This window comes from Lycorma delicatula, chromosome 2 (assembly GCF_047948215.1).
Source record: "Lycorma delicatula isolate Av1 chromosome 2, ASM4794821v1, whole genome shotgun sequence".
In the NCBI taxonomy this organism is placed as follows: domain Eukaryota; kingdom Metazoa; phylum Arthropoda; class Insecta; order Hemiptera; family Fulgoridae; genus Lycorma; species Lycorma delicatula.
In genome coordinates, this window is record NC_134456.1 from 198,659,256 (window position 1) to 198,883,569 (window position 224,314).

The 224,314-nt window shown below is 28.7% G+C and overlaps 2 protein-coding genes across 22 annotated transcripts in view; one reads left to right on the plus strand and one right to left on the minus strand.

Moving 5' to 3' along the window:
* Positions 1-34,848, plus strand: part of LOC142319563 (uncharacterized) — a 251,526-nt gene extending 216,678 nt beyond the window's left edge. For all 6 annotated transcript variants that reach the window (XM_075356973.1, XM_075356972.1, XM_075356976.1 and 3 more), the window contains 7 exons: positions 1-120; positions 2,102-2,282; positions 7,296-7,482; positions 12,228-12,653; positions 17,859-18,007; positions 26,835-26,921; positions 31,607-34,848. The exon at positions 1-120 is cut by the window's left edge and continues 288 nt beyond it. In XM_075356973.1, the coding sequence (XP_075213088.1) occupies positions 1-120; positions 2,102-2,282; positions 7,296-7,482; positions 12,228-12,653; positions 17,859-18,007; positions 26,835-26,921; positions 31,607-32,583 (2,127 nt within the window). In that variant the 3' untranslated portion in view covers positions 32,584-34,848. The remainder of the gene's footprint in view (positions 121-2,101; positions 2,283-7,295; positions 7,483-12,227; positions 12,654-17,858; positions 18,008-26,834; positions 26,922-31,606) is intronic.
* Positions 34,849-36,783: 1,935 nt separating this feature from the next.
* Positions 36,784-215,613, minus strand: LOC142319565 (uncharacterized). 16 transcript variants are annotated; one of them, XR_012755215.1, is made up of 18 exons: positions 214,884-215,612; positions 193,330-193,425; positions 120,561-120,740; positions 111,656-111,859; positions 107,189-107,288; positions 106,244-106,352; positions 103,344-103,542; positions 97,561-97,696; positions 92,715-92,836; positions 83,234-83,257; positions 78,239-78,286; positions 73,912-73,993; positions 72,299-72,484; positions 66,030-66,183; positions 62,732-62,839; positions 60,850-61,002; positions 45,598-45,718; positions 36,784-37,376 (listed from the first exon to the last, which is right to left on the minus strand). XR_012755215.1 is itself a non-coding variant. In XM_075356994.1 (18 exons), the coding sequence occupies exons 1-17, from the start codon at positions 215,484-215,486 to the stop codon at positions 57,883-57,885; spliced, it is 2,532 nt and encodes an 843-aa protein (XP_075213109.1). In that variant the 5' UTR covers positions 215,487-215,612; the 3' UTR covers positions 36,784-45,718. The 16 variants fall into 16 exon arrangements, 11 of the variants coding, with proteins under 11 accessions (XP_075213109.1, XP_075213105.1, XP_075213104.1 ...); XR_012755214.1 differs by having other exon boundaries at positions 36,784-40,054; XR_012755213.1 differs by having other exon boundaries at positions 36,784-40,104.
* Positions 215,614-224,314: the final 8,701 nt, after the last annotated feature.

The window sequence follows — 224,314 nt, forward strand, 5'->3', positions numbered from 1 at the left end:
GCCCAGCAAACCAATCCTTTAGTTGTTCCAACTAATGTAAATTCCATAGCAGCAGGCAGCATTAATAATGCACCAGAAGAATCAACTAATTTGAAAACTGAGCCTGTAGATTATTATGAAGTAAGCATTTTCTGTTGATGATGAATTTAGAATAAGTCATTTTAGGTTATAGTAGGTCTCTTGAGTTAAATGAACTACATCTGTATTAATAATGGGGGAAACACACTGTTTTTTCTCTGGAAAAAAATTTGGATTCCTCATATGTAAAAATGCTTGTGGGTATATATGTATAGATTTACTTTACAGTTATGTAAAAATCAGTAATATTTGATTCTTTTTTGGCTAAATATATTTTTCCAGTAAAACCTTTTTATCATCCATAAGGTTTACAGGTATGTCCATAAATTATGGATTACGTGACATTGTTTTTCTGTTTATGTAATGATAATTTTATAAATACATATTAAAAATTTATTTTATTTCAGTTTCTGATTAACCCTAAAAGTGATAATGCACTATTATTACTTATCTATTACACTATTTAATACACTATTATAATACAATATTAACTTTTTTGATGTGATATTTATCTTTACTATAATAAATGCACTTATTTAAATGTTCAAAGCTTAAATTTTCTCTTGAGATTTCATATTTCCAATGAACCAAGATTTTTGTTTAACCTTTTTTAATTACAAATGTATCAATCAATTTGTGAATAATTAAAAGATATAAAAACAATTTTTCAGGAGGTAAAATTAATTATGTACATATGCAATTAAAATAATAAATACATAATAAATTATGACATTTTGCTTAGTAACTAAGTGCCTAGTAATTACTAAAATTTTAAACACTAAATCTGTTATGAATAGTTTCTGGTGATATAAAAACACAAAATAGCAGTAATACAGAGCTCATCTTCAAACCACTTTAAAGTGTAACAAATATGTTCTCTTGGTATTGAACTTGAATCAACTTCATTATTACACAATACATCACCTTTTCAGTGATGTTTTTTTATCATTTATCTGCTATTGTTCAACCATTTTATAGTTCATTTTTGTGGATGGTTTGTTGATAAGTGCACATTATGATGTGGCGATATTAGAACTTTTATGTTAGAGTTCATTTCTCCCATTATAAACACTTATTAAATCTCATCCAAATTGTGATCAATGCTTATTGCACGTTCTGTACTGTCTGTTTCATATCACGTTCTGTACTGTCTGTTTCATATAAATCCTTTTCCTACATCACTGTCAATGATTTTCATCCCTTTGAACATGCTATGACTTGTCTGTTTTCATAATCATCAGGCTACATGTTTTTTATTCTGTTTTCTATGCAGAAATTAAACATAAATTTGTATCGATTATAACTAATATGAAACATAGATTTAATTGTTCAAATTCATGATTTTTCAATCGATGAATGGATTCATTATTATTTGTATATCCTTCTCAATGATAAGTTTTAGATTTTAATTGAACATTAGCCATATGATAATGTAGAATGCTTGGTATCAGAATGCTTATTCTATCTTTAATTTTTCTTCCTGGTATTTCTAGTATCAGTCAATGATGGCACTCTGGTGAGATAGGTCTTATGTTGGATTCATGTTATTGTGTCGGATCCAGTGTATGTCCTGATGTTTTGCTGAATATTTGGATATGATTTCTAGCTTGGTGCTGTATTTTTTTTCCGATAGATAATTATTACAAGTTTGTGATGGGAATGAAACAATATATTTTATTTATTAATACGGTATGAATGGGCTACTAAGCCGACTCATTTCTATTAATGAATATCCAGTTTGATAGTTTTTAAATAATGTAAATGGTAAATTAATAATTTGAATTTGAACTCCTACTATGAAATTAGTTACTTTAAAGAAAGTATAGATTAATTGCATCGAATTATTTTTCTGCACTTTTTAGAATTGCTTTTCTTCAAGAATTTGACAAATTAAGAACTTACATTTAATGAGTCTTCATGTTATGCATTTCTTATATTAAAATGTTTTTCATTCAAAGAAAATCAAGCATAATGTTTAATATGCTTATAGCTTCTTTATTAGTAAATTTCATTATTTTTACAGAATATTGATAAAGGCAGTTGTCGTGGTTTAATGGGTCGTCCAAGAAGACTACTCAGTGATTACGAATCAAGGGAGATGGTCTGTCCTTCATGCTGTAAACATTTTCTTGGTCTTTCTGCTCTTCAAACGCATTTAGCTTGGTCACAGTGTTCAACACATTCCGCCTCTAATAACCATACACGTAAGTATTATTTAAGATAGTAATTTTTCTTATTAGTTTGGTAGGAATTGATTGTTAATGTTTGAGAATTAACAGTTTATTTTGTATAGAGTTATAATTATAATTTATGAAACCGCTTACCAACAATTATCAGTAGTAATATACATTCTGTAGTGCTTTCAGAAAATTATTTCCATCTTCAGAAATGTACGGTAGTTAGTTATGTATGTATGTAATAATATTTACCTCGCATATTAAGTACATAAATAAAATAAACAATAGATTGTCAAAATTATTAAAATTGTCATATATAATTCGTCTTGTTATTGTGGTGGTCTGAGTTTTTTTGTTTATTGGGAGGGAATTAGTTTGGCCAACATAGGACTTGAAAATTATTATTTAAAATTTATTTGAATAAAATGTCATTATCAAATTTTATTTGCTCATTGATCAGGTCATGCCAATGACCTATATGAGAATATACACCCTGTTTATTTAGATTAAATTTATTATTGTTTTTGAAAGATCTCGATTGTTTATATATTTTATTATTTTGTTGTTAGTGACATAAGCAGTTTTTAATCCGAATGATTTATAATTTTTCTAAAATTTATATTATATTCGATTCTAAGATAGTCATTTTCGTTATTATTATTAACTCATTGTTTAAGTTTATATTATATTTTAAATATTTTATTGCTCTACAAATTAATATATTAAATGTAGCTATTTTATGATTCCAAGGATGAAATGAGTTATGATGAATGATTGTATTTTGTTTAGTGAGTTTCCTATATATGTCGATATCAAATTTTTTATTATAATTTTTAGGCCAAAAAAATTTATACTATTGTTGTTTTCTAGAGTTAATGTAAATTTAATTTTGTTATCTAAGAATTCATTTCTTCAATTATTTTGTTTTTTAAAAATGTTACATTAATTATTGTTTTGTAATTCCCTCATGAAAATGTTAACTAAGATCTAAGATGGCTGAGAGTGGTGAACCCATTGCGACCTTTCTCTTGTTGATAATATTTATTAATTTGAAATAATTATATTTAATGCATATTTTATTATTTTGTGTATTATGTTGTATATTTTTAATTTGGTTAAGTTATTATTAATTATAACAATGGTTTTGTTGGTATCGATATTAAAAAATATACTTGTCTTTACATGAATATTTACATGTCAACATGTTTATGTGTTGTATACTTGTCTCTATATCTAAGGCTATGAGTTTAGTTGTGTTGTTTATATTTACATTACCAATTCATATCCATTTTTAACTTATATTGTTGATTTTGATGCATTCTTTTAAAGTGTTTGATAAGAATTTACTTTGTAGATGTGTGTGTAGCTGAATTAATACAATTTATTAGAAGTCTCATGGGCATATCACTTTTCTGAATTTTGGGTAGTGCTTTTAAAATAGGGGCTTCTATCTATATTAATTAAAGTTTTGTTTAATATATTCATCTTTGAAAATGTATGTACATTTTTTGATGTTGGAAACTATATCTTTTTTTAATTTTGTTTGTAGGATCCTTAATTTCTTTGAATTTATTATCTTTTATAAATTTGGTAGTTTTTTCATTATATATGTTATTATTAATTATAACAGGAGTGTGTTAGTTTTGTCAGATTTGACTATAAATGAATTTTTTTTTTTTTTAGTTTGTTTTTTATATTTTTATATATATGATAATTTATATCTGATTGTTTGTAATGATAATTTAACTTATTATTTTTAATATTATCAGTAATATTCACAAACTGATCTCTTAATTATTTTGATTATTTAGGTTATCAATTTTTAATATCTTGTTTTCCACATCTATAATGGTATTTTTGATAATTTTATTTTTATTTGAAATAGGTCGAGAATACATTTGTATGCATGTTTAATTATGTTGACTTCCCATGTCCATTCCAAACTTATGTTCTTGATAAGTTGTGTTATTGCAAATTATATTATTATTATGTTTTATATTTCCATTTTATTAGACTATTAAATTTCCTATTAATATCAATGTACTGGGTATTCATTATTTTATTATAATAATAAGGGGGTAAGTTATACCCCCTCTATGAAACAAGCACATATTTATAAGATAATTTTTTTTTTATTGAACAAACACCTACATATTTTTATCTATTTTTCGACATAATCACCAAGTTTTCCAATTCCACTTTCATAAAAATTTCATCCAATTTCCTTCAACCATTTAAGGATCACTTTCTCTAATTCATCATCATTAGTGAAACGCTCCCTTCCCAGGTCTCACTTGAGAGGACCAAACAGGTGGTAGTCGCAGGGTGCTAGGTCAGAGCAGTAAGGCGGATGAGACCACACTTCCCACTTGAATTTTTGCAGTAACTCCTTTGTTACATAAATAAGCTGATTGAGGAGTAGTGTTGTCGTGAAGAAAAACGACCCCCATCTCTCAATCTTCCGCATCTTTGATGTTTAATGGCAAGATTTTTAATGTCTCACAGTAAGATTCGGCATTGATTGTTGTTCCTCGAGGCATAAATTTACAGTAAACAACTCCCTTGGAGTCAAAAAAGACTCTGCATAACCTTTTAAACATTTGGGGATGTTTTCACTTTTTTTGGCTGCGGCGAATTTTTATGTCTTCATTCATGTGATGTCCATTTAGTTTCAGGAGTGTAATGAAGCACCCAGCTCTCATCCCCTGTGATGATTTGTTTCAAAACCTGTGGACCAGTCCTAAAATAATGTTGAAAAAAGTGCAGATGCAAAACGTTGGTATTTGTGGTTGTTGGTCAACAGATGTGGCACCCATCATGCACACATCTGACGGTAACCAAGCTGATCCAGAATAATTGCAAACACACTACCATAACTGTTGTTAAATTCACTTGCAATTTCGCTTAATTTTAATGCGCTGGTTACTCAAGATCATTCCATTCACGCGTTCTGCATTACCCTTCATATTTGCAGTTGTAGGACGCCCAGCACGCAGATCGTTACTCACATTTGTTCTGTTTCTGAACATTTGACACCATTTTATGATCATGCGACACACCATTGCATTCTAACCATATACCTTAACAATTTGGCGAAGAATTTCAAAAAAATTGTAACTTTTTGCCCTCATTAATTGAACTACTGAATGTACTTCTACGCTGGACGAAACCTCTAGAGGACACGCCATATTGACGACACTACACATGTACTGAATGTTGTACAGAATGCTGCTGGGGGTGCGTGAAGACAACCCAACCATTGCTGACACCACAAGACATTAATATATCCCTTTCAGTTCAAGAACACGGCAAGGATGTAACTTATTTTTTGATCCACTTCTCGTATATAATTTTGTGTCTATATTTTGTAATTTTAATGTTTTAATTTTGCTTTTTAACCATAATTCACATTTCCTTTTAGTAATGATAATGGATTTAGTGTTGTTTTTAAATTTGATATTAATGTATTTTATTATTTTTTAATGTAAACATTTTTTGTTAAATTTTATGTTTGCAATTGTTTTGTGAGGTTTTAACTGTAGGTTAAAGAATTTTATAGCCGTAATTTTTTGGTTATACTTTAGATTAATTTTGTTTAACATGGCCCATTGGCCATGTTAAACATTGGCATGGCATGTATAATATGTAGAATTATAATTATAATTTATAAAACCGCTTACCAACAATTATCAGTAGTAATACACATTCTAGCGATTTCAGAAAATTATTTCCATCTTCAGGAACATACGGTAGTTACGTTTATAATAATATTTACTTCACGTATTAAGTTAAATTTGTGTAAATATAATAATTGAGATCACCATAATGACAAGGCAAATCACGTATGACTTAATTTTAATAATTTTGACGATCAATTGTTAAATTTATACAAGTAATATTTTCTTTATATAACTTAATAAGTGAAGTAAATATTATTACATATATAACTACTATACATTCCTGATGATGGAAATATTTTTCTGAAAGCGCTATAACATGTATTACTACTGATAATTGTTTGTAAGCGGTTTTATAAGTTTTAATTATGATTATAAGTCTATATATTAAAGATACCAACGGACCTTGTTAAACAAAATTAATTTATTTTCTGTTGATATTCTGTCTGGTTATTAAGTAATAGTTAAAATTCCAGAATACTCAAACAGTCTTTGATATCTTAAAAGGTTAGTGATAGGATTGATTTGTAGTATATTTTCTTGCTTTGATCATAACTTGTAAATTAATCATGGATTATATGTGAATAATTTATGGTATACGATTTTTGGGTAAAGTAAATGTTTTTTCAATTTTATCTTTTTCTTTACTTATTAATTTAAAAATATAAACTATAGTCAAAATTAAATTTGTTGTTATGACCAAAAAATGTTATTTTAAAAAGTATGAAAGAGTACAAATAATTGGGCAAATTTGAGAAAATGTACTTTTTTTAATAAACAAGTCTGTGCAAGGTAGAGGAAATATAATAATGGTTATGTGATTGAGAGTAACTAGTTTAGTCACCATTATTGTATATTAATACACTTCAAATAAAGAGTTCTATAAACTTGTAATAAAAATTATGAGTTTTAAATTGCATAAAATAAAGATTAGAATAAACAAATATGCATTTTCACTTTTTATTGACTGTCTGTTGGGGTATAAGGGTAAGGGCCCTTCAGAAATGAACTCCACTTGCTTATATTCTTCATAACTCTTACTGAAATACTTTTTGATTATTCTCTTCATAAAATGAAAATATGTACTCATTGTTAAAAATTTGGTGAGATAGCTGAAAAATGATTTTTAAAAACTAAGTATTTTAATCTAGATGCGTATTTCATGGTTAGGAAGCAGTTTATGCACTTGTTACCGAATATGGTTGGACCACCTGTGTATATATTTAAGTAACTATAGTCTGACATACAGGTATATTTTTTTTTTTATGATGAAAGTGATAAATGTTTTTACAGTGTATGTTATTAGTTTTTAAAGGAATTGTATAATTTTTATGTTTTATAAAAATATCTCTATATTTGATAGGTTCAAACATGTGGTTAAAGAGACGGGCTTTGCTAAATCGATCTGAAGATGTTGATCGTCGTTTAGTTTGCTTCCGTTGTAAGGAAATATTCAATTGCCCATCTGCTCTTGATAATCATGTTAGTACATATCATTTAAAGAAGGAGACGTCTTCACAGTTATCTCCTAATCATAATTCAGACTGCAGGTAAGCTTTTTCCAGGATATTTGTTAATAAAGTTGTATTTTGATATTTGCACAGAACTGGGAAAGACCCAAACTTTTAGTCATGAAAGTATGTTTTATAAAATTTTATAAATGAAACAAAAATTTGTTTTTATTGGATTAAATTTGAAATAATTTATTTACTTTTACAGTTGATTCATTGAGCTTAAAAAATGTTTATGAAAATAAAACAAACCTGATGTATTTCTTAAAAATGTATCGTATTCTAATGCAAATCAAATGTTTTTGCTGACATGGATTAATGGGTCTGTAGAATGAATAAAGTGTAATATATTTATAACCAATATTTTTAGAAACCTTCATACAGGTGTTTGAACATTTATTTGAAGGTTTTGGAACCTTCAGGCTTCAAGGTCTTTAGAATTAAGAAGTAATATTAAAAAGGTGTAATGTTATTGGTAATTAGAAAATCAGTAAAAAATAAGCCCAGCGTTTGCACATTATAAATTATATTTATTCATTGCATCACAGGAGAAAATTACAGGAGGTTGTAGTAGAGAGAACAGAAGAGACTATAGGGAATGAGATGAGGTAGAATGTGAGTTAGACTAATGATAACTTGTAAGAAAGTAAGGGCCATGAAATTTTAAATAAGAGAACAGAGAAATGAAATCATTAATATTTGGATGAAACTGATGTGGAGGTTTAGAAAAACAGAGTCCAAGATATCCTATGCATTTTATGCTACAGAAATGTAGTCAGGAAGCAACAGCAAATGTGCAAAACTCAATACGAGATATTCATTAATATTTTTTAGCTTTGGCCAGAAAACAGCCATCATAGCCATAAATCTGAATGTGAGTGTTTCAGAAATAGAATGAATTACTTTCACAAACTTCAGAGAAGATTGAGTAAAGTGTGAAAAGGTTATAGAAGGATCAGAGGTATTTTAGGCAAGTGCAAATTTATCTAAGATGGTGGTTTTTTTCAAAGGAAGTAAAAGGAAACTTAAAACAGCTGATGAATTAACTGGTTTACAGAAAGAGAATTTGATTATAATTTGAACTTTTTTTTATCCAAAATGGTATCTTGAATAATTAAGATTAGTATAATGTGTGGGAAGAGGGGTATACTAAATGTTCAGTTAAGATTCAGAAGCAAAAAGAGCACAGATACCCAAGCTCTTAATCGTTAGGTAAATTTGCATTTTGTTTCACTAGCTGGACTAAATAATAACAGGTGTATCAAAAAGGATGCAACCCTAAGATTAAGAAGGTAAATATTTTGCATAGGTAAATTTTACTTTTCCTACATAGCAGTTGGCAACCACTGTACTCAAGGTTAGCGGCTTATAATAGTTGAAATGTCTTTCTTATGTACTAGTGCGATAATGATTTAAATTCGTCTCTATTGTGTTTATTGTCATTTTCCAAGGATGCATGTGTGTTTATTATTGAGACTTATTGTGCATTTGCACTTTATGAACGAGTGAAAGATGAGTTTTGGATAAAATTTCCCAATTGAAATAGGCTTTCACTATTGACAACTTTCAGGGTTACTAAAAAATTACAATTACATGCTTATGGAATCAGTGTCGTTGAAAAACTGAAAGAAGTAGACCATGGAAAATGTTAACAGTATTGTTGTTGGTTTCATTCTCTTGTGTATAACGGTATTGAAATTTTGAATTGTGTTTATTACAGCAACAAGGCTTGGTTTCTGTAGGATGGCTACATTAATAGCCAAACCTGCTGAATTTGGAGCACTGAAAATCCTCATGTGTTTCATGAATGACCTTTACACACATATAAAATTGGTGTGCAACCTCCCAGTATCATGTAAAATAGGGCCTTCATTTTTTGACAAATCTGTAAACAATGTGGTTTATCGCAATTTAATCAAACAGTTTATTGTCACATTAGATTTACACGAACGAGAGTATCTGTTCCAGCAGGATAACGCAACTTGTGCTGCTAATGAAATGCTGGACATCCCCCTCATCTTACACCAGCAGACTTTTCCTTTGGAGATATTTAAAAAGTGTAGTTTTTAGAAACAATCCTCATACACTTGACAAATTGAAGGCTAACTTTGAAAGTTAGATTTCAAACATTAATGAGCAAACATTACGAAAAAAGTATGCAAATGCTATGAAACATGTATGAACCTGCATTACAGATCACAGGAAATCATTTTGAACATCTATTGTTAAGTTATTAAAGGTAATTTGAATATTGTTTGAAAATTCACATCGTTAAACGGTTGCATCCTTTTTGAAATACTCGTTATATTATAAGTAAGTAAACTATTTATGAGTATTGTAATAAATACAATAAAACATGACAAAAAGAATGGTAAAGTTAATGTTATAAGTGAAATAGCCTGATCAGCCAAGAGAATTTTCTTTTTTATGTTACAAAAAATGAATAGTTGAAGGACCCATCAAAAACTGGTTTGCCCCAGAAGAGCTTTTGCAGTGAAAATGCTGTATATATATATATATATATATATATATATATATATATATATATATATATATATATATATATATATATATATATATAATATTATAAAATGTATATTTATTTAAGCACGTGTAATTATGATTAAAACATGGGGCAATGATGAAAGGCAGTGGGAAACCAGAAAATAAAGAAACCGTGACTATCAACAGAAAGTTATTGATAGAAAACTAGGTAGACATGTGATGAAAAAGGAGTAGAATGAATCAGAGAAAGAGAAACTTTTAATACCTTTTCATCAGAATAAAAGAAAGAACAATGAAGATGGATCATAATGCATTGCCAAAGTAATACTGTTATTAATATTAGATAAAAAATATTAATGTTATCAGCTATAATTTTTTTTTATCTTAAATTGGCCAGCTGACTCAGCAGGCAAAAAAAATTCAGTATAAATTGTAATGATGATATATTTTATTATCTTTTCAGATCCAAGTATATATGAAAGCTTGTCTCTTCTATTTTGAACTACCTTCCTTTACTTATTTTATTTCTATCTTCCTATCTCAGTTGCTGTATCCTTTTTTCCTCCGCTTTAACGATATGGTAACAACTTTTTATAGTTAAATATTAATATTTGCTCTCTTTTAAAATATCTTTTTTGTGATGTAGTAACTAGTGTACATATTTCTGATGTTTTAGTACCTAATTTTTTATTGAAAAATAAAATATTTTAGTTATTATTAACGAGACATATTTTTGCAAATAAAATTGGCCTCAGAATATCATTTGAAAAGACAGAAATTACTCCCCAAAACCAACACAATTAAAAGAAGTAAACATAACCAGTAATAAAGTCAAAATAGTAACCCAATTTAAATATTTCTGAGAAATAATAACAAACTAGCTAAAGCACAAAAATTAACATAGGTGTAATTAACCTACACCTACACTTAACAGTAACCTGGTAGCCTACTGTAAGTTATTTTTGCACTTAAGTACAAAAATAAGACACTACAACACAGTTATAAAATCAGAAGCCACATATGCAGCAGAAACACTCTTCCACCTGAACAAATAATCAAAGACAAACAGATTGCAGAATGTCGAAAGAAGAATTGAAAGAATCTGCATCAACAAAAAGTACCAGAAAGGCATTGGTGGACCAGTAGTAGATTTTGCCCAACAAAGTCGTGTAAAGAACCTATCACTGATACCATGTGTAAGAGGAGACTGTAGGATTCTTTGGACACATCATGAGGATGCAAGATTCAAGATTTCTGAAATGGCTGGTACAGAACAATTTTGACTCGAAAAACACCAAGACAGGGGATGCAGATGGATCACAGAAATAAGAGAAGATCTTAAGGAAATCGGCTTAAGACCAGAAGACACTATAGACAAGATGAAATTAAACAAAAAAATGAACAAACACACTCACAACACTCGCTTTTCATTTCAAAGGAAATGAAAATTGTCACAAATTCAGTTTTGAATTCAAAACTCACTTAAGTGAGATGAAGTATTTTGTTTAAACAAAAAAGTACTCATACTTCAAATTTACCTGATAAAACATGATAAACAGTAATTTGTAGTTTTTTCTTTGGTTGATTGATTCACCGTCCAAGATTCAAAGCTTGTGCATGGGAATATGAAATGGAAATTTTGTAACGTATGAAAAATACATGCCTGACCAGGATTCCAACCTGGGATCTCCAGATGAAAGATCAAGACGGTACCACTCCACCACATAGGTAGCAAATTAATTTTTGGTAAAAAATAGAAGTGTTTTGCTTAGGAATTTTCATAATAAAACATGTGGTTTTATTTATGTAGTAGACACTCATTTAACACCACTCTAAAGAATTTATGATTACGGAATATAAAAAGGCAGACAGATAGACATTGTAAGTTCGTTGAACAATGTTTATTTGTAACTTTTTATTTTTTTGCCTCAAAGCAATTTCTAAAGGTATTCCAGTTTTATATTCAGTATTTAAGACATAGCTTAACAACTACTATCATCAAGATTATTATTTTATGTAATGGATGTGTTCCACAGTTTCATCAAATATATGTTTATAAAAAACCAGTGAAAACTTTATAAAAATAATCTGAGTCTTCTGTTGTAAATTGATAATCATTTCTGTATAACTTTATTCCAGATAAGTTGTATACTGTTGATGGTTGAAATTATACTATATCCTTTAAATATACTATCTATAATCTATGTATGTATATATATATATATATTGTTTGTGTGTGTGTGTGTGTGTGTTTGCATTTTTATTTTTATTTGTTGCAGTGATGGTGCTGAAAAATTGAAAAGCAAGATGTCTAGTGCACTTGGTGGGTTGCTTGATCGTGCTCTAAATAATTTATTGTGTTCAAAAGGACAAGGTCAGGGACAGAGTGGACAAGAAAATGGGCCTGAGTTAAGCAGTGGTACCATACAGTTGTTGGGTAAATTGTGTGCAGTCCGGCGTAAAACAGAAGGTAGTGGGGGTATTCTGCAGGGCATGCAGTGTCGACAAGATGGTAAAGAAAAAAATTACAGTTCTGCACTAGCCACAGAATTACGACAGATAATATCTCGTGGAAAATGTAAAACTGAAAATTCTAGCCCCTGTAATAATACAGTATCACCTTCTACTACACTGGATCACTTAGCTCTGGTGCTTGCTAATGGACAAGAACAGCGACCATATGCATGTCCAATATGTGATGACAGGTACTGTATCACAGAAAAAAAAATAACTACAGAATTTCCATTTTCTGCACGTGAACAAACTTCTTTATGTGGGGGTCTTTGCTTATTCTTGGGTGCACTTTTTCCTATTGTGTAATGCATGGTTCTAATAATAAAACAGTTCAGATATAAATATGTCTTTGTTTAGATGGTGTGATAATGTTAACGTTTTCTTTTTACAATATTAGTAATCATATTTAAAGTAATTAATCAAAGATGGAACTCTTAAGTGGTCAAATTACTGATATTTACAAGAAATTTATTATGTTAAAAGCAATAATTATCATAAGTTTTTAAAATCATATTTACATAAAAGAGTAACGAAAAATAATTTAACCATGTATTTTTGTGTTGTGTTAATAAACAGAAATTAAAGTAGTTTTTAATGATACTATTAATTCGTTCATAGATTAACATGAATTTTTATTATAAATTAAAGTAATTTGATACTTGCAATAAAAGCAGTAATACTTTATTTTTAACCCGTACAGTTAACAGAATTTTGTAGATTTTTCTTAGTATTCACATTTAATATGCTTACATTTTTTTTTTTGTTTATGTTAACCCTGACGTATTCATAAGAAGATAGTGGAACAGGTTTTCTCTAAGTAAAGCATTTTTACTATAGTATTGTGAACTTTTTTTTAGGCTTGTTAGGCATAAATCCTGTGACTGTTACGATAAGTTTTATAATAGAATATGCCTTAAAAAAAGTCATCCTTGCGTTTTATTATTCGTTTTTTGTAGCGTATGATCTAATTTTTCTTTGATTTGTATTAGAATTCACAAGTTTTGTCTAATCTACTAACATGTAGTAGTTATCCAAATAAAAACGATTTTAAATGTATTTTAGAATATATAAAATGAGTAATAACTATATTATTTAACAAGTGAATTGTTGGCTTAGTTATTTAAATGGTTTCTTACTGTATAATGTATACCTATGTGTTCACAGTACACATTTAAACATTTTATTCTGTGTATTTGTATATTAAATTCTTTGCATATTTACAACTTGATTAAAAATGTTATATAATTCTTAAAAATTCAATTTATATCTGAACTGCTATTTACTTCTTACACTGAACTGTATGAACAGATTTAATCATAACATTTGTTGTTTAATTAATCATTGTTATAGTGTAAATGTCAAGTAGTGTTTTATAACTGGTGTTTTGTATTTTTTCTATTAGTATTATTTTCTTCTTTTTACTTTTTTTAGTGTTGTATGATACTGTTGTCAGCCTTCATTTAACTATTGTAATAGATAATCATGACAACTTTATTATAAGTAACTCAAATAAAATAATTCACATTTCAACAACAATTTTAGTTTTATTTATCTTGTGTTTTTGGTTTATTTTTTATTAGCTTATATTTCTTGTAAATGTTGTTTGTTTATTTTATTAACTGTTTGTTATATTTACAATTAAATATTATCTATACTTTCTTATTCTGATCATAGCCAGTTTGTCACTAATTCCTTGATAGCTTTTGTCAGGTTTTCTTTTTGTAAAAAATTTGAGCAAGTTGTGAAAAGTAAAAACAAACCTGAACAATATATTGAAGTAACATGCATTACTGCAGTATATACTGACATATCTGTAGAATAAGTTAATCATTTTTGTTATGAAAGAAGAAGAAAATTGTATGATTTCTGATGGCAGGCTTGATCTCTACTCAGAAATAGCGTATAGGTATTAAATATTAATAATATTCATAAGAAATTACATCATGAAAATTCAAACTGGTGTTTTGAATTTATTCATCTTATTTTATACAGTTTTTTTCTGTATCAATTTCACTAAGAAATTTGAAGCTTTTTTTTGAAATTCTTATTAATTTTAAGATTTCATCAATTCATATTATACATTTTTTTACAGGTGTGCCATTGATTTTATTGGTCATTGACCAATGGTAATCTTTCCACATTATTGATAGATTTATAATCTTTACATTTGTTTTATTTATTTTTATTTTCAAAACTATTTTTTATTCATAATGCATATTGTACTCTTTTCAAAGTACTAAAGTGGACTTCTATAATATCCTGCAGTATATTCTATATAATTCAAATAAATAAATATGCAACTTAGAAACATAATATGTAAACAAAAGACACAACACTTAGAAATAGTATAGATAACATCCCATACCAGACTTTTTATAGTGGCATTTTCAAATTTGGGAGCTTTCATGACAAAAAGCTTTTTGAAAAACTTTTCTGATGACATGAAATAATCATTTGTATTTATGGTGTTAATATATGTTTTATTATGTTTGCTGCTAATTAAAATTTACTATCGTGCAACAATGCTGTAATACAATATAGGAATAGATGCAAAAAGTCATGGCTACTAAAAAAAAAAGTATTTAAAATGATGTGTACTACACATGTTATATAATATACTTAAACCTCTAACTGACATAAGAATAAACTCTCACAAAAGTTGAGCTCACACCAATAGCATTAAACTATATACTAATCAGTGATATGAATTGGAGTCCTTCATACAACAAGATTCTCCTACCATGACCCGTGAATGAGTCATCCACTCAAGGCAAGGGTAGTAAGGTAAGGGTTCTTCATGACCTGGATCTGGGTTATTAGCAGTGAATATGTTGATTGAAACTCTGGACACATTTATGTCTAAATTAAATGATGGTTGATTTAGAAAAAAATTGTTAGGTAAAATTTGTTTGATGTGAAATTTGCAACTTAGTCAAATTATCTTTCGAATTTTTTTCATAGATTATTTTCATTTTTCTATGTATCAGAAGTTAAGCTGTTCTTCAGCTCAGTATGCATACTTGCTTTTGGATTTATATATTAGTTTGCCGTAGGCTTTAAACCCACATGTGTTTTATGAATCCACATCCAATTTGTGCTTATATACTGTTAATTTACTAACTCCTTTGTGCTAAAAATATGGTATTTGCCCTTCCATAGAAGAGACTTACTGCGAAAAATACTTACTATGAAAATTTATATCTCAGTTTTTATATACGTCTATGACATTATCACGTATCTCCTCCTCCGCGATGGAAATGAAGTCATAAAAGTTTATTTTCATTTTAGTTGTATGATAGATTTTGTCTTAGTCAGTTTTATTAGAAGGATCATTTTTAGTAAGTAAAAGTATGTTGTTAATAAAAAGAACTTCGTAAATAACTAAACTAATGAATGATGCAGCATATTTAAATTATAAAAATGATAATTGTTGGACCCAGTGTTCGGGTAAAAAAGAGAATTTGGAACAATGATGAAAATATTTTAAGAATTAAAATTAGCTTGTCAAATTGCTGCTGTAGCAAATGATTATTATAACCAAATTTCTGTTTACCTCATTCAAAGCTTATAATGTTTGGACACAATTTATCTCTTTCAATGTGCTTTCAGAAGCTATAATGTAAACATACTGTTCTGTTCTTGCACCCTGAAGAATTAGTGAATGTATTTACTAGACACTATATTGTGTGAAAAAAAATTCATATGTTTTGTTTTGAACTATTGTATACCTCCTCAACTATCTTTTATCATAATTTGACTTCATCTTATGTTAATAGATAAGAGTGAAGGGGCTATGTGTAAGTGGGATGGTTAAATGAACTACCTCGTTGCACTATATTACACACTTTATTTAACAATAATGAATTTCTATAATTGACAGAAAACTTCATGGTTCAAGATAAGAAAAATATTGTAGAATTATTTCTGTTCTAGAATCCCTTCCACTCTAACAATCACAGTTTCCTCTCTTTATGTATTTTAATAATTATAATTTTGTGGAAATGTTTTGAGTGATTTTTGCTCTCTAAGCATTATTGCCTAGGTCTTAATGGTTATTGTTATGATCCTGTAAGCTGTACCAAATTATTTATTCTAGTGTAGATGTTAGTGTTTTAAGTTTAATTTTATAATTTTTTGCTGTAAATATTATCTGAGTGGTAGTTAATGTTATTTTTTCTCAATTTATTCAGTGAATAATTGCAGTATATGCTTTTAATTAATTAATTAATTATCCCAGTAGTATTATTTTTACATAAGTATCTATCAGAAAGGGTGCATTTCCTTTACCAAACCACAAGATACCAGTGCTTTACGGACAATTTGTAAATATAATAAAGGAAAAAGAGGACATTGGTTGTTGGCAAAATTAGTAAATTACCCTTACATTTTGAAAGTCCCATAACACCTGGAATGCCTTTGGGAGTAACATTCTGGAAATTGAAAAATATGAAGTAAAATAAAATGCCTGATAGTAAAGCCACATTCAATGAACCCGTTCCCACAGATGACCAAACTTAAGAATAATGGGTGCTATTAACTGTATGATGTCAACATTTTTCAGTTACTAATGATCATAGGGGTTTTACACTTAAAAATAAGGAAGAGAATGGTCATTGACAACAAATTAACAAAATTTTACAGTTTTGCCAAAGGCAGTGTTATGAATGTTATTAATGAATTTTGCAAGAGTAAAAAAAACTTGAAACAAAATTTTAATATTCTGTAACTTGAAGAAAAATCATTTGTGGAAGTATCAGCAACCTAAATAACAAAAAAAATGTCTCTGCTAGTTGGAAAACTAATTAAAATTACAAGTTTATATTAGAAAGAGCAAATGCTAATAGATTTAAAAGAAATGATAAATATCAAGAAAGTAATGAATGTGCCACATTGTTTGCATTTTTTAAACATATTTGTATAAAATTATCTTGATAACACAAAAATCACTAAATAATTCAATTTAACTGTAATTAAACACTGTATTTAAACTGTAAAAAATTAGCTGTGTTATATAAAAATGAATATTAAATTAGTTTGTGACTGATTTTTATTTATACCTCTGAACTACTTACAGAGGTATCTTTAGAGCAGCATCTACAAATTTATCCAAAAAGGACAACTGTATGCAAACTGTTGTAAATGCTCTTATACACCTGCAATGTCCTTTGCTATTTATGTAGTATTTTATTCACTCTTCTGTCAAGAATATCTTTCTTTCATTTAGTGCAGAATGAATTAGCCCAGTGCAAGTTTGATAAAAAAAAGTTTGTTTCCTTTTGTGTGAGTTTTTATTACATAACGTATTCTAATGATTATTTTCATTTTAAATTAACAGGTTAAAAAGAACCAATATAGCTAGATTACAATGTTAATTAATGTATTATTTGTTTTTTAAGGTTTTTAATTCCAAGCACAAGAAACAGACATATTGCCCGAGCTCATGGAATAATGAAATATGGTCGTAAATGTGATAACAAAAAGGAAAGCGAATCTGTTGAACAGGATAATCCAGCTGATACTAGTGCTGATAATGAATATGAACAAGGTAGGTTTAATTTGCGGGTTATTCTTTTTTTTATAATTATTTGTACTATTCTGGAATTAAGTGTTTAGTTATCATAACAGTCCATTGTATTTCAAATAAGTTATTACATTTTTCATCTATTCATGATTTATAAATGGCTAGATGGTTTCCAAATGCATTGCTTAATTGCTTAATGCTGGCACCTTAAACACATACTGTTTGAACACCTTCATACCCTAATTCTAAAATCATCTCTTAACAGATATTTTTAGAAAAGAAAAATGACATTTAATTATGTGAGTGGGTATATGATATATACTATATAAAATTGGGATAAAATTTGTAGTACTAATGATAAACTTTGCGCATTTGCACTAAATTTAACAATGAGTTTTACAATGAAATTAAATTATTGAAGTGAAATTTAAATTGTGAAAATATAAAGTACAAAATGGACTGTGGAAGGTATGGCCACCACAAAAAATAATTTTTATTAACAATACTTTTTGCTCTATTTTAACCCCTTAGACACGGGTTTTTCAATTCCCCAGTTTCTATGCTTCAAGTGGTATTTAAATTTACAGTCTGAACAATTTTCATACCATGTTACAAAAAGATTAATATCTCAAAAGTTATTCAAAATAAAGTGATGAAATTTTCCGAGTTACTCACCAATGATATTGAGATATCCCCAGTATGTAATTATCCATTTAATTAAGGTTATCCAGTTTTATACAGTACTCCTGAGATTACTATATTTGTTCAAAATATTCACTTCACTAATCCACTTTTTGAATTATTATAATAATAATATGAAAAAAATTAAATGTTGTAAATAAAGATGAACTACTTACAGAGGTATCTTCGGAGCAGCATCTACAAATTTATGTTGGTGTGGTATTATTTGAAGCAATATTCAAAGCACATCTTCTCTGTGGTTTTGCCTTTTTTCCTGTGGGGGAATCTTTTCTCAGAAAGTGCCTTTCTGTTAGTCTTGCAGGTGGTGTTTTCAAGGAAGGACAGCCTGGAGGTTTAGGGGATGGGAATACGTGGTCTGTGTGTTTAGGATCAAAACTTTGATTAGGCCCAGTCTGAAGTTCAGGTGCAGGATATCTTTGAATTCAATTATGTACATTTAGCATGTGTTTGAAAAATTTCACATACCATTTTTTTCCAAGTTTCCTTTCTAGCAGGTATGGTTGAATCACCTGGTTTTTCTTATCAATTCCCCTCATGGAAATGTTATAGTCCACTATACATTGTGGTTTTATTATTTCTTTGCCCCTCAGTTGCTATGATTGCATTGAATTTCCATGAAATGTTGAAATAAAACTCGCATCCCTCTTGTCATTCAATTTTAAAAATATCACCCCATTGGCTTCTGCTGCGATCAATTGACTCTTTTTGAGGTTTTTTTTTACTCAGGTGGAGACATTTTTGCTATTGAGTTGCAGAGTTCCAGCTACATTAGTACCATTTTCCTTCAAAATGGAATACAAGCAACTATGCATTCCTAATAAAGTAATATACAGATGTCAAAAAATGGCGTGAACGCTAAAGATTACTATTAGATATTTATAAACAATAATCTTTCAATCAGTGAAGGTTATGAGAATAACATAGATGGCAGTGTAGGTGTATGCATCTGTGAAGGAATATCTGAATATAAACCCACAAAGTGCATATGAGTGCAGTTATTACAACTCTCTGCACGGAACGTATAGGTGTATGTCGTGCTGCCATAAGGAAAGGAAAATGACTGACACACTCGCATACGTTCTGCCAGGCAGTGGGGTTAAGGAACACCGGACATCACATACTAATAACTTTTGAGAAGATACTTCTGCTATCATAACATATTTGTTCCACCTGACAGCAAAGAACCTTCGTAAAATTTTCATAAAACTGATGCAGTAATTGTCAGTTTCTTAAAATTTTTTTTTTATTAATTCCTTTGAAGCCATCTAAGCTTCCAAATCATCATATTGGGTGGATATATATTTATATTTGGCTTTATTTATATTTATATTTGTTGGCTTTATTTTGACATTTGCATAAAACAAGAAAAAAAATTATATATATAAGATATATATATCTTACATATATTATAAAAAAAACTTGATCCATCTTACAGAAATTATAAATTAAATAATATTGCACACCCTATTTTTTCATATCTTTAATAGCACTTTCTTGGCAACTCACATCTTCAGTTGTAATTTACTTTTTAAGTGTTTATTATCAAACTACATATTATACCCAAATACAGTTAAATATACCAGTTGTGTAAATTTGAACACAAATTTTTACTGGAATTTGCCCATAGATGGCCCTAGCTGTCAATGTAGTTATCGTCAAACCGCATTATTGGTTTAATTTTCTTTGACAGCTGACAAAGATTTTCAACTCACAACAATACAAGTTTCTTACAACAGCATAGTTTTAATTAGTGTTGAACATGTTGAGTTTTGTACCTGCAAATTACAATTTGCAGACAGCATTGATTTTCTGTTACCATTTACAGAAAACTGTTGCAGAATCGCATCAAATGCTTGTTGAAGCTTATGGTGAGCATGCTCTTGGTAAATCGGTGCTTTGAGTGCTTTAAAAAAAAATAAACTCAAGTGGTGATTTTGACATGAGAAATGAAGAACATGGAAGACCACCGAAAAAGTTTGAAGATGCGAATGGCAAGCATTGTTGGATGAGGATGATGCTCAACTTGCAGATCAGTTAAATGTAACACAAGAAGCCATCTTCATACATTTGAAAGCCATGGGAAAGATCCAGAAGATGGGAAAATGGGTTCCACATGAACTGAATGAAAGACGGCCAGAAAACCGAAAAACCACTTGTGAAATGCTGCTCACCAGGTACAAAAGAAAGTCATTTCTCCATTGAGTTGTGACAGGTGTTGAAAAGTGCATATATTTCGAGAATCCTAACCGTAAAAGATCGTGGGTAACTCCAGGCGAACCATCAATATCGATTTCAAGGCTATGGAAAGAAGACAGTGCTGTGTGTTTGGAGGGATCAGAAGGGTGTGATCTATTATGGACTGCCAAAACCTGGCAAAACTGTTAATACTGAATACTACCAACAACAAATGATCGATTTGAATCAAGCATTGCGTGAAAAACTACCAGAATATAAAAAAAGGCAACGCAAAGTGATTTTGCTTCATGATAATGCACCATCACACTCAGCAAAACCGGTCAAGGAAGAGGCATTCAGTTGGGGAATACTTTTGCAAGCGGTTTACTCAACAGACTTGGCATTTTGTCTGACTACTATATATTTGCATCAGTGGGACACAGACTTGCTGAGCAGCACTCGCTTATAAAAATGTATGAAAATGGCTCAATGACTGGTTTGCCTCAAAATGGCAACAATTTTTTTGGCATGGCATTCATAAATTCAGAGATATGGGAAAAATATGTAGCTAGTGATGGACAATATTTCTAGTAAAATATTTTTTTTTCATTTTCTTACGATAAACTTGTATTTTCTATATAAAAATTCCAGTTTCATATTTACATACCTGTTATATAAAAAACTTTTTTATAATATATGAAAAAATTTTTTTATAAATTAAAATTGAAATTCAAGAATAAAAATATAAAAATTCTTTTAAAAATCACAAATTAAAAGCTTTAAAAAAAATTAAACTACATATATAAAAATATGACATCAAACTTGATAAAAAATTAAAATAAATAAATAGGAAAAATGTACAAGTATCTTAGCTAGCCAATGTTATAGTACTGTGTGGATTTGAATTAATTGGATTTATGCATTACCATTATTTTTATCTGAAAAAGTGCTGCCATTTACTGCAGTCTTAATAACTGTCATCTTCATTTACTGTTTGCAAGTTGATCAAGTTGTATTTCCATTTATATTTTTATATATAAATAAATATAAAAGGAATATCTTTTTTGTTGTAAGATATGAAAAAATAAGCTGTCATCTTATTTAATTTATAATTTCTGTACTTAGGTGCATCAAGTTGTGGATTATATATACAATATGCATTAGTACAGAGGGATATGGTCTTGAAAAGATTGACTTTAGAAAAATTACCATGAATGCTAACAGGCAAAATTATCATTTAAATTTTAATAAAATTTTTCTTAAATTAAACGTAATTCCTAAATATGCTGGGATTAACATAAAGAACTCTCAATTTAATAAAAACAAAAGATTTTGCAGAAAGATATAGGGTGAAGTAGGAAATCAAATAAGCATATTGTAAAAGAAATTTGATAAATATTAAGTTATATAATACACACCTTCAATTGGTGCAAGTTTTAGTACATTTAATATTTGATTATGTATTTAATTTGATTAAAACTGATTTTGAAATTCATAAAAATAAACTTAATGAATCTGAACTTAAAATTAGTAATTTGATAAAAAAAAGAAATAATAGTAATAATAATTATAATTGCATTTATAATAAGAATTATAATAATAATAATAAAGATTTGGTTTATTATATATTTCAAGGAGATTTTGTAGCAAATGGTGGTTATGAAGTTTTACATTTCAAAAATGTACTGGTAGATTCGGATTTATTTACTGATACTAGTTTCGATCGTTAGCTATGATATTAGTGATACATATCCTAGCTTACCCATAGACAAAACAATTCACATAATAAAAAATAAATTAATATACAATCATGAAGACCCTTTATTTGTTGATAATATTATTACTGTAACTAGAAGTATATGCCAATAAAGCTACTTGAAATTTGTTGACAAATATTATACTCAGGAAAATACCTTACCAATGGGTTGTCCTTTCAGCCATCATGTCTGAGGTTTATTTACAGGATTTTGAAAATAAAATAATATCGATGACATTTTTGATATTTATAATCCCATTATATACAATCTAATAATTTTGAACTAAATTATAAACTAAATTCATATTATAATGGTTTGAAATTTACCTTTGAAATCGATATAAATAGAACAATAAATTACTTAGATTTTAGTATCGAAATTAATAATAAAAATGTATAATGTAAGTATATAAGAAACCCACAACCAATAAAACCACAACATATAGATATTCAAATCATCCTTGGTCACATAAAATTAATACATATACAAACATGATTATTAGAGCGATTAATTATACACTATAATACAAATAAATTAAAGAAAGAGATATTATAAAACAAATTGCTGTTCATAATGGTGGTTATATTCTTTATTTGATAATATATATACTGAAAACAAATCTCAATAATTAACAATACTACATTTCTAACACAAGTGATACAAAAAAAATTGACAACATATTATTTAAAATATTTATATACTGATAAAATTGTTGAAAGTATTATTATGATAAAAGTAAATTTAAACCTGCATATAAGACAAATAACCGTACAATAAACATTTAAAAAACAGTAACCTTACTAATTCATATAATTTATACAATTCGTGTGGAAATTATAAAATAACATTTAATGACTGTGACCACATTTATATAGGCAAAACTAATAGATCTTTTAAAACCAGATTTCTTGAAGATGTTGGACACTATAAAAATGGAAAATTGGGTTTATCTAATGTTGCTGACCACCTCATTAACAACAAAGATTCTATTTTTGATATTCAAAACAATTTGGAAAGATTGTAAATCAAGAAATAAAATATAAATAATAATAACAAAAAGTTTAGACATTTTAGAGAAATTTTATAACACTTACAAAGACTGCAGTAGTTGGCAGCACTTTTTCAGATAAAAATAATGATAATGCATAAATCCAATTTAATTCAAATCCACACAGTACTATAACAGTGGCTAGCCAAGATACTTGGTACATTTTTCCACATAATTGGTACATAGATACACAGTAGAACTGCAATAATCTGGCACTAGGTGATCTGACAGACCTGGTAGTCTGACACCCATCAGAAATTGGCTATTCCCCGTATTTTGAGGGATTTAGTACTTGAAATGTTTGCTAGTAGTCTGGTGCATTCGGGAGATATCAGAACTGTTTGACGTCTTGTTAGTCACTATTGTCTGCCTCATTGTGTGTGATTGCTTGCGCTGGGACAGCGAGTTGCCATCTTGGCTTCGTGCTGGTATCACTATGAATCTTTGTTCACGTAGACCTACAGTTAACAGTACTTACATTTGCATCAGTGCCGTGCAATTTTCTTTTACAGTTACAGTAATTAATAAAACATTGTACTGTATAAAGTCTAGCAGCTACATGTATGACTGGCAAATAGAACACAGCACAGTGAAAAGTTTGTATGTACAGTGAATATGTTTTCTAAACTGAATAAAAGTGCACCTAAAAGGGCAAAATGCAAATATTGGGACCTTGACAATCCACCAAAAACTGAACATCATAAGAAGACTGGAAAAACTGAAACAATATTATGAGAGAACTTAATATCACATCTTCAACTGCTATATATGATATTAAAAAATAAGAACAACAGTTAGAAAAATTTGTGTCACAATCTGCTTCTGTTAAAATTCTAGACATTAGATGGTTCAGTGCTGAGAGAGTAGAGGGAAAGCCAATAACAGGGCCTATGATAATTGAAAAGGCCAAATTTTTTCACAAGGAATTAGATTTACGTGCAGATGAGATTCTTTCATTCTCTAAAGGATGGCTTCATAATTTCAAGATTCATCATGGCATCCGTAAACTAGATGTTTCTGGTGAAATAAAATCAGCTGATGAGGCTGCTGCAAGTGAGAGTACAAAACAGCATTTCAAAAACTTATTGATGAACATAAATTGACCCGACCCGAAATTTACAATGCTGATGAGACCTGTTTGTTGTGGTGGTTTGCCAAATTTAGCCCTAGCAGGATATGAGGAGTCTAGCGCAAAGGGTTTTAAAAAGAATAAAAACAGAATAACTCTTAGCGTATGGAAACACTTCAGGTGATTATAAACTTACTCTGTTTGTGATTGGAAAGTATAAAAAGTCTAGGCCTCTCATAAATGTGACACATTTGCCTGACAAAAATGTGCCGGTCGAAGAAGAGCTGTCTGATGATGTGATGGTATTACTTAGTGTTTTCAGCCCACAGTAGGCATGAGAAACTGAGAGTGATGAAGAAACACCTGCAACTCGCATCTCTTGGGCTGAGGCTTCAGAAGCCTTAACATGTTTGTGAAATTCGCATAGAGGAGCCAGCAATATGATGTTGCTGAATTTATGAATCTCCACGTTATACAAAATAATTTTTGTCAAAAAAAAAACTCATTCCAAGTAACAAATTAACATCCCTACAATGTTTCAGAGGGCGCAGAAGAAAATTCAAGCCACCTCAACAGTGGTAGATACAAATCAGACATGTTCCACGCACTTGACGTCAGAACTTATGTTAGGCCTATAGACAGTGATTCAGTGTGAACTGTACCAAATTCTTGGTAAAAATTTTTATTTTACTTATTCTTGGTTTACTCAAAGCCATGGTGCTTTTTATTTCTTAATAAGCCTACAAAGAATGATTTATATTGAATTTTGCCTAAACTTTGAGCCTTAAATTGATTTAACTGTACAGTACAGTGTGTATTTAATTTTTACTACAATTTTTTTAAACTGTAGTTTATGTTCACTTATTTAAAGCAGGTTTTTAAAAATGACCACATTCACAGATCCCCGTGAATGCCTGATTATCACAGTCCTACTGTATATATATGATTCAACGTGATCCACCCAAATACAGAAAATATCACTTTATTTTTTTCATATGATTTTTACAAAAGTACTTTCACAGTAACCTATATCTTCAGTTGTAGATATTTTTTTACTTAACCAAAATTCTTAAACTTGTAAATATATACACCTTTTTCTTTTTTAAAATTCAAATAATTCACTAACATTAATCACTGTTGTTAGTAAAATTTATTATTATATGAAATATAAACTACCAAAACTCAGTAATCAGATATGTTAAACTTACAATATTAATTTCCAATAATTGATTTTTGTGATCCCACATCTTCAGTTGGTGTTAAATTTTATACCACATTAAAAAATATTCATTTTATAATCTGTCAGTTGTTTTCTACTTTAACAATTTTGAAATTTATTATGAACGTATATGCAAATTCTAACGAGTGACAAATTATAAAATGAATATGTTTTAATGTAGTTACAGAATTCAATACCGACTGAGATGCAGGATCCTGCAAAAATAATTACTGGAAATTAATATGGTAAGTCTAACTTATCTAATTACTATGTTTTGATTGTTTATATTTCATATATACACAGAGTTACAGTATTCTAGCCCAAATCACAGTGCATTCATACTTTCATTGGCATATTACATTTATTTCACAGTAGTAAGATATATTGAGGGTCTCTATTGTTCTTTACCACATGTGTGAATTACAGTCATATTGATAGGAAGGAATTCTACTTTGATGTTTATTAGGTGTATTGTGTTTTCACACTTTGAAAGCAAAGTTTGTCGTTGCTTGTCACGTGCAAGATTATAGAAGTTGACCAGTATCCTTATTATAATTAACTGCATTCACTATGTATTTTATATTTGGGTAATAATTAGTTTCTATTTGTTCATCTACAATAACCAGTTTTAGCTGAAGTTTTAACTACTATTTTACCTGAATAAAGCCATTAGATTCAATGAGTTTATGTAGCACTCTTTTTTCATGCTGTCTAATTTACGGTTAAAATAACCATTTTTAAAGATTTTTTCTAGTAAATATTTTAATTGGTACTATATGCTAATTAATTAGTTCTGTGCAGTTCCATTAAGTATATTATTTTAGTTTTAGTACTGTAGTTTGTTTGTGTTAGTTTTACCTTTATTTATTTTTTTTTTTTAGATTGGAGAGATATGTCAAGTCCTAATTATGACTCTGATGTTGAGGAAGGCACTGAACATGATGCAGAAGTGAAACCTCTGTGTTCTGGTGAGACACTAGTTTATGACTATTATGTGACATTGTCTTACAAATCATTACCACATACTTTGTGGTAATGATTTACTTTAAATTAGACTCAAAATTGCTTCTTTACAATTTAGCAATCATTATATTATAAAACCTGTAAAGAAATAGTAGCATAAAAATTTTTATTTATCTGCTTAAAAAGTAATCTGGTAAAGGTTAAAAGGTCTGCTACTAATCCTACCTACCTGCATTAAAGTAAAAATAGTTCAGTGTTTTACTTCAATATATGATGCAAAACATAATTTATATGTACACATAGTTTATATGGAAAAGTGTTTATAGTACACATAGTACACTAACTAGAGAATGTTCGTACTCATCCTCACTGCAATGCCAGAAAAAACATATTTTATTGCATGATAATATTACTGAGTATGTTTACTCTAAGCTTGATTATTTCTGAGCCCTTGTTCTCAGGTGACCTTTGAATTCACCTGCCTCTGTCACCGGGTAACTCAGAGACTTACCTGAGTAGATGTAAGGGATTTGAATAATTATGATAGAATGCATGCTTTCTACAAACCACATGTGTGAATTACATGTTTATTAGATGTATTTGGTTGGTTATTTTGCAGCAAAGGTACACATTTAAATTTCTACTTCATTACCTGATTAATGATTTAAATAATTATTTTTTGTGATTCTGTGGTTTAATTCAGCTTACAATTTAGTTTGTAAAAGTATGTCTATTTCTGTTTTCATTTAATTACTTTTGCTGTAAAATGATGTAAATTTATAAATAACAACTGCATCCATCACATATTATTGAGAAGAAAATTCTCAATTTAGTCAAATTAACCATTTCATCATCAGAATAAGTAGTAAATTAATTCAGTGGCACAGATTATAGATTTTCTCTAATTTTTATGATAATTTATTTAATTTTCACAGTTGCTTGATGTACAAACACATTTGCTTATTTTTCCTTTATATCTGTAATTAAAAATTCAGTGCAGATTTGATGCAAAATTTATGTTGTAAATAAAGTTTTCCCAGTCAGTGCTGAAGAAGATGTTCAAGGAACTTCTTAGATATTACTAGTACAACTTCCAGTTACATTGTTCCGCACCGTACATTAAAAATTCTGCATCTTCACTTTTTCATGAACTATTCCGTTTTCTCCATCTGTAGTCTCCCCCCACTGTGGAGCTGGGCATATAATTAAGTATAAACTCAGCTCCAAGGGGGTGCCTTCACCTCAAACTACCTTGGAAGGACACAAGGCCCCGCACAGGCAGCTCGGACTTGTGTCTTTTTGCATGCCATGCCATGCCTCAAATGAGGAGTTCCCAAAAGGGAACTCCCCACCGGGACTTAGGTCTTGAAACCTTGCATGTAGTGGGGAAACCCCAAGGGATTCCCCATCAGGACTATGGTCTTACATTTCCCCAGTGGCATCTCAAAGGAGTTCCCCCACTCGATTAATGAAGGTGGAAGACTGAAGCCTCTCACATCTCCCAGATAAAGTTGTCCCTCAATGACACCATGACATTACTGTGAAGCAGATGGACCCATCTTGCATCTTCGACTTCTGGGCGCATGACTGTACAACTTGCAGGATGTACATCAAGGCTCCTGCTGACAATCTTTATGTTTATGATTGGCCTTACCAGACATAAAACAATGGCCACTTCTATCTGCGCCATTACAGAACTTTGCCCTGTGGCCTGGACTCCAGCATCTAAAGCAGACTTTGTCGGAGGCACATTGTGTCACCCAACAAGCCACCCATCCAATGCGAACACGTCCACAAGGAGGGGTGGCACTGCTAATGTTACTATTTCCATCGAGCTGTAAGCCGGCCGCATTGATAACATGTATAGTGACCGACTTGCCAGTTAGTTTACAAATTTCTCTGAGAAACTTATCCTGCATCATGAGAGCATCCACATCCATAACAAGGACATGGACCCTCCTATCATCCCTTCTAGCCAGGGCTGTAGAAGCAGCACCCTTCACTTTTGGCGATATCTTTGCTCAACTGTTTGGCTGCACCACCATCGGCTTGCACCTGGAGATGGAAGATCTTCTCCCTGGCCCTTCTGTACGGAGAGGACTCTGGTTTCACCCAGTGGCAGTACACCCTACACAGAGTGGAAGAAATCAGTGTAGGACCTTCCCTCCACCCCTCCACCTTGACAACCACCACCGTGGTGGTCAGTGGCCCTGTCGATTGCTTCTTGCTTTGCGACATCAATGTTGAAGATGGAAGCAACAAATGAACAAAATGCCCCACTTCCCTCCCTACCTGCCTACATGTATACTCAACAGTGCGCCTTAAAATCTGTCTGATCAGCCCAGGGAGCCCATAGAAACAGACTGGTCGACTCTGTCCATCATTCAGCACTAGGGGAACTGATCTGCAGGTGACAGGGGCCATCCCACAATCCCCAACCATCGAATTGATTACTAAGACATAATCCGTCCTTTCAAGATCTATCTTACATGCATCATCTCCACCAAATAGATCATTGGCAGTCGATCGCTCAACAAGGACCTGACCCACCCTCAGTCTTTCGGCATGAGTCAGGTCCCAAATCCATGGAGCCCTCAGGAACACCATAGTGTTTTGAGGGTTGTCAATCTCAACTGCCATATCAACAATCTAAACAGATCCAATGCCTTCTTCCAATTCTGTAGCATCTTCAATCAGGGCTGAAGATTAGAAGACGTCTTCAGATAAACCTCTCAAATCCAGCTGTTTGCGTCGGTGGCCCCATTATCAATCGTCTGCCTTAGATCCAGTTTGTCCAAGCCATGTTTTGCCACAAGCCCCCCTGTCCGGTGACTGTGAGGCCACATCCGTGATGAAGTAAGTCTGTGTGGCGTCATCCACCATGTCCAGTCGTGCAGGTCGCCTTGGCTGAGGTCCCACAGTTGTAAAATCAAGTATGTCTTTAAACATTTCCACCATACGGGTACCTTTCATACTGTGGGAGCACTCCTTTATTTCCAGCTTAGTGGTCGTGTTTTGGTGGACAAGTATGCTTAGTTCTTTGACATAATGGATTAAAACCCCAGTGTTAAACGCCAAACACTTCTTCCATTTCTGAAGGTCCACACTTGCTTGCACCACCCCTCTGGTTTTACCTCCCCTGGCCCCCCTTTCCATGCAGAAGACAGAACCACGATCAAGTTTGGAGGCGTCCTCCCAGGAGGACAGGGAACTCCTACTGCTGGCCTTAGATTTTTTCTTCTCCTTTGTTGTTGGGGGGGGGGGGGGAAGCCTCAGCCTGCGTTTCCAATCTGTCATTGAAAGTCTTGTTCCATCGTCCTCAACGTCATCACCCAACTTCATTGGTAGTGATGAAAAATCTCTCTCAAGGGCCCCGCTACCTCAGGCACCTACAGAGGCCAGAACCAGTGAGTTGACAGTCCTTTGCTGTCACCGAGCCAACGCTTCTTCCCTCTTCTTCTCTTTTTGCCTGGTTCATTTTGCCAGCCGATCTACACATCAAAGCTCTTCTTATTACCATCTTTGCTAGGCTTTCACAGCCACTACTATTGGACAAAAACCACCAAAAACACTGCAGTCATCAATCTAGCCTCTTATTATCCCATGAACTGTTGCTTGCCCATTAACAACAGCATTATCATTTGCGTTTGTGGTTGACCTTTTTCCCTATTATCACTGCAATATGTAAAATTAACTGGAGTTACTGATGTATTAGCAGATATTTCACTGTTCAGTTATTTGTCAGGATATAAATAGATCTCTAAATAGTAACAAATACAAGCTATATAAATGGTAAGATTTTTTAATATCTTTTGGAAAATTACTATTATGAAAGTATTTCTGTTTGTTGAATGTTACTTAATAGTTATTTAGAAGAAAAATTACACTTTGGTTCATCTGTAAATTTCACCATTCTATGAAGATAACCACATAGATTCATTTGAATTTTTTAATATGCAGTCATATAATTATCCTATTTCCATATGTAACTCTGTAGTAGGTTGAAAAAAATTGTTTGAACAAAGCATGATCTTTTCATCATTCAATTAACTGTGGAAGTGGAACATAGTTGCGTACATTTTTGCTTTCTGTCATCTCTGTACATTCTGTGGCACGTACTGTGTATCAATGTTTTGTACTTTTCAACAAAAATTATTGTTCAGATTTAGTACTCAAAATGTATATAATAAAGTAATGTAAAAAAAATTCAGATGTTGGGATACCATATTTTATGAACAGTGCAGTGAAAATGTTAATTAAATATTTTTTTGTAAAATTAAATTATTACATATTAGCTGTTGCTGACCAACATTATTATTTAATCTGAAATTCAATATACATATTTCAACTTGAGGGGCACAAGATAATATGAACTTCTCTTTTTATTTTCAAAATAAATAATTTGAAAATATTTAAGTGTAACAACACTACATTTATAATTTATATATATATATATATGAACATAAATTTAGTACATACATAAATGGATTTTTTATGCATGACTGGAACATAAACATACAAAAAACTGAAGTTGGCTTTGTCATTTTTCAGCCTTTTTAGGCCTGCTATTTAACAGCTGTAAGCATTAATAATCTAATTTGTATGATTTTAAAAATGTTAGATATAAATTAAAACTGGTAAAATACAGTTACTTGTAAATACAGTTATTGTTTTTGTTGTTTTTTTTCAGATTGTGGTTTGAGTTTTCCTAGCATACAGGAGGTTGTTCGACATAGAAAAGAATTACATCCATCACAGTCATTAAAAGAACAAAGTGATCTACCAGTTAGTGAAAATATAGTCGATTCAACCAGCGGAGAAGGTAAAAGACGTGGCAGGAGACCAGCAAAATCTGGTGGAAAACAAAGCGCTGTAGGACATGTTGAAAGCACAAAGCAGACGGCTCGTAGTCGCAAAAGGCAAAGAAGTACTACATCTAAAAAATCAGAAAAAACAATTTCATCTGAAGAAAGCGAACAGAATAGTCAAGAATCTGATAAATCTTTGCCTGAGGAAACCAGAATAAAGTTAAAGGAAGAAATTAAAACTCAAGAAGAAGAGGAAGGGGAAGAAGAAATGGAATCTGATAAAAATCTAGTTAAGAATGAATCATCCAGTAAAGCAAAACAAAGTAAAAGCACAGAAAGTATAGATGATGGTCAAGTGTCGACAAGAAAACGCCGATGGTCACATGCCTACAAGAGAAAAGTTCGTTTAGCTCATTTAGCACAAGAAGATGTTAGAGTGAAAGCAGAAGCTGCTTTAAGAGAATTGAATTTGCCAAAAAGAAACAAAGCTGTATCAACAGCATCAAAATGGGGTGTAGAAACGTTAAAATTTACTAAGCAGAACCCCTCAGAAGTTTTAAGAAGTGCTACTGCCGCTTTGGCTAGAGCAAAATTTGCTTCATTAATGGCTGATAGTCAGTGGAAAATTCCTAACAGTAGCCCTCCTCTAGGTGAAAAAAATTCAATAAAAGTAGAAACATTGTGTCAGTCGACCAGTGAACCTTATAAAAGATCTGATGTTTATGAGTTTGATGATGAAGAACCGTGTTCAAATAAAGTGATGTTACCGTACGGTCGTGATGACAAAGATAGACGTCAGGATGATAATGAAAAGTACTCTTTTATCAAAGAAGGCTTGGAATTACCGTTAGACTCTTGAGACAAAATTTATTTTAGTTTTGACCAATCAATCTGGCTGTGAAGTGATTTAATAATATTTTGTAGTAATAACAATTTAATTATGTTAGCCTAGCATCCTCTCTATTGACAAAAATCAGTTAAGGTAAAATACATTATGGTATTGTTTTTATTGAGCAGTTGTTAAAAAATAAATGAAAACAGTAAATTTTCTCATCAGATAAGGAAGGTTGACCGTTTAATATTTAGTGTATATTAAGCATATTACTGTTCGGTCGATATTGTAAATTGTACGATTTTAGGCGGTGCCTTTGGTTTTGCACTTATAATCGACCACTTGAGTATACCAGTTACTTTAATTATTATTAAAAGAAATAGACAATTTGTTTATTTTCATCCCACTGTTAATATTTTTATTTGAAAAATCACTTTACCGTCAACTGTACAAATTATTAATTTGAAGTGCCTAATTTGAAATCTAGTTAGACAATTATATAAAAAATAAATATGTCGATTCAGTATGTTTGTAGGTGAATTTGATTTCATAATAATCAATTTTGTAATTACATCAAATGACCAAGCATAATTATTTTTCTTTTTGTATACCCTTTTAATTATTGTTAGTTTACTCCTTTTCTCTTACTAAGAATAGTATATTTGCTACAAGAACCCATAATTGAGTTAAGAATTAGGTGGTAAATTTTTCTGTTTCAAACATTAGGTTTTATATAATAAAAAAAAAAAATACAGTTATAAAGATCATTAAACAAGCTGGCTAACATAAATTGCAATAATATTCCATGTTTTTTAGATTAGTTGCTTTGTTATTATTACTTTAAAATGCCCTTTCTTTATACTTTAGTTTTTTTAACCACAACTGCCACAATGTGCCTTTTCCATCAGTTAGTTGTTTATACCTATAATGTTGCAAAATGGTATCTATAAATGAATACTATTTTTATTTTTAAATGGGACTGTAAATTGTGTTCATTTGAAAATGAGTGCTTGCAGAGTGTATGTGTGTTAATTATCTATACGTGTTTTAGTTCACGGTATTGCTAGTTTGTACAGAATGTGTGCCAATTATTCATTCATGATTACTTGTTTTATTTAAACACACAGTGTATATTGTGTTCTATTTTTATTGTGGGAAAATTATGTTTAACTTAATAATACTTACTGGGTTTTCATTTATCCAGAATATAGAATAACTGTTTGGAAAAATCAAAGTTTTAATTAATAATTTTGTTTACTTAGTATGTGTTTTATTTATCACTTATAAGTGATAATAACTAATAAGTCTTATTAGTGATATCACTAATAAGTGATAATAAGTAAGTTATAACTTCCATGATTGTGTGCACAATTATTCATATTCTATAAATAAACAGGTTAATTTGTTGTCACATATGTTACTTGTGGACGGAGATTCAGATCTTTCGGTAGAGATGAATTGTAGTAACGTAACTATTTTATTAGTTACGTAATATGTATTTTTTTTTTGTTTTTTGTTTTTTTTTTTATGATTTTAGATAAGTATTGTCTATGACATTAGTATTAGGCCAGTGCCTAATTATATTATTTTTGTTTGAAATGTTATTTGTCTAGGTTAAGTATTGCAACAGAATCTTCTCTGTAAAAGTTTCTTTTTGTTTCATTTTGAAAATGTTATCTAAAATTGTTTAGATACACTTTTCTGATAATATAGAAGTGTGTTCAATTTTTTTTTCATGAACGTTTTTATAATTTTTTAAGGGCACCTTTCTTTTATAATGAATATGTGGGCTAATCAGTTATTTATAAAAAATTATGTTGTTTAATTTTTAGATACTAATTAACTTAGTGTGTTATATAAATTATAATAATGATTTACTGTGTCAGCATAAATGGTGTATCAAAAGATTTTAAATTAGTTAATAATGCTGCTGATTCACTTAATATTGTGCAGAATCAAGTGTATATACATACAGGGTTATTGCCTAGTGTATTTTTGAATTAGTTCCTCTGTTAACTGAGATCAGTTAAGTCAAGTTAATTTGTATTGCAAAGTAACAGATGCTAAGATTTCTAGTTATAATAATTCTAATCTATCTATTTAGTATGATCTCCTTAATTGTTTATATGATAATATAAATTTGAAAATGTATATCATTATATGACACAAGTACTTTTGATTACCGAACTTAATATTGTATTTTATTTTGCATTAAAGTCAATTGAGTTATTTAGTTTTAAATAAAATAATTTATCTGCAATTATATATATATATATATATATATATATATATATATATATATATATATATATACATTGTACAATTTATACCTCAATCTGGTCATTCAAACAAGTTGTAAATTGTTAATTATATTGCAGCTGATCAGAAGTATCAGTTAATTTAAAAGTGTATATTAGTTTAAAATTACAGTGTATATATAATAAATAAGAACTATTTAACTACGCAATAATAATAGTACTCGTTTTATTTCCTGTACTTCCTTATCATATTATTTTTTTTAATTTCTGTTAAACTCGTGCAAAAGGGTATTGTGAGCTTATGAACACATCACTCTTTTCTATATTATGCTGTTTTGAGAGTGTAATCTTTCAAACTCATGCAAAAGGGTGTTGTGAGCTTTTGAAGACATCGTTCTTTTCTATATTGTGCTGTTTTGAGAGTGTAATCTTTTAGAAAAAAATAATTATTAGATAATCATTTTTAAGACTAAGACTGGAAGCCCTAGTGGCTTCCTTCAGAATAATCCCACTTCAGAAGAATCTGATTCCACTCACTAACCCAGTGGTCCATCCATTACTGGAAGTATATTTTATAGACCTCTTTTTGAATGGCTACCAGCTTCCAAATCTCTGGTCCCTTTCAGCTTGAGTAACAACCAGAAATTACAAGGAATGTGTATGAGCCTGGTAATTCTGAGAAATCCCATGCAAGTTGTTATACAACATGCAAGTTGCAAGTTGTTATACAAATGCCTCATGAGTGATTCTTACAGATTTGATCTCTTGCATTAGGGATCCCATGTATTGGAACTGATAAACTTTGAAGCATAAACTATCACCACTAAATGACTGGTAGAACTAAATAAAATGAAACTGGGCATGCACAGAGGTAAGTGTAAGAGTAGAGTGATAAAACTGTTTTTAACTGATGCAGTCAAAGTGTTCTGATTTTGTATTTTGAACATACTGATCTCTATGTAACTTTATATGTATGTAATCTCTATATAAATTTTCTACAACTGTCCATAAATTTCTGCTTGTGTTGCAAAAATGACCATTCCTTTGGTTTGTTATCTGACTTGAGTAAAATAAACATCCCTATCATCAAGATTATAGTCACGCAAGCGTATAATGGTTTTATTTAGTTGCCAGCTGCTCATTCTGCAGTGCTGGTGTATGCTTCAGTATTGAACACTTAATTGTATTTTACACCATAAGGATTACCTATCCAGTTATAGAGATCAGTGTCCACAGATCAGGTCCCAAGGTAGACCCCTGGACAATGTCATCAGTAACCTTAGTTTCTTTCATCCCCTCACAAGTGTCATACCTGAATCTCTGATCATGGCATGGAAGTACTCTGATTCCTGAACTGTTTCAAGTGCATACAAAATGTTGCACAATCTGGCAAAGTTGAAGCACTCCAGACAACTGTCACCAGCAGGACCAACTGCCTAGCTGCATGTACCTTGCCACAAGCTCTCATAAGAAATTTAAATTGAGGTTGTTTTCTGTTATTTTTAAACAGTTACTTTCCTTTTCTGTTTAGCTTCTGGAACCATTGTAATGTATTACAGAGGATGATATGTATGAATGTAAATGAAATCTGAGGATTGGTTTAATTGAAACCCAACACCAAAGAACACCCACGTGCACAATCTAGTATGATATGGTTTCTTGTACAGTTTTATGTAACTGCATCTTACTCATAAAATATTTCAATAGTGCAAAAAAGAATTATAAACATCAAGAATAAAAGGAAGTAGTTTCAGTCTGGGTATTTTAAGATCATATATTTATATTACAGTACAATTTTATATTGCCTTCAGAATAGAATTAAATTTGAAAGTGTTTTAAAATAGCCGGGATTTAAGTGTCCAGGTCAGGCAAAATAGAGACGGTACTAGAACTGTAGTATTAACTGAATCCTAACGACTATAATCAATAAATTAAAAGATATAGGATTTAAACAAACATTATGCACAAGTAAAGTTTTCAGTCTTTTATTTAAAATTTAAACTTTTTTTTTATTTTATACAATGAATATTAATGTTACAAATATTTTTCTTTCAGCAAATTCATAAAAATATGTTACAAAACTTATAACCAGCATATACGCATACATTTATTTATTACCCATGTTCTGTTACATGCAAGGACACAAATTCTGAATTATATAAAAATTTCACCAAGATTGTGCAGCAATAAGTTTTCACAATAAAAAAATTATATAGCCTATAGGAATATTGACAAATAGTTTAAATATAAAACATGCCAGTATTTACTTAATGCTCCATCGCCTTATTACTAATAAATAAAATAAATATTTTATTTAAAAAAAAAAAATATTGAATTTATATAGTGTCAAATATTCATAAAATTAGTAACATATCCATCCATTGAACTAAAAAAATCAATCACTTTTTAAAACTTGAACTTTACAAGAAAATCAGTTTAAAAGTTGTTCAAAAAGTTAAATACATGTAATTTTACTCACCTTATCACTATTCTTTTTCTTTGTCTCAAACTCTCATAGTGATCGCTGTCATTACAGTAGACAAAATGTAAAACATCAAAATCCTAGAAAGTTTTTAAAAAACAGAGAGAATGCAAGAAGTTATTTTCTGTTATATTTTGAAAAAATAAACTGAGATTATCTAAAAACATCCAAAAATTCTGCCTCTATATCATCCATTGTTACATTTAAAAATTGTTAATTTTTATTAAATGAATCTTATCTTGATATAAATAATTAAGTTAATCATATGATTTCTCTAATCAAATTCATTTTTAAAATTAAAACTGTTTATTAACTATAATACTATTAATAGTTTGTATTAAAAGCCATTTTTTAAATGTGAGTGATTGAAATATATTATCATTATTGATTTACAATATCGGTTGAATTTTCCTCTATTTTTAACACATTAACTCTTTAGTGTGGTTTATTTGTGAATCTTATTTAAAAGCATGTGTATGACACTGAAAGTATACTTTTAAGCTACTGCCCATTCATATAAAATCATAACATTTTATAATTCTTATTTCTAAATTTATTTGACATTATTATATATATATTATATATATATATATATACTTTATTATTTTCAGCAGTCACTCTACTTAATTTTACTTAACATTTTGTTTTATAAGCAACATAATAATCAGACAATTTTTTTGATTTTAACACCCAAAAACTTGGGTGTATTTTAATATGTTTGATTTTATTTTTTATTTATTTTTCTATTTGTACAACTTATCTCATTGCAATTACTATCTATCTGGTATATTGCTATATATTTCATTACAGTTCTATAATCTGAAATGATTTATTAATTGTAAATAATTGAGGTATCTGCATGTTTTATTTTATGTGCATTTAAGATATTGAAATCCATTGTTATAAAAAAGTGGTGAACAAAATTATAAAGGTATGACAACAATAAAAAAATAAAGAATGGTTTTGCGGAATGTACAAGTTTAGAAATATGATAAAAAATAAAATCTAAGTCAATCACAATTAATGATGCATCTCAAAAATAGAATACGTGTATCAGTACTGCAAATTAATGATAAATTTAAATCATATAATTTAATTATTTATATCTGTACTAATCAAAACAAATTTTATAAAAAAATAATAGTTTTTAAATCCAATAATATATTAATATATTCAACTATGACTTACTATTTTAATTAATTAAAAATGTGATAAATTTTATATAATGGAACTAGAGAAATAACTGTGAAAGCAGATCAAGAGAGGCAAAAGAAAAAGCATTTAGGAAATGAGTAAAAGTAGATATAACTTATTCAGCTTCAAGGGATATATTGTAATAAAAATATACAGACATAACTATTTATATAAATCACTAAGATATTCATGATATTTATTTTATGATAAGAATGTAAGTTAAGCAATCGATTTACTTTCCTAACATTCTAAATTAAAATAAACAATTAAAAACTGGTAACAGGAATATAAAAAAAAAATTAACTAAAATGTGTGTGCACCTTAGTAACATTATTTACAAATGCATGTACACAAACGAATGTAATTTCATGTTAATTTTTGCTTAATATTCTCTTTATTATTCACAAAGATTTTGAGTATATAATTACTTTTACATGATAGAACATCAATGACTAGAATTGAAGAAATAATAAAATAATATGGATCTGTTGTTACAAAATAGTACAAGAAAAAAACTATTCATAACAAAATGGTAAAAACAAGTATAAAAGATATATACATATAATTAATTTATTTAGATTAAATTTTTTATAGTCCATTTTTTTTCTTTTTCCTCTGTACTTTAAATAACTATATATAATAAGTAAAAAAAAAGTTAAGTACAATCATTTGATCATAAAAGTAGTGTTAAAAAATTGTACCATATTGATTATTGCTGGCACTATAAAAGCTATAATTCTCTTTCCCTTTTAAACTCTGGATCATTTAGAATGATATTCAGAAACTGTAAGACTAACATATTGTTTACATTAAAGGAAGTATTCAAACTAATTAAACTTTTAAGCCATTCAAAAATTTATTATTTCCAACAGGTAGCAATTTATGACACTAGAATCAATAAATATATATTCATATAATTTTTAAAAAAATAATAAAGACCGTACATGATATGAAAATTTTAGCACATAATATATATATTTTACAGCAAAGCAATATATTCCATCAAGATACTATGTAAAAATTTCAAACTATCAGTATTTCACCTAACTGTAAATCAAGTGTGATAACAAAATAAGTGTTTTTTTTTTGCCATCATACTTTATAAAATCAAAATTAATTATACATTTTACTTCATTTCATCATGGTAGTAACTTTTGAATGGATCATTAATGTGCATAAAACATTTATTAGTATATTTTTTAATGCCATAATCGCAATGGTTGTTGACTGACAATGTACAAATCACAAATGAAAATGGTATAACTATGCTTAATCAATCATCCAATGTTCTAACATTGTTAAAAACAGAAATTCAAAAACAAATTATATTTCTCTTATTTTATCAGATGATAATCAACCTCCAAAAGCTCTAGAAAAATATATAACTGTAATAATGCTATCTCCAATTTTTTCCAAGCCTTTATGTCAAGATTACTTACAGGAGGAATTTATTAAGAGTGGTGGTCAGCTTCCTTGCTTTCATCTTCATTAATACATTTTTCAAATCTCCCAGAAATTACAATCTCTTCCTCACTCTTGGTCATCTCATTCTAAGTTAATGTGTCTGATATTAAAAAAAAAACATGATTTACAACTCTCTACTGCTTGTTACTCCTAGAGAAAGTAATTTTAATTAGTATCAAAGGCTTTAAAATAATTAAAAGATTGAAAGAAATATTATATAACAAATTAATTTTGTTTAAAAGTAATTAGTTTAAAAACAAAGTAATTTTGTCATGAGGCAGTATCTTAGTACACTCCTAACCATTATGGGTGTAGTATGAATATATATTACTAACAGTTAAACTGATTAAATATAATGATTTTATAATAATATAAAAATGAAGTAAAGAATCTAAAATCCGTATAATAAAAAATAAACTACATAACATCACCATAGCATTAGAACTAATAAAAAAACACTTTTGAGCTGGAAAAACAACAATCATAAATATCACCTTAAGAATGTAATTATTTCTAAGTACTAAATATTAAAAAAAAAGCTTATACAAGAGAACCTGCACCAAAGTTAAAATATAAAAAATAGTCACATGTACAGTTTTGTGTAATAATAAAAAAATGTAGTAATGGACCAAAAAATACTTCAAAAAGATATTAAAAAAAAATATATATATATATATATAATTTTTTCCATTACCCTGAGTGACTTTCATTCAGCAGATTATTGGTAATAGATTGCATGGAAATGTTAACTTTATGAAAACAAAAACAATAATTCTTTATAATAAATGAGGGTTTAATTATACCAAATTTTGTTGACCATGCACAAGTAAACTTAAAACAAGGACCAGGATTGGTGTTGGAATGCAGTTTCAACAACTGTAAGCAATTTTTTAATTGCTAATTAATTAAAAATTAGCAATTCTAATCAGATTAGATTTTAATAGTAGCATTGGATTTTGAATCTAGGATCTATATCCTATTAATGAGATGATGGTTCATTGAAACTAAGATAGTTACTGTGAAAATAAATTTACAGCATGTAAATTTACATTTGGGTCAACTATATGTGTGTTTACAGTCTCATGTTTAATGTTTCATACATACAGACATAGCTTTTCCAACAATTTCTTTTCTTTTGAATGAAATAAAGCCAAAACTACAATAACTTAACTGATTATAAATTGTAGATACCAAAATATATATTACGCTAAGTGAGTATACCTGATTCAATCTACTTTTCTACCTAATTTTAAATATACATTATCTTTGTACAAAAAAACTATGCAACAATTTAAACTGGTAATATACAGCAGTAACAATGCATGAATTGCATTACAATGAATTTTAATGTATGAGATGCACATTTTAAGTACTGAAAACCTTGTTGTAAATTGATGTTTCTTCACTTCATCTAATTTTATAATTTTTGTTTTATTACAATTTTGCCACCAATTATCACAGGCAACTAACATGATAACAAATACACTAAGCTTGGGGAAAGGTAGCATGGTATTTTCTGCCTTTCATCCAGAAGGTTCCAGGTTTGAATCTCAGACAAACATTGCATTTTTCACATCTATAGAATTACCTATTTAAATAATGAACTTTATCTTATTTATAATTTTTTTAAATTTTTTATCTAATTTTTAAATTATTTGAAATTTTAAGTTGATTTTAAACTGCTCATAAATCTTACAACTGGATAAATTTCAAATAGGCAACGATATACTAAAGTATCCAGAATCATAACAATCTGGAATTATTGTTCTGTTTCATAATAAAGCAAGTTATTATAATGAAGCTACAGTTTAATAAATATAGCAAAATACAAATAATATTAGCAATATTTTATACAATAACAATTATGATCCAAGAGTTCTGATGAATCCAAATTACTATGAAATTAGTGATTTAAAGAAGTAATTGTAAGCCATCGAAAATGCTCCAGCTAAAATAAAGAAACTGTAATATCTCTACTAAAAACAACAACAAAAAAAAAACATAATATTTATCTTTCTGAAAGTTTATTTTATTTATTAATAAATTATTACAATAGATAAGTCTATAATAATTTAAAATTTTTATTGTTTTTCCATGTTTTAAGTGGTACTGACTGAAGTAGTCAGTCACAAATGATAAAATATCATAGTCTCAAGTAAGGTAGTAAACTGCATCCAATTGTACTGGTTTTGTAAAACCTGGAATGTTTCAAAAAGTAGTATCCTACAGATTAAACAGTATGAAATAAATAATGTGGATGGATGAAGCAACTTTAAAATTAAATTATTTCTATAGCTTTTATTTCATCCAAGTTAAACAATGTTAGGTTTCATTTCATCGTTTAGTAAGTTTTGTTCTTACATTTTTTTAATTCACTACTACATGACTTTTTGATTCTCAATAAAAATCAATTTTGACTTTCAGTTACAGGAGAATTTAAAACAAAATAGGGGATTATCTTCTAAAATATTGTTTAACAATGTTTGTTTTACTGCTTTAGTATTCCGTGCAGTTAAAAGAAATACATTATTTATTTATTTACTTATCTACGAGGTCACACAGGATGCTTTAATCGAAGTTTTATTGCATTACTTTATATAAATTACACTTACAGCTTAAGTTTTGAATTCAACAATGAAATTAAAAACGAGAAGAAAAAAAAATATATATATTTAATTTTAAAAACAATACTTTGTATGTAAATATTTGTTCACAGCCACTCTTTACTGATCATAATTAAGAAACAATTTTGAAATAAATGGTAATGTAATGTGAAGTATTTTATGTCTTTTCATATTGAAAAATTCTTATCAAAGGTATTGTGAGAAATTAAAAAGTAGGTCATGCATGTATTGGCAGATTACAAAATTATCTATTCAAATTTGAATGATAAATCGTAAATCAAATAGATTTTATTACTCTAATCACTAAGAAGAGCATATGGGAAGAAAAACATTGCTGGCTATTTGTAACAGTAGGAAAATACACAAAGTAAATGAATAAAACAGAATCTGTTTTAAAATAGTATTACACATATATGTTTTAACATAAATAAATTTAATCAAGTAAAACAATGACTTAAATAAAATTCTTTAAAAATAACATTATAAAATACCATTATTAACATTTAAAAAAGATTAAAAAACAAACAACTTTAATTCATTCTGAAGTATACTATTTACAAAATGTACATAATGTCTATGTTGATAATTTTTTTTTGTAAATATGTCAATAATCATTAAGATTTTGTGTAATGAAACATATAAATATTAACAAAATCTAATTTTATGCTAATCAATTAATATTTATAGAGAACATTTAAATGTTCTTTTAGTTGTAAGAAAAATTAGTATTATCTTGGATGATGATCCATGATATACAAGACAACAGATTTGAAAATTATTACATTTCTTGTGTGAGGAAGATCCTTCATAAAAGGAAAACACTTACTTATCATAGCAAAGATTCAGTCAGTTACTTCAACCAGCAGTAACGATGGTACAATTAATTCTCAATGATCTTCACACAAAAGAATAGAAATTTTAGTTTAGTAATAGTAAAATAAATTGAGTGTGATTATTATTTATAACAAACTTGTTACTATTATATTCCAATTAAGATGATTAAAAGGAATAAAAACAATTTCCTGATCAAGTATCTTGTATTTTAAAAGAAATAGCTCTAGAACTTATTTACGTTAGCTCTGTTAATATGTAATATCAGTATGCCGTAGCCAATATAAAATTAAATTATATTTAACTTATGTGTAAATGTAAAATTATTTCTGAGAATTTTATTGTGAGTAAAAAATTACATGGTTAAAAGCTCTGTTGTAATATAAGAAATATTAGTTGAGATTATAGAAATACTTCAAATACAAAAGTTAACTCTATTATCATCATACATTAAAATCTTTAAAAAAATATGACTATGCTATATTTTTTCACTGAATAAGAAAGCAAATTAATAATTTGAATTAATCCATCTTTTGCCAAAATATACATACATTTTCAATTGTAAACAAGTTTAATATAATTTAATGTTAAAAAGTATTTTTTTGTAGTTATAACGCTATTTAAAGATTTTTTTTTCAATTTTTTATTCAATTAGTATGATAAGGAGCTGCCAGAGGATAGGAATATATCAGTGCAGAAAGAATACACAGTGGTGCAAGAATTTTTTTTTATCAGCATATCTTTTATATTAAGTAAGGGAGAATATAGAAATCCTAATGAAGGTTTACTTCATGCCAATTCAAACAAGGGTCAAATTAAAATTAACCTTCTTTAAAAATATTATTTTTCTGGAATCACAAAAAAAATAAAATGAAGTGAATTATAAACTAGAAAATTAAATTTTCTTAGAAGCATAATATGTTTGTGAATAAAGTTAATACAGTTTGGGCAAGTGAAGAGACCAAGAATTAGATATAGAAATAAGTAACAGATAAAGTTAAGAAAGAATATTATGAGGAAATGAAAGCAGAATAGGTAATGGAGGAAAGGAAGAACTATATGGTGTATTTGATTCGCTCAACCCAGGATACTGGACAAGGAAAAGAAGAAAAATAAAAAGAATAACGAACTTGAACTAAAGTGTAAATTTTTGGTCCCACTGTGTGTTTACAGTTATTGAAATTTATTCCAAAATGTTATGCAATTTTTTAAAATTATTATTGGTTTAATTACAAACATGCTGTTTGTACAAATAATTGTACAATTATTTGCAATTCTGTATATAAGTAGCATAAACTGGCACTAAAAATTACAAATAAAATAATTTTTTCTAGGAATGAACATTTTTGGAATACATTTTGATTTGAGTTTTTGTCGTGTTTATGAACAAATTTTTAAATATATTGTTCAGTAACCATATTCTATTAAAGTATAAATAAAATATGTAATACCATGATAGCATCATTTAAACAGTATGAACTTTTTGAAAATATGAAAAGGCAAATCATATCAAAGAAAAAATGCATATACAGAGTTTAAACATAATGCAACCATTTTAAACATAAAAAGATAAATTAATAAACTGTATAGATTTTTGTAAATAAAATGTAATAGTAAGTGGAGCATATTGGGATAGTATAAGTAAAAAAAATTATTTTCTTTACTTCTTTGCATTAAGAACACACAAACAAGAATAATTTAATTTATAAATAAAAACTATCTTTACTTTTAAAAAATATATGTGCAATGTTAAAAAATAATAAGATAGAATTAATCAAAATTCAAAGTACATCTGTAAATAAATACAGTGAAACATTAGTAAAATAAAAATGTATAATTTTTATCACAGTTGGCTGTGCTCTAACTAATTAAAAGTATAGAAAAAAAATAAAAAACAATCCATTATTATATGGGCACAACATTTTTCATTTCCAAAAATAAATAAAACAGAATAAATGACAATCAAATTAAACACATGATTTAACATTCATTATATTATGATAAGTAACATGTAACTATTAAATCTTATCACAAGCTTACATTTTTAAATATAAATAAATATGTAACACAACATGAATTAAAATATCATTTTTTATTTTAATAAATTTGTGCATGTAGTAATTATAAATAGACAAATAAAGAGTCATTTTGATTAATATTATTATCATTATTGGCAATAAGATCTTACATTTTAAATTAAATTAACAAAAGATCTTCTATTTTAGTTGTCAAAGTAATTTTCGATGGAAAGTAATCACCTTTTCTTTATGTTTTTCCTCACTGAGAATGGACTTTGAAGATTGGAGACCCTTAACAAAATTAAAAAAAAATATTTTAATGACAGTGAACAAATTTTATACACATTATACATAATGCAGAATAATTAAGAATTAGATTTTATTTCAACCACTTGTTTGGCTTTTTGTACTACATCCTGTTAAGAAACAAAAGTCCTCAGACAGCCCAGCTGGCACAACTGCCGTTCCACTCTTATAAAGATATGTTTGGCTTGCTGGACCATGCAAGAATACTACCACAGATGGAGACTGGGTGACTTGTATAACTGAAGAATGGGAAGTATACAGGAAGATGGTGATGATCAATCCACAGAGTCTCCTCTGATGGATTAGATTACCATTTTGCCCAGGACCAACATTATGCAAATTCAATTTAATAATTGCTTAAATAATACAATTCTAAAATTTAAAAAAATGCTTAAAGAAATTTTTTAAAAACTACAAAATAATGAAATTTTGGCATCAAAGTATTAGTTTCTTAACTACAACTTTGAATAAACTTCATACAATAAAAAAGAAATAAAATAAAGAACTTAATGTTACCAATTTTTTTCACAAAATGTAAATACAAATTGTTATACACAACTATACTGTAAGACAATGAATGATATTGCATTTCCTTTTCCTAAATAACTTGCTTAAAACTCTCAAAAATCTCTTATTCATCACCTTTAAAAAATTTGTCAAGAATTTTTAATATAGAAGATTTAATTTAAAGTTCTCAAGTATAAGAAAGTAGAGTAAAAAAAAAAAATATATAACAGTAATCATCATAAACTATTAATTAATACTTTGTAGAACAGATCTTGACCAATATTACAGTAACATTTTACTAAAAAGTAACACTCAAAAACCTTTATATCAGAATTCATCACTTTTGAAAATATTTTGAAACATCTTAAAAATATATATACTATAATAATGCAAAATAAAGAAACAACCCAGACATTTTTATAATACATGCAAATATATATATACTTTCCTTACAACACACACACAGAGGGAGAGAGAGACACACAAATAACTAACCATATATCAAATTTTTTTATCTTTTATATTAGTGAATACAGAACGATTTTCTATTTAAGTTGAAAAATTAGGATTAGTAAAAAATTCTTTCTTAAGTAGCACAATTCTAAATTTCAATCTTAAAAATTTATGAAAATGTACTTCTTACTATTAGCATTCATAAAATATAAAGACAAATTGATACTAAAAACTCATAATACAAACTTAAAACAAAAAATAATTAAAATGTATAAAACAAAATACAAAAACATACAAATAATAACAGTAATAATAAGCTCATCAACAAAACATATTATTCAAGAGTATTCTATTTAATAATCAGATTAAAGAGTATTTCTCCAAGATTTAGATTTGACAATAAACTTGTCTACATTTAGTTTTTAATCATACTACTAAATATCTGAATTTTATACCTAAGCAATACTAAAATTAGGAAAAAACCACAAGAGAGCTGTCAAATAAATTGCTGGTAATTTTAGAACAACAATCAAAATAAACCACATCTAGAATCTAGATATTTAATATGTAATGTAATTTGCTGTTAAAGGAATTTTTTGTTAATACATAAATATACGAAATCCTCTTGGCATTTTGGCTCCAAGTAAAAATTTGGTAGAGAGTTTCATTAATTAGTAGCCTATATTTTTATCCTGTTACTGCAGCAATCATTTAATCAACAATCATTAAGTTACTTATGCTTGTGAGGGGTAAGGAAGAAAAGAGATTTGCCACACTATCCCATATCTTTTCAATTAGAACATTTATAATACTACTTAGGCTTATATAAAGACTAATATAAAAAAATAAAATAATAACCATATAAGGAAAACGTAGTTTCAAGCTTATGAATCTATAAACATAAATCATATAAATCTTATTTTGAACTAATAAAACCAGATCTTTGGAAAAAATTATAAATTGCACACAGTTCCTATCTGAAGATTCCACATCATCTAAATTGATTTTTGGATATTAAATTTGGAAATAAAAGTGAAGAAATATACTATCAGTGAAAATAATTTTTAACTGGTACCCATAGATCAACTAAGTTAGATAACAATGGATTCAGATTCCTTTTAGACCAGTAAATGTGTACTGTTAACATGTTTAAAATAAAGAAATATGTGAACTCCAAACAGTGGTGATATATTATATCTATCGCACTGCTCTGTACCGAAGAAAAATACATTAATTTCATTGAAGGAATAATAATAAAATTTCTAGCTTGTTTAATTAAGAAATTCATTCTACTGTCATGGCTGTGTAACTGTCATGTGTTGTACTGTCATGGCTGCTAGTCTCCACCTTATTCTTCTATCCTTTGCTAACCTCTTTGTTTCAGCATACTTTCCCTTTTCCATAATCCATCATTTGAAATCTCTTCCTTTCCTTTTATTCACCACCCATGCTATTTTTTTTTACCTGCTATTGCATCCACTCATAAACATCCTCTTCTTAATACAATGTCATAGCCAGTTCCTTTTCCTATATTCAATCACATTTAGCACTTTTCTGTTCTCTCTAATTCTCTCCTTAATAATTCATTTGTTACATGGTCTTGCCACCTCAGCTTTATCATTCTGTACCACACACACATCTCAAATGCCTCAATTCGTTTTATATCTGCCTTTCTCATTGTGCACATTTCAGCTTCATACAGCGTTACACTCCAAATAGATCACTAAGTTTAACTTTCCACACAGAGTCTTGCATTCTTACTAAATGCTTGGTTACTTCTTGATATTCTTGTTTTAACTTCTATTACACAAGTTAGGTCATCAGTTATAAAGCTCCCTAAGTACTGAAATTCCTTTACCTGTTCTAAAACTTCATTCCCTATCTTAGTTTCAATTTTCTCCTCTTTTCCATCTAATACTATACATTTTGTTGATCCTCATACCCTGTCTTTCACAATCTTCATTTAAATCACCAAGTATTTTGTTTAACTTACTTGGGCTCTCCGCCAGTACTGCCATGTCATTAGCAAAACATACACATTTGATTCTTCTTCCCATCTTCCTCTTTATTCCTCTTTTCCCATTCAGAGAGCATTTAATTATTTCTTCCATATATATAATAAATAGTATTTGTGACATGAACATCCTTGCCTCACTTCCCTTCCAATCCCTATTCTTCCTTTCATTTCATCTCCTACCCTCACTTTTATTCTCTGGTTATAGTACAGCTCTTTTATTAGGCATCTCTCTTTCCAGTCAACTCCCTTCTTTTTAAAAATTAACAGTAATTTATGCCATTTAATTCTGTTAAATGCCTTTTCTAGATCGTCAATGAAAGATACATTCTCTGCCTCCTTTCTGTGTATCTTTCACCTATTACTTTTAGCAGCCCTACAGTGTCTTGTTTCAACACCTCTTCTAAACTCATACCGTTCTTCCTCAATACTATCATTCAATTTATGGTAAATCCTCTTATTTAGAACTCTTAATAGTACCTTAACATCATTTGATATTAGGCTAATCATTTTATGTTCTTCACACTTCTTTATTTCTTTTCTTTTCTACTAGTACCATTATTGTATACCGTAAGTCATACAGCCACTTTCCTTCTTCAAGTATTGCATTGCGTAGATCTAGTAATAACTAAAAATTAAGAAATAAAGTATTTTATTACTGCAACATTTACCATCATTTTAAAATGCTGTAGTAAAACTAATGCTGTTTGATTCAAAGACCTAAATGCAACTTTACTAAAATGCAACTTTAATAAAAGTAGTCGAGGAAAAACATCTTCTCTCATTTACTTAAGTACAGCCTGTTTCAATCACAACATTATGGACTGTATAACAGAATAACAACAACATTTAACAGAATAAATATAAATTATGTAGACATAAATAATCTTAAATTTTCATTAAAAAAAACTTTTAAACCATATATTATATAAAAAAAGACTGCTTTAGATCATCTTTACAGAGAATTTATTAATATCATAGTTTAAAATTAACACTTGTTTTCATGAAATTATCAGGAAAGATGGATGCTGGTTTTAAATTTTAATGAGTTGTTGGACTGAAATTTTTGAATTTGGAGACCCAAACTTTTCTGATGAGTAGACAGTTAATTTTTTATTAATCAAACACTTCTAATTATAAAATTAAAAAAAATATTGGTAATATATAATGAAATTATTAAAAATGAAAAACTAGTTCTTAAGTCAAAATTCTTTTGAAAAAACTTATTTCTTATAAAGGTTCACAGAATCCTATAAAACATATTTTTAAATCTGCTACGCTACTTAAACATCATTTACAGACAAATCATCACATACACATTTTGTCCAATGAAAAATAAAGATGACCGATTCTTTATGTAACTAGTAGCACCATCTCTGAATGAATACGTTTGTTATATGATGACATAGTTGAGCTTTTTACCACAAAAAATGTCAAGGTGCTAGCATCTTTTGTTTAGTTGTAATGAAATAACACGTGACATTACGTTTCGAGTGTTGGTAAAAAAAACATCAATGGAACAACGCGCTAACATTAAATTTTGTTATAAGTTAGGTAAAAGTGCTACAGAAACTTTTGAAATGATTCAGACTATTTATGGTAGTCAGGCAATGAGCCGTAAAACATTTTCAAGTGGTTTTCAAGATTTCGTGATTGCAGAAAGAGTACTGAAGATGACCCATTGCCAGGTCCATCAGTAACAGTTCGGACTGAAGAGAATGTTCAAAAAATGGCTGAAATTCTTTGAAATGATTGTTGTGTGTCTGCAAGACTCATCCATCGAAAAGCTCACTGGTATTACAAAATACACTGTCCATCTTATTTTAAAAGAGAATTTAGGAAAACAAAAGATCTGTGCTTGCTCTGTACTGCACACACTGACTGTTAGCCAAAAAGATTACAGAGTGAAACACAAAGATATGAAAAGAATGACCGATATGGATCCAGACTTTATGTCAAGAATTGTAACTGGCGATGAAACATGGTGCTTTCAATATGAGCCATTCACAAAGCGTCATAGCTCGAAATGGAAGAGTGCAAAAAACCCAAATCAAAGAAAGTGTAAATTCAGAAGAGCCTAATTAAGACTTTGCTCACATGTTCTTTGATTCAAAAGGAAATATTCATCAAGAAGTTCAGCACCGCTTAAAGGTAATGTATATGCGTTTGCAGATTATACTGCCTTGTGTTATGTCCGCAACACCTGGATAGAAGTGGCTGAGGACATGCAATCAGATTTAGACGCACTGCGGTTATGCTTTTCAAATCATTATATGATCTTGAGCGTTGAAAAAACTTTGTATATCAACTTCTGCTTAAAGGGGAAAATAAAATTGCCACTTACAATAAAATATAAATGTAAAAAATGTGTGATAAATAAATCTGACTGTTTAGAATGTAGTGAGATCGAACAACATGATATTTGTAAATACTTGGGCATTGTGTTAGATAGTGGTCTAAACTGGAAGAATCATATTGCGCTATTAAAGCAAAAACTTTTAGCTATCTTAGGATATTTTATTTTTTAAACAAACTATCCCCAAAAATAACCATGAGAAAACTTTATTTTGCTATTGTGTATAGTCAACTAGACTACGGCATCAGCTGTTGGGGAGGAACTTATGTTACAAATTTAGATTCCATAATCAAAATCCAAAAAAGATTCGTTAGAATAAGTAAAAAAAGAACTACGGATCATTCTTTGCCAATATTTAGGAAATTGTCTATATTTCCGCTACGTTATTTATATGTTTATAAAGTAATGAAAATTTTCTTTATCAGAAGTGGTCATAGAGATACTATGATAACAGAGTACGAACTTAAAAGTAAAAGGAATGTATATGTCCCCAGAGCAAATAAAACGAGTTATATGAAGTTCTTTTCAAGTACTGCTCCTAGATTGTATAACATACTTCCTAATCATATAAAGACCAGTAGGAACCTAAACACTTTCTTAAAGCTACTAAGACGATGGCTAATTAATATTGATGACGCTGAAAGTATGTTCCATGTAATTACATGATTTATGATTACATATATAATTAATTATAATGCTTTATACTATTGGTCTTAACATAGTAATAAATTTTTTACATATATAACTTAACGGGTAGCACTGGATGAAAGGTTTATTAGTAAACATAAATATTTGGCGACGATTGATCTTCTCTATACTTAACTGCAGAAAAGATAAGTTTCCACCAGAGTAAATCATGAATTGAACCAAAACTAATCCTCCTATATAAGATAAAATTGTTTACTTTTCCCCTTACTCAAACTAAAAAGATTAATAGAAAAGGGATGGTGCCACAAAACGAGCAAGACCCTTGTGGACACCTAATCTTTTACAAATCATATAAATGAAGTATAATTAAGTTAAGTAACAAATATTAAATTGTATTATAAAACAATGTTAAGTATGATTAAGTTAAGTAATATTATAATTAGTATTAGGATTACTCCATTAATTATTAATTCTGTAAAAGTGAAAGAAATAAAAGAAATTTAAAATAAAATAAATCTCTAGAATTTGTACCAGGAGGTCAAACGGTGAACGGCGACTATCACTTCAGCATTATGAATCGTTTATGGGCTAGGATTCTTTGAGTTTAACCTGAATACCGAGAGGAAGGGAGATGGTCTCCGTTGCACAGCAATGGATCAGCGCACAAGTACAAGAATGTACAAGATTTTTTAGCTAAAAAAAAACATATTGTGATGCTTGATCATCCCTCACATTCACCTGATTTGGCTCCATGTGACTTCTGACTATTCCTGAAACTAAAATTGGCGATGAAAGGAAGGGGTTTCAACATTTCAGATATCCAGAACGCTTCCAACAATTTTATAATCATTTCCAGCGTTGTATTGAGTCACAAGGAGTCAATTTTGAATAAAAAATAATGAAAATTAAAAATAAATTGTGTCTTTTATTTTATTTTGCATCAATCACCTTTTCCACTGGACGGACTGTTTATATACAAATGTTTAGATAACCAACTTTTCAAGGAGATTGTGCATTTTTCAGTCAGTTTAAAAAAAAAATTAATTATAACAGTTTTAAGCTAGCTTCAAATACAAACACTATTTTAATAGATTTAATACATCTTAGATACAAAATATGGTAAAAAGCAGAAGACTTCATATATAATTAACACTTTGAGATATCACATTACTACATAATTATATATGATAGACTTTTACATCATTAGTATTAGCATATATTTTCCAGTAATAAACTAATAACAAACGTTTAATTATAAGATAAAATTAATTTTGTTTGTTTAAAGAGATTACAATTTCAATTCAAATACTACAGATATATAAAATACAAATACAATTTCTCTAGCTAGATAATACAAATGAAATACAATACTTGAATTATATATGAAAAAAAGGAAGAAAATAATAAATGTCCATCAATATAAGTTCAAAAGTTTTTATAAATATCCATTTTCCACTGATAAAAGAAATGTCTTTTAGTCTTTAGTAAAAATGGAAATAAAATAAATAAAAATAAAAGTCCTTCAACCCTTTAACAACATTTTTCTTAAAATGAATTTTCATCAAATCCTTGGTGTTATTCTTCCTTTTCTCCTTGAAGTATATAGGCTGTCATAATTTTAAAAGTTAAATCTGATTAAAAATTTCAATTAGATATCATCATATCATATATATGATGATTAACGTAAACTGTAAGTTTTATGGAATCAGCAAGATATCAGACACAAACAGGAATATATTAATTTTATCAGATCAATAGTTTTATCTGGTATATTAGTGTTTCAAAGAATCATATCTGATGAAAGTCAATTATAGCAATCTTTAATTATAGTTTTAGATGAACAATATTTTTCTAGTGCTTGTTATCTGATTGACATGAACGCCTAATCTTTTAAATGGGCCAAAAACTAGTATGCTTATGTAGTTTTCAGACAATATTTTGAATAAAAAAAAATTCAATCAGCAACATAATTATAGAAGCTATCTGCATTCAATTTTGGATTTCAAATGTTAATGGAACTACAATAGTATTAGTATTGCCAAAATATTCTCAACTTGGTTTACTTAGAAAAACAGCAAATTTTTATGAATTACTTATGGGTTTACTTTCTGAGAATGTTGCCCAATTCCTGATCCGATACACTATAATTGGCCTATAATAATAAAATTAGGCTTATCATTGGTCTAAAATAAGTAAATTAAATACTCCTCGAATATCTTAACGGATTTAGACAATCCTAGATAATAGCTTCACATTTCTAACTTTATTTAGTGATGCTAGGTAATCACCCAGGATGATGTTATCAACCTTTGTAAATTATGCACATATATCGCTGGCATACAATTGCATGCAAAAGTAATTATAATCGCAAAGATTTACACAATACACACCACAACACTAACACAGCATGCTTATGACATGTAAGCTATCTGTTTAAGTTCAATAAAAAAATACAAATAATCAAATTAAAAAACATAATAAATAATGGAATAAGTGCTTTAACATAAGTAATTATCAAATAATGTATATTGGAATCTACCAGCAGAAAAAATACAAATACTTCACACCAGTTCTACAGTTTTAAATTAGTAATAAATTTAAAATGGCACAGTGCATATTTAAAATAAGTGCACATATGTCAATAAATCAAATGTAAACACAGACTACCATTAACATCTAACAGTAAAATGCTGTAACTCTTATTTAGAATGCAAACGATGTGTAAATTAAGAAAAAAGTAATGAAATACTATGTCACTAATTTGTTCACTAACTGAACTGCTTCATTATTTTAATGAATTTTTTTTGAAGTAAAGAACAATTCCCAATTGTATTTTGTAAATACTTAGTTCTCTTAATTAATTTTTCTCTTTTGCTAGTTATTAAACAAGCCTAAGATAAAATTTCACAATCTTTACGTAATTGTAAATGTATATTTTGTAAATGAAGAAATGGAATTTCCCTTACATTGAGATTATGTAGTTGTTATTTAACTTTCTTTGAATTACAGTATTTTAAAAAATGAAAATACTTGTAATAACAAAGTTTATGATGCGTTGATACTTCGCTAAATGCAAGTTAATTTATTATTAATGAGATAGAAAACCAAACAATTTTGCTCGTTACAACCAAGATCTTGTTAAACGCGAGCTCATTATTCTTGGTTTCCACTATATAATATACTTAATATTAAACGAAATATAAATCACCAAAGCTTAGTACATGGATTTATATTAATTCCAAGAATTGATTTTCGTGAGATCCCGCATCTTCAGTCATTATTAAACTCTATTATATTAAAACATATTTATTTATAATTTGTTAAACTCGTTTGCTTTTTTGAAAATGTTGAAATTTATTATGGAACACTTAACCAAATTCTGCTGTCCAGTAATGGAATGGTGTAATATTTAAAAAATTGTATTTTCCTTTGTTCTATTGGCATTAATACCAATCGTTAGATTGTATTTTTATTATGTTTTTAATTAAATTATCATCTTTGAATGTGATTTGGAGGTTCATCATTTTATATTTTTGTTTATATCCATAAATGTAATATTTCTTGACAATATTCATTTTTTAACGTTATTACAAACTTCCAAATCACTAAATTATTTTTTCAATCAGTAATATTATGATTGCATTCTAACAAATGGTCAGCTACTTTAGATATATCTCTTTTTTATTTTTGTGAGCTGTGCAATGTTCTGCAAATTTTTTTTTTAAAACGATCTGTTGGTTTTACCAATATTAATACATTTGTTGCATTTAATTTCGTGTATTCTTATTAAATCCTCTCTATTATTTTTATTATTGTTAGTTTTTAAATCTCTTATATAAAAGAGAATGTACTGACTGATTCACTGACTCATAATCAACATACAACCAAAGCTTTAAGAAAAGGGATGGAAAGTTGGCATTCTAAAGGAAATTGCCAAATACTAGCAGACCATTTCCAGACACTATTCAACCATAACAAACTCAAGAAATGACTTAGATTCAAAACAAACAAGAACCCCAGTGGAGAATCAGAATCACCCACAGAAGAGGAAATTCAATTCATTATGATGAATTATGATTATGATTCATTCATAATCATAATTCATGATGATTATTTTGAGGAGCTGGTGCTTTGTTGTTTTTTAGTGTACGCACTAAAAAACAACAAAGCACCAGAAGACGGTATCATAACAGAAATGCCAAAATATGGAGAATGTGAAGAAAATGCACCAGATCTACAAGGAGATATAGAAGACGGAGAAGATACCAAATGACTGAAATGTGTGTTCATACATCAACTGCACAACAGAGGAAATCGAAAAAAACACCAAAAACTCTACAGAATATCATTTCTCCCTGTAACCTACAAAATCCTATTCAAAGCCCTAGTATATAGAATCAGCGAACAAGCAGATAATCTAACAGAATATCAAAGAAGATTCAGAAAGGGCAGTTCCTGCATGGAACAAATCTTCAGCCTCAAAACCATCACCGCCCCAACACCATGAATGTGAAAATCACATTAGCCTATCGCCCATTCTAGTCAACATAGTTCTGTAAAAAATAATAACATGGAAACAAGAACTACAAAAAGAAGACATTAAAGGTATACAATTAGGTAAAAGGAAAGACAATCTGGTAATAGAGTGTTTAGCATTTCCACATGATACATTATTTGAATCTTACTAGTGCAAGTAATGATTGAGAAACTGTAAGAAACCGTTAGAAAAACCAGCCTCCAAATCTCTTACAAAAAACAGAATACAAGGAAACTAAACATTAATAGGAAAAATGCATGAAGATGGAATATGGCAACATCAATAGAGTAGACAACTTAAGTATTTAGGAGAATGGATACAACCTAACAGACTGGATAAAACAGCAAACATAGAATAAATTAAAATATTGGAATGAGCATATGAAATACACAAAATAGATACAAAAAATGCAGCATATCCTACAAAGCCAAAATCAGACATTACAACACAGTTATCAAACCAGAAGGGTTTATGCAGTGGAATGCCTAACACTCAACAAGAAAGGAGAAATACAAGAAATTGAGAAAAGAGAAAGGTGAATACTCAGGAAAATATTAGGACCAAGGAAAACAGAAGATGGCAACTGGAAAATATGGACAAACGACAGCCTCTATAAACATACACAGACACCATGCAGAAGGGGTGCGCAAAATTCTATGGACACTTCAAAAGAATGGACAATAACAGACTGACCAAAAGGATCTTCAACCACCTTCCACAGATGAAAGTAACGACCAACTGGGTTAAAGAAACGCAAAAGGACCTGGAGGAAATGAAGATTACAGAAGTTATCATATAAGACAGAAATGAATTCAGGAAAATAATCAACAGATTTAAGAACTTCAAAAACAAAGATCGCAAACCAAGGACAGCCAAGAAGTGGATTGACAAAAAGAATAGCCATCATTATGAAAAGATGAAAAAGGTCTGGGAGCAAAGAAGAACAAGCTGAACATCAATGAGTTCCCCCACAGTCCAAAGAAAACCAAATGAATGAATGAATGTATACACGCATGCATGTGCACACGCACACACACACACAATAATCCAAATATATTTTTCAGTAAATAGATGTTTTCTCCAAAAGTGTAAGCAAAAAAAAAAGGTTAACATGATAAACTACACACATAAAAACACACTTTTAATACAATACACTTACAGAAGAAAACATTCACCATCAAATAAAAATATAAAAGAACACAAGATAAAAATAAATTATGTGCTACGTACATTCTAACTTAAATTCGTTTGAAATAATAGCTAGCAATTTGTGTTACAGATTATGAATTCATTTTTTCTCATTTGTAAAGCTAATTTAAAAAAAAACATCTATCCAGATTATTCAGACTAACTAAAATAATGTGTTTTAATCATATAGGTGATTTTATACAATAATTAGGCTGGAATTATACTAAATACGGAAAGAAAAAACCATGCAAACTGACTGAAGGTTCCCTATTCTGTAATACATTACTTATCATACTAATTAAAAACTGTAGAACTAGATATATAATCAGATGCAGTTAGCTTCTAACTAAAATGTTAACCATTTTATTTTTTACTGTTAGTTGCCAAATTTTTAAATATCACTGAAAAACAAAAAATTTTTAATCTTTCTTAAAAACATTTCTTACCTATTCACTCAGTACAGGCAGGAGGGACCAACATTATAAAAACAAAAAATATGTATTAATATTCTACAAACATAACCTTATTTTAATAATTAAAAAAAAAAATTATAAAAAAATAAATGTACATTACAGAAGTAATTTATACAATTAAAATATTAATTCTCTAAGAAATTAAATCTAACATTTCATTACCCCTAGATCTCTTGAAACTGACAAGTTTTATTATTAACTTATGATAAAAAAGAAATTTCAATGACTCCTCCTATAATTAGTATAAATGTATTTCATAATTTTACTAGTACTACACATAATTTTCAATTAACAATAAATAAAATTCTAGTAAATAAATGTTATATCTATATATACAAATAATGAATAATAAAGTTTAAAAAATTAATTTTATAAAAAGTATGGATAAAAAAAAATATTTATTACCAAAAAGCTCTAAAAAAAAACACTGCTCACCCAAAACAGAATATAAATGAAACAAAACTCTTAAAAGTTTTTCCAAACTGGAACTCAGTAGTGTAATCTTGTTCTGTTTAGACACTTTCTTATAATAGATGAAATTAAAAAATAATATTACAAGTCAAGTAATCATCCTAGTACTCCAATTTCAAAAACAATTTATTTTTTTCAGAGGTATAGATCTTCTGTTTATTAAGATATATAATTTTAAATAACAATCCAAAAATCTGTTAATCAATAAACAAATATATATTTATTGATTAAAATTGTACAATAATTATGAAAATAGCCTGGGTTCAGCGACTGCTTCAGTATGTTTAGTTGACTTCTTCAAACTTTACACAATACTTCAGCAAACATCATAACTAATTTACAGAGTAAGCTGGAGATCTTTGTTTTGGATGATTACTCAGAGAAATAGTATGCTACTTTTTAAACAAAATTCAAATCAGCCTCTTTATTGGGTTTCTCTCTTCACAATTTTGGGTTTAAAAAAAAAACTAATCAAACTTAATCAAACACTTCAGCATCATCAGATTTTTTCTTTTATGTTATCTTATGCAATGCATGATATTTATATATCTTATCAATGGATCATTCAAAACATTATTGGACTTAACTGTTGCTAAAGAAAGGTATAGACAGTACAACATAATATAGATAGTCAACATAATAAATGAAACTAGGATACAAACCATTCTTTCTTTGCGTGCAATATTGTATGCAATTTGAACTTATAATTTTTTTCTGTTAAGTCATAAATACAAAATTACTTAAAGGGATTATTTTGTAAATCTTCCTTATCTAATTGAAAATTTAATCTGTCTAATATATAAAATTATCACACATCTGATGATGGTTCACCCACACTACATTACAACTGAGATATAGAGAATTACTGAACTTACTAATCTGTATGTAAATACTTGGCTGTAATATAAATTGAATAAAGTAATTCAGTAAATATATTAAAATTAGTAGATCTTTTTAAACAGTTAAAGTTCAAAATTGAACTAATTTTTTTTTTTTTTATAAAAATCAATCCAAATTTTTATTTTGGCTGGACAAATTTATAAAAATTATCTAAAAAGGTGGTTCTCCATGCCATGTTTAGCAAACATATCTTGCTTTGCAGAATTTCCTACATTAAATTCTTTAACAGTCAGCTATTTTTGTTAAGGCAGATTTATATTTAATTCAGTGGTTTATAAGAATTTTACTGAATGTTTAAAAAATAAAAAAAATCCAAATTCTTATTTAAATTATAACATGTTACAAAAAAAGGAAACAGGTAACTAATTACTTAGTCTAGGAACCAAACTATAAATATGCAGTTAGATGTTCACAAACAGCATATCTATTTTTTCAGGAAACCTTGCTATAAATGTACTTTGTATTTAAGAAAATTTAAACAATTTAAGTTGATAATTCCTATTAATATTAATTAACCAATTGATAATTTCCCTATCTCAAACTAGATTATGTCTTTTTTTAAAGCTTCTTTCAAGTTTCCAGGATTTTTGTAACAAAAAGAAAAAGCAAAAATTATCCCTCAAGTAAGAAGATGGTTCATTTTCTATGTTAGAAAAGTACAAATAATTTTTAATGAATTCAAAAATTATATCTTAATCCTCTACATTATTATTATCTTTTATGACGACATAGGATCACTTAAGTCAGTCCATTGTCCAAGTCTCTTTGATGGACTGTTTGCCTTGAGGTCTTCCCAGTAATTTTTCATACATTCCGATCTTTATGCCCTTTCTAATGTTGAAAATGTTCATGTGAGTTTTTTCTTGTGAGTGCAAAGCGAGTGTTTTTGTTCTTGATTTTCTTGTCTAATTTTATCTTATATGTGGTGTCTTCTGGTGTAGGGCAAATTTCCTTCAGATCCACTCTTATTTCTCTGATCCATCTGCATCCTGTCTTGGTGTTTTTTGAGTCAAGATTGTACTAGCTGGTTCAGAAGTCTTGAATCTTGCATCCTCATGATATGTCCAAGAAATCCTTACGCATGGTATCAGTGATGGGCTCTAATTCATTGTACACAACTTTGTTGGGCAAAATCCACCACTGCCGTCTTTCTGGTACATTTATTGATGCAGGTTCTTCCAATTCTTCTTTTGATTTTCTGGAGTCTGTCTGTCTTTCTCGTTCACATGGAAGAGTGTTTCTGCTGAATAAGGGGCTTCTGGTTTTATAACTGTGTTGTGTCTTATTTTTGTGTTTATTGATAGGAATTTTTTATTGTGAGTGTACCAGGTTAAGTTTTGAACTTTAGCTATTTTGCTTCTTCTTATTTGGATTGAGGGTTTTTTCATTTAGGTTGTTTATTGTCATTTCTCTGAGGTATTTAAATTGGGTTACTATTTTGATTTTATTACTGCTTATATTTACTTCTTTTAAACTTGTTAATTTTTGGGGCATAATTTCTGTCTTTTATATGCATATTTCTTAAGCTAATTGCATTACATACAGTATAGCAAACAAATGTATACTTACAATTCAATGGCATGTATATTTGACGATGGGCAATTAGTGTCTGCACGTATGTGACAATGTTTATGGCACTTAAGTAGGCAATCACGACATTCATAACCCTGTTTACCAAGTCGACGAGCAAGCATCTTAGCACAGACATGACACTGAGTGCCTCTGTAATGGAAGGAAAACAAATAAAAATAATATTATCTAAAATTACCTAATAATAAAATTTAATAATTTTTACAACTGACCAACTTTATAAAACAAGAATTGAAGGAGATATAAATAATAATTTTATCTGCTCATAAATCTACCATTATGTTCCTTAACTATACTTAATTTGTCATATTTTCCATTACCATAAATTTCTTTCTCATAACTAAACATGTTTATAAAAAATTTATCTTCAATTTCTCTATTTAAACTTTTGTTTCTTTAAACTTAAACTTTACTGATCCAAACTGTTACTAGGTAGAAACACTTTAATCAAATAAATTTATTTACCTTATAAAATCCTTGTCTGAGTCACAAAAAAACCTCAAAATATGAATTATTCAACAAAAAAAAAAGAAGTTTTAATGGTTTTTTTTTATATAAGGGCCCATGTCCCCCACAAAAAAAAATTCAGAGTGCCTGACTGAGAAAGTACAGCTGTATTCAATAACTATTCAAGTCCCTCATGATCTGCATTATAATCTTCCATGTTTTTATCTTTATTTATTTATAAAAAAAGACACAAAGAAATTTTATTAATTTAATTTGGTTTAATATTGCTAAAAATAAATATCATAGATAAAAAAAGTCAATGTTTCAGTTTGGAGCCTCAAGATGAAACACACACGCTTCTAACTTGTCTCATTCAAATTTTTTCAACCATACATTGAGTGTAACTCAAGAACAACTCAACCAATCTTTATCAAATTGTCACACACAACTTCAGATAAACTAATAAAACACATATAAATTTCAATGAAATTGATCTAGTAGTTTTGGAGATCTTTGAGCAACAAAGGAAACTTTAATTTAACTGAATGTTATTTTCGTACTCCTTCTACCTTAAAACTTAAAGAAAATCCATTTTCATCCCCCCTCTCCAGTCATGCGACCAAAAGAAATACCTATTTATCTTCAAAAAGTCAGTAAAAATACAAGTTCTTTATTGATCGAGTTACTCCAATTAGAATGCTGGATTTAACAATTAAGGTAGGATATGAATATAAACAGCAGAAATAACACTTATTGAAATAATTTAATATTGATATTGACAGCACAAGTTTGAGTACAGTTTTTTGAAATGAAAAGAAAATTAAAAATTTGCCTTGATTGTTGAAATAATCACTATCATTGCAAAATTAGAATTCTCTGATCTCTGAACTGTTTGTCAAGCTACAATCAGGAATTTACTTGTTTATTTTTTTTTTTACTTGGAGGTGTATAAAAATGTTCACTTCATGGAAGAGTGGTAATATCTCTGTTTATCATTCAGAAGTTTCTGATTTGAATCCTGTTTATTAACTGTATTGTTTTACATGCCACAAGTTTCAGTATTTCACTAATTTTAATAGGTTGTCACCAAGATGTCATCTAGCTGTAAAAATCCTGCAAAATCTCTCCTATCTAATCCTTGAAAAAAAAATTGTAAAAAAAGGTTATAAAAATTCTAAGAAGCATGTAAAAGGTGTATATATTGCAATGCCTAGCAGTGGATTTTTCTTATGGCAAATAATACATTTTCATTGCTAAGATGAAAAAATTATGAATTTTTTTTTAGTATATATCATACTGCTCTTATTGATCTTATCATACTGATTGATATCTTTGTCTAAATATTGGTTTATAAATTTATATTTTATAACAATAAACATTCTTAACTAATTCGGTGTTTAGTAACAATACTTACCCAGGAAGATGCTTAGCAATGAATGTATGATCATTGAAAATGTGTAACTTTGTGCCTTTCTTTTTCCATTTACCTTTTTGTGCCAAAGAAAGAGGGACCAAATAGTATCTACAAAAAAAAGAAAGAAAAAGACTCATAAAGGATACCTGTGTATCAGATTAATTTAATAGCATAATATTGCTTAGTAAATCAAACAATAATAAAACATGTTAATGAAACTGAAATTTATTTGTTTTACCAATAATTTAGCATACTACAACCCAGCAGCACATCATCATATATGATATTAATTTATTGGCCTTCCTTCCTTTGGTTTTTTCTTCAATGCTAATAATTTCAGATAGATTTTTATTACAGAACATTTATAATTTGTTTTTCTTACAAACATCTTCAGTGCAACTCTACTTATTCATTTTTTTTCTAGTAGTTAAATTATTATACATTTACGATTTTTATAACTAACTATTTTTGGTTGGGTATTATTTATTACCTGTTGTTTGAAAGTCACATTATTAATGGTAAAAGAAAAAACTTTACTTGAAGATAATGAAAATGAACAGAAAACCCAGTAACACACTAGTATTGTCAAGAAAATAATACATACTGATTATTATTAACATGACAGGTATAAAATGATCAACAACACATTATTTACAAATTATAAGATTTATTTCAAAATAAATGCCAGTCATGGTGGAGAGGTAAACGTCTCAGCCTTTCAACTGCAGGACTCAAGTTCAAAATCCTGGTCAGGCATGACAATTTTCATATGCTGCAAAATTCCATTGATATAAATATAAATATCAATTCCATTGATATTTTATATTCCATTAATATAAAAATTCCATTTTTATATTAACTGGTTTATACTTGTATAATCCAATTAATATAAAAAATGTTCTTAATGTATGACCTGAAATATTTCTAAGTAATTTGTAGTAAACATAAAAATAGTATAAACCAAAAAATCACATTAATACCTAATTTTGTTTTAATAAATAACTACAAGAAAATAATTATTTTCAAACTGATGGTAATTTCCTTTTAGCAGCGTAACTGATTTTTTCACTGATATACTATGACTTTTTTTTAGATAATTAGAAGAATAATTATAAAAAAAGTAATACTTACACAAATACTTCTTTAAAGATTTGTAATTTTATCATTTGACTATTTTATATGCTGTTTTTCTTGCCATTATGTTTTACAATAAATAAATTTAAAAGTTTTTTTATTATAAAAAGAATGGATTTAATATTAAGATATACATACCAAATTTTTATTCAAAAGAACAAATGGAAAGATTTAAAAGATATCCTTACTATAAAGGCATCAGCTAATTTTTTAAAAGTCTGTCACAAGTTTACAAGCAAATGGATGCAATTAAACAATACAGAATTAAGAAATTAGGAATTGTGTATAACAAGTAGAAGCATTAGGTTTTGGACAGGAAAAGACGCACCATTTTGTCTAATTTATTTCAGTTTTAATGTTTTCTAAAATTAATATATTTTTTGAAATGTAAACACTTATGATATTTTTATTCTCAAAATACTATAAACAATAGATTAATGATACATTTGTTAATAACAGTTGACAGTGATACAAAAGTATTTAAGAAATGTTATTTTAATTTTAATTTTAGTATTTTGTTCAATCTGTTATTAAAGTAAACAAAATTCTAATAGTATTAAAAATTTACATTTTCTAGACAATACATTAAAATATTTTTTATTAGGGCAAAATGACCAAAGCCCGTCATCTCAAAATAAAATGAAAAAAATACTTTAATGATACATTGATTCAAATGCCAGAAGTAAAAAATATTTCTTAAATATAAATTTGATTTAGTTTATGAATAGAAAATTGAATAGTTTTGTATAAAAACAGATTTGTAGATACCAATCAGTCATTAATAGTTATAATACACTGACCATCACCTACCTAATGTTACAAGGTACCAAACACATTATTAACAAAAACATAAAATTTCTATAATTAGCTCTCCCTGAACACCAACATTTCATAACCCAAGCCTAAATGTTGTGCTATTTTTCCTTGATCTAGAACATAACATTTTAATTATTTAAAAAATAATTATATTAAATTACTCACATAATTAAACTTTTAACAGATTTTAAAAAATCTGATGTGGACACCACATGATTTCCTTGTACGCCTATTAAATTACATAATCATATTTTTTTAAAATGAAAAGTACAAAATATTTTATTTCATTAATAACTTCTGATATTTTTTTCATATTTTTTTTTGTTATTGGTATTATTGAATTATTATTTATCTTAATTTTTTTTTACAATCAGAGGTTAATAATTAATAAATCAATATATTTAAATTAAAAAAAAAAAGGAAATGAAGTCTGATTTGAACTGATGTGCCTTCCCCTTGTAAGATCCAAATATTTCATTAATTAGAATTTTATTTGGCTATAACTCTGGAATCCATGAAACTTATGATCACTGAAAACCTCTCAATGAGGACTTATTACTGCAGTTAAGAAAAAGTCCAAAATCCATTTTTTGGGGGGGCTTTTGGGTTTTTTGGACACTTGTGGTTCAGTCAATTGCAATCAAAAGGGGAGGTGTGCAACCACATGTTACAACAGTGCTAAATCCAAAATTTCAACATCCTACAACTCGTTTTTGAGTTATACGAGATACATATGTACGTACGTACAGATGTCATAAAAAACTAGTCAAAATAGATTCAGGGATGGTCAAAATGGATATTTCCGTTGTAATCTGAAAACTGAAATTTTTTCGCAATCACAATACTTCCTTTATTTCAAACAAGGAAGTAAAAAGAAGGAGGTTCTCAAATTTTTTATGTTAGTTACTCTCTTAACCAAATGGACTAATTTTGATGATTGATTTTATTTTATTATATTTTTAGACAAGTTGTTGTGTTTCTGTCGTAAGTTTTTTCAGAAAACTGAAGTGGAAGATTTTTAAAACAAAGAATTACATGAAAGATATATTTTTTTTTCATTATTAGAGTTTAGCATTAGATTGTTAAAACTAATGGTGTCATTCTGCTTTTCAAATTATTTTCCTGTGAAAGTTCAAAAATTAGTTGGAGAAATAATAATTTGTGGAGTATACCGGGATTATCTCTACATTAAAAGTACTCAAATAAAAGTTAATAAGCAATCACTAAACAGAAAATAACGTCACTGAAGTCTTTCCGTGATTATAAACCATTCAAAACTATAATCTTATAAAATAGATTTTTTTTTCAGTAATATATCAGTAAGTTACGATTAATTTTAAATACTTACTTTTTGATACCATTTTCAATTGCTTCTAATATAAGTGTAGATGCTTCATTGACATACGTTCTGGTTGAGGCACTACTCATTCCGCTGACACCAGATGCTTCACTTAAACTTGATCGTGCAGAACCTTCCCTCAATCCAGGCACTGATAAATGACCTTAAGGGTGAGAATTAAGAATACATCCATTAATTACATTCAATTTGAAAATAATGTAAACAGTTTTACATAAATACTTGGATGTAAGTTTGAAGTTAAAACAAAGTACTACAAACTATGTACTTCTGAGTTAAAATTCAGAATGATTAAGTTATTTTTAATAAATAACAACCACTTAAAAAGATTCAGAATAGAAATTAAAACTTCCTTAATTAATTTATAAAAATAAATAATCTGTACGACCATTGTAGGTTTGGTGTTACTTGTAAAACTGAAAGTAATAAATAAACATTTGATGACAGATTATAAAAACATATTTACTACATTATCAGCTTCAGTGTCGTTTTTTTTACTTCAACTCTTCTGTCAAGAAATAATGCTCTACAGACAGTGTATAAAATGATGTACATTGCCTCTACTTACTTTTCATAGGGAAAAATAAAATCATAACATAAAATAATAGATTATAACATTTTAATAATAGATGCAATTCTTTACGCTGCCAACTAGGTAATCATAACTGTGGCATTTAATCATTATTACAAGTGTTTTGTGATGCTGCAGAAATGTGCGGTTCAAATACTATGTTAAGCTTTAATTTCTGTATTACTGAGCTGTACAGTTGTTGGGGTTTAGTTAATAACTCCTCTTCAGAACTACCAGACTCTTCATGAGAGAACTAGTTACTAAAGAATAATTAAGACTAAAGTCCAATGTGTATTAGTAGTAATAAATACATTATTACCATGGTACACTATGATATAACGATAACAGACTGTGTACTATAATATGTAGTGGTTAGAAAAGTGTCATAGTGGTCAGTATGCAATTTTTTATAAGATTTGTTTTCAGTTGGATCTCCTGAAATGAAGAATGTCTTGGTCAATATTTTATTCTGAAAGTTTACCTAAGTTTAGACTAGGATTATAAAATCTTCAGGCAATTTAATTAAAATAAATGCTGTTCATACTTAAAGTGGATATGATGAAAAAGAGAGAGAGTGTGAGAACACTGAACTGATTGATCGCTGGATAGAGAAAAAATTTTATGCTTACAGGTATCTGCTTAAGGTGGAAAAACGGTCGTCATTGCCAGAAACTGTCCAGCTAGTAAGATGTAGTTTTACTACACAATTGAGATTGATTCATTTCAATTTCATGAATGATAATAAGCTTTTTAAATTAATAAAAATAAAATGTCTTTAAAGAATTTTTTTTAAATAATAAAAAAATTCATAAAAATTAATTTAAATTTATAATACAAAAAATTAATCAATAGAAATTCCAAAAAAAGTATACGAAATTGTTACTGAGCAAAAATCCATGTTAAAAACAAAAAATAAAGGTCTGGTTACACTATAGTCAAAACTCACCTTTATGTTGCTTGAAAGTATGCTTATTTTACAAAATTAAATATTTTTATTATCAATAAATGAACATTTTCAATCCAAGAATGATTCTGGATACATATGGATTAAAAAAATTGAAAACATTTTATATTTAATCTTTCCTAAGCCCCTTTCAACATTATTGATGTAGAGAATCCTGCTGACTGAAATTTACTCATCTAATCCATTTATAATAAATATTTTATTTACTCTTTCCTTGTATTTGTCAATGCAATTATGACAGAGCCAATGTCAAACCCACATTTACTTATGTGACAAACAGAATAATACTTGAAAAAATGTATCAAAAAAGGTTTTAGTAATGAGCACTTTAGGGAGCCATCAACCAACAACTTTTTTGGTATATAGAAACCAGTCTTAGGCTATTGAGATTTTACCTTATTTAATAACATTCAATTTCCAGGATGTTAATTTGTGAGACATTCCAGATAATCTGGCTGCATCAAGTTGTAAGGATTGCTGTTTACTATCTTACTCAGGCCTCTTTATGAGATTAAATTATGTTCTTATCAATCTTTTAATAAAAAAAAAACCAGGCAAGAAAATGGCAAAAAGCAGTTTCTGACCAAAAGGGACTGTACTGCCAGCAAACTTTTGAAAAGTTACTTTGTAATCTATATTTGAACAAAACCAAGACCTAACCAAACCTCTGTTTCATTTAAATTTGGTTATCTATTCAAGAGTGATTTCCAAACAGATTTTTCATTTTTTTTATACATGCAATTTTTAAGTCACCTTTAAACAATTATCAAACTAATTTAAAAAAACAAAGAAATTTACAAATGAACTATTAATTAAATACACACTTACCAAAATGGTTAAAGTAGGATTTGATAACAGAAGTAAGTAGATTAAATCAAACAGTACACACCAGAAGAACAATGAAATGCAAAACAAACAAAAATATTTTATGTATATAAATGCATTAATTATCGAATGAAAAAAAAACTTAAGTATTAGTAGATTTTATTAATAAAATTAGTGGATTGTATTTATAAAATGCATGTTATTAAAAAGAAAAACAAAAACTTTAAAATTTAGAAATACATGCGATAAAATTATGTATTATACAAGAATAATACAATCAATAATTGTAAATCTTAAATATAAATTCAAGGTGTTATATTGTTTTCATTTAAAATTTAGAAAAAATTCTCTAAAGGTTATCAAAAAAAAAAAAGAAAGAAAAACAGGTAAGCATAAAGATTAATTGATGTATATGAGAAATAAGGTCAATGAAAGTAAGGTTAGGCATATTCTCATGAAGTAATACTGGGTAACAACAAATTTATATCTTCAAGATGTTAAATAGTGCTAAAATTTTCTTGATCAACCCCAGATTACTAATTATTGTTCTTAAAAAAATAACTTTAAAGTAGTAAATAATTCAAAAAATGTTTATATATATATATATATATTTATATTTATATTTAACTTATTTTATTTTATAATAGTAATTTTAACAGCATCAATAATTTGACAAAAAATCTTTGTAATTGTTATTATTTAAATAATGACATAGAAAAGAGTTATTGTTATTATATTTAAAAATAAGATACCAGACAGATACAGTATACAGATACAGACATAACCAGGCTCATTTTTCAGAATAATTTTGTTTTGAAATAAAATATGGGTGATTGTTGTAAACATCTGACACATAGATAATAACCACTGTTATTTATTTTATTATGATAAATAAAGACCATGTAATAATAAGTAGTCATAAATAATGAAAAGTACTTATGTTAAGTAGCAGTAATTTAAATAATTATTTTATTTTTTAAGTACATATTTTAATTTTTAAAGTTATTACAACTCGTTAATGTGATTTATTGCAATTATTAAGTTCACAACTTTCATCAGTTTATATATTTTTAATATATTAACGTATTTAAACCAGGATTTAATGCAGATGTAAAAATATTGACTAGTAAGTTAAGATTTACCATATAACAATTACTTTGCTCTAAGTAAATCATAAATGGTGTTCAGGGGCATTCTTTTATTTTAAGTTCAGCTATCTAAACATCACAAACAGAATTGTTACAAATTCTCAAATCAGCAAATGTAAAAATCAACTATTTTTATCTATTTTAACCAAAAATCAGCTACAACATACAACCTATTCACGGTTAACGAATTGACATAAAAAGTTGTTTACAAAGAAGCAAACATATATAAAATATAAAAAACATGAAAAATTTGCTGTTACTTACTTTCCAAATAAAGTAAATAATATACTGGTGTCCCACAAGTCATTGCAATCAAAAAATATATTAGTTTTTTTTTTTTTTTTGGTTGGGAAAGCTAATATTGTGATAGTCAGATATTAACTGTTATGGGTAACAGGTTCATGAATTACTACTACACATGCAACTAACATGTCAACTTCAGAAAATTTTTTATCTTTTGTGATAAAATAATACATGTATGGTATAAGTATTATCATGAAACAATGATGAAATATTTTGAAAGTACCATCAAGAAGGAATATTTTTTTATTGAATAAAAAATGTAAACAACTGCTATGATACAGAGCTCATGTAAATTAACATTTGAACTCTTAGAAATGTGTTTTCTAGTCATCATATTATGTGATCATATGAATTTAAAGCTTAAATTATGTGCAAATTAATCTGAACACGGGTCAGCAGACACAAGCAACTTAGTCATTCTTTAAGTTGTCTGTTTAATGTGAGAATACTGTTCTTTGGTTAATTATCAATTTTCATGTTATAAATGGTGCTTTGTGAAAGTTTATTTCATTTTTTATTACAAAATCATATTTTCATAATTTCTGTTCCATATGTCTTGAATATATAATGATGGACATACTCCAAGAAAGCGTTTGAAAAAAGCATACCAATATGACATATTGACAAATAGCTTCTGAATGTGGTATAGGGCTAGAAACAGTGAATGCTATTTTAAAACAATTTAAAAAATCTGGTTCCTTTTCACCTTAAAGGAAAGGCAAATGTAGCAGTAAAAAGAAACTATTTCAACACAGGATCAGTTTATTAGTGAGAAAAAGTAAACTTGATAAAAAATTATCTGCTGTATACTTAAATCGAGAATTAGCAGCTAGCAGAACAGATTTACCTGTGACAAATGTTAGATACAATCTTCTCGCAGCTGGATGGAAAGCTCACCAACCAGCTAAAAAGCAGTTTTTAACACCAGCAGTATACAAAAAAAGGCTGTTGTGGGTCAAAGCCCATGTTAACTGGATCAAAGAAGACTTGAAAAATGTTATTTTCTGATGAGTCACAATTTTATGTTCAGGGACAAAGGTTCTAAACGGTACAAAAGCATTAGATGAAAATACATTACCGACTCATATCCAACAATCAGATGAACGTCCCCAGAAAAAAAGTTTTGGGGTTGTTTAATATCTGAAGGCCTTTGCTCATTACTTCCCATAGATGGTGTGTTGAAAAGTGATGGATGTATCAAGATTCTGAAGGAAAGGGTTGCAACACAACTTCAAAACAAATTTTCACAAGGTAACTGAACTGAGAGTTCCAACAAGATTTGGTGGCATGCTATACTACTGACAAAGGGGAAAAACTGACAAAGTGCTCCTGTGCCCAGACTTAAACCCATTTGAAAATCTTAGGCAATAGTCATAAAACAACTCAAAATGAATTGTACCATAAAAATTGACCTGATTAAAGCAATAATTTGGTATGGTATCATGATGAAGAAATAAAAAAATGTCTAGTACACTTGTTGAATAAATGCCAAATCATATACATGAAATGATTAAGAATAAAGGAAGACATATTAACTACTAAATAATCACAATTTGTACAAATATGATTTTTTTTTTCTAAATAAAGTTACTTTTTATTAAATAACATATGTGTTTGGATTAATTTGTATATTACTATACACCTTTTGTTTGAAGATAAATTTGGAAGCCACAAAGAAATGTGCGGGAAAAAGCTCTCCCAGTTTTCTGCGAATCCTGGTTTTTTCTCAAAATTTTATTTGTTGAAGCACGATTATTACTTTCTGAATATGTGAATAGACATAATTATATTTATTAGAATACCAGTAAAATCCAAAAGATAGGTCAAGAAATAGGGTAAAGATAGATAGAACAGCATTACTGTCCTAATCTAGCTATGGAAATCAACAACTAGTTTTCCAAAAAGACAGGAATTTGTCTTTATGGGAATTTATCTCATGTGCCATAGTTAGCCCAAACTTTTTTGATGGAACTTTATTGACAATAAACATTCAGAAAATTGCACATGGAACATGCTACACAGAAATAAAATGAAGGATTACTTCATTAACGTTTGATCACAGATCAAACAATTTTAATAGACACTGCTTAAAGAAATTATTTCTGTATGGTCAAATTATTTCACTTGTACTGAGTTTAAAAAGAAATAACAAGTGCAATAACTAATGGGACTCCAGTCCACAATACTGCTTTGCTGATACTCTGTATTAATCAGATCCTACTTACTGTTTTTGAAAATGATTATATGGGTTTAATAGTAACACTAATAAGTTTGGTGCTAAATCGCCCACAAACTACCTAATTCCTACATTTAATTATTAAAATTGCAAAGGCTGGCAATTGTAGATAATAATTTAACATTAAAAGATTAGCATAGAATAGAAAGAAATGCATCAAACCAATCAAATTAACTGAAATGAGCAAAATAAAAGTAATGGAATTAATACAACTACCTGTCGAATGTGCAGATGGATCTCTAGCTCTATCAGCAGAAATGGAACGACTCAATGATTCAGCACTCAGTGAATCTTCATACTCGCCAGGATCTACTGATTTGGATCGTGTTTTTGATCTATTAAGCCGTCTTTTAATTGTTCCAAAGAAATCTCGTTTTTTTCTTCTACTTCTTCCTCGATCTAGAAAAAGAGAAATATTATTAAAATATTTTATTAAGTAAATAATTATATTCATTTTAATGAGTGGCAGTAAGTCATTTGCATGTAGATCAGATGTTTCAATTTAAATGTGATTGCATACATCATACTACTAAAGTTACAAAAATAAACAAACGGTACAAATACTTTTCATCGTGTAAGGAGTGAAACACCAAATTAAAATAAAACAGTCATGTGTAACATTTCTTGTTACATTCTCTGTTGTTAAATCTTAATTTCCAAACTAGTGATAGATAGATAAATAGAAGGGAGAAAGAGAGAGAGAGAGAGAAAGAGGTAATAGGATCCTGGATAAGGATTCATCTATTACATGGTGTCTTGCGATACCTGGAATAAATGTCAGTGATGACCAGTCACAATTCTAATAACTTGTTTTTTCTAGTTTACTAAAGGAAAACAATACTAGTCACTAGATGCTCTTAGTATTTTTACTATCTTAAGACAATAGCAGTCGATTCAATTTAAAATGAAGTCAACATTTCAAATAAAATTCAATACAAAGATTTAAAATTATTAAAAACTGTAAATGATGCTCTATCAAATTAATATAAACTGTCCATTAGTATTTAATATCAATCATTACAATTTATTTTGTGTACTCCTGGGTTGTCAGTGTTTTTGTTAGTTTGCTGTTCAATGTTGTATATTTTGTTTCAGAATTTGAAAATTACATGATAACCTTTTTTCTGAAAATGTTGGCAATCTTTTTATGAAAGGTAGTTTGATGTATGTTATTATTGCGTATTTTTTGTCACTAGGTTTGTTTTTGTTTTTTCGTTTTTAGAGTTTGCTTTTGACATTGTCATGTCCATTAACTTACGCAAAAATTTTAAAAATTTTACAAGTCTTGTCCTCAAAACATTTTCTATAAGTTGTATCATGAGTAACAAACTTTAAAGGTTGTTATTCACCATGAGAGTAGCAGAGCTCTACAGAAAACACTAAGTTATGATATAGCTAAAATGTTAATTTAAATGAAGATATCTAATAAGTTTTATAAAACTGATTTTCTTCAAACATGAAAAATAAGCTTAAAATTTTTAATTAAATTGTTTTTGAACCAAGCTGGGGATTAATAGATGTATAGAAATTCTTAGTGGTTAAAGTCATACCTATGTTGGTAATTTTCAAAAACAAAAAATCATGAAAAATGTTTCAACTACATATATGAACATTTTTCACGTAATATAAATATTAAATTTGTAAAAATGTTACGTTTTTATAACAGTGTAGCAATTTAAAATTAGATTTAATGTTTTACATTAGTACAACTAATGTAATGTTTTATTTTTTGAAAAAGAATAATATCGAATTTCAGCATGTTAAAATAAAAATATAATACTAACACTCCTCTATGCAAAATGTATTAAATGTAATTAGATACTTACCGTCATTAACATTTAATGTAACTGAATGCTGCTGTGGTTGAGGTGAATCTTGACTTGATCCCATTGTTTCTTTAATACCAGCCTAAATAAAGAAAAACCAACTTCAAAATTTTACTTCAGATATAATTTTTATAATAAAATTAAGTAACATCTGGGTTTAAGGTAAAAACTTACACATCTTTTTGTGGTTTGATAGAATATAAACTGTATTTTACCTTGGATATATGGACAATTCCTCAATAATTACCTCATAAGGAAAACAACATTCAAACATCCCATGTTTCTAATTAGATGCTATAATTCGTGAGAAAATATTTTCTTCCATAATAATAATTCCTCCCATCAAAGATTATGACCTTATAAACAAAATTTCTAATATCTGCTCATCAGATATATATAAATATATTTTTTTTTCTTTTCTTTTTTTGATCTAGTGCAACTGGGCAAAGATTATGGCCTTATAAACAAAATTTCTAATATCTGCTCATCAGATATATATAAATATATATTTTTTTCTTTTCTTTTTTTGATCCAGTGCAACTGGGTAAAACGTCAATTGAGATAATTCAGTGTAACTGAATTATGCTTATATTTTGTGACTGTTACATTTTTCCTTTACTGAAATATTTTTATCTTCAATGTAGAGGAAAAGAACAGTTTTTTAGGTGTCTGGAAAGACACGGATTCAAAATTAAATTAAATTTTCCTAAATAACTGTAATAATTACTTATTAACCTAAGTAGGTTAATATCAACCCAATAACTTTCAGTAAGGTTTAGATTGTTTTTGCTACTAGAAACACCAAGGTACCACAACATTTTAGGTGACCTAACATGAGAAACAACACATTTTTAAAAATGGAGTAACAATTTTTAAGAACTGTAAGCATGATACTAGAGAAACAGATTACTAAAATGGTTATTGTTGCTTCTTCATTGAATCAAATATACAGTTGCACATCAGTATATCAAGCCCTTTGGTAATATTAAATCCCATAAGAAACATCTTCACTCTTTTCTGTACAAGGTCTTATAACATCATACTCTAAGCGAAAGCAAGTACGATTGATGATTCATGTCCAGTTTCATTATAAGCAGATGACTTTCCACCTTATAAATTTTATATGTAAAAAGGAAAATCAATGCATGCATCAATAAATACAGAAGTTTACATTTCACTTGCTTGTTTGAGGAGGTGCTATTGAGCAGTCAATTAACTGTTGGTATCAAGTATTTTATTAAAACAAATTCAGTTAGATCAGCTCAGAGAGAATATTTATAACAGTTTAATTTAGAAGGGCTATGAAGCACCTAATGAAAATGCTGTGGTGGATAAAAATTAGTAAGAGGTCTGTTTTCAACAGTATATCAAGCAGATAAAATCAATCAGTGCAAAGAACTCAAAATTTAAACATCTGCAAACATGCAGTACAAGACAGATATCAGACTTTTAAGTAAAATTTCAGGCATGCCAAAATTAACTAGCTATAACAATATTGTTCATTTAGAAATCAATGAAACATTAATTAAAATGTTAAATGAGAAAATAAATGTAATAATCATTATTTAAATTACTGATGAAACTCATAATTACTTAATTTTGTTTAAACATACACACACAAAACTATCTTTGTTGTGACCTAGAATATCTAGAACTTCTTTAACTTCCTCTCCATTTAATAATCACTGTAATCAGCTAATCCATGCCAATAATAATTGGCGTGGATTAGCTCTAATTTTTTTAAATATAGAAAGAGGAGCAGTGTTGATAATATCATAAAGATCTATAAACAGACTAAAGTTTTCTTTTTCAAGTTGAGCATCTCTGTAACCTGTACTTACAAAATAACGGTGTTGCAGAATATATTGTTAGGTTGAGTATGACTGTCCTGCACTGTTATGCCCAAACTGACATAGGCTCATTCTATTTTGGTGACATACTTGTTAATTCAATCTCTAACTCATAAGTTTTTCTTTGGGGATACTTAAAAAGACGGGGTTTGAAATGATTTTATGGATATTAATGAACTAAAGGCTTGATTAAAAAAAAAAAACATTGGCAAATGCTAATAGTAAGTATGCAATTCATAGGGTGATGGATAATGCAGTGTTTGCAGGAGGATAATGGTCCAAATTACACACTTGGAAGATTTTATTTCAAAAGTAATTTTAAAGAAAAAATTCAATGAAACTAATAAAATATTAAAGGTCTAAACAATAATTCCATAATATAAGTATCATATTTCCACAGAGATTTTTTCTGGAATGTAATCAATCATAAATTATAGGAGAAACACAGTATTACTGTTCACATAAAAGAAAACTCTCAATTTAATTTTAAATAAGTTGGTTGGAAAATCTTCTAAATTACTAGATAATTTATTCAAAATAAAAACTAAAGCATAATAGGGTCCTTTCTTGTTATTTTTACAGGAATAATGATAATTTTTTAGCATATTTATAAATATAAGTGCATTAAATGCCAGAATTATTAATTTAATAAAAATCTGTTTACATAAATTACACTTGGCACCAAACAAAGGTCTGACACCCCATTTTTATATCCTTCAAACTTCTCTGAATTTTTTCAATTGGCCCAAAATGTTACATCCAATTTTAGATCACAAAATATGCAGGCATAATAAGAATTTAACAATAATGCTAATCTTAATTCTGATAAAGATGCTTCCAACCAAAACAAAGTAGTTTGAACTTGTTGAAAATTATATCAATTTGATCATCCCCTGAAAATGTATTTACTATTTAAAAAGATGCCCAAAGGTTTAATACTGCAGGCAACAAAAATAATACATTTATTATTAATGAAAATACTAGCCATGTGATCAGCAATGAAAAATCAACCTGAGAAGCATGAATAATGGTTTTACTGATATTTAAAGTTTGATTATAACAATCTACCCATCCAATGAATAGATACCACTTCAAGAAGGATAGAACTGGTGTACATAACTCCATACCCCTATGAGGGCAACTATGACAAGCTTTTAATAACAGATTAAATTTTCAGCTCAGATGATTTCTTGCATCACCCAGTTTCATTCTCTGGGTTATTAATACTGCGTTCACCGAGTCATTATAGCAATCCTCATACTCTCCATGAACTTGCAGAATCTGTAAAGTGCTTACATCGAGCATTTTACTCATCTTTAAATATTGTTAAGTGGCAGTTAAAAACATAAATTCACATCTAAATAAAATATTTCCAAGATATATTGGAAATTTGATATTATAAAATTTTAATAAAAACCCAGCAGTTGTTTTAACATAAGTAGGAGAACAAAACATTTCACTCAGCCTGCAGTTTATTGATTTTATTTGAACAAGTTTTTTAAAAAAAGTAAATATTTTTACATTTTTGATCAACTACCATGCAGGTTTTGTAAAGGCAGTTATTTCCACAGGCAGACTTTGTTAAGAAATAAGTATTTTGTTTGATAAAATATAGGGGAATAAGAAACCTTATTATTAAATAAATTAAAATTCCTTTATTACCAGTAATAATAATTTTTTAAAAATATATCTTACCAGTAAATTAATAAAAAAATAACAACAATGTAAGTAAAGGTAAACCTTGAATCAATCTAACAAATAAAAATAAAAAGATAATATTAGTAATTTTATTTAGTAAGAATGTTATAATGAAGTTAGTAAATTAAAATATAAACAGAAAACATCTCTATTTCAAACTGTACAATTATAGAAATTTAATATTCAAAATAATAATACAAACCTGATAAAAAAATACATAACCTGAGACAAACAGAAGTCTGTTAAATGAAAAGAAAAGAAAAGGTAATTAAACATTATTAAAAAATATATCTTTAAAGAAATTACTTTTGCAAGCAAGTAATTATAAAATTATTATTGAAATAATACTCCAACATTTAGCAATTATATATATATTTTTTTAATTTATCTTGGTAAATAAACATTCATAAACTGTAAAACATTATGTAGTAAAGGGTTTTCCTGATAAACAACTTCCTACTGTACTATTACCAGTGGTAGTAAGACTAAACAGAATGAATTATTTAAATACGTTTGAGGCAAATAACTTAGAAAATAAGAAGCAATGCAACAAATATGTCACTGTAATTAACAAATATCTGTTTCAAATAAAATTTTTATAATCATTTTTCTTTTAAAACATAAATTATAAAATTAAATAAAATTTAATTGGTTATTCTTCATAATTCATTAAATTAAATAAAAGAAAATTGACTAGATAAAGAAAAATAAATAGATAGAAGCCACCTGACACAGAAAAATTAAGCTTTACATAATATTTTTTTTTTTAATTTTCTAACCTTTTTGTCAGATACTTCATGCCATTTTCCAGCTTCTGTTTGTTCTACCTGTTAAACATAATATAAAAACAACACACTTCATTCTACACTTCAAACAAAATCAGCAGGCAAATGTTTCATTAAAAACTAAACATCTAAACACAGTAGTATAAAAAAAATCCAAACAAAAAACATACCTATTAATTGTTAATTATCATTGTTATAATGCAAGTAAACAAAATATGATTGGGTTCAAATTGTTAATGAAATAAACTAAAGTCATGATTGTTAAAAAGAAATCGGTCAATTTCACAATATTTCAGAAATACCAAGATATGTAAAAAAAATTAAGACATTTTTTCTCAATTAGAAAGCTAGAAACACCTACATTTAGTTATCCATAATCTTACAGAATTTCCATATTCTCAAATCAACAGTTCATTGCTGCCTCTTTGTAACTTTCATGCCAAATTCATTATTATGAAAGCTCAACTGCCTGTCTCCATAAAGTAAAAAATATGGGCAGTGGTGCATTTTTCTTTTTATTCAGAATGCGTTCTGAATCTGTCATTTTAAATGGAACACACTGAGCCACAGATGTATTGGAAAATTTAACATCTAATAGATGATTGAAAATTAATTTTATATTCAATTTTATTCAGTTTTATCAACTCTGTCTTATTGATCAGCATAAATCAATCTGCCAACAGCTTTGAGTATTGGCAATGGTCTTTGAAGTAGACATTTAAGTAGACATTTGAAGTAGACATTTGTTTTTAAACATTTTTAAAAAATCTATTCACTTCTAGATCTAGTTTCAATTCAACTGCTATTACATTACTTCTCTTGTTCTGCAAGTTTCACCCATACTGAATAAAGAAAATTATACATCATTTTTCATAATTCTTCCTTGGTATAAACAAGTTGAATACTTATAAATTCAGTTTCCATCACATAAATAGAAAACTTTACTCTAATCACTTTTTTGAGCAAACACAAATTAGATAATAATAGGGAAGTCGTGTTGCCAGTCTCCTAATTGGAGGAAAACAGGTATATATTTATTGAATAAAATATCATAATTTCATTAAAGTGTACATAATAACATGCAAAAAACAGAAATAATAAAGGAAATTATAAAAAAAATGAAGGAAATCTGGAAAAAAGATAGCAATTGTTCATCAAGATGTTAATTTTTTCCTGATATATTATTACTTATTAATACTCGAGTTCAAATGAATTTAATGAGATGAAAATAAGTTGCTGTATCAAGTAATTTCCTCTAAAATTTACAAATTATGGAAATAATGTAAAATCTGTTTAATATGAAAATGGTTTATATAAATCACACCGCATTGTATTCAAATAAAAATATTAGTACCACATGTACCTACATGTGGACCAATACACAACATGTACCAATATTGTGTACCACATGTCACAATAATGTTTGCATAGTTTATAATCAAATTACAATTACTTCAAGAGCAGGTACTGCAAACAGTTCATTGAACTTCTGAAGTATATGATTCATCTGATGAGAAAACATTTGCAAAGGATTATCTTAAACTAATAAAATAATCATAAATGCCAATTATACAGTTAGAAATATGAAAATATATTCTACTATTTCATGTAATCATGGAGGATACTGATTTTAATTGACAAAAAATTGAAATGAGTAAAAACAGTTCCTTTAGACTGAATTTTCTGACGTTAAAAAAAGACACAAAGAATTAAACTTTTCAGGTATTTTAATCTCAATCAGTTAACACACTACCTAAATGTTAGGAAGTTTGATAAACAAAAGTAATAGGTATTGCTGACAAATAAGGCTGACTTATTTATCACTGATTTTTAAAAAAAGTTAGAAATGTTGATTAATATTTGGGGTTCTACCCAATATGTAACAATATACGAAATGCTAATCGTAGATAATAAATCCATCATGTGCATACCTCTCAGTTAGGTGAAATGTAACATTACTATTTAAAGAACTGACAGTAAATAAACCAAATAATAAATATACATACAAGTAGAAGGAAATAAAAGTTGATGTAAGTAAAAATTGATTGTTGATATGTAAAAATTTCAAAAACATGTATGAAAATGTTTTGTAAGTTACTATTTTCTGAAAGTAAAACACAAAGAATTTAACAAATTCTTTATTTCAACGAATTTGAATTTAACAAACAAAAAATTGAAATATACTTTAGTAAAATATACTGTACTTTAGTTAAATCAAGATTTTATTTAAAAAATTAAGTCATGTATTTTTTAATCTCATTTCCATTGATATTAGGATTACTTCAGTATGTACAGATAAGGCAGAAAAATAAAGAGAAGAACTGTTGGCCACTTTCTCATATGAGAGAAAAAGATGGAACAAACATTAATCAGACCTAAAATAATACAACATTTTAATTTTTGTTATATGAAAATTACTTAAGCGAATAGTTTTCAAGATTCATTTGTAAATGTAACCAGTCGACAAAGGATAAAACTGATTTTTTTAAATATTTCTGGTAAAATGTACAATAAATTGAACATTTTTTTAGAGAAAAGTTTCGTACATATATACTCGGATAATTCAAATACTTAACACAGTTATGACTGAATAACTAAAATAAAACCAAAAGCCAATTTTTATTTTGTGTACATTTATCTTAGCAGAAAAACAAAACTGAATAATTAATCTGAACAATACCAGATAATTTTGGTTTTTGGTTCAATAAAACTGACTATTGATTTTTGAAAAACAGTTGTGATCACATTTTGCAGCTTAACTGAAAAACAAATATTTTTTTTTGTTCTGATATATGATAAATATCTTCTGAAAGTAGTTGAGTAAGTGCTACTTAAGAACTGTTATATGTTTTACTCAGAAAGACAACTGACAACTAGTAAAATTGACAAACTATCTTCAATTTTAAAACTGTAAAAATAAAATGAAAACATTAAAATTTTATGATTTTAATATTATTGTTTATGAATATTACAATTATTCATATGCACAACAGTAGTTTGCATGAATTTTATATATCAACTGATGCACTTTATCCATGTAATTTTACTGACATCCTTATTGTTTAGTTACAAATATGAACATTTTCCAACCACTTTTCCCCCACACTGTATTTATAATAAATATTTTTCTTTCATTATTTCACTTAATTTTTAAGAAAATTGTTAATTGATGTTTAAATTAGCCATCCAAAATTCATGGTCTAACCCCTGTACAAATAAATTAACATGATGTAATTTGTGGTGAACTAACACCACATAAATTTAATTTATTATATATACTATTAAAAGTTAAAAAAATAAATGAAATAATAGTAATAATCCTATTTTATTTTAAACAATTGCAAACGTACAATTCTTTCATTGATAGCAATAAATTGGATTATAAGATGGTTATGATGAAAAGAACTAAGAGTTGGTTGCATATCCTACACAAAAAATTATCTAATTTGTAGATGATGTACAAAACAAACAACCTAAGCAGTCACTGAAGTACGTAGGCATCAACACCCTATCAGAGTTACTGCATTGCTAACGTATTCAGTTTTTTCCTTAAGAAAGTTTCAAAATTATGTATATAAACCATGACTATTTAACATTAAATTGTTAAGCGCAATTGTATTTAGAAAATTTTAACCAGGAATGTTATATTAATAATGAATGTTTGACAGTTGATTCCATTGTATGTTAGTAAGAAAAATATTTAAAAATATACACACTAACTTTTATACTAATCTTCAACAGAAATTTAATACAAGATGCTTTTATATATAATAATGAATAAATTTGTTTGATTTTTTGTTAGTAAAACAAACACTTGCATAACTAAAAGCATTTTTACAAGCAAAATCTGAAAAACCACACAAATAAAACAAAAATTATGAATATATAATTAAAAATGCATACTTATTCTCAGCGAACAAAGTACAATATATTAAATTAAAAGAAACACTTTATTTTAATATGAATATGATTGTAGAAAATTAATTAATTAATTTATTAATGCATAATGTGTAATGATGATGATATGCATAAGTAACGCAGAGTTAAAATAAATTGTATTATTTCATTTTATTTAAATGTTACAAGTAAATTATTGACATACCGGTTTTTTTTTGTTGTATGGATATTCATATAAATCCTATAATTCAAGTCAAATATGTATTATTTAAACACTACTACTTCACAAAAACTTAAAACTACTAAATAAATGTAATATTCAACCACATTAAATTATGTTCTATAAAACCTTCTGTTGAAAAATTAAAAAAAAACCAACAGAAATATTTTAAAAAATCTGAAATTATTTTAGCATTTATTACTTTCTATTAACTGTAATAACTTAAATCAATTGGTAAATTTTAAAGAAATCAAACTTGTTAAAATTTTCTGTATTTAAAAAATTGTATAAAAAGAAATCAATATTCATAATAATTAAAATAATAGTAATTCAAGAATAAACATAAATGAAAAGAATTGTTACTGAAGAAAATTTAATTTAGTTTAAATAAAAACAATTTTCATATGTTAGCATTTAGGTTAATTAGTAAATATATTGTGTACGTTCTCTCTATCTAAGCTATTATTAAAAAAATATACATAAAAATCCAATTGAGTGTGAATAATAGATATTTTGTATAAAAAAGATTCTCATACCAAATCTTTCCTATGTACTGTGATGTTTTAAATAAAATGTATAAATAAATGCATGTCCAAGTATAAAAAATTTTAATTTTAAGCCTCTACATAAATATAATTTTTAAATTTCTTAAAATTATATACAATATACAATGCAAATCATGGAACTGAATAAAAATGTGTACTTTGTTTTGCTATGAGAAATTTAATACATTAACTATTTCAATTATACATTTTTAATATGTCTGCTGTATATGCTAACATAAAATAAAATAGAAAAAGGAAAAGTAAAAAAAAAAATAAATAAATAAATAATAAGTATAAAAACAACAAATAGGAGTTCAGGATATTTACCTTCAGCAGTTGTCGTTGTGGCTGCTGTACAGAACAGAACAGGAAGCATCCAAAGAAAAAACACACAATTAATATTTCATTAAAAAAAATCAAGACAATAAAATACACAGTAATAATTAAATGAAAAAATCAAGTCACTAAGGTAAATAGGAACGAATAATATTCTACAAATGTTAAACTAATAATAACTTATTTTTTATAACACTGCAAGTTTAAGATGAATAAAAGGGATAAATTATAGTAAGGATAGTACAGTAGTATGTTAAAATTCTTTAATTCTAAAAAAAAACACGGAACATTCTTTAAACTACTTACCAAAAATATTTATTTTGATAAAATTTTTTTTGGGGAAAAATTGCTTTTAACTTTTTAAAAATGCTTTTAACTGTATCATTTTATTAAATTGGCTTTTAGCCTAAATAACCAGTTCCATTTCTTGTATCTCCTCATTGTATAGATTCAAATGTTATTATAAACTAGGTAAGGACTTCTGTCTATAAAGAGTAACATGTTAGCTATTTACCAAATTTATTAGCTGCAACAATTCACTTTCTTATGTATACTTTTATATGTGTTATTCATTACAATCCTACAGATACAATCATGGATACTTCAGAATGTTCTGTCTTTTTTATAATTAGTTATATAAAAGAGGTGGCTGAAATGTAATGCACACTTAAATGTAATAGAAGAACAAAATGTCACACAAAGTGATAAATACTGCCATCTTGTAGTTTCATTCCCCTACTATTACCACTAACATTCCAAAATTTTTTGACTCTCACCCTGTCATTTTCTTTAGTTGTCATTGTTATGGAGAGCACCTGGTATGCCAACATCTCTAAACCAATGTGCAGTGATGCAGTGACTGAATTTTTAACAGAAGAAAAAGGCTAGCGACATTCATCATCATCTAAAAGTTGTTTATGGTATGAAACTGTTGATCAAAGTACTATGAGTAGGTAAACAATAAAATTTTGTACACCAGAAGCTGGTAAAGTGAATATTGAGGATAAATCTCACAGTGGTCGACCAGTTTCTGTGACTAATGAGAAACACAAAAAGGTGGTGGATGAATTGGTTCAAAATGACTGTTGCATCATACAAAAACATATTGCCACTCAGATAGGCATATCAAAAGAACGAGTATGACACATTATTACAAACTAGAATTATCATAAAAATCTATGAAAGTCTCAGCCTTTCATTGGAGGTCCTGGGTTCAAATCCTGACTAAGGCATAGCAGTTTTCAAATGCTACAAATTTCCATTCTCATAGGACTAAATGACCAAAAGCAGTCAGTCAACGCCATCTCAAAAAAAAAAATCAATGAAAAAAATGTTGTAAACAGCTACTGATTTCAATACTCTGACAGAAGACGAAACTTGGATGCATCATTAAACCCAGAAAAAAACAAAATGGCATGGAATACTGGCACTACAGTTTATCATAATCAAAAAAATTCAAAACAAAACTCTCTGCAAAAAAAAAATCTGAATGATACAAAAAGACATTAAAATATCTTAGAAGATGTGATCATGTTTCAACAAACTTAAATATTTTCTAACTGTTTGGTTACTAATTAGTTCTCATTTTTTCTTATACGTACAATAATTTTTCAATATAACTATTTAATTACAAAAAAACTTATATCTAAAATTTTTCATAATAAAAAAGAACATTTGTAGCCTTCAATCAAATGAATTACAATTGTCAGGACAATATGCTAGGCTGGTTTCTTGGAGCTTTGAATACATATACTGTGTTGCCAACACTTTGTGTATTAATATATATTAAAAAACATGTGGTGTAATCAAGTATATAGTATGATATTTTTTATTAGATATAGCTTATAATAATATCCCTATCTGTCAGTTGAGCATACAAAGACAATATCACAAAAGGAAAAAGATGGTAGAATATTCTAATTAACAGTTTTACTCAAAAAAGTCACTTCTTTTACGAAAATAATACAATACTCTTAATTCCATAATTTTTAGAAGTAACATTTCATTCAATTTTAAATATGCTTACAAATTAAAAGTAAAGAAAAAACTATTATAAATTAACTTGATATATATCTAAATGTACATAGTTAAACATCAGGCTACCACCCATCTCTCTGTTTCAGGATTCTGAGAAAGCATTGAAACAAAAAATAATATAAATTTAATTTTTATACGAGGATTGATAAAAAAGTACATGGAATTTTACTTTTTCTCAAAACATCTTTATTTATTCATCAATATTGATTTTGTCACCTTTGGTGAAGCCAATGCCAATCACGAGTATATTGTTGGAAAAATTGGGAACTCACCCATGATAGCCATCCCTTAACATTTGTGTGACAAGGCTGGAATCAGTCTTGGGGTCCTGCCAAAAAATAATACTTAAAACTTGAATAATCATCACATTCTTGGCTCTCTCAATCCAAGTAGCACTGTTTAGATGTCTTCTGTGAGCTTCAAATATCGCTAACAATAATCCAAATTAATCTCTAGAATCATGACAGACAATCAATGTTGGGTTTCTCAGTGCAGTTTAAAATCAAAGCAGCAGTGTTTGTAGTGGAAGATCTAAAAAGATGCAGCAGGTCTAAACTGATCTGACCTGTGTAATGTTTTGAAAGAACATGTATGAGGTTTTATAAAAAAATACGTGGAATTTTACTTTTTCTCAAAAAATCTTTATTTATTCATCAGTATTGATTTTGACACCTCCAAAGTGCTTTCCTTTTTCCTATTTAGCCTCCTATTACTTCAGAGGATGAATGAGGATGATAAGTATGAGTGTAAATGAAGTGTAGTCTCAGGTTGACCATTTCTGAGATGTCTGGTTAATTGAAACCCAACCACCAAAGAACACCAGTATCCACAATCTAGTATTCAAATCCATATAAAAGTAACTGCCTTTACTTGTATTTGAACGCTGGAACTCTAACTTCAAAATCAGCTGATTTGCAAAGACAAATTCACCACTAGACCAACCCAGTGGGTCTCAAAGTCCCTTCAGATATAATACATTTGTGCCACCGCTTTTTTCAATCTTTGAAGCACCTTTAGAATGCAATTTTTAGTATGGCATTCACCTCCTTCAGCAATTCTGTCTTTACCTCTTCATTACTCGCAAAATGGCATCCTTTCATGGTTCTTTTCAGCTTGGGGAATAGGAAGAATCACAGGAGGCCATGTCTGGTGAATACAGATGTTGTTTTATCATAACAGTGTTGTTTTTGGCCAAAACTTCACAAACAAGCAGTGAAGTGTGAGCAGATGCGTGTTGTGGTGCATCTGCCATGAATTATTTCACCACAAATCCGGATGTTATCTTCAGATTGCTTCACGCAAACAGCATAGAACTTCCAGCTAGTAATTCTTATTGACTTCCTGATAATAATTCGGTGTCATTGGATGTTGATGTACTGGGACGTTCAAGGCACTTAATGACCTCATGCCTCTTAGAAATGTTTGTACCACTTGTAAACACTTGTTTTATTCATAGAAAAATCACCAAAAGCAACATTCAACATTTCCAATGCGGTGCTGTACTTTATTCCATTCTTAAAGCAAAATTTAGTGTAAATTCATTGTTTCATTCTTTCCACAAATTAAAAATCGCTGACCGTATTAAAATACATCAACAACGATAATGTTTTCAACAGCCAACAATAAAACGCATCCAATATGGCTACCAATATAAATATGTATTAAGGGAAAGTATACCAATACAATAAAAAAGAAGTTGCGATAATTGGACTTATACAGCCTGAGAAATTAAAAAATTCCACGTATTTTTTGATCAACCCTTGAATACTTTCTATTTATAGAGAGAAAATAATAATATATTTTTACTAAAAACTAAAATAGAAATCTTCTAATATGAGAGATGTTTCTGATAGAATTTTACACCATCCTGTATCACTCACTGTTCAAGCAATTATTTAATTACGATTAATGTCACGTTATTGCTAACATTTTTTTTTATCTTTTCAATGAAAAACATGAAAATTATGAATCTAAAGCACTATTAATGAGTAGTCATTGAAATAAAATGTTTACTGACAAAGGATTAAAAAATGAAAATACAGGAATACAACAAAATATTATACAATACTAAAGTTTTTTCAAAACAATAATTATAATCGATTAGATAATAACAAACAAAACAGTCCACTAATGCTATAAATTCATCAAAGCAAAATTTTGACAAAATAATTTATTTTTAGGCCTTGATAAAACCTAGGATGATTTGTAAAATGGACATAGCTAATCCTTATTTTACGTTTTTAGACTAAAATTTGTTTTCAAAGTCTAATAGAAAGTACATCTTTAATATCCATAGTATGAAGATTTACAGATAAATGAAATACGATTATAATAAATAGGTACATTGTAATAAACAGTTTCTTTATACTACTTACACAACAAACTTGTGTTGTTTTCTTTAACAACACAAGCAATCAATAGAAATACACTTAACATATAGAAAAATGTAAACAATATGCTAGTAGAAGAAAGCTGTGAAGTAGTTACAGAGAATACTAATCTCGGGTAATAAATGAAAATAGAAATACTGGAACTTATTATATTCACTATTATAGTAATTTGCTATTATCCAGGTGTCCATAAGTTTCCATACATATGAAAAATAAACATTTTTTTATGAAAAGGTACAAAACATAAATCATCTCAAGGAATGTATCACCAACACCATTATAAGGATATCTCCAGCTGTACTTAGACATGTCCTGCAGCAGTGAACAACACACATTGAAATGTGTTTTCAAAACTATGATAGTTATGTACAGCATATTATAAAAATAAAAATGGTTTTCATAAGAAAAAATGTTTATTTTTCTATGTGTGAAAACTTATGGGACAATCTGTAAATTGTTATTACTTACTGAAGACTAATATTTAATATAACTTTTTTTAAGAAAATATTCACTTATATTTTATAATGATGTTTTAGGAATTATTTTCAAAATTCAGTCAACCAAAACAGTTCATTTTTTTTTTTTAATTTTAAAACGCTAAAGAAAACTTGGATTAAATGAGTGATTTAAATTTTAATAATAGGTTATTACACTGTAGCCACGTTAATCAAGATAACATAGTACATAGAATTAATTGTATTTGTTTTCTTTGAAGACAAAGAAGAGATCTGCTGTTATAATTTATGAGGGCTCTTTTACTATTCTGAATGTATTTTTATTCAACTTAAAAATTTATAATATGAGCCAGTAATTAATATGTACTATTAAAATTGCAATACTTTTTATATTTTATTATTCATAGTGGACATCCTCTCATAAGTATTCTGAATAAGTAACAAATTATTCAAACTAGTATTAGTAGGTGTCCAAAAAAGATTAAAAGGAATCTTTGAATTCAAAAATATTATTTTTAATAATAAAGAATAAAAAACAAGAAAAAATTTAATTAACTAATCATTAGAAAAGTATGTTATTAGTGCACAATTAAAATTACAAAAAGCTATGATAAACCCATTCAAAGTAAAAAAATCTAGGATAAAAAAACAGGCAGGCAAACTGTGCATGTACTTAAAATACTGAAAAATATTGACAGCAGTACGCTTATTAGATAAAATCTACTTATAATGATTACATATAAAATATTATGCTAATAATGCATAAAAATATAATCCAGCTAAATTTTTTTAAGTGTCATGCAAAATTCAAATATAGTACAACAAATTACCATGTTAATAGTGATTATTTGTTGTAATATAGTTTCCTTAAAAATTTTTATAAAATATAAACCTTATTCAGAGAGGACTTTAATTAAGTGCTAGGTCACTATATACAGATAGATATCTGAACACTAGATCTACTCTTCATTTAGGTCACAATATAAAACAAAAATATACACAGTAACATGAAGACAAAATGGGAACCAGAGCTTTCATTCTATTATGAATTATGTAAATGATTGTTTTTAAACTTTGTGTGTGTTAAGTGACAGTCCTGTGTTTTTTCCTTACTAAAATCAATAAAATTAAAGAATGAAACAAAAAATAACTCATATTTCATTTCAGTTTATATTCAGTTTAATAAAATGAGAGTAATTACCCTCTTCTCTATTCAATCCAAATTTTTATTATTATCAATTTCATCATAAATATTACAATGCAGTTTCAAATGAGGTGATGTCTAACACCAGTAGGAAATTACTGTATATGAAATAGGAAAAAAATTAATATTTTTTAAATAATGGGCAGGCAGGAGTAGGTTTCATAATGAACAAGAAGATAGGGAAGAGAATGGAGTATTTCAAAACGCATAGCGATAGAATCATTGTAATAAGGATAAAATCAAAACCTAAACCGACAACGATTGTTAACGTCTATATACCTACAAGCACCCATGATGACGATGAGGTAGAGTGTGTATACGAAGAGATTGATGAAGCAATTAAACACGTAAAAGGAGATGAAAATTTAATAATAGTTGGAGATTGGAATGCAAGCATTGGAAAAGGCAAGGAAGGAAATATAGTGGGTGAATACGGGCTGGACAAACGGAATGCAAGAGGGGACCGACTTATAGAGTTTTGCACGAAGTATAATTTAGTAATTGCCAACACCCAATTTAAAAATCATAATAGAAGAATATACACTTGGAAAAAGCCAGGCAATACTGCAAGGTATCAGATAGATTATATCATGGTTAAGCAAAGATTTAGAAATCAACTCGTTGACTGCAAAACTTACCCTGGAGCAGAATTGATAGCGACCATAATTTGGTAATAATGAAATGTAGATTGAGGTTTAAAAACCTGAAGAAAAGGTGTCAGATGAATCAGTGGAATTTAGAGAAGCTTGAGGAAGAGGATGTAAAGAACATTTTTGAGGACATCGCAAGAGGTTTGAGTAAAAATGATAAGGTAGAAAATGTTGAAGAAGAATGGGAGAATGTTAAAAAGGAAATTCTTCTATCAGCAAAAGTGAACTTAGGTGGAACAAAGAGAACTAGTAGAAAACCTTGGATATCAGAGGATATATTGCAGCTGATGGATTAACGTAGAAAATATAAGAACTCTAATGATGAAATAAGTAAAAGGAACTATCAACAGTTAAGAAATACTATAAACAGGAAGTGCAAACTAGCGAAAGTAGAGTGGATTAAAGAAAAGTGTTCAGAAGTGGAAAGAGAAATGAACATTGGTAAAATAGACGGAGCATACAGGAAAGTTAAGGAAAATTTTGGGGTACATAAATTAAAATCTAATAATGTGTTAAACAAAGATGGTACACCAATATATAATACGAAAGGTAAAGTCGATAGATGGGTGGAATATATTGAAGAGTTATATGGAGGAAATGAATTAACTGAATACACTCTATTCATTTTAATGAATTAAAATGAATAGAGGAAGAAGAGGAAGTTGAGGAGGATGAAATGGGAGAAACAATACTGAGATCTGAATTTAAGAGAGCATTAAAAGATTTAAATGGCAGAAAGGCTCCTGGAATAGACGGAATACCTGTAGAATTACTGCGCAGTGCAGGTGAGGAAGCGATTGATAGATTATACAAACTGGTGTGTAATATTTATGAAAAAGGGGAATTTCCGTCAGACTTCAAAAAAAGTGTTATAATCATGATACCAAGAAAGCAGGGGCAGATAAATGTGAAGAATACAGAACAATTAGTTTAACTAGTCATGCATCAAAAATCTTAACTAAAATTCTATACAGAAGAATTGAGAGGAGAGTGGAAGAAGTGTTAGGAGAAGACCAATTTGGTTTCAGGAAAAGTATAGGGACAAGGGAAGCAATTTTAGGCCTCAGATTAATAGTAGAAGGAAGATTAAAGAAAAACAAACCAACATACTTGGCGTTTATAGACCTAGAAAAGACATTTGATAACGTAGACTGGAATAAAATGTTCAGCATTTAAAAAAAATTAGGGTTCAAATACAGTGATAGAAGAACAATTGCTAACATATACAGGAACCAAACAGCAACAGTAACAATTGAAGAACATAAGAAAGAAGCCGTAATAAGAAAGGGAGTCCGACAAGGATGTTCCCTATCTCCGTTACTTTTTAATCTTTACATGGATCTAGCAGTTAATGATGTTAAAGAACAATTTAGATTCAGAGTAACAGTACAAGGTGAAAAGATAAAGATGCTACGATTTGTTGATGATATAGTAATTCTAGCCAAGAGTAAAAAGGATTTAGAAGAAACAATGAACGGCATAGATGAAGTCCTACGCAAGAACTATCGCATGAAAATAAACAAGAACAAAACAAAAGTCATTAAATGTAGTAGAAATAACAAAGATGGACCACTGAATGTGAAAATAGGAGGAGAAAATATTATGGAGGTAGAAGAATTTTGTTATTTGGGAAGTAGAATTACTAAAGATGGACGAAGCAGGAGCGATATAAAATGCCGAATGGCAGAAGCTAAACGAGCCTTCAGTAAGAAATATAATTTGTTTACATCAAAAATTAATTTAAATGTCAGGAAAAGATTTTTGAAAGTATATGTTTGGAGTGTCGCTTTATATGGAAGTGAAACTTGGACAATCGGAGTATCTGAGAAGAAAAGATTAGAAACTTTTGAAATGTGGTGCTATAGGAAAATGTTAAAAATCAGATGGGTGGATAAAGTGACAAATGAAGAGGTATTGCGGCAAATAGATGAAGAAAGAAGCATTTGGAAAAATATAGTTAAAAGAAGAGACAGACTTATAGGCCACATACTAAGGCATCCTGGAATAGTCGTTTTAATATTAGAAGGACAGGTAGAAGGAAAAAATTGTGTAGGCAGGCCACATTTGGAATATGTAAAACAAATTGTTAGGGATGTAGGATGTAGAGGTTATACTGAAATGAAACGACTAGCATTGGATAGGGAATCTTGGAGAGCTGCATCAAACCAGTCAAATGACTGAAGACAAAAAAAAAATGCTATTCTCACATTCAGTTAACAGTTTTAAGTGATTTTATCCAAACTTAATAAATCTTGGTAGCTATAATTTTCTAGTACTATTAATGTAGATATAAAATAAGTAAAAACAAGTTTGAACCAGTTAAGAAATATTACTTCACAGAAAGCCAAAAAATTCATTAGATAAATCAGATATTTCCATATTGCCATTCAGTAAGAAGTTTGGTAATGTGTTTTTAATACAATTTAATAAATTAAAAGGTCAGAAGTAATTCAACAGTATTATTACAAATGCAGTAAACACTTTATATCAGTTACAAAATATAATTTTATCCAAGAAGGTCTAAAAATTTATATGATAAATAAATAAATAAATTATTAACAAATAAAAAATCATTGTAGTAAAAACATTAAATTTTTAAGTAATTGTGGAATTAGAAACTGCATTATAAAATAATTAAACATAATTAAATAGTAAGATAAAATAAATTTAATTGTGTCTAAATATATTGATAACTGTTTTAAACAAAGATTTTCAATAGCCTGAAAATGCACTTACCCGCTGAACACTATGAATAATGAGAGTACTTTTACTTGTCTGCGTAGGCCCACCAATCTGTTTATTACGTTCTATTTCACGTAAAGCTGAATCAGTTATATCACCACCATTAGTAAGTCTCTCTGTTCAAAAACAAATTGCCAACATTTCTAATTATATTCACATTTAAAGTATAATAATTTTAGTAGTATATTATAAAAGTACTAATGCTAACAGTAACCTTTTTAGTATTAATAAAAAATAAATAATGATTGTAAAGTAAAAAATATAAAAAAAGAAAATAACGAAACACAAATAAAATCATAAATCAAACATAATTGGATAACTGCATAAGAATTTTGTTTGCATTTTAAAGCTTAAATCAAAGAAAGGATTTTTCACAGTTGGATATTGGTGCACTCATTTATTTATTTTATATTAAGAATAACTAATCACTTTCTGCATGGATATTTGCATGACTTTTACTTTCTCATCAAATTCATGGTGTTTCAGACAAGTATAAAAGTAATCAATAAATTATTTTCAGCTTTTCTTTCTTTCTTTTTTAGTCAAAAGTTATTTGCCTGAACTGATTCTACTTGCTGTTCTTTGCAAATCTTATTACCTCAATAAAATAAATACATTTTACATCTTCGATACATTCAGAATATATCACAAAGTACTCCTGGACTCTCATAATCTATTCTACTCATGAAAAAAAAAAGGAAAAAATTCACATAAACATATATCCTAAAAGGCTTCGTTTGTAAGTTACAGCTAGTGAAAGATTTTGCTCAGATTTCAGCTACTCTGGTGAAATGAGGATATATTGAAATTTTCAGGGAATTAATTAAGAGAAAAATTACAATAAATTTCTTATGGTTTTTGACCTGAAAAATCGAATAAAATAGGTCCCAGAACTGAACTTGTAGTAGTTTTTGAGAAAAAATTGGGGTAAAATCCCAGTTTTTTATGTTTGACATTAACTTTGTTAAATGAGTAATAAACTGAACATTTTTAAACAAAACTTGTAAAGAATTTAATTCTGAACAAAATGGTGTATGATAAGTCAAATAAAATAAAGAAACGTTGGAAAAATTTGAATTTTACTTAGAACAGTGCACATTACACATTACATTTGTTAGAATTAGAAAAGTACTTATTTAGTGTAAACAAAAACTAGAATCACCAAAAAATAAAAAAATTTCTTTTTTGGTGATGTGAAAAATTTGTGCAAACAAAATTTACTGTTAAAAAATCTAAAAAAAACTGGAAATTAGATGATAACAATTGTAAAATAAAAGTAAATAAATAAAAGTTACTCTTATAATAATTATTTTGTTGATGATAGAAACACAATAAATTTTGAAAAATTATTCTTTCAAAGTTGGCAATAAAATAACAACAGCTGATCAAAATGGGCAATATTATATTAGCATTTATTTTAAATCATTCTGTAGTGTACATTAAGTATATCAGGTACTGTGAACTGTGCTGTTATTAGCAAAGGTTTTCTGTGAATTTTAGTTTGAATGTGATTGAATTTGCATTGAACTAATGCTGTACTTCTTTATAACAGAGGAATACAATGATATGGTATTAATTTTGGATGTGTGTAATGATAATGATACAGCTGCTGCAGTAAAATAAGAAATACAATTTCTGAATTGCAGGATTCCAAATCCCAAAACAAACAGTGCAATGATTTTTCACAATCTTCGGAATCAGTTTCACTACCTAATATTCATACCAACTATTGCTGTTATTGATGAAATTATTATCGATGCAGTTCAGTGCCGTGCAGGCATCAATATATGATGTCTTTCTAAGCATATCAAAGTTTTGCATTCGATTTGGAGGACACTTAAACAAAACAGGTTTTGTCGTTATCATAAACAGTTCAACATCTACAAGCAGGAGACTGTCTGCTTCGCTTGGTGTTCTGTAACTGGTGGAATACAAGTCGACAACTCTACATGTATTTTTGTTTACTGACAAGGCAAATTTCAGATAAGATGGCATCAACAATTTATGCAATGAGTATTCTTGGGAAGAAGTAAACCTTCATGAGGCAATGGAAGGCAATTTTCAACACTAATTTATCAATGTATGGTGCAAACTTCTTCAGAATCAGATGTTTAAACTGTTTATATTATCTGACTGCTTAAATTCTGAGGTCAACTTTTGCACTTACTTCAAAAAGAATTGTCACAACTACTTGAAGATGTTCTTCTAGCACAAGAGACACAAAGTATACTTGCAGCATGACAGCATGCCTACTCACTTCTTTTGTGCCATTTACACTCACTTAAATCATTTCCCTGAGAAATGGATTGGTTGTGGAGGTCCATATTCCTGACCATCAAGATCGCCTTATCCTAACATGTTTAGATTTTTGTGTTGGGATGGATGAAAAATATTATATACAAAACAAAAATACACTCTCATTAGAAATTAATTGTCTGCATTATGGGGCCGGCTGACAAATTTAAGAACAACCCTGAAGAACTAAACAGAGCAGCAAAAGCAGTACAGAAGCATGCCAAGAAATGTGTTGAAAATGGCAGCTCATTTTTGAACATTTATTACACACTAGTACGTACAATGCACTTTGGTCTAGTGTACTATTTCTAAATAAAATTAGAAATTTTTCTAACTTTTCTTTGTTTTATTCAACTTATCTTAGACCATTTTATTCAGAATTAAATTATTTACAAATTTTGTTTAACAGTTCTAATGTGTTTATTACCCATTTAACAAAGTTATTGTAGGTCAAACATAAAAAACAGTTTTAATCACTTTTTATCTGACTCAAAATCCTTCAATTACTAGGTTTTGGTTTTTAGGTTTAAAAATTCTGATTAGATTTGTTTGCCAAGGGGATCCCCAAACGAGAATGAGTATTTGATACAAAATAAAACACGGTAACAAATTAATGACAGTTTACATCAATAATTTGGAATTTTCCTAATAATAAAATCTTAAATAAAATAATAAAATGTTTAATAACATTCCTACAATTAATTATTCTTCAGATATATATTTTTGAAACTTTTTATTATTATATTTCTGGTAAGGATTCATAAGTAAAGTGCCTTATTGGTATTATTTGTCTTAACAATAAGCCTATTGTCTGATACTTTTTAAGTACTAGAAAGCATCTTTTGTCAGCATATAAGTATCTTAAGACTTATTTCTAAATAAATGAAATTGAATAATGTAGTGTCATCAAATGAAGTACATTCAGATTAGCTGACAAATAATCAATAATTGAACATTTTTAAGTTAGGATTGAGATGTTTAGAATCAGTTAGTTGTACAAGTTACAAAGACAAGAACTATTTGTATGAATTTAAGGTGTTTAACCATGTTTTAGTGCTAAAAAACACTTACCACTGCTACATGTGGACAATAAAAAAGTCAGAGAGACAAAGAAAAGAAATCTTTAAAATTAAATGCAGTATTGCTGTAGAATATATAAAAAAAAAAACTAGGTTGGTAGGCCATATTTTAACATATCAGGTTAACATATTAACAGATTAAGATATAAGGTTAAACAATTTAATGATAAATGGTGTAAAATAAAAATTACAAGGAAAGACAAAGATTAAAATACATAAGGTGATCATAAATTATGCAGAATGTAGCATGTACATTTAAATTTAAATACAAGAATAGGGATGAAAGTACTGGAGAAGAGGACAAAACCAGGCAAATGGAGCGAAGAAAATATTAATTTTTGCCATTATTCCCTCAATCAGTTAACAACTTATTTAGTTAATTACTTTCATTTATTAAGTTATTCACAAGTCAGTTATTAATTATTATTTTATTAATTACAGGGAAAAATTATATTGAGTAGAATATAAAAAAAAATGCTGTAAAAGTTTTAATTGTTGTAAGTCATTTCACAATCAGAAAATTATTCCATCAATAACAAAAAATTCATTCTACAGTTTTTATTTTAGGAGTTTTAAGTAGTGGTCATTTTTCACATACCACAAGCCATGCTTACTATCTACATAATTTTTTAGCCTTCTAAGACTGATTTACACATGGAAGCATCTGCCTCTTTCTGTATTTCAGTATACTTGATATACATTCAGGAGCTATCTTTTTTTGAAAATGCTCATTTTTTAATAATTGTGATTTATATATATTTAAATATACATATTGCTTTTGAAGATCAATTTTTTTTTTCCTACAAAAGCATTTATTTTATTTACTAATGGTATCTTTCATTATTATTATAAGTGAAAAAAAAAAATTTTCCCTTAAGAAATCCTTGTTGGAAAAAAAGGTAATGCAATTATGATAATTTGAAGGGACGCAGAAATCTCTATTTCATTAGAATGTTTTAACTAAAATTAAATTAAAAATACAGTTAAAATATTAAAAATTTAGAGGTGTGTTCATCATCTCAGAAACTGAAATAAAATGACCATTCTGCTACATTCTATGGGAGATAATTATATTTTTTCTGGTACTGTAATTTAAACAAATGTTTTAAATATAAGTTGAACAATTATTAACTAAATATTCTCTATTTCCTTAATTGAATCATAATGTACAAATTTTACTCGTTCATTAATTATATTTTCATCGCTCTGTTTTATTACTTGTTATTTTCTTCAGAATAAGAATTTTATAAATAATTAAATTATCGATACACTTCCTTCAAAATAAAGCAGTATATCAATAAATCATATTAAAGTAAAACAAATATGTAAGTTATCAATATATTATCTTGCATATTACTTACTTTTAAATAGCAAATTATAACATAATCTAATAAGATCATTTCAATAATTTCACATAACGTAACAGAAATAATATTTAATAAAATCCTGTTAGTCAAGATATTTACCTGAATCAGTTTTTGAAAAAACAGTCTTAGTAGTGGTAATTGTAGCTCCAGATGGTGAAATAGATCTTAATGTCTCTTTCAATTTGTAAGGTTTATCACCCATCACTGGAATTTCTGCACCCTCAATGAACAGGAACTAATGGACAAAGGCAACTGTGACAACATTACTACAGCTAGAGACAACCTTATAATTTTATGAGCAAGATACTGTACATATATATATGAAACCTAATCAGTAGAAAATAATACCAAAAATATTAGAATCTCATTTTTCTTTATCTTTGTTCCTCAGAATATCTTTAATTTTACATGATAATTTAAAAAACTAAATTAAATAGCCAGCTTCTACATTATAAATACATCAGTTACAACTATATCAAAGTACCCATATCAACTTCTTAAGCAAATGGCTTTTAATGACCAGCAATCCTTGACAAGAAATTCAGTTTTGCCATAAAAAAAAATCCAGATATATTCTACACTATAACTCTATAGACTTTTTTTTTGTTCTCTGAATGAACAATCAATCATTAATGATGAAAACATTATGACTACACAACTGTTCTAATCACTATTCCGGATAGTGCTAAGTGCTCTTTTCTGAAGAAAAATAATTTACAGTAAAACTATAGAATAAAAAGAAAGAAATTCATATATATATATATATATATATATATATATATATATATATATATATATATATATATATATATACAGAGTGTCCCATATAAAACGCAACCCATCAATCAATAATTTTGAAATTTCAAAAGTCAAGCTTACTCCCCTACTCGTTACTGAAATGGACTCGTCCAACATCTGAACATCGCGGCGACGCAGTAGAACACTACCAATAGTAACAACAATGCAATCATAACGTTCAGTGTATTGCTAGAGACAAGATGTGTTTTTGCTAGATGAACGTGTTTTCATTGATGAGTCGTACTTCAGTACGAAATCAGTGGTTGCAGTGCAAGATTTGTTTCGCCATAAGTACCCAGATAAACCAGCTCCTAACAAAACATCAGTCTTAAGGTTAGTTGCAAAATTTAGAGAGACCGGTTCTGTTAATAACAAGGAACACAAAAGATCTGCGTCAGTGTTGAATACAGATACAGTCATTGAAATCAAAGACCGATTACTCGCCTCGCCAAATAAATCAATCAGACGTTTGTCTGCTGAAATTAATTTGTCTTAATCAACTGTTCATCGGGCGACCAAACGATTACAATTACGACCTTATCGCATTCAAAGGTTCATCAACTTCTTGAGCTCGACAAACAAAACCGGCTACAATATAGTCAACGGTTCCGTCGATTTCTGCGTGAGGGAATTAATGTTATGGATTGGTTATTTTTCACAGATGAAGCATGGTTTCATTTGGATAGCTACGTAAACAGCCAAAACAGTAGAATTTGGAGTGCTGAAAATCCCCACGTTTATCACGAAAAACAATTATACCCGCAGAAGCTGGGCGTGTAGTGCGCGATATCGCGGAAGAAAATAATCGGTCCTATTTTTTTCGAGTACACCATTAATGCAGAACGATATCAGGATATTTTATTTCAGTTCATTGTACTCTTGGAAGAGGAAGACAGACACTGCTGGCTACAACATGACAGTGCGACATTCCACTACGCAGGTTCAACTTCTGATTTCGTTGAGGAATTCTTTGGTAATCATGTTATCGGTCGAGGCTTGTGGCCACCAAGATCTCCAGATTTGACTGCGGAGGATTTTTTTCTATGGGGTTACCTCAAAGAAAAAGCCTACAGCAACAAACCACGAACACTTGAACAATTGAAAGTCAGTATTGAACAAGCTGTATTAAATATCCAGCCACAAATTTTGAAAAAAGTTGCAAGAAACGCTGTAAAAAGAATTGAAGCTTGTATTCAAGAAGATGGCGGCCACTTCCAACATTTACTCTAAATGTAAGGTAATGGATGGTAATAATAAAAATTACATTTACATTTACACATGCCTTTTTATTATTTCAATACCTACCAATATAAGGTTGGGTTGCGTTTTATATGGGACACTCTGTATATTCATATATATATATATATAAATATATGAATATAAACAAGAATCAATTAAACAGATATTACTACAATACTGGACAGTACAAGTACATGTATATTTAGAATATCATTTAAAATTTGGCAATAGAAAATATTATAATTTCTGAAAAAATGACATATCATTAAAAAGAATAAGTTTTTTAATGTAACAAAAATATAATACCAACTGCAGATACAGGATTTCATGAAAAAAAATACCATTATTTGATTTCAATTATTTACTTAATTTGATATCTGTATGGAAATACAAGTAGAAAATACAATTAACAAAATGTTAATTATTTGTTATTATTATTTGATATTATAAAGGTATTCATATATCTTTATTATGTCAGAGATTAATAATGAATTATAATGTAAGAGTTGGTGCAATGACTCTGATATGCAAATATTTTCGTTCATTCACAAATTCAATGAAAATGGATAGAAGACTTAAGACAAAATATAATACATTTCCAATATTTCAGGTATCTTAGCTCGTGCTCAATAGTAACTTTTAATTAAATCTTCCTCTACATTCCTTTTCTTATTCTTACCAAGCTGCAGGTTTCTTGGATTTATGTTTGTACAGCATGTTTTGTAAGGTTACCCCATTTTAAAAAACTTCAAAAAAATTCTCTCAAAAAGATACAATAAAATTTATTAAGATACAATAAAATTTCAATTTTTTCTTAAATTTTTACTTTTTGAAGTTGGCACCAAATAACTAAGTTATTGGTAGTTGTATTTAATATTTAAACGTCATAAATTTAAAAACTAAACAAATATTTTCTTTTATTTTTTTGCAAGCTTTTTTATAACCAAAATAATTATCAGTTACTTTTTTCAAAACATATGAATTGCACTGATGTTCTTACTTGAGTTTAACTAATAAGAATTTTTTATTGTGCTCAGCTGTAATTTTGCAAAATAAATGTGCTTTATAAGATCATTTAAAAGTAGTAAGACATTGCTGTTTGTTTATTGCATCTTCAGTATGTTGTATTTAGTGCTGCATAAATTTTTAAATATTTCTTTTATTTAGATAATTAATCCACATCTTAGTCAATATAAAATAACTTAAACATCATTCATCAATACTGTTTATGCCTAAAAATATGCTATTCCCTTTAAATAAACAGATTTATTTTTTATGCTATACTCGTGCAGCATATATATTTATTAAATAAAAATATAAAGCAATTTTTTTTTACTTAAAGTTATTATTTTACATTTTTTCTTTAACCAAAGAAAGGTAGTAAAAACTTTAAAAGTAAAGTAAAGGTAGTTGCTTTTATTTGGATTTGGATACTAGTTCATGGATACCAGTGTTCTTTGGTCATTGGGTTTCAACTTACCACATGTCTCAGGAATGGTCAGCCTGAGTCTGTTCAAGATTACACATTTACACTTACAAATGTAATCTTGAAGAGTCGCTAATGATTTTAATTGTTAATATAACTATAAATAAAAATATTAAAAAAAGAAGATTAAACTACTTTAATTAATTTTCTTATGTCGGATTATATTATGTTATTAAGGATATGCTTAATGTTTCAAGTTTGTTTTGTGCATCATGATGTTTAAAAAAAAAACATTAACAGCAATAAATAAGGTATAACTTTACTCCAGCATTTTATAACCAAAATGATAAAAATACATTTTTCTTTCTAAGATCTGGCAAACCTCGATCAAAAGTTAGGAAAATATAATTCAGTTAACCGACAGAAAATCTTATGACTTCATTAAAAGAATTTTAAATCTATTCAAAGTGAGAAAATATCCTATCAAAAACAATAAAAAAATTTCTTAAGAAATATGGTAAAATGTCTGTTAGTCTGCAGATGTGGGGTCCACCAAGTATATTCATATGAAAAAAGTTAAATGTAGTAGTCTAAATACATAACAATGGATGTGAATATTTTACTTCCATTATTTAATGCAATCATTTTCTGTCTTCTAAGATCAACTTGAACTCATATAGTATTATTATAATTGTTAAAAAAGAGAAATTTTCAAGAAAAAATTAAACCCATAAAATTCTAAAAAATGTCTTAGCCAAAAGTTGTTGCAAATATTTTGGGTTTTAATTATTGTTTTTCTAGGCTATATCTTAAGGGGAAAAAATTGTTTTCAATGGGCAGAGCCCTCAGATAAAATCTTAACATAAAGTCTGAAGACTTTCAAGTTTCATTAAAATCAAGAGTAATTTTTTTTAAACAAGTAGCAACGAAAAACAAACAAATTCTAAAAGCAATTAAAATTACATTTATATAAAACAAAATCTGTAAAAATGGATATACATATACCTGGACCACAAACTTACATGTGAATTAGAGAATACTTTTTTAAGTTACAAAGTATAAAATTCTTCTTATATTTATTTGGATAAAAATTAGTTTTATGCAAGTAAAGACTGATAATTTTACTGTTACAGTTTTGATATAAGTTACTGAGAACATAAAAATACACTCATAACATTTAATAAAAAATATTTTTTTTACTTAAGACCTAGCAAATATTGACATTAACGTTGGTTGTTACCTTCATTCTTTGTTTTTGTAGGTAGAAGGGACTTGGGAAGATTTTAACAATCAGATCCAATTCATAATATACATGATCGGTCATTTATTCAATTATTAAACATCTCTGATATTACTGAACAATTAACCATAGTTCTCATGGAAGAACTATTATTATCATGAGATTGATATTATTACTGACATTAACTGTTGATACAAGTTTTGATTGTAAGTAAAGTAAAAAACAGTATAAAAATAATTACATGCATTAAATATACAAAAAAAAAGTCAATATGATGCCACTGGAAATAAAAAACCTGCACAGTTTTGGTAAAATACATCAAACAATGTAAAAAGTAATATTAAATACTGCGTAAACCAGAAAAAGTACTTTAGTATTTTGTAACAATACTATATTCTGTAATAAATCTATAAAACTGACAAGACTAGTGTACACAAATTACTGTCTTAATATAAGTATATGTAAAATAAATATTCCCTATTTTTTTTTTAGCTGTTTAAAAAGTCATATCTCTTCCACGTTGAAGCACTGACAAAAAATGGTAATATAACTCTGGAGTTCTTCACCCCAAAAAAATAAAGTAAAAACAAGTTTTGTGTGATGAAATCATCCAAATCCCACCATATCATTCTTGATGAAACAGAAATTGTGTTTTAGATAAATATATCAAGATAATTCATACAGCTATCTTTCTCTGGTTTACAATTTTGTATTCACATCATAATAGTGTGGGATTTTTTTTTCTGCTGAGTCCAGCTTATATAATGGTACAGAAGAGACCTAACAGACCTTGTACCCATTGAAGATCAATGTAAAATTTATGGAAACAACAATTAAAAGTTATAATAAGATTGCAGTGACTATGGGAATGAGTTGAGCAAACTTCAATAGTTTGATGAAATAAAAACAATTATGCACACTTATTTTACATTTCATATAATATCATTAGCTTAGTCATTGCAGACCTTGGCCTTAAATACCAAGAAAGCCTTAACTAAAAAAATTAATTATCATTAAATAAATTGTGTGGTCTCTGATTAATTCAAATAAATACTTGTGTAGCTACCTAGTATACTTGGTACTTGCCAAGACCTCTTTAAATTTAAAATAAATATTTCAGTAAGCAAGAGTACTAATAAATGTAAAATATGTTTATAGTTCAGTGGAGAGTTTACTTACCTCAACGGTTAAAGTTCCAGATACTGGATCCTCTTGATAGGGTCGGCTTTGCAGAGAGATTGTCTGTCTTTGACTAGGATTAACCAGCAATTCATCCATCCCTACAATACCCAGACCAAGAAATTTATGATCACCTTTTCCAACATGTTTTTTATCATAAACTTCAAATAATATTTCTGCAGTTGTGTCACTAACATCACTGCAAAAAAAAATTAAATAATAAAATTTACACACATACAGTTACATGTATCTGCATAGAAAATAATAGATGTAAAATGAAAAAAAAATCATAGAAATTAACTCTTAATTAAATCAAGTAAGACAATTTTATTACCAGTATTGATTTATGGTACAGTGGGATTAACTGATAGTAGAAAAATCATGTCATACATCCAAACCATTCCTTTGGATCACAAAAAAGATAACTCTTTATGTGGTCGATTGGTGATATCAAGCCTCTTAAAACAAAGGATCTGACCTGTGACATCAGGATTAACAAACTGAAAATCTGGTGATCTGAATTATATAAAAAAACTTTAAAGTAATTTTTTAAATCTAAATAAGAGCTTTTCCAAATTCAATGTGTTACTGGATCTGAAACTCTCAAACAACAATAATTAAGGAAACTATTTATCTTTCTACTAATGCTATTGCTTGCTGATTTTTCAGTTCCTTGATTAAATAATGATTGGTAAATTCACATATGGACTTCGAGTGTTACACACCCTATGAGCCCTGATTTCACTTTGTGAATACAAGTCTCCTGACTTCTGTGTACAGAAATAACTACCACACATTTATCAAAAACTTTTCATTATCAAAAAATGTTTATTAATAATACCAAATTATTCCTAATAGTTTTTCAAGACACTACAACTTCACTCTTACTTCTTATTGGGTAAACATTCTCTATAACTTACAATCTCAAAGATATAAAATTCTTTCAGTAACTTTTATTATTTTGTTTCATTAAATAACAATAAAGTTAACAGTACACCATTTGTGTTTTTTTTTCATAAATCTTCACATAAAATAAGTGTGGAATGTAACATGTTCTTTCTAGTTACCTATATTGTTGTCTCTGATAACCAATAGTTATTTACAGTACAAAGGAAAGTTATGAAAAGTTGCAAGCCATTATGCAGATTTCACCACATGAAATTGACAAAATTTGAATTGAGTTATTAGCGTGTTGGAATATTTTCTTTTGCTGCCTCCTAAATTTCTTTTAACTACAATATAAATTTACTTAATTTTACTACTGGAAGAAAATGCATATAAAACAGCAATATCTTCATAATAATATACATTTTATAGAGATGACACTAGTTTATTTTATTTTGGCTGCAATTTTACAATGATCTCTGATTATTTTAGAGATTAATGACTTTCCTATGTGGTATCCAATTTAAAAATATAATATTACAGTTATGATCACACCTGTTTATTCATAACAGGTGTAGAATGTAATTTTTGGTTGGAAACTTAGTGAAAGATTCATTAGCTACAATTGCTGGAATGAGCAAAGCCTATACAAGAAAACACTGTGATAGATACAGTTGAAATTTTTTAAATTTTACTTTAAAATATCAATATCATATTTTTATAGCATTATAGCTATATAGCAATTATTGAATGACGTTCATCCGACCATGCATGACGTCTGTAAAAATAGGCTGTGAAAAAGCACAACTATGATGTCAACAAAATGAATATTAAACTTTCTTCAACTTCAGAAAAATTTTGGTTTTTTTTTTATTAATATCTGTTTGGTAAAAATTTAAATTAATTTAAATTTATGTTTTACTCTTTCATTTTACTAAAAATAAAAAAAGTTACTAAAACTAATAAAAAATTACAATAGCTTGTACACAATCTATAACTAGTATGTTATTGTTAAATTTACTAACTTTTTTTTTTTAATAAAATGGCCTGCATATATACATGAATATAATAATTATTTTCTTTTCTTTATATTTTTAACCTGTAATACAGTTTTTAAAGTTGCAAATTGTTTTGTATAATTTTTAAATTATATATTCTAACAAAAAAGTAACTGTTAGAAATGATTAAGTTATAATTAATCTGGTTTGCTTTCTTTTTAAATATTTTCACTAAACATGTTTTCTATTCATATAGAACTATATTTAAAATAAATTGTTACATTTTACACAGTTTAACTTTTTATTTAGTAATCAGAAGTGAATTTGTATTCTCTATTATTAAAAATTCAGAATAATATATTTTAAAATATACAATACAGCCTCACTATAACACGGCTTGATATATGGACACAGATATAATGCGGATTATAAACCTGTCCCTCAACACATATCTGAATATCTCAAAAAATATTGTATCTTCCGCACTTAACTTGTTTCTATGCAAGTACACACATTATACTGTATTGGCATTTTCTATTAAACCATTATTGCTTGATTTTTTACCTATTTTTTTTTAATTGATTCCTTGTGATTTAAAATTTACTTCTCGAAATAACATGGTTAGCTATAATGTAAGTGGTACATAAGTCCCCCCCGTATTAGAGCGGGATTATACTGTATTTACCTAGGAAAAATAAATTATATTTTATACTTCTTTAACATAAAATTTCTAGAAGTAGTTGAGATATTTTATTCTTAACTGAATTGTGGTGTAATATAGGACTTCAGAATAACATAACTGAATTAAAACATTAGATATGTAGTACATAATTTGGAAGACTGTACAGCAACAAAATTAGTAGTTTGTGAACCTCTATCTACAAAAGATACTGTTATAACTTATTTATTGATAACTCAACTGAACTAAGGTCCAGCAGAGTTATAACAAAAAATAAGAAACATCTAATGAATAAGCTTTAGAAATAACTGGACTGAGAAAAGAATAATGGTACTCACAATAAGAAATGTTCCTCCCAAGTAGGATTACTAGTGTCTTTTTTAATTGACGTCTGATTCTTCTGTGGTGGATCATCTAATTCCACAACACAGAATGGTTCGGCACAAGCTAATAAAATAAATGAAGAAGAAAATTAATAAAAAAAAAAGCAATCATCAATATGAAATCCAATATAAGATAAATATAACTAATGCATATTAAAATAATATTTCATTAAAGAATTAATTTATGAAAGTAAAGATAACATAACTATTAGTAAATACTTCAAACATTACCATGTAACAGTCACTACTATTGTGCTGAAACTAACAATTTTTATCATGTCTTAGTTAACTCTTAGTAGCTAGCATATATTCTCATAAGTAGTACGTAGGCACATAAATAATAATAATTTTTTAATTATTTATTTATTTGCACAGTAAAAACAGTCTTATGCCCACTTACAGTTAATGAATTTGTACACTTACAGTTATAATGAATTTTGTAGCATATGAAACATGCCATGCCTGACCGGGTTTTGAACCTGGGACCTTTTGAGTGAGACGCTACCACTTCACCACGGAGATCAGCAGGTATAAATTTATAATAATAAATTTAAAATTAGTGTATGCATATATATATATCTATATTTGTATCTACAGAGGACTGTCTCCTATAGTATAACAGATATTACTGTACAAAACATAATCAGCTTTAAAAAGTATTCAGTGTAAAGTTATGTTTAGGTATTTTTTATAAACGATATTTAGTATTTTTGATTCAGAGACCTTACAGCAGTCACAAATACAAAAATCTGGTAGTTATCTTTTGATCAACAGGAATATTTTCCCACTTTTATATACTATAAAAAAACAGGAGTAAAAATTTAAATAAAATTTATAAAGCTAAAAACAAAAAACCTAAGAAAAATAAAGTTAAAAAGACAAAGATAATAAAAAACATACCAACATTAGAAGCAAGCCCGGTAGCTTTAATTATTTTAACTAGCAACCTCTTGCTGGCAGTCTTTGATGGAATGGATGCGTTCTTCGAGGATGGGGACAGCTAAAACAAAAAAAAATTTAGAAAACTAATGAAATAATACCAGACAACTAAAGGAAGTACTTCAAGATTATATTTGTATTGAAATGTTGACTGGCAATACAAATATACATACACATTTTCAACTTCTGCATTAATTTATTTTATTTTACATGTAGATATCACCATCACTTTAATTCTAAGCAGGCACTGCATACTATGTTCTGTAAGTTCCTTTAAAATATAATCTACCAGAAACACTGGAAATTATATTTCTTTCTCCTTTCCCTAAATTTTTTATAAAAAGTTGTAATAACTAATAGATCCAGTGTCGGAAAAAAAAATTCAAAATTTACACTATTTAATTTAAAGATTTTGCATGATTAATAAATTTTTAATAAAAAATAGATGTTTTAAACAGGTTTATACATTTGTAAAATTAAAATAATTGAAAATTTTTTAAAGAAAACATAGGCTTAAAAACCATAAAGCTAAACATTTGAATGTATGAGATATTTAAAAAAAAACACCATTATAGTTCTTTTAAGTAATCTGCATATATCTGGACCAAGATATTATGATTATGGGAGGACTTTGATATAGTACTGTTAGGATTAATTTAATGAACAATAAAACAGAAAAATATGTTTAATTTAATGGAGTGTGTATAAATTATTAACTAATTAATTAAAATATTTCATATTTAAAATATCATAATAAACTTTCTTTTTTTATAGTAACAATACATTTAAAAATTTCCTTAGAAATTACTGTACTACACATTTTTGGGTTAATACAATCCATTATTATTTAAGTAGAATTAACTGTTATAGCTTATCAATTTAATCTTACTTCACAACATTTCAACTTCCACAATGGTACTTTTGAGATGTCGCAGGTGTTACTGACCATCAGGTTTTAACAGGATGTATTTACTGTTTTACCCAAACTTCAACATAAAATATAAATAATATTTACTATGTAACCACATAGTACATATAGTGGCACTATACACTTACAACTACATAATTATTATTATAACCCAGTTCAGGCTCATAAACAACAAAAAAAAAAATACATAAACAGTAGGTATTTAATTTAATGTTGCCATCCCTTTCTTTAAAGCTGCAATTACTACTGGAACAATTATTATTGGATACTGGAACATCAAATGTTGTTCAGATCATTCAAGAGCATCCTTTCAATTATAGAACAGTTTTTCATTTTTTTATGAAAAAAAAGAAAAACTTTTCCCTGATCCTAGGGAGAAGGAGTTTAAGCTTCTAAATCTCAAATTTCACAAAGTATAAAAACTTCCTGAATCAATATTTTGTAGTTATACTAGTTATACTGTAAAACTCATGTTCAATATATCAATAAAGTTAACTGTAATCAACTACCATCAATTATGCTGCAATTAAAATGGGGGAAAATGGGGTAATTTGCTAGTATACAAATATAAAAGCATGCATATGAATGCTCTACTAACAGTATTTTAAATAAATTGTCTATAATAAATATACTTTCATTCACTAAAATTCTCAGTATGTCAACTACAGCAATGTCTTACCTGAATCAGAAAACTATTTTTAATTCAAATTAGACCAATCTGTCAAGCAGGCCAATCTTTACATAAAAACCTGATGGATGTTTACTCAGACGCCTCAACAAATTAGAAGCAGATTTAGTAGACAATGTGTCAGTTTAATATATCATATTTAATTCAAACTAAATAAATAACATTAATTTTTAAACATGGGATCCTCTGACATCAAATGAGTTATTAAACAGATCTAATAAATAATAAAAGTATTATAAATAATCTTCCATATAAATAATATTTTATGTTGCTTATAGCACATGCATTTTTTTCAATGGCCTTCTTTCTAAATACAATATTTAGCAAAAAATTACATCCTACAGCATATATGTTATTAAAGAATATTAATACATTCTTTTTTAATATCTGAATAGGTTTATTATTTGCAATAAGAATATAGCCTTTCAAAGTTTATCTGTATAATGCAGTTATGCAATTTTTATTTACACTTCGGTTGTATTTCTCCTCTTATGAAGGTGATAATGTGAACAAAACGGTTAAGGAAAACACAAAATATTGTTATATAATAAGCAGTGTTCAAAAATATAAAAATAATATATTTTTTATATTATTTAAGAATAGTTACAGTAAGTGTAAAACATGGCAATATAAATTTATATTTAAAATAAATAATCTAAAATAAATTTATATAATACAAAAAATTAAATTTAAAAAAGGATAGTCACTGTAAACTTTAACCCCAGTACAAAGTAAACATTTTGCTATTGATACAAACAATGGCATTACCTTATTATTCACACACCTTGAACCCAACACCTTATTTTGAATATTAATAAAACAGTCATTTCAGTGATTTTTGGATAATGCATGGTACCGAAAAAATACAGTCACGTAAATTTTATAAGCATGCTTGTAATACATATTTTGTTTTACCTAATGTATTACATTTTCACTTTAAACTGACAAAACAAAAAAAGGGAATTTATTTATCAATTTATTACCATTAAACACAGTTTTACAAATGTTTCATATAAATTAAAGTTACACATGATTAAAATATTCTTGTCTTAGTAAGTAAGTTTTATCATCTCAGTTTATACAAATTCCATTTAATACATATGTAGAAAGCAGCATTACTTTCTGAGGGACACATGAATAAATCTACCATAGTAATAAAGCACTATTATGTTCTGTTTTGTAGTGGGTTCTGAGGCTCATTTTTCTCATTCTATGAGAATCAGCTTAGAAGGGTTAGGGTGAATTGAGGTTCATATGGATCACCTTGTCAAGGGCACATATCTTTTTAGATAGGTTTCCAGCAGTAGTCATATCAACTTGGTTTTTGTGTATTTTTGAATTATAAAAATAATTCAGTAATGTGAAATATATTTGTTATTGAGATTAGTTTTGTTCCTTCCTCCGATGGAACATTGTTGGTTAGATTGCTGGTTTTCTATGTTGGAACTTGTATTGTTGTTTTTCAATTGTTTGATATGTTGTTAATGATCACATTGGAGTCACTCTATCTTCTGATGTCTTGAACACATTACTAAGTCTAGAAAAAATAAGATCTGTAGAAAGGAATGAAAATATTCTCGACAACAAATGCATATGTAGAATATATTCTATACTAGATATATAATTTAATGTAGTTATAGTTTTTGTTCGTATAAATGCAAGAACAAAAAAAAACAATTACAAAAAACTAGCTGATGAAGGGCAATTTAAAATTCCATTTGAGTCTGAAAATTCCACTATGAAGATTATGTTCAAAAAATAAAATATGCATGTAATAATACTTCAGTGTATATTATAGTTACGTAGGAATTTCAAGATAGTAAATACAAATGTTACATACTCTTGTATTAGATATAATAACAGCGTACATTTGGACTCATGGAAGGGGTTCCAGGAACAGTGTAGCTGGGCTGGGCTCCCCTTTCCAAAGGTCGAACATGAAAGAGCGCATAGTGAAAAAAAAAACAGAAAGAGCAATGCAGATGATATGGGCTGGCCTGCCATGCCGGATGTACAGCCGGTAGGTGGGAAGGCCCATTAGTCAGGACACCTCTTCCAATGTGAAATTAATTGCTTCATTGCGGACCCGTCATGGAGGGTACCAGGAAAAAAATATTTATATATATATATATTTATATATATATATATATATATATATTTATATATATATATATATTTATATATATATATATATATATATATTTATATATATATATATATATATATATATATATATAGGATTTATATATATATATATATATATATATAATAAGAAGAGGAGGGGAGAGTTTGGTGCCGGCATTTTCACAAATTTAATAGTAAATTTTATTCAACATCAAACAATTTTTAATTTACATTGTAATTAAAAGAAATAAATGGAACTTAAAAACAATTTTTTCACTACTTAGGGAGTGAACTCAATCAGACATGTAACCAAGGAACTGCAGGACATACAGGATTACAATTAAATTTTTATAACTGGGCATCATCTGCAATCACCCAGATAAATAAGGATCCTTCTGTTAAAAAATTATTAGTTCTCCAAATCTTCTGAGATCTGCCTGACCATGTTAAGTCTACTTTAATGTTGTATTGGGGCTTTTAGCCAAAAATTATTACCCATTTATCGTTAAAGGATTATATTTTTCGTTTGAACTAAGGTACTAACAATTATGCTTTTAAATATTATTTTCATACGATTGTAAACGATAAACACAATGTAATGGTCAAAATTTGACTGATTAAAAATTTTCACAGATAAGAACACAAAAAAATTAATGCATAAAAAATTAAAACATAAATTTATAATTACCAAACTGTCATAATGGACCGGTAACAGATGACTAGGTGGAGGTATATATCTAGTAAGTCGTGGACATGTGGGATACTGGCCGAGATTAATATGGACACTACTGTTCCTTAATGCTACTGTCACGATTTCCAATATGACATCTTGTAACTGGCTTTCATCCAAATTGTTCTTGATCGCTCCAACTTGTGCCAGTGACACTTTGATCTATTATTAAAAGAAACAAACAAATATAAAAAATAAATATTGCTACTTAATTACAATATGAAAGACATCCAATTTTATCCAATACAATTTAATATGATTAATTATAAATACTTTATTGATTACAATACTTATAAACATGTAGAAAATAAATACAAATTTGATGCCAATTAATCAATCATTATTCTCATTAATATGAATGAAATTTCATAAAAATAACCTTCAGTATAACAAAACCCTTTAGGAGACCAACTGTTTTAATATATCATAAGGTTTAGAGTAAATTAAACAAAACATCCTTTTACAAATTGAAATTAAGTCATTCACCATTAATTAGTTTACTAATACCTTTTATTTCATACTGTTGTGTTTTTAATGTTGTATCAGTGTTCTAATTTCATATTTGAAGTAATATTTATTTATTGATTTAATGTTTGATGTAAATATATATATATATTTTTTTTTTTTTTTTTTTTTTTTTTTGCAAGTATACCAATAGATCAAGGATCACCCAAACATCAATTTTTGACTTCTTTTTTTCCTTTTCTTTTTTCTTTGCAAATTTTTTCAAGTGTCCTGATTTCACCATTTTTTTCTTCTTCAGCCCACTTCTTACCACTGGGCTTTTTCTGTTCCACAGGTATTTTCAGATTGTACAAGAACTTTCTAAATTCATCTCTGTTTGAAAAACTTTCCTGAATTAAATTGCATTTTTGAATTTCTACTTTCATTTGTTTGATGGAAGTAACCCTGTTGATTTTTGTATATCCACATTTTATCAAAGATCTGTTTGTTCAATCTAGATTCATTCATCCTCAACATATGTCCAAGAAATCTTAATCTTCTTTTTCTACTATCTGGTTCTAGAGTAAAAATATTTTGATAAATTTCTTTGTTTGATCTTAACTTTGTACTTTTAAGTACACTGGTCTTTTTAGGTCCACATATTTTTTCTGAGGATTCTCTTTTCTACTTTTAATGTCATTTTCTACGTTGGTTTAAATTGTTTTCATACCATAAAGATTGTCAGGTTTAATTACTGTGTTGTAGTGCCTAATTTTAGTATTGACGGATAATTTTGTTTTGTTAAAAATATTTTTAGTTAAAAATGTTACTTTTTCAAACTTAGCTAAACTTACTTTTAAAGAAGTTCTGTCTATTCCATTACGATTGATTATTTCCTCTAAATATGTAAAATCTTTAGTTGTTCTAACATTTCCAAATTTGGTATGGATTATTTTTTTGTTCAAGTTTTTAATGTTTGAAATGATTTCTGTTTTTGAAAAGGTAATTTGTAAACCAGACTGTTGAGCTATAATTTTAAGAGCTTAAGAATTATTTTGTAGTAATTTGTTATGTTTAATGTATTTAAATAATTATTATGATCTTTTAATCATATATATTTTATCCTATAATTTGTTTTTATATTTATAATTTATAAAGATATGATGCTACAATCTGACTGATCAAAATATAATTTTGTGCAATAAGAGCAAGTTGTATATTACTGCGGAATTATGTTTACTTAATGAGCATATTTAGCTTGCGATGGTTTGCTTTGGTTTTTAACCTCAACTACATCACTATATAAATATTTCTTAAATTTTCTTTTAAATCTTTGTTTCTAGATATTAAAATGATGTATTTTTTGTTTTGTGTTTTTTTTTTAATTTTATTTAGGAGCAAGGTGTGACCATATTAATTTTTGAGTAATATGTACAAGTAATTTATAGGATTAAGTTCTCAAATGATGTTCTGGTAATATAGATGTGTTAAGTAGTTGATGAATTTGTTTGATCTTGGATGGTATTATGTCTGTCATTATTGGTTTTTTCTATTTACTTGGAAATAGTGTTTTAATGGTTTGTTTTTTATGATGTGAGGTCAAGGTATTTATATTCAGCTGTGAAGTTGATTTAATTAACAATATATTTTGTGTATGCATATATAAAAAGCATACATCACAATAGATAATTAAAAAAACTGATTATGATTGCAAATATAATTGCAAACATTTTTATATAAGTAAAAATATCCATTAACTAATGTAATAAATGCTAAAAAAATCATTATTCATTAAGAATAACAACAAGAAAATTTTATTTAATAATTATTGCATAAAAAAACGAACCGCAATGCATAAAAATTAAATTTTAAAAATCCTAAGAAAACATAATGCAATAAAGAAAAAATTAATGAAATATTACAGTAAGAAAAAACTATTCTTGAGAGTTAATTAAACAACACTTGCAATAAAAAAAAGAAACAATAAAATAAGAGTATTATCATGTAAAATAGTAATAAAAATTGTAACTGGGACAAATACACTGCCAATAATTACTAGCAGTAAGTTAATAACTTTACATTAATTCTTCTTTAATATTATCTATGTTTTAAAAGGAATATATTTAAAGATAGAAATAGCTTCCACAGAAGATGAAATGCTATAAAAATGTGTCCAAAAAATTTGATGAACCATTTAACATAACAAGGTCATTTTAATGAGCAGGTGAAATGGGCAACTGCCCAATATGAATCATATAGCATTATTAGTGCTACATAAATAAACAGTATGAAATCAATCACAATCGTTTTAAAATTATTATACACTGAGTATAACAATAAATATATAACCAAAAATAAAACTAACAACTGAAAATTTACATTTTTTCATTAAATGGATGTAAAAAATAATAATGACTTCATAAAAATTAGTTTATATTGCTTTTTTTGGAGGGAAACATTTTTAGTGGTAAGGACAAATCTACATGACTTTTTCAAATTATAAAAAAGAAATATTTAAAAAAAAATTATTTCACTATTTACTTTCATTTCTTCTTACAGGATGAAGAATTAAGACTGTAACAAACCAAAAAGAAAGAAAGAAAGGATGTAGCTAAAACATTTTTATCAAACTCCTTTTATGAAAAGTAGGAAACAAATTTTCTCTTTTTTCCCTCTTATTTTTACTTCCTTGTATAAAGTAAAGGAAGTACTGTGATCATGAAAAATTTCAGTTTTAAGATTTGAATGGAAATATCCATTTTAACCATCCTTGAATTCATTTTGACTAGTTCTGGCATGATGTCTGTATGTACGTATGTATGTATCTCGCATAAATAAAAAATGATTAGTTGTAGGATGTTGAAATTTTGGGTTTAGGACTGTTATAACATTCAGTTGTGCACCTCTACTTTTGATTGCAATCGACTGAACCAAAAATACCCTTTTGGTCCAAATTCAAATTTTTTGACTTTTCTTTACTGCAGTAATAAGCCCTCATTGAGAGCTTTTCAATGATGAGATTGTTCAATGCGATTGAGATTGTTGAAACTATGGAGAGTTTGGCCAAACAATTGCAGTCCACACCTCTATCAAATGATACTGTTGCCCTTCGAATTGGTGATATAACTGAAGATGTACAGCATCAGCTTTTCGGGAAGTTGCGTGACAAATTGTTTTCAATTCAGCTTGATGAGGCAACAGATAGCAGTAAAGATGCTCAATTTCATTGCCTATGTTCAATTTTGTGATGGTATGTCAGCAGCAGAAGAACTACTTTTCTACAAACCAACAGAACTCAAAGCAACAACACTCGCATTATTTGCTAACTTAAATGATTTTATAAACGAGGCAAACGTAAAGTGGAAAAATTCCGTTGGAATATGCATCGATGGTGCTCGTTCGATGTCTGAAAGATTCCAAAGTATACAAGCACTTGTGAAACAAAAATCTCCACAGTGTGTCTGGACACACATTGCATGATCCACAGAGAAGCTCTGACTTCCAAAGAAATGAGTCCTGGTCTGAATAGAGTGCTAACAACAGTTATAACCATAGTAAATTATATAAAAATGAGACCGCTGAAATCAAGAATCATTTCTGTACTTTGTAAAGACATGCTGCAATACATTCAGCATTACTATTTTATTCCAAGGCAAGATGATTATTACGAGGGAAATTTTTGCAAGATGTTTATGAATTAAGAGATGAAATCACCATTTTTCTACAAAAGGAAAACCGATCGGAAGCCAAGAATTCAAGATGGTTTATTTGTGATGGACTTGAGCTACTTGGTCAACATATTCAAGAAATTACCTTGAATCTTCAACTCAAAGGAGAAAATATACACATATGTTGGATATGAGTGATAAAGTTAATGTTTTTTGTAGAAAATTGGAATAGTGGAGCAGTAATTTAAAGCAAAAAATCTAGAAATGTGTGCAAATCTGGATGAGTGTGTAAAAGATTTACAAGGCTGAAGAACAACATGTGAAAATTGTTTTTATAACTACTGAAAATCATTTAGGCATGCTAGCAAAGAATTTTAGTATTTTCTTTCTGACAACAACTTGGTAGCAAGCTACGAGTGGGTTAGGGATCCATTTCAAAATACTCCCAAAGGGCTCTCAACTGCCGAAGAAGAAATCTTCATAAACTTTATGGAGTAGTGAAATCAAAAGATAATTTAATAATAAATCACTCTTTGAATTTTGGGCAGGGATGGATGATGAGTTTTCTGCACTGAAAACAAGAGCATTTGTTATATACTATTACCATTTTCAACATCCTACCTTTGCAAAACCAGATTTTCTGTGGTGTCTGCTTTGAAGACAAAAAGTTAAAAGTGAAGACAAAAAGTTTTAATTCTCAGCTAAATATAAAAAAAGAACTCGGAGTGTCTATTTCTAACACTAAACCTTCCTTTGAAAAACTTTGCTCTGCAAGTCAGACCCAAGGGAATCGCTGATAATTATTAAACTTGTTTTTAATATAGTATTGGTAAGTTAATTATTAAATATACTGTGCAGTACTGATACAATCCTTCTTATAAGTGTATTACATATCAGTGCAAATGTGTATTTTATTATTTATTATGTCAGAATGTATTTTATTTTGGTTTCCTTTCAGTAAATTAATAATTTTTTTTAATATTATTTTCTTTTTATGTGCTGTTGCCCCTAATTTAGTATTATCATGCCCCCCTACGGGGGTGTGCACCCCACAGCTTGAGAAACACTGTCTTAGTATCAAAAATTTTGAGTATCCAGTTAACAGATTGCTACATTTATCCTAATAATTTTCCATCTGTGATTCCAATATAGTTTGCTAATTCTTTGCAGCAACAGTAATTTGAAGGGCAACAGTATTATTTGATAGAGGTGTGGACTGCAATTGTTTGGCAAAACTGTCTCCATAGTTTCAACAATCTCAATCGCATTGGGCAAAATAAGCTCTTCACCAATGGTGTAAGGCTTTTTACACCTGGCTATTTTATATGAACTTTGCAATACTCAAATAAAGCTTTTTCATTCACAAAGTTTTTTTTTTAAAAGTGATGTTTACTTTGCATATGATTTTAATTTTAATTCGAAAAATTCTTGGGGTTTGTTAACATACTCACTATGAAGCGTTTCCAAATGTTGTTTAAGTTTATTAGGTTTCATGCTGTCTGCTCCAAAAGTTTTGAGCAAATGACACATGACACACAGGAGCCTTTCTTCTTCATTTACTTCAGTAAATTTTCTTGATTTTATTTTCGGAACCATGCTCATCTGCGCACTTGTTGCTTCACTATCGTCTAATGCTTGCTTATGTCCACTTAAAATTATCCATGATTATGAATAAATCTATTGCCATGAATATTTAATACCATGAATTGCAATTAACATGCAGATTACAACATACACATTCACAATACGTCTGATACAAGGACCGACTTGACTGAGACTAGCTGGAATTGAACAAGGTGCAGCATTTATACAAGTTTGCGTAGACGGTTGCACAGATATTCCAAAATTTTCAAGACAAATTGGAACTTCTTGCGAAGCTGCAAGAATGTTTGATATGGTGGACGTAAGACAGAGACCAACAGAGATGCATCAATTCTGGTTTTGTCAAAGCAGCAGTCGGTATTGCCAAATATCAATAAATTTACTTATTTCTGGTAATTTTTAAGGTTTGTAGTGTAGCTTTAGCGTCAAAATACTGAAAATACACTATTATTATATGAGAGGGAGGCGCGATGAAAATTATGATTGAAAATTGGGTTGCAAATACTTAAAGGTTGAGAAACTCTCTATTAAGATGAGTTATAAATTCTAAAAGACCTTATTCCTATGGTAAAGTTTGTAAAAGATCTTTTCAAGATCACAATGAATGGAATGTACCATGTAGTATTCAAATGCTATATATAAACAAAAATTAAGGATTATTTCAAGGATTATGATAGTTTAACATATGACTTTTAATCTCTGTTCAAGAATGAATAAAATGAATACAGACAAAATTATTATCTCCTTCGTGAGAAAACAAAACTTACTTGTTTCAATCTAATTATGCTGCTGCAGGCTGTTTGGATACATCTGTGGTTTAGAACAATGCATTAGAAAATGTAAAAATTGCACAAATGAGATAAATCTTTTGTAATCTATTTACGCATCACACTACACCTTCTTATAAAAAATATATTAGTTAAAAATTAGGAAGAGAACAGAATATAAAAGTTAATTAAAAAAAATAAATAAGCTCAACACTAAAATCAGGTATATTTTTGAGTAATATGTTAAAAATTACTGATCTTCAAACTTTTTCTACTTGAGCATCAATATATCTTCTATATTACTGATTATAGAATAACAAATATTTTATAAATAATTTTAGGTCAGCTGAACAAGCTATTTAAATGACTGCAGTTAAGGTAATCTTAATCCAGCAGTAGCAAACTTAAGAAACATTTGAAAGAAAGACTTACAGATAAGAGCAGGATTGAAAAAAAAATTATTTTGTTTTATTACAATTATATTACTTTTAACAAACTATTCTGTAAAAGGGCTACTTATGTAAATACCCTGAAACAATTTCAGTATTTTAAACTGAAATCAAATTTTAATTATCAACAATATATATTTTTTATTCCAAATTAATAATCTTGTCAAAGCCGTGATATTATTCTACTATTGTTATATTACATTCTCAAAACTGATGTACTCAAGTGTATGTACAATTAAGCAGTGAAAATATGGACCTTAGAATCTAAACTCTGCCAACTTTAAGTGATCATCACAATCTATATCTCCCTTCTGCTTGTACACGTGCGCATGTACACATGCGCATGCACACACGCGCGCACACACACACACAAACTTTTTGAGACTTCAATCATTTGATTGGTTTGATGTGCTTTTTTTAGTCCTTTCCATTTTGTGCCAATTTTTTAGCCCCTAACATACCTCTATATCATACATTATTTATATTATAATTTTTGCTTTCCTTTATTGTTTTTACTCTACACATCCTTTTAGAACCAAACTTACTAAATTAAATATGGTGCCGTAATCTGTAGGCGAGTAAGATTGTCCTTTATATAAGATTCTGCCATAAACTTTTCTAATTTTGTCTTAAAATCTCTTTATGTCATACTCTATCAATCTAATTTTACCTAATAAAATCTATTTTTTTATTTTTTACCTAATTTTCAACATTCTCCTACACCATTTAAACTCAAAAAATTCTTTATTTTTATACCTTCCTTTTTATTCTTTTTTTCTACTATAACATGATAAACTCAGTTATTTTCAAAAATATCCTATAGATTTCTAAATTTACATTTGATGTGATTTCTACATAAAAGTTTTCCTGGTGTATGCAGGTCTTATTATTTAATATTATACATATTTATATTATTTTTACATCATCTAGCCTTTGTAATTTTATTACCAGAATAATAAAGCTTTTCATTATTCCCCTTTTTCTTGTATTTTATCAGATTTGTTTGACTCCTGTATGCTTTCAAATTGAATTTCTGCACTAGCAATAAGTCCATCTCATTCATTAATTCTTTTAACTCGGTTCTCAGTTTCAGCCAAAATAACTGTAGCATTAGCAAATGCAAACATTTTTTATTTTTGTCTTTGCACTTTTAATTCTACTCTCATAGTTTTCCGTTACTATTTTTTTTAGATGTTATCATCTATATTCAAATTAAAAAATAAAGACAAGAAATCTACATTCTTGAAGCTGTAGCACTTCAACTTGTCTTACATTTTGTTCAGAATTAAATTCTTCTGAAATTTTCTTTATATTCTTTATGTGATTATTACCGTTAAATTACTGAACGTCAAACATAAAAAAACAGCGTTTACCCCAATTTATTGGTTTTCGTCCCCAGATTTCCTAAAAACTACTGAAAGACAACTGAGAATCGGTTTTTAAAGTCCCAGAAAAACTTTGTGATAGACTATGGATGTATATATATATATATGTGTGTCTGTGTGTGTGTGTGTGTGTGTGTGTGTGTGTGTGTGTGTGTGTGTGTGTGTGTGTGTGTGTGTGTGTGCATGTGCATGCACGTGCATGTATATATAAATATACACATGTTTGATGATTTAAAACTATGAATTACACCATAGTATCAATTATATATGTCAAATAACATTCTCACAAGGCACTAATTGGAACCAACCCAAAAATCTCTCGACATAATTGTTTATATACAGTATTTAAAAAGAATGTCATTTTACACAAAAAATTCAATTGTATGAATAAAACAACTAACTTATTTGTACATGTTAGTATACTTAACTTAAAAAATGTGAATTATCCATGACATGACAGATGTAATTTGTTAATTAAAAAATGATAAATTTTCCTTTCGGAGAATAATTAATTTTATCTTAATTCGATTCTTTAGTAGTACACTAACCTCTGGCCAACCATCAACCTTTACATCAGCTAGCATTTTTTCAGTTACAGCAAGTATGGAAAGTCGAGCACGGAACCTGTTCACATTGACACGATAATGTGATACTTCAACTTTTTCTCCTTTTTGTCTGAACACTTTGAGCTGAAGTGCTGGTGTTGCCTCACAGTCACATGTTATAGTCTGCAAAACAAAAGAAATTAAAACAAAAATCAAAATTCATAGTGCTTTAAAATGTTTTTTTTTAGAAAAAATAAGATAAATTAAAATAAAGCATAAATTTAATAATAAAAAAAAAAAAAGAAAGTGTAGTGATCAATTTCCTTCACTTACATAAAACACCAAGCTACATGATTAGTGTTAAAATATATATGTATAAAACAAAGTGTTCAAGAAATGGTATTTACAATTCTATTATTCTAGTTGTTTTATTATATAACAGAGAGAAATTATTCCTAGCTGTCAAAAAATGACCCCCAAATTTTTTTGTTCTTAATTTTGGAGCTCCCTGATTACAAAAATACTAAAAATCTTGGTTAAGATGTGTCTGTGATTGTGTAGAGACTTCTACTTGGTTTTATAATTTAAAAACAGTCTAAAAAAAAAGGATTAGTGTTACTTTGTAGATTACATTCTTTTACATAAAAAAAAAGAAAGAAAAGTGTAAGTGAAGGAGTGTGAGCCTTCTTCAAAGGAGGTTTAATGAAAATTTTAATTAATTTTTTTATTAATTATTTTTTATAAAAACATATGAGATATTAACAAAATATAGACCCAATGAAAAATGTTTATAAAAGCTTCCAAACACAAAAATTTTAATTTTATATACTTTTTTTTTAACTTTTGACTGTTCAACCTATCAATTTGGGATTACTTTTACTGTTTTTTTTTTTTATAAATGATCATTATCAGGAGGAAACATTTTTCAGCCCTTAGCAGAGTTGTAGGGATAAGAAACCTTCACCCTTACTTTCCAACAAACTTAACATTCTATTTTTAAAAGTTTTTACTTTCAAGATTCTGATAAGTTCAACTTACATAGCAACAGCAATTCATAAAACGTAAGACAATCATAGATAAAAGTTTTTACTTTCAAGATTCTGATAAGTTCAACTAACATAGCAACAGCAACAGTAATTCATAAAATGTAAGACAATCATAGATAAAAGACTTTAATAACTGTGTACCTGCTTATTATGTGTCATAACTCTAACAGCTGTAAGTGATTGACAAAAGTCACAAGTCATAAGAAGTACCATAAGCCAGTAATATGAAAAGTGATATGTGATTTGGTTTTCCATTGTCTTTCGCATAAACAAAATTGTTTATGCCTGGTAAAATGCATTTCAGACCTACAAGTAACACTTTCACTCTATTCCCAACTGTTCATAAGAGAACATCATCATTCTTAGAGATGTAGCCACTTCAACAAATGCCTCTTGTACCTCAGGTGCTTTGAACCATATGATAGAACAACAGCTACATATATACTGCCTCAATATGGGAGGGAATAATCAAATCTTGTACAAAGATTCAAGAATACCTCTAAAGAAATATTCGTAAACTAGCATTATAGAGACAATTAGATAAAACACAAAATTTTTATTTAGTCCTTATATTCAATTTGAAAGAAAATGCCAATATAAATGTCACACAAGTACTTATCAATAACATTATTTCTTGGTTATATTTTAACTAGCATAATTATAATGGCTGTAGACAACCCAATGTAAGTTAGTAGTACTCCTGAAAATGACACAGCCACTCTCAAGCATAACAAGTTCAATGCTAGGCTTACTAGGAAAATGGAGTGAAGTGATTTACTATTACATTCGTCAATGAGTCCAATACACTGCTGCATATCTGCTTACCAATTCCACCAAACTTCAGGTGATTTTCAGCCCTACAAATAACATCTTCACTCTTTTCACATCAGGTTCTGACTATATAGTGAGCACCATTACACTAAAAGAAAGTAACGCTTAACGGTGCCTGTTTTATCTAGGTTATTTACTGGAATCACAGCCATGGGGAAGATTGAGATCAATACAATAAAGCAACTAATTATTGTATCCCTTTCTATTTTGAAATAGTGCATTATATAGACCAATTTAAATAAATAGGGTAAACATATATTCTTATCAATTTAATTATATCTGGGGCCTGTTTGTTTCAATATAATTATTTTTAACAGTCTGTTATTCAATTTGATATTTACCTTGCATTAAGAATTTATTTTTTGGTTGATGTAGTACATTTCTAACATGTTATGTTCATGAATTAATATTTACTATTGTATCATTAGCAGTGGTAAGTTCTAGTTCAACTTTCATAAACATCTCTCTTGCTCTTTTCTATCCACATTCTTTTTATTTCTCATTGTTATTTTCCAGGCTTAAGTTATAACATTTAAATTTTGGTACTACCTTTCTCTTTCTCTTTTTTTCTATGCTTGATTTTTGTTTTCTTCTTTCCTTACTAGGTGGATATATATATATATATATATATATATATATATACTATATACTAGCGTTTCCCCAGTGCAGTCATTTTTTTCATTTTATGATTTTTAGTGAAGTAACCAGAGGTTTTTTTAACCTTGCTGCACACCTCTAGTGTACAGCAAGTCATGTTGCACAGACAGTAATAGTGGCAGTGATAGTGTTGGTTGAGCTCCTGTGCCATATACCTGTCCCTTAAAAAATTGAAATTCAAAAAACCTCAAAAATGGCTTTTAGAAATTTATCTGAAGAGTATTTGCAAGTCTCAATCTAGTGAATATCTCATTTCATATAGCCAGAAAAAAGGAAAATTTCCAATCATTTTTCAAATTTTTTTTCCTTTCTTCACCCCTTTCAAGATCGAATTTTAGAAGATCTAGAAAACTGGTTTTTAGTTATTCACATGAAAATTACACACACCAGAAATCAAGTTGATAACTTTATTTTTTACAGAAAGATTAAAAACGAGTAAATTTCATCATTAATCCACTTTAACTCTTTAATCTTGTAATTTCAAAAAATCCTTTCTTAGTGTGCATTTTATGTGCAAATTTTCATCAATTTATCTTTCTATCAGAACAAGTTACTTTACAGGTAAATACATGTTATATATCACAATGATTTTAAAAAAATTATTTTATCTGTTACATAAAGTACATTCATACTGATCTCAGAAATATCAGGTAAGTATATGATGCCTTTTGACAACATTATTAACTAACTTAGTTTGTTTTAATAGTTTGGTTAGGTAGCTAGAACTTTGTTGAGTGTTAGTTCTCAGCCTGCTGCGCCTAACATTAACAATCTCGTTAATCCACCATTAAATTTGATAATTTCAATTTCATGTAACTTTTAATTTTCTTAAGTTGGAGATAATTCACTTTGCTTTACATTGATAGCAAAAACCTGTGAGCTATGTACACCTGAATAACCAGCATCACTATGCAACCTGAGTTATCTTTCAACCACACAATTTTTTGTTATGATGATGTGCATCTCTTGAGGTCATTTTAATCTTAAATCAAGGAATGTAAAATTGACATCAAGTTTTAACTGAATTTTTAAAGCTAATATTTAAAAAAAAAATGACCACTCTCTTCTTTTCTGCGGACTATTTCTGTGAACACTACTTTTTACTATTACTTCTACTATTCACTACTATTACTCACTACTGAAAATCTCACGTCTGAAAATCTACTATTCCTTCTGTGAATACCACATTTCCTATTGTTCTAGATTTACCTGTTATTAATAAAAAACAAAAAACTCTTCTGTTAAATATTTTGTATAGTTAATTTTTTGAGATTAAAAGAGTTTTAACAGTTTAATATAAACTAATATAACGTAAACACTTATAACATTTATTATTATAAGATTGGAATATAATTAATAATAGAATAATTAACAGAAGCCTCCAGACAATGTTATTTTCCAGTAAAGTGGTTTTTTGGGGGGTTACTAGTTTACATATTTATTTCCAATCTAACTGAAATTAATTGGTATTCATACATATTTGTAAACTTACTTTTCTGATATCATAATAATGAAAATAATAATTTATTTTTTCATTAAAAGTCATCAATAAATGAGACAAAGTTTAAATCTGATTGATTTAGAAGAAAAAAATACTATTCTTAAATTTGGAATATCTATTAAAACCAATCATTAATCAAATAACCAAAATAATTTTGAACACTAAATAACTAATTTTTTTTTTTAAATTTGAATTAAAAAATCGAAATGTAAACATATCTTTAATTTGATAAAACAACGAAATGAAAATTGTTTTTGAGCCAGTTTGATGAATCAACGAATTTATTTCCTTTCATTCCTTTCTTATAGTGATAATTTCAAAATCAGGGTCGAATATTAGAAAATTTATTAATTATTTTTATGTCTAGCGACAATCGTTATTGTGCAAAACGTTTTCTTGAATAAGAATAAAAAATATCACTCCAAATCTCGTTCGTATACCACCGAAAGTTATCGTTGACAATTCACATAAAGATCTAACAATAAAACCAATACTGATATTTACAAAACATTAAATTACCTACAGGTTGAAAAAAATATTTTAGTAAAATGTGATCACAATTAAATATAAAGGAAGATTTGGTCGTAACAGCTGTGACTGAAAACAGATAAATTGTGAATAATCGATCCTTCAAAATGCTATTAAATTCCCTAGTATAAAATTAATCACAAAGGCCTAAGAAACTAATTAATTTTATTTCTTACAGAACCGATAAATAAAGAATGAATGTTTATTAAAAGCAATGAAGTAATGTGTTCGTGAACAACTACGTCGTACCACCCGTTGTAGAATAGTAGAGACTAAATAATCGTGGTCGGTCGGCTGCAGTACCTTTCAAGCACAAGTATGCCAGGCACACCATTAGTAAAAGAAAAGAAGGAACTTCACGCACACAATATCATAATTCTCTGAACATTTAACTGAAATGCTTTATTTTTTACGTTAATTTTAAATCACCGTATAATATATTAATAATACTGAAAATATATAGAAAAATAGCATACAATATCGTTATTGTTCAGTAAAAGTATAATGTGTGACAGATTTTACTGAATGTACAATCGAAAAATCATCCTGCTGTCACTTTATTAGCGGCTGAAAAATCAAAGTTTCAGTTATTTATTTTTTTCGGTTTAAATATATTATATTCATAAAAAGTTCAAATATTTATGTATGTAGACAAAAAATTCCGTGAACGGATTTTATATTTCTCAACATACTGAGGACCACAGGATTAAAAAAATAATAAAATATAGATAACCTAATTTTTTATGCACGCATGAGTTGGCCTCTATTTGGTTTTATATATCAGAAACAATTTAACCCCCCAAAAAAAAAAATTGAAGAGATAGCTTTGTACTAAGGAGGATTGAATCTACCATATATTTTTTAAATTTGATTGAGAGGGTGAAGAATACTGAGGTGATAAATAATCTGAAAGAAGTTCAATTTAGAAAATATTGTTACATATGCGTGATTTTCAGCGCATGGCAAAAAATATCATAATATAATATTAGGAAAAATCCATAAACCGGAAAAGGTTCCGATATTTTAAACGAATATACGAGAAATTCATTTATTCAAACTGCATTTACGATCATCAAGAATTATGGATCTAGGTAAAACATTATTAAATCAAATCATCATAAGAAATTTGAATGGGCATTTCATCAATCAATTAGATTGATTTTATGTATAATTATCTTTATTATTATCATCATCATTATCGCCGTCCTCGTATTTATTCTATAGATTGAGGATAAAAACTGATAATTCGTATTCTTAATTTAAATAATAAATGCCGTTAACCGACTCGAAAAGGAGTCCGATCAAGGATAATCTTAAAAAGCTGTTCACATATAACAAAAATAAGCACTCCAGAAATTGCCTGGAAAGATCGAGGAAAACTGTGGGAAAACTCGATAAGAACAGAATTACAAAATAAAAATAACACACGTAGTACATTTGTGTATTTTATCTTCATTCAAATTCAATTTAAGCTTAAATAAATAAATTTATGTATTTATTTAAACAAATTTTACCATTAAAAGTATTTATTTGAACGTTTTTTGCGATTATACGGTAAATGCAAACATACTGGAGTGGATGGTGGATACTTGAAGTTTTATTGTAATTTAAAAAGGTAAATGTACTTCTTAACTCGGAATAGTCATAATTACATATCGATCGATGGATTTATTTAGAATAATTAAAAATACAATTAAATTTGAAAAATGTCACAATTAATAAAGGCCACCTTCTAAAGTTGATTTGAACGATTTACCAATTAATAATTATTACGGAAGCTTTATACGGAAGATTACTTTATGATTACACTGACAATATCTTTGTATGTTGAATCAAAAAAATCTATTGAAAGATTATCACGATATTGGCGACTAAAAAATCTATAACACTTACAACTGACTGTTATTCTTAACTCTATTATTTTATACCTACAATCACGGTGAAACTCTAATTTTCCGATTGTTTATTCATTTATTTTTTATCATTTACATCACTTTTTTAAGAATTAAATTTTCTACAAGTTTTTTAGAAAACGTTTATGCATTTATTACTTATTTAAGAAGGTTATTTTAAGCTAAACATTAAAAAATTGGTTTTTGGAGCCCTAATATTGGGTTTTAAGTCGGATATCTTAAAAATTAAAGGAGATACAGTTGTGGGACCTATTTTATTGAATTTTTCAGGTCAAAAACCATAATTTCACCTCTAGATTAACGTCCAAAAAATTTCAGTACGACCTTATTTCATCGGGGAGCTGAGATCAAAGCGAAATCTTTCGTTAGCCAAACTCAACGCGCTAACAAAGCGTTTCCAGACCTATGTTTATATGAAATTTTTTTCATTGTTTTGATAAACGGAATACGCCTGTAAAGTATTGCAAATTCCTCGTGAAACACTCTGTATATTTACTTAGTAAATGTTTGTCATAACATCTGACACACCTACATGACACATGAAAGAAGTATTAAAAAAACAGAGGTATGTAAAATGAGTTTTATTTATACCTATTACAGATTAATTGTGAACACTTCTAATGCTGTGTAAGAGGAATAACAAATATTATTCAATCGTAAAATGATTCATATTGTTTAAAAAATTAGGTTACAACACAAGTAAAAAATAAAATAAATAATATAACAAATTTAATAAAAAATTAAAATAAAATAAAATACTGAAAACAAATTTTTGTATGTTTAACTTTACAGATATTTTTTAAAATAAATTTTGATGTCCACATAAATTAAGTAAGTAAGAGATAAAGTAAGTAAAAAAGTTAACTGAAAATTTAATTTAAAAAAATGTATTTAAAATTTCAAGCAGAACTGAGTTTTTGCTTACTGTATAATATTAAAACTGATATAATAAAAATAAAACCACTACCGGTTAAATTATTAAAAAAAAAAAAAACAAATTAAACTTAGAAGTGAAGTAGTATTAATAAACAAGATAAACTTGTTTAAAAATAAACACTAGTAAATAAAAAGTAAACGTAAGTACAGTAAAACCTGTTTTCTTAAATGCTTTCAATAAACACAAACACAGAAATGCGCGATTTCCTTTATAGTATATTGGTGTACGTTTAAATCTACGTACATTATCATACAAAAATATTGTTTTTTATTCAAGACGTTTTACCGCGATTGCAAACACTTACGTGTAATAAAATATTTAACTTTAAATTCTAAAAACTAAACAATAATAATAAAGACATTTTTTTTAAATATCTGACTGGAATTAGCGCTCGCATTTTAACATAGAAATTATGAAGATTATGTCAGAAGGGAAAAAAAAAGATTTTTAAAGTGTGATGTTATAGAAGCCTGTTTAAAATCCATTGAGTGACATTGAGATTTTTTTTAAGTAAATGGAAGAGAAAAAGAAATTTGAACTTTTATTTGTCGGAAGAGCCAGGTTAGTGAGTAATACATGAGGACCCAAACAAACTTATTTTGCAACGAAATGTAAAAATAATACTTTAAGTGAAAAAGATTAAAAGCATACAACAAATAATTAAAACTGAAGTAAAAAAAAATAGTAAAATTCAAAGAATAACACAGACCAGAACAGAATGAAAAAGTGTATCAAACCAGCAGAGTAACAGGAGAATATATAAAATACCAAAAGAAAGCGATTAAAGAATGCAATAGCATTTGCGTAGATGTATTCCAAGTATAAACAGTAATTTATTAAATACAAAGCTAACTTTAAAAAATAAAACTATTTCAAAAATAAAAACCACCATTACCCGTAACTTAAACTTTAATTTGGTGCAGATTTCAAAAACTCAAAATTTAAAGATTTAAATAACGCTACTGGTTTTATTTTGATTTTATAAGACGATTTTCTATGCTCTATACCACTTGCAGAACTAAATGGAATTCTGTTCATATGAAAGAAATTCGTTTGGAAGAAACACAATATGAATGATTTTTATTAAAATAATCATGAAGATAAATGACAAAGATAAAGAAATTGCTACCGAGGCTCTCTCTCTCTCTCTCTCTCTGGATTGCAGAATATTTATTATATTATTTTTACTTTTAAGCACTTCAACTAATTTTCGCAGAATATTATTTGGAATTAGAATAACATTAAATAAATCAATAACCCAATATCCAGTAACAACAAAAAAAGAATCGAAGTGAGAACCTTCTTTTTTAAGTCGCCTAAAGATAAACAGTACATTCATCTGACAATGTAATTAATTCTAAGTGAAAGTATAGATAAAAATAATTATTAAATACCATTTAATAGCAAAAACAGCAAGGAATTATTGAAGAAGGCGAGACGACCAATCTAGCACCTGTTAGAACACTAAATTAATTTTTTTAAGTGAATTTTTTTTATCATACGAAAACTCGACATTTATGTAGTCTAAATTATGTCAACACATTTCTATGTTGAATATGTTTCTATGAATTTTCATACCATGTGTTTTTCTCGAAGAAATCCTTAACTTTATCTTACTTTATTAAAGGTACATGCGATCCATATGCGAGAAGTCAGTGTAAGAAGTTTTCATTCTATTTCAGTCAACTTTTCACCTAGTAAATCACTTTCAAAAGGCGTTTTTAAAATTGTTTTCATTTTAAATGTTGTAAATATTTTTTACATTTATTTTATTTTATAATTGTTTTTGTATTTACATTTAATTTTGCTAATTTTTTCAGGATCTACTGATGATTTTTTTTAAAAATCGAAACGCATACAGTTTTTTTATCTTTTTAAAACTGTTTTTGAAAGTTTTAATTGTAACTTTAATGAAATTACTTAAAAAATGACTAAATAACTAAAAATTGATTAATAACTAAAAACTAAAACAAATAATAACTAAAACAATGATTATTAGTGAACTCACGCTACAAGGAAACTTTACAATAATTAAAATAATACAAGGCCAAAACTTTTTTTATTAAATAATGGGAACTGTAAAACAATAAATGAAAAAAAAATCCTTGAATCGACGTTTCCTTTGAACCGGTGTAGATTATTGAAGAAATTCTCAACCTCGAAAAAACTTTAATTTTTCTTTCTTACATATTTAACTAAAATAATAAATAAAAAAAAACCATTGAACAAATACTAAAAAAAATAGGTATGTAAGTAGTGGAGAATTATTTACAAAGTAGTATGTACAAAAAGCAACTACGGGGTTGTACTCGGTGAGTAAAAGCTAACAGTGAACACTCTTCTTAACAGCTTACTGAACGTTATTTTCAAAGAAAAATTATCGTTACAAGTAACTCGTTTGCTTAATAACAACAGCTAAACTGCAAAATTTTATAATAAGAAATCGGAAAACATAAAATTTTAGAATAACATAAACAAGTATGGCCAAAACTGCGTCACAAATTACAAATGGACGAAATGACAAAAGGTTAAGATAAAATAGGACCTCGTTTTATTCAATTAAAAACAGATTTCATCCTAAACCAAGAATTGACATTTATCAAGTTCAAATTTACGTTTTAGTATAAGATATAACTGGTAAAATCTCATACTCATAATCTATACCGATCACAATGAATGCTTTTACAATTCGCTATTAAAAACAACTAGAGTATGATATTTGTCCTTGACTTGTATTCGTAGCAACCGACTAGAAAAATATAACTGTTATTACGATAACCGGTCATGGAAAAAATTCATACATTATCTAATGAAAACTACAAGAACGAATGCATAATTCTATCTGGATTACATACACAATTTATCTCAAGAAAATAGCGACGAACCCTTAAGATACGATAAATAATTCTATAAATGAGCCTAATCAACATATGAGAATGTTTAACATAAAACTTCGTGCTCATTTATGCGTACATAGGTCAAATATAATTGATATTTAGGTTATCAATATTGTTTTTCTTGATGCAATAAAAGTTAATTTTATTATTATACTTCAGTAAGAGAAAATAATAATAAAAAAATACAATTAAAATAAATTATTTCAATAAAACGTTGAAATGTAAATTATATTCGATAAAAAAATAATAAGCTGTTATTATAACAAAGTTTTTTTACATTTTTTCCTCAATTTTTGGTGTTTTTTGTGTTTAAAACTGTTACAACTGAAGAGAGGATGAGGCGACAACTAGTGGTCAAATGTGTCTACCCTTAGTGCCCTCAAAAAGGGATCCAAGAAATAGTCCTGCCGCAGACTTCTTAGAGACAATTTTGTGATGTGGGTGATATCTCCACACGACAGCGTGCGTGTGTGTGTGTGGTGATGCTCTCGCCACAGACTCGCAGATAGCCTCTGTACCGTGGCAGACGGGGCCAGTTTTGCGTCCCACGAAGGTATTTCGTTTTCCCGCAGCTACCACCGATTTGCCATTTCAAATCGTTTTCAGGACCTCCCCCATGGAAGATGCTTGTCAAAAGAAAACGATTAAGCCCCCGCCGACAGTCCTGTACGGCATCACCGATGTTATCCGGCTGTATGAATTAATTGAGATGGTGCGATAGTTAAAAAGTGTGACTAGTAAATGTAAGAGTATTCAGCCCTAAACAACTACCTGTTGTTTCGAAAGATCTGGACGTCTACAAGCGGATGATTTATTTGGAAAGTGAGCACAATCTGATCGGTCATACCTTCATTAGGAAGGACGAAAGAGCCTTCCGGGTTGAACTAAGGTACTTACACTATTCAGTTCCGATACCTTATTGAAGGAGAGCTTGAGGAACACGGCCACGCAGTACGACGTATAATTAATGCCATCGACATTTTTTGTCAACCTTGAGCCCAAGGATATCAGTAAACAGGTTTTTATCCTGAAATACATCGCGAATTGTGAGGTAACCTCGGAAACGCCGAGAAGATCTCCTGGTTTGGTCCAGAGTACGCGATGTCAACTGTATATCCACACGAAAAGCAACTGCACGCGGCCTTAAAGATGAGTTAAATGTGCTGATGGTCATAGGATTACAGATTGTACTAAAGATAGAAACACTCCGGTAGTTTGTGCGCTCAGCCAATCAGACCATCCTGTTGACTACAGAGGATGCAGAGTATACAAGGAAATCATGGTCAGAAATTAGAGGCAACGGGTAAAAACTGAGTTCCATCATTGAGTTTCTGGTGCATAATCATTGGTGTTTCTGAACGTAATCTCTGAATTGCAACCGACCTACTGATCCAACTAAGATCCCGGAGTTGTTCCGGAGATTCCGGAGTTGGGTCGGATCCAACAAAGACGCCGGACTTATTGGACTTTTACATCACTTCGGGTGTTTCGTCGTTTTATACTAAGGTTGAAAATGGCTACAACTCGACGTCTCACCACTCAGCTGTTCTGCTTGATAGTCACTACGATGGTGGTAAGAAGGAAGTCATCGCTTATCCTCCACAAAAAGAATGAATGGAATTGAAATCGCAGCTAGGTTGAAGAAAAACTGGTAGTGCCTGTTCCACTAAAATGTTCCGATGATAGCGATGACGTGATGCGAATCTTGACTTCAGTTCTGCAGGTAGCTGCTAGCTGCCTGGTGCTCGACACCCGAGAAGTAAGGAGAAGGATGAAATGGGTTACACAAGAAAGGTGATTAATCTTTTTGCTACGAAGAGGAGGTTTAGGAGACGATGGCAATGTTACAAGAGGCTTGAAAATAGGACATCCAAATAGGACATCCTTCAACATTCAACAAGGCCGCTCGCAGATTGAAACAATCGCTTAAATTTATTAAGAACGAGTCATTCAGAAATTATCTTGACAGTCTATCCCCTTCACGTAGAGACGGTTACTCTTTATGGAGAGCCACGAAGTGCTTTCGACGGCCTCCAACCTCATTTTCTCCTTTGAAGGCTTCCAATTGGTCGTGTGCTTGGAGTGACGGAAAAGGTTGAACTATTTGCTACTTACTTGAGAGAGGAACCGCTTGATATGCGAGTCTTTGTGAAGAGGAAATCTTAGAATTCTTGAGCAACCTGATTCTTTTGAGTTTACCTATTAAGCAGTTTTGTTCAGCAGAGAGTCTACAAATAATCAGGAAGGGAAGAACTCAAAAAACCTCTGACTATGATTTTATCATTAATAAGATGCTATTTATGCTTCGCACCAAAGTCATTTAGTGCATAGCCATTTTAATATTTTTTACAAAGTCATTTAGTGCATCTCTTAAATGGTATCCTCCGGACAAGAAGAAGAGGTAGAGAAGTACATCTACTTCTCTACAAATGGAAAATTTCACAAATGGTTATGGTCCCGAGACTTGGTAAACTTGTTTATGATATATCCTGATACAGGCCAATAAGCCTGTTGCCTACTTTGTCGAAGGTATTTGAGAAGTTATTTCTTTAGTAGTCTATTCTTGAGCAGTCTATTCTAATCCAGATCACCAGTTCGGTTTCTGTAGTGGGCACGCCACTATTGAGCAAATGCACAGATTTGTTAACGTCATCACCAGAAGCTTAGATGAGAAGAGACTATTGGGCAGCCTTCTTAGATGTCCAACAGGCCTTTAACTAAGTCTGGCTGCCTAGGCTTTTATAAAAGTAAATATAATCTTCCTTAAACTTATTATATTGTTCTTCGTAGCTACTTGCATGGCGTTTCTCCCAGGTAAAATATAATCAAACATTAAATGTCAGGCCGATCCGTCCAGTAGAACGCCTAGACGGACTGGAAATAGGTTTTGAGCATTTTACCTCTGGTTGGAAAGGAAAGAGAAAAAAAGGGGTTGGGGTGAGACGTGTGGTAAATGGAATAGGCTTTTAGCCGATTTTTTAAAAATATACAACATTATTTTGTAATAATAACGCTGTGGAGCACGAGGGGTCGGAAGTAAAAAATAAAAATTTTTATTATATAATATAAATAATAAAAACGTACAAATAAATACGTACAAGGTCATCATCACACAGCATAGAAATTAAAATAAAAAAAAACAAATGCGTTTAATTACATAAACATAATATTAATAAGAATATAAGCAATATTAACAAATAAGTAAGTGTATCTGAATTGCAGAATATCCCTTTAACATTACAAGCGCTTTAAAAGGAGTTGATCGAAACATCCCACCCTACAGTTATTTCGACTCACAAAGAGTAAATATTACCAATCAAAGGATTTATCGTATGATTCGTAATACAGACAAAGAACCACGCAAAGGCAATCACGCGCAGTCATCATAAACAAAAATGGTTACAAGTTACACTAAATTATACCAAATAAGGAGCCATACATTCATACGTAATGAAAGATATGTAGATTATATCACGTTTAATAAGAGCTGAGAATAATAATTATTTATTTAAATCAATCTGAAATTAAAGTAAAGAATAAACTACAACGGAAAGTATGGTAATCGTGACAAAAATCACTTTACCAAATTAAAACAAAAAATTATTTAATTCAAGGGGTCATGAAACGTTGAAAAATTCAAAACTTCTGTTCGTGCGTGTGCACGCATGTGTAAGTATTATTTGAGCTAATAACTAGGGGTTACCTGACCTATATCTCCAAATATGATACGGTTACTTTTATATAATGATATTATACTACTTAAGTTTAGAGTCGGGGTCTCAAAGGAGTAAAGCTATAGAGAGTGATCAGTAATCACATCTCAGCTAGGACTGGACTAAAAATTTTATTTGTATTTTTCTGAGCTCTTTTAATAAGATAAAGAAAGGTATACCTACAACTTTTTTCCCCCAAAATTACTCCCAAATTCAAAAATAAAGATTTTAGCAAAAATTTTCAACTTCCTCCAGATTTAGTCTTTTAATTTCTAATTTGGTACATATAAGTTTATCGGGAAAGTTTAACAACGCGACTGCCGATTTTTTTTTATCAGTTTTAAAGTAAAATTAATGCAAAGTAACTTTTATTGTAACGTATGAGACCGCATATGAGTACAGTGCATCTAATAAGCATTGCATTGCTGTATACGTAAACAGAATAATATTAATACGGGTATATTTAATTCAAAGAAGAAACGCAAATACGGAACAGTTATCTAAGAACTTATGAAGGAAAAATAAATTGATGATTTCGGAGACGATGAATGGGATGTGACGAGTCCATCGCCTATAATCTTTTTTAATACTGGTTTAAAATCTCTGTTGAATTTTTTATTTGTGCTTAACGACCTCTCAAGATTTGACGTACTGGTATCTCACTTCGGCAACCTGTTTTCATGTCTCTAGGATACCAGTAAGTCGGTAATCTTTAATCAAAAAGTATGTAAACCTAATAGTAAAAGCGATTTCAATCCCTCGAAATATGAAATGCTATCTTTTGTCATTAAACAGGATTTTAAATTTATAAATTATTCTTACGATATTTTCAACGACTCATTTACGAAATTAAGAAATAAATTCTCTCACAAGCATACATATATACGCGCGCGCGCGTGCGCACTCTCTCTCTCTCCCTCACTCTCTGTTGCGAAGATGATTTCGAACGTTTCCTCTATTTATTTATTTGGTTCATGGTTATTAAATTTTCTTAAGCTCTTACTTTAGTTATTTTCATAAAATTTGTATAGGAAAGTCGTTTTGACGCATCTCTTTGTGTAACTGGTTTATATTTTTATTATTTATTAATTTTCTTGGAATTAAATTGAGAATTTATTTTAATTATAAATAAATAAATAATTTTTTTATTTAATTTTATCTTATATTTATTATTTTACTGTATTTATTTATTATTAATGAATGATATTGCAAATGTTATGAGTTAAGAAAACATATTATTTCGTTTTGATAATATGTTTTAGAGATAAAATATATTATTTTTTAGTGCAAATCTAAATAAAAATAATACTTAATGTAAATGTGAATAAATAAATACCAAGTAAAACATTATACCGTTTAAAAAAACTAAAATTTATAAAACTTTTCAGGTTATTTTGTAAAGTTTTGCAATACCTTTAAACAAGAGAAAATTAGAGAAACATTCAATCTAGGTCACTTAAAAATTATCACCTACATCAACCTTTAAGAAAAAAAAATTAATACATCTATTTACGCTAACAGATACCAATATGCTTTAATACACACTCTAAAACAGTAATTAAAACAAATGTATAAAACTTTTAGAAAACTATTCAGTTTTGCATGTACAATTTTTGTTTGTTAGCAAAGAGAGAACGCCTAGCTAGTTCAGCAAAAATTAGCCTACTAGCACGTTTTACCTAACCAAGAAGAAGAAGTTTTGTACATTTATTTCTGTTTTGATAACTAAATCAAAGAATAATAACATTTCATTAAAATTATTAAAAACAAAGCAAGATCGTGATGTTTATTACTTTATTTTCCTAAACCGAAAAACTGACGATTAAACACGTATTTCAATTTAGATACTACGGTATATTGACTAATCAGCAAGTTAAAAACTTGTTAACTCTCTAAAAAGAGAATATTTTTAAGTCACTGATTGCACTAAAATCACTGATATGATGTATGTAATATATATATTATAGATAAGAGATAATGAAAGCTGGCTTAACCCGAAAATCACTCGGCTTCAGGTTAGGTCTTTAGTACAGTTACAAAATACTAAACAAGAACCCGCAGATAAGTTCTAGGTCAAAGTCGACTGAATCAAACTTTTCTTGTTTCCAAAAAGAAAAGATAGGGTCTTAATAAATAAACAAATATTGTATTAAAAAACGTGTTGAAAACAATATACAATCAAACTTCTGAAATTCAAATTTTGAGGAGGCGTAAAAATATTTTAAAATATAAAATTTATTGAAAGTATGGTTTAATTCAATTTTCAATAAAATAATAAATAACTCATTAATAATAAATTTAAAAAATAATCAAACAATAACAATAATGAAAAAAATAGTAAAATGAACGATTATACAGTTAAATATTAAGAATACATTACTCGAATAGTAAAAAACATAAGAAAATAGTTGTAAATACAGAGCGAGCCAAAAGATACGCAACCCTAAATTCGAAAACATATTGCGGAGGAATATTTAATTTTGCCGGCGGGAATGTGTGTTGGCAACGGGTGACCTTGTGGTAGAAGAGTAGCACACGATATCCAAGCAATTTTCCATTTTTTGATGAGAGCGGCGACTAAGCTGTGAGCGAACAAACATGGCTCAACGTGCGTTCATTGTTGAAAGTTACTTTAAATCGCAGTCATTCTTAAAATATCAGGACGATTTTAAGGTAGCTTCTCCTGAATCGCGGGTGCTTAATAAATCAACGATTTTACGCGTAGTCGCTCGTTTACGAAAACTGTGTCAACAAATCGGATTGTCTTACAGGACTCGCAGAGCCACAAAGAAACTGAAACTCCGTCCGTATCGCATTCTCGTTGTGCACGACCTTCGACAACCTGATAGAGGAAAAACTAGATTACTATCAATGATTTTTGAGTTTTACTCGCAGCAGTGTTCGGCTGTTGGATTATTTTCCTACTCTGATGCAACATGGTTTCACTAAGTGGCTACATAAACGCGAGAACGACAGATACTGGAGTTCAGAAAACCCTCGCATTTTCCATGAGTCCCCCTTTACATTGAAGAAGGTTGGAATTTGGTGTGCGACTTTGCGGAAAAGAATTATAGGCTCAATCTTTTTCACGGAAACTATAATAGCTGAACGTTATCAGAACATCATCATGGAATTCGTGGCACTGTTAAAAACTGATGAACGAGACTCCTAGCTGCAGCAAGACGGTGCAACGGCAAACACAACGAATAGCACAATGATAATGTTGCGCGAGTTCTTTGGGAAAAACACATCATTTCTCGTGGACTGTGACCGCCTAGATCGCCAGATTTAACTACCCCAACTTTTTTCTTTGGGAACATCTGAAGGATAATTAATTGTAAGAACAACACTCACAATCGACCAACTCAAGCACAACATCGAAGATTGCGAATGTGCAGCGACAATCCGAAAAGTAGCAACTAATAAGAAGAAAGTATTGAAACATGTCTAGTAGCAGATGGAGGGCATTTATTGTGAAAAAAGTGAATGTAAATACTTTTTGTTCACCTACAAAATATGTTAGAGTATTCTATGTTAATAAAGATTTTTTTTAAGAAAATTAATTATTGGGTTACGTACTTTTTGGATCAGCCAGTATATTGTATATTACGAAGCAGTGATTCAAACATGTTCTCCACAACTTAAGTTCCTACGGGTATCTATATAAAAACCCATCAAGAAGAAAGGGATCGATCATAAGGACAGAGAGGGGTCCACCCAAGCGAATAAAACGAGCAATCCCATCCAAAGACATACTTCAAGACTCCCTACAAATAGTGAGCATCCATTCGTCCCACAATTCCTTAGGAGATCCGTTCGTCTACAGTTTGAAAGCAGAAATATTGCAGACCAACGAGTTTGGGATATTATAACAAATTATTTTTGCACTAGATACAAGAGCCTACGCCACACCTGAAATGAGGCTTACATCACCCAAATAAATTCATGACGTTGGTAAAGTTTTCGAACAAGTCGTAAATTTGATCCCGACAGTAAAACATCAACCGACATAAAAGCGGTTTATAATCCGATAAATCCGACTGTCTAAAATCTACAGAACGAAGTTAATTCCATAAAAAATCGCTTCCAAATGAAAGATTTATTGAAGAAGCAAAATAAAATAGTTAATTTAAATGATTTAAATAATAAAATGCTAATTCAAGTAAGAAACAATCAAAGCGGGCTAGAAGCCAATACAACACTGACAAAAATGCTAGTTGATATCAAGGTTAGCACGGTAACTTTTAGATCGGCTGGTCTTGAGTTCGATCCTTGGCAAGGGTCTAGAATTTTTCTCCTATCACTTCATTTATCTCATCTTCCTGTTTAAACGCGCGTCTATTATTTCCAAGGTTGTTATGTTTAGATACAGCAATGAACAATGGTCACATTTGTTTCTTGTTTACAAAAGATTGCATAATGTGTCTACAGGAAATGGGTACATGCAATATTTCGTAACCAATATTTTTGTACTTTTGGACTCTGGGATCTTACAGAACAAAATATTATGGTGCTAAAATATTATAGGTTAGCCAGAAAAACTTTTCAAACAATGATAAAATCGTTTAAAGATCATTTAATCTTTTTCTTAAGAAAGCAATGAAAAACACCCATTGATACATTTTATTATCATTTTATCTTCTCTTCATCATGGACAGAAAGAAAGTTTCTGTATCATGTATGAAAATCATCCCTGATGGTTATAAAATTTCTCCTCTAATTATTAAACTTTTTTTTCTGACTTATTTTAATCTTAAAACATGTAATTTTTAAACGGAATATCAAATATATATTTCTTAGAATTTCTTTTCAGATTTCGGAAAATATGTAAAATACTTTTGATTTTGGTCACGTGAAGTCAGAATTGTCCCTTTAACTTTACGGTTAGAGCTTCCATTAGAAACAGAATTTAGCTGCATCAGTAGTCTAAAGAAAAGTAAAACATCCAGTTAATAAATTTGTTTTCAAAAATGTATCTGCATTTGTATTTATTTAATGGACAAGACTGAAAAATAATCATCAACTGAGTTTTGTGTCAAGACAAACCTACAAAACTACGCGTTAAAGATTTTTACTCGAGTTAAACGAAAGGACAAGGTAGGAATGGTAGGAATTGTGACAAATATATACGAAGCTGATTTTTTTCTATATTCTAATATATTACACTACGTTTTGCAGTAGAGGACGAATGTCCTGTTTTTTATAAGCTTTTATTTTTAACTTGCTTTAGTTATAATCAAATCTTGCAACTGCTATATCTTTTGATCTATCGTATGAAAATCAATTACATTTGGTACACGTATGTAACTTCAATTACAATACAATATACGGTGTTAGATTTGGATATGAACCCCCCACCCCACCCCCCCCCGCGCTATACCCTACGGTAAATTCATGCATTTAGTTGAAAATTTTCATTTCTCATGAACTATCGTGTGAAAATGATTGAAATTTGGTACACGTATGTAACTTCGATGTGTAAAAATAAATATTTCTACATTTTAGTCTTAATAAACAAACAAACTTGAACAAACAATAATATTCAGATATAAATATTATTAAGAATATTTTTTTTTGGATGTAAAAAGTTTATTGTTCATTAAGACCAAAAAGTAAAAAATACAAAACAAATTACAAAAATATATTTGATTACATATAAAAAATTATTTTTTTAAAAAGCTTTTATTTAACTAATATTAATATTAACATTAATAAAAAAAAAGGAAACAAATTAGAAAAACTCTCTAAAAAGTAAAAAATAAGAATTAAATCAAATCGAGAATTTTAAACAAAAAAATATAATATATTAACAAATATAAAAATGCACTGAAAAATAAAAAATAAATTATATAAATATCTAATAAATAACCAATAAATAAATGTAATAATTATTAAATTTAAAAATTAAAAGTAATGAAAATATTTAGTTAAATAAAAGCGTGGCGCAGTTTTTATAACAATCTTTTCGAATAAGTGTTTATAGAAATTTGCTATATTTTAAAATATATTTTTTTTAATGAGGTTGTGTAGTATATGTATATACTTTATTTATCTGTAATAAAATAACTCAAGTTTTAATTCTTTGATGGTTCAAACTTGCACCGAGATGACCTTTAAGGGTTGATAAAATGAAAAATAAAAATTAAATTTAGAAATCTTGCACAAAGTTATTACATTGTGACGGTAATCTGAAAAATTATTATAATTGTAATCGTAATTATGAATTCATTAAATAAAAATTCATAATTAATTAAAATGAAACGTTTAGCGGAAAGAGTGCGTTCAATTTGGCTTAGATTACAAGCAGAATTCGAAGATGAACTTCAACTATGTGAGAACAGTACAAAGAAAGCGAGTGGGTGCATTTTCCCAGATTGTTACTTGTAGCTAGTCAGTCTCAACTGGAGAGGTTCCAGCAGACCTTTCCGCCTCCTCGCGTCGTTATTGAAAATGAAAATGAAGATTAATTGTTGTAAAAATAAATGATGTGTTGTTTTAAATAAATTATAAAAACTGCGCCACGCTTTTATTTAACTAAATATTTTCATTACTTTTAATTTTAAAATTTAATAATTATTACATTTATTTATTGGTTATTTATTAGATATTTATATAATTTATTTGTTATATTTGTTAATATATTATATTTTTTGTTTAAAATTCTCAATTTGATTTAATTATTATTTTTTACTTTTTAGAGGGTTTTCTAATTTGTTTTTCTTTTTTCTATTAATGTTAATATTAATATTAGTTAAATAAAAGCTTTTTTAAAAAATAATTTTTTTTATGTAATCATTACATGTCAAGATGTCATACCAAAAAAGCTTTAGACCAATATTTTTCCTATAAACATAATTTATATCGACTCAGATTTACCATAACAATACGATGAATCTAACAAAACATCAGAGCTTAACTACGATAGAAAATGGCTTAGGATGAAATATACTGTATTTACAGTAAAAAAAATAATAAATAAATACAACTTATGGTAATACATGAATGAGAGAAGAATCAGAAATAGAAATATGAATAACGTCACGACGATGACCTCATACTGAAAGGAAAAGAAAGTACACAAGATAAATATTATTTATACCCAATACACCGTATTCAGTACTAGGGCGCCCACTTCGGTGAGGTCATATTGAAATATGCATTCGACATTTAATAGTACCAGCTCAATAACAGATCTATTATATGATGCATAACCTTTTAAAATAATATTAACGATGATGTAATGAATGATTTTAAAAAAAAAAAGGTAACTAAAGTTACGCAATCGAATGCTGATCAGTAACATTTACGAGGAATTATCAAACACACCTGTTTCAAAAAAAAAGATACTTCGTTAATGAATAAACATAAGATCCTATAAAAAAAAAACCAACTGTCGAACAGAATATGCAAACAAACTTCTGAAATTCGAATTCTGAAGAGACAAAAAAAAAATTTAGAATTTAAGATAATAATTTTAATAAAATAAAATATGGGTTGAATTCAATTTTAATTAAAGTAATAGATATTTTAATTTATAATAAAATTAAAAAATAATAACAATAATGAAACAAATTGTAATAAAATAAAAAATTATACAGCTCTGTAAATATTATGAATGAATTACCAGAATAGTATAAAATATAAAAAAATAATTGTAAAAATATGCAAAGTTAGCAAGTTATAAAAAAAAACAAAAAAACAGCTAAATAATTTTAAACTATGAGGAAAAAAAAGCTGTAAATTACGAAGTGTAAGATTAAAAATCTATTCAACCACAGACAAAAAAATGATATTCAAAATGTTTTGTAAATGTTTTTCCTTGAAAATTATTAACCACAATCAGCTAAAATTTTCATCCGGAATTTTCTTCGACCGAAGTTAACTGAAAAAGATTTTCCATGCGTCTATTTGCATCTTTATGATGTGTAAATATTCTTAGTTTTTAATTATTTTAAGTCCTGTAGATTTTCATTACGAGTAGAAAAATAGATTTCTGGAAATTAACAGATTTATTATTCCTTCAAGAACTTTATTAAATAAAAATATAAATCTTCATAGATTTAAATGGTAGTTTAGCGTAAAATGGAATAGTTATATTTTGCATGTGTCAGCGCTCAAAAAAATATTCATCTCGATCAAAACATTTTATGGCACATAAACTGGATCTACGTACAGAATAGTAATCGAAGTTAATAGGGAGACATTAAGTTAGATCTAAGATACACAAAAATGTTTTAGAATGAATGAAATTCTCGTAAAAAAGTTAAGAACAGCGTTAAGGTAGAAGGAATATTTTTGAAAAACCTAATACACTAAGTCAGAGGAATAGATTGTCTCCAAAAATGTTTAAGTTCTTTTTATAATGGACAGCGAGAAAAGTTATTGTACAGAAAAGCACGCAACAGATGTTTTAAGATATGCTAATCACATTATAGTGTCGAAAAACAAACAGGAGGTAGACAACCTAATGAAAAATCTTGAGAAATTTGTTAAGAATACAGGATTGGAAATAAATAAAGAAAACATTTGAATATCTCTGTAAGTAAATAAAGTGGGAATAAGATAAGGATTGATAAGTAGCATGCGATAGGAAGAAAATATAGGAAAACTGATTCTAACTATTTAAGAGAAAAACGAGAGGAGCAGAAAAATAAATGGGCAAGTATGGAATAGAGTAATAAATGAAAAAATCGCTCGATGGGTGCGAAACGAAAAGATGTGTGAAGGGGGAGAAGATGTGTGAAAATACATAACTGGGAAAAATGCGTTCAATACAGTATGTGAAGGACAGAGGAAGAGAAACACCAAGAATAAGATGATGGATGGATCAGAAGAATCCATGGAGATGATTGGTCGGAGAAGACTCGTTGTGGAGGGGTCATAAACTTGAAAACTGTTACAGCCAAATTAATTAATTGGAAAATTAACAAATATTCGATTTTAATTGAATAATTACTTAATTGAGTAATAATTATCTTGAACACATTTAAAATATTAACTACATTAGTTGTAATTAATTACAATTTTTCTTTACTTAAGTGGTACATTGTGTATTAAAATAATTTATATTTTTGGAAACTGGAAATAATGCTGCTAAACATTCCCGAAATTTGCTGAAAGAATAAAAATTTAATCCTCCAAGAGCTAAATTAGAAAATCTTTAATAACATTTGGATCTTGTTTTCTTGTTTAATAATTTCATTAAAAAATGAAAATATATATTTTTTTAATTTTTGAATAATTTGTTAAATAAGTAAATAGTTTATACTCGCCCCCAGAACCAATTATGGGGTTCACTCTCTCAGCTCCTAAACGATTTTTTATGTAATTAATTTTAAAATTCGAATAATTTTAAAATAGAAACATATACATTACTGTTATTCGATTTGATAACGATAAGAAGCTTTTTTAACATTATTTTTTAAACTATTTCTTAAAACATTCTCCAATGAAATTTTCACAGAATCCATCTACCTCGAAATAGTAATCGTGAATTAAGGGAGAAATACTTCTCCCGTTGCCTGTTTTTCTTTAAGATTTAATAGCATCAATTCCTTACAAACAAAAACCACCATTCCATAATTCATGAACTTGCCCCTTCCACAGGTAATAAATTAAAATACACATAAATATGCATATACAGAATCGCGCACTCAAAACGTCAAAAAATGGAAAACATTGGAAACCAAAAAATTTGATCCGTTACAATAATTTTCTTTTTTACAGCATTTATAGTAAATATTAAAAAATTTTAATAAGTGAACAATATTCTCCACTCTTAATAACTATGTACGTAAAAGACTTCATCTATTGTAAAAATATTGTTTTATTTATTTATAAGGAATCGACAAACAAAAATATTAATTTACATGTTTAGTCTTTGATTTCGAATAAAGAAATTATTTTGTTAAATTAATAGAGATCATAGTCCTGAAAAATTACAGAAAATTCGAGCAGATTACAAGAACGCACTTTATAAAATTTGACTTATTAAAAATCGATTTACACATCAATTAATGTATTGATCATAATCACCGGTGTAAAAAAATTCAAGTAGGAATTTCTTAGCGTCTAAAAGTTTCGAAAATGACATTTTTTCGATCAATGAAATATGTATATATATAATATTCTAAACTGAATCACTGAAACGCACGTTCTTACAATTCAGATACTCATAAAACAGACGTGGAGACGTGGGGGGGGGGGGGGGTACAGGGCTAAAACAGATATTAATTAATAAGACACAAAGATATAAATTAATTAAAGCACTCTATTCATTATAAAGCCGAATGTAAAACAAGGGTGATTAATTTAATAAAGAATGAATAGCTTCAAGGTGGAGTTGATGACGATGACAGATTGAAACAACCCTGCTGACAACACCGACTGATTGATGGCGGTGACCTATTTCTTTTAGACGGCTTGATGACGTCATTTTATAAAGGCCAAATTTTCTGAAGTAAAGCAAGTATGTGATAGTACAAAACAAACAACAGGCTTCTAGCAGCCACGCTTCAAACCAATTACCAACTACATTCATCATACTATACGCACACACACACACACACACACACACACGCGCGCGCGCGCGCGCGCGAGCATCCCTTCAGTTTCCTTGTATAACGTTAAGATATTCTGGGAACAACTCTAATACAAGAGTTAATACGGATAATGTTATTTATAAATGTGAAATTAATTCTCTGTTTTTTACGTAGAATAAAATTGATACGATGGTATTAATTTGCATGATACCAATTTACAAATAGTAAAAATGATAAAAATAAATTTGAAAGATATCTTTCAAAAACATATTAAGGATTTTATTTTTTCATAGGTTGGTAATAAGAGCTGATCAACAATTAAGTTTAGTTTTGTAGCATTTGATTATTCATTTGAGCCGGTATTTGTGCTGCTATTGTTTGGTCAGTCATACACAGTGGGTGATACCACAAATTTGTTTTTATTTGAAGAGTTGACGGACAAGTTGTTACTTTATGGAAAAGTAAATAAAAGTAGATTTGCTGCTGTGCGTGATCCAGGTCGAAGAGTACCGGATCGTAAAACATTTGAGGCTTTGGAGAGACGAGTTCGAGAGAAAGGTGTGCTTAAATCACAACGATTCGATGCTGGTCGTGTACGTTTTGTGAGAAATGGCTACGCTGAAGATGCAATATTGAATGCGTTATGCGTTAATTATTACGCACCTCAAGTACCAGAAGGTCACATCGCTTTCATGTTTCGCAAGCAAGTGTGTGGCGGGAGTTATGGGAGCAACAATTACAGATTCCATACAACACGTGTACAAGCGTTATTACCACCTGATTTTGATAAAAGGATGAAATTCTGTCGATTGTTAATTAGAAAATGCGAACATTATACCGATTTCTTAAGTAATATTCTAATTACTGGTGAATCCTGTTTTACAAGAGATGGCATTCTAAATTATTGAAATAATCACACTCGGGCCGAAGAAAATCCCCATGAGACTGCTACAAATCATTTCCAACGCATTTTTCGTTTAATGTGGGCGTGATCTTGATGGTGCTCTTTTTTTCACCTCCAAGGTTCAGTGAAGAGCGGTACTTTCATTTTTTGCAAATAAATCTTACGGAACTCCTGGAAGATATTCCACTTGCAGATAGAGTGCAGATGTGGTTTTTTAATTATGGCGCACCTGCTCACTACTGTCGTGAAGTGATAAATCATTTAAATAACACATTATAAGCAATGGATTGGTCGAAACGGACCAGTAAAACGGCCACCTCAATCTCCCGATCTCACGCCAGCGGGTGTTTTGCTGTGGGGGTTGAATGAAGTCGTTACTAGATTTCGCTCATATTGGCACACAAGACGAATTGAGACATGGTATAATAGAAGTTATTACTATTAGGAATAACCATGATGCTATTAGACGTGCCCGGGTAACATGGATCGAGCTGAACTATGCAATGAACAGAATTGCAACCGCATTGAGCAACTGCTTTGAAGAAATGTTTGCAGCTTTACCAAATAACCATTCTGATATTTAACAATTTTTGGACAAAACCAAAAAAGTATGTGACTTTAAGTTTTTTAAATCTACTTTTATTCTGTTATTGATAGTTTAATTGTTACTGATAAGTTCTAAAATACTGATGAAAATTTTTCTTAAAATCGTATCGCTTTTCCGATCCAGTTTTGTTTCTAAAAATTGAACTTCTCAAATTTGTGTTTAATTTTAACAGACGTTATTTAGATCAATTTTCTCAAAATTAAATTTTATACAAAGTTAACTAGAAATTTTTATTTGTTTATTAGTAAATTAAAAAAGTTATTTTATTCCAAACTTAAAAAAGTGTATTTTCCGACAAAACCTTTTCCCGTTTATCCCGTTTTTCTTAAAACCTATGTGAGATAGAGGTTTATTCAATTTTTTAGATCAAAAACCTTTTTGCACCATCATATTTACCCCTCAATTAGTACCCCAAGAATTTTAGTACAGTTTGATTTCTCAGAGGTAGCAGAAAGCAGGACTTAATTTTTCGCGAGCCGAAACTTGCTAACGAACCGTTTTCTGACCTATATTTATGTGAACTTTTGTTCTTATTTTTGGCTATAGAATCATTTCCCGAGAGATTTCCATGCAATTTTGAATCACCTCGATAATAATTAGTTAAATGGAAATGAGATGAAAAACGTTATATAAAACTTTCACTGTTATTACGAACCTATTCTTATTTTAAGTTAATAGAAATCTATGGAATGATACTTCTATGAAAAGTAGAAGAGAAAAAGTACTAAAAAGATTTAAAAAATGTAGTACAACCAATAAAAAAATTAATATTGCTGAAAGATAATACGCTCATTGAACGAAATAAACGGTCTAGTAATGAAGAGACATAACTCGACCGTTTATCAGCCAACGAATAACTTTTAAACAATAATTACTTATCAAACTGAAGGCTACATAAATTAGAACAAAGTTAATGACAATAAAGAAGAACTTTGTTCACAAATACACCGATATAAATAAAAAGCATAGAATCGAAACAAAAAATAGATAAAAGGGCAGATACACAAATAAATTTTAACATTTCTTTTTAAATTACGCAAAAACTAACGTTTCATGATGACCTATTTTTCTTCTATATTTTTTTTAATGCTCGATTCCTACGTAACCTTAAGATTGTACGTGGATGTTTTGAAATGATGATTCTATGATTTATGAACACCAAATACTAGCAGTAATTGGTTAACAAGTGTCATTTTTAAACCAATTTTAGATAAAATTGAAGGCTGAATAACGTTTTCTAATGAGTAAAAAAGTATTTAAATTGAGTAAATTTCACAGTATATTACCTAAAAGTGAAAACAATTTTGTTACAAAATTATAATATTTCACACGAAACAAAAAATTTGATTCTGAAGAGATAATACCTTACTTAGTTACATACTTACTACGCTATAAACCCTGTTCTTTTGTACGCATTTTTAATTTAATATATTTGAAGAAAATCTATCACACTACAATAAATTACGTCTTTCGAATGTTTTCCCCGAGGTGCAATTTCAAAAATTACATTAAAAAATTACCGTTTAAATATATTTAGAAAATAATTTGATTTTTCCTTCACGTTGTTTATTCTTGTTTTTGTTTTGGTCGATTTTGGCGATCAAAGACACTTTCTTTGGTCGCCAAAATATCTATACTCGATATTTGCTCTCAATAAAGAAAAGACACTTACTTTGTATTTAACTACGTGTTTACGAAACACACGTATTACTTGTCCTTTTTTTGTTGAATTTTTTATGTTTGTTTATTTACGTCATATACATGCTTACGTAATTTCAATTAAATATGGGAAAGAAAAAGGAATAAGAAAGAAAGAGGTTTCTGTAAAACTAACGACAATCTCGACCTTCTGTTGGAAAAGAATACAGCGGCGTTACAGAGCTCCACATCGAAATACCTAGACAAACCAGTAAATGGTGTGAACTAAGTTGCATGCTTACGTGAAGCGGCTGCAATTTTGAAAAAGAAATAGGTGTAAGTAATGAAATAGCGTAGATTAATAAAAAACGTGATTGAGCGATAAAATAAACCAGATCCGATTGTTTACAAATTATGAAGCAAATTATTACTCTTCGACAAATATATAACTCTATTAGTATTTACCATTGTCGCTTGTTCGCGGTTCAACAACGATATTGAGAGACTAACAAACGTAAAGATTTCTTATAAATACAATTTATTTTTCTAAAAATGTGTAAAATAATAATGATATATATATATATATATATATATATAGAGTACAAAAAAGTAATTTAAATAAAAAGTTAAAATTGATTTAATGACAATTAAATCCAACTGGACCAAAATACAGTCCAATTTACTAAAAACGTTATAAGGACGGATAGAAACTAATATCGTATTAACAATAAATGTTGAATGACTGCTGCCTTAGTGTAGTACCTTGGTTAGGTTTAATTTCTCTAAATTTTTTGTTTTACTGGTTTATTTTTCCTCTTCATCTAGTACTACTACAAAGATCTCTGCTTCTTCAACACATTTATGTGTAAATTTAGATTACTAAACACTGTTAACAGTTTAAAGATATTAACTTCCTCTGTTACAAATATAACATTTTTATTTTAACCATAGTTAAGTAGATTAATATTTCCATATCTTTAATATAAATTGTCACGTACACATTGTAATGAAGCAGACGATGTAATACATTTAATATGAAACTTCTGAAAGAAGTAAAATATAAAGAAAGAAATGTAATATAAAATTCAACTATTGCGACTAATATGATTCAGCTGAGTCCAGAACTTGCTATCCTATCTCTACATACATCATATTGTATGATATTTATCATATATTAAAGGTTATCTCTAGACCGCTGGGAAATTTCTCTCTTTAAGATTGGCAAACCCATGTCGTTCATGGCCACGCTAGTAATGTTCACACTGCATAGTTGTCTGTAAGTTGTCGCGTTGTAGTATCTTTGAGTACGTGTGTTATTATGTTATAAAATGAATACGAAAATCGATGTTGCAGCCGACTGTAAAATATGTGGAGTCATGCGTTTTTTAAATCATCAAAACGTTAAGCCGGCTGAAATTCATAGGCAGTCGGTTGCTGTGTACGGTGATAATGTAATGAATGAAAGAAACGTCCAAAAATGGTGTGAAAGGTTTAGAAACAACAGAACTAATGTGCAAGATGAAGGTTCGGGGAGGACCTCTATAATCACCGAGGACTTGTTGAAACGTGTCGATGATGAAATCAGAAAAGGTCGTTGCTCAACGATTTCCGAGATGGCCCTTCTTCTTGCTGTTTCAAAAGCTGTTATCGGTCGCATTGTTCATGACCATTTAGGCTTCAGAAAGATTTGTGTACATTGGATGCCGCACGTCTTAACGGAACGTCACCAAAAAATCCGAATGGGATCTGCTTTGGGATTTTTGATGCGCTACACAGAAAAAGGTGATGAGTTCTAAAATTCAATTGTTACCGGCGATGAAACATGGATTTCGTATCACACGCCAGAGAGAAAACGGCAGTCAAGTGAATGGCGTCATTCTCAATCACCAACTAGACGGACAAAGGTCAAGCCACAGCCATCTGGACGCAAACTGATGGCCAGTCTTTTGGGATCGGTTTGGCATACTGCTGATCGATTTCATGCTACGTGAAGCGACTATGAATGCAGAAGCCTATTACGAAACTCTACGTAAGTTACCATTCAAAATCGTCGACGTGGGCGGCTGACCGACGGCGTCATCCTGCTGCAAGATAATGCATGTCCATAGAATACGACGAGGGTATATTGGAGATGGGATATCGCTACGATATATGTATTAATTCTTGTGGCAATTATGTAGAGAAGTATAAATAAGGTGTGTAGTTTAAGAGAAAAAAAAAAATATTTATAAAGTTTTCAGAATAATTTTTTTTTACAATTAAACGGATTTTACTTTGCAGATAACCTCTCGTATATATTACTAGAAATAAATCTGGCTACTTCCTTTCTGTCAAAATGGTTATAAGTTCCGGTATAAAGTTTGTGTATTTAAGTATATATACCTTTTTTTGCCTAAAATGTAAGTACTTAATGAACTCTAATCAATGTAAGTACTCTAATTATGATTTAAGTAATATCTACCATTTTCAGTGACTATCCAGGTAATTCAAAGAAAAAAAAATGTACTCAGTTAAGTTTCTACTGCAAATAAAACAGTCTTGTAAAATACAAAAAATTAGCTCGATATCATGTTTATCATAGTAATCAGTGTTAATTAACTTGAAAAATTATGTACTTACAGGATAGTTATAGAAAAAAATAACATTTAAAAATAAGTTTATACAATTTGCTCATATTTCTAATTGCCAGTTAAATGCAACATTTATTGTCTTACTGGATTTAATGTAATTTATCAGTCTTTCTTTTTAGTTTTGATCTTCACTGTTATCCAAGAGTTTAGACCCGGTAGATGATGGCTTGTTTTTATTCAAGTAATTCAAATAAAAAGTTAAAATTGATTTAGTGATAATTACATAATAAATACCAAAATACAATCCAATTTACTAAAAGCGTTATAAGGACGGATAGAAACCAGCTAGTACGTCTAGCTAGTAACCAACTAGCAAGTACGTTATTTATGGTACAAACGCACGCGAACAAGTAGTTTTTTAAGTATACAAATTCATATAAATGAAAGCCAGTTAGATTAATTAAAAGGGGAATAAATAAATCATTATTATAATTTTCTTCATACTCCAACTTTATCCACAGAAAGAATCGAAAAACTAAAAAATACTAATAAATAGTGCCATATTGAAATAAAGAAGAATTTAATATACAGTAGACACTAGACACACAATATTATAGTACAGGCAATTTGTCATCAAAATAGGCTGTATTTGAAAATCCGTACCTACCGATTGATCTTTTGTCCATGCATTAGGGGTGATGAGGGAAGCTTAACTCCAGATTTTTAACATCCCCTCCCATAGATTTTTTAAAAACTCGAAATACTCAAAAATATTTTGAATGCGGTTTTCTCTGTAATAATAATTCTCTGTAATAATAAACGTAAACGAAGTTGTAAACGAGTAGACCGGTTTCGAACACGTGCCCAATTCCCAACATTTTCACACTTTCACAAGCTACAGCTCCAAAACGGTAAGTCGTACAAGAAAATTGTATAAATAAAAGTTGTCTGTTTTTTTTTGAGATTAACAACTTTTCCAATTGCAATACAGACGGAAAACAATTTTGTCCGGTGAAAAAACCGGGGAAAAAACGTGTTTTACAACTTCAGCGACACCTAGTATTTCAATTTCAAATTATACGGCATAACTTCAAAGACATTAATTGTAGAGGAGAATGTCCTCTACATTTTTATGTTTGAAAAACATTTCTCTAAAATGCATAGATTCAGAGAAAAACGCTTTCAAAAACCTTTTGAGTTTTTCAAAAATCTATGGGAGGGGGATGTTAAAAATCTTGAGTTAAGCTTCCCTCATCACCCCTAACATATGTAAAAAACATCAATCGGTAGGTAAGGATTTTCAAATAAAAATACAAATTGACTGTACTATTAATGAAATATCTATTTAAATATAGATAATGAATAATTAGCACGATTTCAATGTTACAGAAATTACGATTCAACAAGAAACAGCTTATCAATCGACACCATTATTACTGCTAATAATGTATACCAATAAATAGTATAATGTAACCAGCAGTTATCGTGTACACTCAGAAATAAAAGTATACTTATAAGAATTGTGTGCGTACAACGGGAGAATCTCATTTAAAACTGCGGTCATTAAATTTCAATATATATCATTCCGTTCACATCACATCTCCCATCACATATATATTATATATATATATATCACACACATAAAGTACAGAACAGTTACGTCTTAATTTATTGAAGTGACAACTTCTTTAGGCGCGTTGTGCGGAGATTTTTGGATAGACTTTTGCATGGGAAAAAAAGAGTTGACTCGTAATCAAAAATCGTCACGAGACGCTAGAGAGCTATATATATTATAAATGGGTTAGCTCTCACAAAATACAACAGATGGTGCTGATGTGTGACCGCGTACTTTAAAATAGTTTAACATAGGTTTTTTAAAAATTGTGGTTTTAGCTAATTTAGAGATGAAATAACTTTTAACAATTAAAAATTAGTTTGAATTGATTAAATACGTATTTTTAGCAATAATAATTTATTTTAATTAAATAAATACTTTCTTGATAATTTTTAACTCTATTCAAATAACCTCACATCAATCAACGCCATCTCTTTCATTTTAAGAGAACTAACCAAGACCAGCACTATGTATCTTGTACATTCTAAAATTCCTAATACGTGCAATACAGTACATTCTAAAATGAATGCAATAAATTATACTTCTATAAATATATATATAGGCATAATACACGCAACGCAGTAGATAAAGCATATATTTTATACGCCATTCGGGATATTCAAAAGAATAAAAATTATTATTTTTACATTTACAATTTCATATAGTTAATTCCCTAAATGTTATTATATATTTTTATTAGGATAATTCAATTACGGAGGATAATGAAGATAGTAGTCAGGATTCAATTAACAGTCAGAAATGAAATACAGATGAAGAAGACGATGATAATACTTATAAAATGAATAAAAAAGATGAAAATTTTCAGAAACAGACATGTCCGATGAAAAAACCAGACAAAAAGAATTATCGAAATTGCTTTCCAAAAGATATAGAGATAACAAAAAAAAACTCCTGATCAAAATCAAAATACTGACAGAAAAGAATCATTAAAAAAATTCTCAACGATTTCGAGATAAAACTAGAAATAAAAAATTAAAAACAATTCATACATCACAGACTGCTGGCCATCAAACGTTGATGTTCCAGTTATTTCAGAAAATACAAAATTACAAACAATTCATACATCACAGGTGGCAGGTTCATCACACGTTAATGTTCCGTTTATTTCAGAAAATACAAAAAATTTAAGCATTCACGCATTCCAGAATCTTCAATATTCAATTCAGATAGTGATTCCGACTCGTTTACGCAAATTATTAACAATTTTGTTACAAAAAAATAATCAAAATTTCTATCCTAATCATATCAGTGCACATCTTGAGTTCCATAAGCAATTTCTTCAAACGATTTTGGTCATGTTTATGATATTTGTAATAGATTATGGTTTAAAAATGATTTAAAAATATTCAAAAATGAAGTTACATCAAACAATAATATTCAATTTATAAGAACGCTACTCACTAATGATAAGATACCACAAATTAAGAAATGCTCAACTTGTCTATCTGCAATTAATAAACAACGAATACCACTTTTATCTGTTTACAATGGATTCAAATACCCTCCTACTACAGAAAATTTGAAAAAATACCATTAAATTTAGTATCAGAAAGATTTATTTCAGCAACAATACTATTCATGCAGATTAGAAGATTAAGGCACGTTCAGGGACAACTTGGCATCTATGGACAAGTTATTAATGTTCCTACAACTTAATACAATGGTTAATCAATTACCAAGAAATGTTGACTATGACCATTCTATTACTGTTCATATAAAAATAAAAAAAAGTTATAAGTCAAGTTATGTATATGGATTGGTTAACAAAAGAGAAATTAAAGAACGGTTAAAATATTTAATAACAACTCCTGTTTATGAAGTCTGCAACATAATATTAATGACAAATCTTTTGAAGAAAATTATCCAGCAGTTAATGAACGTGAAATTATTGAAGATATTCCAATTGAAGAAAGTTTAATGTCACAATAACAAACATTAATGTGGAATGATGAGATGTATTTACGAATAGTTCCTGGAGAAAATAACGTTCCGATTAGTATTTTGTTTGACGAACATGCAGAGAAATTATCATTTCCACAAATATACTATGGACAATTCCACAATTTTAGGGATGGCGTTAATGTTACGCCATTTATGAAGGCAACTAGCTAATTAAGACGCTCAGAGATAAGGGGAATTAGCCCTCATCAACTTTTATATATGGCTATGAAAATAATAAGAATCAGAGTACGTGATTCACTGACAATTGGATTTAAGCACGTTGGTAAACATACAAAAGAACAGATTGAAAATGAAAATTACATTCAAGGAAGCACTGAAGGTAATTCGGCTTTTTTTCACTTACAAATTCAACTCGGTATTGGTCTGAAAGGAAAAAAGACCTTTTTGCTATGATCAGACAACTAGGGAAGACCACAGTTTTTTTCACAATAAGTGCTAATGAAATAGGATGGCCAAATTTATTTCAACATTTGTATAAACTAAAAAATAAAGAAGAAATATCTCTTGAAGCTGTTACAAATTTAGGGAATTAGCCCTAAACATTAGAATAAAATATCATATATTTTATATTTATCATATTTTTATCATATCATATATTTAATATCAATATTAAACAATGATCGGTAATGATTGTTTGAAGTTTTCACTTCTGTCGACCAGTCCCGCGACTGCCACATTTTTTATATGATTTTTAAACTCACATTTTTACACTATCATTTTCCCATCAAGCGATAGTTACTAATACAACAATCATGTAAGATACGATTTAGTATTATTTTAATTGAAAACAAATATTGTTTTCCTTTTCACAGTAAAAAAGAAAGAAAATAAAATCTAAATGCTTTAAGATATTTAGGGTAATCTTTCTATGAAGAGAAAGCTGTATGAAATTGTAATATATGAATGAAACCAGTTCGACTAAATAATAAAAAGTAGAAGAAATAAAACAATGAACTGGTGGTATACGAGTACGTTCAATCGGCTGTAATCAAATAAAATAAAAATTTGTAAATTTTAAAGATAATTTGGAAAATTAATTCAGATGCGACGAACTTTTACAGTAGTGTAACCTTTTATAATTTTTCAAAAGAACTAATACAATCAGGCGCAACATTGATTACATCTTCCTCACTCGTTTTGTTTTGTAACATTTCACATCGTTGTATTTATTAAAATCAATTTGCATATAACTTCATTGTTAATTTGAAAATAAGTATGAAAACGTAAGTATATATAGATTAATCCAGTTTCTCGTAATATTTTATTTGTAACAATAAAAAAAAAATTTAATCTAATGAAATGTCTGCTTTACTTACAGCGAATTTACTCACCAATAGTAATTTAATTACGTGCGATCTTTACCTAAATAAAATATGCGCGCGTGACATATGAAATATATTCGTATGTATATTTCGTTCATCCTTTGTAACAAACGAAACAGACTGAAATATCTGTTATTTCAGTCTGCTTCTCGGCATTCGGATAGACATAATCGGTTAAATCGAAACTAGTTTTGTATACTAAGAATTAAAATGTTTGTGTATTTTAGCTTATTTCAAGATTATGTTTACCACGCCATTAAATAAGTATACTTTAAAATATAAATTTGACTAATTAAAATGTAACGCTAAAAAAGATAGTTTTTTTTTCTTTTAATAACTAAATAGTTTTTGGAGTTTCAATTTTTTTCTAGCTTATTAAATCCTATTTATAGGAAAACATTATTTGAGATTTTTTTTCTTGTATTTTATGTAAGTTTTTATAACGCTTATAATCAAATTTTTAATCTTACAACTGTAATTATAATTTTTATTATAAGTGTTAAAACACTTATAAGATTTACAATTGTTTTGTAGAATTAGGGATTTATAGTGTTAATAAATGAAATACGCCATTATAGAAGTAAGTGAAAGCAACATCTGGAGCGAATGCATGATAAAATTCCTAAGCAGCCTTTTTTATACGCACCTGTTGGTAAGCGCGATAGAGGAAGACCTAGAAAACGCTGGAAAGAAGCCGGAACAGGTCAATGGTCTAACCCGTCATGAAATGATCATGGCGAGTGTAAAATGCATCACGCTTACTCATTCATGATAGATCACTCCATTGGTTTTTTTCTTCAGTGTTAATCGATTCAATTCTGGGTTTATCCCCTTTCTTTTAGTCGTGCAACCTTTTAAAAGTTAAATTTATACAACAAAATACCATGCTAGATCAGGATCTCACAACCTAGAATATTCTAGCTGAAAAAAGGAGGCACTACCACTCCGGTACAGAAGTTGCCAAAAAATCCAACTGTTATTATAATATATATATATATATATATATATATATATATATATATATATATATATATATATATATATATATATATATATATATATATATATATATATAATTAATCAATCAATTTAGTTTTGCCTAATTTTCTTCTTTCTTTTTTAGCCTCCGGGAATTGCCGTTCAGGTATTATTTCAGAGGATGAATGAGGATGGTATGTACGAGTGTAAATGAAGTGTAGTCTTGTAAGTCTCAGTTCGACCATTCCTGAGATGTGTGGTTAATTGAAACCCAACCACCAAAGAACACCGCTATACACGATCTAGTATTCAAATCCGTACAAAAGTAATCGCCTTTACTAGGAAGTTTTGCCTAATCTAGAATCCTAAAGACTTACTCACTCTACCAACGTACCGATTACGGCATAGTCTAGTATTTATTATTCAGAAACCTTATAATTAAATTCAGTATCTGTTACCTTCGTACTCTTAATCTCCTTCTACTTAACGATATAAAAAATTAAAACCTCTTCCAACACTTCCTTATTTCTTCAACATTATTGTATGTAATTTGCTTATGTGATGCGTGATAAGGCCTATTTTTAAAGAAGAAGCAGGAACCCAGATATACGCGTATTATCACCATTGGAACTGAAATAAAACCACAATTATCTATCGCAATTCCCAATCGCGAATATTCGGTAAATTCGAATAAATAGACAAACAGTTTTATTTGCACAATAGATCTAAGAAGTAATAAATAACAGGAATAAATTAAAATGATTTACGTAAAGAATGAAATTCAATTATAAAATTGAACTCGCAGATTAAAACTGGTAAAACTAAGACGTTTATCAGACAACGTCTGGCGTAACGTATATAGATACAACTGTGCCAGCTCATGTAAGACTACTTCATGGTGGCCGAAAGCCAGGTTCACTGCTGCCTGTAATTCAACATAAAAAATTCCTAGTACACAGAACAGCACTATTAATCTGGCCGTTTTCCAACCCCTAAGCCCCCTCCACCACTACCTACTGCAATGCCTCAAAACACCCTCCGCTCTACTCCACGATCTTACTCGATCCGTAAACATTGCAAGTAATTCAGTCTCATTCTCCCTTCACATTATACAACCGATCACTTAATAATTCATAGCCACAATACCATTGATTCCATTTTCCTCCAATTATACAGATACCTTTTTTTTGTTTCTGATTTAAACACCCCCTAAGGCAACCAGTCTGGCAATTAAACATTACTCGGTCACCTCTGGGTGTCGTGGCAGCAGCCTGCCCTCCGTGTCTAGCCCCGTGTAGAGGCATCCCACCGGGGTCTCCCTAACATCATCAGTACACGCTGGCTTCCTCTTCTGGATAGCCAGCCCATCCCTCAGCTGGAGAGCTGCCCTTCCGGTCCCTAACATACGAAGCACCAGTTGTGCGTTTCGCACATCTCGTCTTTACCCCACGCGACTCATCCTCTCACACCTTGAGGATCCCCCATACCATCAGTGGGTAGCTCCGACCCCCACTCTTACATGTGGGTGGACCAGAACACCCTAGGCATGGGAGCTACCTCCCTAGCCCTAGACTTCGCCATGCTTCGTCGCAGGCTTCATTATTTTAGTAGAGCCCCTCAAGAAAGGAATACATCCCCTCACCCCAAGACTACACAATAGTCCGCCTGTACCCCACACGCTGTAATCTGAGTCCTTCTTCCGCAGGATCACAGAAACCATTCTCGCAACCGTCTTCCATTGCTCGGCACCTCGTAGCATGTAGGCTACTGTGTTCTCCGCCGTGATCCGTCCTAGGCCTGCTCGTGCCTTGATCTCATCCAATCTGGGGCACTCATAAAATGTGTGCTCCATAATATCCTCTAGTCCACAATAGATACAATTAGGGATTCCCTTCTCCGAAACCTGTAGAGGTAGGATCCGAATCCTCCGTGACCAGAGAGAAGCTGGCAGACGTAGTAATCAACGTCCTCATGCTTCCTCCCATCCACTCCTTCAGCCTTGGAATCATCCGACGGGTTCAAGCTCCTGTATTTGCGGTATTTCACCTCTTATTGTCACTCCTAAAGTAGGAGGGCCGCAAAATCAGGTTGCAGAATTCCCTCATAGACTCGCTTCAACTGTAGAGCCCTCAGTCGAACTGATTCAAAAAAACTTTCTACGAAAACTGTAAATTTAGTGAAATTAATATTTATAAAATAGTATTTACTAGTAGTAATGCAACTAGATAATATAAAAAAGGTAGTTCAAGGGCAAATGGACAAACTTCAATCGTCTTAACGAAACAATTTTACCTCGATTCAAATCCACAAAAGCGTACAGTTAATTTTTAAAAGATTAAACAATAAGCGCTTAATGTTATCTGTTTAATTATAATTTAGCCTTATAATTTCAGAGTTTCGTCTAGAGTTTCCGGGATCGGCAAATCCAAGTGATACAGAATGCCTATCTGTTGTTAGATGGATGTTTAGGGTTCTCAACAATAAGTGGATTTATATTGACCTAACATTTACGCTGGGAAACAAAACATCGGTTACGAATAACGTTCTGCACTTATCCTGCGTAAAAATAAACCGACTTATCAAGGGATTTTGAGCGGCCCCTGCCCAATTGTAGGCTTAAACTACTCACCTTCCACTCCTTTTCGTTGTCCTTGATCCTTCCATTTTGGGTTCTGTGGGTGATATCGGACCCTACCAAAATCTAAGTGGAGAAAACTGGACCTGTAAACCTGTACACTTAGCATAATTTGGTAACGGGGAGGGGTTATTGCCTTTGAACCGATTTAAGGGTTCTATTTTCTGTCCGGTAATTTAATGCCGGACCTTTTCATCCCGGTGTTCTGAGCCGGGCCTTTTAATAGATTTTGATTGCTTAAAAGCTTAAAGTGTGTTCCTAACGTTTTCCAAAATAAAAAATACGTGTCTTTGATAGTTGTGGATCATTACAGAAGTACAAGCTCTATTCGGTCTAGAAGTGAAAAATATCTGATATATATTGAGGACAATCATAAAATGTTTCACTCTAATAAATTCCATTTTATCACAGATGAAACTTGCTGGTACACTGGAGAACCTTACCACAGATTGGTTGCTTCTGATAAGTCTCTCTAAGAGGAAGTTCAGTTCAACAAGTTAAATTATTTTTATTATTACTATTTTTAACAGAAAGATTTCTTTAAAAGTAAAATAGAAGAAATGCAATGGAAATTTTTTCTTATAATTCAGACCATCTGAAAAAAATTTGAAGATTCATATTTTCTTTAAGAGCCACGTAACAAAATGAGAGTAATTTTAATTGTTACAAGAATATTAAATTAAATAAAAAAAACTATTATTCAGATTCAACAGCGAAATTAATATAGGATATATAAAATAAAACCGTAGTTTGAGAATATCTGAACCATGTATGCATCATTCACATTTATAGTTTATTTATTCCTTGTCAATTTGTCAAAAATATGCGAATAGGTTCTAGTAGATCGCAAAAGTTAAATAAATAATGGAATGAATGAATAACCAACCAACCGTACACAAAAAATATAGCAATATAACTAGCATTTTCTATTCGGTTAGTGTCAGAAAGGGATTTCTGGTGAAAAAAATCAGTCAAAACCGATCTTTCTAAGGATTTAAGGAGGTGGGAATTTTGGTATAAAAACAAAAATAACATCATCCCCAATATCTAAAAAAAAATTTTCTTAAGATCCATAAATATTATTTTTACTTTTAAATTAATAATTTCGCTGAAGTAAGTTACTAAATACCATAAAATACAGATTTAACCTAACTATTAATCACTTACAATCCTTGTCAATTTGTCAACAATGGTCTAGTAAATCACAAAAGTTAAATGAATGAGTAACCAACCGTTCAGAAAAAATATGGCAAAAGACCCTTATTCCTTAAGAGGTGTTTTAAACTGATCTTAAAGAAAAGTTAACAACTTAAAATTTTTGATTGCAAAAGAATAGTAAACTAAAGACTGATAAAAATATTAAGCAACGCGTATTTATTTAAATTAACTAAAAGTATAATTCATGACAACTTTTTATACCCATAAAATTTGTTAAGTAAAAGAGTATATAAATGAACTATCGTAAGTCTCAATTATCACATTAAAAATCCCAGGTTAAATAAAAAAAATAACTAATAACTTGTTTACTATAACAAAAATAACGAGAAATAAAAGATTTTTCATATCTGCATGATTAAAAGTACATCTAACAAATTTAATATAACTAACGACGTACACGGCTATTACGTACAAGCCCTAAAACTATCAAAGAACAATGAATTTAAATAAATCATAAAAAACGTGTTAACAGATAAATTAAGAAAAAAATATCTAAAAAGGAAAAGTAAGTGCAGATCAAAGTAAAAAAGGGACATAAAAAATCATTTTTCAAAAGAAGTATGATGAAAATAATAGTAAATTTCAATAAATATTTGAAAGAAAGTAAAATGAAAAACAATTAATTAAACGCAAAAAAAAACTTTAAGTACACTGTATGGGAACACTACCACGTAGTTACCATATATAATCCACAAACAAAAAAGGGTAACATTATCAGAAGGAAATGCAGAACAACGTAACAATAATAATAGTAATGAGTTATCTCTACAGTTTCATTTGATAAACTCCAATTGAAAATTTAAGAATCTGGGATTTAAAAATTAATTTAAGCAAGAAAAATTAAAATGAACTTGAATATTTAAAGAAATTTTATAACAATTAACAATTAAATTCAGAATAATTAAATTTAAACGAACAAATATTATTTAAATGCCATTTATTAAAAATGCTTTCTCAACATAAAAAATATAAAATAATATACTCGTACAATAAACTTATATTAATTTTAAAAGTATATAAATGTTTGGAAGGATCAGAGATATACGCATTTTTATATTGTTATAAATGGAAACACGGTTTCCACAGTAAAAATTCTCACAATTATTTTTAACGGTTGAAAATATAGAAAATGCAAGAAACAATGAATTATGTGATAGTTATTGATTTGGTAGATTCTAAATTGCAAATAACATCCAACTTGGACTAAAATTTATCGACTGCCAAAGCACTCAATACAATCAAAAGAGAAATATTTTCTTGAAAATTAAATACGCTTTTACAAATATTTTTTTCGAAAAAATTCTTAATCATATTTTTTCTGAATGTGACCTAACTAGACGTACTTGAATGCAACATTTTAAATTTCTTGGTATGTCATGTGAGGATTCAATAAACCGCAAACGAAATAGAATATTAAAATTTATAAAGGGCTTGACTACGAAAAATTAAACATAAAAGTCGGTCTTTATTAAATTATATAATCGAAATTTAATTCATATAACATCCGGTCTTCTTTTCTCATTAATAATTTAGGTAAATTCTCTTAACAACTTCCGGCGATTCAATTTAAAGTTAATAATTCATATTCATTTTCATATATTTATTTATTAAATGATAGTCCAATATATTTAAATTTAGGATTATTTATAATGAATTACGCATCTAAGAAATATTTATAACCATAATTTTCACACCTAATATTTTTAAATCATTTATATACATATATAGAGTAATGCCTGATCCTCTGTAAAATCTGATAGTTTGCTTAATTCCCGATCCCAGCCGAATAAAGATAATACAATGCTTATTATTGTTAGCAGACTTAACTTTTGCTTTGTACATCACATACTAAATACTTTTTAACGTTAATGAAGCGTAATGCGGAGTATTCATACACTCATGTATAAATAACGTTTTATAAAAAGATCCTTTATTAAAAATAATTACCATATTTGTTTTGTTGGACATTTATTACGCGCTAACTGCATTAAAACTTGAAGTAAACCATTTCCCTTTATAAGGAATATATTGTTTCAATACAGTTACCTAATGTATAAATTTATCGTTTTTCATTAGTCCGAAATAGGTTAATATAGACAGGTTTTACTTTATTGTGAAACATGTTTTTCTAGGGTTTTTATTAGATATTCAACTCGATGAATTTTAACGGTATGATTCTGCTTGTTGCTTAAAAAAATGGCATCTATTATCCACTTCGCTGGTACCGTGTGTCGTTCGCTAATCAACTGATATCTTTGAAATGAAAATCGGTACGGTCGTTGTTGAGTTAAAGGGGTACAAAAAGACAGAACAACATTACATGCTTGTATTTATATTCATTCAATTTGAAAATTAAATTTAAAAAAAAGAATACGTAGGTAGCTAACTGTATTAGCAATAATAATTATAAATGTTTAGTACAAATGTTTATTAGTATAAATACTAAACAAAATGCTTAGTAGTATAAATAAGTTACGACGGATTAAAGAATGAAACGCATCATCGATTAACTGACAATGTATTTAATCACAGTTAATGTATCAGCATGTCACGGTAATTCATCGGGCCAAAACAATTAAGCTACGTTTTTCAATCAGACTGAAGTAAAAAATAGATTAGTGAAATAAACTAATACATTAGAACCGTATACACGCCTATAATAATGAATTATAAATTAAGACTGTTTGGATATAAATCTTAATTTTTTTTTAATATTACGATCATTAATAAATTTCAACAGTATGTACAGAATTTATAGTAAACATCGTTTAATTTTGGTGTTTAACGGGAATCGTTTATTAAACACTTTATATTTGCTTCATATCTTTTCCAGAACTCTATACCCTAAACATTTCATGTATTACAAAACAGTCAGGTTGTAAATTAAGGTTTATGTTATACAAAGAGGACAAGCCTCAAATCTTGTTGACAGATGATTGTTCATCAGAACAGACCACTTTTATTCTGTTAATTATTATTAAATATAAAGTCGGCTTTATCAATCGTTAGTCGGTAAGAAATACTTCTAAGTTAAAATAAAATCCCCACAACACATGTTCGAAGTACTTCCCAAGTGCAGGCTAGGGCTTAGTACGGAATACTTCGAAATCAGCTGATTTGCGAAGACGCATTCACCACTAGATCAACCCGGTAGGTTAGCGACCGTACTTAAAAATAAATAAATATACTATTCTGAACATAATTTATATATTCGTATAAGAAATTTAAGCATAACTGCTTAAGATTCCCCTCCCTGTTACCTTGTAAGCTTTTTTCTTATACGATCTTTTTTTTTAAATATTGGAAAAATAAAATGAAGGCGGTACTATTCGTTTGTACCAGAACGGAAAGAAATCATATATATATATGATCTATTGATATTATATGATATATATATTTTATATATATATATATATATATATATATATATATATATATGATCTCTTTTCGTTCTGGATATATTCGATTTTTTGGAGAATATTCAAATAATTATATATATATATATATATATTCTCTGATAAAACTAAAGATAAATTTTTTTTAATAAAATCCGAATATTCTTTGACAGTAGCAAACGAATTTTTGTTTTAACCGGACGTTACCCTATGACCCATAATCTAATACAGATTTAATATGAATTTTATAACAAATTAACAAGCAGTGGGTTGGTCAATCTATTAGTCCTAAAGAATGTTGTAGACAGTTCCGATGAACTCTCCATTAACCTTAGTTTTTAGTTATAGTTAATTAACCCTAATACTCGCATCCTACTGATGTGAAATCACCTGATCGGTGCAAGATTTCCACCATCGTTTAAATATTAAACATCGGTGAAGCAGTTGTCGCAATAGTGATGGTGTTAAAAAAATAAGCGACCGGTAAAATCCGAGTGTTATTGCAATCGATTATATAAATCTAAACTGTAAAAATTCATCAAAAAAATTATGAAACGGTCTAAACAAAATACTTACAAAAGAAATGAAACCGAAATGCATCTCGAAATCGATATGTCCTATCATATAAATCGTCATATCAGCAATCAAATTTTTATAATAATTAACTGCACCGGGCTATTAATGATACGAACCTTTTGTTTACTGATCTAGACTTCGTAGAGTAGTTAATAATTATCATATTTCAAAAATATTTAAAATGAATTTATTAAAAAGATTCATACACCTAAAATAAATCAGCCGATTTCAATAACAGTATACTGCTAATATTTTTACCATACATTCTATATGGAAATCCTTGGTTCGATTCCCAGCGCGTGAATGAACATTAAAAATCAACTCCATCTGTAATAAGCCCGATTTACAGATAGAAAAGATCATTAGGCTTGCTATGCTGATAAATGTACTCTATTTATTAGGTTTCCTTACAAAATGGAATCTAGTAGGAATGGAGCGTAAATTTCTGAATATCCAGTATAAAAGGTAAAGAGTTAAAAATTGTACATAACAAAGACTATTGATTTAAGTATGATGCGTAAGATCTATTAATCTTTATAATTAAATATAAAAACATCGGTATTTACTAGAAATACATTTTCTTTTTTAGTTTACCGTTTATTTAATATCAACTCGGTAAACCCTGACATCTTTACATATTAATTCTTCCGACGTCTGTTAATTTTACAAATAAAAAATAATCAAGGTTACTTCCTCTATTAAATTTAATATTAACAGAAACCTTGAAAATTTCTCGATATTCATTTCATAAATAAAATTCTACAGCGCAAAATATTAATAAATAATTTATGCATCGAAGTTTAATACAAACATCGAGCAGATGAAATTACAGTTAACAATTTATTCTATTCATAACGTAAATGGTTCACTGATTTTAAACAATAAAAGGATGGGTGTTCAATACACTCTCATCACGACTGAAGATAGAGTTTTTTTAAATTATATGATAAATTACCTATACTAGCCGCACTGTACTTATTTATTTGCAAATGAATTTCAAAATAAATAAATCGCTTCAAATTAACCGTACAAAATTTTGTGACCTTATTTATTACTCAATCACACATTTCAATTAATCCAATTTATCTTCAAAAAAACTGTTGAATAAACAAATTTTTTTTAATTATCCTTATTCGATTTATGCCTTTCTAAAACGTGAAAAAAATGTTTAAAAACATGACCTATTTAACTAATCTTTTCTCACTGTCCCAGTCCAAATTTAAGCAGGGACAATAACAAAATCAGTAATGGTTGTTAAAATATATATATATAAATCCAGAGTAAAATCATTTTAGTAAAATGTGTACGAAAATATACTACTTATTATAACCAAAACTCACTATTATTACTGACGCAGCTGAAATATTTTTTTAAAATTATAAATAAAAACGTAAATAACAAACGAATACTGGATAATCTAGAAACGAAGGAAAGAAAAGTCATTATAAAAATATTACGTCCAACATTCCAAAAAAATATAAACTTAAACTAATTCCCAATAAAGATAAAAAGAATTATTCATCCGAATAACAACAAATTCACAAAACAAAATTTTGAATTCCTCAATTCTAGAAAAACAAAGAGCAAATAAATCAAAAAGATCTAACAGAACTTAAGCATAACAGATGGAACCATTAGACAGAAACAAACTAAGGAAAACATGAAAAAATAAAAAACAACGAAATCTTTTCGCCTTGACCGAAAGAATTAAATTTTATTGATAAAAAAATAAAAGAAGCCAGAATGCGTCAGAAGTAACTGATTTAACGTACTCTTAAGGAGGGTGATTCGGGAAAAACAAAACGAATTTTAATATTTCGCGCAAGTTCAGAACATTATAACGAAAGAAAATAATTGGTCAGCGACTTGGTCCATAAAAACAGGTTTGATACGTTACAGTATTTTTTCCGATTACTTTTAGTTTCTGTACAAACTTTCTTACTCCGTTTATCAAAACGAGCGTCCCACTTTTTTTAATTTTTAAAAATAATTACTTCTTAAAAAATGGTTAACCAGAATACCACTGATCCAAAAATATCCTTACTGGACTAGAGAAACGAGAAAAGATTAAGTTATTAAACATTTAATATATTTTAAAACGAATTTTTTCCGTTACACATCTAGCCGACTTAGGTAAAAGGTAATAAATAAATACTGTAAAATCTCCTTATTCGCGGGAGTTAGAGACCGTAAAAATATCGCGAATAAAGAACGGAACTAATACTGATTTAAGGAAGAATGGTTAGGTTCTATGTAAAATGAAAAAAAAATCATCCGTACTTATTTGGGCAAAGTTACTGATGAAATAGAGACGGCAACATTCATAATAAGCAGTGGTAAGCAATAGGTACACTACACAAAAAATATTTAACAAAATACAATATATTTCCTACTTTAATCGTAAGCACTTACCGAACTGTTTGATTTAAACATTTTCTACAGTATGTATTGTATTAGAAAACGGTATTACATATTCAAATCATACCCTGTAATAACCTTAAAAAGTCAAGAACAGCACTACAGTTGTACGTGCTACGTACGTACAGTACTGCGTACTAAATTTAAAATTACTGTAAAGGAAATTTACAAAACTAATCTAGAATATTTTAGATTGCAGTTAGAAAAATTTGTAATTTTTCCTTGTTTCGCTCTTTTTAAATCCGTTTGAAGTTCTGTGTATTCTTGTACGGCTTCTTCAATTTTGCGCTTAAAGATTAAGATTCGATTCAAATATGGATTAGCATCTATAAAAAACTGGATAAGATCATCAGATAGTTTAACGCCTAAGGTAGGCGTTTTGAAATTTAACTGTTTTCCAGGGGTCGAATCTTCTACCTCTTCACGTTCATACTCTACCCGCGCCATTAAATCTTTTAATATTTTTATTTTGTAATCTCACTACATAATGTAATATATGCGAATACGGAAAATTTTAGCCGCGAATATAGAAAAGATATCGCAAAATATTGTATCGCGAATAAGGAGATTGCACTGTACTTCAGTTTTATTTTCAATTATTTTGAAATGTGTCGGTAATAAAATTAGATTGTGCGCGATTAGGCCTCAATTTTTTATTCTTATTATAAAACAATAAGGCGGTAAACGTTTCGGCAAAGATAATAAACGAGAAGGTACAATTTACATATAACCAATCTACAAAAGCTTTAAAATTATTCTCGGTAGTCTGTGTTACTAGATTTACAGATGATTCATTTTAATATATATTTCACGAAAATGGACGAAGCATAATCTCACAAACAAATGATTTAACATACCGTCCGATCATGTAATTATTCTCCTGGAATAATCGGATGTAAAAATTCTATTTAAATAAAATGTTCATACGACTTATTAAACTTGTAATTGGTACTTAATTTACAATAACTTTTGCAGTAAGCAAAAGCAAACGGAATAAAGTTAACTATCAAACACGGTAATGCAAACGTAGATATATAGATCGTGCAAAATAAATAGATTGAATAAGTAATACGATAATAAAAATAAATAATACAAAAAATGAAAACATAAATCGAAATCGATTGAAAAAATATTATATTTACTGAAACCTACAAATTCTAAAGTTTATTTCAACAATTTTATTAAAATCATCTAATAACGGCAACCTGAAATACATAAGGCCGAACGATATTAACAATACTCGTGGCCTTTATTAAGTGGATAGCTGTGAACCTCGACCGTCAAAGCCAAGTTACATCTTTGGATTAGACACAACAATAAGCAGTGGGGGTGTGATGAGCGTGGCTTACGGCTTCTCTTTTTCAAGTGTGTGTTATGTATACGATAAAAGAAAGAGAACGAATGTGTTGGTAAAGATAAGCATTCCACAGCGGTGACAGATAGAGCCAACATTTATACGCGTACAAGGGTTATTTCTGGGTCGGTAGTCCCAGCTTTTTTGCCAAGGGATAATTCAAAGATTTCTGCTGCAGTAAAATATTAAAGGGATCTTAAACTCGGATAGCAAATACATCTGAAGAAATTTTAATACGCAATACTGCGATAATTTAGTACGGTAAAATAAAATTTATTATGAATACTAAATACCCTCGGTTAATTAAACGGATAAACTACACTTTTATATAACAGAAACAAATTTATATAAAGCAAACAACAGTTTTATAACCTAACCGAAAATATTTATTAACTCTACTACATAAATAAACTTTATACAAATTTTTTTTTCAGATTCAAGGATAACGGATGACTAAGGAAATTAACTATACTACTAAAATTGTAGACGCGTACTTTTATAATCACCTCGAATTTCTAAATATAATTTTGCATAAAAAAATTACAATAAAAAAATATTTACTCGATAATAATTCTGAAAATGTTTCCGCCTTATATTAATACAGATATGGAAAAGTTCTATTCGCATATAAACAAAAAGATTTAATGCTAATAGGAATTTCTATTTGTATTATACATTTCATTATTTTTAACTCGTATTTAAAAGCGGAAAAATTTCTAGATATCACATGTAAATACAATAAAATAAAATTTAGTTTAATATATTTACATGTGATTTCTAGAAATTTTTTTAAAAGAATAATTTACGTTAAGTACCGTAAACACAATGGTTGTAGGTGACCCGAGATGAATCACAAATCACTCTTGAAAATAACATACATCATTCTCAAGAATAACAAACATCCCATCTCAAGCTTATTAAAAAAATGAGTTGCTAAGACACGGTGGTTTCCCATTTTTTTCCGTTTTTTTTTTTTGTCAGTAAACTATTTATGGTTCAAGCCCACTGAAATCCATCCCTAAAAGTGACATCATCATTCTAATCACGGCAGCTATATTTCCAATTCTATTTCTAAATCTTACTCATGACTATATAGGTATATAGTAAACATTATTAATTTCAGAGAAAGCAACCCTGATTAGTATCTCTTTCATCTCAGGTGCTTTTCACGTGTCACGGCCACAAAAAAACTAGGGCAGATAATGAAAATCAGTCTTCTAAATCCAAGAAACAGTAAAATGTCTCAAAAATTCTATTTATAATGTAATAAATCTAACAGCATTTTCTGATACATATGAAAAATAATTAATTAAATCGGAAATAAAATATTAAAAATAATCATCGTTGATCAAAGATTTATAATTATGTTATTTTCAATAAAACGGTTTAATTCATTCTCCCTTGCAGAGTTTATATTAAGGATAATTTAGAAATAACTCCACTACGCCTGCCTTTAAGGTGCGATTTCCATCCAAACAGAAGTCCACACATTTTTCCCAATGGATTCTTTATCGCCTATGTAATTATTGAGAGAGTGAAATAGTTATTCTCCGGCTGTTTTTTTTGACATACAAAACAGAATGAAACATCAGTAGTCTCGTCTATTTCTAACGCATAGTAAGGGCTCTTCTTAATTCTCAATTAAGACGTCAATATGACGTCGCCTGTCATATTAATAATTTTGCGATCGACATGGTTATTTGAATGAAAAATTAAATCGAATCATTTGGTAAAGTGATAATAAACATAGTTTTTTCCATATCTTTTGTAGCTGGAAGTTGTAAATTTTCTCTCATTCCATTGGAGAAAATTTACTATTTCAGGTTTCCTTGTTTTGGCTATACGCAAACTCAAGATGTAGGGTGTTTTCAATCCCTTGCTATTAATGGAAACCATTGAGGAAATTATTTCTTTGTCATGATTTAATGTTCCTAAGAGTCGCTGAAAAAATGTAATCGGATTATTCTTAGCTTCACAGTGTTTAGTATCGTAGGAGTTTCGCAAGTTTCATACGTACGTTAAACAACATTTCATAATACAAAACATATTAAGGTTTCTATTCAATTTCATCACCGCACCAACTAAACCCGAATTCCAAATATGAACTGTGTCGTATTTCTTACTGTAATTTTTCTACGGCTTGCTTCGTTGATTTAAGAATCACGTTTACTTGCCATCACAATTAAGCTTATCAACTGTTTTATTTGCTTTTTTTTCAAACCCCCTGTGTTAAGCTACTTTTTCATTATTAAACTGATTCCAAAAATACACAAAAAACTGAGGTTACATCACGACACACTTCCTCTATCACTAACACTTTTGAATAAAATACTGAACAACTGGACAGAGGCTGAGAAGGTCTTGATTTGCACATTCGATTTTTGCACAGATTGCTTGTGGTTAAATAATTAAAAATATGTCACACTATTACCCGCGGAAAATCTGAGATTTTATTTTTCAAAATTTTCTCCTACGCGGAGTTTAATTACGTGCCCAGGGTCGGGAAGAATACTGCGAATTTATAGAAATAAATTGGTTAAAATGTGAAGAATACATGTTTACTTAAATCTAACAAAACAGCAAGAGAAAAAGGGAGCAATAAAACTGTATTGTTGTTCACTTCACCCGATCCATCCTTTATGACCCATCTTTTTACAAATAACAATTTTATCAGCGCGGCCCTATACTTTAATGTTAGTGACAATGCAGTCACCAATGCAATCATACCTGGAAATACCGAATTCTTGTCTGGTCATTGAAATATTCATAAAAATTGGAAAACTTGGTTATTTTTCAGTATCCATTTTAATTCAAATTTTACTCATTTAATAATTATTAGTTTTATTTGAATATTTTTCAATTTAATTTTAGTCTGCCTGGAGACTATCTTATCTATTACAGCATCGCGGACAGCAGGTTGAGAAACGCTGGTGTGGAGCAACAAATCAGTCTACCCTTGTCTGTTGTGAAACAACGCGTTATATATACTGCTTCAAGAGAAATATTTACTTACTAAATTAAAAGGTAAAAAATATACACCGTTACAAAAAAATAGGTACATAATAATATAAAATCTACATTGAATACCATGATAAAATCTACGGTGCGAGTTATCAACGATCACTACAGATGGAATTTCAAAAACTGCAGGAGTTTAATATGCACTCGCCGTACAGTTCCACTAAAATTATTTTTTTCTATCAATTTATTAAAATACTTGACTTTCTCTCAAGATATATTTTTTAGATTTAACAATTTGGGTCTTAATTTTATTTACCAACATAAAATATTAATAGTTTTAATTTAAATATGTATGACGTCCGTACTTTAAAAAATTGTTTTAAAAATCTACGAGGGATATCTCTAAAGTAAAGACCACTGGAAAACTTGTCTCCTTAAGGTTTGCGAACCTGTATCGTTCATGGCTACGCTAGTAATGTACACACTGCGTTGTTGTGTGTAAGTTGTCGCGTTGTAGTATCTTTGATTACGTTGTATATTACGTTGAAGAGGAAAATCGATGTTGCCGCCGACTCAGAAATAAGTGGAGTCATAGGTTTTTTAAATCAGCAAAACGTTAAGCCGGCTGAAATTCATAGGTAGTTGGTTACTGTATACGGTAGTAAAGTAATGAATGAAAGAAACGTCTGAAAATGGTGTGAAAGGTTTAGAAGAAACAGAATTAATGTTCTTGATGAAGAACGTTCGGGGAAGCCCTCGATAATCACCGAGGACTTGTTGAAACGCGTTTCAACAAATCCTTATACTTTCACTTTAAAAAAAATGTACTGGACTTAAATTTTAAATCTTTCGACGTTTGATACATTAAAATTTGTATAATTTGCTCAATTAATATCAAGTATCAACATGAAAAAAATTCTGCTAATGGTACAGTGGGAGGGATAGTGTACAATGTCATGGTAGCAAGAAGCAGTCGTCGGTTCAGCAATCCATCTCCTCCTTGCACGTCAAATAAGGTTTCTAAACTTTATCTACTAATATTTGAAAAGATAAGGTATGCAACGAAGATAATAAGATTTGTTAGCAACAAAAAGTACGCGTTAACGATATAGTTAATCAGTGAATATAGTTTTAAAATAACAAAAAGTGTATTCGACCATAAGCATGAAACAAGGAATAGACATTTTTAGTGTACGAAAACTTCCATCTGTCACGGATTCGAACAGTACCTTTTCTTTACCGAAAATAAATATACAATACGTATAAACAAGATGTGAAAATGATAAAACAAAACTGACCTAAATTCCCTAACAGATTTACAGATCTAAATTCAAAAACGATACGTTTAAAATTGAATGAAGTGTAATAACTTGTTTTATATGAATAATAGTCAGGCGATTGTGCATGTTAATAACAAATTACCTAATAATAAATACTTCAAACCATTATTGTAAACACAGCAACAAACACATTACGGATATTACACATAAAAGGAATTTAAAAAAAACTAAAGTATGTCCAACTAAAGTTAAGCTTTTCAAGATAAAAAAATTTTTCACTAATTTTAGTGATGATCTGGATCGATTATTATTATATAATAAATCAATTTAATGAGCTACAAGTAATTAGACATATTTTTTTTTCTTTATTAAAGCATACACTGAAGATATGATAATCATAATTATCAGAAGTAATTAATCTTTGTACATAAAAATCTGGTTTAAACAAGATTACCATTATTTTAATAAGCATCGCAATTTATGGATTTATTCAATTATTTACAATCGAAATATATGTATTAACAACTCCAAAGTATAAGATTTTTTTACTTCCTTGTACGAAGTAAAGGAAGGATTGTAATCGCGAAAAATTTCGGTTTTCAGATTACAACGGAAATATCCATTTTGACTAGTTTCGGCGTGACGTCTGTACGCACGTATGTATCTCTCATAACTCAAAAATGATTGGCAGTAGGATGTTAAAATTTTGGATTTAGGACTGTTGTAACATCTAGTTGTGCACCTCCTCTTTTCATTGCAATCAACTTGACCAAAAATGTCCAAAAAAAACCCAAATTCCAAAAAATTTGGATTTTGGAATTTTTCTTAACTACAATAATAAGCCCTCATTAAGAGCATTTCAACTATGTATCATAAGTGGTACTTATTTTCATTGGTTCCAGAGTTATAGGCAAATAAAATTTTAATTAATGAAATATTTGGATCTTACAAGGGGAAACCACATCGGTTTGCGACCGACTTCATTTCCGACATTTTTAAAAAATTTAATTATACTGATTTATTAATAATTATTAGCCTCTGATTGTGAAAAAAGATCATAGTAAATAATAATTCAATAATAGCAATAAAAAAAGAAAAAATCAGAAGTTATTAGTGAAATAAAAATTTTATGTACTTTTCATTTTTTTTAAATGTGTATATGTAATTTAATAGGCGTAGAAGGAAGTCATGTGGTGTCCACATCACTTTTTTTTTTAATTAGGTACTTGAAAAAGAAATTTTCACTTTTTATTTCAATTGCCTCATTTGACAGAGAACCAAGAGTACCCACTTAACAACAGTTTCTCTTGTAAAGTAGAAAAACCCCTGAAGATACCGAGAGTAATCACAATTCACACAGATATATGCACATACATATACATCACACAAGGGAGGAAAAACAAGAAAAAACCACGAGATAAAAAACTGTAAAATATCAAAGACGGTTAAAGAATTAAATTTCTAAAAAAAAAAATGAATATACAACATGAAAAGAAACATACAGCTAAATTAACAGCAAAAACAAAAATATAATTTTTTTAAGAGTAATTAACCTTTAATAAATTATTATCGATATATACATTTAAGTAGCTTTCGATTCGTTAAGTTTTAACTCTGTATAAATAATCTTTTACACCGTTACATATTATGAAAAACTTATCACAATAAGAATTAAATAAACGAAACTATATAAAAATACTTAATAAATAATTACACTTCTGAAAAAGTTGTTTTTTGTATTTTATAAATACTGATAAAGATATTTCTGTAGGAATTCCAAGTGTAGATATTTTGTTTATTAATTAAAAAATAATAATATTAATAAGATTCTTTTGCTTTCATTACGTTACGATTTTATATTTATGTTTAGTTAATTCTTTGTCATTCATTGGTGATGATTAAAATTATTTAGTAGTAGAAATGCGCATAGATTTCAATAAAAATTCATGAAAGTTTTTTTATTCAATTTAAAAATAAAAATATATCTATGCACAACAGCAGTTTCAACAATATGTGGTCAAGATCGCAGCTGAATTGTTTTGTACTTTATAACCCACAACATCTTTAATTGTTATTTAACATTAAGTATTAATGAATCTATAGGAAATGTAAAAACGATTTCAATAAGAAAAGTACAATCGACAAATATTTTAATTTTCAACTCATGTTTATAGATCAGGTCGAACTGCAGTAGTTTTTTTTTCGTGGCGCATTATCTGTCAATTTATCACCACAACGAAACAAGTAAAAAATCTTATCAGCAACATATCCAACATGCATTGACTTAATGTCGATAAAATTAAAACTGTCCATTCAGTATTACAACTGAAAATCAACTTAATAATTTTTGTCTTATTTCATTTTAATATCAAATCACCATTTGCATATTAGTATCTAAACTACTTTATAAAAAAATTGATGTGGATACCACATGACTTCCTTGTACGCCTATTAAGTTACATATACACATATTTGCTGCACTTCATTTAAACTTAATTCATTTGAAAGAAAGATACGATCCTCCAATTATTTAATAAAAGTGGGCTGTTACACAAATGCAAAAATACAAGTTTTTATTAAAATCAAATATTTATACAATGATTAATTCAATAATCTTACCTGAAATATTAGGTTAGAGCAGTGGTTCCCAAACTTTTCCGAGTCGCGGTGCCCTTTTTCAATTAAAATTTTTCTATGGCGCCCTACCCTAAGTAAAAATATGACTACTCGTAAGTAAGAGATAAAAATAAATAAAAGTCGTGCATCTTCATTATTTTTTTAATTTATTAACATTAAATTAATAATCATAAATGTCATGGTTCAATTAATTACGAAACTTTTACAATATTTCGCGGCGCCCCTGTGAAGAGGCCGCGGTGCGCAGTTTTGGCATCTCTGGGTTAGAGTAAAAGCCCCTTTATCACTCTTTAAATAAATGTCTTATATGTATTCAATACTGTTTTTTAAATTATGTATTATGATATAACCATCAGCAAAATGAAAACAAAAACGAAACAGGAGAAGGTTACTAAATTTTATAGCGATATTTATTATCAAGTCGACTGAAACAAATGCATAAATAAATGTAATACGATTCTAAATATAATTTTCAATTAATATTAAATAATTACATGTTTCACCAAATCTGATGTAGACACCAATGATGTGGACTTCCTTGCCTATTAAATTAAATACTCGCATTTTTAAAAGTACATACAATTTTATTTTACTAACAACTTCTGATTTTTTTCATTTTTTTATTTTTTTATTACTATTATTGAATTATTTTGTTGTAAAACTTTTTTCACAATCAGAAGCTAATAATTATAAATAAATCAATATATTAAAATTAAAAAAGGAAATAAAGTCTAATTCGAACCGATGTGCCTTCCCCTTGTAAGATCAAAATATTTCATTAATTAAAATTTTATTTGGATATAACTCTGGAACCAATGAAAATAAGTACCACTTACAATACATCGTTGAAAACTCTCAATGAAAGCTTATTAATGTAGTTAAGAAAAAACCCAAAATCCAATTTTCTTTTGATTTTGGGCTTTTTTGGACACTTTTGGTTCAGTCGACTGCAATCAAAAGAGGAGGTGCACAACTAGATGTTACAACAGTCCTAAAACCAAACTTTCAACATCCTACGGCTTATCGTTTTTGAGTTATGCGAGATACAGACGTCACGCCGAAACTAGTCAAAATGGATTCAGGGATGGACAAATGGATATTTCCGTTGAAATCTGAAACCGAAATATTTCGTGGACACAATATTTCCTTTACTTCGTACAAGGAAGTAATAAATTCGTCAATCTATTTTAGCAAGATATGCTCAAAATAAAGGAATTAATTATTTATATTATAATTATTTCTACTGCATTTATCTTATCTTTTCCGGAAATATAGCACTGACTATAACATGTTAAACTTTTATTTTTTCCCTCTTTAACCTCCGGAACCACCGTTATATATTGCTTCAAAGGATGAGATGAATGATTTTTAACGTGTGTGAAAATGCCATGCCTGACCGGGATTTGAACCCGGAACCCCCGGATGAAAGGCCGAAACGCTACAACTCGCGCCACGAAGGCCGGCATTAAACTTTTATCTAAAGCTCCACAACTGAATCACGTTTATTTTTGCATTATTTTATTGAAGATTAATTTTTTTAAATTAACTATTACAAAGGTTAAAGTAAAATTAAACAACTTTTGTTAATATTTTTTTTTTATAAATTTTAAGCAAGGACAAACGATTTTTTTAAAAACTCATGTTATTTAAAATTTCAAAAAAAGGACAAGGCTTACAATTCGACCTTATGCTTTTGTTTTATATATCCACACCTTACTCTTCACCAAATAGACCGATTTCAATAATTTTGTTTATTTTCAAGACAAAATTTCTACAGTAGTTCCGTCGTAAGTTTTTTTTTTACTTTTTCCAAAACGGAAAAATATTTTAAACAAAAAATTACGTTATGTTCAAAGAGGTAATTTTTTTATCACAAAAAAATTATTTTTTCATATTTTTGTGTGCATTATTGTTCAGGATGCAATACTAATAGTATTGCATCCTAATATTCACAGTAATAATTATTCTAATATTCACAGTATTTTTTAACAAAAAAATTAATTTCAAAATTTAAGGATAAAAAATTATATTTATTTTAGGACATTAGAAAGTCTTACTTCATGCTCAAGTTGTATTTACTTCATATCACAGCATTCAGTTTCGGATTTTGATAGTTGACGATAACTTTCTCCTGTCTCTGATAACGACTCCTGATTTTCACCCTCAAAAAAGAAGAAAGTATTTTGATGAACACGTATTTTTTTTTGCCTTTGTGTTTTTGCAAACGATTTTTTTCATACCTGCCGGGTTTTTTATACGCATATTTATTTTTTAATTAGAACTATGTAAGATACGGATGACATTAAGAATATTAAATTTAATTTTGATAATTTACGGCAAAGTGGAAATAAATAATCAAATAGGTCATCCAGAAGGTTCTCGTTTTAAATTCCGCTTGGCATTTATCACACGCTACAAATATATCGTATCATATTCCCAAAATCTCGAACTTAATGTTTCAGTAACAACTAGGAAAAATTCATTCTTTAAATTTTATTTTTTTAAATTCGAATCGAATTAAAACCAAACTGCTAACAACCAATTTCTAATCTTCAATATCCTTCAACATCAAAGAACTGAAACGTTTAGTTTTACTTTTAGTCTTATTTTGCTGATTTAATGTTTTAAGTTCATTTTATTTTAAAATAATACGAAAAGTCGTTCGCAAAATGCAACAAAACAAGTATCTTGATACAAAATAACAAAAAGATGCAGAAAAACAACGTAAAAAGAAAGTTCTAGTGAACTATCCGTGAGAGAATTTTCTGGAACGCTGAAGTAAATTTCTTCTTTACCCCAAGTTTTTCAGCTGATTTTTATAATTTTTACTTAAAAATTTTTTTAAATATCAGAATATCCATACCGTTACGCTATTAACTCCTATATTACGGAATAACGACGAAAAACAAACAAAATTTCTTCAAATCGTCCATTTAGAGGATTCTTCGTTTATAAAAATAGATCATTAATCTGCAAGAAGCTTTGGGTAGGACCACCAAGAAATTTTGTCGCAAAATAAAAAAAGAATCACCCAAGTCTGAAGATCTGTTAAAAATAAAGGTTTGAACATGTAAAAAACAATACGAGTGAAAACGAGAAACCTTTTTTTTGAAATCATTTTAACAGTTACGTATATTTTACTTTAGAAGAAAGACACTGCCAATGGTTTTCCCACGTTTAATTTTAAAAATAAATACAAAAAATTTATGAATTGAATGGATAATTAGTTTGATCCCAATTAAAAATGCTTTACGTACAATTTTCAAAGCTAAGAGTAAAGAAAAAACAATGGGCTGCCGGAAAATCCTTAAGCTAACCCTACGAATATGATATCAATGTTACACCTAATTTCTGCATTACATAAATTTCATAATGAAGTTTCATAGGACTTGAATGGCTGAAAAATACGTATAAAACTACTTTGCTTTGTTTAAATTTAAGAAACAGTAATGTAGTGTTAGGATTTCTTCCATTATGATTTTATAATTAAAACATTATAACATATGATGAATTGTAATTTTCTAAACATTATAAATGTTCGAAGTTATCCAGACTGTTGAAAATGCCGTAGCGAATAATGAATTTCTTTCATTTGGCAGATATAATTCAATCTAATAAATATTCGTTAGCGAGTTTCAAAAACAAACGAATTTTATATAATACTCACAACTTCGTAGCAGTCATGAAATTAAACTGCAACTTACGAATGATAAACAACGCTGGAGTTATGGCAAACGTAAGAGTGGTGAAGGCAAGCAAGTCGTGATACCACATTTTTAAACTGTTCACAAAAAATAACTTTACTTATTTTTTATTGGACAAAAAAATTAGCAACTTTAAAACTTTATGAACCGCAATTGAATTAGCCGTGATACAAATATCGACCGGAAAAATTACTTATATGAAATATCGGAAGAAATCACGCCGGCCATCCTTTGCCCCACTCATGGATATTTGGCGACTATTAGCGTGACACAAAAGATTTTTTATAGGCAGTATAAAACGGAAGTGCGGATTAGTTGTTAACCGTAATTCAAGACAATTTCATTCGCGGTTCCGATGGGCGGCAGGCATATAAGGAGATTCACAGAGAACCATTCGTTTAAATTTTGTAGAACTTCAAAACACCGGAACAAAAAAAAAACTGCGATAAAGATTGACTGCTATTGGATTTACAACATTGCGATTGTAATGTAGAACCGGGACCTTTACAACAAATATTTGCTGACATCCGAGCGTTCTAGCCCTTCGGCTTCTTAAATTATAGTAAATAAAAGTACCAATTTATAAATACATAAAGTTACAGAATTTTTCACTAGTAGATATTAAATGGAAGAAACCTTAACATTACTGCGGTTGTAAAAAACGCGGTTGTAATACGTAATATAGTTCTAAAATTTTCTAAAAAATGTCGCAAAAATGCTTCAAGCGGAAGTGATGATATTTTGTGACTAAAAACTGATAACGATTCAAGGAGGAAAAAGTTGCTGATAGGGAATGTGATTCACTTTCAACACGTTTCGTGATTTAACTTTGTAACTATATACAAGTATATTTCTTTTATTTTGTTCAATTACATAATATTGCAACTTTTACCGCTTTAGTTATAATTTTTAAAAATTACAACTTTTTTCTACGGTTATTATTTTAAAATATTAACATCTTTCCTTTTTCCTAACTATAAAATTAGAGAGCACGCATGTATAAGATATACATTAATAATGCAAGCAACGACAACATATCCGAGTATTACTAAAAAAAGCCGACAACGAAGGACTCCCGGAAGGCGGCTTTAGCCGCGTGGGTTGTTTCTGATGCACCGCTTAGACACACAACTTAATTTAAAATATTTATCATTTTATTTAAATATAATATTTTTTCGTTTATTTAATTCAATGATTTTAAGTAAAGCGCGCGCATACCATCTTTAACTCGCGCGGGTGTGGCGGTACTAGCGGCGACAGTCGGCACTAACTAAACTAATGCAATTTCACAACTTACAAAGAACAAATCTCGCTTGTACGGCCGCACAACTGCTGTACAACCTGCCGCACAAATCTCGCTTGTACGGCCGGCAACTGCTGTAGCCGCGAGTCTTAACGCACCAGGTACCGATTCGACTGGGAAATCGAGTTCGAGACCCAGCCAGACCGAGTTACAGTGTTACACTTTAAATATTATTCATTTATTTAATTCTACCGCACACCTGTGACGTCAAAACATAGCAAACGACTACAACAGCATTTTTTTGTGATGGGGGCGGGATTTTTTAAAAAATGTTTTTTTAGAAATACTGTTATATTTTAATCGTTAACAAATGTGCCTAAGAAAAATGTGACCTTAATTAGATGAAATCTCAAGATACTGAGGGTGACCTTGCTCTACACCCTTTACCCTTGACCTTTTAAGTTGAAAATTTAATCGCATCAATTCCCCCATATATAGAAGTAATCTGACCAAGTTTGATCAAAATCGGTCCAGTAGTTCGGGAGATATAAGATGATTTAGAGGCCAGCACCGAACACATTCACTTGTACTTTACGAACCGAAATTTTTCGCGATTACAATCGCACAAGGAATAAAAACGGAATCGATTAATTTCCGCCATTTGCAGGTCAGAAGGAAGTAAGTATAACATTTTATACACAGTCAAATCTTTTTAAATTATAATTACATATAAATACTACAATGTGTGTGTAAGTACTAAGAAAGGAGGGGAATGACAGAGTGAGAAAGAGATATAAAGGTTTAAAAAGTATCCTTTCGTACATCGTACTGTAATATACTAAAAATATAATTATTTTAATAATAATCAACCTTTATAATGATTATTAAATTAATTCCGTCTATGGATGACGACAATTTTAATAATAAACTGCAGTCTGGCCTTGTAGATTTACAAGGTAACTTTATACATCGGGTCAAGAACTATTGCGTTTATATCTATACATTAAAAACACTCTAAACAGAAAGACTACATACCACCAAGGTTTCAAAATATTCTTTATTTATTTATATAACTCGTCACTAAAAATAACGTAAACAAATTTTCTATTAAAAAAAGTTTTACTACCATTTTCTATTTTAATAGGTAAACTAAAAGTAAAATAAATTCTAATGAAGCGAAACATGATAAAGACTAACTAACTATACTAAAAAAACTTCAGAAACAGAAACAATCGAAAATAACTTTTACTGTAACGTGGATTAACGATTTAAGTACTAAAATAACAATATAAACAAACTATATAAGTATACCCTCCAAAACTAAAAACTTTATGAACTAATATGCAAAGAGCTAATTCAAACTTACCACCGAAAAAATTCAAATAATGATTATTAATAACTTCAATGTAGAAAAACAAAAAAAATTACTGCAAAAATACATCACTATTACTACTGCTTACACGATATTGTAGTACAGATTACAATCGTTTCATATTTTTAATTGTTTAGAAATAACTGCTGCACTTATAGTATACATTAAGTACACAAAAATTAATCTGAAACGTTTGATGTTTATCATATATAACGAATTAAGTATGAAATAAGAAAACAAATAATTCATATCAAAACTTAATGATGTTACTCTTCTATTTTTTTTTTTATAGACTGAAATTAATTTTCTATTCTTTTGAAAACCTTCGTAACTGTTGATCAGATCTCAGGTATTCGTAAATAATTACACTTACGCAAAGTGCTCATAAAGGGTATACTGTACCGTACAAATATTTTAGGAAAATAAAAAATTCAATGAAATTTAAATTAAAAATGAACACTTTATTTGAAATCAAAAAGAACAAAGAAAATAATAATTTTTTCTGGGGAGAAATTTTTGTTTCCATTTATTATAATGAAATTAAAGCTAAGACCGTTTTTTTAATAAAATTCTTAATCTCATACAGGTTTTTTATGAAAACAAGATTCTGTTTGGGTAGAGGATAAGTATAGACTTATTAAAGTAATGCGCTATCTGTATATCTGCATTAAAGAGAGATGAGTTCTGCAGTCACATTATGTTAAAAAAAAACCTATAGCGAAACTGCTCTCCTTGGCAAAACCTGATTGCTATCCTTTTACTTATCATAAAGATGAGATTGATGCAAATACATATGTGTATAAAATGTAAACATACTAAGAAACGAAAAAAAAACATGTTGCATTTAATAGTAGATAAATAAATGTTGTCTATATAATTATGAAATCTACGCGTAAAATATCATAACTGGTACGATCGCAGAGAACTTCATACGGAAACATAAATCACACCCAAAAACATAATAGTGCCGTACTCAAAAACAAGGGTTCCATTTCACGTTCATCAGTGAAAGTGAGGGGGAAAAATGATTTTCTATAGCTTTTCACTGAGCAAATTGAAGTGAATTTTAGCACATCAATACCCAAGTCATCCTAACTGCAAATGGGATTTAGATTCCTAAGGACAACTTACAACGGGTTTGGATGTAAAGTGAAAATCATAACTTTCAGGGAAATCATCTCTGAGAAATTCCTCTTGTACTTTAATTGCTTTACGTTTGTTATAATAGTTCTGAATAATGAATTACAATATTTCAATTGTTAATAACAATAGTTCTAGAAATAACACCTAATAAAAACCGTTTCAGGTTAAAGCCACGACCAAAATCTTTTAAGCCTATTGTAATATTTATAATACAAATTAATTAAAAAAAAATAATAAATACTCCGTTAAAATAACAGATAATATCTTGTTAAAATAAACAGAATAGAGGATTATTAAATACATCAATACATTATTAAATATATCAAAATGCACAAAAGATAAAATCTAAACGTTGAAAATAAAAAATTAAAAGAGACAAAACGATAGCTACTCATACATAATATATAATTGAGCCACGGTTAATAAAAATCATTTGGTAACTTTATCGACTAGGCAATCGACTAATAAAATAAAAAAGAAAATATTGACATGAATTTTACCGCATATTATTCGTTTAGTATTCAATCCCTTCCGAATTTGTGACGCTACTTTTTATCGTAAGGCGTCGTCTTAGAGTGGTCTCTGTTCAAATATATATATATATATATATATATCCCCCACGATCAATATCGTCTAGTCTATAGAGCAATAATCTTACTTTTAGGCTGAAATACAGCAATAGTAACATTTTATACATGCCATGTTCTCTTTCTCACTCTCTCTCTGAGAGAAAGAGAGAGAATGAGAGAGATATTATATTGCATAATATTAGAATATTATTAAAATATATGCAATATTACATTAAAACAAAAATTCAGAAACATATTTTATAACAGTTTACTATAGTAAGGGTATATTAATTTCTTTATAATGTTCGAACTTCCTTATTTAGAAACCTTGACATCCTTTCTTATTCCGAGATAAAAATTACTAAACACTTACTTACGTTACCCTAAGAATATTCATCGGTTTACATCAAGGTCAATCTAAATGATAAAAAAAACTGAGTAATATTTTATTTATAACATAAAATTATTATGCATTTTTAACTTGTAGCGAAATGATACTATCGCAATCAACATTAATATAAATTAAATAGCAAATTATTTACATTAGAATATGTGATTCCAAATGATAAAATATTAAATTATCCGCACCAAGTAACATTTTAATAACACAAAATCCTGCAAAAATAATAATCTTAGGTTTAAATGTAATTAAATAGGCGTAAACATACATTAAAAACTAAAATATACTATTTTCTTAAGAGTAGTCCATATTCTATGAAAGAATTCTTCGGGTAAAATAAAAAAAAAACTGCTGTTTTCTTTATTTTGATGCTAGATCGTAAAAGTATAGAGTAAAATTCCCCCAAAAAATTACTCCAGATATTTTTTTAAGTGAATAAATAGATAAGTCAATCCAGGTAATAAGAGTTGCATTAAAAATACTTTACATGATGTTGAGGGTCGTTTTGAGGCATAACATCCATATAAATGTAGAACTGATGCAGTAGAGAAATATGATTTAATTTGAATATACAAGCAGTATTAACTTATTTAACAAAATGTGTAAAAACAAAAAGTAACTCTACTTTCTTTTCTATTACTATATGCCAAACTGAATAATATTAAAAAAAAATAAATGTATTTTAAGAATACTATTTCTACTCCCAATTTAACAGTTTATTAAAAGTATTCTTTTATCCCACCGGTCTGTACTGTATTATCTTCTTTGGAAAACTACAATTATCCATTCGATCCGCATGTTGTTTCCAATTATTTCTATATTCAACAAAAATTCAGGGAATATATGAATATTCAGGAATATTGGAAGACCAGATGGAAGAAGAGATGGGAAGAAAATTGAATTTAGGTTCGCAACAGGTCGAAAGGCCTAAGGCTTGAAGTAGATGATGATGACGATTAAAAATATTTTTAAATACATATTTATATGGGTGTGTGTGTGTGTGTGTGTGTGTGTGTGTTGAGATAAAGCGGTAGCTTTATTGTCATCATTTAAAATTTAATATTTCTTTTGATTTTTTAATCTTAAAAACTATGCCCTCATTACTTGAGTAAATACGATAACACTTCCCTCACTTTCTTTTTAAATACTAAAAATACATTAAGCTATAATTTTTTTTTTTCATAATGCGAAAAATTATAATAATGCTACTCATTTCTGGAATGAGTAGCATACGTATTTCTAAGAGAATATAAAAAGCAAATAAATACATTAAAATTAAAAGACTTATTGCTCTACTTCAGTCTCAGTTAATAAGTAATATAATTTAATTTACAATTCCAAAATTTTGTATCGTAAATTTTCTAGTCTTCGAGGCAGAATAGTACATATTCGAAAAAGGGAAGAATTGTTAACTTTAAAATTCTTTTTATTTTTTCAAAACTTTCCTGTTATATTTTAATTCATTTATACGCAAATAAAAGGGCTAGCCTAAAAGTAAACTTCTACAGTGTACTGTTCACACGTATACGTATACGTAAACTTTCAAGTAGACTGATAAAATTTAATTACTTTCGCGCTAACATAAATAACTGTGTAGCAAATTGAAAGCATATTGTTTTTTCCTTTTTACTTAGGTTTTAATTGTTACCCAATAATAAATTCTATAAATAAAAATGAAGAATTTTAACAAAAAGATGTACATACTACTTTTAACAACTAAACAATTACAATTTGAAGAAAAAAAACAAATAAATCTCAACGACAAAACACCTTTTTCTTTTTTTAGTGATAATTTTCTATTCATAATCCTACCACGTTAATAAATCTACCTTGTCTAGGGATCTTTAAGAACTCAGACAATACAAACAAAGGAAAACAAAGTTATACATGTTATACTGAACGCATTTACAGATAACGCTTCGTTAACCTTATCCTTTAAATAACTTTTTTTTTCAATTTCGTATTGTTTGTTTCTTTCTTTCTAAATTCTGTCATCTTTCATTTTTTTTCTACCAAACGTTCCTAACGCTACTACAAAACTGATTATTTTTACCGAAAAACAATCATGACTAGACAGAACGTTCAACGTAAAAATGGTAGGTTTAAAAAAACAACCGTCACTAAAACGTATTATTACAGCAAAGGCAATTAGCCGTAAATTACAATTTGTAGTACGTAATTCGATAAAAGTAACATGAATTCCAATTTTTCTTCGTTTTATAATTCCCATTTTAATACAATATTATTTTATTTAATCTCTTCACATTCTACATAGCTTTTAAAAGCCGCCTACCTTAAATAATTTAAGTTTTATTTTTTGATCGAAAATGGATATTTTAAACAGCATTTTAGTAATAATGGAAAATTGTAATTAATTACAAATCCTACGCGCAGAAACCCCCCACATATTTTAATTATTATAATGTATTTTAATATATAATTTCTCATCATTATGGAATATCCTATTTTAAAACACATACCAAATTTTGAGTACATCAGAGATTGAGACAACGATTAAAAATTCCGCCAATGATGAAATTTGCTGATATTGGAACAGAGAAACTAACTTAAACTTGAATCATTAATCCTAATGTTTAAGTTGAAATTATGGTTAGCTTTACCTTTTTAATCAATGTAAAATAATAAAAACAACAAAATTCTATAATGGTTTGTTAAACCGATAGGTTTTTTAAAAAAATTAGCATAAATTCATTCGCTAAGGTATTTTCTCTGAAGATATATAAAAAAAAAACTTAATTTAAAACAATGTGGATGACTGTAAAAAGTTACGAAAATTTTTTGAAATTTTTACTTATTTATTATACTTTTAGGAATTGTGGTTTATTATTTCGCAACCGTCGTACAAAAAGTAAAAATGTTTTTATATTGATAACGCAGCATTTGCAGAAAAATAATAATTTCAAATCGATAAGAGGAAAAAACTTACAATCAGACAATTTTATAAGACTTAATTTTAAGGTATTAAGCATTTAAAAATAGAATGACATTATTTCCTAAAGTATTTATTTATTAACTACACTTAGCTACAAATTATTAACAACCCCTTTGAAATATACTGCCTTTCAATAACCTCCTCCTCTTCATCCGAATAAAAAAAAAAATTAATAGAATAAATCATCAATCACTGTTATACACATACTATTATACCGAATTGCATTACGACAATTAATCGATACATAAAAAAATATTAAGTCGAATTATAGGCTACGTCATTAAATATAAATAACAGCAACCAAGATTTTAGTAATTTTAGATATTTAAATTAACTCAAAATTGTCTTTATGTTCGAGAAATCATGTTTTGAACGATATCAATATTTTTTCTGGCAACGTAAAAAAAAAAATAACTGAATAAACATAGTTTAACCGAAAATATGATTAAAATATATATAGTTTAACCATTTCAAAAGTGAATTAAGGTGTTTCCGTTACCGAATGATTTATCAACATAATTGTTATTTTCTTAATCAACTTTCCGATAAATTTGTACAGCTTCGTTTCAATGCTTTTATGCATATCTCTCTTTGTTTCTATTCAATATTAATCATATCAAATTATTTTCTTCAACAGACACCTTCAATTATTTTTTTTATATATTTCAGTATTAGTCTTCCGTAATTATCATTTTTTTTACACTTTATTTCATTATTAAATCACCTAACTCTCGATTCACAATGTAGCATACATCAACCCAACTCTTAGCATTTGCGATAAAAATTTATTTTACTTCAATCGTGTTAATTTTTAATTTTATTAACCAACTAATCGTCAAAATTGGTAAAAATAATTCACGATCAATTAGTACAAACAACATTACAAAAATGAAGTTTAGTTTCTGACAGGTTTTTTTTTTTTAACGACACAAGGCTAACCGGTAACCAACCGCCTAGAAGACTTGCCTCGGTTGACCTTATGTGACGCGGCGATGTCTAGCCACCACCTTTCAGCACTGCCTATCCATTGGACCTTCCCAACGGGGTCCCTCCTGGTTCATTGAAGCAACAAGACCTCCACTTCTGGATGCCGTGATGTCTCTCCCCAGGAGGCCTACTCTCCCTGTCCTTACTCATAGTCAGGGTCCGAGTATGCCCTCATGCATACCCCCCGACCTTCGCGCGCCCCTCCCACAAACCTCGATGGTCCTTAATGCTTCATCAGAACGTCCCGACCCAGTCACTCTTGCGTGTGACCGGGCCAAAAAAGGGCTACCTCCCTGGCCCAGTTTTTGACAGGTTAATTTGAAATAACCAGTCAATTTATCTTCTTTTATAATAGTAATAAAAAAATGTATACTTTTGCTATTGAAACACATTTAAAGTTTTCATAAAACACATATTTTTCAACAAAAAAAATAACCAAACAAGTGAGGTAACACAAAAATAAGTCATCGTAAAAACAAGATAAGATTTAAAAATTCTTAATGAAAAAGCGAAATGAGTAAACAGACTAATAATAATAATAATATCTTTTTACGTTATTTTTCACTTAGGTCAAAGATAAAAACAAATAATAAACAAATAAATTGTTAAAAATAAAAACAAATATACTCTGAGTACCTTTTAATTACGTTTGGTATTACAAACAGTTTGGATAATAAATCGTAATTCTGTAAAAATAATTGAAAATTCAACTCTAAATTTTGCTTCTTATTAATTAACTAATTTTTTCATTCGTTTTCTATTATTTAACTAGCTGAGAACCGTTTCGTTTGTTATTAATTTGAATTATGAAGTGTTTAGATAGTACTAAAGGATAATAGAAAGATAATAGAATAGGTTTATTATTTACTCGACTAAATAAATTTCAGAATATTGTTGTCAGTACATTGGCTGTATAATAACAGAAATAGAAAGAGTACCATAAGCCTGTAGGCAATATCCTTATTATTATAGCCAATATTATTTAAATAAAGTAAGGATTACTAAATTATTAACTTTTCAAAAAATGAAGAATACCCCGACTAATACAATAAATAATAACGGGATTATTGTTATAATGGATCCCCCATTATAACAATAATCCCGAACAAATCTCCCTCTTATTACTATTATTATATACGTAGTTTTTTACGTATATACATTAATTAATTATCGTATAAATAAAAAAAAAGGATTTTTTTAAAATACCTTCCAGCAAATTACGAAAGTGGCAATGAGAAATGTTTATGTATTATGCAACCTTACAATTTGCAAGGATTTCTACGCAATGCCGGCGACCAAAACTAGTTTCTACTGTATCGCAATTAATAATAACACTCCTTGAATATTTAGAACTTCCAAGACGCAAATCTATCGGTTGAAAAAAATTTCTCTAATTATTTAATGTTAATCTGGTTACGATTAAAAAAAAGTCCTTTTCTGATCTTTAATTTTGACTTTATAAATGCTGGTAAATGCGAGGCCAATATTAACGTAATAGTAGTGAATAATCAGGCAAACTAGATTTGGTGCTCGGGATCGGTGTTTACAAACGGTTAGGCTGTTAAACGAAGCGGCTGATTAGGTAATATGAGATAGAATATTAAATTATATAGTAGGAAGAGTATTCAAATTCTTTGGTATCAGCGATAAAAATGTGCATTAAGAATGTAATGTACAGGAAATCTGAAAGTACAATGTATGTTATGTCCAACAAAAATCTTTAACGAGTAACCCCGTGTAGCGAAGGCTCAAAGAGAGTTGGAAGCCGATTATTTGGCAAAAATAATCTCCATCTGCTTAACAGAAATTTTTCTTAAAAGAATTAATTCTTTGAATCCTTTCGACAGATTTTTCCACTACTGATAAACGGTAGTAACGATTTTATTTGCAACAGAAAAGTAATACCCGGGTCCTTAATAGAAATCTATTGCTTGTTAATATGACTGCGGCGAAAATCACTCGAATGATCACGCGAGTTACTGAATTCAGGATTGCTTAGCCATATTTTCATTTTACTTACCGATTCGAATCAACTATATTAATAAAATTTAACAAAGAGCTCAACATTACGTTTGAAAATATCGAATTAAACTTTGAACGTCTTCGCAATTCACTTCTAATGCGGAGCGTGGACAAAAGGTTTACAAGCCGGTATACTTTACATCCTTACAGTTCCGAAGATGACAGAGACTGTTCCTATACAAACCGTGAATCTTTTCTCAGATGACTGTTTAAAATACTGGCGGAAAAGATTTGGGCATCATATATTCATGATGGGAACATGATATCATCGCTTCCGTGTAGATAAAAATAACTCTATTTCTAAAGTTACTAAGGGCGGAATTGATTTCTTCTGCCGAAAGGGCTTTTAAGCTTTTCTGCGTGCAAGCTAATTGTCTAGAATCGCGATTACTCTGAGGGTAAATCATCATTTCCAAACACCTAATTTTTTTTCTTTACGCACGATTTCTTCTTTCTTTCTTTCTTTTTGTTCTGTCGGTGTACATATGGCCGTGCTAGGTCCATATACTGAGCACGCGACCGACCTAACATGGTTTGTCTTACGGTTTATAAAATCGGTGTATCCTTGATGCGACCTGTTAAAGGATGCTTTTAGTAGAACGATATGTAGATTGATTCCTGTTCGGTAAATGTACAATAAACTAATGTACGAGAATCCGTTTATCCAAATGCCTCGTAAAACATAAATACGCCCCCAAGGTAGAGAAACGCTCTAGAGTTGGAAATACTAAATATTAAAATCACTAATATAAGTCGGTAATTCAAATTTTCAAATCGCAAATGTTTTTTTTGCTCCAGAATAAAAATTATCAAATGCTGTGGTTGTTGAGATCTAAAATCGGTCGTTAAAATGAGAAAATAAGTCGGAATTATGATGCTGATAATAGCATCAATTATTAAATACCAAAACTACGTTCCACAACACTAAAAATTACAATTGAGTGAAAATATGTAGTGTCCGTATAATTATAATTGTACTTTCAAATAAGTTATACAGAGCATAAATACAAACATTAAAATTAATTGTGAATTCATTAAATAATATCCAGAAAAATATCGAACGTAATTTAAAATAATTAACAGTAAAATAATAATATTCCTTAACGTTTGTTCCTTTACCGAAGAGCTAGAAAACTATCGGTCGATTAATTTATCTTCATCAGTGTGAACTCTACTTTCTACATCCACATAAGTTTCGAAAATAGTGATTGAAATACTAGGTAAATTAAACTTTTTGATTTTGTGAGGCAGTGTAGAGAATCTTCAGGTACAGAATATGAAAAAAAAAAAAAAAATTGTTACAAAATAAATTTAATACGAAAAAAATATCCTATGTCCTTTCACTTTACATAAACCGTATGTTTTACTATCATTTTTTTGTTTTAATAGAAATGTATACCTTAATAATGAACTGAGAAATCGACTATAATTTGTTATAGACGTTTACAACAACAGTATTCTCTAATAAATAATTAGAGTGATTTTTCGTTAACAAATTTAAAAACGGAGTCAATGATAAATTTGTTAAATTAACAGATCAGTAATCACAGTTCTATTAAATATTAAGCGTTTTTCCTAAACAAAATGGCACGTTATGATTTTTAATCTACTTTTAACAGAATTACAAAATAGCTGTTATCATTATATTTATATTTGTATAAAACCACAGTCTTTGACCAATTATTAATAAACACACACACATGAATAGAATGAGAGAGGGATAACGAGATAAGACTTTCGTTCTTATTAAAACTTTTTTCATGCGATCATCTAAAGTCTGTTCAGTAGCTAGCGGGATAAATAAACAATAAACGTAAGAAACTAAGAATAAACAAGAAAGTTATAAAGGGCAAAAAAAAAATTATCAATTACACTTTATTCTATAAAATGATACGAACGTAACGTTTAAAAATAATTATTTTTATAGACACTATCGCGTGAAAAAGTAAATATTTATCTTTGAACTTTGATCTTTCAATAATAACATGCGCCTATAAATAAAACAACAGAAACACGATTTCTGAATGAAAGATATTTTTAACAAACAAAAATTAAGATTACTACTCAAGTTTTACGGTACCAATATATAAAATAGAATTTTGTAGTAAAAATGACTTATTAAGCCAGGAAGAACTTCTTTACTGATATTACGAAACACTGCTTTCCCAAAAAAACCGATCGGTTTCCAAATGTTCAATCTCTTCTTGATTTTCGGTAACAGTTCGCAAATGTATTTCCATTTTGAAAAAGAAAAGTTTCTGGTTTTTTCATATTTCCTAAAAGGAAAACAGTTGTTCTACAACCATTTGCAACGGGAAGGAAATAATTCTTTTAAATAGTTGAATTTATTTTTAAATACAACTAAGAGGAAATAGATTTTCACTTTTCACAATAGATTATGCATTTTAACAAAATTACTGTACATACATAATCCCGTAATTTGATTTAATAACGAGATGGAAAAAGCGTTGTGAAAGGAAACAAACGGGCGGCAATTTCAGTAATGTGGAAAAAAATTCAGTCACTTCATATAGTTGCGTCACAAGAAAACAGCTAGATAGACAAGCATAATACTTGTACTGTATTACGCACTTGAAACGATTGTTCTATTTTCTAATTAAAACGAACGCCTAGAATCGCGTTCGTTTTAATTGCAAATTTTCTTTACGTCACAAATTTTCTTCAATACCAGTATTATTTAAAATTGTGAAACTATATAGCAACTCTTTTCAATTACCTCCCTCCTACTAAAATCGACATCGGAGGAAAAAATCTTAACAGACAAAAATCCTTGTAAAAGTTAAATATTGACTTTTAAATACTGGTTCTTTATTGAATAAATTATGGGACACTGAAATTAGACTGATATTTGGACAAACAGATGAAAAAATGGGGAACTATTTGTGTATAATTTTACGTAATTTACAACCGATACTCCTTCAAATAAATTAAAATTTTAACGAATAACGTAGAAAAGAACACGGTTTAATATTATAAAAAACTTTAATTATTTTTGCAACAATGTTCCGTAAAACATAGCTTTCAGAAAAGTTTTTTTTTCATGACACTAATACAGTTCTCTATATCACGCATTATCTTTACCGAGTTTAAAATAACGTATACCAAGGTATTATAATTTTAATTATTTAAAGAATATTCAATGACCAACTCACAAAAAATCCAACGACATCACATAAATATTAATAATAAGTCGTTTTACTCACTGGTACCGACCGAAACCTATTTAACTCTTTAAGGTTAATTAAGCGTGTGCAATGGAGGAAAATTTTATATTCCAGTTCAAACTTTACATCTTGAAGAACGGCATATTTCAATCAACCAGTCAATGCTCCAACAAAATAAAAGAGTGAGTCGTGACAAAATAAATGATAATTTTTTCTCTCGTAATTTTGCTAGATATGAAAAACTACAGGTAACATGAAACTTTATTATTAAAAGAAAAATGTAAACTCATGAAGCATATTATAATGAGGACAAAAGTAACAACAATAATGAATTTAAAACTCGTAAATCTTAAACAAACACACATTCATGTGAGAAACGTGTCGAATTATCGCTAAAAAATAATATATACACAAACAAAGAATTGTAATCTAACTCAAACATTACTTTTTCTCACGTTCTGTAACAGTACAATATTGTTACATCACAATTTTGTTATTAAATTAACTAATTAAAAAGATAAAATTAACAAATTACTTACAACGTCATCGTTTGGTGCGCATTCACAGAATACATTTGTGAGACTTGGAGATTGAGTTTCACCTAGTACACGCACAAATTCAACCCCAACACCATGCTGTAACAAAATAATTAATATTAATGGTAAACTCTCAATATGACGTATACAGTACAAAAACGCTCATGTATAATTTTCAGTAAAATGAAATTCTTTATACGTACAGTTTGCTTTAATAAACAATATATAGGTATTTAATATTATTCAACGCTAGTGCACTCTAGTCCTTTCATGCTCGCTTACCACGCAAACACAACCGAATTATACTGAAGTGACTAATGAAACAGCTGTCCACATTACGTATAGTCACGCAACAAGACCCCCTCAGAGTGCGACTCCAATATATCTTTAAATAAAATGTAGTAAACACGGTAAAGGAAGATAGGAGAACTGAATCGATCGAAACTTCACGCTGGGAGATCCATATTCTCCCAGTTTTATTTTTAAAATAATCTATTTGGATGGAGAAAATACTCCCCTTGACTTATTTATGAAAGTTATTAAAATCTCATACAACACTTAACAAAATCGAAATAAATATTTTTAACAAAAACAAGGGAATTTTTATCTCTTTAAGAGAGAATGCAAAAAAAAAGTTACTACTGTTGGTAACATTAACCTCCGTCTTAGAGTAAGAATAATAGGCCGATGAAGATTTGAGGTACATTTCATAATAAAGATACCTATTGCAATGGGTACCATGATTCGACTTACGGAAAATTTCGACATATTTTCGCGTTTCACATCCCCCAGACTCCAAAACCACTGTCAGCTCAAAAGTTTATATATATATATATATATATATATATATATATATATATATTTCAATTTCTTGTGGACACGATAACTGCCGTAATTTTGCGTCAATCACTTTCAAATTGTTCCTTAAAAATAACTCGTCCCAAAATCTCAGTCGATTTCGTTAACGGCCAAAATCGGACTATGGGGGTGGAAATGGCGGGAGGGGGGCTTTTTCGAAAAACAAAATATAGCTAGCTATAACTTTCTTAAGTAAATTATTGAATTCATTTAAAGTTCCTACTATTCTTTGGATAAGGGTCCAAAACTTATGTAAGTAAAAGTTTTTGATATCGCCAACCATTGCCCCAGGAGGTGGAAAAATGGGGGTTTGAAGACAAAAAAAATCATACCTTCGTTAACAAGCACAGTACCGAATCGGTTTAAGGTCGTTAATCCTCTCTCTAAACATTACTTAAAAATTCTGTCTGAAACAAATTTTGATATGAACAAACCTTACGGCAAGGATGACCAAAACAAAATATCGCTATAACTTTCTTATTAAATAAAATATCGAATTCGTTTAAAGTTCCTACTACTCTTTAGATAAGGGTCTAAAACTTATCTAAGTAAATTTTTTTTATATTACCAGCCTCTGGCCCAGGGGGTTGAAAAAATGGAGTTTCAAAGACAAAAAAGAATCATATTTCCCTCAATAGGCACAATATCGAATCGGTTTAAAGTGGTTGTTAGACTTCTAAACATTATCTAAAACTTTTGTCTGAAACAATTTTTGATACGACCAACCCTTACGGCAGACCCAACCCTTATGATGTGACCAACCCTTAGGGTGGACAGCCCCATCTGTGAGTGGTCGCATGCTTAGGTGTGCGGCCTACAATAATCGGGTGGAGACTACAGAGGACAGTAGGTGGGGAAAAAGTTAAGACTGAGACCCGGTTGCGGGGGGGTGTGCTGGGAACGACATAGTCGGGCCTGGTTACCGTCCGCTGGGGATTTGAGGCAGGTAACAGAAGAAGATTCCACCGGGGGGGCCGACCTGCCGTGCCGAATTTTTAGCCGGTGGGTAGGGAGGCCTCTTTTGAGGTAAAGGATACGCCCCCCGGGCTGAGTATACGTAATTGAATGTCCGGCCCGGGATGTAAAAAAAAAACTCCTACGGCACGGGATGACCAAAATATTGCTGGAATTGTAAAAATATGGGGCTTGTGGTATGCTAAACATGTGAAACGTTTTTCATATGCAGCCATTGTCGTATTAAGTAAATTTAAAGTTTCTCTTAACTTTAAGGTGGAAATATTTTTTATCCCCTACTTAGCATCGGTAAAATTTACCTCCGCCTTCCGGCGTGCCGAAAGGGATTTTTTTTTCTTTAATGTTTCCTTCGATAAATCTTTGTTAATATTTTTGTTTGGTTTTGCAAAAAAAAAAGTACAATTTTTTCATAATCAATTTTTTTATTTTGTTTTTAAATCAATCTTCATTTAATTTGCACCAGCGTCAAAGAATAATAAAAAAAATTAAACAATTTTTTTTGGTGGGGATGTACAATATACTATGATCTAAAAAAAAATTCAATTTTTTGAACATTAATATATAAGAATTTATAAGTTCATTGAACAGCACGATGAAATACAACAGTTTAAAATTTTAAAGGTTAACTTTCAAATTACATGGAAATTGTTCTTTCAGAGGATCAATTCACCATGAAATTGGTCGATTTGGTCTAATTCAATAATGAAAGATTCACTTTCAATTTGAATCGAAACAGAATTGTTCGTTATTTTAAAATTAACGATTAAGCTAAAAGTTTTCTTGATTTTACTAAAAAAATGCACAAGGTGTTTTATTACTATGAAATAAAACAAAACTACTTACGCTACTGAAAAATGTTTAAATTAAAACAAATACAGTACTCTGACATACATTGGTATTTACTACTTTTAATTGCACAAAAAAAACCAAAAATTAATTTAATTAAAAACGTTCATATAATGTTCCAATGGCGTGCTGACTGATAGCAATCACATATTCATCACTTTTTTTAAATTATAAAAACCAATTATATTTTAACAAATCATTATGTAAAATAATTTAATTTATAGATTTTATATAACGCAGGCATAAATAATATAATTATTAATGTTATCGAATTTATTAATTAAAAACAGATATGCCAGAAGTTATTAATCTATCTTGTTGTACAAAAACTAACTTTAAAACGTTTAAAAATACACTTATTAATTTATTCAGATAATAAAACCTTTATTAAGGTTCCACTTCCATAAAGAAACAAGAATCTAATGAGTTTTATTAATGTATTAATACCAAGAGATATCCAAAGACATATTTGTAGTCGAATTAAAACTTTTGTTTTACACCAAAAAAATCGTACATGCTGTGATGTTATCAAATTTAGATCATTAGGTTAATCAGCAATTGTACGGACGCCGTCCGTCCGTCAGGTAAATAAAAAATTAACCTTCCCCTGTTTTAAATTCGAAATTATAATTCCAAATTTCTCTAAAGCTTTATGTCCCTTCGTAACGTCCCTAATTAGTTGCCAGTCGGTGACTAATCAGCTTTGTTCGTTGGCATAAGTCAAGCGACAATGGCCTATGTAAAATGTTAATCGATTGCAAAATCAGTATTTTTATTATAAAGCGCCAATATAACTCTTTTTACAATAGAAATTCGTAATTATGTTAAAAGGTAATAATTCATATATAGTCTAAGAGAAAAAACCAAAAAGAAAAAATCAACAAAAATTATTTTTAAATACCTATATCGAAGTATAGCAAACATTGCTGTAGTTATCATTATGATAATTATATTTGCCTGCTATTCACCGTTTTAACAAAATCATCACAGATTAAAGTAGACATACAATAACATTATTCATGAAATATAAACAGCGACAAAAAGCATGCCGAAATAATTATAAGCAACCGCCTTCTCAAAGTTATTGAAAAACTCATTCTTTGACGTCCGCGACCGAGGCAACCCAGATTAACTAATGGACTTATCAATTCATCTAGAAATGTTTCGATATGACCACTAGACTTTTTTCTTTCTTTAACTTTCGGAACCACCGTAAGGTATTACTTTAGGGAATTAATGAGGATTATCTGTATGAATGTAAATGAAGCGTAGTCTTGTACAGTCTCCGGTCGACCGTTCCTGAGATGTATGGTTAATTGAAACCAAAAAACACCGGTATCCACGATCTAGTATTGAAATCCGTCTAAAAGTTACTAGGATTTCTACCTTACAACTCTCAACTTCGAAATCAGCTGATTTGCGATGATGAATTCATCACTAGACCAACTCGGTTGGTCGACCACTAGGTTACCGCGTGACAATTCGTCAAATTATTTTTGACTCCGTACGTTATGCGGTACTGCGGTGAAAATTGTCAACGTGTAGAATTTGTGGTGATCATTTGCGTGGAAGAAACAGAAAACTATTTCCATCTTTAAAAAGTGTCAGACTGAAGTATTACATTTTACAGAATTGTATTTTATCCTTAATTCAGGAAAGTTTCTTTAATACTCCCTGGCTGGATAATATTCGTTTCGTATCTAATTGGCAATATATACAGTAACGTAAAGAATATCAATTACTAATTGTAAACGTTTCAGAAATCTTTCAATTTTTGTTCGCGAACTACACTTGATTTTTCCGTTTTTGTTAGGATTATAAATAAGAGTAACAAGCATTTACAATGAGGATCCATCCACGATCTCGCAGTATATTTTTAACTATTCATCCAACTACTGGCGAAATTTCCTTCTTATTTTTTGTCAGTTTATTTATACGGCTAAATTAAATAATGATATTTTTGAATGAGTAAATCTGAATAAAAGACATGTCTGAAATATATATTTGTATAAAATAATTTTTTTTGGAAAAATATACGGAACTATATATGCGGCAATTTGATTTTGTGTGTTGGTTGTCCTTTATGTAAACTTGTTGATTGTCCTTTCATTAATTTAAAAACATTAAAAAAAAAGGATAAATATTTTTTAAATAATAGTGTAATCTTTAGTAAACACTGTACACACATCCTGCAGTATAGTAACTTTAGCGATGACTAGCAACATTTGAATAAATATCTGTTGACTAGTACTTGTTAATACTTGCTATATTGTGGAGGTTTAATCGCATGTGCCGAATGATTCTATTATATCCCGATAGTGTGGATAAAAAAAGTATTATAAGAAAGTAATGTTCAATTTATATTAAAAAAAAAAATCGACAAACATAAAATCTTCATCGAGATAAAAGTTAATTAAGACTGATATCAGAAACATAAAGAAATATCTTAGTTTAAAAAATACTAACATTGGAATATAATAAAATTCTAAATGATTAATGTAACGAAACAAAAATATAACTGATGTAACTTATTAAAATCAAGGCAATCAGGAGTAAAAAAAATCGATTTAACATTTTTATTAGCTCCTAATAGGTCTAAAGATAGAAAATATTATCTTGCAAAAAACTAATATTAAAGAATTTTTTTTCATTTAAATACAAAATCCAACTCAGTATAAAAAATTCCCTAATATAACCGAATTGAAAAATACATCTGAAAGATATCTATCTAATCGCAACTAAGAAATATTTATATAAAAAAAAAGTTCTTAAATTATCACAGACAAATGCAGCATAACACAGCAAACAGAATTCACTTTAAAAACAGACATGCCATCTGATACGGCACTGTGACTTCTTTGTAATACAAAGAACGGTCGGTGCCAGTTATAAAATAGGGTAAGCCAAAAAATTGTGAATTCAAACCCAAATCGCCTCAAACTAAAAGCATTGAACATTATAATATAATTTATTTAGATAAGAAAAAAAATTAAAATGATAACACAAACATGTATAAATAAATCTTTGATTCGTTATTCAGGTTCATCGACCTAAATTTATTAAACCAACACAAGACTACGCCAGTTTGTTTACAGAAGAGAAAAATAAAGTCCAGTATCTAAAGATATAAAACCTCACTAAAATCGATAAACATTACAGACGGGAATACAGTACAGAATGTTATTTGCTGTTTATTACCGTTAGCCACGAAAACAAGGAAGTTTTAGCCATGACTAAACAAAACGATAATACTTTTCTATGAATTTCGGTAAACGTACTGAAGTTAAACGGATTTTTATTTCTACAATTTATATTTAAATAATTTTTCCTATCATATAATGGAAGGCAACTTAAAAGTAAAAAAACTAACGTAATACAGATTTAAAATAATAAAATATTTAAACAAAAATTATTATGTAAAAAAAAATATGATTTATCCGATTTATTTCCGGTCAACGACCGGAATCCGCTTTCCTACGACTACCCAAGCTAAACAATTTCCACGTCCTGGTCTTGAAACGACGTTTTGTAAAATTAGACGAAAATATTCACCTTTCATGACGTAAAAATTATAGTTACACTGTAAAAAGTAGACCTTAAAATTTCGCACTATATTATTATTTTTAAAAATTAATTTGTTTTTTCTTAATGTAATTTTTTTACCCTTTACTACCTAACTTAAAACGTCACATTTATAAATAAATAAAACACTTTTTTAATATATTAAAACTACTTTAAAAGCACCGCAATAAAAATTATATAATACTTAAATATACTTCTAGTTTTAGAAGTTGGTGCCAAATTTAAACAATTACCAACTAATACATTAAACTTTAATTTGTAAACAAATTTCAATATGACAAAATTTAAAGAAGAATTAAATAATCTTTTTTATAATAGATTTCATATTTTTTAGTTTATTTTAATTAAAATTAGTTTTATAGACAGGCTTCATAAAAATGTTTTTCCCCTGTCAAAAATGTCGTTCACCAGAAACATTAGGTGAGAAAAACTTGTGTCATGATAAAATTAAAGAATACGGAGAAACAAAGAAACAAAGCAGAGATTCTTACGAAAATACTTTGAACGACAACTTCAATCGATGCAACGATGGCAAAAAAATTAAGAAAAATATTGTCATTTATCTACGTAGATAAGGTTTTTTTTAATTCTTCAACTCAAGTTATTAAAAAAAAAAAAAATACAATTCAATTGATAAATTTATATTTTTTACAGTCGCTTAAAACTACGAAACGTATTTTTTTTTTTTTTACTCGTAAATTCAAGCAATATTCAATTAGGATAGCAGAAAAATAAAAATTCACAAGTTCTCGTCAAAATTAACGTGCTAACAGAATAATCGATTTTCTTGAACCTAAATGAAAAAAATTTCTTCATTAATATTTTTTGACCAAACTTAACCGGAGTTTGAAACAATTCTCAAGTAATCTCTTTCCCTAATTTTCGTAAAATTCTAAAATGTCGAACACCCGTGAAATTCGCGAAGGAGGTCTAGAAAGACAAATATAAAGATATCGATGTCAATAATGGAATTTTCGAACATTTTTTCTAAATTATTTATTATTTATCGCTATTTTTAGAACAATAAATTTAGACGTTTGAAAAATAAAGTAATTTTAATTTATTGTAAAAAAACAACTCACTGTGGTTTGTACTGTTTTAATTTACAACGTAAATATATGTATTATCGCTGTCGTTATATGTACTTATCGCTGTTTTAGAACAATAAATTTATACTTTGAAAAATTAAAGTACTTTTAATTTTTTTTAAATACTCACCGTGGTTTATACCGCATTAATTTCCAATGGATGTTCGAAAATTCCACAAATGACATTTATTCACTTTCCAAATCGTTTCCTAAAATTTTCTGTCGCTAACCTAATATCTTCGCGTTTCTTGACAAAGCAGCAATGAGAATACGAGCAACCATTTCTCAATTGACTTAGGTCTTCTATACAACTGAAGCTGAAGATTTTTAAAAAGAAAAATTAAATTATCTACATAGATGACTGAAGATATTTTTAAAATTTTTTGTCATCACTGCAGTGATTGATGTAGTCGTTCAAAGTATTTTCGATGAACTGAGCGATCAGTTGAGTGTGGCTACCTTTTGTTTGTATATCTCCATTTCAACCATTTCCATAAGCAGTAATCTAAGGGAGTAAGGTCCGGTGATTTTGGGTGGCCAATTTACCGGTCTTCCACGTCCAATCCACTTGTGCTCCCATCAAGTTGATATAGTACATACGTATTCGTTTCACCATGAGAAATAAATTTTCATGCATTGTGAGAAATTCATTGTTTAAAGATGCCAGATAATTTCTCCCTGTGACACGTTGTTCTAGTGTGAAAGTACCTATTAAATACAGTTGTTTTTAATTTTTACAAATTCATAACATTTTTCTGTTAAGTTGTGTTCTGATTTTCTTTTTAATAATAAAAGTAGATTTTTTGTTTTTCATAAACTTCATTAAAACAATTTTCTCAGAATTAAATTCTTCACAACTTTTGATAACAAAATATACGCAATTATTAGTTATTTAACATTTATTATTTGTTCTAATCTAAAAAAAACGTGTTTTTCATCGCCGAATTTTTCTGTTTTACGTTGAATATCATGAAAACTACGGAAGATACAGTTATGGGATGACTTTTCAAGTAAAAAAACATACAGAACATTACATAGTCAAGAAACCATCAATTTCACGCCTTAATTACAGTCAGCAATATAAAACCGAACCCACAATGAAACCGCTACCCAACACTATTTATGAAAGACTCTCGCCACAACTAGCGCGACTAGTGGATGTAAATGTTACTACTGATTGTTGCTGCCGTTTGTCGGGTGGTTACGTGTCAGTGCAGTATACGTTTTGTTGCAGTACAGTATTGGGAATGCAGTTGTGTTAGTATAAAATGCCTTATTCAATCCAGGAGATGATAGCTATACTGCCTATATTCGTTCTGGATCGTCTGAATAATCACGTGAAGTATTCGTAGAAAAATTTCCGAATGCCTGTATTCCAGCGAACACTAGCCTGCAAGATACAGTTAAAAATGGCGTACAACAGGTTCGGTTTTAAATCCAAAACGAATTAGGCAACCTTCCGTTAGGACTTCACAGGCTATTGCCGACATTGAAAAGAGAATTACTGACAGCCCAAAAAAATCACTACACAAGTTATCCCAACAATCTGGTGTTAAATACACATCTTGTAAAATTCTTCATGAACTAAAATTGAAACCATACAGCGTTACAACTGTGCAACAACTAAAGGAGACAGACAAACCGAAACGACTTGATTATTGCAACTGGTTTCTCGAAAACCTTTTTGGTGGACAGATAGACCGGATGTCGTATTTCATGTCAGACGAGGCACGGTTTCATTTTTCCGGCCATGTTAATTCGCAGAACACCAGATATTGGACGGCGAGGAAGATATTCGAGCGTCTACTTCACGATGAGAAAATTGGCGTTTAGTGTGCCATTTCCTATAATCGTATAGTGGGACCAATATTTTTGACCGGACTGTCAATACACAAGTTTACCTCATAATTTTCAAAGAATTCTATACGCAATTAACTGATAATGAAAAAGAATACAGCTTCTTCCAACAAGACGGAGCAACATGTCACACATCAAACGTTTCACTGAATCGCGTTCATGCAGCTTTCATAAATGAACGAGCTGTCAGTAGAGGACGGTGGTCTCCACGTTCCCCAGAATTGTCTACTTACGATTTTTTCCTTTGGAGCTACTTAAAGGAGAGAATTTATGCATCTAATCCCCACAATATTGTGGAATTGCAGGTGAACATTCAACGAGAAATCAACGCAATTGACACCAACATTTTTCGTCAGACAACTCTCTCAATATGATCAGTCGAGCACAAAAGTACATCGGTGCCAAGGGTGGTCATTTTAAACATCTTTTTTAACAATAAGGTAATAAATGCAACATTTAAATTACGTTTTATGTTTTTCTTATTTAATTTATCCGTATCATTCATAAAATTTCATTCTAACATAACCTACCGATTCTGTAGCGGTTACGTTATGTTCGTTAGGAGTTCGATTTTATGTTGTTCACCGTGTATAATGCCTTAAAAACTTCATTCTGACATCATTTCACCGGGCACACTGAAATCCGGGCGAAATTTTTCGTTAGCCGTTAACTCGATAACACAGCGTTTTCGGACATATGTTTGCATTAACACTTTCTTTATTTCAAGTTCTAGAATCGTTCCTAAATTATTTCGCTTTCCTTTTGAATCACCTTGTATATTTGATTGAGGTTGTTACAGATAACTGGAATCGATTTGATGATTATTTAAATTATATTAATGAAATTTAATTGTTTAAACATCACAATTTTTCACAGTTCTCATATTTTATTTTTACAATTAAGTCTCATAAAAGGGTTTCTGTATTTAAAAAAATGTTCTCTTTGTCGGTTTACATTTGTTACTCTATAAATCAGTTCAGATTTGAATGAAATCTTCACAATTGGAAAGTTTAATGATCAAACAGAATAACGATCACAAATCGTTTAAAGGTTAGTTTTTTAGCACTCCTTCTTGGTAAAAACGGGTTATTTTGTGTTAAATGAAGAAAATGCTCACAAATAAAAATTAAGCTTGTACAATTTTCAACAACTTTTATCGAGAGAGTTTTTATTAAAATTCAGGCCGGGCATCCCATGCACAAAGTTGGTATACTTATTAAAATTGATAAAAATACGTATTCTTAAAAGTAGATCAGACTGAATTTACATTAAATTTATATTTAATATCAAATAAAATTATTAAAAACAGATAAACATGAGTAAGTAAGTATGATAAGATTGTCTTTATGAAACACGAAAATGATAAAACAAAACAATAATATTATTTTGTTTTTGAATTAACAAAATAACAGTATATCTGATAAAAACGCAAATCAAAAAGTTCTAGTGGGCTAGGATTTAATTAAAATTAATTGAAAATTATTGTGTAAAAGTGTAAACTTTATTTTTACCTGAATTAGGCACTACGGTTATCACCGATTAGTTTGAATTTGAGACGCAGCCATTGATTGTTATGAATACCCTATCCGGGAATCGAATACGAGACCTTCACAGTGGTAGATAAGCACATGAACTCCTGTGCTTCCTAGATCATTTTTAAATATAATAAAGCTAATTTATTTAAACGCACATTAATGATTATCATATTTACAATTAAAGCCAAATCGAAACAACAAAAGTGGATTATGAAATAAACGTTTAAATACTATTTTATATCGTTCTAATGGAAATGAAATAATCAAATTTTCAAGACGTACAGCAACGACTACAATTTAATGAAAATAATGCTTGCATTAAAAATGTCTTTTCCACTGCACGAACAACGCAAATAAAAATACAAATTACAGTATTTAAGAAGCTAAAGTTCAAGGCTAAGAAATGCGACAGTAGACTACTGCGTAGAGAATATCGCTTAAAACATCATGAATTTTTTACAATTTCTAAAAAAGGGATTAATAATTTGTAACAGTAACGAACATTTTTATAATACGTGGATATATAGCTAAACAGAATAAAAATATCAGAAGAATATTTAATACAGTTTTCAAAAACACTACAATTTTTTTATCAGTATAATATTTTTATAATACTTTAATTACAATACCCATTTTCAAAATATCTTTGCAAAACAAATTAAAACCTTTACCTAATTTTTAACCGTTCGGACATTACGAAAGAATTGTAAATTCTAACGAAACTTTAACTAACCCTACCTACGCGATGTCACAACATGTATATTTGGACTGTGGAAAATGAATCTTGAGTATGAATGAATCAAAGTATGTATTTCTTATTTGTATTCTAGGGAAAATTAGAAGACTCGGTTTTACCGGTAGGCACTTCCAACACCGGAGAGAAAAATGATCACCTCTTCCCAACCAAATCGCTCTGAAAAGGCACCGGCTGAACAAGTCCCGGCATCTGGCATGAACCTGCAGGTCATAACTAATTTAAAGTAGTCAAAAATTGGGAAGCACAGGTATGAAAATTAGAAAAAGGGGTGGATAGTAATAAAAGACGGCCTATCCCAGGATGAAACGTAATGTAAGTCAAATGTCCTCAAGAACCAACCAGCCAGCTGCAGCCACAGTTCTTTAGGAGATAGGGACTCTTTTACCTTTACCGAAATCAGCAAAACAAATACATAGTTCCTAAAACAACCTCACCTACATCCGGAATTATGTGACATGTGAAAATGTCCAACTGATTCATCAACCATTTACGGAGACCCCAAAGAAAATCCATGAGGTCCTTCAAATGTATACGAGGGTAGTACGTATTCTTTAACGAAAATCTTCGTTTTTATTATTATTCTAGTATAAAAAACAACACAGGAGCCGAAAAAGAGCCCATAAAATTTCAACAGTTTAATCGATTTTTGAGAATTTCAATTAGGATTCCTCGTTTTTTTAGGCTGAAGAATTTTTGTAGTTTATTCATTCGGAATCCGTTTTAGAAATAGATTTTTATGAGGTAAACGTTAATCAACAATTTCTACAGGATACATTCTTCAGGGTTTCTCCAACTACAGACACAAATTTTGTCGGTACTTTTTTTATTTTCGTTTCAGGTCAAACTCAGCACAGGTCCAGAATAAAGGCTTAGTTATTCCTTTAGTAACCTTTTGAGAGACAGCATTCACGATTTACATTCGATTCATATAATGTTACATACCATAAAAATATTCTACTACTCCACCGTTCAAATAAAATTTAAATAAACTCACGTATTACAAAAAGCGTAATTTACCCTTGTTGGCATCGTAATATTAATGCAAAACAATAGGACTTTTTTAAATAAACTTTGTGTGTAGGTAAACGGTAAGAAATTAATGTAACTGATTAATGAAACATTAATTAAAGATCAACATGCATACAGTATTACATTATATTTAAATAGAGTAAGAAATCTATCAGTGTATATGAGTAAACAGTTACTGTTGTAGTGAACTGTATATAGTTTTTCTTTAAATGACCTACATAAGGCCGTTTACAATAAATGAGCGAGTTATGCATTAATTATTAAATCCCTAATTAACCCAGATCCTGTAATAGCTTCGATGATAAAATTCAACAAAGAACATTTTTCTTTCCTTGTTACAAAATTAATTACGAAAAACTGTTAATTATTACTTCCTTGTACGAAGTAAAGGAAGTATTGTGATCGCGAAAAATTTCGGTTTTCAGATTTCAACGGAGATATCCATTTTGACCATCCCTAACCCGTTATGACTAATTTCGGTGTGACGTCTATACGTACATATGTATCTCGCATAACTCAAAAACGATTAGCCGTAGAATGTTGAAATTTTGTATTTAGAACTGTTGTAAAATCTAGTTGTGCACCTCCCCTTTTTATTGCAATCGAGCTGACCAAAAGTGTTCAAAAAAAGCCAAAAATTAAAAAAATTGGATTTTGTACTTTTTCTTAACTGCAGTAAGAAGCCCTCATTGACAGCGTTTTAACGATATATCTTAAGTCGTATTTATTTTCATTGGTTTCAGAGTTATATCCAAATAAAATTTTAATAATAAAATATTCTGATCTTACAAGGAGAAGGCGCATCGATTCGGATTCGATTTCATTTCCTTTTTTTTCATTTAAATATATTGATTTATTAATAATTAATGTGTGATAGTAAAATCGTTTTTACAAGAAATAAAATAATTCAATAATAACAATAAAAAAAATCAGAAGTTATTAGTGAAATAAAATTGTACGTACTTTTAAAAATGTGTGCATGTAATTTAATAGGCATACAAGGAAGTCATGTGGTGTCCACATCATATTTTTTTTATTTGATTTTCAAACATTTTATGGTACAACAATTTTACGATTATAATCAACCATTCCTTGATCGATATATTTTCAAACAAATGTTAATGGTAACAATCAAATCAATTTTCGATCATATATATATTATTTATTTATATAAAACAAGTAAAATAATCGTTGAACACAATATAACAAAATATGGGAACACTTCAAAATTACTTAAAAGGATAAATGATTTACTTTCAAATTATATGGAAATTATAAAGTCTATTGCAATTAATAATGCCGCTTTTTTCAGTGGAGACCCTACGTTTCTGATATATTTTTGGTAGTCTTTAGTATGTTGTCGAATAATGTATTTGATCTTTACACTTCGTTTAACCTTTGTCACAGATAGTGTGTTTAAAATGCCATATCGTCCAACAGTGCAGAGATTTTGTCCTTTTGTGTTATGTGTAAATTTTGTATGTTGTGGTAAATGTCTACGTATGCGAGATGATTTTCAGAAGTCGAATCTGTTGAGTGCAGTCTTCTTATTTATTTCTGGGAGATAAGTTGAAAAGTTTAATTTTAAGTTTTCGGTCACCCGGCCCGTAGAAAATTGCAACCCTAAGAATCATTGTAATGAATAATTTTCATCGTTAAACAATATAGAAGAAAAAGGCAAAAGAAACAGCTTAATTAAATAGCGAATTATAAAATAAATTAATTAAAAATAACCGAATGAAACTGTACACAATGCCAACATTTCAGACGACCCCGGTTATTTTAATATAATCTGAGGTTATCTTTTATCAGAATAAATGTTGAACTAGTTACGAATACATGACGGTTACATTTGGAAATTTGCTGAAGATTGATCAATAAAACGAAAATTAGATTTTGAACACTTAATGATGTGCATTTTAGCAAGGATAAAATCTACAACGAGAAAATTTCTCAATTACACGGTAAAAGATAAAAATCAAATGATTTCCCTTGTTTTTATTATTATTATTAGTTAATGCAAATATGCGTGCTATACTTTCATCGAATACTCTACGCATTAAAGAATCTTATTAGTTTGAACTCTCGTAATAATGGATTTCTAAAGCGTCTTCTTTTCATCATTAAAGAAATATATGCTGCTTTGAAATTTATGTAAAAATATTTTTTTTTTTTTTAAGAAAAAAGCCAACAAATTTTTATTAGAAAGAAATTACCTCGGACAGTATCAAAATATTGTAAAAACATACAGATCTTAGAATACATATATATATATATATATATTGTGCAGATATATATATACAGAAACTATGTAACAAAGTAAACGTTTAGTGTATTGATAATTCAATAAAAATCTAACATAATGTCCATCGTTTTCCTCAAAATATTTAATTACTGTTATTATTTATTTACTTTGACTATTAATAACGTTTAATGCAATACGGAAAAAATAATAATATAACTGATAAGACGCATAGTTAAGTGTTTTAACAAAGCATGTTAAGTTATTTTATGTGAGACTATTAGAACTCTTTTACGGCCTAAAAGGCTGAAAAATTTATATTTCTTTTATAACATAAAGCCTGTAGAAATACTGAACGTAAAACAAGCTAGTTACTACCATTATGATACATATAATACTTCCAGTAAAATACAGTCTTAAGTCTTAAATGTTAATTTCTATAAAAACATGTCTGATGTTTTAACACTATTTCAGTTGCTGCTGCTACTAAAATAATGTTTTAAGTAGCTTGCTATTTTATTTTACTGGACAACAAACAGATTTCGCTGCAATAAAATAATGAATTTTTTAAGACAGAATTGATATTTTTCTAGGAAAGAGCATAAATTTCTGAATTATTAGGTGTAAAAATTTCGATTTCAGAAAATCTGAATTACAATGCTATTTTACGGCGGGTACGTTACGTTGGGGACAGCACGCAGATATAGCAACCCGTAGTTAATAAATTACGGTCTACTCGGATTATTTACTCGTTCAGTAAAAAAAAAACAAACTATATAACAAAATAAATGTTTGGTGTACCGATAATTCAATAAACATTTAGTACAATGTAGATCGTATTCCGCAATAAGTTTATTATTACTTAATAGATATTTTATTAGAATAAATATCCTATACGTCGTTGTGCTCTGAATTTCACCCAATACCTTAATAAAAATGAACAAAAAATAAATAAGGTACTCTTTCTCGATAATATTTTTTCCCCAAGTACCTGATGACTATTTATCGAGTTTATTTTTTGGGAGTCCATTTTATTGACATATATAATTAAATAGTGACTTTCCAGTTTACAATTACGAAGACAAATATAAACTGTTTTATTTGCTAGCTAATGTTATGTTGCTTAAAAAAAATCTATCGTTTACAATTCTTATAAATATTATATTTTGAATTGTACTGAACCCAAATTTGACTTAAATAAGCATTTCAATATTTTTATATTTCGGTAAAACACAATATCAATAATTATTTTACAATAGAGATCGACTGAATAAGAACTTAACTTTTAAAACATACAGATATTTATTAAAATATATAAAATCCATCAAGATGTAGCTTGATAGCAATATAAATCAAATCCGGCATTTGAAGACAAAGATTTGCTATGAATTCTGAGCAGAAATGTTTAATCGGATAGAGGAAAGACAAAATATTCCGGAAAACTGTAATATTCACTGACAAACAATACTTCACGGCATAGGTAAGACAAACATAAAAACTACATGATTTGGACTAGCGAAAAATCACGTCAATCTATGGAGGATGTTCCTAACGCCCAAAAAGTAAATATATTTTATCCTTGCAAATTTACGGTACAGTCCATTCTTTTTCAATGAGAACATCAATAACGTCACGAATTTTGATATTTTTATCAAACTTTGAAATTTTTCTGCATTCCGCAGTTAAAAGAAAGTTAACCAAACACAATGCTTCTAAATCCAACTAGACGGTGAGACACCGAACTACATAACACATTAATCTGATATTTGCTCGATAACAATTTCCCAGATCGATGCGGTGCTTTGATTATTGGCTTACTCGCCAATATCGTCCAGACTGAAAGACTGAATTACAGTTACAGCTATAGAGGTGAAGTCGGATAAACTAAACAGAGTTTAGAAATAGATTTAAAATGGTATGTTTACCGTCACCATTGGCACTCGCATTAAACCAAAATGAATGTTTTATGGAAAACTTAATTATTCACTGTTAAAAAATTACGTTTTGTTGTGTGTAGTCAGTAAGCCGAATAAATTTGTATATACTTTTGAAATTTGCTAAAACCTCTTTTTTAATCACTATTATAATAGCGGATTTACGTGTATATAGAACAAACCACACATAATCTACGTAAAAACGTGCGACATCAATGTTGTTAAGTTAAGTTAAGTAGGGAACCCACACGTTCTTTTAAATATATTATAAAATAAAAATGGTATAAAAATAATTTAATATATACTCCGTTAATTACGAAATAATCCCCTGCCAGCGCTACCACCTCCGCAGTCGTTTTAAACAGAAAGTGAAAGGAAAACAATCGCGGATCTGGCACACTATGACAATATAAAAGCTTAATAAGTGGCAGTAGAATCACGTAAGAATACAGATGCACAATAAAGATTTACAGAAATCAGGCAGCAACTATAAAATAAAAATCTTCCTCCCCCCACCGTAAAAAATTCTTCCGTTGCATTGATGATGCGTTATCGGATCTGTAAAATAATTTAATCTGTATCCGTTCAAAGTAAAAATACTGAAAGGTTTTAATAATACATTAATTAATCGTCCAACTAAAATAAATATCAGAAATTGTTCTTCGAGATCCGAAGAAAAGTAAACAGAGTATTAAATAAGTATTTTATTCAGTACTGTATGTAGTAGACATTATATTAATAATTATACATTAAATTACGTTATGAATGGTGGACAACCCTAAAGATTATAAAATGATCTGGAAGGATTAAGGAAAACAGTAAGAAAATCCACGACGCGTAAAGCGCATAATATCATATGAAATAAATAAATTAAAATAAAAAAAATTGATAAAAGTTAATAATAACGTAAAAAAATATATCATACACCAAGTGAAAACCATAAATAAATTTTAAGAATTAATGTAGAGCAGAACAATTTTTAAGCGTTAATTGAAAAATATTTGAGTTCATATTACACGTTAAACGGGATGAAATAAAATTCAGATTTATGTAATTAATATTATTTTTTTAAAAACCTCACCGACAGAAAAATTTTACTTTTATAAAAGAAAATATTTTAAATGAACTGATCCAAAGATCTTTTAGATTTTTAAGTATATTCGTATTATTAAAGGCTTGAGAAAGAATATTTAGGTCAAACATCCAACCTCCGAATTTATTATTACATCGAATAAATCTTAAATTTATGCTTTAGATTTTAAAAACCTAATGAAACTATATAATTAAGAAATAAAATTAATTTACAGCTAAACCGAAAACTAAAGAAACTTTAAAGGAAGGATATCTAAAACCAATAAAAAATAATAAAAACCGGTCTATTGGTCAAGCACGACTTTAGCCAATTTTATCACATTCTAAATTGTGCAACTGTCAGTTACAGCCAAAATAAATCTACGACTTTACATAATAAACTCTATATACTACGAAATAAAAATCTATCTATTTAATCAATATTTTTTAAATTGATCTTAGTTGAATGTAAGTATAAAAAAGAAAAGATTTGTTGACATTTGTTTAAACTTACCACCCGTTACATATAAAAGTGAAAAAATTAACCTGCTATATCTCGACTTCTGTCAGATTGTTTATCTGTTTCTTTTCTCATTCCATATGAAAAACAGGACTATCGATTTTAAAAGAACTTTCACAATTAATTTATTTTAACCTCAATCGAACTATTATACAACGATACAGTCTCTTGATAATTAAAACTAATTCTATTTTCCCACTATAGATTTAAATAAAAATTTTACAAAGCCTTTTTTTATTAATATCAAAGACAGGATTCGACAGATTTTGATTTACTCTTTCGAGATACATAAGAAAATGGATTAAATTTAATAAAATTTTAAATTTGTAATAATTATTTTTTAGAACATCTTTTGGTTGGAAAAATTATAATTCCGCAAAAACTCATAGCCCTCGGTGATACTAGTTATGAAAGGAAGAGTTGGACGAAAAGATACAGAAGGTTCAAATTGGAGTAGATAAAACAGATTGTAGATGACGTCGTTTGTGAAACAAATGAAAAGATGAAGAAGAGATTATTACAATGGATAACATCCTGAAAACCAATTTACAATTTAAAAATTTAAGAAGAAGAAATCTACCTGAACCAAGCATGGTAAATCAACTATTGTAAAGAGAATAATATATATAATTGGAATTTCAGGTAACTTCTACTGTCAAAACAATTAACACTAAAAGTAAATAGAGCATTGTAAACAAGTTCATTCGACCTAACCTGAAGTGTCGGTAACAAATTTCCTTAAAATAGCAAATTATAAATTTTCGGAACATTAAATTTTACCTGATATTCCTATTGTAATTTATATATGAACTGTTACTATAACAACTTAATAAAATGACCGCAAACTCAGGTTAGTATAACACTTAAAATAATTCAGTAATACGTAGTATCGTCTTTCTAATATAACGTATGAAAAAGAAATTTATACGTATATTAAATATTACATGAATATATGAAACAGTTATATGAAATAACATGTTATTGAAAATAATAAATTAAAAAAATTAATGTAGAATAAAAAATAATTTTTTTAAGCGTTAATTGAACAAATATTTGAGAATTAATATAATCTTTTAAAGACCTTAATTAACTACAGCGAAATGTTAATTTTATGACAAAAAATTTATATATAAAAACAATAAAATTTTTAAATAAAATAAAATAAAAGTTTAAATCAGTAAAAGGAAGTAATGAAATAACAGCCGAGAGAAGTTGCGTCATTCCAAACTACCGCACTGGATATTTTATTTGTTCCTGCAAGAGTCCCCACTACATTGATTACTATAGAAAACCATGTGACAAATTTAACCCGGGAATATTTAAATCACTACAAATTAAATATTAAATAATTACACAATAAAATTAATTTTTTACAAAAATTGTAGTGTACTTAACAAGAACGTTTAATTAAAATAAATATTTACTCAATTACTTTATGACAAAATACTAACTACTACATAAAGTAGCTTTGTAATAATTCTAAAGTCAACGAATTATAATAAATAAGTCGTCTACAATTAACACTTTTTTTATTGTAAACACATATAACTTAATGAATTGTTTAATTTACAAATCAGATTAGATGTACTTAACTCTTAGAAATAATTGTTAAAAAAATACAGCATGGTTAATTAATTTAATATTTTCTAACAAATACGAGTATACAATAATTATTATAGAACTGATCACTTTTGCAAGTAAATTCCATCTAAATACGACTTACATCATAAATTACGTTAAGAATTAATTAATTCTTAACGTAATTTATGATTTAAATATTTAAAACTTCAAATATTTTATTGAAGAAAATGTTTTTGTAAGATGTAAATGAAAAATTGTATTTATTATCTTATAAAGCCTTAATGAAAAAGGATAAAAACTTGCATTACTAACGTATCAATTTAATAACTGACAAAAATCTTGTCTCAGATTATATCAGACACATTTGATAACCAAATAAACTTATAAAACATGAATATTAAAAATAAACTTAATAAAGGAAAATGTAATGTAATGTATTGTGTGTGTGTGTGTGTATATATATATATCAAACAATTATTTACAAACACAAATTTTAAGATAAGCACATATTCCTTAAGGTGCATTTATAATACTTATAATTCTATTAGGATATATTGATTAGCATAACAATAAATAAGCCTATAAAAGAAAGTTGTTAGTGTGGAATTTTCTTTGAGTTATAATTACATGAAAAATTTAAATGCCTACCTCTTATCACAATTTATCATTCAAAATAATGTCCTTTCTTTCTCTCTCTCTCTATATATATATATATATTTGTATATATACATACATTAAAAAATAAATATAATTAAAAGAATAAATGCAGGATAATAGAAAAATTAAAAACTCTTTTATAGAATTTATACTAGTGTCTTAAAAAGTAGTATTTACATAGATATAATATTAATTATTTTTAAACTGACCAACTCAGATAATCAAATGGCACACATTGTATTTTTAAAGGATTAAATAATTATGTCATCTGACATATTATTTAGACTGTTTACATTCTTCATTAACTTATTATCAGATTTTAAATCAATCTGATATTATATACTAAACAATAAAAAAGTGATTGAATACATGAAAAAAAAATTAATCTGTAAATTTGTTGATTATATATATATATATATATTTTTTTTTTATTATAACATATATATATATATATAAATCTATATTATTATATATTTTAGGAACTACAATCAATAAAATAAATTTTTAAAGATTAATTTTACCAGTTTTTAAATCAGCAGAACCGAAATTATATGCTTTAAAATAAATAATTTTTGGCATAAATAACTATACTTTTGTGTAGAGAAATGTTTAGTTCATATAACAATATAATTCCACTTTAAAATACACACTATTCCTATTTATAATACCGCATGTAATAAAACATTGATATGAACAATTTAAAAAATATATTTACTGCTGCTGTTTTAATATTTTTTTAAGAAAATAATTTCAAAGCAATATGTTCTTAAGCGGGATAATTTACCATTTTAAGAGAAAAATATTTAATTTACTTTGAACCTAACGTAAACGAATTCACATATTCGCAAATGAATGTACATTAAATATTAATGCTATACAAATTAACGAGAATAACAAATAAGCATAATTTTAAACAAATTGGTAAAAATAATTTCGATAATTTATAATTTTTAATCCTTAAAACCTTACTAAAATTACAAATATCATATTATGATCAACTTAACTAATTAAAGTTAGAAACTTACCTCAGCAACAGATTCTTTAGTGAATTCATTCAAAGATTGAACCCAAAGGTTTAATAATTCGCTCACTATCACCAAGTCAGAATATAGCCAAAGAAATAATTCGTTTACCCACTTAACACTTTCACTTTCGGGTCCCGTGGCGGTCGGGGGAGGATGAATGAGAACGGACGATTTCGGTTTGGCCGGACCAACAGGCCTTCCAGATTTTGAGCCTAATCTTTTTCTAACAGGAGGAGTAGGAGGTACATATTTTCCTCCAGTAGCAGCCGGTTGTTTAATTTTGTTTTCTTTCGAAGCCGGCTTAGCAGAAGCTTCGACACTGTTTTCAGTTTTAGCTACTGCTACGGGAGGTTCGGTTATCGCACTTTTAGCTTTCGCGTCTTCTACACTAATAAATCGGCCGTAAACATATCTACCGATAGCTAAAACAGTCAATCCAAACAACATCCATCCAAACAAATACATAGCCACTGTATCCATCGTGGTGTCTCCTATACCTTCAAAACTGCAGATTAAATCGTCAATCTTATCCGCCAAGTCGGCCATATTCCTCCATCCTTCCAACACCCAGTTCCAAATTTGCTTGGGAATGAGTTCAACCATATCTATATTTAACACAGCAGCACTTCACGGAACAAAAATAGCACCTCAGCCACTACTGATATCGAGTTTCTTGACATTCGTGCCAGAACTCCTGTCACCGTTTAACCCTACACACGCCATGACTGTTATTATTACTCACACGACCCCTGGTGGCTGCTATGAGAACTACATACTACCATATGACTGTTAAACCTACAAATACACTGCAGACTGCAGCACGATATGTGTGTTTAAATGATGGACAATTACGCTTAAAAATGATCGCATCTGCTAGGATTCTCGCAATAACGTTAATAATTATTATGTTTTACTTATTATTTATGATTACTGTTGTACTCTGAAACATATTACTTGGTATAAATTAGTGTTAAATATACATTAAACGATTTTTTTTTTAAATACTTTTTTTTTATTAAAATTTTTAACTAGCAGGTAAAATATCGTCGTAAATGTTTTTGTCATTAATCCTTTGCTTGGATTGTTACAATTCTCCATTAATTTCTATTCGGTGAATATATTTTAATTACTCTATTGTTTTACATTTTGCATCTTCAGTATCTTCACACAATATCAGTCTTCACTTCTATAGTTAAAAAAATTCTGTGAAATGTGAAAAGACTTTAAAATTACTAAATATTAACGTAAATTCAATTTTTTTTTAAGTAAGTCATTTATTTAATAATTTTACATTAATTCTTCATTTTTGGCACTGGTTTGATAAAGTCCCATGGTTTCCATTGCATTTGCCTTCCAGGTAAATTTTGGGGCAGTTATATTTTTATCTGTAATGTAACACCCACCACTTCCAATGCATGCAATAATTATATGCACTAATTTGAATAAAATTTAAATTAGGGAACCCATGATGCTTTGCATAATCAGTAAATAACATGAATGTTCTAATAGATGATTCTAGTTAATTTTTCAAGTTAGAATTTGGTACAGAACTAGTTTTCCCTAATTTCTCATAAACTTTTGCTTTAACCACTTATCAACCCACCAAATTTTAAAATTTATTTTTAATATCACATGCAAAAGACTTCATTGTAGTTATGAGTTACCTGCTGTGAATTTTTTGCTTTCAGAAAGTTTTCAAAATATTTATAAAAACTTTATTTTAATTCTTCAATCTATATACTTTATTCTTTTTTACTGTGTGACATTTTTGTTCGTGTTGAGCTGCGTTTTAATCCTTAAAACGCTTTGTAATTCAAAAAGCGTGTCTATCTTAGCGCAAATCTATCTTTAGTCTATCTTAGCGTAAAAAGCGTACTTATCTTTTTTTTTAATTAAAAAATTTCAGTGTTATTTTTGCTGAGAAATAATAAACTTTTCATCATGACTGTTTTTTGAAATGTAGGTACTTAAATTGTAACAAAGTTTTTAATTACTAATTTGATATTTTTTTAAAATGAAGACTACAACCATAATCTTTTAACTGTAATGCGTAGTTGTCTGTAGCTGTAATTTAATAAGTCTTCTTCTTATAAAGAATAAATTTAAAAATGAAGTATTACTAAGCAGTATTACTTAATACAGATCACTAATTACTAATAAACTATAAAAATATACTTAAATGAAAAAGATTTTTGTAAAAATGGTTAAGTGAAATAGTTGTGTTATAAATGCAACTGAATGATCAGAAAAACCAATTAGAAAGACTAGACCCAACCTAAAATATATAATATGTTTATATGGTTCAGAACAATGATCAGCTGCTATTATTGTTATCAGTGGTCTTTAATGTGCTAACTGACATAGCAAAATTATTCAACTTCTGATAAATTATACTTTCCTGAACTGTTATTTAATTCATCATCTTGTTACATTTTACTGTCCTTTGTTCTATTCTTATTTATTTTCAGATTTCTCTCATGGCAGTGAATCCATGTTACTATTTACATGAGTTAGCTGAAATTCAGAATTAGTTTCAGCTAAATAACATCATCAGCATATATTTCTTCTTAGATTGTTACTTTGTTCATTTTTTATTACTGTTTTTTATTCTCCTTTTTCTAACAGTATAAAATAAATGTTTTATTCCAGATTGCTAATATCTTCTTAAGTTTTACAAATGTCATACATCAGCTTTGTTTTTCTTTACCTTACCATTGGGTTTATAAGAGAGTTAAATTCCCTGTATATAACATTTTAAGAGTGTTTTCATTACCCCTTTATTTAATAATTTTTTCTAGAGATTAAAACTAGTCCATAGATACTGAAAATTCTGGTTAAATTTTTATTTGATATCACATACACAAAAACAAACAAATGTAATAGTGTAACATTTTAAAATCATGTTGAAGAGATGTTTCCTCATTAACAGTAGAAGAAAATATTTTTTTGTGTATTGAGTACATAATATGTTTTATTTTAATTTTATTTAATTCTATTAAAATTCCTCTCTCTAGCTTTTGGGGTATAATGCAGAATTATTTTTGAATTGAAAGAAAAATTTTCTGAACTTTCTACACCTTATTAATAATAATAAATGACCTCTCCTAATTATCTTTTATTAAGCAGTTGTAGTAAAATCTTGATAAATAAGCATTTTCTGTAAGAAAAGGTATACAAATAGCCAGGGACTAGTGAATGAAGTTCTGGGAGATTGTAAAACCCTCTCAAAAAAAAAAAAAAAAATGATTTAGTGGCTATGAGTGAGATGATAATTATTTAAATAATCTTTTAGTATATGTTGTTCTTTTGCAACATTCCACTCAAGAGATATACATGAAGGCTGTTCCAAAATGACTTTTAATTGGCTATAAAAAAAAGATCTTATTACATAAATAAATTAACTATATATATTCATCACTTCTAGGTGCCACCCACAATCAGGCTATTAATTTACTAGTTACTGTAACACTACATCTTGCAGACATCACAAAGAACCCCACTATCTATTCAGCTGGCTGTTAAGCCTATCACTGCAGAGGATAATCTCATCATTTGCTTCAAAATGTTGGGTAATCAGCCAGACCTTTATATTAGCAAAGAGGTGGTAGTCACTCAGTACATAGTGGTTGTAGAGGGATGTTTGCAAATCTTTTCATTGGATTACTCTAGTAAATTTTTGTTTAAATTGTGAAGTAGGACTACATATTGTTTTATAGAAAAACAATGTGAGCCTCTCATACCATTTATTTTGGGGTTTCCTTCAAAGCCTCTTCATTGATGCTTACATTATTGATGTTATTGGCAGTCTAGATTGCTCAAATTCTGTCAGCGTAAGTCCCTAATAGTCCTTAATAATTTTTATATATATATATATTTTTTTTTTTTGGCATGATAATATACACTTGATTTTTTAACTGAGTGTGGATCCACTTGTTTAACTACGGACAGTTACCATAAGTAGAAGCTACTTTTTATAGATCTTGTTAGTTCTGTGTCCTTTTGCTTAAATAAAAAAAATCATGCTGCAAAGATATTTTTCATTATTTATTAACCATTGGTTTACAAGTATGAAACTGGTTAGTAAACCAAATGCTATCAGAAAAATACAATCTATAACTTTTTTGGTAAAAATACACTTCCTAGAGGAAAGAAATAGTCATTCTCTGGGCTTAATTGCAATTCTGGAGAGAGTTGAACAAACTCCTTTGAATAAGAATTGATAATAAATGTAATATTCAAACCAGCTCTCAGGTTGACAACTGCATACATTTACATAAATATTTGTTATTCAGCATTACTTTGAAAACGTATAATCTAATTTGAGTTAAAATTATAATATGAATAATATTACAGTTGTAGAACTTATTTTATGTTTATTGAAAGTGTAGATTATTGATGATAGGAATTTCAGTCATTAAAACACCAACATTTATTAAGAACACAAATTAAAACTGATTTAACATAACACTTTAAAAGCAATTTAATGACTCATAGAAATACATCCCCTCAGTTTGTACACATCTGGTAAAACAATAATTTGGTCAAAAATGTGTGGTGCGATTGTATAAAAGCCTAACTTCAACCAAATCTTTTTTATTTAAAAGTAAAATAATAATAATAAACAATAGTAAAAATTTGATAATCAGGTCAACCTGAATACCAATTTTTTCAAAACATAAACCAGACCTTTTAAGTTACTGATGTATTACATACATTCAGTTAAGTATTTATTTAAAAAAACTACCTTTCATAATTCAAAATGTGCTACATACACACACACACACACACACACACAAATCAAACTTAAGAAATTAACTTTCATACAGTGAGGAAGCTAATACTGTAAATTACAAGAATCTACACTTACAATATACAATAAAGTATTCAAATATTTGTAAATATTACATTTGTTTCCTTCCTTTGTATTGATTTTTCAAATCTAAAGATTAATGTATTTTGGTTTTTCACTTAAAAACTATAAATCCTCATATGTAAGGTAAAGGAATAAAGTTTCTTTGTCACTAACTCTAGGACTCAGCAGCAAGCTCACAAAACACGTTTGAGATTTAATCATTATTAATATCTGACCGTGTAAAATAATAATGCTCTTATTAAAATTTTATTAAATTAATTTATTTAGTACTTAGTTTTTTATGTATAATATTTAATATCAACAATCAAAATAGTGATATTAATTAATAATATCAGTCGATAATCAAATATTTGAGGAAGTTAGTGAGCTTAAATGCATAGGAGTAATTATAATTATCTAACTTTTAAGAAATGTTATCTATGTTGAGTGTATTTATGAGAAAATAAATAAAAAGTTTGGCCCTTTTTTAGAATATTGCAATGCTTAAAATTTATATCAAGATTACTGGTATGCAGTAGTTTAGTTATTCCAGATTTTTTCTACTGTGCTACAATACTTATTTATAACATTAAATAAAACTAAGATATAAAAATTTCAATCATTACAAAATACTCATATATGCATGAGAATAATAACAGGTGTACTATTTAGTACATATATACTGGATTTATTAAAAAAATCATTTTTTAACTTTTTAGTAGACTATATTTTATGTTTTAATATTTTTTCATAAAATTGTGCTTGTATTGATGCTGAACACTTATGACTCTTGCATGCTGGTGTTCAACTTATTAATGATTAGTTTTGTGATGTTAGCATTAGTATTTTTCACTTGGTAATGAAACAATTGATACGTGAATATTTAATAAAACTACTTATAAGGAATAAGCACATAAAATAACCGTGTCGTACATAACATTAAAAGTTCAAACTCAATCATTTACTTTGGTATAATAAACATGAAAAAAAAACTAATATACAAAAATGGATTAGAATTCAAAAAAATAAAGAAGTAAGAAAATGTTTTCTAGTTAACAAAATTTAAATTTATGTTTTTCTAACATAAACATTATTTTTGAATAATATTAGTGCACTAATATAAAATTTTATATTTTATGAGTAATTGTTGTATAGTAATAGCCGTACTATATTCATTATTTTAAAATGTTATTAATGACGAATGTAAAAGTTTAGATCATTTTATATACTGAAATTAAACTTTTTAAGATTCATATTATTCCTTTCTACTGTTAAATTATATCTTAAATCGATTAATCTAAACCACCTAATATAGAATATTGAGATTAGACATATTTTACTTTATTTTGTAATGAAAGTACTTTCGTGGGATCCAGCATCCTCAGTCATGATTAAATTATTTAATTAAACTCCATATTAAAAATACTAAAAATAAATAGTATTTTTAATTTGCATTTAACTATCTTTGTTGTGTTGTGTAATGTTTTCATAAAATGTTATTTTCTTTTGTTCAAGTGAATTAAGATTTATTCTTTATGTGATATATATAATACTTATTTTAGTTAATATTTTTCTATCTGTATATCCTGTTTCTATTAACTGATTTGCATAATTGTGATAAATGTCTTTTTATCTGTATCCAATTTCTGTTAAGCAATTTGTCAAAATGACTTAAATATTTAGGTGAATATGCACCTTAATATGCAGCACTTATTACAGCTAATATGTTTTAGTTTCTTTACTTCTGGGTTGCTTCTTGTTGTGTTCTTTTCTTGTATACTGCATGATCTTAGGTATTTTGATTGTTTTAAAAACAAAAGAGCTCTTTCCTAAAATTTTGAAGTAAATGTTGATCTTGACCAAAAATCATGACTGCTTATGACAAATGTTACTGTTAGATAAGTTTTTGATTTTGTTTTGTATTTTATGTAGCATGTTGTCTATGAAATAAAAGGTTGTTATATCATTTTGACGGTGAACTGTCTATTATTAATAATTTTATTTCTGAACTCTCAATTAAAGTGATGGATGGATTTATGGTATATCCTGCAGATCAGTATTTTCTATTAGCGTTTAAATGCAATTACTTTCCTGAAGGTCATTCACTGCATTTTATTTTAAATCTACAGTAGGTTTCAGTTCATCTGTAGGTTTTTTGACATATTTTTATGGTATATGTAAATTTTAAAATAATTCTGAAATAAAAATCCAACCTAGAATGATGGAAAGCTGGAATGATGGCTTGCAATGAGTTTTACATTGTGGTAATAAGTAAGTTTTTCAAGTATATCCCGCCACTTCAGTAGCCTAAAGGAAAACTTTGTTTAAATTATTATATTCTGGTCAGGCTTGGGATTTTTTCACACTCAACCAGTCATTTTTTATCACCCAAAAAATTAGGAGAAGGATAACTGTAATTTGGCACAGGCCTGTAATTACCTGAGGGGGAATAAATAAATAAATGGAATTAAATTTAATAAGCGCAGTAGCATATGAAATGATGTGTGCAAAATGCTTTTTCCTCATTCCCAATCATTTCTAATATATAGCAATCATAGTGATAAGACATTTACCATCAACACCTTATACCATTAAATTCTACAAAATGCTTTTTAGAGAATGTTTCATTATGAAAAAAAAATGTTCTGTGAAGTTTAAATCTGTAATGCTAATGAATATATACATTAAGAGTGAGTAAGCAATAACAAATTTCTGTTTTATAGTATATTATTTTAATATAAATAAAAATTACAGATTATAATTACCTTTTGCTTGTAATTATGTTATGTAATATATTATGTAATATGTAATATTATGTAATATGTTATGTAATATATTGTAATTATGTGTGAATGTTATCCACTTTATCATCTCTTTTCAAGGTCTGTATTCCACCTCATAGAATCCAACTGCTTATAAAATTAGTAATTTTTTACCTTTTGCTTCAGTACATTATTACTAAATTACTCATGTGCAAGAAATGGACAAGACAGGGAAAATATTTACAAAATTAGAACTTTGTTTGAAAATAATGATTACCCTAAGAGCATTGTTTAATAGTTGTATTAAACAATTTAATAGTAGTTTTAAACAGTTTAATGGTAGTATTTCTTGCACATGAGTGATTCAATGTACTGAAGCAGGACAAATGTGTTAAAATTGCTATTTGTAATAAAGTTTACTAACAGTGACCACTTTTAATGAGTAGCCGGCCTTCATGGCGCAAGTGGTATCATCTCAGCGTTTCATCCAGAGGTCCCGCGATCAAATCCCAGTCAAGCATGGCATTTTTCACACACGCTACTAATCATTTTTCTCATCCTCTGAAGCAATACCTAACAGTGGTCCTGGAGGTTAAACAAGAAAAAAAGTTTTAAAGTTATTGATAAATTTCTTCACGTAAGATATAGTAGTTTTTAAGAAGTGCAAAGAATTAGTTGGCTTATATAGAGCATTTGGAAAGTCACAATGCAGTATGCTTTAGAATTATGTGATGCATTCTGTTCTTTTGGCATTAGGTTGGTTACCCTGTGGATTCACTGGGCGTTGCTCAGTAATAAATCAAGACATCAGTTGAGTTGTGATTGAACGTGCTTATTTTCATTTTGTGTTGTTTTGTTTATTGGAATCAATAGTTGCGAGAAACATAATGGTTTTTTCGGTAGATGAACGCATATTTCTTATTGAACATGAATTTCATTAAAGTGACAAGATAACTGATTTAGTGAATCACAAGTTTTTTGTTTCCAAATACTCATGTTCCTCACCGTCATGCTTTTATCAAAAACTTTTGGGCAACAGGCCGAACTGAAACCTACAAATCATGCCAAAAGACTAACTTGTTGTCATTGGTTTAAACATTTTATTGACCAAAATTCCATAGGTACCCTCGACATTACATTTTTTACAGATGAGGTGTGGTTTCATCTGGGAGGGTATATTAATTCACAAAATACAGAACTGTGGTCGATAACTAATGACCGTGAATGACATGAACAATCTTTACATGAAACAAAAGTTGGAGTTTGGGTCGATGTAGAATGCATTGTGGATCCAATCTTTTTTGAAAATGCAGTTAATAGTTATCGTTATTGTGCTGTTTTAACAAACTTCATTAGTTAGTTAACAGAAGTGGAAATAAATCATATTTGGTTCCAACAAGATGGTGCTACAGCACACACAGCTAACAGGTCAAAGACTTTTTTACAAAATGTCTTTGGCGAACAAATCATTTTGAGGGGTTTGTGGCCTGTATGATCTGACTTCTCCAGATTACTTTCTACGGGGAACAGTGAAACAAGTGTATTGCAACAGACCATGCACAATTGACAAACTAAAAACTGCAATTAACAAGACATTCCAGTATATCAAGTGGTTAAAGTGTTTAAAGATAAATTGAAACTAAATTTAAATAAATTGAAATTGATGTGCAGTGTTGTATTGATGTAGGAGGAGGTCATTTTCAACACCTTTTATAAAATATTCCAGTTACTGTAATGTCTGTTTCTAAAAATAATGAAATAAAATACCAAGTACTAATTAAGAAAGTTTCATCATTACACTACCACAATTCCAGTGC

Bases quoted from the DNA above. Each gene is read 5' to 3' on its own strand.
- LOC142319565 (XM_075356987.1), bottom strand. From the start codon at position 215,486: ATGGTTGAACTCATTCCCAAGCAAATTTGGAACTGGGTGTTGGAAGGA. The intron at 111,860-120,560 runs GTTAGTGTACTA...TTTTAATAATAG, and splicing joins AGGTTGATGGTTGGCCAGAG to ATCAAAGTGTCACTGGCACA. The intron at 66,184-72,298 runs GTTGTATTAATT...CTCACCCTTAAG, and splicing joins ATCTGCACATTCGACAGGTA to GTCATTTATCAGTGCCTGGA.